The sequence below is a fragment of the Manis javanica genome, chromosome 14, assembly GCF_040802235.1.
Source record: "Manis javanica isolate MJ-LG chromosome 14, MJ_LKY, whole genome shotgun sequence".
Classification (NCBI taxonomy): domain Eukaryota; kingdom Metazoa; phylum Chordata; class Mammalia; order Pholidota; family Manidae; genus Manis; species Manis javanica.
Window position 1 is genome coordinate 11,310,927 of NC_133169.1, and position 285,827 is coordinate 11,596,753.

The 285,827-nt window shown below is 43.8% G+C and overlaps 8 protein-coding genes, 2 long non-coding RNA genes and 1 other non-coding gene across 61 annotated transcripts in view; 4 read left to right on the forward strand and 7 right to left on the reverse strand.

Moving 5' to 3' along the window:
- Window positions 1-9,559: 9,559 nt before the first annotated feature.
- On the reverse strand, window positions 9,560-56,567 carry IL6R (interleukin 6 receptor). Of its 5 annotated transcripts, XM_017655167.3 has the most exons (12): window positions 48,066-49,520; window positions 47,347-47,453; window positions 46,957-47,159; window positions 38,228-38,476; window positions 37,263-37,386; window positions 34,780-34,952; window positions 34,337-34,503; window positions 33,739-33,880; window positions 22,884-22,930; window positions 21,611-21,680; window positions 18,343-18,436; window positions 9,560-13,780 (listed from the first exon to the last, which is right to left on the reverse strand). In XM_017655167.3, exons 3-12 carry the CDS (start codon window positions 47,036-47,038, stop codon window positions 13,534-13,536), a joined length of 1,395 nt encoding a protein of 464 aa, XP_017510656.1. In that variant the 5' UTR covers window positions 47,039-47,159; window positions 47,347-47,453; window positions 48,066-49,520; the 3' UTR covers window positions 9,560-13,533. The 5 variants fall into 5 exon arrangements, 4 of the variants coding, with proteins under 4 accessions (XP_017510656.1, XP_017510646.1, XP_017510637.1 ...); XR_012125076.1 differs by lacking the exons at window positions 46,957-47,159; window positions 47,347-47,453; window positions 48,066-49,520 and adding exons at window positions 17,718-17,923; window positions 44,544-44,706 and having other exon boundaries at window positions 13,641-13,780; XM_017655157.3 differs by lacking the exons at window positions 46,957-47,159; window positions 47,347-47,453; window positions 48,066-49,520 and adding an exon at window positions 56,285-56,567.
- A 328-nt stretch (window positions 56,568-56,895) lies between these two features.
- Window positions 56,896-61,370, forward strand: LOC140846162 (uncharacterized). Its single transcript, XR_012125077.1, has 2 exons — window positions 56,896-56,974; window positions 57,889-61,370. It is a non-coding gene; the product is annotated as an uncharacterized lncRNA (long non-coding RNA).
- A 7,336-nt stretch (window positions 61,371-68,706) lies between these two features.
- Window positions 68,707-81,331, reverse strand: LOC108393970 (uncharacterized). Its single transcript, XR_001852344.3, has 3 exons — window positions 80,973-81,331; window positions 79,081-79,296; window positions 68,707-69,009 (listed from the first exon to the last, which is right to left on the reverse strand). It is a non-coding gene; the product is annotated as an uncharacterized lncRNA (long non-coding RNA).
- Window positions 81,332-83,035: 1,704 nt separating this feature from the next.
- Window positions 83,036-104,275, reverse strand: ATP8B2 (ATPase phospholipid transporting 8B2). 3 transcript variants are annotated; one of them, XM_037016740.2, is made up of 28 exons: window positions 104,093-104,275; window positions 101,681-101,748; window positions 99,421-99,479; window positions 98,959-99,072; window positions 98,733-98,831; window positions 98,412-98,473; window positions 98,250-98,322; window positions 97,887-97,957; window positions 97,551-97,630; window positions 96,619-96,777; window positions 96,285-96,373; window positions 94,757-94,953; window positions 92,137-92,345; window positions 91,268-91,311; window positions 90,800-90,965; window positions 90,475-90,663; window positions 90,215-90,330; window positions 89,959-90,123; window positions 89,762-89,873; window positions 89,530-89,635; window positions 89,239-89,383; window positions 88,866-89,049; window positions 88,492-88,715; window positions 88,150-88,233; window positions 87,565-87,810; window positions 87,275-87,413; window positions 85,378-85,508; window positions 83,036-85,116 (listed from the first exon to the last, which is right to left on the reverse strand). In XM_037016740.2, the coding sequence occupies exons 2-28, from the start codon at window positions 101,709-101,711 to the stop codon at window positions 84,835-84,837; spliced, it is 3,576 nt and encodes a 1,191-aa protein (XP_036872635.2). In that variant the 5' UTR covers window positions 101,712-101,748; window positions 104,093-104,275; the 3' UTR covers window positions 83,036-84,834. The 3 variants fall into 3 exon arrangements, with proteins under 3 accessions (XP_036872635.2, XP_017510685.2, XP_017510707.2); XM_017655196.3 differs by lacking the exons at window positions 101,681-101,748; window positions 104,093-104,275 and adding an exon at window positions 100,784-101,091; XM_017655218.3 differs by lacking the exons at window positions 97,551-97,630; window positions 98,250-98,322; window positions 98,412-98,473; ... (3 more) ...; window positions 101,681-101,748; window positions 104,093-104,275.
- A 1,277-nt stretch (window positions 104,276-105,552) lies between these two features.
- Window positions 105,553-108,964, reverse strand: AQP10 (aquaporin 10). Its single transcript, XM_017655040.3, has 6 exons — window positions 108,785-108,964; window positions 108,282-108,408; window positions 107,574-107,711; window positions 107,343-107,461; window positions 106,885-107,102; window positions 105,553-106,422 (listed from the first exon to the last, which is right to left on the reverse strand). The coding sequence occupies exons 1-6, from the start codon at window positions 108,887-108,889 to the stop codon at window positions 106,224-106,226; spliced, it is 906 nt and encodes a 301-aa protein (XP_017510529.1). The 5' UTR covers window positions 108,890-108,964; the 3' UTR covers window positions 105,553-106,223.
- Window positions 108,965-130,220: 21,256 nt separating this feature from the next.
- HAX1 (HCLS1 associated protein X-1) lies at window positions 130,221-132,932 on the reverse strand. 2 transcript variants are annotated; one of them, XM_017655425.3, is made up of 7 exons: window positions 132,687-132,932; window positions 131,917-132,176; window positions 131,554-131,741; window positions 131,076-131,127; window positions 130,825-130,931; window positions 130,609-130,699; window positions 130,221-130,483 (listed from the first exon to the last, which is right to left on the reverse strand). In XM_017655425.3, exons 1-7 carry the CDS (start codon window positions 132,743-132,745, stop codon window positions 130,398-130,400), a joined length of 843 nt encoding a protein of 280 aa, XP_017510914.1. In that variant the 5' UTR covers window positions 132,746-132,932; the 3' UTR covers window positions 130,221-130,397. The 2 variants fall into 2 exon arrangements, with proteins under 2 accessions (XP_017510914.1, XP_017510920.1); XM_017655431.3 differs by having other exon boundaries at window positions 131,917-132,147; window positions 132,687-132,839.
- A 996-nt stretch (window positions 132,933-133,928) lies between these two features.
- On the reverse strand, window positions 133,929-173,429 carry UBAP2L (ubiquitin associated protein 2 like). Of its 28 annotated transcripts, none has more exons than XM_037016790.2 (29): window positions 172,609-172,722; window positions 168,573-168,702; window positions 167,606-167,683; window positions 166,793-166,903; window positions 163,498-163,669; window positions 163,004-163,099; window positions 162,546-162,591; window positions 161,916-162,028; window positions 160,037-160,096; window positions 158,148-158,200; window positions 156,482-156,567; window positions 154,599-154,770; window positions 151,954-152,152; window positions 151,114-151,391; window positions 150,787-150,959; window positions 149,561-149,750; window positions 148,812-148,866; window positions 148,234-148,408; window positions 147,838-147,910; window positions 146,613-146,808; window positions 146,441-146,529; window positions 145,422-145,475; window positions 144,727-144,808; window positions 143,795-144,012; window positions 143,204-143,309; window positions 137,119-137,186; window positions 136,005-136,202; window positions 135,541-135,591; window positions 133,929-134,044 (listed from the first exon to the last, which is right to left on the reverse strand). In XM_037016790.2, the coding sequence occupies exons 2-29, from the start codon at window positions 168,660-168,662 to the stop codon at window positions 134,006-134,008; spliced, it is 3,321 nt and encodes a 1,106-aa protein (XP_036872685.1). In that variant the 5' UTR covers window positions 168,663-168,702; window positions 172,609-172,722; the 3' UTR covers window positions 133,929-134,005. The 28 variants fall into 28 exon arrangements, with proteins under 28 accessions (XP_036872685.1, XP_036872682.1, XP_036872695.1 ...); XM_037016787.2 differs by having other exon boundaries at window positions 163,465-163,669; XM_017655256.3 differs by lacking the exons at window positions 133,929-134,044; window positions 172,609-172,722 and adding exons at window positions 134,078-134,705; window positions 173,407-173,429 and having other exon boundaries at window positions 163,465-163,669.
- LOC118972130 (small nucleolar RNA SNORA58) lies at window positions 144,906-145,041 on the reverse strand. Its single transcript, XR_005060961.1, has one exon. It is a non-coding gene; the product is annotated as a small nucleolar RNA SNORA58 (small nucleolar RNA).
- On the forward strand, window positions 173,053-184,484 carry LOC108394082 (protein C1orf43 homolog). 4 transcript variants are annotated; one of them, XM_017655397.3, is made up of 10 exons: window positions 173,056-173,310; window positions 173,706-173,807; window positions 177,235-177,352; window positions 177,570-177,623; window positions 178,236-178,402; window positions 178,488-178,546; window positions 180,166-180,259; window positions 181,816-181,856; window positions 183,315-183,441; window positions 184,053-184,484. In XM_017655397.3, exons 1-10 carry the CDS (start codon window positions 173,245-173,247, stop codon window positions 184,152-184,154), a joined length of 930 nt encoding a protein of 309 aa, XP_017510886.2. In that variant the 5' UTR covers window positions 173,056-173,244; the 3' UTR covers window positions 184,155-184,484. The 4 variants fall into 4 exon arrangements, with proteins under 4 accessions (XP_073077459.1, XP_017510886.2, XP_017510897.2 ...); XM_073221358.1 differs by lacking the exon at window positions 173,706-173,807 and having other exon boundaries at window positions 173,053-173,310; XM_017655408.3 differs by lacking the exons at window positions 173,706-173,807; window positions 181,816-181,856; window positions 183,315-183,441; window positions 184,053-184,484 and having other exon boundaries at window positions 173,059-173,310; window positions 180,166-181,100.
- Window positions 184,485-189,735: 5,251 nt separating this feature from the next.
- On the forward strand, window positions 189,736-216,616 carry TPM3 (tropomyosin 3). Of its 10 annotated transcripts, none has more exons than XM_037016716.2 (10): window positions 189,736-189,947; window positions 190,557-190,682; window positions 200,896-201,029; window positions 202,238-202,355; window positions 202,475-202,545; window positions 203,836-203,911; window positions 204,620-204,682; window positions 204,852-204,921; window positions 205,949-206,027; window positions 215,264-216,616. In XM_037016716.2, exons 1-10 carry the CDS (start codon window positions 189,834-189,836, stop codon window positions 215,265-215,267), a joined length of 855 nt encoding a protein of 284 aa, XP_036872611.1. In that variant the 5' UTR covers window positions 189,736-189,833; the 3' UTR covers window positions 215,268-216,616. The 10 variants fall into 10 exon arrangements, with proteins under 10 accessions (XP_036872611.1, XP_036872606.1, XP_036872608.1 ...); XM_037016711.2 differs by lacking the exons at window positions 203,836-203,911; window positions 215,264-216,616 and adding exons at window positions 203,213-203,288; window positions 206,738-206,939; XM_037016713.2 differs by lacking the exon at window positions 215,264-216,616 and adding an exon at window positions 206,738-206,939.
- Window positions 216,617-217,528: 912 nt separating this feature from the next.
- The window catches only part of NUP210L (nucleoporin 210 like), an 82,134-nt gene continuing 13,835 nt past the window's right edge, over window positions 217,529-285,827 (forward strand). Inside the window, exons 1-33 of one of the 5 annotated variants that reach the window (XM_073221211.1) lie at window positions 217,529-217,741; window positions 219,222-219,358; window positions 225,010-225,141; window positions 226,033-226,126; window positions 226,615-226,765; window positions 234,399-234,531; window positions 235,204-235,362; window positions 240,518-240,586; window positions 240,988-241,094; window positions 241,710-241,850; window positions 249,198-249,335; window positions 249,792-249,947; window positions 252,640-252,838; window positions 255,198-255,343; window positions 257,654-257,875; window positions 258,940-259,113; window positions 266,024-266,216; window positions 269,141-269,229; window positions 269,445-269,549; window positions 269,859-269,960; window positions 271,157-271,285; window positions 271,648-271,775; window positions 272,399-272,531; window positions 273,279-273,341; window positions 273,714-273,893; window positions 274,263-274,343; window positions 274,437-274,568; window positions 280,017-280,175; window positions 281,135-281,226; window positions 282,065-282,239; window positions 283,082-283,257; window positions 283,747-283,964; window positions 285,470-285,606. In XM_073221211.1, the coding sequence (XP_073077312.1) occupies window positions 217,542-217,741; window positions 219,222-219,358; window positions 225,010-225,141; window positions 226,033-226,126; window positions 226,615-226,765; window positions 234,399-234,531; window positions 235,204-235,362; window positions 240,518-240,586; window positions 240,988-241,094; window positions 241,710-241,850; window positions 249,198-249,335; window positions 249,792-249,947; window positions 252,640-252,838; window positions 255,198-255,343; window positions 257,654-257,875; window positions 258,940-259,113; window positions 266,024-266,216; window positions 269,141-269,229; window positions 269,445-269,549; window positions 269,859-269,960; window positions 271,157-271,285; window positions 271,648-271,775; window positions 272,399-272,531; window positions 273,279-273,341; window positions 273,714-273,893; window positions 274,263-274,343; window positions 274,437-274,568; window positions 280,017-280,175; window positions 281,135-281,226; window positions 282,065-282,239; window positions 283,082-283,257; window positions 283,747-283,964; window positions 285,470-285,606 (4,650 nt within the window). In that variant the 5' untranslated portion in view covers window positions 217,529-217,541. Of the gene's footprint in view, window positions 217,742-219,221; window positions 219,359-225,009; window positions 225,142-226,032; window positions 226,127-226,614; window positions 226,766-234,398; window positions 234,532-235,203; window positions 235,363-240,517; window positions 240,587-240,987; window positions 241,095-241,709; window positions 241,851-249,197; window positions 249,336-249,791; window positions 249,948-252,639; window positions 252,839-255,197; window positions 255,344-257,653; window positions 257,876-258,939; window positions 259,114-266,023; window positions 266,217-269,140; window positions 269,230-269,426; window positions 269,550-269,858; window positions 269,961-271,135; window positions 271,286-271,647; window positions 271,776-272,398; window positions 272,532-273,278; window positions 273,342-273,713; window positions 273,894-274,262; window positions 274,344-274,436; window positions 274,569-280,016; window positions 280,176-281,134; window positions 281,227-282,064; window positions 282,240-283,081; window positions 283,258-283,746; window positions 283,965-285,469; window positions 285,607-285,827 lie in introns of all 5 variants that reach the window. The other 4 variants (XM_073221207.1, XM_073221209.1, XM_073221208.1 and 1 more) reach the window with 4 other exon arrangements.

The following is a 285,827-nucleotide window of genomic DNA, read 5'->3' on the forward strand; positions in this document are numbered from 1 at the left end:
ACGAGCCACACGACCCACAACTCTGCCCATTGACTGTTCTTCCCCTCACAGTCTTCCATCCATATTGTCTCAGTCTTAGGATGGAAAGCTACAGCCCTCCATTTCGGGGGCATCCCATGGCTGAAGCCATCTGTATACCATGCATCTTCAGATATAGAGGTTCTTCCCTCCCAATAAGGGCTCTCTGCTACCAGTGGCTCTAAAGCAAATTCTTCCTGCCTTTCACTGGCATATGTCACTGACCCCAGTAAGTGTTGGGGTTCTCCACTCACGGGGCAAGTAGAGAGGGCACCACGCTGCTGTAGGTACGCACCCCACTTGGCCAGTATCGGCATCTGTGCCACACCACTCCACAGCTTTTGGGTCCAGTCTCGAATCCACCTCACAGTGGGATACTTGGTTATTACCTTTATCAGGGCTGTTCTGGTGATGGGCTCCATAGCCAGCAAGGCGTGGTACACAGCCAACTGTTTCTCTATGAAGGCGCACCATGCCTCTGCTCCTTTCCAGAGCTGTGACCAGAATCCAGTCGGTTGGCGACCTTGTTCAAGCTGCTGCCAGAGGCCCCAGCCATACCGGCTTGAGTCACATGAACACCCAGCTGACAGGGCCTTGATGGGTCTATTACACTCAAGGCCTGCATGGCCTGGACTGCCCATTTTGCAGCAGTACAAGCAGATGTACACACCTCATCCCAGTCCCACCTGACACCCTTTCATACCAAACGGTATAAGGGCTTCAGAATTTGTGCCAAGGTCAGAATAAACACTCTCTAGTAGCCAAAAAGACCCCAGAACTTGTGCAATAATGCCACAGTTGTAGGGTAGGAAAAGCCTGGACTTTATCTATGACTCCTTCTGGGATAACTGTGGTCTTACCCAACCAGACAACTCCCAAGAATTTGACAGACAAATCAGGTCCCTGAACCTTGGTGCTGTTCACGGCCCACCCTTTCTCCTGCGGATGTTGCAGCCCTCTAGGTGCTGCACCTCCTAGATCTGAAAGAGAATCAAAAGTGAGCATATCATCAATATAATGGTATAGCTACACGCTGGCAGTTTCTCCCATGGGCAAAATCCTGGGCTACGAATCCATGACAGATGGTGAGGCTGTGGAGGCACCCCTGTGGAAGGACAGTGAATGTCCACTGCCGTCATTCCCACACAAAGGTAGACTGTTCCCAACTTTCCTTTGCTATATCTGTGGAGAAAAATGCATTAGAAAGATCCGCAACACAGTGCCATGTCCCTGGTTCATGACTGAGGGTGTCCATGAGGGCTGTGTAAGAGGGGACGGCAGCATGCAAAGGGGGTGTGACTTTTTTCAATTCCCTGTAATCTATGGCCATACACCAGGATCCATCCGGCTTTTTTCACTGGCCACACAGGGGAATTAAAAGGGCTATGGGTGGACTTTACAATACCCACCCTCTCCAATTCCTGGTGGGTTTCTCCAATATCTTTATGCCCTCCAGGCAATTTGTATTGCTTGATGTTAGTCACCTGCTGAGGCACAGGCACAGCTATGGGCAGGTGCTTAGCATGTCCCCTCAGAACTGCCTTTAACACATGTGTCCTCAGTCTGAACTCACCTGCAGTGGTCTGTAACAATAGGTCCTGCAGGATATCAATCCCCAAAATATATTTGGGGATGGGAGAGACATACACAGTGTACTCCTTTGGGGGTAGACACCATATTCCAATGGGATTTAGGCTTGTTTCAGTCTGATAGCCTTACCCCCATATCCATGTATAACAGCGGGGGTCCTGGGAAGCCTCTCAAGTTGATGTAAATCAATGAGCATTTGGTTCCTGTGTCTCCCAGTGCCAGGACATGTACGTTCACTGGGAACCAATGAATTGCTCTTTCAACGTGTGGCCTCTGGTCCCCACCTAGTCCCTCAAGGCAGGTGCCTCAACCCTCCCCTCAGCCAAACTACATCTCCTGATTGGCTTCCTGTGAGTGTTCAGGTGAGGTTGGCTCACCCTCCAACAGGAAATCCTGCCGACGCACAGGACAGACTTGTGGCTTTGTCTCTGACTTCCATTTCTGGGTCCTCAGACACCTGTTCCAGCTTCAATTGTTGCCACAGCTCCAGTAAGACTTTGTTTGGCACCCCATCCAATTTCCCTTTGTCTGCTCTGCCTTTATCAAATCAGCCCATATCTGGGTCCTCATGACCTTCATGGGGCCCTTTAAACCCTTTCTCTCAGTAGCAGACTGCACTCTCTTCCGTACCCACATTGCTTCAGCCTCCCCCAAATCTGCCACAGTACAGGTAACCGCATTTATGGGCTGCCCTAAGTAAGCAACGAGGATAGCCACTAAGTGCCCAAAGAGGGACAGGGGAACTGTCTGCAGCACCACATCCCTCATCCCCATGGTAAACAGCTCCTCGTCTGGGCCATGATTTACTGAGTTACAAATGGCCTTTTACATGCCCAACTCCCATGACACCTGTTGGAGCGCAGCATATGTCTGCCATCTAGTGAGGGGAGATGGTAAGTCACCTGACCGGGCCATGCAGTGTCAAGGACGGCCATAAGCCATTTGAGAAGTGAATGACCCCCTGTGGTCTGGCGTGTATTCTGCAGTTGCTGCCACAGGGCGCGGTGAGTTGTCAGGGAAGCCAGCTTTCCCATCTCTGATCCAGAAAGGAGGATACTCTCCATCCCAAAGGTGCAGGAGCCAGGCTGATACGGACTCCAAGGGTTTCTGCTGAAACCAGAAACCCACATCCAGCAGCTCCGCCTGTGTATAGGGGCAGAACATGGAGCGCTCCACGACCTGGGGAGGCAGCTGCACCTCTCCCGGAGGAACCCATGGTTACTGTGTCTTTCTTTTTTTTTTTTTTACTACAACTGGGCAGGATTTCAACAGGAGGCTTGGTGCCTCCGCACTACCTCCACCCCCTTGTCCTTCTCTGATGCGTCCTCCACCACTTCCAGAGCTGATGGCGGCTCTCTCACCATTCCACAGAGCACCTCCTCCGCGTCTTCCTTTACCTCCTCCACAGCACCTCACAGCTAGCTTTCCTGTGCTGCATTTTCTCATGCTTCTCACAGGCACATGTCCTTCTCATCTATAGCCTTTTTTAACACTGTGAGAAATAATCAACCCACAGCTCCCACCCCCACACAGGCACTCTGTTTCTCCAAGGATTTCCCTATTTTGTAGAAGGCCTCCTCCACTGCCTCAGGTGTCACCTTCATCTCCCCCCTTGTCCTAGGGGGGCCCCGCTCCTCTAGGAGGAAAGCCACCTCAGACCATGTGTCCGTTAAGATCTACCCAACTATCTCCTCACCCACACCCATAAGGGTACCCTGAAGTATTTCACCATCCATAGGGGCAGCCTGATGAAGTACCCCTCCCCTGTGGGCAGTTTATTCCATTTTTTGGTCTGCAGCAAATCCTGCTGACTAAGCCAAATGTAACGCCAGAGGGTTTCAGCACCAGGCAAGTTCACTCTGGATTCAGTAAGACTGAATAACAACAATGGAATGTTGGGGGTGAAAGGTCTTATACCAAGCTGTTTGCAGCAGCAGCAGCAGGTCGAGCACTAGAATCACGTAAGCATCCAGCAAGTCCACAATTCGCAATTCACCTCCGCCTCCACACAGCCCACTGGGCGGAGGTCTTTATATAGCAATTCAGACAATAATGACTCATTGGCAATATGTAAGCATGCGTCTATGCAGTAGGCCAATTGCATTATTGTCCATGCACAGTGAGCAACTTGATTAGGGTCAGGTAAGCATCCTGGCTGTGGGAACTTCCATTTTCCCTACTATTCTCTATGACTTATTTATTTTGTAATTGAAAGTTTGTACCTCTTCATACCTTTCACCTATTTCACCCTTCCTCCTACCCCCTTTCTTTATGGCAATCAACAACCCTCAGGGAAATTGCTTCCTCGGATAACTATGGCCCGCACAAGGAACATTCCAGTTAGATAAAATCATTTAAGAAGTGCACTTAAAACCACAGTCTTCAAAATTCCAGAATAACTTCATTAAATTTTTCATTGCAACTTCATTAAAGGTTTCATTGCAAAAAGCTAATGAGAAAGTAAAGATATAAGCTATTCCTTTTTCATGAGTCTATTTCTGTTTTGTTTGCTTGTTTGTTGTTCATTTGTTTTATTCTTTTAGAGCTCACATACAAGCGAAATCACATGGTACTTGTCTTTCTTTGTCTGACATATGCACTTAACATAATACCCTGTAGGTCCATTCATGTTGTTGGAAGTGACAAGATTTCATTCTTTTTTATGGCAGAGTAATATTCCATTGTGTGTGTGTGTGTGTGTGTGTGTGTGTGTGTGTGTATTACTTCTTCTTTATCCATTTCTTTATTGATGGACACTTAAGTTGCTGCCATACCTTGGCTATTGTAAATAATGCTGCAGTAAACATAGGGGTGCATACGCCTTTTTGAATTTGTATTTTTGTTTTCTTGGGGCTAATATCTAGAAGTAGAATAACTGGGTCATATGGCATTTCTGTTTTTAGTTTTTTGAGGAACCTCCACACTGTTTTCCATAGTGGCTGCACCATTTTACATTCCCTCCATCAGTGCACAAGTGCTTCCTTTTCTCCACATCCTCACCAATAGTTATTATTTCTTGTCTTTTTGATACTAGCTACTTTGACTGGTGTGAGATGATATTTCATTGTGGGTTGGATTTACGTTTCCTTAATGGTTAGTGATGTTGAGCATCTTTTCATGTGTCTGTTGGCCATCTCTTATGTCTTCTTTGGAAAAGTGTCTCTTCAGGCCCTCAGCCCAATTTTTAATTGGATTATTTGGGTTTTGTTTTGTTTTTCATTTTTTGTTTTTGTTTTTGGTGTTGAATTGTATGAGTTCTTTATATATTTTAGATATTAACCCCTTGCTGGATATATCATTTGCAAATATATTTTCCCATACAGTAGGTTGGCTTTTTGTTTTGTTGATGGTTTCCTTTGCTGTGCAGATGCTTTTTAATTTAATGTAGATCCACTTGTTAATTTTTGCTTTTGTTCCCCTTCCTGAGGGGGCATATCCAGAAAAAAATTGCTAATGTTCAAGAGTTTACTGTCTATGTTTTCTTCTAGGAGTTTTATGGTTACAGCTCTTACGTTTAGGTCTTTAATCCATTTTTGGTTTATTTTTGTGTGTGGTGTAAGATAGTGGTCCTGTTTCATCGTTTCGCATGTGGTGGTGCAGTTTTCCCAAAACCATTTATTGAAGAGACTATCTTTTCCCCATTGTATATTCTTGCCTCCTTTGTCATGTATTAATTAAACATATAAATGAGGGTTTATTTCTGGGATCTCTATTGTTCTATTTTTGTGCCAGTCCCATACTGATTTGATTGTGATAGCCGGGAAAAGCCTGGGCTGGGTCTGGCAGGTGAACTGTGGGTCTAGACCTCATCTCCCCTGCTTGGGAGAGGATCCTCCATTGAAACCCAGTAGTCTGAAGTCCTGCGGGACCCTGGAAACTTATAAGCAACATACTACTATATATTGAGGGAATTTGCTCTGAGACACATGGATTATCATTTCCAAAATCCCTAAGTAGCCCCAGAATTACTTTCCCCACATTGTGAATCATATAGTATGAGTCACTGTATCATCTTAATGGAAACGTAAAGTGCTTCCTACAGGACCTTCTTGTAGTGATTCAGATTGCCTTCTGATTTATTTTCATAAGTAAACAATTACTAGTTTGGATTAATTGAGACAAGGTATATTACTTGTGCATATAGAAGCCAATTAGTTTATCAAGCAATCAACCAGTGTATTGTTGATGAGTAAGAATTGTGGTTTACATTAAAGGATAGTTAAGAAAAAATGTGTTCATATTCATTTTGGATTATTTTAGATGGTGTATGTGCAAATGAAACATTCCTCCTAAATCCCTGCACTTTTTTAAATGGAGAATATCAAGGATTTAAAGATTAAAGATTAGTATAATGAACCATTCTGTACCCATCACCCAGCCGCACTTACCGTCTCACAGGCAATTTTGTTTTATTTATGACCCCCACCTACTTCTTGTACTTCCTAGTAAATTATTTTTCATAGGCAGTCCTGGTTGAGCTATTCCTAAATAGAGGGATTATAACTGTTTAATGAAAAGCTTTCTTTAATGGTAAAAACACACATGGTCACGAAAAAATTTTAAATATGCAAAGAAGAGAATGCGAATCTAGTCATCCGTGACTTTGTGACGCTCTTAGCATGTTGCGGAACTGCCCCACATAGTGCACATCCAAGATGCCCCACGTCCTGCCCTCAGCAGCAGCCCTTGGCAGGCCTCGCCCTGGGCAGCTGCATTCCACCTGGAACCATCCTCCTCCTCCTCTGTCTTCACCTCCGCTTCCATATTTATATCCCTTCCTTCCCTACAGAATATCAGTCATGTGCTCCCAGAGACAGCATTTGCTCCTTAATTATGTGGCGCGGCGGACTGCTGGCATCTGGGGAAGGGATTGGTTCCTTTTGTATCCCTGTGGCCAGCACAGTGATTCAGTGAACATTCCCTGAAAGAATCTTACCACCCAGACAAAACCTGCCCTTACAGCGCAGTGACCTTTCGCCCTTTCAGAGGGAGTGGACATAAGGTTTCCACACTGTACGTAAAGCACAACCTGAGGATTCTGAGGAAGTTCGTTAACCTGTATGCCACAGTAGCAGCAGGAGAAAACAAAATCATTCACGGAGCGCCCACAGGTGTGGGCTGAGAAAGGTGGAGCGGAAGTGGTTTGATTTGGCTTCTGATCACTAAGTGTAAGGAACTGGCTGCAGCCACTTCCTTTTGCAACTTATCCTCTTTTGTGGCTGCCTATCAGGTGAGCGTCACTGGGGTCTGGCCGCTTCAGGGCCACCCAGGGGCAGCCTTGTTTGTGGGCTCAGATTCCCACGGGCTCAGCTTCGAGCCCCTGCTCTCATTGATAGACATGACAGACCAAATGAGGGATCCAGGTCCATCTCCCCTCCGACGTGAGCGGGCTAAGATCCACCCAGCGCAGGGTGAGGCACCTGGCCTGGGGAAGGGGCTGCAAAGAGAGGGCCATCCAGGTAGTCACCAGTGGCTGGGGGCCTGGGCCCCATGGTGAGGGCCGAGCATTGGCCTGGAAACAGGCAAACCCAGGTTTGGGGTCTAGTTCAGCCTCTTAACCAGTTCAGGTATCTTGAACCACTCTCTTCACCAATATAAGCCTCAGTTCCATATCTACAAGCCAGTGAAAGACTCACCTTGCAGTATCATTAGGATGAGAAAAAAGTCCTGTTTATAGCGCACATGCTGATGGGCCCACTATTGGTAGCCATTATTATTAGCTAATTTCAATAGGCCATCTCTACCAAGAAAGGGAATGTAGACTCCAGGTTACCAGTAGGGCCCAAGGTGTACCTTTTCACTAGTCCATGGATTTTGCTTCCCAGTTAATACCCGCAGTAGCGTGTTGCTGTAGACTGTGGTCTCCGGCACACAGACCCTCAAAGCTGGCTGCACAGCAGCATCCGTACAGAACTTACTCATGTAGACAGACACCTGCTACTGTGATTCAGAGGGCCTGCGTTTGGAGTCTGGGCTTCTCCCGATCCTCAGACCTACCCGTGGAAATATCCTCTGCAGTGTGCCAAGTCCTGAAGTATGGGGCCCTCCCAGCACCCACCTCGTCATACAAACCATCACGGTTTGTAGTCGCCCTTGGGGTTCATGACCACCTTTGCCAGACCGATCTGGGGGCTTATTTAGCTCTCTGGGGTCCACATCAGACCCGCTGACCTTCAATCCCTGCTGGTCGTGGTGATTTCATAGCTCCACTGTAGGCCAATGTATGTTTATATCCTGCAGGGTAAACGTGCCGGCCACATGAGTCGGGCATGCAGGGTGCTATGTTCCTCCTCTTCCCACTTCTCCCTCCTCTACTGCTGGGCACAGGCTCCAGCGCCCCACTTACAATCATTTAAAGGCCCTTTTTGTACAGCACATACATCTAGAAACCAAAATAGAATACAATGTCCTCCCAATAAACTTCATTCTTTTAAAAATCACAACGAAATATGAAAATGTAGCTTCCCTATGATATTTTCTTAGTGGACACTGGGCAGCTTTATTAAGCCACTTGAAGTTATCTTAGAAGAAGGAACATCCTTTATTGAATTTTACATACACCTGTAGTATGAACGTGTCATGATTTTACTGCAAAACTTTATTTTATTCATGTGTTGGGTTGTTACCTAAAACTCTATGAGATCAGACGTGGCTGAGGTGGTGTTTTATATTGTATTTTAAGTGACATACAGCTGCAGAAGACAGGCATATTCATAAACTAGGGATTGGCCAGTATTTAAAGAATGGTCAAGGTTTGCGGTTGTTGGTCATAATTGTTTAAGGAACAGGCCACAGAGCCAGGCCACCTGACTGCCACTCTGCCAGAGGGGCTGCCCTGAGCCCCCAGCCCGGCTCTTGGGTGGTGCCTCTTTTGAACAGTGTAAAGCCTTCCAATAGCACCTTTCTGCTACTGCAGGTTGGCAGTTTCCTGCCTCTGGCCATTACTTCCTCCAGATAGGGAGAAAGGTTTGGTCTCCTTGTGCCTCAACAAATCAGGAAAATGCTTTCCTAAGTGGCTGTTCCAATAACTAAGTGTTCCTTGCCATCCTCTACAAGAATCACCATCTGCTCTTCCAAATTTTTCTGGAAAGAGCATCATAACCATGTCATCCTGACAGTGATGCTATGGGGAAGAAGGAGCACCTTCTTCTATTTCCCATTCCTTATGCCCACTCCTGCACCCGCTCTGCACAGCCCACACAAGCCAGCCACCATGGGAGACATCTGTTTCCTGTGTCACTTTCTGCAAGACAAGGACCAACCTCAAAAAGAGATTGCAGCCTCCTCAAGAAGGTGGGCCATGTAGGGACTGTCCTGGGGCTTTTCTCTGATTGTCCAGGCGTGCAGCTGCATGCTGGGGCCTCACACTTCAGCTTTCAGTCTGAGTTACACAATTTCCAGGCTACCCTGCAGTTTCTGCCTCCCCAGACGCAAGCTGTTTACACAGCTAACTTTTATCCACAAAGCATCCCCAGGATGGCTTTCCTGTTTGGAAGATGGATGGCTGTGCCCCAAGTTTTGCCTACCTAAGACCCCTTGAGGAAACAGATCAGGCTGACAATCAGGAGTACGGAGCTGCCTTTGTGACACCATTAACACTCCGATAAAGTCTTCTGACGAATAATGGCCCTACCTCTTCCTTCCCCATGTGTCCATCAGCTGGTAATGATGGTAAACATGGCAGAAGCACCCACACCCCTTCCAGAAACCCCAGGACTCATTTTGGGAAATATTTTCATAATTCAAGTCTTTTGAGAAATCGAAACTTATTTCTTGCACTTCATCTGATCTTTCTGCATCGGTATTGACTCCTGCATTGAGGGGAGGCCCATTGCCTAATGGTGCTTTGTAATTTTAAACCCATCTTCCCTCCTTTCCCCTCATTAATCAGGGAAGCCCCCCTCCCACTCCTGGTTTTCCATGACAGGTGCCAAGATGATCACATCTCATGCATATTTTCAGAAATTATTTATTTCACACATTTACAATTTTCACTTTAAATGCAAAATAGCTGATGAAAAGAAAAGACATTGAAAAACATACTGACTCTTTGCCTCATATACAAACGACATCAGCCTTTGGTATTTACTTTCAGGTAATTAGGTAAAAAAATAAAAACTAAACTTAGAAACTATTATTTCTCTCCGGAAAAAAAACAACATGAAGTTGAGGTATTCTATTTAATAGATGTGCGAGCTCCTTCCAAACACGGTTTTATTAACAGCCTTCCTACTTGCTGTTCCAATCCTTTCCTTCTACAGCAGATCTTTTGAGCGTATGTTCATAAAACCGACACTGGTCCTTAATAATCATTAAGGTTGTCATAGAAACTTGCTGGTGCTGGCCCACATGGAGGACATGATGCTGGAAGGACCTTTGGGGAACGCCAGCACGGAACCTGAGCCAGCGGCCGTTCCTTCCGGTATCCACCCTGCCTCCAACTGCCGCAGGGGAAAGCCGGCGTTCGTTCCCACGCTCTGAAGGACCACCAGTTGTTCCTGCTTCTCCAAGTTGGGATAAATCTCTCACCAACTCCACCTGGAGCTGGCTGTCAGACTCCTCCCCGGATGGGTCAACCTCAAGCTCTGATGATGGCAAATGTATTTGCTGGCGATATAGCTCAGCACCAAGGCGCCCAGGTGAGGCGTTCCTGAACGCTCTGCAGGAACCCCACAAACCACGCCCCCTCCCAGCCTGCCCCACTGGGCTCTGTTCACCCCAGGTGCGCCCCCAACCTTGCTCCCGCAGAAGATGCCGCACCTCGTAAAGGTGTTTCCTTCCCTTGGGACAGGAGGGAAGTGGCAGAGGGGACTCCGTGGAGCCCAGAGCCTGGCAAACAACCGCAAGGGCAAAGCTCCATCAGCGTAAAGAGCTCTCAGTTACCAAAGGCTTTGTAGGCACATTCCAGGATACCTCCTTGACATTAACAAAAAAAATTTTTTTCATTAAGGCTACAAGAATTAATGACCACTTTAGACCTTGAACCAGCATATTTTTCAACTTTTCCCACCCAGCAGGATAAGTTGTCATATTTAATACAAATTGCTGCTGCCCCCAACATGGATGAACCTAGAGGGTATTATCCTAGCTGAAATAAGCCAGGCAGAGAAAGACATACCAAATGATTTCACTTATTCGTGGGATATAACAAAGCAAAACAGAATGAACAGCGGTAGATTCACAGATGCTGAAAGTGACTGATGGTTGCCATGGGGGAGGGGTTGGGCTGGGTGGGGGAGGGGAGGGAGGATAAAGGGACACAAAAATTCTCAATCATAATATAAGTTGGTCACAGGGACAGTAGTACAGCGTGGAGAATATAGTCAATGATTCTGCAACATTTCCCTATGCTGACAGTAACCGCACTAGGGGGGTGAGGATTTAATATGGACAACTGTTGAACCACTGTGTTGCCTATTTGAAACCAATATAAGATTGTATATCAACGATACTTCAATTTAAAAAATTGCTATTGTCGTTTGTTTTACATTTCACATCTGGCTGTGTAGCAGATTATTACAAGAGTCCACCATTGTTGAGAATAAAAGCATGCGTGTGCTGGCTGCAGAAACACAGGTAAGAATGGCCTGTGGGTTGAAACACATGTTCACTGACCATCATCAATTCAAGGACAGAGAAAGCTTACAGTATCCTGAGCTAGGCCTATCACCCAGAGAAGACGAATATTTTTCCTTCATTTCCACTAGCTTATAAAAAATAAAATAAAGGGGGAAAAAAATACCCCTCTTCGGTATCCAAAAAAAAAGCAGTTCCGTTACAATAATAATGAAAGCAATAACAATTTGGAGATCAAAGCTGCCTAGCTCTCAGCAATAATGAGCTATCTGGATTTCACATCTTCCATTAGCAGGGCTCTGCCTGGCTTTGGTGATGTCACATGTGCGTAGACCCTTGTACAGTCAAAGAACTGTGGTCACGGAATCACCCTTTCTCATCTGCAGAGTCTCATTTTTGCTATTTTCCTTTAACAGCATTTTTGCTGTCCTCAGAGAAACTTTATAAAGGAAAAAACCCACCTGCCTCACTTATGTCAATTTATGATTAGCTGCCTAAAGCAGGAACAGGGGCTGAAATTTACAAAGCCAGCAATGAAAACCCCTCTGCGCCCAAGATAGTAACTGTTTGAACCTGGCGAATGGTAAATAAAACAGGTCATTTTCATCCTCCTGCCACCTGTCCCTTGATGGTGGTTGTTTTTTGAAAAGGGTAGGTAGGCTACTAGAAAAATTTGGTGGTCTGGTACATTTGTAGTTGTGGTTACATGCCCGATTCTAATCATAACTTCATTCCAGGATGCCCCATGATACCTGAGCGTGCTTATTTGGATAACCACTAACATCACTGAATATTCAAAGCCTGGACTGAAAAGTGAGCTCAAGTGATTTAGTGGCATGTCCTGGTTAGACACCGAGTGGGTGCTTCGATTCTAGTGGAACTGAATCAAATTCAAGGAACTAAATAAAAAGACCAAAGAACCAAGGTAAGGGATTTTCTTTTTTTCAATAAACTTCCCTCTGTTAACCGTGGGCTCCTGGCTTCCTCAGGTGGGGATTTTCAACAGACCTTGCTTGGGAACTGTAGGCGGCTTGCTTCCCAGCAATACGGCCAGGTGGGAGCTGGATACCATTTCCTTCACCGCCGCCTGGGGGAGTAGTTAACCAGCTGCTTTTCCCCTAATTAGAGATGAGGCAGTCTGTTTTTTCACTTTTTAAGACAAAAACAAAATTTAGAATGAATCCAGTCTCTTCTCTACTAGGGGGAAATATTTTTTCTCCTCCTCCTTTTTCACATGGCTCCATTTTGTGCTAAACAAAATGACTGTGCTTTGCCCCAAGTTATTTATATACTGACACTCAGCTAATACTGGGTCTTCCAACCCTTTCAAGAGAAAATAGCAATTTTTTGAAGAGTGAATTAAAAGACACTCTTGCTTGGTTCTTTTTATGTTTTCATGTTAAGTATCTCATCGTCCCTAGTTACTCAGGCTCAGTTGGAAACAAAACAAAGCTGGAGTGAAACAGTTTTGATCAAACCAATGGTAGAAGCCCCCCTTCTTTTGAGGGGGACAGGGGCAGGGGACAGAGAACATTGCTTTTCTACAGGAAATATGAAGAGCCTCTTCTTCCCTCCTGCGGAAGTCCTGGTATCCAAAGCGGGAAACTGAGCAGTAATTTGCTTCTGAATTCAGCAAGTGCCTAGGATTATCATTTGCATTCAGCAAAATGCTAATGAGGAACTAATTACAATTCCACATCAAACCATCAGGCCCTGAGATACTATCCATCCTCCTCAGCAGTTTTTCAGGTGCAGACAGGTGAGAGCCTTCCCCAGCCTCAGTGGTTTAAGGAAGGTTGTCCTCAGGCCTAGAAAAACTGAATTATAAAGGCACTTGGGTTTCAAGAATTTGAGCTAGAAGATGAAACTGTGCAGTGGGCCAGGAGATGGGCAACCAGGGGAGTCTTTGACTGGAAATCAGGCCTCCTGCTTGCGGGTGCAGCTCGCGGGAAGGGGCATGCAAGCAGCCAGCAGTTTGTCCACACCAAGCCTGGTGGGTCCCAGGCCTCCACAACTGCCCAACTCTGCCCACTTGGGTGTCCAGTGGGGCCTTGGCACTGCTCTTTCCATGGAGGCCTGAGTGCACGCTGATCCCCTTAAGCAGAGCATTTAGGTGAGGGCGGCTCAAACACTCAACCACCTCTTCCTTCTGAACAGCGGCAGCAAATCTATTTTCACCCAGCATAGAACCTTCTGTGAGGCCCTTCTGGGATGTGAAACCAGAGGCCCCACACACCTGAGACGAACTGGAACGGCAGTGAAAGCGTCTTTTGCTAAGCCAGTTCATGCTGCGTTGTCCACACAGTTCAGCAGGTCTGACCCCCCAACCTGCCAAGCATACCCAGCCAACTATCTGGGGAAGAAGTAGTCCCTATTGCTGATATCATAAGGGCTCTGAGGGCCCCTGGCATCTGGCCGGCTGTGCCTCGAGATGTTGTCAGACCCAAGGCTGCTGGGGGACACTGGCGGGGAGATGAGGGGAACCAGCACTGGGGTGGGCTTGGGCCTCTCAGAGACCAGCTGTCCCAGAGAATACGGTGGGTGCATGTTCGTCTTGCCTTCTCTCAGAGCCTGCAGCTTCCACGTCTTCTTGAACCTTCACACAGACACACAAAGACAAACCACACAAATGTTTAGTTCCTCCTGTGAGGAATCCTAGTGAAAAACACCAACAGCTGGCGGCCCCGGTGGCCTGGCACTCCTGGGGTTCAGCTCTGAGTGATAACTATTTATTCTGTCTGCTCTTTATTTTGCCACCAGGAATTACACAATACTCTGGAGAGCTGGAGTTTCAAAAACACCTCAACAATAGGTATGTATCACTGTTCCAATTTATAAATGGGGAAACTGAGGCACCTGTTTATAGCACGGAGACCTTAATTCATCCTGTTCCAGAGGCTGCCCACAGGTCCACATCATCAGTCCCAAATCCATTTACTTAAAAAAGAATACTCTTTTGGTGGGGAAAAGAAATGGGCCCCAGAGTCAGATTAAGGCTGGCAGGAGGCAGATAATCTGCAACTGCGATTTAAAGGCAGCAGGGCTCTTCTGCCCCTAGGCAACCCCCCCTGTTCCATCAGCTTCCAATAGTCCTGTCCCCCCAGTCCTTCCTACACCACAGCCCACTCCCACCGACCATGCTAGTGAGTTCTCACACTCAGCGGTGGGCACCACTCGGGCACAAGTGACTCATCTCACAGGAAAGCTGATGTTAAACAGGAAGGAGATAGACATCTCTCTGATCACAGCTTCGTTCACACTGCTCGGCTCTGGGCCCCCCGCCAGGGCTCACGGTAACTGAGCAAGGTCACTTGACAGCCCAGAGAAAGACAGACAGTGATTGTGATCTTCAAAGGTAGTCAGGTCTCAGTCCTGATAAGAGCCCTTCAACTGTGCTGGGCAGCCAGGGCCAGAGCCGCACCTCCTTCCCTCCTGCTTCCCACCTTGTGGCCCACTAATGTACTGCCTGCTAACCCCAAAGCGGGGCCGAGGTGGGCCCCCTCAATTCCACCACCATCAGCTACTCCAGGAAGGGCTGAGAGGGAGGAGGGGAAACCAATGTCAAAAACAAGGTTTGGGGATTTTCCTTGGATTTCTTTTTATATCGACAGGCTATTCCTGTCCTTGTTATGATAAATAATTGATAGTTGGCTGCAAATCTGCCACTGGCTCTTAGCCTATTATAAAGGAAATGAAATAAACAATGTGCAGAATGTTAGGGTTTCACCCTTCAGGCACTACACAGGAAGGGGGCACTGCAGGGGTGCTCACTGAGCTATGCTGGGTCCTTGGGTGGAATTCTCCTGCCTCTTATGAGAACTGAGGACAGAGTCCTTACACTGATTTCCAAATATTCAGACTCTCTGACCTTGAAATGCGGCTGCTGGGAATACACCCTAAGGAAATAGAACAGCTGTGGACAAAGCTATATGCACAAAGATGTTCAACACAGTGGTGTTAATAAAAGCAAACAACATTAATGCCCCATAATAGGAAGCTGGTTAGGTGAACTTGGGTCTATCTGCCTAATTGGGAGTCTGCAGCTAATGAAAGTGAGGTTTACAAAGAATTTGTAATAATGTGAAAAATGCTTAGGTTAAAATTAATGCTAAGTTCAACAGGCAGGATTCAGAATTGTAGACACAGATTACTCACTGCTACTTAACAAACAAGCAACTAGGCAGAGGAAAAAGACTCAGGAAATTCATCTAAATTTTATAGAGCTGATCTGAGTGCTGATTACATGGGTGTGTTCACTCTGCAAAAATTCGTGGAGCTGTACACTTATAACGTGCACTTGTAGACTTTGATCACATTTGCATTTTAAAAATCAACAGTAGCTGTCTTTGCATGATGTCTTCTTTCTATTTGTTAGAATTTAACAAATTACGACTACATAGCAAATGGCCACATATCACAACTTAAGTCTCTACTGATATTATTTAATGTTATTTAACCAATATGGAAAGCAGTCTCTGTCCTCAGTTTCATTTTAAAGCAACTGGATAAACAACTAAGAAAGATGGGCTCTCCTTTTCTTGAAATATGTTGAGGAGTGGATGAGACACTCGCTGCAAAATCACTAAGCTCAGAGGGCCTTTGATATCAGCCACACCTGGTATTATCCCAACCTGGGCTGGGGTCTGAGCAGGCCTGGCGGCTAGGAGGGGGCGTGGGGCAGGTAGAAAGAACCAACATCTGAACTGTCAGACTTTAGTTGCCCCTCGACCTCCACCTTTTATCTATTTTGTATATTTGAGTTTCGTAACATTTTATTTAAAGAAAAGGATCTGCAGCTAAAAGACATTTTAAAAAACATTCATAATAACTGTCACTCTTTAAAAAAAATAAGAAGTAAAAACCCAGACCTAGCAGGAAATACCTCCAGTCCAAGGGCACCCACTTCTGTGCAAGTCCCCCTGTCCTCACCATGGAAGTGAGAGAGTCTGGGATTTTATAACACTGCATTCAATGCAAAATGGTTTAAATCATAGGTACATTCATGGAAAGTCCTCACCTAATAGTGTCATTCTAGATAAATGTGCAGGAAGTAATTCTCTGCTATGATAATCCTATTTTCCCAGGACTGATACAGCATAAAATAGAATTGCCGAGGCACAGGAGTAGGGTAGGGAGACCTGGCCCCTGGAAGTTACAACGTCCACTTAAGAAGATGGCCCATCTTTTTCAATGACATGTTTAAATTTCTTTAAATTATCAGTGGTATTGGTGGAAAAACATTTAGGAAAATACTATGCTTTGCTTGAGACACAAAATAATGTATTCAAAAGAAAAGTAACCGTATCATGGACTGGTAGGATGTACTTCAACCTGCCTCACACATTCTGCCTGTTGTAGCGTGGCCAGCCTGGCGGTCACTGCGGTTCACCATCCTGGCACTTCCAAACTCCCACAGATTCTCTATGTTTATGCCCTTTTCTCAACATGAGGGACTTTGGGAGAGGAGAGGTTTTTTTCATCACTTGATATAACTGGTCTTTTTCCAAACACATTTGGAGGAAACGGAAACTCATGGGCTAAGAAATAAATTACCAATATGTTCTCAGCATGGGGCACCTGCCCTGGCTGTGCATCCAGGGACTGGTTGTGCAGCAACGAGCCAGTGTCCAAGCACCACCAGTAGGTGAGCAAATGAGGTTAAACACGGTGCCCATTGCCCAACCTGACGCTTCTCCATTAGTGGCTAAAACCCAGGGGGTTAATAAGATGACTGCTTGTTAAGGACACCACTGGCCAGCAGTGGACTGGTAAAGCCAACTAACTCTACCTCTTAGCTGGCAGCAGCCTAGCATGGTGGGCAGGGACTCTCAGGACCCGGGTTCTAGTCCTGGCTATGCTACCAACAAGGGTCCTCAGGCAGCCTGCTCACTGCTTCTTTGGGAGATCAAAGTGGAAACAACCCTGAACTCAGTCTAAGTTGTCATCTTGCTCATCTTCCAACCCAGACCGCCTCGGGTGGCCAAGTTCTCGTTCAGGGTCTCTGTGACGCTCCAGTGAGCTGTCGTGTTGAAACCGCTCTGCCAAGCTCTTATGCCTCCTGCCAAATACCCTCAAACCACCTCTCACAATCACCAACTAGAGTCCCTAAAGAGTTACACACAAAGTAAGAGAAAGAAAGGGCAGACCCAAGTTTCTCTTCCACTTTTATTATCATCATAAACCACCATCCGAAGTCAGGGCCCAGCCCAATCTCTTTTAGGACTTCAGCATATGCAAAATGTATAAGTTCTGGCAGTAAAATTAGAAGTTTTCTTTATTGCCCCTCCATGGGGAGCCCTGTTAGCTGATTTTTCTGCAAGGTTGGCAATAATGGCAAAACCAGTGACCCCCCTGGAGCAAGAGAGAGACTACGATGAAATGGGCACTTGCAGCAGCGGCCAGAGGGGCACCAACCCAGCCTGAGGGTCTCCTAATCGTGGCCGGGAAAGAGCCCGAGGACAGAGCATTTAAAGGTATCCCCCCAGGTCTGCTTGTTTTGAGACATGGAATGATCCCAGGCACCTAGGATTTACCTGTGTACATACTTCTTGTGTGGCACTTTGATCATTTTAGTATCTAGGTCTTGGAAGACAGGGAAGGTCCTGTCTTCATACAGCAATTCCAGAGCCTAAGGTTTCTCTTCAGCATCTAACATACATTCTTCTCCTTCTGCTTTTCACTGCCATGTTTTCTTGGTTCTTCTCTTCCCTCTCAGGCCACTGTCTCAGCTCCACCTCATCTACACAAATTTCCAATGTTGGGATTCCACAGGGTAGTCACGACCTTATTCCCACCCTCTCCCACGACTCCGACCCCACCTACATGCTGGCCACAATCTAAACCGTCTGCCGAATACATCCGCGTGGGGCTTTCACAGAAACCTCAAGCCCAGGGGTCCCAAGGTAGACCCCCGTTTTTCACTCATTCTTCCTCCAGTGATTCCAGGCTTAGGGAATAGCCCACCACCTGCCCAGCGGCTGAAGCGAGGCACTTGAAGGTCACACTTGACTCCTCCCTCTCCTGCTTTCTCCTCATCCAATCTGTCCTCGAATCCTGTCACCTCTACCTCTAAAATGTATCTGGAGTCACTCGTGGCCCCCTAACCATTGCCACCAGCCTAGCACAGGCAAAGCCAGGGCCATCCCGGGCCCATCTCACCTCAGGATGATGCCAATGCAGAGCAGCGTGCCGAAGGCCAGGCTTCCGCCAACCACCAGGTAAGTGGGCAGTGCAGCCGAAGAGGAATCTTGCACTAGAGAAAAAGAAGGCGAAGATGAGGAGAAAGAAAAGGAAGAAGAGAAAAACCCCTTGGCTAGGGCCATCAAAGGCCTCAAAGGAGCCTCAGCCCTGGAGGAGGCAGCTCTGCCACTCAACGGGCCACCTTGTCACCAGCTTTCCAGTTGCCTGGCCAAACTCAGCTCTAGACCAGTCACCCCAGCAAAATCCGACAGACCCCAGGATTCTGCCCCTCAGCAAGAAAATCCGCCTCACGTGCAGAGCTTCTGAGCTCCTGCGGCCAGCCAGACTCCCGCTCGCTTTCAAAGAGGCTTTCCTGGGGGTGTTTTCAGCCTGCCCCCACAAGGCACGGAGGGGCGCAGGACACCAGAAGCTCTGGGGACCTCGTCAGTGGCAGCGCCACTGAGGACAATGATGGGAGGCTCAGGTGTTTTATATCGAGTGTTTGGATGCCGTTTTCTCCAGTGGCGTCTCATCTCTTGTCTGTCTCCCCACTTGGTACCCAAGCCCCAGCCACGTGGGCTTCAATGGTTCACCCCATCTATTCTCTCTCCTCCCACGGTGCCTTCTCTCTTCTCTCCCAGGACACTCTTTGCTGTCCAGTCCCTACTCGGTCTTTGGATTGCACGTGAGTGATGCCCTTTCCTTAGAGAAGTGACCCCGCTCTGAGCTGGGTAAGTGCCCTCCCAGTCACCTCACAGCTTCGCCTCTGCACCGAGCTCCCTGAGAAAGCAGGGGCCACACGTGTCCTTGTCACTGTTACTCTCCCAACTGCGCACACAGCGCCTAGCACAAGGCAGGCTCACCAAAATTTCATTGAATGAGTGAAGGAACAAACTAGCTTTACAAGTAGCCATGTCCTTCCATAGAAAGGTCCTTCCCATGGCTGCCCGAGAGAGAGACCTGGCTTGGGCACATTCAGTATATCCAGAGTGCGTCTAAGCATGGCCATCATTCTCTCTCCCCAGGAACAGATACTTGCAGGCTCATGGACTCAAGATTCAGCCTCTTCTCCCCGACAGGAGATCCACTGCTGATGAAGATGCCCCTGGCAGTCACCACTCTGGGTGCCCGCTGGATGTAGGCTTTGCCATGAATCCTGACTAGTAGGGTATTGGCTGCAAGGACAGGTCTCTCCAAGCCTATCCTACGTCTCTTGGCAGAGACAGCTGTTTACTGGAAGCAATATGCTTGGTTTACTCATTTACTAATATTTCAACATCTTTTGTACTTGTTCCTTCGTTCAACAAATATTTATTGAGTGTCTATCATGTGCCAGGCTTTGTTCTAAGCCTTGGGGACACAGAGAAAAAGGATGACATAAAAACTGTTCCTGGATCTTACATTCTAATCAAGGGAGACAAAGAAATAAACATGTAATGTGACGTCAAGAGTGACAAGGGCAGTGGTGAGAAGTAAAGCACAGGGAAGAGAGCAACAGGGGCAGGGTGGCTGTCAGATGGGGTGGCTGGGAAAGGCCTCCCTGAGAAGGGGACATTGAGCAGAAACCTGGATATGCAAAAGAACAGGTCAAGTAGAGGTCACAGGAAGAGGTACAGGCAAAGCAGGCAGCAGGTGCAAAGGCCCTGGGGAAGAGCATATGTGGAAGAGCAAAGAGGGCACAGTGAGCGAGATAGAGAAGAGAAGAGCTAGAAGGCCTGATGCCCCAGGGACTAGCGGCTTTGTTAGGACTTTGGTTTTTACTCTGGGGGGGGCGGGTGGTGGTATGAGCCAGGGACAACTGGGATTTGTCTTTTAAGAGTCACCCTGGCTGCTGGTTGGAAAAGAGTCCATTAGGGATTAAGACTAATAGCCAGTAGACCAGCAGGCAGCTCCCATAGTCCTGCAGGATGGAAGAGAACAGTGACTGGATCAGTGTGTTGGCAGTGGGGATGCACACATCTCAAGGTACAACTGGCAGGACCTGCTACGGGCCTGGACGCAGGGTGAGGGGTAGAAGAGGAAGCACACCTGACCCCCCAGGTCCAGGCAACACAGTAAATGTGGTGTCAGTTTCTGAGATGACAAAGATAGAAAGGAACAGATTTGGGTCAGAGGTGGGGAGACATCAAGCATTCTGTTTTAGGTATGTTAGGTCTGAGATTTCTGGTAGGTATCCAAGTGGACATGTCAACTAGGCAGTTGGAGAGATGAGTCTGAGTCTTAGTGGAAAGGTCAGTGATAGATATTAATTTGGGAGTCATCAGCCCACAGATGGCCTTTAAAGACATGGGGCTGGATGAGATTATCACTGAGAGCAGATGGAGAAGACACACCCACCACAGCCCTTGAACTGCTGCCCCAACTTCCCACCATCCCACCCACATCATTCAAGGCCCATTTCAATGGCTCCTCCTCTGTGGACTTTCTGTGATTCCCCAACTGGACATCTCAGATCTCTAAACTCCATTTTGCCGTACCTAAGCCTCCCTTTTGGCCCCTACCATACTCTGCTCTGTGTTAATAGTTACTACTTTACTCTTTTTCAGAACCTGCCCACTGGACTGGAGAGCAGGGATGGTTCAATTCCTGCCGAGTCCCCAGCTGTGCAGACTTGGCCCTGGGTAGTTAGTAGGTTCTCCCTAGGTGCACTGCACTATGGCAGGGCTTTGCCATTGGCAGGGTGCAGCCCAGGCAGCCAGCATCAGGTGCAGGCACGAATCCACTCAGGTAAGTGCAGTAAGGCCGATGACTTCCTCAGAAAACCCAAGAGCCATCTAATGAAACTGTTCAACTACTGAACCTCCATGATTTCTATTCATATAGTAAAACAAACACAGGACCTATGATCTTTCTCAGTGCAAATGTTGGTAAGTTTTCCTGGAGTTCCCAGTATAGGGAACCAGAAGCATTGAAATCCAGGACTCCTGAGAAACAGATTTCCCTCAACATAATTCCATCTCCGACTCCAGTAGTTTTGTGTGTAGGACATTTCATGCATTTGCATTCTGAGCCATACATGAAATATTTCACTGATTTGTCCCATTCTACTTATGGTCCCCTCACTACGTCATAGCTAACGATATCAAACTGGACTATATGAGGTAGTTAAAGACTATTTCTGCCATTAATCCTTTTCATTTGACAGAATGGCCTTCTGCCAACATTTTCAGATAAGAAAGGATTTTTGCAGATACAAGTCTTTTGTGCCCTTACAAACCATAGGAATACAAAAATATCCAGTACTGACCTGGGAAGCTTGTTGCATTTGCAGAATCTTTAGGGAGAGTATTTTCATCATCTTCAGTAGTAGTAGGTGCCTAAAAGAGACATCCCTCCCCATAAGTACATTTCTTCTGCAGATTCTGCCAACATTTGGGACCCAACCCAGGAGCATCTCCTCCTTAACCCACTCCCTGACCCACCCAAGGCATTCCTTTCTCTCTCATGGACCTCTCCACTTCTGACCTGTCACCCTCAAGGTCAGTACTATTATCTGTATTATTTGTATCTACACCTTGCCTATACCAGGTGGGGATTTCATCCCATCTGCCTCTCCACCAAGAGTTTAGGGGCCCAGCGCTGGCCACAGAGGAGATAGATACTCAACAGCTACACTGTCCTATGGGTCTTGTGCCAGTGTGGAGGTACCACCACAAACTGGGAAAAGCGTAGACTGGAATCCCAGATCCACTATTTACTAGCTATGTAACATTGGGTAGATTTCTTTTTTGGTATCATCAATGTACAAGTACATGGGCAGATTTCTTAATGCACGTGGGTATAAATTTTCCTCCCTTGTATGCACTGGCACCCTGAATCTTGGTTAATGTAAGGATCAGATCAGAGAACAAGTGAAAGGCTTACAGCCTAGCACGCCTTGGCAGGTTCTGCCAGTGTCGGCTGCCCTGCACCCCGCCTGGACTGGCAGTGCTCTGACTCCACACCCTGGAGCTGCTTCAGTCAGTGCCTGGATGATTCTGCATTAACTGTTTTAAAGTGTGGGACCCTGGGCTCCCTCCCCGTGCTGTCCAGCGCCAGCCGTGGCTGAGCCTCCCAGCTTAGCATTTAGGGAATTAAGAGACCACAGGAGGAGGCACAATTGGATGGGAAATTGGATTACTCAAGGATTTGTTGAGCAGCTTCAGAGGTAATCCTCTTTCCAGATAATTATGACACCAGGAGTCCACAGGGGAAGGGCTCAGATGAACTGAATCTGAGTCGCAAGCTAAGCCATTAGTGGTGTCCGGAAGCTTCAAGATGAAATAGCAGCCACTAGACGGAGCCGGTTCTGTGAGCTGGGCCGGCACTGCTCCACACTTTACCTGGCTGCGACAGCCCTGGACAAGAGAACTGCGATGACCCCATTTTACTGAGTCCTGAAAAGGACAGGCAACTTGCCACAGTCACACTTCTAGTAAGTGGCAGAGTTGAGATTTGAGCCACATTCTGTCTGGTGCCAGCCCCAAATCCTAATCACCAGGTGCTGCTGCCCTGACCTTTTCATAAGAACATGAGCTCACCTGGGTGGAGAGGGACACCATGGTCTCAGCTGGAGAAGTTCTGGATTCTGTGGGTAATAAAGAGTTATTATTAATGATTCATGGACCCTGAAGTCCTGTCTGATAGGCTTCAGCTTCAGAAGCAGAATACAGTTCATCCTGACATTACTTAAAAGGACTTTAAGTTGGAAATAACCAAATGTCCAGCCCTGAGGGACTAGCTATATAAATTATGATTAGCCTTATACTGCAATAGTCTTTAAAAATAAATTAGAAAAATGTTGGGGATATGATATATGACAAGAAAAAGTCCACATAGTTTGATCCAGTTTCTAAAGAAACACATTTAAGTCATTATTTCTATATCATATCATATTATATACCATAATATATACTCACATACAGTTAGAAAAAAATGTAATCACCAGACATAAGCCCTATCAACATTTTACTTTGCTTCTATTTACCTTTTTGCAACAAAAAAATATTTAACATAAACAACAAATTCTCATCTCCCTGGGTGGGCTGACTATGCTTTGCCCACGTGGACCGGGCACTCTCCCGCGCTTCGTCCCCCTCCATGGGAAAGTGTCTCTGCAGAAACCCCCAGGGCAGCAGGAGACCAAGTATCAAAGCCATAGCACCGCCCAAGGCCAGGCTCTGTGGCACATGGGGGCCCAAGGGACCAGGAGCTGAACCATGACACGCAGTGGGTGGAATGCTCTGGATTCTAACATGTTTTCTTTTCAGTTCATCATTTTTCCATCAACAAGTTAAAAATACCAGAGATGGTTTACACAAAGATGTTCGAGCCTCCTGGAAGCAGGAGTAGAATGAGGACAAACAAGGGGGCAGAGGAGAGGGTGACCCTGCTTCTGCTCAGGAGACACTTTCCAGCTAGAGTGTGCCATCCCCAGGTGAGAAAACCACACGCTAGCAGCACTGGAGGGGACACAAGGGTATGTTCACCCTCCCCACTGTGCAGAGAAGAAACAGAAGCCCAGAGAGGGAAAGCAACTTGTCCAAGGTCACACATCAAGTTAGCCCAAACCTAGGATAAATGGGAGGGATCCAGTCTCTTATTCCTCTGTGCTCCTCCCAGGCCTGCCTAGCAGAGAAGTTAGACTCGCAAAGCATGCACTGAGGTATGGGGGTACACAACGCTAAGACCAGGAAATTGGGGGTAGTGCTGTCTGTATTTTATTCAGTCCAGTGGTTCCTAAACCAACCATGTTCAGCACCATCTGAGGCCTTCGACGTCCCATCCTCAGAACTTTGGGATGGGGCCCAAACATCAGGGTTTCTAAAAGGCTCCCTAAACCCAGAGAGATGTTCCAGGAAGAAGGGGAGAACCCCAGAGCTTCTGCCCTCAGCTCTGACCCCCAGCGGGGCATGTGGTCCAGAAAAGGATGTTTAACCTTTGGGGGCTCAGATATCCCCGGGGGTAAACTGGGAACTTCATCTTGAATAACCCAAGAATGTTACCAGAATGAATAAAATGTATAAAATTAAGTCTAAGTAACAAAGCTTTTCTAAAACTAGATGACCATGGGGACCCCTGATTTGGACCATTCCGCCCCCCAGGATGGAAAATGGAGCAACTTTCGTATCATTGTTAATAATAATCATTTCCATTTTACAGACAAAGAAACTGGGGCTCACAGGGAAATAAGATCAATAATACTAATAGCACCCTAATAACTATGACTGGCACCGCGGCACCAACCTTTGTTAGGCCTACTGCACACCAGCTCCAAGTGGTCCCTTTGCCTGCAGTGCCATCTCATTCCACCCCTACAGCGCCACACAAGGTAGATACCATTATCTCAGTTTTCAGAGAACCTGAGGCTCAGAAAGGCTATGCGATGTTATCATCACCAGGGAGCACCTTTTTTTTTCTGTTTACACAAAAGTATGTATAAAATCCTCCAGCATTTTATATTTCTTAATGGCACACTTCAACCAGCAAGTTGAAGGGAGGAGGAAGGAACTCCCACTTGCTGGCTCCCTTTGTGCCCCCTGGGTGCCAAGAAGGGACAGTGGCAGTGATAATGGGGGTGGCAGTGAAACAACAACAGCGACAGTGGAAACACTAACACTTACTGAGCACTTACTACATGCCAGGCACCATTCTACCCATTTTACAGATGAGGAAACTGAGGCACAGGGCGCTTCAATATAGCTTGTCCAAAGTTTCATAAGAAGTGATAAAGCTTTCTGGCTCTAAGAAATAACTTCTTTTCCTTTAGTTTAAAAATCATCTCCAGGTTGAACATTTCTCAGATTTAGGGACTGTATCTTACTCATCTTTGTGAATTCAGTACTTGACACATCTTACCTGGCCTCTTGCTAAAAAACTTTGTAGTTAGTAAAATGTCAATGATGGAAAAATCACTTGGAAAAAAAGACTATTAGGAACATTACAGTGGTTGCCATGGTGTGTTTTCCCTGTATTAATATTTCCAAGATTGGGAGAGGTAATTTTATATTCATAACAAAATGAATGAATGGCCATACTCCAATAATTGAGATTAATAGACCACATGAGTTGGGGAGGGCTTTTTATATGAATTTTAAAAATTTGTATGAAAATGTCATTTCTGTCGACTTGAGAATTGGTTTGGTTTTGCTTGCTCAGGATTTGGAATGGAGAAAGCCAATGTAAAGGATCGCAGAGGCCTGCTTCCCAGTCATAATACAAGTTGGTCACAGGGACGGCAGTGCAGCATGGAGAATAGAGTCGGTGATACTGTAAAATCGAGGGGGTGAGGATTTAATAATATGGTTAACTGTTGAACCACTGTGCTGTCCATTTGAAACCAATGTAAGATTGTGTATCAAAGATACACATGCCAGATATGAGGCCTTCATGCCAGATATGTAGCTTTGGTCCCTAACCTCTTTTAGACATTATTTCCTCATTTCAAATCAAAGGGAATGGCTTCTTCCTGGACACATCACCTGCGATCACATGCTGAAGGCACCTACCACTGGACTGGGACACAGTAGTGTTTGTTTAAAAACTGACCTGACTCAAAATTAACAACAGAGAACATAAGTTCTAGGAATGCAATGGTGACTATAGTTAACAATACTGTTTGTATATTTGCAAGTTGCCAAGAGAGTAGATTTTCAAAGTTCTCATCACAAGAAAAAAAACGTGGGCCATGTATGGTGATGGACATTCACTAGGCTCAGTGTGGTGGTCATAGAGCAACATGTACAAGGATCAAATCATTATATCGCACACCTAAACCCAATACAGTGTTTTATGCCAATTACATCTCAATAAAATGGGGGAGGGGAGAGCAGAACATAAAACATGTTTTTCTAACAAAATATTTTAAATTGTGTATTATGACCAGTTAAGGGCAAGGTTCGGGGGTTAGAATACAGGGAGGGAAAATAGGAGTGGGCTGAGAATGAAAAGGGGGGAAAGAAAGAAAAAGGAGGGCACAGGATGGCAGAGAGATGAGGGAACCAAGAGAGAGGGATGAACCGCACAGCCAGGCGCCCACAGGATGGCAGGGACAGGGGGCCCCACAGGCTGAGCAGCGCCAGGCAGCGCCTTGCACTTCTGAGCACACTACTTCACACCCTACACCGCCTGTCAACCACCAACCAGAAAGATAATCACTGCTCCTCCACTCGTTGAAGGAAAAAAACCTCACTGAAGAGCTGGCCGTTTCTTGAAGAGAAATAAACCCCCTCCAGCTGGGTCCCAAGCATGTCCAGGACTGTCTGTAGAAACGTGTGCTGGCCTGAGGCCACAGGAGGGAACCATAGACAAGGCGTTGTGGACAAAACCTGGTATAGGATTGCCAGGGTCCTTCATTCGGAGCTTCTGCCCTTGTTTCATCCTTTCTTTGATGAAATAATGGAGATGGTAAATGGCAACAGCTTTTTACCTAATTACTTAATTTTTTTATCCTCACTTAGCAAAATTAAAAGTTGGTGACCTCATTTGGTCCCCAAATTTCTTTTTGAAATTTTACAGACCTGTGGAATCCCAAAGTTTGGGAACCTCTGAGCTATGCACAGAGGTCTGAGGGGCAAAGAGGCTGTGGGAGGAGGTGATGCGGAGGTGAGCATGAAGAAGAGCGGAGCTCGAGAGGTGACGTGGCAGGGGGTGGAAGGACCGGGTGCCAAGGTGCTGGGCCAGGTCCAGTCCAGCTGCAGTAAATGAAGTAAGTGAGGGAGGGGCAGGCATGAGGGAGAGGTGGGCAGGGACGGCTGGGGAAGGGCCTTAGGACCTTGAACTTCACCCAGAGAGCAACAGAGGGCCGTGGCTGTAAGCTGGGGAGTGACAGTTGCACACTTATGCTTTAGAAAGACGCCTGCAGCAATGGGGTGGAGGACGCATGTCGGCTCACACACCAGAGACAGGCAATCAGTGAGGACAGGATATTGCACGGATTATGTAGAGATGTGACAAGATCTAGAACCACAGGAGGAAGATGTCTAGCCTGGTGTCCTGGAGATGTCCTACCTAGCTCAGGTGGTGGTGCCCTTCACTAGACAAAGAATGTAGGGAGGTCCGTCCGGGAAAGGACAGTGATGTGTTTAATTAGAGTCATGCAGCGCATGAGGCACAGGCAGCAGGTCTGGGCCGAGCAGAGACATGAACCCAGAGTTCAAAAGACAGGCTTGGCCTGTAGGCACAGCTGAGTGACGAATGCTGCTATTTACCATGTGCCAGGCTCTGTGCTAACCATCTTCCATCTCATTTAATCCTCACAACAGCCCTGTGAGGCAGGTGTTTGGTTTGGGGGAGTTTTCTAAGAAAGGCATTATTATCCCCACTTGACAAATAAGCAAACTGAGGCTCAGTCAGGAACTTCCCGAAGCCCACGCCAGCAAGGGGCAGGGCTGACAGCAAACCCAGCTCTCTGAGAGAGCGCTCGGCACAGGGCTCAGAGCGGACACGGTGGAGAACAGTACAAGGGCTGACGGCAGGGGATGCCCCGCGGAGGGGTGGTCGGGACAAGGTCTCTTCAGACTGTATGCCAAGTGCTCTCCACCTGCAGACTCCACACCCCGAGTGCCGACAGGAGGAACCAAATGAATTCCCCAAAATGGGATGGCCAGAGGGTTTGAGCTCTAGGGAGCTAAGCCTGGGGGCCCCACCCGCCCGGGGGGTTCTCGGCCCTGGCCTCAGGGCACCCCGAGGCTTTGTGCAGACAAACGACTAGCACCTCCTCCATCGGTGTCCGTCCCGAGAATGGGTCCACTGCTTTCCATGGGTCACAGGTACAGCTAATTATTCTCTGAGTGTGGGTGAGCAGGGTATGAGTGGGAGGATTTGTGAGGAGCAAGAAATAACCCTCTTATTTCTAATGGCTTCCGGACACCTTGCCCGAGTGTGCTCTGCAGAGGGACTCTCGGCTCCTGGGGATCCCAGACTGGCTTGGTGCCAGTCTTGTCAGGGCTACCAGAGGGCAACCTGGGAGAACTCCCACTCTGGAGAGAGCCCAGACCAGCCACGTTGCCAGTGTGCAACCTTTTCTTCCTGCCCCACCACGAGTGGACAGTCTCAATGGGTCACTGCTGCTGGTGCCGAGGGACCTGGCCTCGCTGGCTGGAGCAGCGGGCACCCCATGACGTGTGGCTCAGGGAATATGAAGCCGCCACACGGAGCAGGGCTGGAGCCCCAGCCTGTGTGGCCAGGCCCCAGCCTCAAGGGGGCAGCACCCACCAAAGTCCCGGCTCCTCAGCCCCCTCTACCTGTCTCTCCCGCAGCCCACTCCGCGCAGGCCTGAGGTCAGCCTCCACCTGACCCGCTCGGACCTCCCGCCCTCACAACTGTGCCCCAGCCTCACCGAACGGCCCACCCCTGCTCACAGTCCACGCCTTTGCACCTGCTGCTCCCCGCCTGTAATCCCCATTCTCTGTCTGGGACACTCCCACACATCCTCCAAGACAGAACTCAAATGTCACCTCTTCCATGAAGCTTTCCCTGACCTTCCTAAGCTGCTGCAAGAACTGTCGGCATGCCCCAGGGCCTTATGGCACGTATTACAGGGGATGCCCTCTCCTCCCCCAGCCCCAGTACATTCTGTCATCGCTGGGAAAGCTTTCTCAAACGACCCTTCCCCTCCAGATTGATTCAATGTGTCCAGGATGAGCAGGGTGGTAATTCTGAGATGTCCGCAACCTCACCCTCTGCACCCCGAGAACCAGCCAACACCACGCTATAATTGCTAATCCCCCTACATTTGCAATAAGCATTATTATTTCTAAAGAATGTTTTTTCACTGGACTCATAAAAACTTCTCCAAAGAGGACAAGACAGGTTATACCATGTCTACTTTACACATGACAGAACTGAGGCTCTGAAAGGTAACAAACTTTACCAAGGTCACACAGCATGACTCCCAGGTCCAGTGTGCTTCCCATAAGCTCCATGTCCCCCAGAGGTCACCATCCCCACACCTAGGCTGACAGGCAGGGGCATCCTGTGGCTGGGCTCCAAGAGCTGGAGGTCCCTGGGGCCAGGAAGCCTGTGGATACAGCATCTAGTGCACAGCCCCGTCCCAACCAGCCGGAGAACCTCACTGCCAGAGAGACACACCCAACCGGGCACTCTAACCTCCCTGTCATTTTCCTAAGTGCTCCCCAACTTCCAACCTGAATCCCTCTTGAATCCGTTCCTCCTGTTCTGCCCTCCGTGGAGAGGGAGCAGCTGGTTTCTCTTGTGGATATGTTCACCACTGTGGTTTTGAAGATATCCGCCCCCCAGCTCCCCACAAACCACACATGTACAGGAGAAGGATGCGAACTCTTGAGCTGCTTATGTGAGAAGAAGTTAAGTGTTCTGCTGAGCTCACACAGTCACTCTAGCAAGTCCCGGAAGCACAGCGGCCCAAGGCTTAAAGTGGGAAGCTGTACCCAGTGCTGGCCAGGTGGCCCCTGTGACACAGCCTTCCACTGTTGGGAGGATATCAATAATTCAAAGAGGGACATCCACCTCACACTGGTCATAATGGCTAGTATCCAAAAGGCTAGAAATAACAACTATTGGTGAGGATGTGGAGAAAAGGGAACCCTCATGCACTGCGGGTGGGGATGTAAAATGGTGCAGCCACTATGGAAAAGTGTGAAGGTTCCTCAAAAATTAAAAATAAGAAATACCATATATCCAGTAATTCCACTTCTCAGTATTTACCTGAAGAAAACAAAATGGCTAATCTGAAAAGATATGTGTACCCTCTTATATGTACAGCATTATTTACAAGAGCCAAGATATGGAAGCAACCTAAGTGTTCATCAATAGATGAATGGATAAAGAAGATATACATAGACACACTATGGAATATTACTCAGCCATAAAAAAGGAGGAAATCCTGCCATTTGTGACAACATGGATGGACCTAGAGGGTATCATGTTAACTGAAATAAGTCAGACAGAAAGACAAACACCATATGATTTTACTTACATGTGGAGCCTAAAAAATGAAATCTCAACAAAAAACAAACAAACAAAAAAAGAGAACAAATTGGCGATTGTCAGAGGGGAAGAGAGTAAAGAGGTACAAACTTCCAATTATAAAAAAAATAAGTCACGGGAATGAAAACTATAGCATAGGAATACAGTCCATAACATTGTAGAAACTTGGTATGGTGACAGATTGTAAATACACTTCCTGTGGCATTCCGTATAAAAGTGTCAAATCACTAAGTTGCACATTTGAATCAAATATTGCATATCAACTACACTTCAACTTTTTTAAATTAGAAAATAAAAAATAATTTAAAAATAAAATAAAATGCACTTATAGGGAATGAAGCAAAGATGGCCATGCCCTTGTGTTTTTGGTAACTAGCCAGGCATCAATACACTAATAAAATCTCCTAAAAATCTGTTTAAAGAAAAGAAGAAGAAAGAGAAAGAAAAAGGGACATCCACAAATGAGACCAGGTTCAAGGCAAGGTGACCAGACAGGTTAGGACCCACAAGCTGTCCCATATAGAAGTCTGGGAAGACTGCAAACAAATGTGATTCCTCTGGGAATCCCAGAAGAATTTAGAAGAGCAGACGAGTGGACTTGATACGGATTTCCCCAGAGAATATAGCAAGACCCAGTGAGGCCAGAGTTCAGTTCACCTGAGAAAGAATAGGTATTTCTTTCTTGAATATCTCCAAAAAAAGATATTCAAATGGCCAGTATGCACATAAAGTGATACTGAACATCACTAATCATTAATGGAAGTGCAAATCAAAACCACAATACCACTCCACACCCATTCGGAGAGCTATCATAGAAAAAAAATCATAACAGAAAATAGTAAGTATCGGCAAAGATGTGAAGAAGTTGAAACCCTGTGCATTGCTGATAAGAATGTAAAATGGTGCAGCCCCTGTGGAAAACAATATGACAGTTCCTCAAAAAATTAAAAATAGAGCTACCATATGATACAGCAATTCTACTTCTGGGGATAGCCTCAAAAGAATTGAAAGCAGAGACCAGATATTTGTACACCCATGTTTTCAGCAGCCTTTTTCACAATAATCAGAAGTTGGAAGCAACCCAAGTAGCCATCCACAGATGAATGGATAAACAAAATGTGGTCTATACCTACAACGGGATACTATTCAGCCTAAAAAAGGAAGGTGATTCTGACATATGTTACAACATGGATGAATCCGGAGGACATTATGCTCAGTGAAATAAGCCAGTCACAAAGAGAAATAGTGTATGATTCCACTGACAGGAGGTCCCTCATGCAGTCAAGCTCACAGAGACAGAAAGTAGAATTGTGGTGGCCAGGGGTTGGGGAGTTGAATGTGTAATGGGTATGGAGTTTCAGTTTTGCAAGATGAAGAGTTCTGGATGCATGATGGCAATAGTTGCACAATATGAATGTGCCCAATGCCACTAAACCGCATACTTAACAATAGTTCAAATGGGGAATCTTAAGTTGTATATATTTTACAATTTAAAAAATTTTTAAAGAAAGAAATAACTTTCTACTAGAACAGGATTTCTTAAAGCTGTTTGTGACCATCTAAGTTAAACGGTTGGAATAAAAAGCAAACAGGTGTTGGCCGACATCCGGAACATTTCCCCTACACTGCACGATGTTGTAAATAATTTTTCTCCCCTTGCAAAGGCTTCCTGGGCCATATTAATGTTCTGCATTCAGATACCGAGCATGTTTTGACTCAAAGTGTATCCAAATCCAAGACAACTGTGGACAGGTCAACACAATGTAGCCTAAAGGATGTTCTGGTTTATTTAAATGGTTTTCCTAAGTAAGACAGAATAGTTGGCCTCCCTTCTTGTCCAGAACTTAACAGGAAATAGCTTTTGAGAAGAGGGTCCAATAGAAAGCTGCCTCCTAAGGAGATGCAACAAGCACCAAGATCTGAGCTGGCACTTGACATTATGTGTATCCAAATTGGAAGAAATCCTAAGCCCCAAGCCCATTCCTCTGGCTCTCCCAGGAGAGGGAAGATGAGGACCTCACACTGCAAAGCCAGGGAGGAGGAAAAGCCATCACACCACAGCACCCATTCTGGGGAAGCCTACACATAAAAATATCCTCCCTGGGGCCAGGGGTGGGAGAAACTGGCAGGGGTAGGGATGGGCCTGGGCAATTGATGCAATTTCTATCTTTTCCTTTTAATTCCTACACATTCAATACATGAGTATTTTATTCTTTTTTTTTTTAATTGCCTGATGTCTAAGAACAACTCATTTGGTTTAATTATGCTGCTAGGCTAAAATTTAACACTGAAGCAAGCCTGGAAGCCATTCGACAATATGAACACTGGAACAACAGAAAAGTCTGTTAACAAGGAGTGGTAAGCTCTCCACCTCTGGAAGCATTCAAGCAGAAGCTGGGTGACCGCTCTCTGGCCTGTAATCAGGAGGACTCCTGCACTGGGTCTGCTAAATCCTATTCTTTCATAGGAAGGAGTCAAGAGATAATGTCTTAAATTGTTTTCCCAGGAAAAAAAAAGTAAGAGAGAAACAGTCATATTAGCTTATTCAGAGTTAAGGAGGACACCAACCTAAGAACTAGACACAGAAAGTGAATCTGCTTCCTCTAGAAAGCAGGGCTGTAAGTGGGATGGAGTGGGGCAAGGGACACCAATTGTTATCATAAGCCCTCCTTTGTATCTTTGCCATGACATGTATTAATTTGATAAAAAAAAAATTTTAGTCAAAAAAATTCCCATTGGTTACAACATTAATCATGCTGTTACTGAACAACACATTTCCAAAAAATGTAGTAATGAGAATGTTCACACTGTTGCAGACACACACACGTGTCTGTGTGTGTGTGTGTGTGTACACACATATACATGTACATACAAAATGAAAAGAATACTAAAATGTCACTGGTGTTCTCTGGGTGGTCAGAATACTGGTGATAATTATTCTTCATATTTTTCTGGAGTTTTTCAGGTTCTATATCACAGACACTAACTTCAATCATTCCCCAAAGGCAAGTTAGTATTACCTTTAACCTCTTGTTAAAAATAAAAACCGTTAGTAATGGGAAGATTAAATGTAGCTACAAATCCTTTTCAGCTCCCCCCATCAAGTTGTGGAGTCACTCCCCACACTCCTGAGTCTGGACTGACCTACTAGAATGTGACAGGCCACAGAGAGAACCCAGGGCCCCAGCCACCAGCCAACGCCAGCTGGGAGCCATGTGAGCGAGGCCACCGCGGGCCACGCAGGCCTTTGGCAGCTGTGTTAGTGATTCCGGCAAGGCCAGCACAGAGCTGGCTGGCTGACTTATTTTCAAAATCTTAAGCAGATAAATGGTTGCTGCTTTACCACTTGCTTGGGGGTGACTTGTTACATAGCAACGGTAACTGGTATAGTTAACAACTCAAACGTCCCTTCCACGCCCACCATAGTACCTATCCAAGGGGTGCCCATGGCCTCCTGGCTCCACTCGCTCCAGTCGCCATGCCCGAACTCCTCCTGGGCCCGAATCTGCACCACGTGCCTCATGCCCCTCCAGGCATCGTTGATGACTCCATAATTCTGGAAGTCCTTGGCCTGATGGTGGGAGGCACAGTGGCACTGGTTAGGCAGCCCCACCAGCCCCTGCCTTCAACTGTACCATCTCTGAGGTCCAGGGAGTGACTCAGCCTGGCAGAGACCTCCGAGACTCAGAGATGGGGTTGCCCTCCAGGCTGACCCAGGCAGAAGCTGTAAGCCATGCCCCCATCCTGACGCACTGTGGAATCCTACAGGCCGCACCTGACGTGCTTGTAGCCTAGATCTCCCCAGGCCACACTCTCTCTCACCACCAGGCCTGCAAAGAGGAGATGGCCTGGTATTATTATTCCCAGTTAATCAATGTGGTAACCACAGCTCAGGGTCGTTCAGGGACTTAACCAATGCTATTCAGGTAGTCAGTTGTAAAGCAGAACCCAGAACCCACTTCTTATTTTTCTCCTACCCCAAGTATCAAGGGGCACTTTTCCATCCAAAAGTAAAAGAAGAATTTACCATCCACACTGTGAATGTCTTTGATCGTTCAGCCCGGTACCGGAGCTCAAACCGCAGCCTGTAGAAATATGAGTTCCAGGAGGGGGGGTATTCCCAGGTGACATTGAGCCAGCGGGGCTTCCGGTCCACAGCAGTGACTGTGATGTTGACAGGTGGGTCAGGCTGCACTGTGGGAAAAGGGAACATGGATCCTCTGTGGAAGCAAGTGTGGAGCAAAGGAGAGACCTGTGAAGTCCCTGCAAAACCCCCTGGACAGGCGGGATCCTACCCCCGGCACCAGGCCACATCCCCAGGCAGGACAGGGCCCCTGTCTGCCACAGTCCAACCTCTGGCAAAGTAAAGATCAAAAGGCATCAGCTCACCAAACCCCTCACCCAACTCCCTCCCTGCTCCTCCAAGAAGTCCCCAGGGCTATTAAACCAAAAGATAAGGAGCTTACTTACAGACTGTGTACCCCTCAAATGTTTGGGCTTTGCTGAGCTTGCTCCCAATACTGTTGGTGACACACAGAGACACTATGTAGAAAGAGTTGTCTCCCTCTGGGACCACCAACTGGCAAGAGAACTTCTGGGTCTCCGGAGAATACTTGCATGGCCTCTGGAATTCTTCCAAGGGACTGTCCGCACAAAACAAGGGTGGGGCTAACTGTCAGCGTCTGCACTTACAGGGGAGCAGGCGTGGAGAAGGGGAGGGGGCTAGAAGCCCAGTCTGGGCAGTCTGACCCGCTCCCCTCTCCACACTTAGGAATTCTTGAGACTGAGTAAATTATCCAACCTCTCTGAGCCTGTTTTCTCAATGGAAAATGGGAGTATTATCAACACCCACTCAGAGGGATTTATTCGGATTAATGCAAAAAGGAGTGTAAAATATCTAGCTTAGCACCCGGCAGGGTGGGTCAAAAGTCCTGGTCTAAAGGGCACACTCAGTCATGGGGGCATTAGATCTGCGGTGCATTCTGGATTCCTGCCAGGTCCTGTGTTCTGGGCATGGTGGGAGATGCAGAATGAATCACAGAAGCTCCTCCCTGTCCTCAAGGCACCAACAAAAAAAGGCTTGTCTTCAGAAGAGTAGGACAGCCAGTAGAAATGCCATTCCGGAAGTGCTAGTGGGCTTCACAAGGAGGTGGGGGGATTTCCGGCAGGCGAGCCCAGAAGATTTCTGGGTGACTGAAGATATTCAAGGTGAGTCAGACAACATCCCACCTGGTCTGGAAGCCTGACACTTCTCCCATTTTTGACGTGTGGGCATGTGAGTCCACGGCAGCCACTCACCCTGCCGCTGGGGCAATGACTCATCACACCTCTGGATGGGGTTTAAACCCGGGGCCCAGGACAAATTCTTTACTTTGGGGAAGCCTGCCCCACCCTTCCCAGCCTGCAGTAGAGCTGCCCTCCCTGCAAGATGCCCAGGCTCCAATCCCACCTAACACTGAGAAGGTGGAGTGGTCAGCTGGCTTATACCCGCTGTGGGGCAGGGGGCAGGGCCCAGGCTTGCTCACCCTGGGCCTCTCCTCAGCCCTAGAACAGGGCCTAGCCCACAGCACATGCTGTACTCACCAAATTTTTGTGGACAAAATGAGGGGAGAACATAGTAGGGCAAGGGTGTGCACACACACCAAGAATAAAGCAGAACACACAGACCTTATTCTAGGGGCTCCAGCAGTCTCACGGGGCCAGGAGGGGCCTGAGGGGGTTCTGGGGTCCCTGAGACCCTCAGAGGCACTCCCCACCCCCTCCCTCGGGTCAGTGCGGATGCTCGGAGCCCAGGAGGGGGTACGAGGTGCCTGAGGCTGCTGGCAGGAGAAGAGAGTGCCTTAAATGCCTCATTCTCTCTCTTCATGTCACACACACAGTGTTCTGGTTGAAGTGCCAACTGCGTACACTTCCGTGGGCTGGTCTGGACAGCTGCTGGCCACTCTGCAGAACATCCAGTCTGGACAGGACTGCCTTCCAGACCCCAAACAATTTATATCCAAACCCAGCTTCAGGTTGAGGAGATTTCTGACCTCCCCGCCTGGGGGTGTGAGCTATCAGTCCCATCACGGAAGCATCACGTGCTGACAGGCAATCTACACATTTCTGTGCAGAGAGCAGAGCATAAATATCCCCAGCAGGCAGCTCTCTGGAGACAGACACGAGTGGAAACCAAACCATCCTGCTGAAGTCGCTGCTCAGATGTGTTGATACTTTGATCGCTGACAGCTCAAACTCAATTATAAACATCGGGACTAAGGGGACCCTGGCTATGGGATGGAGGCAAACAAATGCACGCAGAAGTGTATTTGTTTTCCGCCTTTTCCACCTTGGACACATCCACACCAGAGCTCATCCCAGGTTCCCCCACTTTCTGCGTCTCTGCTGCAGTAGGGTCCCCTGACAAGTGTGACCTCCTGCCCCCAGGCCCCAGCACCCTCTCCCCACCCTGTCGCCACTTCCCTGCCCAATAGGCTCCTAGTCAGGATGCTGATAATGAGCTGGCCGCCTTTCCATCGTGGGGATATTTGCTTGTGTTCAGAGCAATGCCCAAAACCTTTGTATTTGAAATCAGACAGACTGGAGTTTGATTCCCAACAGATCCCACTTACCAGCAAGGACCTTAAACAAGTTAATCTATCTCTGCACTTCAGTTTCTCCATCTGTGAAACCGAGAAGGAAATAACACTCCCTTACCAGGGCTATTGCGACAGCTAACCAGACACAGCTCGGAGCACAGTGCCCAGGGCTGGTGAGCGCAGGATTGGAAGCTTCAGTTCCCTCTCACATTCCCTCCTCCTCATTCCAAAGTAATTACTTGAGAGGATAATATTTTGGAATCACTGGCCGGCCAGTCCCACTTGGCTCCTTGGCAAGCACCATCGCCCTCGTGGGGCTTCATAGGGATGGGGGAGACAGGAACAACCCACAGGGCGGCAGACCAAGATACTCACAACTTCCTCAACAGTAGCACAGCCCTGGTGCTCGGCGACGGGGGGCTCTGAGGGGTCCACTCACAAAGAACATTGACGATGGGGCTCTTCCGGGAGCAGGAGAACTGGGGCTCTTCAAGAGGGGCTGAAAGGAGAGCACAGCAGGCATGAGGAGGAAGCACCCGTCTCCCTCCCAGGGGGAGCGCCGGCTCAGCCCAGCTGCCCACCCCACGCCCAGGGCCCTGGAGCCAAACAGCCACCCCCAGATCTACAGATCTAAGAGGAACAGGAAGTCCTCGGGCTGGGGAGTGGGGCGAGTGAAGAGAGGCGGGGCCGAGGCTAACGTGTCTCGAGGGGAGAGAAGGGCGTGGGGGTCCACAGGCCGGGTTGCGTGACCTTGAGCAAGTCCCAGCCCTCTTCAGTTTCCTACTACAAAACTAAGTGAGGGCAGAATAATAATGATGATGACCCTGCTTTCTCTCACATTATCACTGAAAGAATGACATGAGAGACCAGGGAAGGAAGGGCCTGGCACGGGGGTATCTAGAAGCCGGAGCATTCTAAAAATAAGAACTGAACATTGGAAAGCTAGTATGCAGAGTTTTCAACGCCCTCCGCATGCATACACATCTTTTCAACAACGCTGTGTCAAGGTAATAAAATTAACCTTATTTTACCAACAAGAAAACTGAGGGGTGGAGAAGTTAAGCTGGGAAGGAGGAGGATTCAAACCTAGCCCATCCTGCTCCAGCCTCTATGACACTAACCAGTACCCCTCAAGCCCTAACTGCACAAGGCCAGCTGGACGGTGTTCCCATCAGCCACATGCCTCCACCCACCAGGAACCTCCGTCAGTCTCACTGGCAGACGTCAGTGGGCCTTTCCTTGAAATCCTCGGGCCAAGTAAGTAACAGGAGTTTAACGGGTCAAGCAGGGACTCTGTCTGGAATGCACAATGCCGCCCCAGACCTCTGAAGACAACTCACCATCCACCAGCAGATGCACACTCCCAGCCGGGCGGCCGTCCTGGTAGCACGAATAGTTTCCAGAGTCATGGAGCTGCACCGACCTCAGAAGCAGCCCCCTTCCCTCGCCAACCAGTCTGTCCCCATGTGAGTTTGCGACCTGATTCCTGTACACCCAGTGAATGGTGGCATTGTCTTCCTGATCCCCACCTGGGCAGGTCAGGGTAACGGTGGACTCCAACAGGCTGCTCAGCACGTCGCTCGCCAACTCTGGGGAAGGAGAGGACACTCCATAAGCCCATAGCCCCATGAAAGGACTGTGTGTGTGACTTGGGAAGCCACAAGAGGCTTCAGTGTTAGACATCTCTTAAGCCCATCCACTGGTGCAGACGACTGTCCCCTCCGCCTGGACTGAGGCAATGGCCTGCCAGTGGCCTCCCCACCCCACTGCCCAAGTGGGCCTTCCACAGATGCAATCTGGCCACCCCACTCCTTTGGTCTTAAACCCTTCAAGGGCCTGCCACTGTCCACAGCATGAAACCCAAGCTGCGAGGCCTGGCCCACAGGGCCTCCCACCGCCTGCCCTGCTGACCTTTGCGGCTTCATCTCTCCCTACCTGCCCTCAGGAAGTTTAGAGTCCCTCCCTCTCAGCACCCCCGATTCTTCTTACACTCCCTCTTCCCCCACCCCATCCCCATACCACCTCCTCCTATTTCAGGGCTCAGCCTAAATATCCTTTCCCCAGAGGCCTTCCCCCTATCCCTCCAGCTAGATTAGGCCCCCTTTGGGTGTGACCTTCCCTACCATGTCTCCCACCACATGCTGCCCTATAATTTCCAATTCTGGATCTGCTTTCTCTTCAAAACTCCCACTGCTACAAGAACAGGCAACCTGTTTTGTGCTCCTTTCTTTTCTGTTGCCTGGCACATGGCAGGGGCCCACTGAGCACTAGATGAACGTGCAAATGAATGAATGCATGTAGAAATGAGTGCCAGGTACCCAAGCAGGACGCAAGATACATGAGCACACAGGAAGGCTCAGAATCCCTGAGTCTTCATGGGAGGCGGCCCATTGTACAGAGTAACTGAGGCAAAGAGAATCAGGAGACTTGCCCAAGACCACCAGTGAGTTAGCTACACAGCTGAGATGTAAACCTGGTCTCCCGGTGCTGTTCAAAGTCCCCTACAATACCCTACATCCATCTATTAAACTACTTAGGTTAATGCTACTTTTATTCTAGGGACCAAATTAAAAGGTAAAAAAAAAGATTAAATGTGCTCCCTGCCCCCAGAAAACTCATGCGCATGCTACTCAAAGAAAAGGATATTAAACATTAAAGGAACAAGTAAAGTGTTTTTAGTACAAGTTAAATAGATTCATAGAATCTAGTGTGAAAGTAGTCTAACCAATTAATTAAATGAGTCCAACCAGCCGAGGGAACTGAAGCCAGGGAATTCAGCCAGTTTCATGTTGAGCACACTAGGTCCTTGAAACTAAATGCATAACCATTTATTAGCAAGCAACAGCAATAAATGCGGCCAAAGATTTCAGAAAGGCCCAGCAGCAGCCTGGGCACCTGGCCTCATGTGCTGCCCGTGCTCCTCCTGGGCCTGGGGTACAAGCACCGGTGTGTCTCTGACCTGCAAAGCCCTCTTGCTTGGGAGCTTTTACCTCATTTGGCAGACTTTCCTTCCTCCCACCGCATCCGAGGCTGCCAGACAGGAGGGGCTGAGGATCAGTGGCTCCCAGGAGGATAACACTCCCAAAGCCTGGGGACGCCGGTTGTCCAGACCCACACTGGCCACAGAGCAGGGACCAGGGACACGGGCATCAGACAGACAGAGACAGCTTCTGCCTGCCACAGCCCTACCTGGCTACACAGACTCCCTTCAAGGTCCCTTCTCACTTTACCACTGGGAGAGAGTCCTCCACCCTGGCACCTCCCACCCCAAAGGCTGGTGGGTGAGGGACCCATGCACGGGCGGGGCCGCAGCCAGCCATTAGGGCATTGTTTCTCTTCACTCCTAGATCCTTGGACCCTGGGTGAGAAAACGGTTCAATCTCACTGGGCGGCCAGCCGGGTCTGGGCCTCTGCCTCACTTTCCCCAACCATAGGCCAGGAATTCCTGTCCTACATTCCACAACATTCGGGGAGGCCCCCAGAGCCAGGCACTGGTGAAGACACAATTAGGCAACTGAAAGACCCTGCCCTCAAGGACAGAAGGTGCAGAGTGCATCCACTGTTGCAGAGCTGGGACACAGGGCACAGGGTTCCCTGAAACAGCAGCAAAACCCCGAGCCCCAGAAGACCAAGTCCACTGAGGGTACTTCCTTGCCCAGAGGGCTTAAAAGAGCTATTAGAAGTCCTAATTCCAGCACAAAACTCCTGTATATCACACATAAGCAGTGATATATATAGCATTTCAAGTAGTTTTTCAATGTATTCTGTAATATTGAAGGCATGCAAAGTAATATATGTAATTTATATGAAAGTTATGGAGCATGAAACACTCCCAAGCTCCTCCCAAACTAACTACACCATCTCTGAAGCTCCCTCTGTGCATCTGTCTCCACCACCTCTCCACCTATACAGTGTTATATTCTGGGTTTAACATTACCCTGCTTTTAAAAGTAGGCTCACTACTCGTGGATCTCTCCATTTTTCTTACCTTTGCTTGAGCTTTGAGCTTACATAAATGGCTTGTGTATAAATAGTTGCAGCATGATTTTGTCATTCACTGTGTCTCTGGGTCGCTATAGTTCATTCCTTCTCACTGCTGTAAAATATTCCTTTTTCTTCATAATTGAACACACAGTCCAATGGTGTTTAAGTCCAGTGAGCGCCTGATGGAGGCTGCTGGCCACACCCAGTCTATGTAATGATTTCCACCTGTGCCTGAGTGAGGTTTAGTTCAGAAGACCCACTGACACTTCAGATCACTATGATGCAATTTTCACTTCCCCTCTTTCCACTTAATAAAGCAGTCATAAGGACCAAACCTAACATGGATGTCAAGTTCATGCACAAATTACCCCCACTATAGGAACAAAGGTGGAGACGCTGCTAAAATAGGACTGTCTGCTAGGCGGCAGCCCCCCATGCTGTGCCCACAACACCCCTCCATCAGCTAGTGAACAGAAATCAGAGTTCACAAGGCACCAATACACAACAGACACAGGACAGGTTGAAAGTCCACACAGGGAGTCAAGGAGCCTGAATGGCTCATCCTTTCATTGGCACGTTTCACACGACCCTGTCCTCAACCTCAGAGCCCTCCCTTGCCCACAGGGTTCACCCAGTGGATGCCCAAAAACACATTAGTACTGAACCCCATATATACCAGGTTTTTTCCTGTACAGACTCTCCTACGATAAAGCTTAACTATAAATTAGGCGCAGGAAGGGATTAGTAACAACTAATAATAAAAAGAGAACAATCAAAACAATATACTGCAATGAAAGTTATATGAATGTGGTTTCTCTCCCTCTCAAAATGCCTTATTCTAATATACTCATACTTCTTGTGATGATACGAGGTGGCAAAATGCCTACATGAAGGCATTTTGGCCACAGAAAAGGCCAAATCGATGAACTGAAGTGAATGATGCAGGCATTGTGACAAGGCGCTAGGCTACTGTTGACCTTTTGCAGAAGGATCACCTGTTTCTGGGCCCTGGTGACTCCACAGGCAACTGAAACCACAGAAAGCGAACCCTCAGATGAGGGGGGATAAGTACCGTATATGACAGCTCCCCTCCCCAACGCCACTGTGAGACGGAGCTCCCACTGGCCCTCATCAGAGCTCAGTTGGGGCTTCATAACTATTTATCTAATGCAGGGGGCCTAAGAGGCACGCCCACAGGGACAGGGCCTCCGCACTGAAAACTCCCAGGAGCCCGCCACGGGTGACACGGTGCTCTAAGTGGTGCCCCCTTGGGCCGTGCAATGTAAAGGCCAGAGCAGCCAGCTCATCACAGGCAGGGGGTGCTGAGGAAAGAAGATGCGAGCCTGGAGCCAGAGGGAGCTCCCTTCTCTGCTTCTGCCTTCGCCACTTCCAGGGAATGTGCTTCTCTGGTCACTCCCTGACCCCCAGTTCAGATGGAAGCTCTTGCCATGTTTAGTGACCAGCGTGAACAATAGCAGGGGCTGTTGTGTTCTTGCCCTCTCTCTCTAACAATGGCCAAAGTAGGCAACTCAGAGAAACAGCAAATCAAAAGCCTTTTTTTTTTTCTCTTCCACAAAAGCAGAGCTGCAGGAGCAATGTAATGGCCACTTCCTCTGCCAAAGAACTTGAGTAATGGTTCTCTGATTCTTTAAAGAGTCTTTTTTTTTTTTCATGATGAATGATCATAAACCACTCTGTTGGCAAGGATTGCCTGTCCCTGCCCTTCTTCAAAATATATTCCTTTGTTATACAACCTGTGAACAATGCTATGTTAACTATGCTGTTTAAAGCACTTTATGCAGGATAAGCACAGTCAAATACTGAGGACAGGAGGCAAGAGAATGGAATTGTGCAAGTCGCAGTGGGCAGTGCCACCCCCCCAACCCCCACCCCTACTCCCTACCTCCCGACCCTAACCTGAGTCAGTGCCCCAGACACCGGGCACCGCAGGGGGGCCTCTCGGGCCTCTCTTTGAAGAGGAAGGAATGATGCCCTCCTGGAGCCACTGTCCACTTCTCCAAACAATGGGGCTAGGGTCATTCCTTGCTCTTCCTTCCGTCTTTCTGCTGTTTTGAATTTTCTGTAAGTTATTTGCATTGCTCTTATACTAAGAACATACATTTTAAACAAAGAAGCTACATAGCCTGGGTCTGCCTAGGGAGGAGGGGACAGATGCAGCAGGGAGCAATGGAAACCAGGGAATGGGGTGGACAGCAAGTGGATTTTTCAGCATAAGCGGCTTCTGAGAACACCTTCCCAGACCAGAGAGGTTCACCTCCCACAGCTCTGTGTTCCGTCACTCCCGCTGTACTCCTCACCCCTGCCCACAGCCCTGCTGGCCTGAGCTCCTGGTGGACACATGGTCACCACTCTTCCCTATTGGCCCTGTTTGTCTGTCCCCTGCAGTCTGCAGAGTCCTCCGGAAGTAGGCTCCCTGGTGGGGAAGGGCCAAAGGGAAGAGGCACAGCAGGGAACAGGTGTGGAGCAGGCTCCCAAGAACACTTCCGGCTCCTAGGATGTGTGCTCTCCGATGTGCCCAGCGAGTCTCTCACTCCCACCCTGGTGGGAGGCGGGGTCAGGCGGAACAGGGGGCAGGGAAGGGCTGGCCCTCGCACTCTGACATTTAACAAAGAGCATGCAATTGAGCGTCTGCCCTTGAGCAATCGCTCAGTCATTTGGGGCCAGGGTTGCAAGCCTGTGCCAGTCCCCTCAGTCAAGAATTCAAGAACTTTTTGTGCACCCATCATGTGCAAGGTCAGGAATCCTGATCCAGGAGAGACAACTGATAGTTATTGAACACCTACTGTGTACCAACACGCCTCTCTCTTTTCCACAGTCTAATCTTGTTTAAACCCCACACAATCTCATAGAGAACTTGAAACTCCCTCTAATATAGGTCATCCTGATGTAAATGTCCCCAAAATATTGAGGGAGCCGGAAGGGGGGCAAATCATTCTAAAAGGGAAGAATCCAAGGGGAGAGAACTAATGAGCTGGGCCTTGAGAAATGAATGGAAGTTTGGTAAGTGGAGCCACCGTGCAACTCCACGGGGAAAGCAAGTTCCCAGCCTGGGGCAAATTACCTTTGAAGCCAAAATCAGTCAAAGGGAGAAATAAAGTGGGAGAAACCCATTCATTGTTTACAGGCAGTTGTCCACTTCCCGGCTGTAAAAAGGGACCCCACCAAACCTCTCTGGTCCAGAGAGACCCTTGCTCTCCCCAGCCTTGTAATCATCTATTGATGTGGAGATGTACTAAGGCCAGGCAAGGGATTCTGGAAATATTGTAATTTTTTCCCCCACACTGGGAATGGCACCCTATAAAGAGGGAACAGTATGCAAAGACATAGAGAAGTGAAAGCCCCAGAGGATGGGTATCTCCGCTCAGTGCCTGCCCCACCTCCTGCTCCGGCCTCCACACAAGAGCCAGCACTGCTCCTTCCGTTTATCTTCAGTCACCTTGAGAATGAACCCGCTGTGTCTCTCTCCCTGCCACCCTCTCACCCAGCCCCCGAGTGCATCACAAAGCATCACAGAGGCAGGGGAGGGGAGGGGGCAGCCACAAAGCCTTCCTTTCCTACCCAAGCCAATGTCAGATACAAGGCAGCAGCACCCTTCATCCCAGGTTCCTCACCAAGAAAAGGGATTCTGCAGAGACAATGAAAGTGCCTCACCTGGGCCTGAGCTCAGAAAGACACCGTCCTGAAACAAACCTCCCAAAATGTCCTCCACTGTCAAAGCACTTGATGTCCCGTCTGTCCCAGTTGAGTCATTAACTGGATAGGGTTGGGCTGACACCGAAATGCCATCTTGATTTGTCATTTACTATACAGTACATCTCTTAGAGTGGGAGGCAGCTGGGCAGAGAGAAACAGCCCTGGACTGTCCCAGCTCTCCCCAGCCCCTGGAAGAGCCCCCGCTTGCCCTCTCTGTGAGATGAGGGCTCAGACTACTACCCAAAGGTCTCTGATGCGCCCCCCTTCCTCTGTTTAGCATCTTGTCACCCTGAATCATTAACTCTCAGAAGGCAGGAACCATGTCTGTGTCTGTTTATCTCAGAGGATACCCCAGCTTAAAAACATGTATTTAATGTATGGATTTATTATTCTAATAATTGATGCTTTTTGGGCAGGGACGACAGCCAGATCACCCCAGCAGTGCCCTCACACAGAGCCTTCTCCTCTCCCTGGAGGACTCTAGGGAAGGGAATTCCCACAGCACCCCTTGCCTCCCATTCCTGAAGGGAAGAGAGTTTAGGTCCTAGTAACCCTAGGCAACCAATCCCACACCTCCAGGCACCTAAGGCCCAAGTAATCCTGCTCCCAGGGGCACTGTCCCCTTCCCCCACCCACCACGGCCAGGGATTTTGTGGTACACCTCTGGGAGGTGGGGTTCCTCCCCTTTCCGGACCTAAAGTCGGGTGCCAGACACCCAAACAGCTTTGTTTTTCTACTCTTTCCCTCTTCAAGTAAATTTGCAAATGTCAACAACCACAGAAAAACACACACATGGAGACACATATTTCTCAACTCTCTTGCAGCCTGCTGTTGCTCTTGCCAGCAAAAACAAGTTCAGCTTCCTGGCCCCGCTTATGTAAGTGGTGAACCAGCTGCCCAGCGTGCAACCGAGGACACAGGCTTAGCGCATGCCTGCTAATTCCACCGCCCAGTTTCTGAGCAGACATGGGGGCCAGATGGCCAGGCCAGCTGGCAGCCCAGAACAACCTCCAACCTTTTATGGTGCAGAGGCACAAGATTTCAGAAAGGGTCACGGAGGAAGCCCCCGTTCCCCCTCAGCAATAAAGACCTTGATCTGAAGGAGGTGGCTGTTGAGAAATCTCCAGGCTCCCCGTGTCCAAATGGAAACCAACACGGAATTGGTCCCATGGGCCAGTTGGGAATGAAAATGTTCCTCTGCCCTTAAAGGTTCTCCTCTATTGGCTAAGAACTCAACTGATATGAGACAGATTAAGGGGAGAGAATCAAATTTAATTTCACATGTGCAGGAACACCATAAACATGAGAGGTTCAAAGACGGAAAGGTCAAACGTGGTCTGTACGCCATCCTGATCTGAGGAATGGGGTAGCAGCCTGGAGCTTCGAAGGGGAGGCGGACAATGCACAGGGCAAGGAAGAGCAGGTATTCGGTTATTAGATGTTTGTCCTGCCATACAGATGGACCACTCAGATAAAATTTACCTCTGGTAATAAGCTATTTTGTGCAAAATCCCAAATTAGATCCTTCTAGGTAGTTAAGAGAGGGGCAAAAACATCTTGTGAGCCCTCAAGGTCTCAGTCACCTTTAGGCTCAAAACAGTCCATGACAAGGAGGCACATGCTGAGGAGGGCTGTTCTGAGCGCCCCCAGGGCCTAGGACCGGCCCCCAGTGGTCTCTGGTCCCTCGCCTCCATTGTCCACGTAAGGACTGGCGCCGGCATCCTGCCTTCCCGTGAGGAGGGAAACTCAGAGAAGTTGGGGCTTTGCCCAGGTTCACGGAGAGTCTGCACTGGCTCCAGGTGAGTCTGACCAGAGCCCCTCTCTCTCCTGCAGTCAGGTGCCCTCCACGCTGCACCCCCAGGTCCCCCTTCTCTGGGCTGCCCCCCGCCCCCATACTGCTCCCTCCCTGATTTCCTTTCCTCTTCCGGGCGCTTCTCCCGTCTCTCCAGCTCTCCACCCTCCAGAGGCGAGGGGAAGGAAGGAGGGGCTTGTGGAGGGCCGGAGCAAGCCTCCCGCGCAGGAGCCAAGCAGCTTGGCCCCCTCGTCCTGCCCCACAGCAGCGGCACTCGCATGAGTGTTGGGGAGAAGCGCCCCCTCCTCTGACTCCCAGCCTCACACACGACCGGCTGCTCCTCTGCTCCTCCCCAGGACTCTCAGCACGCCCCCCTGCCATGCAGGGAGAGGCCGGGCCCCAGGCTCTAAGGCGTGGCCCCACCACCTTCTAGAACTCAGCTGCGACCCCACCCTGCCACAGCCCCTCTTCTCAGGGCGCTGGCTCCTGGGGCGGCCCCCACGCCTCCCCTCCCTCTAATGTGTTTGTCCTTCTGTACCTGCTTGTATTTGTCTTGTATTTGGCGGAGTCAGTATTTACCTTGGCGGCGCCTGCCGCTCTGTCCGCACCATGGACTAAACTCTGGTTGGAGAGATGGCCTGGGAGGCTCCTTTGGACCCATAAAAAGGTAGCGTTGAATGCTGACTCAGAGACCCGCGCGTGTGACCAACTCCTCAAGAGAAAAACATTTCATCCTCCCCTGGCAGCATCAGACAGCTGGCCCCGGGCCCAGAAGGTCTGGCCTGGGTCACCCCCGAGAGATTATAAACTAATTAGAGGAAAAGATATCTAAGGAGCACAAACAATCCAACACCCCCACCTCCACCGAACCCCAAGAAACAGATTGAGAAATAAAGAGATTAAAGGCAGGACTGAGCAGGGTGTGAAGAAGGGCACAGATGCCCACAGATGGACATACTCAGGACTCACTTGGGTGCAGGAAGAGGCTGTGGTGGGGTCATAGTCACAGAGCAGGAGCTGAGTTAAGGGTCGCTCTTCTAGGGCTCCAAAGTCCCTTAAGGACAATTCAGGCCAACCTGTCCATTATTATAGAGGAGAACCAGGGCGAGAAATCAGCCAGTGTGTACGGCAGCCAGGCCTAGAGCCCTGGGCCTCGGTTGCATTATGCCACAGCCCACCGCCTTCCAAGGGGCATAGCACAGAGGGTCCTGTCTCCCCCTGGCCTCAGAGTCTCACCAGGAGCCTGGCCCACTTGGGTCTTCCATGTTTGTGGAGGGGTAGGGGAGGGTAGTGGGAAGAAGGGACCTGATGTGCATCTCCCTTCCCATCACAAACCGTATCCACCAGCCATCCCCAGCTCCCACTTCCCCACCTTTAGATAGGAAGAAGCAAAGCAAAAGGCTTCAGAAGTCACCAAGTGGAGGCATGGTAGGGAAGGACTGGAGGGGGACCCAAGGGGAGGTTGCCAGGGCTGGCCACGTTCTGTCTGTCCGATACGTGGTTACATGGGTATGCTCCGTGTGTGAAAATTCATCAAGCTCTTCTATATATGCTGAGCACACTCTTCTGTGTGTTATATTGCCATACACATCTCTATACAAGTCCCAAAGTTCCCCTCCCACATTCCCACAACTGCCTGAGCTCAAGCCTGTGGCCCCCTCCCCACCAGCACACAGGCCCACACTCACACAGCGGCAGCTCATCCCATGTCTCCCAGAAGGAAGCAGCTCAGAATGGAGGAGCAGACACATCAACCCTCAAGGAAACTGGAAATCCAGGATTCCGGCTTTCCTGCCCCAGCCCAGACTCCTCAGAAATAAGCCACATTAGGTCCACTGTGTTCTATGATAGGAAGGCCTGGCATTACAAATGTCAGTGCTCCTAGGCTAATCTCCAAATTTTACTTGATCCTAATAAAAATACCAACAGGACTTTTTTGTTTTTTTTAACTAGGCAAGCCGATTCTAAAGTTCAAATGCTAAAGTAAACAAGCAAGGACAGCCAGGACAATACTGAAAAAGCAAAATGAGAGGGGGATTAGTCCAAACTTTAAAGCATATTACAAAGCTACAGTCGTTAAAATAGTATGGTACTGGCATAAATAAACAAAACAATGGAAAAGACTGAAAAGTTCAGAAATAGTAGTAACCAAAAATAGCTTAGTCTGCACCATCGAACTGTACACTTTAAAATGACTAAGATAACAAATTTTATGCCATGTGCATTTTACACAAGTTTTTAAAAAGAGCTTAGTCTCGAGTGTTGGCTACCTATAGACGTTATTCCAAGCATGCACTGGATTAGTTAACTGACATCGCTCCAACCGTCTGTCTTATAGAAGAGACCGGTTATGTACCTAATTAGGGCAATGAGGTCATAGAATTTGTGCCTTTAACTACTCACTATACCAAGAAGCACTATAAACTCAAGTATACAACAAAATTTAGTAGATTTTAAAGGTAGATTTTGACTTTCAAAATCAGTGGGGAAAAGATGGATTAGTCTTACAATAAACTGTAAAGGGTCAGCAAATTATAACTGGGGGAAAAAGTTAGAGCCATACCTCATACCTCACTCCATGGTAAATTTAAATGGATCAAATATCTACATGTAAAACACTCTTAATAGTACCAGACAAAAAAAAAGAAAAAGAAAAAGCTTTTAAAATAATATTGGTATAGAGATCTTATTAAGTATGATACCAAACCTAACCAAGTCATAAGAGACTGATAAACCCAATGACATTTATTTAAAAATCTGCATGGCAAAAACCATTCCCCCACCACCAAAAAAACACTCAAAAGACAAATAATAAACTGGAAAAAAAATATTCACAACTTATATCATAAAGGACTAAATACCCTAATATGTTAAGGGCTCCTATAAACAATAAGAGAAAGTTCAACCACCCAATTTAAAACATAAGCCATGAATAGGAACAGGCAGTTCATGTAAGTAAATCATGCAAACGTCTCTTAAACATGGGAAAATCTGTCTGACCTCACTCAGATAAGTGCAAATTCCACACAGACACATTTTCTGTGTAGATAGCAGTTTAAGCACAGAGTTTTGGCAAAGGTGTGGGACACAGGTATTCCCCCCATTGCTGCTGGGGAATACGAAACTGTGTGACTTGCATTCTCTCTCAGAATTACAAATGCATGTGCCCTCCCACCCATAGATTCCCCTGCAAGGAATCTGTCTTACAGATGGTCTGGCATTCATGCGACAAGAGGGATATGCAGTTATTTCCCACAGCACTGTCTGTAATGACAAGATAGGACACAACTAAATGTCCATCAGAAGGAGACTGGGTACACGGGATGGTAGTGCAGTGCCAACAGTGCAGTTAATGATTCTGTAGCATCTTGCTACATTGATAGACAGTGACCGCACTGGAGTGGGGTGAGGACTTCATAATATGGGTGAATGTTGAACCACTGTGGTGTGTATTTGAAACCATCATAAGATTCTATATCAATGATACTTTAATAAAAACAAATTAATTGGTGCCTCCATATGATGAAATACCAAAAAAATTACAGAGGACACTCTCTGTCACATAGAAATGAATGAACTCTTTCCAGTCCATTGGGTTCAATGGTCAAAGGTTCAAACCCAGGATTCAGACACACCCAAGTTCCCACCTAAGTTAGTCACTTACCAGCTGTGTGACTTTGGCCTAGTTTCTCAGTCCCTTCAAGCTTCACTTTTCCCACCCATGAAATGAAAATAATAATACCTACTTCAAAATGTAGTTGTGAGACTTACATTAGATAATTAACGTTAAAACCTTAGCACTACTTTCAGGATATACCTGATTTCTCCAAAAACATGGGCAATTGTAATTATTACCCCACTGCATTGATGGGTCTTTCCCTTTTTCTGTGAAAATCCTCATACTAGAGCCTCCCCTCGTCCCATCAAAATGGGCTTGTAGGATCAGTAACATCTATCAGGCACCTGCTTTGGTTTGTTACAGCTTCAGAAAGAATCCACCCAGGTGGGAAGATTTTTGCCCCAAGGTCAGCTGGCCGGCCAAGTGGGCAGCCTGAGACAGGTCAGGATTGTCTGACCCAGAGCTGTTTTTTCTCTCCTACACCAGCTGCCTCTCTTAGAGACAGAGAAAGCTCATTTATAGCAACTCGTGATTGCAAAACATTACCCTGACCGAAAGTGATGTGAATGGCTACGGAGGAGGGATTGCAGTGTGATGGCCAGGACCTTTAGGATTCTTCAGTACTAAGAGGCAGCAGACACTCCCCAGGGCGAAAGCCGGGCTGGCTGTCCCTGCCACGCCAACAGGCATGGTGCTGGGCTAAGGAAGATGCTGTGAAGCCAGGTGGCCGTGACACTCCTGTGCTTGGGGAAAAGGGAGGAGTCGTTGATGACACACATGATAGAGTAGAAAGAACAAGACTCAGAGCGAGACCCAGCACGTGGTCTGTCACTTCCTTGCTGTGCTATCCTAAGCGAGTGACTTAACCTCTCTGAGCCTGTTTCCTCTTGCCTACTCAAGAGCATTGCTCTCAATTCTTGATGTCCGCTAGATCATCTCCATCAGCATGCAACGTACTGATGTTACAGTCATCTTTTAAAAATCCCTTTTCTTGACCCCACTTCTCCAGCATCTACTCCGTTTCTTTATTCCTTTACTGCTAAAATCCTCGGAACAGTGGCTTCTGTCTGCTGTCTCCAGACTCCCCCATCCCATTCCCTCATGAATCCACTCCTGTCAGCCTCTGGCCTCCACCATTTCACCAGAACCCCGCACGTCAATGTCTCCAAAGGCCTGTCTGCTGCTCAGTCCACTGTGACCAAGTCTCTGTGGTCCTCCCGGCTGGCCTCTGGGTGAGGTTTGAAACGCCAACGGCTCCCTCCTCTTCCATACTCTGTCCTCACTGGGTTCTCAGGACACGGACTCTCCTCATTATATTTTTTTCAAATACACACATTATTAGCTACAACTATTTAAGCTCTTGCTCTGCCCTAGGGACTTTTTTATACACTGTATAACACCCTACTTATTAGCTCATTTTATCTTCATAAAAATCCTGTGAGGTAGTAAAATTATTTAGATTTTTCCAGACGAGGACAGTGAGTCTCTGAAAAGTAAAACCACTCACCCAAGATCACACCATTTCTACGTGGGAGGAGCGCTGGGCAGAGGTCTGTCTGGAGCCAAAGCCGTAACTATTCCCCAGGTGAAATAAAATGGCATTTTGTGGTTCCCCACGGTGGTCCAACAGGCAGACAGAGCTGTGCAGGCTGCGGAGGACCGGAGTCAGCCAGGTCGGCTCCTGCTGTGGCGTGAAGATGCCCTGCAGCCACTCCTGCCTCTGTTGTGAGACTCACAGTCCTCGCCCCTCCACCCCTCACCCAAGACCAGAAAAAGATTAGCCCACCATGCGCACAAAAAGATAAACTGGGCTGATTCTAGTGCCCCTAAGTAGAATAATTAGCATCCTAATCTCTACTTCCTCAGAATATTCATTATCTTTTATGATGTATTGATTGGCATAAGCTCTTCCCTGCAGCCACCCCTTGTAAAAAAATACTTAAGATGTTCTCAAACCAAGGGGCTTTGAAGCAGTTTATCACAACATCCAGGCCATGGTCCTCAGAGAGATGCTGAATAAACTCTTAAACGCAGCAACAGCATTGATTTCCCGCAACCCCTGTACAAGGTGAGCTGTGTACAGGTACAAGAAAGAAGGTCCAGATGAGACAGGGACCATGGTCTTAGCCAGAACAGGGTGAGGGCCTCTGGAAAAAGCAAAGCAGGATATTTACAGTCAGAGTAATCTAACTACATGCAAGGAAACCCCCTACCAAAACTCTGTGTGGAACATTAAGCTCTAGAATCATTCTTCAGTGAGAACAGTTAATAGTCCCCAGATAAAGAAGAATAGCACATGTTCTTATTATGCTAATCATTTGTAATCATGTGTAAGACTCACTTTAGCATGCTAAAGGCCCAGGCCTATGTGCCATCTTTCCTCTTTCAGATCTGATGAAGAGAGTTTGCAAACTGGGGAACTAATTTAGCTGCAGACCCAGCTGTAAATAACATAGTAAAAGGCAGGAATGATTCTACCTTAAAGATAAGATTGCATTTTAACACCCAGGAAGTTTAAGAAGATTCTTAACTTACTCTTTAGCAAACAGACAATACCTCAGCCCACCTGGGGAGCTGGGCAGGCGGCCTTTTGATATGCTCCCAGACCAAGACTCTGGTGTCCCAGAGAGAAATCAAGGCAGGGAATTCCTTATGTTAAGTTAATTCTGAATATTCAGGGACCACCTAACAAGTCCACACCCCTAAGCTTTTTTTCATGTTCCCAAATATCCTCAACTGCCTATAAAACCCCTAGACAATGCACCACCACGGGCTCTCTTGTCCCCTCCTGGCTCGAGCTCTGTCTGTCCTCTCATTGTACTCTCAATAAAAGTCTCCCGGGCTCTCCTACCTTGACTGTTTGCTAAGTTCCTTCTTCGACTCCGCAAACAAGAACCCTGGCATCACAGAGGGTAAAGGAAGAAGCAACAGAAACCCTCTAGAAGAAACTGCTCAGCCCTCTAGACTGAGTGCCCAGTAGAACTTTGTGCAGGGATAGAAACATCCTCCATCTGGGCCAGCCAATCCCGCAGCCATAAGTCACATGTGCTCCTGAGCACTCGAAATGGGGCTGGTGCAGCTAAGAACTACAGTTTCAATTTGATTTCACTTTAATTAACTTAATTTTAAATGACCACACTTGGTTAAGTGGCTACATACTAGAGAATACAGCTCTAGACCTTTAAGACTGATTTGAATAAGCCCAGATTTGGTGCCTGGAATGCTCTCATTCACTGGGTTACCTGGGCAGGAGGTCCGGAGGAACCCGGGAAGGTGGGGAGAGGGGCAAGGGGAGTGGGTGCATATTTTAGCAAGCAGCGGGGTGCTGGGTGTAATCCTTACACCCTTGTGGGGAGGATTTGTTTACCCAGTTAATAGGGAGTGAGGGGCGGGGAGGCCGGACACTGGGGGTCAGAGATGAGGTGATACCCACAGAGTCTACGTGCCTGCTGCCAAGGGGTCTCGGTCCTCAGTGGAAGGAGCTTCCTCTCTCCACACGGCCCCAACACGCACAATTTGACTATGGGTAGTTGGTATCAAGAGTGACAGGTTTTCTTGGTCCCTCTCATGGATTTACACTTGGCCATTTTCAAGCTCCTTTCAGGGTGGAGTCTGGGTGGCTGATTCCACACAGGCCCCATAGGGCTTTTCACAGACTCAAGAAATGTTTGCTGCAATGAATGAACAAGGGGCAGAGCCAAATCAGAGAGAAATTTCTGGCAACTAGAAGCCCGACAGGGAAGGGCCTGTTCATTTCCTCAGTCACACCGTTCAGCCAGCCATCCTCAAACTTACGAATCCCAAGGGGTATTTGTTGAAAAGGACAGCTCCAGAGCCTCTCTGCCAGATACCTCTCTTCGGGAAACCTGGGGTGGGAGCCACCAATCAGCATTTTTGTCCAGCCCCCATCCCCTGCCCCCAATACACATGCACCCCAATTCTGATGCAATGAGACCCAGAACTAACCTTTTCAGAAATACTGATTTAGGGTGAGGCTAGGAATGCAGGTAGGCATTGGGGGCAGGAAGAAGTTGCCCTAAAGGGAAGTTCAGAAGTTGAGACAGGACTTTGAGACTTAAAGCTGTAGATGCTTGTTTTGTGCACTGTCTTGCTCTGCAGAAGGCGGAAGGAACCTGAGTCACCCGTGTCCTGGACTTCCACGCCCAGCACCTAAGTCCCAGCTAGTCCAGGCCCCTAGACAGCAAGCACACCTGAGCAGTCCCGCCAGCTCTTGGACACGTGGGCAGCCACTAATCCCAACAGCATGCCTCCAGGCTATCAGAGCCCACAGCCCTGAGGGCCAGTGGATTTCCCCTCCAAACAACTGCAGACTCTGATATCCCTTCAGTCCCCCACTTCTCCAAAGCAGGCCATCTCAGTCATTTGCTCCATGCTTCCTGTATGATGTCTTTCTTTTTAGTCTCAAGTTTGTGGGCTGTGTCTCTGTGGGTGTGGGAAGGGAGCTGGGTATTTTCTACTCCTCTGCACTTTCCTTCTGAACTGGGCTTTCACTTCCTCCCCAAAGTCTCATTTCTGCCTTTGTTCTGCCAGGCCTAGAGACCACTTTGCCCGTCCCCCTGGGGTTCCAAGGAAATAGAGAACTGACTGAAACTGGCTGCCCTTGCAGGACCTTGCAACCACGTAGGAGCAAAAGTAAGCAGCAGCTATAGCAGTAACCTCTTGGGGCTAGCCTCCCTGCGGTGGTGCCCTGCGGTGTGCTGGGACAGGAGGCAGGCAGAGGAGCCTGGGTCCCTCTGAGCGGTGGGAGGCATGCAAGACCTCAAGCCTGTCTGCGTCCTTCTGACTCCACAGTGGGCAAGCCCAGGCCTCCAATTCCCTCCTGCTTTAGTGCTTGGACAGCTCTGAGGCTCAGTCACCCCACAGGTGACTGGCAGCTTGCCCCCAAGGACCCCAGCTCCACCTGCTGGGCTCGCTCTACCTTTGGGAGTTGGGGGACTCACCACACTGGAGCACAGCGCCGTGGAGGGGTGGGCCTCCGCCAACTGGGTCGGACAATCCCCCACCCTCACCTCTCCAGACCTGTCACCTCTTCAGAACAAGTATATTTAGATCCAGTGGAGGATTAGAAAACTTACGTAAAACACACAAGGCCTCAATCAACAGTGGCTGTTACTGGCTGGAGTCACAAATTGTGCTGAGAGAAGGGATCCCTTTACTTTCCTCTTCCAAGTGCAGGAAACACAACCATCCCCAAAGCTAAGGGAGCTGCAGAGCAAAGGAAAAAGCAAAGGGAATACACCAGCCTCAAGCCCTAGAGTGTTACCTCCCAGGAGGGAGAGATCCGGCTGCGGGTGTTTACCCAGGACAGCGCAGTGCAGCCTAGCAGTGGAAGCCAGTGCCACCTGTGTCCCCAAGTATCTGCTCACAGAATCCTGCCACTGCCCTCTTGGTTTTCCACTGTATCCGCAAAGAAGCCCTCACACCCTAAAATAAACGTCTGGAGAAGCAGTTGCCCAGCTCATCAAGAGGAAAGACTAGACACATAGCCGGGCATGCTGCCAGGACCCATAGGAAGGCCTGGCTGCCAGGGGCAGATTACAGTCAACAGGAGCAAAAGTGCCCACTGCCCTCTGCCTCACTCACTCCTCCTTCTCCGCTCTGCAAGGGGAGTCCGGTCTGTTCCAGCCCCAGGACGTCCCAACCCCTGGCCAGCCTCTCCACTTAGGCTGAACTCCCAGGGCCAGCAGTTCGCTGGAGCTGGCGTCCGCGGCAGCGAGTGCTTAGAGCCGAGCCTTGGTGACTCAGGGCGCACGGTGTCGGGCCCAGCCGTCAGGGCCCCGTCATCCACACGTGCACTCAGGCGGCTGAGGGGAGAGCCAGGCGAGGTGACCCCTCCCCGCAAAGCTGAGGGTAAGAGGGACGCTGATACAAGGGCGACTCCACCCCGCTAGGGCATCTCCCCTTTGAGTAGGCAACGCGGGACGCAGCTGTCTAAAGGCTCGCGGGGCACTGGGAAGGACGCGCAAGAACCGGGTTTCTAAGAACACACCAAGTCCTGTGTGCCGACCGCACGGAGCTTCCCGATCACAGGACAGTCACGGGAGCGCGCCAGGCCCAGGGCGCGGGATGCGGCGGCGGGCGCAGGAGCTACCCAACAGCGGTGTCAGCTCGGGCCCCGCACTGGTGCCTGCGGGGACCTAAGCTGGCCACAGAAAAGGGGAGCCGTCTCCCCCTCCTTTCCTCCCTCCGGCCGCCCCAGTCGGCGGCGCCACGGGGCTCTCCCCGCCCGCCAGGCCGCAGCCCTCCGGGTGCGTGCGAAGCCCTTACCCGGGGCGGGACAGCGGTCTGGGGTCAGCGCCGTCCCCGGAGCGACGAGCAGGACGGCCAGCAGGGCGCAGCGGACGGCCAGCATGCTTCCTCGTCGGCTAATGCCCCACGGTCCCCAGGAGGCAGGAGGCGGGTAGGGACAGGGCGGCCGGGGCGGGGCGGCGAGTGGGCGGGCGAGCTCAAGCCCCGAGGGCAGCCCCCATCCCCGCAGGGCCCGCGCTCTACACGCGCAGCGAGTCCCCGAGCCCCCGGCCGCGCTGCACTCGGCTGCCGCTGGCCCGGCTCCGTGTCAGTGCGACTTCCCACTTGCACATGACTCAGACCAGAGGATAGTCCTGGCAACGCAGGAAAACATTTGAGGAACTCGTGCTGGGGTGTCTTGGCCGTCCCAGGGTGCTGTTACGAAAGCCCGGGCGGATGGCGCAACTGCCCCGCGCACCGGCTCACCGGGACCGGGGGCTTCCTGCTGCAGCTCAGCACCTGGGCGGAGAGGGCAGGGGACCCCGAACCCGGCCGGGGCCAAAGCCTGCCAGGGCCCCTCTCCCCGGTTCTGTCGATGAAAGGAGAATTAGCTACCACCGGCTCGGTTTTTATTTTTGGTTTCGTAAACAGGATTACGCTGAAAGGGGCGCCAGGGAGTGCTCCAGCGGGCGACTTGCCTCGCAGCGACAGCGAAGCAGCGTTTGCCAGGTGGGTCGCCGCTTGCGATCACCTGGAGAGTCCTAAAAAGCCCAGATGTCTGGCTCTCACCCCCAAAGATTATGATATAATCGATCTGGAATGAGGCCTGGGCATTGGAAGACCCGCTCTGGTAAAGGTACATTCCCTCTGTGTGCCTGTCTGCCAACACAGAAAGGAACACAGACAGGCTTTGGAGGCAGGCAGATAAAGCCGGGTTCCCTCCACCTCCTGTGTCTGTGACTGCTGTTGGAAATCTCTGTTGAGCTTCAGTTTTCTCACCCATCAGATAATGATAAGAAAGTCCATAGGATGGTTATAAAGATTCCGGGAGTTGACATTCATACAGCTGACCCCCAGGGTAGCGCCACAGGTGCTCAGTAGCTGTCAGAACCCGCATGGCCACCCTCCTGGTTTGACAGATAGAAACTGGTACTTGGATTTCAGGAGCAGCCACAAAGACCTCTCGAAAGGGCCTCACCAAGGCTCCCACGGAGCCTCAAGCTGATGCTGTGGTCTCAGGGCTCAGTGTGAAGGCAAAGAAAAATACTGAAGGTCCAGGCTTGAGAAGATTCTGGATCGGCAACTGCTAATTAGAATGTGCTTTTCCCCTTGGGGCTTCAGGCTGATCCCAGCCAGGATTAAGGCTCCCGGGCCTGCTGAATGGGCATGGCATGGCCTGACAGGGACCTCCAAGAGGATACAACCTGGCACAAAGGGACAGAGCTTCTGAATTACAGTCCTCAGACCCCATGCATCTGGGTCTGTTTGTGGGAACCACCCATTAGCATTGCCAGGCAGAATCCTGACCCACACCCTGTGAGGGAGGCTGGCAGGGTGGACGTACCTCAGTTACACTCACAGGCAGGGAAAGAAATGTTGCAGGGTACATTGTTTAGCCACTTGCCCTCTCTTCTATTTAAAAGGGGTTGCAGCAAAACAAAGGGTGGTTGCCACTGTGGTTGCCCTCTTTCCTTCCATTGTGGCAGATGCAGACCCAAAAAAAATCAAAGAAGGACTACAAGCTGTCATCCTTAAACCAGAAGCCTGCAGAAAACCCTTCATTCAGATAAGAGAGTTTGAAAGAAGGATATCGAAGCCTGAGAACAGGTGTCTCAGACTCCACCTGGCTGACTGCACCAAAGTGGGCATCCCCCTGTGTTCACCTGTGTTCTGGAGTCAGACAGATTGAGTTCCCATCGTAGCTCTGCCACTTGCTGGATGTGTGACTTGGCCAAGTTGCTTAAGTTCTCTGAGCCTCTATTTCCTGATTTGTAAGATGAGGGCAACAATGTGTCAGTTATTGATATTATGGTTCAAATTGAAAAGTTCTGGCCCATCTTTACTTTCTCAGCCTCATTTTCGGCATCTCCATGCCTTGAATATAATCATGTTTCTACAATATTCCTTATGGCTTACCTCCATGCCTTTGTTCTGGCTATTTCCTCTGCAAGAGATTCCCCTCCTTTGTCCTATACCTTACTCACATTTAAGTCTCAGCTGGGATGTCATCTCCAGGAAGGCATCTGAACTCGCCCCTACTTCCCTAGGATCCTATCACCCACAAGGTCAGATTAGGTGGCCCGTCTCCGTGTTTCCTCAAAGCCCCACGCTGACTTTGCTCACTGCCACCCCATAAGGCTTATCTCTGTATTCCTCTGCTGAGCAGGGCCTGGCACATGTCAGGGAGCCTTTGTCTGGGAGATGTGGCCTCCCCTGGGGTATAGTCTGGGCAAGCTCTCTAACCAGCAAGCTCCACCTGAACTCTGTACTAAGTAGAGGCTCAAAATTCTTGGGCCAACATTCCAGGCCTTGTTATGAAAAACACTGATAAGAAGGAGAAGAAAACATACCTATACAGTTCAGCCTGACCTGCCCTCACCCAGACCTGGTTCCTGATGCCTGGTTTCTCCTCCCTGGGAAGGGGAGAAGACTCAGGTGATAGGGATTTGGCTAGAGCTCCCGGGTGAATTGCAGAGTGGAAATGGGAACATTGGGTCACCAGAAAACAGAAATGAAAACCAGACAGGGCTGAAGGTCCCTGGGGCCATGGATTTTAGACACACTGCCATGATTCTGCAGCAGAAGGAACCAGGACTTTAACCAGGGCGTCTCTCTTGGGTAACTGCTGCTCACAAAGTGCTTTCAGGTACCCAATCTTTGAACTTCTTAACCTTAAGGGCTAGGAGGTATTGTCCCCTATTTTCAGATAAATGCACTAAGGCTCAGAGAAGTGAAGTGACTTGTTCAAGACTGCACAGCTGGTAACTGGGTGCTCCAGAACCTAGTCCAGAACGCCCGGTGATAGAGGATGCAGTGGGCGTGGGACCAAGAACACTACAGGACATCTGTCTACCCCATCACAGCAGGCACTGGCGGATGGGTCCACTGGAAGGGGAAAGGAGAGGAGCAGAACTTGGTGTTTGGCACACACGCTTCTTGGGCCTCCCAGACCCCCTCCAGGCAGCCAGGGCAGGTTCCTGCATTACCCTCCGTCTCCCCTAGAGGGCGAAGCCCTCGGCTGGTCCTACTTCTATCAGACTCCGCTCAAGCCAAGTCCACTCTCACCTTTGAACAGAAGAGATTATATAAAGTTTGCCACAGAGGTCTGTTAGAGGCCACACTAATAAATACATAGATTGTTTTTAATCTAAAAAGCACTTATTACTTATCTGCTTCTCTTCTCCCTGGCCTCAGGAGGCGAAGTAGTTTTGCTATAGGCTGATGTATTTGGGCTATTCTCAACTGGGAGAGGTGAAAACAATACCCTTTGTTCTCTATTCACCTTTAGGGTCAATGGTGATTAAGGAGGGCAAAGAGTGGGGTTGGGCTGCCCTGCAGACCCCTCCCCTGGCCTCTGACCTGAATAATCAGTAATTACCAGAAGGTGCACCTTATTCCCTGAAACCTCTCCTACTCTTTCTCATCAGTCTATGAGGAGGTTGACAGTAAATGAGCCGGCAGAAGTAAAATACATAGTCGGGGAGGAGGGAAGGGGGCGTCTGACCAGCAGAACTCAGTGCCCTCAGGCAACGGCACCCCCCAGAAACAAGCCCAGTCAGGGCCTGTACCCTCTGCCTGACTGGGAACACCTCCACTTTCACCGTGGAGGAATGCAGCATCCCCAGTTCTGGCTAAACAACCATCAAATTCACCATCAGCAGCAGAGTTCAACACATTTTCATCGCATCACCAGCTGAGTTTACCCTCAGAGAAGAGATTTTTAGCATCATTCCCAGAAAGGGTTCTAAAATCTCCCTTTCTTATAGTATTTATAGAATGTTATGATTTGTAACTGTTTAAAAGTAGCATGATTAAAATTAAATATAGAATTACCATGTTATCTAGCAATGGCATTTCTGGGTATATACACAAAAGAATTGAAAGGGATTAAAACAGATGTTTGCACACCCCTGTTCATAGCAGCGTTATTCATAACAGCCAATAGGTGTTAGCAACCCAAGTGTCCTAAGGATGAATGGAGGAACCAGATGTGGTTTCTCTATACGATAGGGTATTAGTCTTAAAAAGGAAAGCAATTCTACACATGCTCCAACATGAATGAACCTTGAAGATCTTACACTAAGTGAAATAAGTCAGACACAAAAAGACAAATATTGTATGATTCCACTTATATGAAGACCCCAGAGTGGTCTAATTCAGAGACAGAAAGGATAGTGGGTTCTAGAAGCAGGGGAGGGGGAGGACCAGGAATGGCATTATTGTTTAATGGGTATGGAGTTTCAATTTTGCAAAACAAAAAGGTCTGGAGATGAATGGCGGTCATGGTTGCCCTTAATGCCACTGAACTACACTTAGAATTGGTTAAAATGGTAAATTTATATTATGTATACTTCATCACTTTTTTTCTAAACATGACAATATGGAATTGTATAAAATTTTTGGACATGAGGGACTCCATTTTGAAGCTCCATTTTCCTTTCTAATTAATGAACTCCTGATCTGGAGCAGAACGGGTACTAGTTTTACAAGCAGTTGCTCACAAAACCCAACAGAACCACTGACATTTGGACAATAAAACTGTTGATATGAACTTAGGGTGGAGAAGAGTTAACTAATGCACACCAAGAATAGTTTTGTTTAATAGCACCAAACAATCTTCAGAGGGCACTCAAACACCAATTAGCACCAAATTAAGTTTTTACTCTTCTTTATCTAAATCATGCAACTACCCCTCCTTCTTCTGTCTCATAAAAACTCCTGCTTTCAACACAGAGAAGACAAGCAGTGATTTTACAGCATCTTACTACACTGATGGACAGTGACTGTGAAGGGGTGTGTGGCGGGGACTTGGTGAAGGGGAGAGCCTAGTAAACATAATGTCTTTCATGTAATTGTTGATTAATGATACCAAAATAAAAAAATAAAATAAATTTTTAAAAAACTCCTTGCTTTCCCCACATGAACTGGGCACTTCTTTGGTTACCCCAGAATCAGTGCTCCTGGAATTGCAATTCTGAGACCCCGAAGGAAAGGCCTTTGTTCTCTTTCAGTTTTGTCATCTTTTCATGGTTGATGACAATTATTGATGGGGAGATGCCTCACATGATTCAAGGATGTAATATCGAAATCCTTTAGAGAGTGGACTTTTTCAAATGCAATATACACAGCATTCTACATACACAGACTGGACCCAGACAACCTGTGTTCAAATTCCCCTCTGACACGAACTGTGTGTCCTTAGACAAGTCATTTAATATCATTGTGCTTTAGTGTCTCTATCTGTAAAACAGGGGAAAAAAGTACCCTCACAGGATTCTTATGAGAATTTAGTTAGTTAACACATAGAAAATGTTTATATAACAATACTCAGCACATAGTCTTCAGTGAGTATTTGAATTACTTAGTTAAGTAAATGTAAATAAGTAAATTTATCCAAAACAAGTTCTTTCTAGACAAAAGAGTCCATCTGAATGTGTTTTAATTATAGCTCATTATATCACTTGTGAAATGAACAGGTTGAAATCTAATTTGGTTATTAGATGCTCTCCGAGGCCCCTTCTAGCTGTCTGGGTCTAATAGTGTTCCAGATTAGAGAACAATTTACTAGCCAGTTTAACAGTTCCAGCCAGGTTTTGCTCCTGCTGTCAACAGTAATCTCTGGTCAGATCTAGGGCTTCTGAAGTTTCTCCCTGTCTGCCATTTGACCTTTCCTGGAGGTTATTCTAAACTTGGATTTCACCAGTATGATCGAGCTGTTTGTTCTTGCATTTCCCAGCTTAGGCTGCATTACACTCTGGATTTTCACAACATGAAGAGTGAGTAATAATTACCCTTCACATTGCTGATCATTTGCTCTATTTGCATGCATTAGCTGGCTCTTTAGCAATCATTCCTATACGCAGAGCTTATGGATACATGCTGACATACCTGTGTAAGCAGATTCTTGAACCAGATTGCCTGAATTCAAATCCAGTTCTGCCATTGACTGCTGGGGACCTTGCACAATGTCTAAACTCTCCCTTAAATCTCATTTTCTTTATCTGAAAGATTTGAATAGTGAGAGTGTCTACTACATTGGGTCATTGTGAGGATTCACTAACAAAACTGTCTAAACTACTTAGCACATTTCCGGCACCGAGTAAGTACTCAGTAAATATTAGCCTGACAAACACAATCATCTGCTGCATGCATGGTAACCTCACCCATCCCGTCGTGGAGTAGAAGAAGAAAGTAGGTGTTACTTCTATTTTCTTTCTGTTAACTGAAATTTCCCTCTAAGTGAAAAACCTATTAACCACTTTCCTTGGCTTAAAAGAATAAATAAGTAAATCTAAATAAATTTGTAAAGTTTTTGAGTCAGGCAGACCAGGGTTGAAATCCTTGCAGCAGTTTGACCAACTTTATTTAAACTTTCCCAGCCTTGATTTCCTTCACAGTAAAGCAGGGCCAACAGTAGGCCCAAAATCATAAGGTGGACATGAGGATGACGTGCAATAATGTACATGAATTGCTTGGCACCATGCCAGGCACACAGTATTAACGTAGCACATTCTATTTCTAACAAATATTTATTGGATGCCAGCTGTGTGCCAAGTTTTGAGGTCAACAACATAACAAATTCAAGGATAAATAAGACACAGATCATACTCTTCTCACCTTAGGCTAATACCTCCAAGGATCCCACGATGCCTGCCTTCCCTGGAACCTCAGGCCTTGCGCTATCCCTCTCTTCTTCTGAGTCATCAACCTCTCCCTCGGCAGTGAATCCTTCCCATCAATAGTTCATGTGCTCAAATGTCTCAGTCTTGAGAAACAACGTTCCCTGCCTGTTATGCTTCTTCCCAATGACTTCCTTGCCTCTTTTCTACTTCCAGCCAAACTTCTCCCTCTAGTAATTCAAAGACTGACTGACGTTCACTCACTGTCCTCCATCCGCTTCTCCCCCCATCTAACCCATATTTTGCCCTCACCCCTGCCCTGAAAGTGCCCTTTCTGAAGGCGTCATTCCTTCTACGGCCGTTTATCGAGGGGCTCCTCTGCAACACTATCTTAGGCCCAAGGAACACCAGTGTCGAGACCAAGCCCTGCCCTCATGGAGCTGGCACCCGAATGACACAACACCCACAAGAGAACAAAGAAAAAGGTCATCTCAGATGGTGACAAGAGCTAGGAAGAAGTAACTCCAAGCCACTTAATTCCATGGACACCTGTTTTTCTTTCAAATGTTTCAAATGTTGATTTTTACTCCTCTTTTGGGATGTTTTTAAAGCTTCCTAATCCTGATTTTATTTTCTTATAATGCAGTACTTAATACATAAACGTAATGTTAATTCTATTATTATATCAATATTAATTAACCTATAATAAGTATGCCTATTACTTTTATTTTACATGTAGTATTTTATGTACACATGACAAAAAGAATCATGCAGTGAACATCGTGTACTGTCATCCAGACTGAGAAGTACAAAACACGCTCTGGGGTCACTGAATTTGACCTCTGAGCAGCCGGGACGGGTTGCCATTCCTTCCTTGTTAACACACTCCTCTGGCTTCCTTGGCATCGCGCTTCCCTCGCCTTCCCGGCAGCTCCTTCCCGTCTTTTCTGGGGAAGAGCTTCCTTCCTCCTCAACTCACTGCCTCGCTGTTTCGCCTCCCAACCGTTCTTCCCCTGGTCAGTGGCCTCCATCTCCATGGACTCTCTCAAACGTTTATCTTCAGCCCAAGCATTTCTTGCACAGGACCAACAACTGCCTATGTGACGTGTCCAGTGTCTCTCAAACTCGGTGCGTCCAAACTGAGCCTCGTCGTCTTTCGCTGCTCGACCCCCCTCCTCTGTTCTGTGTCGCAGGGACTTGCCCGCGTCAGACCCGAGGAGGCACCCCAGCAGCTCGCCCTCTCCTCTCCTCTCCTCCCTGTCAGTTCATGGCCACTTCAGCCTCCAGATGGATCCCAAGTCCATCTGCCCCTCGCACGTTCTCTGACACCACACTAGTCCCAGCCTACCATCTCTCTCAGATTTCTGCGATAGTCTCGTAATTGATTCCCGGCATCCACCATGGCCCCTTCCATCTAGTCTCCACACTTCAGCCAGGATGCTTTTTAAAAAATGCAAATTCAATCATGTCATGTTTCTACTTAAAATTCTTAATGTCTTTTCATGGGAACTTTGTCTGTCTAGTCATCACTGTATCCTCAGGGTATAAAGCAAGTTCCTAGCAGAGTAGACACTTAATGAATGAATATTTATTGTGTGAATAAACAAGTGAATATTCATGACCTTGTGCAAGGAGTCTCTGTGTCAACCAAACTGGAAGAGGGAATGAAGCCCATATATGAAAAACCCACAGTTAACATCATACTCGATGACAAATAATGAAAGCTTTCCCCTAAACAAGGGTACTCGCTCTTGCCACTTTTATTCAACATGGCGCTACAAGTCTCAGCCAGCGCAATTAGGCAAGGAAAAGAAATTAAAGGCATCTGGCTTTTTGGGAAAGACTATCACCCTGTGTTCACATTGCTTGTAACTGCTCAGGATTCCAAATAACTTTATTTGGAGCGAGTAGGGGGGCCTCACTTAACTTTTTTTGGCAGTTGACACTTAATGCTTTTGGGGTGTTTATTTGGCAGGAGAGTTAGTAAAGTGAATGATAAATGCTATTTTTGGAAGATTAGCATTGACAGTTTGGAAGTTTGGAAGTTTGGGCACATCTGACCCCTTTTAAAAACTGCTCTTTAGATAAGTAAATCGAAAGGGAACAGGAGTTAGAAATGCAGATTCTCAGGTGTAGCCCCAGAATCACACCTTAAGAACCAGGAGAGTAATAGAATGTAATAGCTAGAGAGCCCAGAAATAAATCATTACATATATAGCTGATTGATATTTTTCCCAGCTTGTTAAAGGTATAATTGATATCACCAAATGATATTGACAAGGGTGCCAAGACCGTTCAACAGGGAAAGGACAATCCTTTCAACAAATGACGTTGGGAAAACTGGATAGCCACATGCAGCGGAAAGAAGCTGAGCTATATACAGACATTAATTAAAATGTATCAAAAACCTAAACATAAGAGCTAAAACCATAAAACTCTTAGAGGACAACTTGCACAGAAATCTTCATGACATTGTATTTGGCAATCATTTCTTACATATGACCCAAAAAGGCATAAGCTGATACAAGAAAAAGTGGATAAATTGGACTTCATCAAAATTAAAGGATTTAGTACATCAAAGGGCATTAACAAGAGAATGAAAAGCCAATCCACAGACTGGAAGAAAATATTTGTAAATCATATATCTGATAAGGGGTTAATACTCAGAATACAGAAAGAATTCCTATAATTCAACAACAAAAAGAAACAACCCAGTTCAAAAATGGAAAAAGGACTTGCACAAACATTTCTCCAAATAAGATATATAAATGGCCAGCAAGCACATGAAAAGATGTTCAACATCATTAGTTGGGGGAACTACAAATCAAAACCACAGAGATACCACTTCACACCCCTTAGGATGGCTATTATTAAAAAACAGAAAGTAACTGTTGATGAGGATTTGAAGAAATTGGAACTTTCCTACATTGCTGGTAGGAATGTAAAATGGTGCAGCCTTTGTGGAAAAGGTTCGCAATTCCTCAAAAATTAAATGTAAAATTACCAAAAGATCCAGCAATTCCACTCCCAGTATATACCCAAAAGAACAGAGAGCAGGGCCTCAACAGGTATCTGTACACCCATGTTGCCAGCAGCATTATTCATACTGGTAAAAGGGAATTCTTCACCGTTGGTTTTAAAGCTTTCAGATATGGATGGAACTACACTGCTGACTCTTCCGGGTCTTGGGTCGCCAGCTCACCCTGAAGAGCTTGTCACTTGTCAGCCTCCATAATCACATAAACCAATTCCTTATAATAGATCTCTATTTTATATTATAATATATAAAGAGATTTCTTATGCTCATATATAGGATATGTACATCCGCCCATATATATACACCTACATAGGATAGAATACACACACACACACACACACAAGTATCTCCTATTGGTTCTGTTTCTCTGGAGAACTTTGACTACTCCAGGCAGGAACGGAAGTGAGAAAGAAACGACCGTCATTAAAGGTTTGAGAGTTTGGAAGTCCCTGTCCCTGATCAGTCTGAGGGCAGCAGGTTCATAGTAGAGTTGACAATGAGCTGGGCCTTAAAGGTACCATTTCTAGAGATAGGAGTGGAAGAGTAAGAGAGGTGAGAGAGAAGATGGAGAAAGTTCCAAGTGGAAGTAACAGTAGGAGCCAAGACATGAAGACAGGAAGATGTTGGCTGCGTTTGAAAAATAATGCATCACAGTATAGCCCTTTATAGTTTATTGCTTGCTTCCTCACACCCTGTTGAGTCATCACATAGGAAGCAGTAAAAAATTGGGACCCTAATTAGTAATAATCTTGTCAAACATTCCACACACCGCCAGACCTAGGTTTTAGCTCCCATCCCCAAAGCCATGCCTCTAGAGTGAAGTACAGTCTATTCAGGACATAACACAGTCTGGCCCCAGATCGCCTTTTTTCCTCTTTCCCACAAACCCTCTCCAGATACACTGCATTTCAGCCAGACAAGGCTTGGAATTTCCAGAGAGCGCCTAGGAACCTAAACATCTACAGGATATATACTTGCACCTATATATATATATATACACACACACATACAGGAACCTGGGTGTAGGTTGCAACTGACTTAGACAACTCAAAAAAGCCAAACCCTAAAATGCCAACAGGGAAAGCTGAGAAGCACCCTGATTCCTTCCACAAAACCCTACAAGGCTAGTGAATTGGCAGGTGCAAGGACCTCTGGAACTGCGGATGTGTGTGCATGTGTGTGCATGTGAATGGCAGGGGAGGTGAAAGTTATCTGAGGAGCAGATGTCCCCCTTCCACTCTGTGTTACTAGGTAACTGTCTCCCCCTCACTTCCACACAGACCTGCAGGTTTATTCCTTGGACTGGGCAAAACAGACGTCTCCGAGCTGCGGGACACCAGTACCCCGCAGAGCACGGGAGCGGTCTCTACAACAGCGGTGTGCTGAGGGCTTCATGTTGAGGCAGTAAAAAGGATGTGCCTTCCTTTCTGCCTCCTTTTAGCAAACAGCACACAGGTGGCCAGACCTTCTCCCTCCTTGGAAAGAGACTGCTAGATTCTTTCCTGGGAAAACTGACTCTCCCCAGAGGAAAGACCTAAAGACCCAGACATTTGGAGATTCTCCCAGCAAACAGCCCCACCAATGAACCCCCTACACCGAGCATCCACTGAGGATTTTGGTTCCATGTCAGCCATCTGCCTTCTGTCCCTCCACAGCCTGGCTCGCCTTACCCTCTGCATGGGGAAGAGGTTGAGGCACAGACAACACAAGCAAGCTCCCTCACTCTCGGACTGGCTTGGCCACTGGGAAACCCGGGAAGACAACAAGAGGGCAGGGGGAAGTGGGTCAGGGCACTCGTTCCTCCGTCCCTCTCAGAAGGCTCACCTCAGACTGCCGTGTCTCTCAGCCAAAGCGACGGCTCTCCTACACTCTGCCTTCGTAAACAGCCATTTTGTAAATAAGTCCTCCTGAAATTGTCCAAATTTGAATGAACCTTTTGTTACTGTTGGGACCTAACTGATAAAGTTCCCCTCTCATAAATGATCAGACAGTCCAGGATTTACCAGACAGTTGAGATATGCCTCAAGCATGGAAGATAAAATTAAACAAAAACAAACAAACAGAATGAAAAGCAATTTGCAGAAACAGAGTCTGTGTAGGAAGACGACTTAAAAACAAGTAGCACTAATAGCCTCAGCGAGACAGTACAAAAGATACTGCATTCATGAAACAGAAACGGGGTGCTATTTAAAAAGAGGAAGAACATTCAGAGACCAAAAAAGAGCTCTCAGAAATTAAAAACATGAAAGCAAAAATCCAATACTGCACAGGAGGCCTGAAAGATAAAGAAATGTTCCACAAGGCAGAGCAAAAACAAACAGAATATAAAAGGAAAAGAAAAGTAGAGACACAGTCCAAGAAATATACTATTTGAATAATAAGAAAGAAAAGAGAAAAGAGAGAAGATATGATGAAAATAAGAAGTTTTCTCGGAAGCAAAGGACATGAGCTCCTGGAGTGAAAGAGCCAGCTGTGTGCCTAGTACCTAAGGGATGAAACCAGACCCACATGAAGGGGAAACTGAGGACAAAGACTGCACAAACCTTCAAAGAGAGAAAAAAAATAATTATCACAAAGGACTGATGTGTCAGTGACTAATTTATTGCTTCTCAGCTTCAACTCCACCTTTTAATATCGTCTCAGTGATAATGGACAGGATTTGTTTAAGCATTTCGCCTTTACAGGGAGCACAATGTTAAGCTTTCTAGGTAGAAGGCACTGGAGGGACATTGCAAGAGAAAGAAGCATTTCCTGTTGGTTCCAGCAGCTGCACAGTAGGTCAGAGATGTGGGTGGAAGGACGTCCTGAAGTGTTGCTTCCTGCTTGCGCAACAACTGCCGACCAGCTCTGGCCCAGCAAACCAGCAGTCTTCTCTGCCATCCATTGGGCTAAAACATCAAGTTCACCAGTGAGGTCTGACCCCTGCCTCAGGAAAAGTCGTTCCAGATTTATTCTTCCTTGGCTCTTTTGCTCAGCCCTCAGATTCCACAGAGTCCATGTACATTTACATTCTTTTGTCATAGGTTAATACTGCTTAGTGGTAAAATTCCCTGTTCAAATCACTGTGTGGTTCTGTCTCCTGATTGAACCCAGACTGACAGATTCAAGAATCAGAATGGTTTGGTCTCAGCAGCAATATTAAAAGAAATCAAAATGGTGATGGGAAGATATTTCCAACCTGGAATTCTATACCCAGCCAAAATATGAATCCAATATGAGGGTAAAACATGGACATTTGAAATAAACCCCTGAGAGTTTGGAGCTTCACACAAAAATGGGATCAGTAACAGCAGTAACAGAACAACCTTGTGGGAACTGTAGGAGCCAAAAAGCAGCAGCAGAGACTCCCAGGCCCACCTGTGCAGGGGGAAATGACAGCTCCGTCAGGAAGAACGGGCCTACACCTACCTGTGCACAGAAATACCCAGGGTTCTGCAGCTAAGACAACCCACTGTGGAACAGCCCATCATTCCCTCCTTGCCTTTAGAATCACACTCTCTCTTCCAGACACACTCAGCTGTGGTTTGTGAATGCCAGGCTCACTGGGACTTTCCAGGGCTTTCCTTTCCCCTCCCCATTCCTCTGCCCTCAGCCCTCAGGTCCAAAATTAAACAATCAAGACACACTTCTGCCTCCAGGCACCACACCCATCCACTTCCTGGAGTTCCACCCCCACCCCAAGGTGATGGAGGGGAAGGGCCTGGGGGGTGGATGAATAAATTGGAAGTTGGCCAATCCTTGGAGCCATAGGGCAGGGCAGTACGGGAAGGACACCGAAGCCGTGGAGCTAGTGGGGGGTAGGCTCTCTTCCACTTAACACTCCTCAAGGGCTCTGGCTTACTCCCAGAATAAGGCTGAAATGTTTGGACAGAGAAAGATAGTCTCCAGAAACTGCTCCTACTTTTATCTCCAGCCTCATCTCTGGCCAGTTTGCTCTACTGTCTGGGCTCCAGCCACAATTAACAATGTTCTTGCATTCAAGAACACTGACTTGACATGAGTATTTGGAGTTCTTGCCCTGGACCACACGCTTAGAATGCCCCACATCCCACACACCCAGACACACACACACACACATTTATTTAATACACGAGCTCCAGTCACTCAGGATCAGGCAATTGTTGCTGGTGCAGAACCACACCCTACCCTAACCATCCACTTAACCACTCACAGGAGTGGTAGCCATTGCAGCGGCTTCTTGACACCCACTGCCCTGCTCTACACTGGAGCAGCTACAGGGGTTGGTGGGACTGACCGCACCCCCAGCCAGAGCAATGAGCCCAGAGTCATCTAAGTCAGTCAAGGGGCCTCCCCCTGTAGCACACACACACACACACACACACACACACACACACACACACACCCAGCACAGCACTTCCCTAGCTAAATTGCACATGGTGCAATTTGAGGACAGACACAACGGATGGCAAAGGAGACATCTCCTCTCTTGCTCTGGATATGCTATTGGCAGATCTGAGGCCTGGGAAAGGATACAGCCATTTTGCTGCTCCAGAGGGGAGCCAACCTTGAAACATTGCCTTGAAACATTGCCCTTGACACATTGCCCCCTAGCACTACCAAAAAGACAACTGGATTTGGCTGAACTAAACCCCCTCACCACTGCTGGGACTTTTCTGAATCCCCAGCCCAGGCTCAGCAAACCCGAACCCTCAGGCCATATTGGATGCTGCCTGTCTTTGTTAGCGCTCACAGGTGAATCTCATGAATGTAAAAGAGGCCAGACACAAAATAGTATAGATGACATGTTTCAATTTATATAAAGTACAAAACCTAGCAAAACTGATCTATGGTGCTGAGGTCAGGATAGAGATCACCTTTGGGGAGGAGGGTGTTAGTGTCTGGAGCAGGGGACAAGGGAGGTTTCAGGTGGTAGTTACATGGACAGTTCACTTATTAGAGTTATTTCTAGACATTTGTTTTCAAAGTTTATTATAAATGGCATTTTTCTTTGATTTAATACTTCCCGATTGAAATATACATCACCATGAAGTGTGATAACCTTAAGTGTACAATTCAATGAATTTTTGCACAGGTGTACAATTCGATGAATTTTCACATCATGAATGTTCCACCCAAATCGAGATACAGAATATTTCTAGCATCCCAGAAGGTTCTTCCCCAACCCCATCCCCAGCAAAAGTAACCAATACTCCGAATGACTATTGATTGGTTCTGCCTTTTCTTGATTTTGGCATAAATGAAATCATACAGAATGTTATCTTTGGTGTTCGGTTTATTTTTGTTCAACATAATGTCTGTGAGATTAATCCATGTGGTCATGTGTCTCCCTAGTTCATTCTCTGTATTGCCATGTAGTGTCGTATTGCATGAAAATACAACGCGTTGACCCATTCTACTGGTAGACATTCGGACTGTTCTGACTTTTGCTTTTGTAAATAAAATTACTGTAAATATTCTTGTACATGTCTTTTGATGGACATACGCACATATTTCTCTAAACTAGGAGTGACTTTTCAGGTCATCGAGCAGGCATTGTAGCTCCAGGGGAAAGCGTGTTCCTAGCCCGGAGTGAATGAACCAGTGAAACTAATGAAGCCAAAATCAGTAGAGGAAAAACTAAAGTGGGAATCCTTTGGATATCACCTTTTTTGAAATGCCCATTCAAATCTCATGCCCATTTTAAAATTGGATTGTTCTTGTTTTCTCATTTATTTGTAGTTCTTTATATATTCTGATATAAATTGTTGTCTATGTATAATATAAATATCTTTTTCCAGTCTAAGGATGCAATTTCACTCTCTTAATGATGTTTTTGATAAACAAAAGTTCTTCCTTTTAATAAAATTTATAGTTTGACAATATTTTAATTTTATGGTTAATGCTTTTCGTGTCCTATTTAAGAAGTCTCTCTACTTCAAGGTCATAAATATAGTCGTTGCTTTCATCTGGAAGCATCATTGTCTTACCTTTTATGTTTGGCCCAGGATTCATTTTGAATTAATTTTTTGTATATGGTGTGAGGTAAGGGTCAATTTTTTCCCCCATACACATCCAATTGCTCCACCACTATATATATTTATGATTAGATATAGAAATATAATCAATTTTTTATTTGACCTCATATCCATAATCTTCCTAATTCATTTATTAGTGGTAATAGTTTATGAACTTTTTTGGGTTTTCTAGGTATATAATCATATTGTCTGCGATGATTGCTTTATTTCTCTCCCATACTTGCAACTTCAATATTTTTTTATATTTTTGGAGAAAAATATTGACTAGAAATTATGATAGCGGATAACCTTGTTTCCTTCTCAATCTCGGGAGGAAAGGCTTCAATATTTGACTATTAAGTAATGATATGAGACGTAGGCTTTTTATTATGCTCTTTATCAGAGCAAGGAGCCTTTTTCTATTCCTAGGTTTCTCAAAGGTTTTATTATGAATAGTGTAGAATTTGATCAAACACTGTTCCCCTATCTATTGAGATAGCCATGTGTTTTTCATTCATTGTGATAGTATGATGAATTACACTGATAAGTTTTCAACTCCTATACCAGTCTTGCTTTCACAGAACAAGTTCTATTTGTTGTGATGTTGTAAGCTTTTTTTATATAGTTGGAATCAATTTGTTAATATTTTGTTCAGGATTTTTATATTTATGTTCATAAAAGGGACTAGCCTGCAATTTTTTCTTATTAATGTTCTTGTCAATTTTTGTTATCAAAATTATGCTGGTCTCACAAAATGAGTTGGAAGAGTTTGAGTAAGAATGATGTTATCTTTCCTTTAGATGTTTGGAAGAATTCAGCAGTGAAACCTCCTGAGCCTGGTGTTTTCTGTGTTGAAGTTTTTTAATTTTAGATACAATTTCTTTAACAGATATAGGACTCTTCAGATTCAGGTTTTCTATTCGTTAATGTTCTGAAAAGTCTTTTTCAAGGAATGTGACTATGTTACTGAAAATGTCACATTTGTGTACAGTGGTTCATTATATATCCTCTTATTTTCTTTGTAATGTCTATTGTGATTATTTCCCTTTTCATTCTTGATTTTGATAATTTATGCCCTTTTCCAAAAGTATTTATCAGTCTTGCCACAGGGGTCATCAATTTTATTAGTCTTTTCACAAAACTATAATTTTTCTTTTCAAAATCCCGTAATTTTTGGAATGTTGTAATTTCAATATCATCAAAGTTCAAACTATCTTATTCCCATCAATTTCTTCTTTTATTCATGAGTTATTTAGAATTGTATTACCTAATTGCTAACCATTTGTAGAGTTTCTACTCATCTTTTTATTGTTGCTCTCTTAAGTCCACTGTAGTCAAGAACCTATTCTGTACTATGTTAATCCTTTAAAATGTGTTGAGATTTATTATATGATGCCATATATGGTAAGTTTTGGTCAACCCATGTACTCTTTAAAAGAAAGTAAATTTTGCAATTAAGGAGGCAGTATTCTAAATGTCACATTCCATTAAGTTTCTTCATTGTGTTTTTTAAATTTTGTGTATCTTTACTTATGTTTTTATCTGTTCTATTAATTACCAAGAGAAATTTGTTTAAATCTCTGCTGTGATTGTGGATTTGTCCTTTTTTCCTTTTAGTTCTGTCCATTTTTGTTTCACATATTTTCAGGCCATGTTCTTAAGTACATATAATTTAGGCAGATCATATATTTCTGGTCTTCTTATTATTATGAAATCTTCCTCTTTATTTCTAGTACTACTTTTTGTCTTAAAATATACTTTGTCTGATAGAAGTATATTGGCTGTCAGCTTTCTTGTGGTTACTGTTCACACTGTACACCTATTCCTTCCTTTTACTTTTAACCTTTTTGTATAATTATAGTTAACACGTGTCTCTTGCAAGCAGCATACAGTTGAGTTTTACTTCTTATGCAATTCAACAGTCTTTGTCTTTTAATTCAGGTATTTTGTTCTTTATACTGAATTGAATTACTGACATATTTGGGTTTAAATCTCACCATATTATCATTCCTTTTATATTTTTCTCACATTTTTTTACTTTTCTGTTCCTGTCACTCTGACTTCTTTGGGGTAATTATTTTATTATTCTGTTTTCCCCTCTACTCACTATTCAATTCTTAATTATACACGCTTTTACTATTCTTATTGGTTACCCTAGAGCAGCAATCCTTAAACATTTTGGTTGCCAGACCCCTTTATAGTCTCAAAAATATTAAGAACCCAATTGGATATCCATATGTAAAAGAATGTAGTTGAACCCTTATCTCACACTGCATACAAAAATTAACTCAAAATGGATCAAAGACTAAATTTAAGACCTAAAACTAAAAGCGCTTAGAAGAAAACATAGGGGTAAATATTCATGACCTTGGATTTGCAAACATAGGGGTAAATCTTCATAACCTTCATGGCACCAAAAGTTCAAGAAACAAAAGAAAAAATAGATAAGTTGGATGTCATCAAATTAAAAATGTTTACATATCAAAAGACACTATCAAGAGAATGAAAAGACAATCCACAGAATGGGAGAAAATATTTGTAAATCATATATCTGATAAGGGTCTAGTTTCCAGAATATATAAAGAACTCTTACAGCTCAAAAAAGACAAAAAAGGGGTGGGGGGACTTAAGTAGTAATTTCTCCAAAAAGGTGTATAAATTCCAACAATGCTCAATGTCATTAGTCACAACAGAATTGCAAATCAAAACCACATGAGATACTACTTAATACCCATACTGAATGACTATTAAAAGAAAAAGAAAGAAAATAATAAGTGTTGACAACATGTGGAGAAACTATGACACTCATACATAGGTAATGGGAATGTAAAATGATGTGCCCACTGTGAAAAATAATTTGACTGTTCTTTGGTAAGTTAAGCATAGAATTAGCAATATGACCCAGCAATTCCACTCCTGGCATATACTCAAAAGAACTGAAAACAGGTGTCTAAAAACTCACACACAGATGTTCATAGCACCCATATTCACAATAGCCAAAAGGTGTAAACAACCCAAATGTTTATCAGCTGATGAATGGATAAACAAAATATTGCATATTCACACAATGGAATATTATTTGGCAAAGAAAAAGGAATCTAGGGACAATACATGCTACAACATAGATGAACCCTGAAAATATCAGCTACGTGAAAAAAGCCAGAGACACAAAAGGCCACATATTATGTTTCCATTTATATGGAATATCCAAAATAAATAAATCCATAGTAACAGAAAGCAGATTTGTGGTTGCCAAGGGCTGAGGGGAAGAAGAAATGGGGAGTTTCTGCTTAATGGCATAAAATGTCCATTTGGGGAAATGAATGGGTTCTGGAATTAAACAGTGGTAATGGTTGAACAACCTTATGGATGTGCTTAATGCCACTGAACTGCACATCTTTTAATAGTTACAATGATAAATTTTGTGTTAATCTATCTCACCATAATTTAAAAAGTTATTGAGGACCCCCAGAGAGCTTTTCTTCATTTGGATTATATCAGATTATATTTACCATATTAGAAATGATAATTGGCATTTTAAAAGTAGATATACATTAATTCATTCTAAAATAATTAGATCATTACAAATCGCATATTTTCTTTTTTTGTTTAAAAAACAAATAAGAGTGGCATTTAAATTTATTACTTTTACTTTAATATCTGGCTTATAAAAGACAGCTTGATTCTTATATCAGCTTTAGTATTCAATCCATTGCTATACAATGTTTTAGTTGAAGTATATGGAGAAACCTTGGCATTACACAGAAATGTAGTTGAAAAATGGAGTATTTTAATAGTCTTTTCAGATAATCGTGGATACCTTTTTTTGATATAAAACTCAAGTGGTAGTCTCTTAAAGGCTAGTTGTAACATAGAATGTGAAACCATACTAACAAAATTTTCATATTCTTTTTGTACATTAAAATATAATGGTCTACTTTGCACTTTAAGTGGGCTTTTTACCATGTAAATTTCATAACGTCACACATTGGTCATGGTGTATGATTCCTTTAATGTGTTACTGAATTCAGTTTGCTAGTATTTTGCTGAGGATTTTCACATCACTATTCACTTTGGGTATTAGCCTATAGTGTTCTTTTCTTGTGGTGTCTTTATCTAGCTTTGCAATCAGGGCAATGCTGGCCTCATAAAATGAATTTAGGAGTGTTCTCTTCTCTTTAATTTTTTGCAGGAGCTTGAGGATTGGTGTTAATTCTTCTTCAAATGTTTGGTAGATTCTACCAGTGAAACCATGTCAGCTTTTCTTTGTTGGGCAGTTTTTAATTACTGATTCAATCTCCTTACTTTTTATTTTTCTTTTCAGATTTTCTAGTTCTTCATGGTTCAATTTTAATAGCTTGACTTTTCTAGGAATTTACCTGTTTCTTCTAAGTTGTCCAATTTATTGGCATATATTTGTTTGGCATGTAGCTGTTTCCTAATGATTGTATTTCTGGGGTATCTATTGTAACGTCTCTTCTTTCACTTATAATTTTATTTATTTCAGTCTTTTATCTTTATTTTTATGTGCTAACCTGACATCATCTGAATTATTTGCTTCTTATCTTGTAATCTAGCAACCAGCCATTCATTTAATTTAAAGTGAAGCATTTTTTCCTCAGTTTTAACTTCAGCAAATTCTGAAATTTTCTTAAAGGGCCAGCACTTTAAAAGAATAATTTATTTCTTCTCTAGGAATTTCTAAGCTCCGTTATTTTGAGATTTACACAAGTGCTTGGTAATTTTTATAAGGTAGTCAAAATAGAAATTTCTCTTAATGTAAGAAACTTAACTTTTCTCAAGTGCCAGAACTCCAGGAATAGCTATTTGTTACAAGGGAAGATAACTCTTGTGTCTGCAAATCCATCTCTATTCTCTTGTAATGTCTTTTTCTGGTTAGTGGGCACGTCTACCACTAAGGAATCTTGATCTGTCCAAGGTGAGGGTATTTTCATCCCTTTTACTCCGCAATGCAGAGCTCCTCTACCTGGGCGATCTGAGTAACAGTACAGACTGTCGGGAAACCTCCTTTTCAGGTTTCGTCTTACTGCTGAGGCCAGTCATTGCTTCAGCTGGTCCTTGGGAAAGTCCCAATCATTCATAATCATGGCCATTCCACCCCCCATCTCATCCCAGCAGGCTTTGCTGCCCTCCTCTCTTCTCTCCAGGTCCTCTTTATATCACTGAGCTATGATTTCAGTAGATGAAAGTAAAAATTTTATTACAGAAGATAGTGATGTTAGGAGGAGAGAGTGAAGAAAACCAGTGCCTGGTGAGCCCACACTCACACAACCAAAGAGCCAAGGGATTATGGAGACAGAATAAGTAATCAGCTGTGACAGGCAGATGCCAGATAGCACAGCAACTTCAGTTGGGACAAGACAAAAAAAAAAAAAAAAGTCAGCCACCCCAGTATAGTACCTGGGTGTCTTACATTCTAGAGAACGCATGCTTCGTTACATGGATAGCTATTTAACAGTCAAGCTCTTCTGTTCTCTAACAGATTTTTTAAATTTATGGATATATATTTTGTCTTTGATTCTCTTCTCTATCCTTGGCCATTGGCCCACTGGAGACCTAGTGCCACGAAACTCCTTAAGCAATTGTGGACATCTTAATAAATTTTGCTACAGCTCCACAGTTCAAGGGTTTATTTCCCAAAAGCCAGCACCACACTTACACCACTCTTAGCAAGAAAGGCTACTATCCTGGGCTGATACAGAGCAACCCCATCACCACCCCAACACGGGACCTCCTCTGGCCTCCCCTCCCACAAAATGATGAGTCAGAAGGCCTTGGAACTTTCCCACCTGGACCCCACATTAACTCCTTCCAGACCAGTGCTACTCAAAGTGCGTTCTTCTAACTAAACCCATTAGCAAACTGCTTGTTTCAGGTCCACAATCAGCTAAATACAGAAATTGAAAGCAAGCATTCACAAATTTTATCACAATATAACCTGTCTGCAACATCCAAGATCCTGATCATTTTCCATTTTTTCCAGTAATGCTAGTATGACACAATGTATAGCTAGTACTAATGCTAATAAAATACATTATATCTTATAAAAGTATAGGCCCATCACAGATTGGAAGCTGAAAAACGCTGGCCATTCATCATAAGCACTGCTTTAGACTCTGGCACTTTCTGCCCAATATCCCTGAATCTCCTTGTAGAGTCTCTGCAGGCCTCTACCCCGGGGGTGTCCTCAGGTGGGCAGACCCTCATCAATGCTCTCACCTGGCCCTGCTGCTTGACCGGCAACCACTGGTTCATGGGGGTGTGGATGGGGTTTGGACTTGTGAGTTGGGGCGTCCACTTGCGTGCCTGCAAGGCCCCTCCCAGTGCAGACTCCAGGTAGTGGAGGGGATGGAGGGAAAGGAGGCAGGCTGAGGGCTGAGGAGCCACAGGCAGCAAGTTCTAAATCTAAGTCTGCCCTTCTAGGTTGTTATGAAGATGTATCTGCCAAGATAAGAGGATGGAATATACTTCAACCATCTGTTAGCCTAACCTCAGTAATTAGACAAGTGGTACATAGGCCTCCATTTGTTACTTGCAGGGGGATCCATAAATGTTCTGGGCAGGCTGCCTTAAGCATCCCTGGATGAACAGCTGAGAAGCACATTAAATCACATGCACTTTGTAAATGCACATGAACATTTTACTGCATAGCTTCCAAGGGGACCCTGAGCTGGTATGATTAAAAACCACTGGTCAAGATATTGCAGAAACTCTTATGGGACAAGCTGGCATCGTCCACTCTACTAGTTCCAAAGACAGGGTCAAAGGCTGACTCTTCTTTTGCTTGGTGTAGGTTTAAACCTAGAGAATGGCCATCATCAGTGGCTGAGGAGGTCTCCCAGATTCTTACTGTATCCTTTGGATCTCCACAGAGCAGACTTGCTGACTTCCTGACTTCCTAGGAGTCATCCCTTCCCCTCCAGGAAAGAACCCGCCTCCAGGCCCAATCTCCCATGTTTTCACCTGCGGTCTGCAATCTGCTGATGCAGAAGTCGTCTCCCCAGGGAGGCAGCTGCCCACCTTCCTCCTGGAGATCAGGCCCAGGAGCCTCAGATCTTCCGCACATGGGGTGTCCTATAGATGCACTGCACCAAGGTGTGGGTGGTCGGGCATAGGGCCGTGGGCTGGGCTCTCAGCTGTGCACTGCAGGGCTGCTGAACAGGACAGAGCAGTAGGCACCTGTGGAGGGCGTGGAGAGTGGGACCTGGTCCATCCTTCCCCCTGCAACAGCCTCCTCACCTCCCGCAGGCCCTCGAGTAACCCTGGGCATCCTCTCCACCTGCTCCTGTACGTGGGTCCACACAAGTCACTGCTGGGCCCTGGGGATGGACAGGTCTTTTCCAGAGTGGCTCAGCCCTCCCAGTCCTATAGTCATGGCTGGGTGGAAGATTTCTGCAAGGCCTGCTGCCCAGACACACCTCAGGCTGTCCTAGCCTAGGGAGACTCCCATGTTCTCTGTCCAGAAACACCCATTTCTTAGGGGAAAACACCCCATAATGGTTTGTTTGTTTGTGTGTTGTACATGCTAGGCCCTAGGGAATGTTTTAGAAAGACCACCCCATTTTAACGTTGCAAGATAAAGGCTATAAACCTTCCAGAGTTGGCTCAGCCGCTGCCTCTGCTGGGCAGCTCCCAGCCACTCACTGAGAACTGGAAATCTTCCAGGAAGGGTTGGGATAGTCAGGCAGGAATTCAATGTCTCTCACTGGGCCAAGACACAGTCCTTCAAAGTAGGACACTGAAGCCCTGCGGGAGAATCTGCACTGAAGCCTAGAACAGACCACCTGCTCTTTCCCTGGCAGTAGTCAGAGCCATCCCCGCCTCACCTGTCCTTGACCTTAGGATATAGCTCTCCAAACCTAAACTCTCCCCCACACAATGCTAAACATATGGGTGTAGCCTTCCCGACTTTGTTCTGAGAACAAAGATAAGGAGGAGAATTCAGTTCCTCCCTTCAGTTCAACTGCTAGTGCACGGAAGCTCCTAAAAGCTGACCCCTCCTGATCCCTCACAGTGCGCAGTCTCGGACCTATCACGCCGCCCTCTCTGGGCCCTGGTGGGATGGTGATGGAGGGATGCTGCCAACTGCCTCTGGCTTGAGCACTCTGGTCTCTCCCCATTTTCTCCTGCAGGACCAAGGAAGTTGCTACTATGAAGCTTTTCGGGCAGAAGAATATTTCTGTGTTTTGACTCCCAACCTAAATTGGCTCCTTAGAGGCAGAAATACGGCTGCCATGCCCCTGCCTGGGTCGCAGTCACTGGGAAATAGCGGGCTCAGGATGTTGCAGTTTAATTCGTTTCACGTTGCACTCCAAGAAGGATGAACTGTGGAGCATGGTGATACAGAGATGTTGTGGGGTTTTCTCTAGGACCTGTGTGTCCAGTGTTGGTGGCTGTGGAAATAGCATGCCACTCACTGAAACAGGGGTATGGGCGGAGGAGCAGGTATTGGGGAAATAATGTTCAAGTTGGGACATGTGGAATGTGAGGGGCAGGAGATCCATCCCAGGGGAGGGGACCAGTGGGTAGATGAATGCAAGGGTCCAGGGGATGGGGGTGAGTGGGGACTCGAGAGGTGAATGATGGTGACTCTCCCAAATCTTATCTAAACTATGGGTTTGGATGGGGCCATTCAAGGACCTTGCACAACCCAGAAGAGCTCGGAGCCACCATGGAGCCCTGGCAGAGAAGAACAGAGCAGGAATGAGCTCCAGGAAAGGGGGGACTGGGAGGGGCAGCCAGAGAAGCAGTGGTAACCAAGAGAAGGGATTTAAAAAAAACAGCGGAGGGCAGAGTTTCAAGGAGAGACGGGCCCACGAAGGCAAATGACTTAAGAAATTTCAAGTAAGACAGACCTGGAAACGTCCACCGGACAGGGCCACGTAAAGATCAAAGGTGATTTCAGAGGAAGCCTTCCAAGGATGCGTAAAGGAGAGGCAGGGAGAGGAGCAGGAAGGGGAGGGCGGCATGAACACGGATCACAAAGCTGCTCACGGGTGCAGGGTGGGCAGAGTGGGAACAAAGTTGGAGCATATTTTTGGTGCAGCCACGATGGAGCGAGGCAATGGCGGCAGGAGGGCGGAGGGCGCGAGGGCGGGGTCCCGCCTCCCAGAGGGGGCTTCAGCCCACATCACGGTCCTGGAAGCGGGCAGCAGAGCATTCCGCTGGGAGAAGGGTGGGAGGGGGTGGGAAGGAGCTGACGAAGAGATGAAATTGGGAATAGTCAGGGGGGTAGGAGAGAGAGCAGCGCGTCACAGCGCCGCCTGCCGAGCTGGAGGCAGAATGCGAGGCTCCGCCGTCCCGCAGCCGAGGGCTTTTTCTCGTTTCGCCTGACAGCTCACCGGGGAGACGGGGAGACCCAGCATGCGCGCCGCCGGGCGGAGTGGCTGAGCTCTGAGCTGGGCTGGGAAGCCACGCGGACGAAGGCAGGAGGTCGTCGCATGTGCTGGGAGGACTGGTGACTGGCAGGGGAACTGAAGGGCCCAAGCGGCTGAGCACTGCACTGCGAGGTTTTGGAGGGGAAGCTGCTCCCCGTCACAGCGGTGCCCGTGGGAGCGTGCAGCCGGAGTGGAGGAGAGGTGAATGCTCTCAGAAACCCGGAGGCTGAGAACAAAGCCCAGGCTCCAGGCCGACTTCTCACCCACAAAGTCCCAGGAGGCACCACAGTGGTGCCTAGGGACGGGGGACAGTGAGACAGGTGCCCAAGTCCTCAGTGAGTACGGGGAAGGGGAAGAGGACATCAAGGGAAAAGGGAACCTGAGTGGCAGGAAGCTCTCCGGAAGCATGTTTATATAAAGGACAGAAACGTGTCTGGAATGAGCACAATGAGGGTAAGAATGATGCTGGCCTCCCTGCTCTGTGTGACGGGTCCCAGACGAGGGGCGTCAGCCCATCTGAGGAGGGGCGGGGAAGAACATGCTTCCCCTGGTTGAATAGTGTGCGGCCTGTCCTCTGGAACCCTCTTCTAGGTCAGCAGTGGGGGGATCTGTGGGGGCAGAAGCCGGGCAGTGCCGAGTGACAACACTGAGGATCAGTTCCAGGGCCAGCTGGGCATGGGACAGCAGGGGCCAGAGCTGGAGCCTAACCAGACCCAAGGCGTCGAGGCCTGTGTCTACACTGCTGGAGCCTCAGGGTTCCAGAATGGCCCTGGGGAAAGGCTGGTTTGTACCTGGCCGGGCTCTTCCGATGGGAGGCCGGCCCAGGTTGTCCCAGGAGTCCATGGTGCTGGCCCTGCCCTGGACTATTTCTCCCTAAGAGGGAAACTGGGGTCTCCGTGTCTTTGCTCCAAGCTTGGCACCTACTTGGGACTCTGTCTTTGAGAAGGAATAACAGGGGGAGAGGAAGGATTGTCACCATCACAGAGAGACTGGTTAGGTCAAAGGGGAAACCAGACTTGGGCAGGAGGGGTAGATGGAGGTCAGCAGTGGCCCCCACCGCCCTGCCCTCCTTGGAGGAAAGCTGCCCTCACCTGCGAACCTTATTCCCGCAGGCATGGCCTATACTTATGCTCCTTGATTTTCACTTCTGTGAAAGGCCAGCAAGATATGAAAAAGGCATGGGGTCAAGGTGGAGGAAAACCTGAAATATTCACCTGGAACTTTCTCTACACATACCCACCCATCTGGCACATTAGTAACAACAGGTTGGCTTGTGTTTGGAAAAGCAAATGCTTCAAGGTCCTAAGCACCCAGCCATCAGCTGAAAGCAAGTCCCTCAGATCTGCCCCTCAGTCCTGCCCTCTTCCCCATCTTCCAGTCGTAACGCAGTCCCAGGAGGTGTGCGATTAGAGGAGGTGCTGTGCCCCCAGTCAGATCGTTTTCTCTGCCTCTGCCCAGATCTACCCACTCAATTCCATTTAAGAAAGTTTCTTTTACCGCCAGTCTTGGTTAAACATCAGAAAAAAAGACACATTACACACTTCTCAGAAACTGGAATTTTATAAAAGGCATTTTTCTCTTATATTCATAAAATGATATAATTTTTCCAAGTATAGAAATGTGCCATAAATTATACAGAATGTTCCTTAATTACAGCTCAATGCAACTTGGTACTTTCCTCCCTCCCTAAAAAATGAGAGAGAACCAAAAAAATAATATATATAGCTGTATATATATATATATATATACTTATTTATATATATATATTTATATTTATATAATATAGACAAACCAAATATGAAAAAAAAATCATTTCCTCTTTGGTATAAAAATCAGACTCTCACCTTGAGAGACACAAGAACAGACATGACGATGGGTTTGTAAACTGTGTGGCCAGAAGGCTGTGTTCCCAGTCAGGCTTTCCCCTCCCCTGTTCCCTGTCCACCCCCACCTCACCACAGTCCCCCTTCAGTTCCCTTCTGGCCCTACACTCATCTTCTTGCCCTGACCCAGCGCCACACCATTCCTGAGCACCCCCTCCGCTACCCAAGACAGGATTCTTCCCAAGACTGACTTGGCAGCAACTCACTTGGGAAATACCCAACTGGGGAACAGCTTCCCGGGTGTGATGGAGAGGGGGTCAGGCATGCATGTTCAGACGGAGCCAGGCACTGAGCGGCAGCCTCCGGGCCTGAGCCTAGTTTTGTCCTCCTCCTCCTCTCACCCTGTACGCTGAGCCTTGAGGGGGTGGGACCTTGTGTTTACCAGGAGGGAGAAGCGGAGGCCAGCTCCCCATTTCAGGCCCACCTCAGGTCCTAGGGTACAGGTGCAGGAAAATGTCAGATGAGGAAGAAGGGAAGTCAGAAGGGACTCTGCTAATGAGTCTGGGTCTAAACTGATAATTAAAGAGAACTTTTTTTTAGGACTAAATTTCATACCCAGCTCTAAGTCACTGCAAATGACAGGGCCACCTTCCCAGGCTCCAGCCCAATACCGGCAGGACTTCCGGGATCCAGGAGTGGATTGGATGCGTGTGTATTGGGAGAGCCGGTAGCACTTCACTCTCAAGGTGAGTAAGGAGACAGGCCCAAACTCTCCCTTAGGCTCCCCCAACATCCTCAGGCTGACAGGCACTTCCCTCCCTGGTCAGCTTGTCCCCATCCCCCACAGCACTGGCACTGGAGGGCTAACTGGGGGCTGTGGCTCCTCCACATCCATCCAGGCTGGGGCCCCCATGTGTTCCTGCCTCCTCGTCCCCAGGAGAGTTAAGACACCAACCACAACATAAAAGTCGGAGAGCACTCCTCCACTTGCCAAATAAAAAAGACAAAACCAAACTGGACACAAACACATCAAGGAGAGACATACATGATGCAAGGGGCGCGAAGGCCCCAGCTGGTCTCTGGCTTCCCGGCATGATACATTCTTGTGTAATTCAGGAACAGGGGCTCTGGGGCCCCTCTGGGAAGTGGGAGTAAAAAAATACAGAGATTATAGTCTCCCTGTGGGCTCCTGGCCAGGGCAGGGGCAGACCCAATCTCTACAGTTTTTTCTTGTTTTTGGTTCCACATCTGATCCCCTACTGGGACCAGTTCCTGATGCCCCCAACCCCTGCTCTGCCCTGGGGCCTGCCCCCTTGACCTTCTCAGCTGGTGGGAGGGGCCCCGGCGAGGGAGGTCCCAGGCCCTCGGTGGGCCCAGCAGGACAGAGTCTACCAGGGGAGATGGGAGAGGCAAGGAACCCTCGAGGACCTGCACTTCAGAGACGCTGTCCTCTGAGCAGCTGGACAGCCCTGCGTGCTCTGATCAATCATCAGCACGGGGCGTCCCAATCCCAGCCTTCACCCCTTGAGGGGCTTGTCGGGCCCCCCACCACCAGGGCTGCTGGTGCTGTCACTCTTTTTCCTGCGCAGGCTCTCAATCCAGCTGGAGCTGGAGCGGGTGGTGAAGCTGGAGAGCGCAAGGGAGCTGAGCCGCATGTTTTTGCCAGACATAATGAGCTCCCCGAAGCCCTCCTGGTGGGAGAAGGCATAGCCCGAGCGACGGGAACCTGTGCGGCCCACCCGCCGCAGACAGCGGTGCTGGGCCTTCTGCTTCTTCCTCACCAGCTGCGTGTAACGGACCTGGTGATGGGAGCACATGGGAAGGAGCCGCCGTCAGTGCGGCGGTGTCACCACCAGGGAGAAGGGACCCCGGGCACCAAGGATGGGGCAGGCATGGGAACCACCCAGCTGCACAGGCGTCTGTTCCAAGGAAGAACAGACGACCACCACCTACACGCTCAACAGTCATACAGCCCAGAAACTGCAGCCACAATGCTTAAGCCAGAGGGCTTTTGGATAGTGTCCCCACTGTCCCCCAAAGCAGAGAACTAGGCTTCTCACCGTGTCAGAGAGATCAGGCTTCAGGTTCAGCTTGAGGAATCTAAAGGCAACCACAGGCATGATGCAGACGACCGTGGTGAGCACAATGGTCAGCCACACTGTGGGCTGGGCCAGGGTGTTCTGGGCATTACCTGGGAATGCAGAGGAGTCAGAGGCCTTGGGAGTCACAAAGAAGACAGAAGGGCAGCCCCCTGAGTTCCCCATTTCTATTTCTGGTAGTTCCACTTTCCCGGTCTCTAAACTTAAATCATCCCTGGCTTCCCCCTACCTGCTCCCCAAATGTGTATCTCCCAAGTTTGACTAGCTCCAAACTCTCCCCAGTAGTTCAGGCCTGTTTCTGTTTCTTTGACTGCCTCACTTGACATCCCTACTGACCATCTAACAGGCATCTTGATTTCACATGGACAAAAGAACTATTGTTTCCTCAACCCCGATCTGCTCCATGTCCTCCCCAGATCAGGAAACGACACCCCACACTCAGGTGCTCCAACTAAAACCCTGAAGTCAACCCTGATTCTTCCCTCTCTCTCTTACTGACCTCTCATCCAATCTGTTGGTCCATTTTCAAAATACTTACAGAATTCCACCACTGTCCACTCTCTTCCAAGCCACCATCATTCTCACCTAGATTACTGCTATAGCATCCTAACTGGTCTCCCCGTCTCCTCTACCTTTGCCCCCTATGTTTTATTATCCACAAAACAGCAAGAGTGATCCTTTTAAAAACATAAAACAGTTTATGACACTTTCCTATTCAAAACCCTCCAGTGGCTTCCTACCACATTTAGATTAAAATGCAAAGTTCGTACTCCGACCTAAAAGGGCTTACGTGGCCTGGCCCCATCATCCCGGACTCCAGCCCTGTCCCCCACCTTTCTTCCACTCCCCCTTCCTCCGCTGCCCTGCCCCCTGCAGCTCAGGCCTCCCTGCAAGCTCCCGCCTAAGGCTTTGTATCCTTCCCGGAGAACAGTTCCTTCCCAGAGAGCCACATGGCTCACTCCTTCCCTTTATCCAGATTTCTCTGTGCCAACGTCCCTTCCTCAAGAGGTCTCCGTGACTACTCGTCCTTCTCTACACTGCTTGATATTTTTTATGGGACTTACAATTTCAGACATTGTATCTGTTAATTGTAAGTTGTTGTCTTTCTTGTTGAATTACAAGTCCAGGAGGGCAAGGACTTTGCTATTTTGTTATTGTCACATCCCCAGCATCCAGAATAGTGGGCAACATACAGCAGGTGCTGACTGAATGCCCACTGATGGATGAACCGATCTAGAGCAAATGCCAACACCTGCATCTCTTTCACCTCATGCCTCCCAACCAACCCCTCTATGCCAGCCAGCACGGCAACCCTGGCGCCAGCCCTGAACTCGATCATGGCAGCAGCTTCCTCACTGGCCGTCACTGCCAAGTTCACCTTTAGTCTAAAGTAATCCTTTGATGCCGTTGCCCCATTCTCTCCTCAAAAATACAAAAAGATCCCTGGCATAACATGCACACTTGACAGCCTGGGATTCTCGAATGTCCTACCTTCCCAGCCGCTCTTCCATGGCTTCTCAGCGGGCATTCTAGCCCCACCCTTTCACACTTCCAGATCTCCAACTTGCAGTCTGATCCCCCTCCTGCCTCCGCCCACAGATGCCTTCCCCATGGGACTGTCCCTGGCCACCCACCCCACGAGCAGTCCCTGTGGTCATGGCCTCCCTTGGAGCCCTGGCCTCCCATGCCTGACAGGGCTGCTCTCACTTTCATGGATATGGAAACTCTGAGGGCAGGGCCTGATATGCCCATAGCACCTTTTGGAAGAAACAGTGTTAAGTAAAAGCTCATGAAGCTCTGGCAGTCCCAGAACAGTTGTGATTCCTCCCAGATTCAAGAGGAAGCCACAGGGACTCACCCACAAACCGGAACTGGTTGGGAAACATGTCAAAAAGCCCATCGCTGTGCATGGCAAAGAGGATGGCAAAGTAAACAGCTAGGCTGCCCCAGATGAAGAAGTGGTTGATGGCCGTCCAGTAGCCTGTATCCAGTCCAATCTGCAAAAAGCAGTTATCACAGGCAGGAGGAACATTCCCCCCCCCCAAACCCATCCCCATGCCAGGAACAGAGCTGCAGTGCCCAGGGGCAGCTCCAGGGACAGGAAGCTCATTCCTTCCAGAGCTGAGGGCAGTCTTCCTTCCCTCATACCTGCACGCTGACCACAATGACCAGTGAGGTGGCCACAGTGACTGCGAAGGACTGGTAGTCTGCTAGCTGCGTGCCATCATCCCGAGTGGCCTCGGCAAACACCCCGTAGGGGATAAAGAACATGAGCACGGAGGTGTAGATGCCCTGGGCGATGCAGATGAAGAACTCCCGCTTGTTGAAGAGGAGGTTCAGCTGGCCTGGCTCATAGAGCTTTGGGTACTCCATGCTCCGCTGCTCTGGGACGTCCTGTGTGGGCAGAGCCAGGGGGCACACCAGGCCTCAGAAGCTGCCGTTCTGACTCAGGGGAGCCAAGAGCAGACCCTCTCTCTGCCTCCTCCATTCCAATTCTTGGACAGCTAGCTCCAACCTCAAGTCAACCACCACCAGTCCATCTGTGCTCAACATGGCCAGGGAAGCTGCAGGTCAGCTACAGCTGAGAGGGAAAACCAGAACACCCCCCGCCGGAAGCACTGCCTTCCCAGGGGCCACAGGTAGCGGCTCCAAGGGGCACCCCCACCCAGTACGAGTGCAACTCCACAGCCATGTACTTCCCCCACCCTGCTTGACCATCAAGCTCTCCCATACCTGATCGAAGACCCCCATCGCCAGGACTGGGAGGGAGGTGTACACAATGTTATAAAGGGTAATGAAATACTGGTCATAGACGGTCTGAAAAGAGAAGAGAACAAAAGAGGAGTAGATAGTCTCTTGTCACTGCGAACCAGGAGGAAGAAGGCAGCAGATGCGGCGTACGCAGAACCCTAAAGAATTTCCTGGAGCTCCCTCTCCACTCCTTGTCAAGCATTTTTTAAAGGCGTGAAGCAGACAATATCTAGGCCCTAGGGACTGAGCGATAAACAAGACAGGTGCAACCTCTGCCCTCAGGAGCTTTCAGATAGGCAAGCCAGTGGGCTGGGAGCTCGCTACCTGGGCTGAGAATCCGCAGAAGAAGCCAAACCAAAAGTGGACCATGGTGAAAGCAAAGTTCTTGTAGAAGAAATAGCAGAGGAACTTGCACATGCGCAGGTAGGACCAGCGTCCATGCACCAGCAGGAGGCGCTGTAGGAACTTGAACTGGGAGAAGGAGTAATCTGAGGCTAGGACAGCCTGGATTCCTTCCTGCCCACTGATGCCCACACCAATGTGAGCGGCTGTAGAGACAAGAGGGTGAAGATGGTCACACACTTCAGAATCCCACCAAGTTAGAGCCTCCCGACCCCTTCATCCCTCCCTGGTCCTGAGACCTCAGGGGACCTCTCCTGACCTTCCCACCCAGCCTACACACCTACAAACACACTCACTTTTGATCATGCTGACATCATTGGCTCCGTCCCCAATGGCAAGTGTCACAGCCTTTTTGTACTTCTTAACCAGTTCCACCACTTGTGCCTTCTGCAAAGGGGTCACCCGGCAGCAGATGACAGCTTTGCAGGCACAGGCTGTCTCCAGAAACTCCAGCTCCATGTCTGCCTCTAATGCATGGGCCTAGAACACAGAGAGCCCTGAGAGCCCCAGTCTCCCCCCAGGAGAGACCTGGAGTCAACCCCTCGTCCACTTAAAGACCACAGCCCCTCTGAAGCCTAGGGAAATGAGAGCAAGATAAGCCATAAATACAGTACGGAGAGAAGTGCTCTCTGGAAAGATACTACGTAAGCTAAGGATGGCGACACTTACCAGGCTGTGCCCATTGATGACCAAGGCGTACTCCCCAGCAACGGCTTCCAGGACAGAGGTGAGCTTGGAAGAAGAAAGTTTCTCTTGGTAGGCGAGCCCATTGCCTACAGCCTGGGACGAGTCCGTCATCTTCTCCCGGGCTTTCCTGTGGGGCGAATGAGGCCATGGTCTCCCAGGACAGGAGTAAGGGCTTCTGACAGGAATAGGTATTCAAGCCCAAACAGGCCCAGGAAGGCCTGCCTGACCCGGTGCACAATGCAGAACACCTGCCTGCCTCAGGCCTCCGAGTACCTGAGCTCCTCCCGCACTTCCAGGACGGTGTGTCCAGTGACAATGAACACCTCCGTCATGTCGTCTGTCAGCATCTTGCAGGAATAGCCAATGTTCACGGCCGTCTCTACCAAGAGAGAATGCAGGAGCTACAGACAGGCCCCCAGCAAGGTCAGCGCACCCTCTTGCCTCACGCGAGGACCCAACACGGCTGCGTCCGGATGCAATTTCCTCTGCCCTGCTCAGCTCTCACCTTGTTTGTCTCCAGTCAGCACCCAAATCTTGATGTTGGCGAGTGTCAGGAGGGCAATGGTCTCCGGGACTCCTTGCTGAAGCTTATCCTCAATGGCCGTTGCCCCCAACAGCTGGAAACACCACAAAGCTCCCTGGCACCGGGGTCCCGGGCACGAGCCCTCCTTGCCCACCCTTGGCCCACTCTGCGGCCCGTACCATCATGTCGCTCTCAACCTCCTCATAGACACTGGCCAGCCGGTCCTCCCGGCTGTCCTGGGCCAGGCTGGCTTGGAGTCGTCTCTCAGCCCACTCCTCATAGTACTCTTCGTCCAGGTCCTTGTAGGCCAGTACCAGGGTCCTCAGCCCCTCCCCTGCATATTCCTAGAGGCAGAGCCGAGAGAGTCACCCCACTCCCCCCTGCCCAGCACCGAGAGGAGCAGAAGCACAGGGCCCTGCCCTCCCTCACACCTACGTTCAGGTGGTCCGTGGTGGTGTGGAGCAGGTCCCGGGTGGAGTGGTGGAGTCTGTCCAGTAGGAGGGTGTCAGCCCCTTTGCAGTAGAGCCGGATCTTCCCCTCCGGATTCCGCACTGCAAGCGGGACAGAGGGAGATGTCCCAGGAAAACTTCAGGCCACGAGCCTCAGCACGTGAGCAACGCTACCCAGCACACCTCGCCTATTCCGGGCCTGCATGTGGCCCCCAAATCACCCCCGCATCCCTGTCCTGGCCTCACCGATGACTGACATCCGCTTGCGGATATTGTTGAAGTCCAGGATGGCCAGCAGCTGATACGTGATGGCTGTGCCCATCTCGTGGACAGTGATAGTTTTGGGGGTACGTGAGCGGAATACAAAACCGAAGTTTCTGGCTGCGGTGACCAAGGCCCCCTCGTCCGGGGACTGGGCTTTGTAGTACAGCTCCCCTGGGTGGGGAAGAACACTCCTGGAAGCGTGTCCCACCCCGGAAGCCCCAGCCCAGCCACACTGTAGAGGCAGAGCCCAAGCTCGAAGGCACGACTCCAGCGGGGGGGGCGGGGCACAAGCCAGCCCTCGGCTCACCTTCACTCTTTTCTTCAGACATGACAGTATGACACAGGGAAAGGAGGCGGAAGAACTCCTGCGTGTGGGGGTCCCCTATCTTGACAGCCTCCAAGAGGGTGGGGTCCCAAAATAAGAACTTCTTGTCAGCCAGAGGATTGAAGGAGAAGTTGACGGGTTCAGGCCTCTGCAGCAGGTAAGGGGGCAATTAGTAAAGGGTGGGTCGCCAGGCTGCATTCCCGGGAAGACACTGTCCCCACCCTGTTATTCCCTGTTCTTTCAAATCGCAGTGGGGGGACCCAAGATACTGTCCACTGAACACCTCAAAATTCTCACTGCTGCTACAATTCTTCCTTGAAGCACCCACGTCTCCAAGTAGGTTTCATTTCCTGACCAGACAACACATCACTCCTACCCACACCACCTGTTACTGGTCAAGCATCCTATGTTTAATTGGCAGGCAGATTAACTATGGAAGCTGGGCCTTACCTCTCCCAATTCAGCTTTGTGTCCCAGGACGTCGAACACGTCACCTACACACCACCAGGACAAAAGTAGCGGAGTCAGAGTTAGAGGACGCTCAGAGGGGAAACACCTCAGCACCATCCCCGCAGACGCCCAGAGCCCACAACCCTCATCATGGGGCAGATGGCACGCAGATCCACACTGCCGCCTGGAGGGGCAGGAAGCAATGGGCACCCTGGAACGCTAGACCACAGGAGCTCCAGACCGCAAGTCACGGCACCCACTACTCCCCAGCCCCGGCCCCACCCCAGCTCTCCTCCCAGGGCAGCTCCGATTCAACCCTCCACCCCAGGGCTCCCAGGCCTTCTCAGGTCCTTTCTCACGTTAGGCCTCCATAACACACAAAACCTCACACACTGGCCATAAGGTCCGAGTTAGTACAGAAAGCAATTATGAAAGGGGCCCACTGTGCATAAAGTCGGGCCCCACACACCCTGCCCCAGCCATCCCAGCAGCTCAGCCACATGGCCACTGCAGCAGGGCCACACCGGGAAGGCCACAGTCACACTCCAGAGACTCACAGGGCCCTGAACAGCAACACGGGAGAGTCTAGCACTCCACCAGAGCAGCCAACGATGCCCAGAGGCCAGAGCTTCACCCCAAACGGCCAAGGAGCTCCCCCATTGCCTGGAGCTGAGGCTGAGGGCTTCGGCAGGGGATAGGAAGCACTGGCGGTGTCTGCCTCCTGACAAGGGACACAGAGCAGACCCCTTCAAGGCCCTGCAGACCCAAGGAGGGACGAAGCAAAACCCAAATGTCCAGACAACTGTGGGGGCCCCAGGACAATCCTCACAGGTGAGGGGTGAGCCCTGGGCCCCGGGGCACTGCCCTACCGTAGCTGCGGCCATTGATGGAGCACTTGTTGAAGACCATGATGTTCTGGGTGAGTGTGCCCGTCTTGTCAGAGAAGATGTACTCCACCTGGCCCAGCTCCTCATTCAGCGTGGTGGTGCGGGCCTCCGCGGGCGTCCGTTTCTCCATGCAGAACATCTTCTTGTCCCAGTTGATGAAGTAGCTGTGGCCCAGGCGGATGACCTCAACACTGCACAGGGGACAGGAAGTAAGGCTCGGGCAGCAGGGGGCAGAGGTGCCCACCCCACTGCCTTGGCTGCAGGCCCTCCACCTGGGGAGAACGGGAAGGAGCAGACACCTTGGGTGCAGGAGCCTGGCGGGAAGGGCAAGGGGAGCCGGCAGGTGGTGCCGGCCTCGTGCAGCCAGCAAGGAGCTCCAACCCTGACCCCGACCCTCTGATGCTCTCCGGACAAAAAGGTGCAAAGGGCCTGGGCAGGGGGACAGCACAGGTAGAGGAGAAAAAGGGACCATGGACAAGGCACTCAACCATTTCTTACCTCAAGACTAATAATACAGAAACCATGCAGAGAAACAAGAGAAAGTGCAAGAGGCAAGGGGGAGAAAAAGAGAGAGAAGTAATGAGGGCGTTGCGCAGGCCTCAGCATCGCAGATGCCGCCTCCAAGAGGGGCCGCCGTGGGGAAAGGAACCGAGGAAGGCTCCGAGGCCCAAACACAGGCACGGCACTCCGCTTCCACACCCCAACTCTGCACTTTCAGAAAGAACAAGAGGCAAACACTGGCTCTGGAAGGCAGTGGGGCCTCAGGAACCTGGGAAATAATGCCAGTGTACAGCGGCATGGTGCTTTCAACATCCCAGTGACCATTCGCATCCTCTCCTTTGCAGAACGTCTTTGGGATATGAACTGTCAGCGTTTCATAAAGGGCCCTGTGCTTAGGTCAGGTACAGCTACGCAGTGGGGCCACAGCTGGAACCCTGCCTCAACCAGAGGCTGCCAGGCAACAAGCGAGCTGGCGGGCAATGTCTTCAGAGCCTCTCCCACCCCGTCCCCCAAACACACTGTAACCTGGTCAGACCAAGAAAGAAATGTCTTAGGCAGCCTCCATGGGCTTCCAGTGAACTTGGACACAGAACACTGAGAGCAAAGCCCAAAGACGTAAAAAAAAATTTAGACTGTAAACAAGATAACATTTAAACAGTACTGAAGAACGAGAACTGTGATGATAATGATGGGCATCCTACCCCATATTTGTATATAATCAATATATTTTTCAATCTAGTACCCAATATCAAGACATTCCTATAAAGAAGGTGGAACAGGTATGATGCTGCTCGTTTTACCTGAGAAACCCGAGGGCCCAAGTGACCGGGTTTGCTTGAGGGTATGTGCCTAGTGAGTGGGCAGGATGAAACCGTGTGCCTTGGGAGTGTCCTGAGTGCTACATAAAAGCCCCAACACCCAGCATTCACACAGACACCCCATCTTGTACTCACTATCCTCAGCACTAGGGCTCGGCCAGGGGGCCGACTTGAGGGCTATCTGGGAAATTCGGGTGAACAAAAAAAGGCACACGGAAGACTTCTAAGCAACTCCACAAAGCATTTCCTTAAAAATATTGCAGGTTTCCTTATGTCAAGTGAAAGGCACTAAGTACAAGACACTCTTTGGCCATTCTTCATCCCCCTCTGATATTCCCCCTCCCCCAGTTCCTCCTCACTGGCCCAGTCCCTGCTAACATTCTCTTGACCTTAAACAAACTGTGCTGCACACCACCGCCAGCCAACACTTCCTGAAGCACTCTTCAGAATTTTTATTTTTTGATCTTTTAATGGTTCATAAATCCAAAGGCCACTGGCGAAGATTTAAGACCGTCCACAATCAGGAACAAGCTTGTTTCCAGCTCTCATAGCTGCCCACCCATGGTCCATGCCCATGCACCTGCCAAACTGTTCTGTGGCCATTCCTAGATCCCTGTATCTCCATGCCTTTGGTTCTAGCCCTGTGCCCTGGGCTCCACCTTCACCCATCCCAGCCACCTCTCCACAGACCTCCTCCCTAATTATCTGTACAGGAAACAATGTTCTCCCAATGCCCATGGCACTCCACGTGGCAGTCTTGGTGGGGTACATGGTATCTTGGTGCCTTACACTTTGGCATTCCTCCTCCCCACTAGTCTGTTGCTTTTGAAGGCAGGCCATGTTACACATCTGTGTTCCCTTGCTTTATACGTAAGACTGTAGGTGGAATGATTCTACAGTACTTATTCCCATTGTTTTATGTGTTTTAGATTTTTCTTCTTCCATTGGACTGAAACCCCTAGAGAGAAGGAGATACATTCCTAATATAGCTTTGTATGTGTCATGACACCTAGTACTCTTCTTTGCACAATGTCAGCATGCAGTTAAGTATGTGCCGAATAAATCAATATGGTTTTTGTTCTAATACAGTCCAAAGTGCCAGGAAACTGTGGTGAGGTTTGCTCTGCCCACAAAGATAAACAGATAACACAAAATGTTTATGGTACAGGAAGAAGAGGCCTTCAAGTTCCTTCTTGAGGATTTCACCTTCACAGAAAAGTAAAGTTTGCCGAGAAGCCACCTGAGGTCCCTGGACAGACCCCTAAAGCAGAAAATGCACGTACCTGACATAGAGCGATATGGGCACAACGGTGTTGAGGATGATGATGTAGGACCAGAAGGAAAGGAAGCCAGAGAAAAAGGCACTGTCTACAGCCTCATCCCACGGCAGGTAGACCTGGAAGCGTGTCCCAACCTCATGCTCCCAGATGGCATTGCCAATGGCCAGGATCACTCCCATGCAGACCAGGAATCCAAAAATCTAGAAAGGAATGAGAAGCAGAGATTAGGCTGCCACTTTGAAAGCCCTCAAAACCAGGTGCATCCCTGAAGGTCATCACTCAGGGCCTTCAAAACCTCAAGCCTTCAAAACCTCAGGCATCTTTAAAACGGCGGCTTGCTCTAGTACGGAGCACCCAGACCTAGGGACAGTTTCTAGTCTGCCACCAACAATCGGGTGGCCTTCTCTCTGAACATTTTTCTCAACTATATGATGAGGAAGCTGCAACCGATGCACAGTCCCCAGTCTGACATCCCAGAAGCCTTGAGTCTTCAAAGATAGTTAAGAGTAAGGGGGAATTACTTTCAACATACCAAAGAAGCTTACTGGAAATCACTCATTCACCTGAGCTAAGCCTCCACAAGCCACCAAAAATGTTTCTGTGATGTTCACTTTCTCATACAGATTGCCAAAAAAATATTTAACCAGGGAAATGAATTTTCTTCACAAATGTAGGTTTCTTGATAGACAAAAAAAAATCTCATAAAATTTGGAGTCTTTGAAGGGTCATAAGAATCTTTTTGTCATTAAAAAAAAAAAAAAAAAACTGGGACCACTGTCTGATTTCATACATCTACCTCCAAAGGCGCCCCTACGCATGACGCTTTTAAACACAACAGGAACCATCCTGCTGCCCAAGGACCACTAGGGGGCGACGTGAGCCTTTGAATGACTGACTGACCTGCTCTCCCTCATGCTGGGTTTCAGCACTGCCAAGGAGGGCAGAAACTCACCAGACGCTCGCTCCAGCCTTTGCAAGCTGGCATGTGGGGGGCAGGCAGCAGGAAGTGGGGGTGCAAAAAGGGGAAGAGAGCCCGACAAGGAGCTCAAATTTCTAGCCAAACAAGAGAAGGATTCAGGAACTGCCAAAAACTAAAACAGAAACTTTTCCTTTGGGATCTTTCACTCTTAGAAGTCAGGGGAAAAGACCCCGTTATCCATCCTCCAAATGGAAATTTTTCTTTTAACTCCCTCTCCATCCCCATGAAGGCCTCCTTGTCCCTGGCAAAGGCAAACAGAAGGCCACATGTTGCACTGCGTCATCACCATAACGAACCCAGAGAAGGGAAGATTTGTTTTAGCTTTCTTTTAGTTTCTTGATTCATGCACGTTCCTAAGGTTTTTAAATAACATCTTCCAAGTCTAAATGGAGACTGAAATAAACACTGTCTTTGTGTGACTGACCTGCCAGTGGCTTTAAAGCCAAAACCTGAAGCCTGACTACCGACCAGGGAAGAGAGATGGAAGCAGAGGGAACTGCCCAGGGAGAGCCCCAAGGGCAGGGGCGGGGAGCCATACGTGGGCAGCCTTACCCAGAGCACCAGTGTATTCATCAGGCGATCAATGCTTGTTCTCTTAAACTTTGTCCTGCCGCTGTTCTGCATCAGCTTAGTGTCAGGACCTAGAAAAGAACGTGAAGGTCTGGAAAAGCCAAACAACAAACCTGTCTTTGGGCTTCTGCCCTAGTCCCCAGACTATAGGACATCAGGGACAAAGCGACACTGGCTGGTTAAGAGACTTGTATTCAGGGCTAAAGGGTTTTTACCTTACGTGTTGCACCAACCCATTCAGCCTCCTCCCACATTCCTGAGGGAAGACTGAGGCACCAACTCCTACCCAGCTTTCCTTGGATTCTAGGAGGCTCACCTGCAAAGATGACCAGCCCGAAGCACCACTCGGTGTTTCGCAGCACACAGCCCCGCAGCAGCATGTTCTGGTTGCTCAGAGGGAACTTGTTCTCCTTCCAGTAGAGGGTTCCGCCAAATTTGTCCAGCTTGTTGTTGGGAGGTTCGCAAATCACTTCACCTGAATGGAAGACAAGAGTGCCACCACTCAAGGTACAGTCAATAGCTTGACTGCGAGACAACAAACCAGACAAAGCAGCTGAGGAAGACAGTGTTAGGACATGGGTCCGTCTGCACACTGCTGGTGGGAGGGGGAACAGCTGGTACAACTTTTGGGGAAGGGATGAAGCAGCATGATCTAACATTAAAGCACAAAGACCCTTGGGCTCCGTAACCCTACATACAGAGAGAGCAGCACAGGTCACAACAATTTTTAATGAAGCATTATTTGAACACCAAAAGACTGGAAACAATGGAATGGTCAGGGAATAGTTGAATAAATTATGATATATCAATTCCGTGAAACCTTATGCAGCTACCGAAAAGAATGAACTAAATTTCCCTCTATAGTGATGTGATAAGATACCTGTGGTGAATGTATTAGGTTAAAGAATTTTGGTGCAGTAGGAGCCCACTGACTTACGTTCACATGCTTGTATAAACAGAGAAAAGTACAGATGATACACACCGACTGGCCAGTAAACCTGGCTACTTAAGGACAGTGGAACTGGAGGGTAGGAGGGATTTTTCTTAGACATTCTATGTAGTTTGTCTTCCTAGAAGTATACATCATTTTTCTGAGGTGAATGAGAACAAGCTGGATTTCTCTCAACACGCACAGCAAGGAGGAGCTATAAGCCATGACAATCTCTTGAACTGACCATCAGTGCAATTTAAACCCCAAAACCCAACCTACCTCCTCTACCCAAAAGCTGCTTCTCCAAAATTACTCACCATCAAACTTGGCAAGTTTACTGATGTCTCCCAGTTCTGAGGTGACTGGAATCGCCTGACGCACTTTCATGTTGGTCTCTCTGGAAGGACAGCGTCCCTGAGCCCTGGTTCCCTTCCCTTCCTCCAGATTCTACCTGGGAGCACCTGACCATGGGGCATCGTCACCCCCATACACTCTCATTACTGGGTGAGTGATATAGTTTTACACACCCAAAGCCTTTTTTACCCCTAAGTTTTCCAAAAAGTACAGATCCCAGATCTAGAAACCTCTTTCAAAAAACAAGCTTTTCACCTCTATGGAGGCCGGAGAGGTGTGACACTGAGCATGTGACTTACCCATCAAGTTCTGCTGTCTCTATGTAACACAGCCCATGGGGCTCACTGCTGGAAAGGAGGAGGAGATCCGCCTAGAGAGAAAACTAATGAGAAGCCCAAAGACCCCATCTTCCACCCCCAGTGGACTCTCTGATGAGCCCTCCATTGGCAAAGCATTCTTGGTTTGCTCAGTCCCAAGCGTGAAAGGGCTAGAAAGGAGTCAGTGTAGGCATATGAATACACCAAAGAAGCTGCCCACCCAAGAAAGTTTCCTTCCACGGAACAACAGTCAAAGAGGCAACAGTCAATCAGGAAAAGACCCATCCCTTTCTGCCAAAGAGAAGGAAGAGCCCTGTAGGCCTAGAGGGGCACCTTGTCTCTTACCGCCACAAACTGATTATTTTCTAGCTTGATAATATCACCAACACATACATTCATCCACTGCTCTTGCTGGAGGCTGAGGCAGAGAGAAGAGGCTGTCAGCAGTCAGGCGCTCCCAGGGGCCCCTTTCCTCCCCAGTGCCTTCAGTCTCCGGCAAGCACTCACATTCCATTGATCAGCACCTGAGACTGACGATTATTCACCTGGTTATCACTCTTGTGGCGGAACTGAAAAGAAGAGATTTAATAAAGGTTAAGGTATCTTCTCCTGCTTCAAGGGATTTAGATGATCCACGAATTACATAGTATGCTGGGTACCCCAATTCACAGATCTACTCTCTCCCTGACTCCCCATCCCTACTCTCAGCCAAAGTATCATGGATCTAGCTGGACAAGGTAAGGGGTGGCAAGGGCACCAAGAATTGTGCTGGGAGGCGGAGGGTGAGTTGGAGGCTGGGGAAGAGGCATAAGAATGCAAACAACTCACATAGTCATCAGTGGCATCTTTAACAGCTGTGATGGTGAGGACCAGAACCAAAGGCACAATGGTGGTGAACCAGGACAGGGAGGAGATCTGTGGGATCAGCTGACAAGAGGAAAGAGAAGATATACCTCTGAGGCCCCACCCTGAGCCCTCTTTTCCCCCAGACCTTTCTCTTCCTTGACTTTATTCGGCTTTATGAGTTGCAAAGTGTCTGCTACAGGTCACTTACCTGCAGAATGAGAAGGAACAGGAAGTAGGTATTGGCAACTTCCTGGAACTGCTCAAAGAGGTTGACAGGCAGGAAGGTGAGAATATTGTACTTAGAGGTCTTGATGCAGTTACTCTGTGGCAGTGGGAGAGAAGATGATGAGGCCCCTCCAGTCCCAACCCTGAAGCAAACTTTCCTCCACCTACACTTCCCAAACCTCTGCCCCCAAAGCCAGCAACCACCAGTGTGGGAGGGGAAAGAGGTGAGAAGGGAGGTGCATGGGGTCAGTGTAACCTGCTTCACTCACAAGTGAAGGCATGAAAAATTCAGCACAGTAGCAGATGGAGACTGGTGGGGAGGCTGCCTTCCCCTCCCCCAAGCATTGTCCACTCAGCCTTCATCCCCACCTAGGATGTTCCCACAACTCTCTCCTCTCCAACTCAGGAGGAGGGAAGGGGGCAGGGGGGTGGCAGAGCCACTCACCGCATACTGGAATTTCTCATTGTATTCTCGGTCATTGGCCCGCGCCCTCCTTTCTTCTTCTGCAACAGAATAATGCTGCAGTCAGAAGGGCACACTAGGGCCTGGCCCAACACCTTGCCAGGCCCACCCACTTCGAGGGGTTTCACGGAGGGCCCTCGGTTCTTCCCACAATACCGTTCTAAGGAGTTAGCACACCTGAGGCATCCCTAAATTCTTCCCTCCAGCCCACCCCTCACGGCCAGCCTGATTCCTTGGCTCTGCAGGCCTGCACTCACAGGAAAAAGCCTTCTTTCCTCCCCAATAAACCGTCAAGGGTGTCCACTGGACGCACTCAGTTCCTCACCTCCACCCCTTTAAGTAAACCTTATGCGTTAATGGCCTTGGGAATCCTCAGAAGACCAGCGGCCAAAGACACAAAGCTTCCTTCCTCTGGGACCTCCTGCAGAACTACTAGCCATGGTACCTCCTCCCCCTAACCTGGGGGGGGGGGGCAGGGTGGGTGGCAAGCCTGAGGGTCACTGTGCCCTGAACTCCTCTGCAGCAGTATCTCAGGCCCACGTGCAGTCCCATCTACAGGAGCCTCTGCTTGTCACATGTCACCAGCAGTGGCTTCTGACTGGCTCACAATGACATCACCTTATTTCAAAGCTCATAGTCAAGCAAGAGAAGGGGGGATATGGATCATGCAGACTGAGATAGAAATGAAGGAGGTAGGAATGAGATGTTCTTGACACAGTTGCTCCCTAACTATAACCCTCCTTGTGCCATCTGCACACATTGCTCCTAAACAACACCTTTGTCACTGAGTGTCAAATGAGCTACACCTCTCCTGAACCTCTGCAGATCTGGGACTGCAGGCACCAAGTTCAGATCCCAGAACGTGAAGGTGTCCTATGAAGGGTTCTCCAGCCCACCTCCTGGAGTCAGAAGGTGGGTCAGATAACCACAGGCTGGAAAAGGGGGTAGTGTGATTAGGCAGTAAACAAAATGCCTTAAACCTGTCTTGGAGTCAAAGGCAACCTTCCAGACGCCTTCCCTCACCCCTCCCAAGACCCCCGCAGAGCACACTGCAGTAACAGAACCTCAAACCACAGCATCTTCTGCCGACCCAGAGAGCTCCTTCCCTGCGCGGTCACTTTACTCCCAGAAACTTCCCCAGAAGGAACCCTTGGATCGAGCCCCTGCGCAGTCACCAAAGACCATGCAAAGGGAGCGGTAGGGACAGGACCTCTCACAGCCAGGATCTCTGGGTTTGGAAAGGAGAGTATCGGGGAAGGTTGAGGGAGGCTGAGGACAAGCAATGTGCGGGTGGGAGGGGGAAATGACGCTCTCGGGAGAGCTGCCAGGCGCTGCCTCCCGTTACCTGTCCCCCAAGAGGGCTTCTTTCGGCTCCAGGAGGGGGGCGCCCCGGCCCGGGCCCACTTCTCGGGCATCTCCTTGGGGACCGTCATGATCCCGGTTTGAGCGGGGGCGGGCGGAGTGTCTGTCGTTCTGTCCTTGGCCTCAGCGGCGCCGATGGGCCGGCCCCCCGGGGAGGCGCAGGAGCTGCGGCCGCTCAGAGGGGAGCCCCGGCCGTCGGGCGCGCGCCCCGCCTGCAGCCCCGGCCATCCTCCCCGCCGCCCGCACCCGGGACCGCCGCGCGCTCGGCCGCGCCGCCGCTGCCCCCGCCCCCAGCGCCCCCCGCGGATGCCAGCGCGCGCTGAGTGGCCCCGAGCGCGGTGCACACGCCCCAGGCCCCGCCCCCGCCCGCTCTCGGACTGCAGGGGCCGCCGCCTGCCAGTGCGCCGCGTAGGCGAAAGCCAGTGCGGAGCCCCGCCCCCCGGCCCGGGCAATGCGGGCGAGGGGACTGCCAGTGTCGTCCCGAGCAACCACTTTCATCCCACCCCCACCCCCCGCAGGAACACCGGGAGGACCTGGGTGGATGGAAACATGAAGGGAAAAAGGACGGGGAGATGAGAAGTGAGGACGGAGGCGGGAAGACAGGAACACCGTTCCCCAGGCCAGAAAAGTCCAGGTGCCCCAGGATCAAGCATCTAAGTGTTTGGGGTTAGGGACAGGTGCTCAGCACCCTTCCGGAGGAGAACCTAGCTCAGGGATCAAGGGGAAGAAGTCTGTTTCCTAGGCTCCCCCGGGATGGGCAGGGGTTGCAATCTACCCTCCTCACACTCATCACCAGTCGTCCCTCTTCCCTTTGCTCCCTGAGCATAACAACACCCACTCTCGATGGTCGCATGGATTTCCACCTCCTCCTGCCTCTTACCTGGGGGGCGCTTTTTTGCACACAGTGCCATCTCACCCAGCAAGGTCCCAGCAATCCCATGGGAGACCCTGCAGGAAGGTGACATATGCGTGAGGTCAGGAAGCTGAGGGTAACCTTTCAGCCTCCTCCTGAAGGTTCTCTTCCCCAGTTCTGACCTTGTCCCTCCCCAGCCTCCCCCACCAACTCCACACCAACACTCTGCTCGTACTTCCCTGATGGGTCCCTGGGAAAGGAGATTTCCCCACTACCTTGTTTAATATGGGGGGAATGAGTTTATAGAAGCCACCATCTGCAGGGAAAGGAAAGAGGCAGAGAGATGAGGCCAGGTACAGAGAGGAGGGGCAGAGCAATCAAAGTACCCATCGCAGGGACAATGGATGCCTCCATGTGCCCTCCTGGTGGCAATGAGTGGTGCCCGTGTTTACTGGAAAGCAGAATTTCCACCAAAGGGTGGGGGAGTTGAGGAACATAAGCCAGGAAACACCTGGGAGGGCATCAGGAAACATGGGGGCAGGCTCCACCCTTCTCAAAATAGTTATAATCCCCCATGCCCCTGTTACTGGGACTTCCATTATCACCTCCTCCAGGGGAGCTCACATTAGAGGCATGGCCTTCACTTCCGGCCCACAGTCCCAAACCACTTCCTCTCAGTCTGGGTCAACCACCCTTCTGGGCCAGCACAGGGGTCTTCCCAACCCTGGTAGGGAACTGCCCCTCTCTCTCTCCCACCCAAGCCTTGTCCAGTGAGTATGGGACTAGGTGCAGCTCAGGGAGCATGAGACAGACAGGCTTCTGCTTCCTTCCATCATCCCATGTCCTTTCTTTCACCTAAAAAAGTAAAAGGTCTGGCCTACAAGACCGGGTCACAGAGCCTCAGCCCTATTCCCCAGCATGGCCCAAAAGAAACTGCAAGCCAGGTCCTGGGTCCTCTTGTCATCTCCTCTTTCTCTGCCTAGGAGGAAAGCCTTCTTCCTCCTTGGTTCCCCTGTCTCCAGCCTACTAAGCCAGCCTGTCAACCCCAAGAGATACTAATTGCCTGTCAACCTCTATAATTACAGACTCTGGCCATAGCCCTGTCACCCACACCAATCATCCCTTCACTAACTCGGGCTCCCTTCCTGAACCCCAGATCAGGCAATACCGAAAGCCAGAAGTCCCTTTCCTCCCCGACCCTCCCCAACCCTGGCAGCCCAGAGTGCCTGGCTGGGGAAGGAAAACCTCGTCCACATTTTAGAGATGCCAAGCCCTCCTCCAGGGCCCCCAGCCAGGGTCTCCACCCAGTCTAGAGTATGAGTCATGGGACTCATGGTGGGGTGTGGAGGAAGAGGTCAAAGGAGAGGATGCAAGGGTGGGCATCACAAGTTCCATTGCAGGCCCCGCCCTCAGCAAGGGAGGCAATCAAGAATATTATCAGCTCAAAAGCTGATTTTTGTGTCCTATGAAAGAGTTAATGATGGGGCCACACACACACTTTTAAGAGTCAGACATCTGGACAGCGACCAGGAGAGTTGTTTTACCTCTAAGACCCTGGGGAGACTGAAAGCTGGCTTGGTGGCCGACCTCATCCCCTCTGGGGGGCCCTAATCGGGAAAGGGAGTGGGAGACCCGGCAACAGGGCCCCCCCTCTCACTCCTCCTTCCCAGTCTCACACGGCCTGGGTTTTCTGAACCATCAGGCCAGGCCACGTCGCCCTGCCCGTCGCCCTGCCCCAGCCCCCTCTGCAGCCACATTTGGGATAAAAATAGCCAGCTCTGGGAAGAAGGCAATGCTCCGTGGAGCAAAACGGCTCCTCCTCCAGGCCTGGCCGCTGCTCCCTTCCAGCCCAGATCCCGGCGGGGCGCCCTCTTCTTTCAGAGGCTGGCAGGGATATTTGTGGGCAGGTCAGGGAAACCGAAGAAGATGGAACCCCAGACCCCCAGCTCGCTTGCCACCAGCACTGCGCCCGTCAGCGAGGGCGGAACCCGGGATTCACTTCCCAGCCTTGAGCGATCACAGCTACCACCTCTCCTTCCAACTTGGTTTCCTCAAGCACACAGACCACCTTAAGAAACAAACCCTACCGGCCCCAAACTCCCCTCTCCAGGCACCCAAACCCCCGGACCCGGGGTACTCCTCTCACTCCCACAACTCTCAGGGCGGCTCTCCCGCCTCCGCTGCTCCATCAGCTTCTCTACAGCCTCCACGCGCCCCTTCAGCACCCCATCCATCCTCCCATCCTGCGACAGCCTCCGCTCTCCCCGTGCTCAGGCACCCCGACACTCTTCCCTCCGATCATCCACTCCGCCGCCTCCGTCACACCTCAGCTCCCGACTCCCGGCCCCGTCTTCCCCGCCCCGCACCCAGACCCGGCCCGTCCAGCCCCGCGTCCGCGTCCGCAGCCGCATCCCCCGCTGCCTCCCGGCCTCGCCTCACCTCAGCGCTCCGCGCTCAGCGCCCGCCCCGGCGGCCCCGTCCTGCCCATGCCGGGGGCTGGGGCTGGGGGCGCTCGGCTCGGCTCCCCGCGGGCTCCCGCCCCCCCAGCTGCAGCCCCGCTGCCCCCCAGGGCTCCGGCCCGCTACTTTGTGTCAGTTTCGGCCACGGCGGGGCGGAAGTGACGGAGGTGGCGGGAGAGGGCGGGGGGCGGGAGGGGGTTTTGGGGAGGATGAGGGAGCGGGAGGCGGGAGCCGCCATCTTTGTGCCGGGCGGGGGGAGGGTCTTAGCCCTTCAGCGGCTCAACGCTGAGAGGTCGTGACCCCCGCCCACCCTCTCCCAAACATATCCCGCTTCCAAAAAAAATCAATCGGGAGGATAGATGGATTTTTTGGAAGAAAGCTAACAGGAGAACGCTGACTTCTCTCCTGAAAGAGCGTGTCCTTCGGGGAGGGACGTGAGAGCTGGGGAGGTGGCGAGCGAGTTTTCCCTAACCCCACACTCCCCCCTTCCGAGCTGGTGCCTTCGCCTTCTCTCCCTGCCCCGGCTCTCTCAATGTGCGTGCCCTCTCCTTGAGTGTCGTGCCTGAGTTTCCCCCTTGCTCCCGCTGTCTTTAGGCAGTGTTCCGCGGCCGGTCCTCTCGCCCACGCCACCACGCCCCCGCGGGGGAGGCAGCTCCCCACCCCTAGCTGGAGGTGGCTGAATCTGGGGAGGCGCCCCAGTGAGGGTAAAGGGCGGCGCTGAGGTTGCGAAAGCTAGCAGTCAGGCAATGGGGACCAAGCTTTGGAGGAGGTCCCCAGAGGTATGCCTCCCACTGAATGGTCAGCGCCCAGCACCCTGCAGATTCCCGCAGCCTTCCCAACCGGCTTCCAGGGTGCGCACCCTCTGGCGGCTACTTTGAGGAAATACTTTCCTGGAAGCCCTCAGAGTCCTTGTTTGTGGGAGGAAGGTATGAAGAGCATTGGGTCCCCTGACCTTATTTCCTCCAGTTCTCCCTGTCCGGGCATCCTCCCCAGTTTAGGAGGAAGTGATGCCTACATGAGTAAACAGAGAAGCTGCCCAGGGCCTGGTGTATTAGTAAAGAGAATGTCTTAACAGATATTTCTCCAGAGAAGAAATACAGGTGTCCATCAGGCCCAAGAAAAGATGCTACACATCGCTAATCATCAGGGAAATGCACATCAAAACCACAATGAGATGTCACCTCACACCAGTCAGAATGGCCACTACCCAAAAGACAAAAAAATAACAAGTGTTGGTGAGGCTGTGGGGAAATGGGAACCCTCCTATACTGTCGTTGGGAATGTAAATTGGTAAAACCGCTGTGGAAAGCAGTATGGAGGTTCCTCAAAAAACTAAAAATAGAAATACCATTTGACCCAGTAATCCCACTTCTAGGAATTTACCTGAAGAAAACAAAAATCCCTGATTCAAAAAGATAATGCACCCCTGTATTTATCGCTACATTATTTACAATAGCCAAGATATGGAAGCAACCTAAGTGTCCATCAATAGATGAATGGATAAAGAAATGCGGTACATATCCACAATGGAATATTATTCAGCCATAAAAAGAAAAGAAATCCTGCCATTTGCAACAACATAGATGGATGTAGAGGATATACTGCTTAGTGAAATAAGCCAGGCAGAGAAAGACATATACCAGAAGATTTCACTTATTTGTGGAATATAAAAACAAAGCAAAGTGAACAAAACAGCAGCAGACCCATAGACACTGAGAAGTGACTGGTGGTTACCATGGGGGAGGGGTTGGGGTGGGTTGGGGGAAGGGTGAGGGAGATAAAAGGGCACAAAAATTCTCAGTCGTAATACAATTTGGTCACAGAGATAGTAGAACAGCATGGAGAATATAGTCAATGATTCTGTAACGTCTTTCTATGTTGACGGACAGTAACAGCACTAGTGGGAGTGAGTATTTAATAATATGGGTAACTGTTGAACCATTGTGTTGCATATTTGCAACCAATATAAAATGGTACATCAACATACTTCGATAATAATAAAAAAAAGAATTATTCAGAAAGAAAAACAGAGAGAGAATGTCTTGTTACCAGGCCTGGATCTCTGGCCCTCCTCAGTGTCCCTGAGGGAGGTGAGGGCTGCCATATCGGAATCAAAGCTTATACTCTGGCTTTTGAGCTGAGGCAGGAGTTTCCAAGTCTGAGACCTCGTGTTGGACAAACTCTAGATCCCGAGCAGGCTCTGAGTCCTCGGGGTGGTGTAGAGCCACCAGCAGCTGGTAAGTGGCTGTTCCAAGGGTGGCCCCCACCAGCGGAGCCACCACAGGCACCCACCACCAGCCATTGCCAGCGCTGCGAGAGGACAGAAGGGAGACATCCGGGTGACTCCTCTGGCCTTCTCCCAGAAGCACTAGGGGTAGCAAAAAGAGAACTCCCTAAAGTGGTTTCTGGGGTGACGGACACCAGGAAGAGGGTGTCAAAGCACAGCACCTAGAGAGGAGAAGACCCCAGGAGAGTCAGGCCCAGCCTATAGCCTCAGGGAATTATGTGAAAGACCCATTTTGCTAATGAAGCCACTAATGCCAAAGAGGTAATATGACATGCCCAAGAACAAGCCTCTAAATCTTAACTGTTTCCTTGAAAAGGATGGAGTGGGGGAAGAGGGACAAGAGAGAAAGGGAGAACTGGGGCTTAGAGGAGGGACTTTGTCTTAAGAGGTCAAGGTTTAAGAGGAGAAGGATTGAGGGACCCAGGGACAGACAGAGAAATTAGCAGAGGGAGAGCGGTGGGGGGACACCAGGGGAAGTCATCTACCTGAAGACCTCAGGGCCCCAGCCAGCCACGTAAGTGAAAAGCCTTGGGCCCAGGTCACGAGCAGGATTGAGTGGGAACCCACAGTTGGCACCCATGGATAGCCCAATGACCAGGATCAGCAGCCCCACTGCCACAGGTTCCAGACCCGCAGGCACTCCCTTGTTCCGTGTGTCCAGGATGGCCAAGATCCCCACAATCAGGATCCCAGTGCCCAGAACCTTGGAGTTGACAGAGGCAGAGGGGCTCCATCAGCTGTCAGATGCTCCATCTCTCCCCTTTTACCCCAACAGCCCAGATCACCGTCCCATGTCAGCTGACTGTCCAACACAGGCAGCTGGGGTTGGGGATGGTGCAAAGAGAAACCTAGCTGAACATCCCACCCAGAGCCTGAATGATAGGTTGGGGTCCCATTGGACAGAGCAACAGTTGAGGCTCCCAGGTCTCCCCCTCACACCTACCTGATCCAGGAAGCCATTGTTCAGGGACAGATAGGGGGCAGGGTAGGTGGCAAAGATGGAGGCCGTCTCCTTGGGGCCAGTCACTGTCAGGTTCCCACTTGTATAATTCTGTAGGGCATCTATGGGAGGAGGGGGACACACAGGATTTCCATCCAATGGTTTGCTCATCCAAACCATTCCAAGGCACCCCTGCCCACACACAGGTGCCCCCAACCATGTTCCCTCTGTTACCGTAGTAGAGAACATAAGTGGCTCCAGAGGCACAGAAAGCAGACAGCAACTGCACCAGGGAGTAAATGGGGAGCTTGGCCCAGGGAAGGCGTCCCAGGAGACACATGGCTAGGGAGAAGGCTGGGTTCAGATGGGCCCCTGCAAGGATCAAGAAAAGAAAACTAACATGCATTAAGTGTCGTTTCCAGGAACTCACCAGGCTGCACTGCTCTTCCTCCCCATGACTCTTAAGGTAGCTATTACAATTCTCATCATATAGATGAGGAAACTGAGGCTCAAGGAGGTTAAACAACTTGTCAAGGTTTAAACAGCGAAGCCAAGGTTTAAACTTGAGTCTGTCTGCTCTTAATCCTACAGCACTTGTGCCTCAAGGCTCCAGCAAGGCACACCAATACAGGGTATGTCTGGGGAACAAGCAGGTGAGGTCCTGAGCATAGATGAACCCCAGAAGGCTTTCGTTGGGGGACACAAGAAGATAGGACTTACCTTTCATTCCTTGCCATCTATCCGTCTAGGTGAGAGGAGGAGAGATACAGAAAGGGGAGGGGCTAGATGGGGCCACAGTCATATCTCAGTCCAAGGAACTGGTCAAGCTCAAGGACATAATGACCATGAGTCATCAAAGGATCTGCCCTTTCCCTGCCATCATATACCCACACTCACATGCACGTCCTACCCCCTCTGACGGCCAGACCTTGCCCTCGTCACCTGAAACATTACCACCCACGTAGATGGCAATCACTACCGCCAGAGAGCCAGCCAGAAACATGGTGAAGAAGTTGCCTTTGGTTTCTCCACTGGTGACAGCCTGGGCCACAGCCCCCTGAGTGAGAAGCTGGTGGGGAGAGGGAAGGTGAAGAACAGGGAGCCCGGAACAGGGATCCTGGTGGGTCAACAGGGGAGAGAGCCTGGGAAGGCAAGGGGAGAGACCGACAGAGATGAACAGACATGAAGATCAGCAAGGAAGGGAGAAAAGCAGAGAAAGAGAGGAAGAGTAAAGAAAGGGAAGGAAGGTAAGATGGGAAGGGACAGGGATGAAAATGAGGGGTAGGAGAAGAACGGAGGAGATGGGGTGGGCAGAGATATGATGGACAGCTGAAAGAAGTGGGGCACCCGGAAGAGGAGAGAAGGACCAGGAGGTTAACGATACCAGGAGGAGCCAGAAATTCCATCCTCCTCCCCTCTTTCTTTTCCCCAATTACCCTGCCTACCATGAGCACAAATACACCCAGAAACTCGGCCAGGCACTGTCGGGCCAGGAGGCTGCGGATCCGGAGCTGGCCTTTGACTTTGGCCAGGGGCTGAGCGCAGGCCATGGTGAGCCTCCCTTTACTCCGTCTGCATAGGCACAATGCTGCTACACAGCTACTGCCTGCCAGGTGAAAAGATAAGGAAAAGACTTTAAAACCACTTAGCTGCTGAACAGCACAAATATCAGTACACGTGTGTGGGCTGGGGAGGAGAGAGATAACGGGAGAATGTCAGTGGGCAGGCTGTGTGCGTGACTGGAGTCTGGAGTTTGCCCAGGCTCTGGCTCCTGGGTTTCATCCCCCGACCTCCCGGGAGCGGCCTCCTCCTGTGCGGACACCCTGGGGGTGGCACTCTGCTTCCCGTGCATTCTCTTGGTCCTCAAGACAACTGTGTGAAGTCATACTATTGCTCCCGCTCTACAGATGAGAACACTGAGGGAGCATTAGAATTCCCCAAGGCCACAGCACCAGATTATGGTTAAGTCTGATTTCAAATACAGGTCTTCTGACTCTCCATCTGCTATTCCATAATGCCTCTCACGTACAGTGCAAAGCCTTTCCCCAAACCATTTGGATGCTTGGAAAACTCAAGTCTCTCCAGAGACACTGGACTGAAGACCATAGACGGTAAGAATAAACAGCACACTGAACGCCTGTCCTGTGCTCCTGCCACCTCACCGTGATTAGAGAATGCTCTGTTTCTGCGCCTCTTGCCTCGCCTTCAGACGAGGGCTTCACACCCACACTGAGCCCCACCTCTTCTTATTCTTGCTACTCTTATTCTGAATAACACATCACCATTTTTATACCTCCTTGTATCTCAAGCCTCCAATAAGATTCATTCAACTATGGATTGAGTGATAGACCCTGGGGAAACAGTGGTAAACAAAACATAGTCCCTCTCCTCCCAGAGCTATGTTCTAGTAGGTGGAAAGAGAAAATGTACAACATTTTAAAATAAAATAGTTTATGAGGTCCTTGAAAGCTAGGCCATGTAACTCCATGGGCTCTAGATACCTTCTTCAAGGCCAAGGCCCCGACTCCTCGGTTGCTGGGACTATCAGACACTGATAGCACACAGCTGCTCTCCTCACCAGCCGTGGCTTTCCTGGCAGGAAACTCTCGCCCAAGGTTACGTGCCCTGCTAAATAGGGCCTATATCAATGACAGTTGATACAGGGGTACAGAGACCTGGCCTCTTTGCCTCAAAATTGAGACAACTCTGAAGGCCATTTCAGCTCCAAAGTTCCCCATAGGAACAGCTGAAGCCTCTGTTACATCCTCACTGCGTGTCACTTTCCCCCTCCACCTACTCCTGCCTTCCCCACTTCCTTACCTCTATCTCCTGGGAGCACTACCACCCCCCACTAAACCTTGTTCATGTCCCTGATAAACTTAGTTCATGTACCTCCCCACCTTAGTCTTTTTTTCCAGGGAACCCAAATAGATGGTGTCAGGAGTGGTTCTAGCAAGCAAACTAAAATGGGGTTTTGGTGACAGATTCTTCATCTCCTGGCGGACAAACAGAACCCCATGATGGTAGTAGCTAGAGGATGCATAGTCTCTAGCTTGCTAAATTGATGTCATTACTTAAATGATCAGTAGTGGTCATTTGGAAGAGGTCACTGGTTGAAAGGCCGTACACTGGTGCAATTAACCCTGGCACTTCAGAGATGTGAGGGGAATGGTAACTGGAATTCCCAGGTGGTTCCTGTCCACATTATTCCTAAGAATATCACTGTTTGAGCAAATCCTGGGACCTTTGCTGGGTTTATTAACCAGCCCCAGTTGGTCATGTGTGTCACTATCTGTCTTGCCAATGGGTTTCAGTCCCGGGCAAGTTCGCTATGGATTCAGTGTGACCAAAGAAAATGACAGCAAAACGTTCTTGGGGTGAAAGGGTTATACCCAACTTTATTTCCAGGTGGCAGGTCAGTCACTAAAATCCTATTCACTCAGAGCGTGTCTGCATGCAGCAAGCTGGTCTCTGCCTCTGGGCTCCTCTGTCTGCATAGCTGTCCTCTGGGCCTCTCTGCCTGCATAGTTGTCCCACACAGCCGTCCTCCGGGCCTCTCTGCACAGTCGTTCCACACAACCATCGTCTGGGCCTCTGTCCTCGGTGCTGCCACCACTCCAGCCTCTGCTCTGCTCTCCTGCTACCTTGCAGCCCTGCCACCATGTCGCACCCAGAGCCCTGGGCAGAGCTCTTTATATAGAGTCAACAGCCATGTATTGCCCACAAGTGTGCAGTGAGCTAGTCAACCAGGGGAAGGTGAGAATCCTGGACACAGGAACTCTCATTTTATCCACACTATCACATTCAAATCAGTCCTGGCTTGCTCTTCTGTTTCTGATACTACCATAATGTCACCAATGTAGTGTATTATTACGCTTGAGACCTGCATCAAATTCAAATCCCTCCTGACCAAGTTGTGACAATAAGAGAGTGAGTTCAGATAATCCTGTGGCACCACAGTAAAAGTAAACTGGGATCCTTCCCACATGAAGGCAAACTGTGGTTGGCTCTTTTCAGAGATTCGAGATGGAGAAGAAAGCATTCACAAGGCCAATCACTGAGTACCTGCCTCCTTCAGCCTGCTGTATTTTTTGTGTTTTTCAGACCATGTCTGGAACTGCTGAGGCTGTGGGAGGTACAAATTTATTGAAGCCTCGATAGTCTGTTAGTGTCCACGAGCCATCCACCGTTTGCACAGGCCACACAGGACTACTGTACAGTGAGTGAATGGGCACCAGCACCTAGCTTCTAGCATGTCACACATTACAGTGGTGATCTCTTGTGGCCCACCAGGTATTCTACATTGCTTCAAGTTAACCACCTGTGGGGGCTCAGGCAGTTCTCAATTCTCATTTAACATGTCCAATTAAAACTAGCCTAAGGGCAGGCTTACATGCCTTCTGTTCAAGAGTATTAGGTCGAGGAAGCAATCCCTAAAGTCAGTCATAAAATCATCTCAATAATACATTCAGGTAAAGGAGATACAACTACCTCATACAAATCTGCTCATGTCCCCCAGTTTTTATCCAGACTTTCACCTTAATCCTGTCAACCACTGCCTCTCTGATCTAACCTTAGCCTTAGCTAAGACTTCACCAATAGGCTTTGGAATCACAGGGCAGTGGGTTCCTGTATCAAGGAGTCCCAGAAAAGTTATTCACCTCCACCTGGTCATTTTACCCATATGCAAATGGCCTCAGGTGCCCAAGCTGGGGGTGTGGCCAGAGGACCCTGGCCCTTTTACCAATCTTTAACTTGATTAACCTGCCCGACCACCACCCCAGGGGATTTCTGGTCAGTTTTCTCATTGTAATCTTGGCCTGCGGGCTATTTAAGTCCCTCCAAACTGGGGTAAATAGAGTGGACTTTTCGGGCCTCTGTAATATCAGGGGAATACTAGGGGGTCCCAGGGGTCCCCCCAATTTCTGGTAGTGCTGCACTGACACCTTTGTTTCAACCACATCAATGTCTGCTTTTTTCATACCATTATTCAATAACCATCTGAAGAGTTCCACTCTGATGGGTAAAGTCCCTTCCTTGACTCCCTCCTTTGTGCCTTCCCATTAGTTTAGTTACCTTAACGATCTTGGTATCAGTTAGACCCATGAGGAAGCTGAGATAGCAATTCTGATAAAGGCATCTTGAACAGTTCTACTTTGTAGCAGTAAAGTTACATGGGGTGCCCATGCAACGGGGCCCCCTTAATCACAACATTCACCATAACCTGTATAAGAGTAATATTCAGCAGATGAATATCTCAGTCATCATAAAGCCAATCCCACATGGCTTGCATATGAAGAACATAGGCTGATTCATCTGGGGTGTTACATTTGGCATTTATTGGGGGAACTGGGCAATCCCCTTCTCAGGATCAGTAGACCTCACAGGGGCTCTTACCCAGTTCCCTCAAGAATAACCTCCTGTGTGTCTGGATCATGTACAGCCATCTGTGATTTTTCAGTAGTGAGCTGGGGGTCCTACATTAGCCCAAACATCCTCTTCCACTCTGAAGCATTCAAAACCACAGACACAGCCCCCAAACTGGTGACTCTCACAATCCACTTTAGTTAAGGTTCTTTAGGAAGCCAGTGATACCATCCACAAAAGGAGCCAGTTCCTTCACACCATATCCCCTGGTTTCAGACATTTCCTGGTTTTCACCTCCCCCTACATTAACTGTTTTCTTGGTGCCCAGAGGTCTTAGAGGTACTTCCTATCGCTTTGGAATAATTTTTCCCTTTCTAGGCAGCCTTGAGGCTAGTGGCTGAAGCTCAGATTGACTCAGATCCAAGCTGGTTCAGCATCAAGTCCTGACCTAGGGCTTTCTTTTATTTTCATTTTGACTATTACAGATAACAATAACCAGAGTATGGTATATTTAGCCTGCTTATTATTTTGTATTTCCTTACTTATCCAATGAGCCAACTCCGGAGTTGGGTCCACTGCCTTTTCTAAATTCCACTGGTAACTTTTACATTTAATAACTGTGTGTAAAACTGTACCATTTCCAGAATATCTCTCCTGGCTTTAGTACATCTGCATATCAATAGGCACTCAAGGGTGGAGAGAAGTATGGCTTTAGTGCATTTATATCATTCCTCAGGGGTGGAGAGAAGTTCATCTCCATATCAATGGGTAATTACCCAGACAAGGAGGGTTTATCTGTATCTGAGAGGTGAGGGGAGGGCAGGTTTTTGCTTCTTCCAGAGCAGAGGAGAAAGACGGCCCGGGACTGCAGTTTGTGAGCAATAAACGGGTTTTAAACTTTATTTCTCCCTTTGATTGATTTCGGTTTTCAGAGGTATTTTGCCCCGGGATTTCCTTTCCCCAGATGTACATCTGGTGCAGTCAGCAGGGTTCCTCTGAACCCAAAATCTGTTATAATAGGTGAGACCTTTGGGAGGGCCACCCCAAGAAATGATGGGGAGAAGTGGCGCTCGTGCTGAGGGACATGTGTCTACACTCGTGTGGTCGTGGGGGCATCATTGATGCTGCTGGCCGTGCCGACCCTGGCCAGTGGCCCAAGCCTAAGGCTACTGCTTCTGTGATTGCTGCTGCTTCTGCTGCCGGCTGGAGCCTGGCCACAACTATGGAAAGGAGCAGAGGTTCAGTACATCTTAATAGAGAAGCAACTGGCTGCTGTGTACCACGCCTTGCTGGCTACAGAGCCCATCGCCAGAACAGCTCCAACCAAGGTAATAACCACCTATCCCATGGCGGGGTGGGTGAGAGACTGGACCCAAAGGCCATGGAGTGGCATGGCACTGACGCCTACCGCATATCATGTGACTGGCCATTTGCCTTTGGCATCCCCAGGGAGTGATGAAGCAGACACATTGGCCCAGGTGTGCTGGCTAGAAGGAAACCCTGCCTCTGATGTGGCCCAATGGCTACATGAGCATTTGTTGCAAGTGGGGTAAAAGACAATGTGGGCTGTAGCCCATCGGTGGGGCTTGCCATTGACCTTTGAAGAAGTCAGCGGAGACAGAAGGAGTTGGCCCTGCACATTCTGCAGATCAGCAAACCACCAAAAGGGGCCTAGAGCATCTCATTGCAACCTATGGCCGGTTGCCCATAATTGAGAGTGATCAAGGCATCCACTTCATTGAACATAAGTTGTAAGAATGCGTGCAGCACTTAGGAATAAAATGGACGTCGCCCTGGACATTTTAACACATGGACTGGCTATGGCTGGCTCTTCTGGCACCTTGGGGAAAAGGCCTGGAAGCTGGCCTCCCGTATATTCCTGGAATAACAGCAAAGTGGCCCCCCAAAATCATGGTTATTTGCTTCTACAGTCCTTGTGTCCTGGATGCGCCCCCTGGCTGCAGCTACCGCATGATGGCTGGAATGGATGAGTTTTGGGCTTAATCTGCATAGTATTTTGAACCTACCTGAAAACTCTGGCTTGAGAATTATCATGATTGTGTTGCTATTGTCAAGAAAAAAATGCTTAAAGAGAGGCTTGACTTTGTTTAATGTTTGGTAAAAGTTTTGTGAGCAATCTAGCATGGTTGTTAGGAATGAGTAAACAAGTGTAGGAACATATTTTGTGCTTAGTGAGAGATTGTGTTTAGTGAGAGAATCTCTCCAATAGTGAGAGATCTGCATAGGCTGAATCCTCTGGCTTGAGGATTATCAAGATTTTGTTGCTGTTGCTACTGTATGTTATTAGATTGGTCTGAAGAGGGGAAATGAGTAAATTATAAAACGAGATTGCCGGAGGGGTGGCCTGTGGGTAAAACTGTAACACTTCCAGAATATCATGGCTTTACTACATCTACGTATCAATAGGCATTTAGAGGTGGAAAGAAGTATGGCTTTAGTGCATTTGCATCATTCCTCAGGAGTGGAGAGAAGTTCCTCTCCATATCAATGGGTAAATTACCTGCGCAACTGAGGGCTTATCTGTACCTGAGAGGTGAGGGGAGGGCAGGTTTTTGCTTGCAGAGCAGAGGAGAAAGACAGCCCAGGACTGCAGTTTGTGAGCAATAAATGGGCTTTAAACTTTATTTCTCCCTTTGACTGATTTTGATTTTTAGAGGTATTTTGCCCCAGGGTTTCTTCTCCCCGGACTTACAGTAACTGATTGCAGAGCAGCTGCTCTTTCATACCATGGGTGATTAGGTAGCCATCCAAGCATCGAAGGTTCCTCATCTCATGCGCTTTCCTTCTTTCTCTTCAAAAACCACACATTTCTGTGAGCCTGGGCTATTCAAAAAAAAAATCCTGTTCCTGACACCAACTGCATTCCACACCAACTCCTTTTGGGTTCCTGCACTCAATTCCAATGCATGTGTGTTTGGGAGGGTGTCTTCCCATGCACAACACCAAGCAATTCTTGAACACCAGCAGGGTGTCTGAGAATTGTACTCAATTCTGACACTCTACTCTGCCCAGAGACAGCACCAGATTCCCCAGGTACAGGACCGCCCCTCCACCCCCTACTCCAGATAACAGTCACAAGCCCCAGACTTACCTGTGCTTTGTCCTACCGGCTATAGATTGGAGGTTCCAATGACCTCCCCCTTAGATTCGATTAATTTGCTAGAGCAGCTCACAGAACTCAGGAAAACACTCATGTCATACTTACCCATATAATAAAAAATACCCTAAAGGATACAAGTTAACAGCCAGATAAAGAGTCACATAGGGCAAGGTCCCAAATAAAGGAGCTTCCATCCTTGTGGAGCTTGGGGCCTGGCTCAGTGGCACATGGAGGCCTTCTGGCTCTCCAAGTGTGGAAGCTCTCTCCACAGAGAAGCAGGATACAAAAGGGAGAGATGCTCTTCTCGTGAATTTTTGTGAAGGCTTCATTTTATAGTCATGATTGACTAAATAACTGGCCATTGGCTGATTCAACCTCCAGCCCCTACCCTTGGGTGGGGTCCAAAAGTCTCTCATTAACATGACAAGATACCCATTTCACCTTTAAGGCTCTGAAGTGTTTTCAGAAACTGTGGATAAAGACCAAATATACCTGACAAACATATTTGGTCATCTGAATGAAAAAATACGTATTTCTTATAACTCATTATATCACACCATGGGACATCCCAGTGTTCATTTCCCCAGTACCCTAACATAAAATTGAAACGGACATCCTTTGAAGTTGTAGAACACTCAACATTGGTTTGACCCATGGATTAAGTGCTGAAGGCCAACTGAAGGACTGAAAACTGCTCCACAGCAAGACAAAAATAAAATAAAATCATATCCCATGGAAAACTAAAGAGATTAGTGCCAGCCTCAAAGACTTAAAGAACACAGGAGAGGTGGCCCCTGTCACACCACCAGTTTGGCTTCTACAAAAACTGGATAGATCATGGCAGATAGGAGTGGTTTACCACAAAATTAACCAAACAGCAACTTCAATTGTTTCTGTGTTCCATATGGTAACTTTGTAGAGCAGTTATATATATATAATTAATATATAGCCTCTGGCTGGTGGAATATAGCCATTAATCTGGTGTATATGTTATTTTCCATCCCAATCAGATCACAAAGGAGGATCAGAAGCAATTTGCATCCACATGGGAAGGACAACAATACACTTATGGTCTTGTCCCAGGACTGTGTGAACTGTCTGGCCCTCTATCATAATATAATCTGAAGAGACCTTGACCATCTGGACATTTTAAAGAACATTATATTGGTCCACTGTGTATATAACACATGCTAATCAGATCAGAAGAGCAAGAAGTGGCAAGTATCTTGGAGGCTCTGGAAAGATACATGTATTCAGATGGGAAGAAACCCTATAAAGATTTAGGAAATTGTCTCACTGATGACGTATTCAGAGGTCCAGGGTTCTGGGGCATGCTGGGATGTCCTATCAAAGGAAAGGACTGATTATTTTATCTCACACCTTTCACCACTAAGAAAGAAGGACAATACCAATCTGATTAGGATTCTGGAGCAATATATTTCGTATCTGAGAATACTACTCAGACTGATTTGCCAGGTGATGATGAAGTCTGTCAAGTTTGAGCGGGGTCAAAAGCAGAAAAGTACTCTGCAATCTTTTTTTTTAAATCTAAAAATAGATTTTATTTTTTAGAGTAGTTTAGGGTTTATAGTAAAACTGACCTGAAAGCACAGAGTTCCCATATCCCTCTGCCCACCCCAGCCTCCCTCACTGTCAGAATTCCATACCAGTGGTACATTTGTTACAGTGGGTGAATCCACACTGACACATCGTTATCACCCAAAGTCCACAGCTGGCCTTAAGGTTTACTTTTGGCATTGAGTTTTGACAAATGCATAATGACATGTATCTGCCAGTGTTATGGTATCATACACAATAATTTTATTATCCTAAAACTCCTCTGTGCTCCACCTATTCACTCTTCCTCCCCAAACCCTGGCAACCACTGACATTTATTTATTTATTTATTTATTTATTTATTTATTTATTTATTTATTTATTTATATTAAGGTATCTTTGATATACAATCTTATGCTTAGGTTTCACATGAGCAACATTGTGGTTGCTACATTCATCCATATTAATTATCAAATCCCCCCCCACCCCATTGCAGTCACTGTCCATCAGCGTAGTAAGATGCTATAGAGTCACTACTTGTCTTCTCTGTGCTATACTGCCTTCCCTGTGCCCACCCCTATATTATGTGTGCTAATCATAATACCCCTAATCCCCTTCTCCCTCCCTTCCCAACCACCCTCCCCAACCCTTTCCCTTTGGTAACTGTTGCTCCATTCTTGGGTTCTGTGAGTCTGCTGCTGTTTTGTTCCTTCAGTTTTGCTTTGTTGTTATGCTCCACAGATGAGTGATATCATTTGATACTTGTCTTTCTCCACCTGGCTTATTTCACTGAGCCTAATACCCTCTAGTTCCATCGTGTTATTGCAAATAGTAGGATTTGTTTTCTTCTTATGGCTGAATAATATTCCATTGTGAATTTGTACCACATCTTTATTCCTTCATCTACTGATGGACACTTAGGCTACCTCTGCAATCTTATGATCCAGCAGACCCTGTGAGACTAGAGTATCTGTGGTAGAGAAAGATGCTATGTGTGGTTTGGCAAGTTCCAATAGGAGAATCATAATGTAGACCTTCTACGGCTCTGGAGCAAAGCCATGCTACCTGCAGCAGAGAAATACATACCATTTCTAGAACAGAAATCAAGTATCTTCATTCACAGTGAACTACATAGTGAATGCTACTGCGGTCCAGTAGAGACAGAGCATCTGACTATGGTTTATAAAGTGACCAAGCAGCCAGAACTGCCCATCATAAGCTGGGCTCTGTCACGTCCTCCACATCAAAAGGAAGGGCGGACTCAGCAAGAACACACCATTAACTTAAAGTGGCGTCTTTAGGATCAGGCATAAGCAGGGTCAAAGGGGACAAGCAAGCTAAGCTGAAAATCAAGTGGCCCAGACCTCTCCTATCATTCACATGTTGCACTGGCATCTCTTCCTCAGCTCACACCTGTGACCCTATTGGGGATTATCCTGTTCAAGCTGCTTTAACAAAAGACCATAAATGAGTTGGCTTATGAACAACAAAAATTACTCTCATAGCTCTGTGGGCTGGGAAGTTCAAGATCAATGTGCCAGCAGATTCAATATCTGGTGAGGGCCCACTTCCTGGTTCATTAACAGCCGTCCTCTTTGTGTCCTCACATGGCAGAGGGGCAAGGAAGGTCTCTGGAATCTTTTTCATAAGGGAACTAGCCTGATTCATGAGACCTCTGCCTTCATGACCTAATCACCTCCCAAACCACCTCCAAATACCATCACACTGCAGATTAGGTTTCAACATATGACTTAGGGCGACATAAAAATTCAGTCTATGGCAGAGATCTCGTGATGGGGAATCAGAGAAGGAAAAAGCCTAAGCTTAGTTCACAGATGAGTTGGCATGCTATGTGGGTAAAAGTTGAAAACTAACTGCTACTGCATAGCAACCCCAGTCGGGAGTGGCCATAAAAAATAGTGGTGAGGGGACATTTTCCTAGTGAACAGAAATTGGGACAGTACATCTGGTCATCTACTTTGGGTGAAAAAGAAGTTGAGAATATATGCAGGCACATGGACAGCGGCAGTCAGGGACTTGAAAAGACAGAGTGGAAGGTCAGGGACAAAAAGGTCCGAGGATGAGATATGGATGGACCTAAAGGAGTGGTCTTGAAGGGTAAAGATCTTTGCATCACGTGTTAACACCCACCCGAAAGCATCCACAGAAGAGGCACTGAACAACCAGGTAGGCCGACTGACTCAGCCACTGTCCGTCATTAGCCACTCCAGTTCTGAACAATGGATCCACTGAATGAAATAGCTGGTGGTAGGGATAGAGGCTATGCACAGGTCCAACAGCATGAGCTCCTTCTCATCAAGGCTCATCCAGCTACTGCCAATGTGTAACCTGCCATCAGCAAATACCAACACTAAGCCCCTGATATGGTGCTATCCCCTGAAAAGCAGCAGCCACCCAGGGGCAAGCTGGGACCACTATATTCTATCACTTGACTGTCTGAGATTGATACATATTCTGAGTATGGGTTTGCCTTTCCTGCCTATAGGGTTTCATCTAGTACCACTCTCCAAGGACTTACAGAGTACTTAATCCATCGATACAGAATCCGTATTACATTAGTTTAGACTAAGGGATCCTCCTTACAGTAAAGGGGGTGTGACAGTGGCGCAAGACCAAAGGATTCACTGGTCTTACACTGCCAAACTCAGAGGCCACTAGTCTGATAGTGCAAGGGCCTCTTAAAGACACAAATGAAGTGCCAGCCTCAAGATGAAATCCTGGGAGCACACAGCACCTTCCCCCAGAACATTATATACTCTTAATCAATGACCATTGTATGATTCTGTGTCCCCAACAGGTAGATTACACATATCTGAGAATTACGTGGATCTAGAACAGAAATCAAGTATCTTCACTCACAGTGAACTACATGGGGAATTTGACTTTGAGGTCTAGAGGTCCTGGAACCTCTAGTTGTATTGCTTCCTCCAAGGGTCACAGTAAGAATCCCTTTTGGAACTCTGGGGTCTTTGCAGCAAGAGACAAGCAGGCAAGAAAAGGAGTCATCATACTAGCAGAAGTAATTGACTCTGATGGAGGAGGGAGGCCTGCAGTGACACATGGGAGGCAGGGAGAATATTTTGGCATTCAGTTCATCAACTCTTGCTGCTCCCATGCTCGGTTTTAACAGTAAATATAAAAGCATAGAAGACATTTATATATATATATATCCCTATAAATAATGTATGTATATAGCACAACATGGTAACCAAGGGCATATCAGGGGTTAAAGTCTGGATTATCCCACTTTCCAGCTGCCTAGACCAGCAAAGGTGAGGAAAATCTGGAATCAGTGGTGCAGGAGGGGGATAAGAATACATTAGAGCGTTAATATATTTAGACTTTTCACTAATCCATCTCTTAAAGTTCCTCCAAGAAATAAAACCAATCAGAATCGCTATAGCTTTTCCCCAACTGGGTAAACTATCATAAATATGGATCAGAGCAGTGCAAGTGGTAAATTTAGTAGACACTACAGTGCTTCACCCAGATCCTCTCTCTAGGGTCAGGAGCCTATTCCCCAGCTGCTAGGAAGATCAGCCGCTGATTGCAAAGAGCTGTTTCCCTGACTAGAAATCACCTTGGCCACATGAAACTGTCTTGCTCTCTCTCAACAGGTTTCCTGCAATGATTGCTTAGTTCAAGAATACAAAGTCCTAGCCCTTTTGCCTTAATTTGGGACAAATCAGAAAAACTATCTCCATTCAAAACTCCCTGCAGAATCCTAGGATCAGTTGAGGACTGCTGAACCCACATGATGTCAGCTCCACCCTCTGCTCAATCCTTTCTTCACTTCTCTGCAGGTAGATCTCCTAAGAGCACTCCCAAATAAATGCTTTGTGTGAAACTCTCCATATCACAGTCTGTTTCCACAGGAACTCAATCTAATACACTTAGTTTTTCCAACCATATACTTTCTCCCATTAGCCGCCCTCCGTGAGCCTTTTGTGCTGAAGAATATAAACTCGTTATATCCTTCCTTTGTCTCACTTTAAAGATTCATTTTATTTTTGTAGTTTCTAAGGTAATATGTGCTCATTATCCTTCAATATTCATGTTTCTAGGTGGAAGAACTTCTGTTAGACCAGAGGTTGTCAACTAGGCATGGTACTACCCCCTCAAGAGAATTTTGAAAATTGGAGGCAGGATTTTTGTTGTTTCACAATCATGGGGAGCAGGGTGGGGGTTGGAGCTTCATATTTAGTGGTCAGAAGCTAGGTATGCTGAATATCCTACAAGATACACAACAAAGACTCATTCCATGTCCTACATGACTTTAGAATGTCTGACCAGATGTACATATTGGTGAAAAACTCGCTTATAATGGTATGACTACAGAATCAACTCTATAAACAAACTTTTCTTTTTCTTTTCATCAGTTTTAATGTGGACAAAATTTTCTAGGCATTTAATCATATAAATTGAGGAAAGACAGTATTTTATGTAGAACTTTAGCATGAGCCATTTACCAAAAAAAAAAAAAACATAGCTAACTGCATTGTTACGGTATTTGGGAGGCTATGTGATGGATCTGTATTGATTAGAATATCTCATTATGGATTCTAGTTGTGCCTGATCATTTACACATTGAAAAAAATACTACTTTATTATACTTTCCTTTTATTTTGCCTTAACAGAAAATTTAAGAGTATTTATACATATATATGAAAGTATTATGTATATAGATTGTATTATTAACATATTTCATTTCAGGATACTAAGTAGAGTGTTATAATTTTTTTGTGTAAAAAAGTCAATATTGGTGGGTGTGGGGAAGTTGGGGTTCCTATGGCCAGGATTCTCACTGAACTTAAACCAACTGATGATGTAACTGGCCTGTTGCTGGGCTGCCTCTTCCACACCTTTAGGCAATAAGCTATTATTGCCCTATATAGAGAGCTTGGCCCAGTGCTCTGGGTGGAGGCAGAGATACTAGTGCTCGAACCGCCAGAGAACAAGCCAGGTAATAAACCCTTTCACCCCGAAGAACGTTTTGCTGTCAATTTCTTTGGTCACACTGAATCCATAGTGAACTTGCCTGGGGCTGAAACCCACTGGCAAGACAGTGGGAATTCTGGGAAAACAGTAGCAGCAATGAAAGCCTAGTTTTTTAATTTTCTTGAATTTCCACATAAAAAGGATAGCAAAAGCAAAGATTCACTAAAAGCACAATAAAACTAGTTGACAAAATATACTTTCAAACCCTGTAGGGCAAGTGGTGTCTTGTCAGTGGGTTTCAACCCCAGGCAAGTTCACTATGGATTCAGTGAGGCCAAGAAATAACAATGGAACATTCTTGGGCTGAAAGGGTTTATTAGCCTGTTTGTTCTCCCAGGATAGGTCAAGCACTAGAATCACATCTGCATCCAACAGTCTGCAGGTCTGTAATCCTTGATCTCTGCCTCCGTGCAGAGCGCTGGGCAGAGCTCTTTACATAGTGACTCAGTCAATACTAGCTTATTGCCTATGGTGTGGAAGTGATAGTCTAGCAGTAGGCCAGTTACATCATGAAGTAGTTCAGGTGAGGATCCTGGCCATAGGAACTTCAATTTTTCCCCACAGTGGGTAGGAACATCAATAATCACCAGACCAGTATGATTATGTCTGTGCAAAAAGCAGCAGAGAGAAGCAGAGAAAAGCAACAGGGTATCTGATAGGCCCAAGGACAGGAGAGCCCCAAAATGCCCCTCAGCTATTCCCTGGAAAACTGGCATTGATTTTACTCTTCCAAAAGTGGATGATTTCAAGAGGCCTACAGAGGATGGTCTGAAGGGTCTATAGCAGTCAGGTTCCTATTAGTTTTTAAATCTGACCCATCTGCTCTCCCTTCCAGAACAGTGCTCCATATTGAGGAGAAACTGCTTGTCAATTCTACTTGTCAACAAAAAAAGTCACTAGTATTTTGATAGGAATTGCATTAAATGTATAGATAAATTCAGGCAGATTTGGTATCTTAGTAATATTGTGTTCCAATCCATGAACATGGTATCTCTTTTATTTAGGTTTTTATTATATCAGCAATTTTGTAGTTTTCAATATTCAGCTCTTGCACTTCATCAAAATTATTCCTAGGTATTTTGTTATTCTCTATTATGCTAGTATGAATGGAGTTATTTCTTGATTTTAGATTGCCAATCTACAGAAATACAATTTTCATTTATTTATCTTTTTGGTATATTGATCTTGTATCTTGAAACTTGCTATACTCATTTCTATTAGAGTTTTTTCTACACACATGGTGTGGGTAAAGTGAAGGTTCCTATGACCAGGATCCTCACCTGAACCTAAACTACTTGATGATGTAACTGGCCTGCTGCTGGCTACTGCTTCCACAGCCATAGTCAATAAGCTATTATTGACTAAGTTACTATATAAAGAGCTCTTCCCAGTACTCTGCACAGAGGCAGAGATGAAGGAGGATTACAGACCTATAGACTGTTGGATACGGATGTAATTCTAGTGCTTGACCTATCACTGGAAGAACAAACTGGGTAATAAACCCTTTCACCATAAGAATGTTCCATTGTCATTCCTCAGTCTCACTGAATCCATAGGGAACTTGCCCAAGACTAGAACCCATTGACAAGACAATTGGCAACGTCTGCAGGATTCATTGTTGACCAAGGAAAAGAAAAGGCTGACCTTATCGAAGGGGTGCTTCAGCAGGCTGCCCCTATAAATGGGAGACAATCGATGGGTTTCAGCCCCAAACAAGTTCACTATGGATTCAATGTACCCAAAGAAATGACAGTAGAACATTCTTGGGGTGAAAGGGTTATATCCAACTTTATTTCCATGGTGGCATGTCAATCACTAGAATCCTGTCCACTCAGAGCAAGTCTGCATGCAGCAAGCCAGTCTCTGCCCCTGAGCCTCTCTATGCCCACAGCTATCTCAGTCTCTGTCCTCAGTGCTGCCACCACTCCAGTCTCATCTCTGTTCTCCTGCAGCCTTGCAGCCATGCCACTGTCACCCAGAGCACTGGGCAGAGCTCTTTATATAGAGTCAATAACAATGTATTGCCCACACATGTGTAGTGAGCTAATCAACCAGGGCCAGGTGAGAATCCTAGCCATAGGAACCTTCACTTTATCCAAAGGTGGCTTGCCTCCTAGAGGGCTGGGCTGCACTCCAGGACTGGAGGCAGGTGAAGGTGACATCTGAGGCAGTAGGGGTGGCCCTTGGTATACAGTAAGTAGGTCCTTTGAGAAAATGAGTGCCTGTGAAGCAGTGGGAACTATGGGTTGGCTATTTCTCGCTGTATTAAAAAAGTCTACAGATGAGAAGAACATGCTCCTGGCAGAGACACAAGAAATGGCAGCACAAGAATGTGAGCTGCAAACTGCTGTGGATTCACTGAAGAATGAAATGTCATTGATATGAGAGGAGGCAGCACAAGAACGCCGGATGTGAGGTGCCGTTGAGGTAAAAATTTTGTTGTTGATTGAAATGGCATCACTATGAGGTACTGTGGAAGAGGTAAAGGCCATGAAGGAAAAGGATGGACCCCTTCAAAAAGCACAAGAGGCAGTGCAAGAACATGAGCTGCAAGGTCCAGTGGAAGAGGTAAAAGATTCCTTACAGAATGAGACAGGAGTGCTGCCAGGTGCTCTGAAGAAAGCAAAGGCCATGGAGAAGGACATACTCCTGAGGGAAGCACAGGAAGAGGTGGCATGAGAACATCAGCTGCGAGGCATTGAGGTGAAGGTAAGAGAGCTAGTGAAGACTGAGCTAACACTGCTGTGGGGCACAGTAGAAAAGGTAAAGGAGGTAGCAGAGAAGGCAGTCGGCAGAGTGAAGAGAAAGGTGCCATCAGCCCTGGAAATAGAGGAGCTCTATTGAAAGCACACCCAGTGGTTGTAAAGAAAATAAAGACACAGCAACCAAGGTTCCTCCAGGAGAAGTGCAGCCCCCTCTCCAGGTCGTGGAGCACTCTATGCTCTGCCCCTATACTGAGCTGGTGGATTTGGGCTCCCAGTTTCAGCAGAAGCCCTCAGAGTCAATATCAGCTCATCTCCTGCATCTGTGGGATTTAGGGGTGGATGGAATTGTTCTGTCTGGATCAGAGATGAGAAAGTGGCTTCCCTGACAGTTCATACTGCCTTGAGGCAGTGATTACAAAACGCACATCAGACCCCAGGAAATCACTCTCTCCTCAATTGGCTTATGGCTGCACTTTGTGCTGTGTGGCCCAATCAGGGTGATTTACCATCCTCCCCTGCTAGATGGCAGACATATGCTGAACTCCAACAGGTGTTACAGAAGATAGGCATGAGAAATGCCATCTATAGTCCAGGGAATTATGGCCCAGATGAGGAGCCTTTTACTGCAGGGATGAGAAATGTTGTGCTTCAAACAGCTCTCACATCTCTCTTTGGACCTCTAGTGGCCATTCTTGCCCCTCACTTAGGGCAGCCCATAAGTGACATTACCCGTACAGTAGCAGACTTAGGAGAGGCTGAAACAATAAAAGCACGAAAAGAAATAAGGTCTGCTACTCAGAGGAAGAACTTAAAGGGTCCCATGAAGGTTATGAGGACCCGAGTGTGGTTGAGTTAATACAGGCAGGAGCAGACAGAAGGAAATTAGATGGGAAATCAAACAGAATCTTACTGGAGCTGTGGCAACAACTGAAACCAGAGCAGCAGTTCCAGCCATTAAGAACAAAGAGGCAGAGGTCAGAGACAGAGCCACAAGTCCAGCCTGTGTGTTTGCAAGACTTCTCGCTGAAGTCACTTGAATCCACACAAGATGACTGGGGAACATGGTTTGATTGAGGGAAAGGTCAAGGTACCTGCTCTGAGGGACTTGTGGGGGGGACCAGAGGCCACATGTTGAAAATATCTGTCCATTGGTCCCCAGTGAATATATAACATTTGTTGGCTCTGGTGGACACAGAAGCTAAATGTTCATTGATTTATGGCAACCCTGAGCAGTTTCCTGGGACCCCAAGCCAAAATTCTTTTGGGAATAGGGCATCTACCCCCAAAGGAATATACTGTGTATATCTTTCCCATCCCCAAATATATTTTGGGGCTAGATATCCTGCAGGGCCTAGCAGACCAACAGATGACCTAAAGAGGCCTGGAGAGTCTCTTTTCAGCCTATGGATGACCACAGGTAATTGAGAGTGATCAAGGCACCTACTCTACTAGACATGCAATACAAGAATGGGTGCAACAGTTGGGAATCAAATGGAAGTTTCATGTGCCACACAATCTTACTGCGGCAGGTATGACAGGTACAATTGTTTGTTAAAATCTGGACTGAAGTCAGAAACCAATAGTCTGCTGGGATGATCAGTCAACTTATGGACAGTGCTACAGTGTTTGAACAAGAAACCTGAAAAGGGAGCCCTGAGCCCCATAGACATGCTATTGCATATTGCTGCCTCCCCTATACAACTGCAAGTACAAACCAAGGAAGAATTGTTGAAGGCAAGTTTTGGCTGCCAGAATATCTTGCTGCCAGCACCAACTGCACTAAACTCTGGAGACTGTTGAGTGGATATGGCCTTGGACATTTTGACACATGGACCAATGATGACTGGCTCTCCTGGCACCGTGGGGACAAGGCCTGGAAGCTGGCCTACTGTGTATTCCTTGAGTAACAGCAGAGTGGCCCTCAAAGATCAGAGTAGTATATCCTGAACAGCCAGAAGGTAGGAGCATCTTACCATGGAGTTTCATCATTATGGCCAGTGCATGCTCCTCCAGTAGCACTATATATAGACCCCTCAGTAACCCCCACGGAGAGAGGGATAAAGATATGTTATACTAGACCTGGATAGGACTTCCTTCCTGCTACAGTTCTATCACAGGACCACTCTCTTGCATGCATCCTACCTGATGGATAAGATTTGCCTATGTTGGTGTCATTAAAACATGTGTCTTATCACCCTTAAGGTCTTTGTGAATTGGGCACACACCCTAGCAAAAAATCTGTTACTCACTGGGGTGCATTGAGCTCCCTATCTGTACCACTACTAAGTGTGGGTCATGAACTCATCTGAGAACTGGTTTTGAATACAGCTGAAATAACTTCCTCAGGCTTGAGGATTATTATTTTTACCTGTATCAAAATTGTTTTATCTTAATTTTTGTTACTATCTCTGTTGTTATTATCCTCTGTTGCTGTTGTGGAATCTGGTTACAATGTTCCAGGTTTCTCCCACAGGGACCATTGCGGAAGATTGGGAGCATGTAGATGGTGAGGTGAGAATCCTGGAGGGGTGGAATGTGGATAAAGTGAAGGTTCCTCTGGCCAAGATCCTCACCTGAACCTTAACTACTTCATGATGTAACTGTCCTGCTGCTAGGCTACTGCTTCCACACCCATACACAATAAGCTATTATTGAGTCACTATATAGAGCCCTATGCAGTGCTCTGGGCATAGGCAAAGACAACGGATTATAGACCTGCAGACTGTTGGATGTAGATGTAATTCTAGTGTTCAACCTGTTACAGGGAGAACAAGCCGGGTAATAAACCCTTTCACCCCAAGAACATCCCACTGTCATTCTTCAGTCTCACTGAATCCATAGTGAACTTGCCTGGGGCTGGAACCCATTGGCAAGACACATGGTGATGGCTTCTGTAAATAGTCTTACTTCTTCCTTTCCATTTCCTGTGTCTTTCATCCCATTTTCTGAACTTTGTGTACTGGCTAGAACTTCTAGTATAATGTAGAATAAAAGTGGAAAGAGTAGATATCCTGACTGTATTTCAGACTTCTGCAATATGATGTTTGTTGTAGATACCCCTTTGTAGACCCCTTCATGTCTAAAGAGATTATACTCCTACACTTAATTCAGTATATTGGAAAAAATTATCCTTTGTAATTTTAAAAGTAATGCTCCATTGCCTTTTAATTTCAATGTTACTGTTAAAAGTTTGAGAACATTCTGATTCCCAAGCTTCTGAGTTTTTTTCTTTTTCTCTCTCTAGAATCATTTAGATTCTGTCTCTAGTGCTCTGAAATTTCCTATGCTGTGCCTTGGAGGGGGTTTATTTCCTTCTTTGGTGTCTAGCATGCAGTGGGTCTTTCAGATCAGAAAGTAATATCCTTCATTTCTGAGACAGTTATTTCATCAATGGTTCATATCATTGTAATTTTCTTGTCTGTTTTCTTATTCTCTATCTCCATTATTTGGTCTACTTTTTTGGAGTTCCCCAACTTTCTCATCCAAACCATTTTAGTTTCCCATTTTTGCCACCAAGTTTTTAACTCCCAAAAGTTCATTCTTATTTTCTCTCTTCTGTAGTACCCTCTTCTGGTTTATGGATATATGGTCTCATATTTCTAAGAACATTAAATATTTTGTCCTTGATGAATTTTCATCTTCCTGCATAGTCTCCATTTCTTCCAGGATGCCTTTGTTTGTACATCTCCATCCTTCATGTTGGAGGCTGATCACAGGTCTCTGGCTCCATTTGTGTTTATGGTGGTACTCTAAAGAGCTGATTTGAAAAATCAATTGCATTCTTATAATACTAGAAGAGGCAGAGAATTTTTTAAAGGTGAGGGGATTTGTTCTACTAAATACAACTATAGTTGACCCTTGTACAATGTGGAGTTTAGGGTCACTAATCCTCTGTGCAAATATACCCATATAACTTTTGACTCCCCCAAAACTTAACTACTAATAGCCTATTGTAGGCTGGAAGCTTTAGTGATGACATTAAGTCAATCAACACATATTTTGTATATTTATGACATAATATATTCACACCATAAAGCTAGAGAAAAGAAAATGTTTTTTTAAATTGTCATCAAACTCCAATATATTTTCCAATACTTATTGCAAAATATCCATGTGTAAGTGCACCTGTGAGTTCAAAGACTATCTGTATAGTATTTTAAAACATGGTATGGGCATAAAGATAGACAAATAGATAGAAGAGAGTAGAAGGACCCAGCACAGGGATATATATGTATTTGCATGTATGTATGTGTGTATAATGTACGTATTTGTACATATATGTATGTATTTTTTTCCAGATGGAAAAAAATGAAGTTGGTTCTGATTCATACCACATAGGAAGATAAATTTCAGGAGGATTTAAAAACCTAAATGTAAAAGACAAAACTATAAAACTATAAAACTATGGAGGATAATAAAGGAGAGTATCTTTTTAATTCAGGGTTGGGGGAGATATCTAAAAGAGATAACACTAACCACAAAAGAAAAGATAAATTTGGCTACAATAAATCAACATCAGTTCACCAAAAGATGTAATAAAGAGAATGAAAAACAAAATCCCATTACTGTATCTTTTCTCCTTTGTTCTTGTGATATGCTTCTTCTTTAGGAAAATCCTTTTTTTGTCATTTTAGTGGAATTTCCAGAGAACAGAGGTAAGTAAATGTATAAGCTCTGCCACTCTAAACCACAGTACTAAAAACTTTTTTAATGAGAAAAGGATCCAGCAGTATTTGTGCTAGTTATATTTTCTCTTACATAAAAAAATAAAAACATAGCCAGTAAAGGAAGAAATATTTTCCCATGCATTTCCTCAAAGTAGCTCATGAACTATCCAAGCAGTAGTCCCACACCTAAGGAAGCAGTTATCACTTACATTTCCACACACTTCCTCTTTGTAGAATTTAATGCATTCCCATCTAAAAATTTTCCTGGAATTAACTCTAGTTATCTTACCTCCTCCATAAGGAAAATTCACTTCCTATTGGTACCTACAGGTTTGGGAAGTGGAACAAAAAATAAGTAAGGAGAAGGTTGTGATTCAAGACAATTTGAGAAGCCCTGGATAGTGTTACAAAGTGGAACAGTCTTGACAAAACCAAGATAGAGGAATTAGCATAAATAAAGATTTTATTGGTCAGTTTGGGTGAATGACATACTGACATACCCCCAATACACTGTTCCAACACACCTGAGCCCCTGAGGTGGCAGGAGAAGCTAAGCCCACTGATGGTGAGCAAAGAACCTGGGAGGTGGAGAGAACATGAAGGCCTATGAGGGTTAACAAGGCTACCGGGACCAGAACCAACGTCCTAGGAATAAATCCAGGATGGTAGAGGCATCATCCAGGGCTGGAGGTGTCGGTGATTCTGGATCTAAGGAAGAAAGTGATAGACAAACCAAATCAAAGACCTAAGAGGCAAAGAAGAGACATAATATTAAGTTTCCCTTTCCCAAGGCATTAAGAGCTGGACCCTTTTGATTTGTACTCTTCACTTACCGTCTCTAGGATTGCCATCTACTTCTTGATGGGTTACAGTGGTCTCTGTCCGACCCTCACTGTCCACCACAGTCCGGCGCTCCTCTACTGTCTACAAGAAGCAGCCACCACCATGACCCTAACATTACTCAAGGTGAATCCACTGGTTTCTGTACATAGATCCCTCTTTCAAGGGTATCCTTTGGCCAGTTTCCTTTACCCCATCTCCCACCTTACCCCATCTGGTTTAGTGATCTTGGTCACAGAGACACTCTTGAAATAGGATTTGGGCTGGGGCTCCAGAACTGGGTCAAGGCCCTCCTGGGAAACCTGGGAATCAAGATCTAGAAGGGCAGAAAGAGAAAACAGGAAAAAAAGAGTACAAGGGAAAAAAGGGTATGAGTGTTGCAAAAAGAAACTTCAGGAGGGGAGAAAAGAGAACTTTAGGAGAATGAGAAGGCTGGGATACGTCCTCCCTCCAGACTCACCATTGTCCTCTCTGGCTCTAGAACGGGGGATCAAAGGCCACATGTCATCAAACTGCAGAAGAACCCAAAGTAGGTGAAATGATACCTTTCAATCTGAAACTTGAAGGGTTACAGAACCCAAACTATTCCAAGTTCCAGAGCTACATTTCCCCAGTAGATAATCCCATTCAGGATTGCTTTACTTATTCCTTTCCTCCTTCCTAGCTGTTTTATGTATCCTACCAAAAGATCTTCCTGAATTCACTTTTCTGTCCTCCCCCAAAATCTTGCCTTATACAAGAATCATACAGACCAATTTTTTTTAAAGGAAAAGCGGAACTCCCATTTCCCCCCAAAGAAAATCCTATGAGAAACTTAATACAGAAAACAGGTAACAGAATCCTAAATGGAGGGCCTAGGATTCCAACAAGGGTCCCAGTCTTTGCAGTCTTTCAGTCATCTCCTACAAGTTCTCACTTCCAGGCCCAGATGAACTCACCCTACGAAAAGGTCTCTGGGAGCCTTGGTCTGGTGCTGGTTTTGGGGATTCAGTTCTTGCATCACTATCCAAGATTCCCCCCGAGATCCTGGGCTGCTGACTATCTGGATACTTAAGCATTGAGTCTCGAAGTGTCTGTCCCTCCTGCCATCTCTCACCAGGTGTCTCTGACTCAGGACCTGGAAGTTCTGCAGAAAGGTGGCAGGTGGATGCTGGGGGGTAAGAAAGGACTTGGGCTCTTTTAAACCTTGAAATAATCAGTTTTCTCACACTTCTCACCCCCAAATAACTCTCTACAGGATCCTTATTTCACCCACCAACCCAGTAAAAACCATAAGCTCTTCCTCAGGGGCAGCCACACACCAGGAGGGTGGGAAGGCAAGGTCCAGGCCCCCATCTCGCTGAAGATGTTATTGAAATCTCGTACTAGATCATCAAAGCCGAAATTATCATGGAAAAGCATCCCTCCTCTTGGGCGGAAGTTGAAGCCAAATTCCTCAGGGGGCTGGGGACCCTCAAACTTCGAGCTTCCACGGCCCCACGTGGCTCCTTCTTCTTCCTCCTCCTCCTCCTCATCTTCATCTCGAGTCATCCCTCCAAAAAAGGGATCTCGGTGTCTGGGGCTGGAGGCAGATTAGCCACCAAATGGTTAAGCACTACTTAAACCATAAAATCAACTCATGGGTGGCAAAGTAGGAGAAAGGTAGGGGTCTGGAAAGCTGAGGTGAGGGTTGGAGGACTGGCCATCGGGTTTTGTTTTGCTTTGTTTTCGTTTTTATCAAAGTCAGTCCTCGCCATGCGGCTCCCCCCAGACACTTCTCGGCTTTTCAATGTCCCCAGCCCCTCCTCTCTCTCCCAAGGTCCTGCTCCCTTGCTCATCGTCCTCTTCCCCAGAGACCCACTGTCTCCCCGCCCGGGGCCCCTGTTGCATCACCCCAGACTGGAAAGATTTAAGCTGCTGTTTCCCCTCCTAAAGTTCGCCTTGGTTACGGTCGCGGGGTGAGCACTCAATGTTGAGACTTCCGTCCTCTTCGCAGGAGTTAAAGGAGTAGGGAAGAGGATATTTTTTCCAAAAATAGGGTCAAGCTCCCCTCAGAAGACCCTCCCCCAGTCCCACCCGGACCCACTCTCACCTCCGAGGTCCAGAAAAGCCGAAAAAACCTCGAAAGAGGTCAAAAAGGCTCATTCCCATACTGGGACGCGAACCTTCCAACCGCACCCGAGGCCTTTTCACACTTGGAAGCAGCCAGCGATCTACGGTGGGAAACTGAGCGAAGCAGTCACATCACGCTGCCGGAAAGCAGCGATGAGGACACTGTCGTAAAACACCGTAAGCGGGTCGTGGGTGAAGGGTGAGGGTGGGGCGGACGTTCTCAAATTCGAAAGGCCTTCTCTTTACCCTATTTCCTGTGAGCGTACTGAATTTTCCTTTTCCAGCCATCACCTGTCTTCTAAGCCGATTCTCCTCCTGCGGACCAACGCGGTCCAATAAGGTGTTTCCGGAGTTTTGACGCTGGATAATAGCGCATAAAGCCGCCAGAGGGCAGTCCATCCGCACAAGCGAGCCGACTCAGGACACCCGTGTACTACGTACCAGTGTTCCATCTGAAGCCACCTCGCCCCTCTCCCAGTCGTTTTCCTTGGGTGACCTACGTCTAATACTAGAGGGATGGACTAAGTGTTTTACCAAGCTCCTTTTTGTACTGAACTCCCCAGAGCTGAGTAAAGACTTACGAATGTCTCAGGGATGCATGGACTCAACTCTCCAGCTAGGGAGTCGGTCATAACCATAAAGGATTCTCTTAATTCGTAAGCAGGCCCTGCAATCAGCAGGATAAAGGTTTTGTAAAGACGGCAAGGGAACTCTTGTAGTGTCTTGGGAGGGAAGAAAGAATCCTGGGCTCCAAAGTATTCCCAATTGCCTACCATTTACTTTCAAAGCCTGCCCCTCTCGGTACCTCCACCCCCATCCCAAACCCCGCTTGCTATAGATGCATTTGTTGGGTATACCTGCAGAAAATGAGAGCACTCAGGAAGCAAAACCTATTGTGGTCTAAGAGGAGAAATGGGCCCCAAGCTTCAGTTTTGTTGGCCAACAGCACACTTCCCTCACTTCCTTCCAGGTCATCTAAACTATACTTTGATTCTACAAAGCCATTTCTTTTAGCTCCTTCTTAATCCTCTCCCTTTCCACCCGATATCCACTATCTCACTCCCTACACACCTGCAATCTGTTGTAGATGGAGTAGTTTCTGGAGGAAATGAAGATTTGTGGTGGTTCTTTCCAGGCACCAGGGCTGTGAAATTCTTAGGGTAGAAGGGAAGGGAATCAATCCTCTCAAGGGCAAGACACTACCACATTAAGGTCAGAGGAGTTCTTAAAGGGCAAAGATTTCATTTTATTCCACTGCCTTCAGGCCTGCTAGAGGAGGCCCAGTTGGTACGGTAATACTTATTCACCAAGCTGGTCATCGACGAGACTGAGGATATCCTAGACGGAGCAAGAATGGGCAGAGGCTGAAGGTAGAGGTTTTCTTTTTTATATATACAAGACACATTAATCCATTAAATTTGAGGACACAGTACAAAAAAAAAAAAAACACTTCAACTAATTCATCTGACAATGCTGTTCATATTCATGACGCCATATTTTGTTGTTGTATTGTTTCCTAATAATAAACGAGGAGACTTAGGGCTGTTGGGCTGATATATATTTGGGGGTCCCCCCTCCCCACCTCACCCATACACCACCAGGGTGAACAGGAGAAGGAAAGGTAGGGCCCACAGCAAAATTTCATAATCTTGAATGCAAGGGGGGAGGAGGAGAGGAAAGTAAGAAAAAAAAGGAGAAAATACAAATCCTATAATACATACAACAGAGTGGGAATGGTATGGGAATGGGACAGACATGAAGCTGAGGCATGGGGTGGGCCGCTGGGGGGCGGGGGCGGGGGGCAGCGGAATCCCCCCACATTCCTTTCTCTGATGCTGTTTCCATAGTTGCCAGGCTGAGAAGCCCTCTCAGAAGATGGGACCGGGAGAAGAGGGTCAGGGCCTCAGTTGGCCCCCCAGCTGTAACTGTTGTAGGCAGACTTGTTGGTCTGGGGCTTCTGCGGGATGGAGCTGGTCTGGCTACGTTGCCCGCTGCCCGTCTGCAGGGGAATGGGACGATGGTGGGGAGGAAAAATGTGTCTAGTTAGTGGGACAAATTTGTGACATCTTCAGGTGGAGATTTAAAAATTGTCTTGCTCTCCCATTCCCCCTGCTTACAAAACTCAGAAGCTTATTTCTGAACCACAGAAAATATGGTTTATATAGCTGCTAAAGCACCTCTGACAAGTGAGAAGGCACTTCCAACCTTTAAATAGGGGAAACATGAAGAGGGCAAGACACCTTTAGAGACAAGTAAATCAGTTCTATTGCTTTCAATTCCACCTTCTTACCCCACCCTCACCCTCCCCTGCTCTGAGAAAAGGCTTCTCTCTAAAGAGAATTATGGCCTCTTGGAGAGGAGTGATCACAAGATGATTTCATTTTCATTAATCCCCATGAGTGCCTCAACTTGGAGAACTGTCTTTTGAGAGCAAGGAAGCCCTTATTCCAGCTCCCCTCAGCCACCTATGATAGAGGAGGGGTCACTTGTAGCACCCCATGGCTCCCCACCCCTAACACACGTATCTGTGAGCCCACTTTAAGCAAAGTAGGAGAGACAGTCTGAGGCCCCAGACTCCAGATGCTGCCCCAAGAATCCTTTCCATTCCGGTAACCAAGTGTTTCCAGAGTCGGGGAGGGGTAGAAAGAACAAGAGGGCATTGAGGAGGGGAGGACAAGAGAGGAATGGGAGGCCAGAGAGCTCAGCAAGGTGTCTGTGTTTGTGTATCCCGATTTGTGACCGTGCAATCTTTTCTTAAGTTCCCTGAGGCTGCGGAGGTGAAATGGGGACTGAGAGGGGGTGGGTTCAAGCACATTATCATTCAGTTTCATTACCTGCTCCTCCTGCTGGCGCTGGCAACAGAGAACCATCTGCAAATATGGTAGCTGAGGCAGAATCAGGATATGTGGAAAATAAAGGGACAAACTTTGACAATAGAACTCCACCATTAGACGGGAAAGCTATGATGTCAGGGAAGGGGCAAGGCTGGGAGAGGTCAGAGGGGAGGCATGACCCAGGTCTATGGGATGGGGACAACTGTTACGGGAGGAGGTAGAAGAGAAAGGCACCAAAGGAACTGGGCAGAAAAGATTTCCATCTGGCCCCTTGTCTGACATCTCCTTTGCAGGCCTCTTGTGTTATGTGCGCCTGTGTCTGTATGTGCTGTGTGCCCATGGCTGGCGCTGGGGACGTCTGGGTGAAGGTGGTGGTGAGGAAGGGTAAGAAAAGGAAAGGGGAGGCAGTTTTAAGGGACAGGAAGGAAGAGGAAGGGAAAGGAGAGAGGGGAAAGGGCTATTACCTGGCCATCCTGCTGCAGATGATGGTGAAGGATCTGGGAGTGTGGCTGCTGATGGGGGGTCAGAATGTGCATAAAGGGGGCAGGTGGGTAGGCAGCAGCTGTGGCTGGATTGATGGGCCCCCCACTTCCTAGGGCTGAAGGCAAGTTGAAGGAGGCAGCAGGAGTACCGGAATGAAAACCTTGTTTCTCAAAGGACTGCTATCCAGGAAGATAGGAGGAGAGAGAGTGAAAGGATCAGCAGACTAATCCTTGGAATTTCTGAGCCTGCTCCTCCACCCTCAGAAAGCAGTACGGTGTCACTGAAGGCGCACTGTGCCTAAAGTCAGACATTTAGATCTCAGTCTCAGCTCTGCCCAGTGTGTGATCCTGAGAAAATCACCCTCTCTCAGCCTCAGTTTTCTCCAATGTGGAACAGGATACTACTGATCTCTCAGTTGTAAGGACCAATTGAGAGCACGGATGTGCAAGCACTTTGTAAAATCTAATATCATATATGAACATGGTAAAACCTGTTGACTACTCTTAGCACCCACCCACCACCCCTGGAGTTGGAAAGAAATTGTAACTCCTTGGATATTAAAAAACAAAACGCACTGAGGTATCTTGAGTGTTAAAGGTCTTGGCCATGAAGCACTCCACCTTAATTCCTAATACTTTCTATCAAACTTTTAATTACTTATGGTGGTGGGAGAAAACAGCAGCACAAAACATATCTGTGGATAATTTAAATGTCCCACTCAAGTTACTGGGTTGCCTCCTTTCCCACTCTTCCAGGTATATCTACAAAGAATGGAATTAACTGGTTTCCCTCATTCCACTCATTCTCTTAGAACATTATGAAAAGGCTAAGAAAAAGGCCAGATCAATTTTGCACAGCAGATCACGTGACAAGAGCACAACAATTTGCCACACCTCACCATCCTGTAACACTTCTCTTGCTTTTTCCCAGAGGGCTAAATTTAAACTTTTTCAAGAAACTGAAGTCTAGAGACTATTCACCTTCTAGCCTACCTCTCTGAGGATTGTTCTTTTTCACTTTACTTCTATCATTGCAACTCCACCTCCTCAATGTCCATCTTTCTTTTCCCATTTCTATCCAGAGCCAGGCACCTACCTGGGTTTTGGAGTACACAGAACCCGAGATATCTGGCACGCCCGTGTTACTGGAGGTGACTGACACACCTGGGGGAGGAGGAAACAGACAGGAGGATTAGCTCAGCTAGCTGCCTGGCCCCCGTCCTTAGGAAGAGGTGATGTGTACAGCTTTCCTACCTATAGCCCTGCAAGGGAATTTTGGTCTATCTGTCCAGCTTCAGGACAGTCATGAGGGATAAGAGCTCATGACACAAAGGCTCCCTAAGGGTTTCTCTGGCCCTTTTCCAGGTACATACTCAGTATGTTGTGTGAGTGAGTGAAGTGAGCTGTTTTTGGGGGTGGAGCAAGGGGATATGGCAAACCTCACTAGCATGTAGTTTTTAAAACACTCCTGTGCCAAAGCCAAGAGTTAAACTTCTAAGTGTCCATTTCAAATCAATCCACCCAAACCCAGTCCTGCTCCTGAAAACAGGTAATTTGTGCTTTCTGTTCATGAAGAAATGCCTTTGGACTCAAAATCCACGCCTCCACAGCATAAGGCAAATATAGAGAAGTCCGATTCAATGCCCAAGAACACTTTTGTTCTCAGAGTCTTAGCGCCCTTTGTTCAGCTTTTCCAGGGTCTTGGAGCTTCAAAGCTGTACATTTATGATTTAAAGAGCTGACACAGAGATGAATGTCCATTTACACAATTTAAGCCTACGCATGAGGAAGAGGGAGATAAGAAAGGTAGATGGAGTAGGCTATCTCCTACAGCCTAGGTGAAATCCAAAATCCAAATGTCCTTCTCGTTTACACTTCAGCTTCTCCATGAGATTAAAAGTTCTAATCCATATTCCAACAACTTGTGTGCTTCCTATTAAAAAACTCCTTACCAAATCCCATACACAAAAGTAAACTTGAAATGGATTAAAGACTTGAATGTAAGTCATGAAACCATAAAACTCTTAGAAGACAACACAGGCAAACATTTCCTGAATATAAGCATGAGCAACTTTTTCCTGAACCCATCTCCTTGAGAAAGGGAAACAGAAGCAAAAATGAACTCAGGAGACTACATCAAACTGAAAAGTTTTTGTACGGCAAAGGACATCATCAACAAAACAAAAAGGCGTCCTACAGTATGGGAGAATATATTTGTCAATGACATACCCGACAAGGGGTTAACATCCAAAATATATAAAGACGTACACACCTCAGCACCCAAAAAGCAAATAACCCGATAAAGAAATGGGCAGAGGATATGAAGAGACGGTTCTCCAAAGAAGAAATTCAGATAGCCAACAGACACATGAAAAGATACTCCACATCATTAATCATCACGGAAATGCAAATTAAAACCACAATGAGATATCACCTCATACCAGCAAGGATGGTCAGCACCAAAAGATAGACAACAAAATGTTGGCGAGGATGCAGAGAAAGGGAAACCCTCCTACACTGCTGGTGGGAATGTAAGCTAGTTCAACCATTGTGGAAAGCAATATGGAGGTTCCTCAAAAAACTAAAAATAGAAATACCATTTGACCCGGGAACTCCACTCCTAGGAATTTACCCAAAGAATTCAACTTCTCAGATTCAAAAAGACATATGCACCCCTATGTTCATCACAGCACTTTTTACAATGGCCAAGATATGGAAGCAACCCAAGTGTCCATCTGTAGATGAATGGATAAAGATGTGGTACATATACACAATGGAATACTATTCAGCCATAAGAAACAAATCCTACCATTTGCAACAACATGGATGAAGCTGGAGGACATTATGCTCAGTGAAATAAGCCAGGTGGAGAAAGACAAATGCCAAATGATTTCCCTCATTTGTGGAGTGTAACAATGAAGCAAAAACTGAAGGAACAAAGTGGCAGCAGACTCAAGAGACTCCAAGAAGAAACTAGTGGTAACCAAAGGGGAGGGGTGTGGGTGGGCGGATGGGAGGGAGGGGGAAGGGGACTGAGGGGTATAATGTTTAGTACACATGGTGTGGGGGATCACGGGAAGAACAGTGTAGCACAGAGAAGGGACAGAGTGGATATTTGGCAACTTGCTGCCCTGATGGACAGTGACTGCATTGGGGTATGGGTGGGGACTTGATAATGTGGGTGAATGTAGTAACCACATTGTTTTTTCATGTGAAGCCTTCATAAGAGTGTGTATCAATCATACCTTAATAAAAAATTAAAAAAAAAAAAACAACTCCTTACCAATACCACAACTTTAAAAGAAACCAGAGCAGTACAATTCCTTATTTTAATGTGTACTCCTTAAACTGAAATATGTACACTGTACCTCTTCGGACATGGAGCAATGGGTCAAGGAGACAGGAAAACGCCAGTAAAATAATCCAACATCTTATAGAGAAATTTTATGCAAAGATTTGAGGACTAGTAATTTAAAATATGCTTGTAAAAGATGCATTAGTTCTCATCCAGTGAGATAAAATGAAACTTAAGAAAAACTTTGCATTTCAGTCTCTGTCCTTAGATCCTTCTCCTCTGCTGTCAGGAGCACTTTGATGGAAGAGGTTTTTTGAAGCCTTCGAAAGTTAAGCCCAACTTGGACAGCTACTTTAGAATCTTGCCAACAGAAGTAGCATCTTAACCTGGAAAGCACTCCCACATCACAAGTCCAGATATGTGCCAGGGAGGAGCAAACACCAACCAGGGAGGAGCAAATACCAGCCAGGGAGGAACAAATACCAGCTAGGGGAAAGAGCACAACTACAGAAACCAAACATGAGAAAGTACTTCCCCATCTCAAAAGTACCAACTTCCTACACTTTAACAGCATTGAAGAGAAGGGGACAATACTAATGGGGTTATTTTTTTCCTTTCCTTTTCAAGCCCCAGCTGCCATCGGGCATATCACTCGTAATAGGCATAACTTAAAGAACAGGAGTTCATTTACAGAAAAAGCTAAGCTAATAAAGTTCCTGTGGAAGGGCGAACAGGAGTTCATTTACAGAAAAAGCTAAGCTAATAAAGTTCCTGTGGAAGGGCAGAGTAAGGTGGGATAGGATGTAAGTGACCATTTCTGAGGGAAACCAGAATGATTTACTTTTCCTGCACAGGCTCAAACAGCTTGCTGGCACCCCTTGGTTATCTCACAGGGGGTGGGAGAAACGGCTACCTGCATTCTCAAGCTGGGTGATTGTGGCTGAGGGTGGAGCGATTTCAGTTCCAAAGTGTCCCTACCTGGCCTCATTTTTTCCAGAGGCTGGACTAGCTACAAACCAGCTTCTAGTCTAGAGGCCTTAACCTGGATATTGGTTGAAGGGACTAGAACTGCAGGAAAGACAGTACTTTGTATGACAGCATTAACAGCCTCAGTCCAAAAATTAGAGACCCTAGAAAATAACAGGTATTGGTTTCCCTCTCTACCATTCAGCAGTCTGTAAGAAAGCTCCTCAGACTACAGAGTTCCCTTGCTTTCCTTCCAACAGTCAACACGCCTTGTCTCTCCCCGGCTCCCAAGCAGTACTGATCACACTAACACGATGTGGGTGATAGGGAGGAGAAATAAGAACCAATCTCTCCCAGAATGGCAGCCCCTGGGAAACCCAGTCCCACTGGACAAAATTACTCCTGATGTCTGGGAACAAACACAAATAAAGTGGAGTACCTGGGTTTCCAACTAACCAATTAACGGTGTTCTCAATGTCCAACTCTGTAACCAAGGGTTGATGGTGTAGCAGCTGGACTGAGTGAGGATGAAAATTTCCAGTCAAGGAGATGTCTGCGAAACCCTCCCCCCCCCACAAACAGCCACACCCACCATCACACAAGTGCAAAACGACTGGCATCTCCACAATTAATAACAGCCTCCAAGGGACTAAGAACAATGTTTCAGGCTAGCATAGTTTCCACAGCCCAAGTCATCAACTAACTAGCTGGTCACTATAGACTTCATCAGATCTCAGTCAGTCACTTGGCCTTGGGGGAACCAGATAGGGGAACTAAGCCTTGGAAGATACTTCCCTACCAAAAGTTATGAACACAAGCTACCGCTTCTGCCTTTCACCATGACATGACACTCTATAAACTTTTTTTCCTCTCCCCTCTGCTGATGTCAGAGGCAAGGGAAGGTATAAATGGAAAAGGGCAGAGCAGTTATACTAAGCATGGAGAATCAGGGATTTTCTACAAATAGCTTTTTTTACCAACCAATCAACAGGCTGGAAACAGGCTGTTCCCCCTCCCCCACCTTAATACCATCACCATACTGAAAAGGTAACAGTTCTTTGGCTATGCTGGGGTTTGACTGAAAAGGCCACCCTCCACCCTTCATCCACAGCACAACATGGGCTCCTAGTGTCCAGAAAGACATGCACGGAAAGAACGCCAGAGTTAGCTAAAGAAATACCACAGTTTATTGAAGACTACAAATATTTTTGTTACAAGTTGAAACTACATGCCTTCCAGAAATCAAAAGCAACAGCAGGTGTGTGCATTGATGCTTCGGAGGTGCTGCACCGCTTGAACTCGAAATGGGTAAGACAGGGTCAGACACATGGGGGAGAGGGAAATGGGGGAAGGGCAAGTTCAAAAGCCCAGAAGGTATCCACCAACTCATTTCCCCAAGCCACGCAGGCCATGGCCTCAGCTCAGCAGGCTCTCCTCAGTGGTCTGGTTTCTGAAACAAGACTTCAGTGCAAATTTATATACACACACAAAACACAGCCCCCAGCCTTGGGTCAAATTAGCTCTCTGCCGTCCAGAAATGCTTGTAAGGGGGTGGATATTTTCTTCCTAAAAGGAATCAAATACATAAAAATATATGAATTTAGAGGTTGAGGAATGGGATGAAAAGAACCCTCTGTGGGGTTGGGAACTGGGGATTCTCAAAGGGCTGCTATAGCAGGTGCCTGAAATCTTAAGGGAGGTAAGAAACTAGAATTTCCAGAATCAGGTAAGCCATTCTCTTACATTGTCAATCACCTACCCCTCAAACTTCTTGAACCTGGTCCGACTAAGACTTAAATATTCTCGGGATGAGGCCATTCTAAGTGAAAACACTTATAATCCTGCCCACCAAGGATCAGGGTGTACCTTGCTCAGTGAGAGTGGTAGCCACAAGGAGTCTAGGTATTAAATCTCAGCAGGGTACCCCAGGATTTCTTTAATTTAAATCCTGACCCACTCTAAGTCGTACAAGGCAGTTCAAAGCTCCACCTGGCTGTCAGCTCCCAGATAATACTGCCCTGTGTACTCAGCTCAGTGCTTCTCAAGTACTGAAAACTTTGGGAAGTTTCCCAACTGAAGCCCACACAAGGTTGAAGAACACACATGCAGCCCCATCCAAATCACCATGAAACCATAAGTGAGCTGAGAACTTTGAAGGACAACCCTCAACCCCAACCCCTAGCAATTCCAAAAACCTCCTCCCCATATTCATCTACAAGTCACTGAAAAAAGTAGATGAGATTGTTGTATTCAGACTCCTCCTTACTTCCTTGTCTTCCAAAAGTGGGGAGTAGGTGTCAGGTATGGGAGCAAGGGATAGGCTATGGACCTAAATTTCCCTCCCTGCCATCAGATGTGTAAATGGACTGTGCAGAGAGACCAGCCATACACACTAAGGAACCTCAAGGTCCAACTCTCCCTGCACTTAGGCCCTACTCCTTTCTCTCCACATCCCAGGTCTTCTAGCTGGGGATAAAGAGGGGGCATGTGAGGAAAGTATTACAAAAGAGAGTTAAGCCACACATACTACCGCATGCTAGCTAAGAACCTCCTGTTCAGTAAATTATTCCACTGTCCTATCACTATCATACATATTAACACTTGCCCCCACTGCCACCTCAGTAAAATCTTGGAGCCCTTTGCCCTGCTTCCCACCCAAAGTTGAGGCCAGCCACCACATTCTAATAGCCAACACATGCTCCAGGGCATTCTCGTCATGAGTAGTGGACACGTTTCTAGTATCCAGCTCTTCTGTTGGTGTTGCTCAGATACCCAGTCAGGCAGAAATGAACAATTATACACGGGAACAGCAGCACACCCTCATCAACCCTGTTTTCTCAAGCACCACGTCTTCCTCCCTGAAACTCATTCAATAATACCCTGCAGAAACCACTGACAGCCAGGGTCAAGGTGAGCTTACCAGTGTTGTATCCATGAGACCCATATCCACTTGGCTGTTGGAACGGAGTGGCCGATGCATTCACACTGACATTCACACCATGCTGCTTGGAAGAGGTAGGAGCCACCTGCAGAGTAGAAAAGCCACAACTGTGGTGACATGGCAGCAGAGTACCACTCACCCCACCCATCCTACTCCAGGGGTTGGCCATTCAGGCAGCTACCTACCCTGCTGTAGGCTGACCACAGGTTGCTGGTGAAATGGGCTTCCTACTGAGCTTACTCACACCCTCTGGTCATTTCTTGACTTACCAGTGAAGTCAAGAAACGGTAGTTTGGTGAAAGGGAAGGGGCAGTGGTAGCAGGGAATGAATGACAGTCTGAGGGAAGCAAAGTTGTATGGGATACACTCCACCTTTAAATACTAACATGCAATCCTTACCCCAATACCACCAATTCCAGCCTCACTACCCCCAGGCCAGAAACAGGCCAGAGGTGGACAAATTGTTCCACCTCATTCATTATTAAAAAGTCATCCAGCCTTGAAAGCAGCTAAATTATATCCAGGAGTAAAATCCTTAACCAGAAGGTAAGAGGAAGCCCAGATACTTACAGGGAACACAGCAGGCCCATACTGGAAGGTGCTGGGGAGGCCCGGAACCCCTGTGTAGTATGGCAGGCTGGTGTAACTGTAGCCAGGAGGCAGCGCCGGGTTCAGGAATGTCTGCTGGGTGGTGTGGTGAGTCTGCGTCTGGTTCTGCTGGGGTTGGGCCAAGGTGGTGGCAGGAGCCGGGGAGGAGGCATCCCCACGGCCAAACTTTGTGAGGTCACCTGTGGCAGGAGAGGCTAAATGTACCTGCCTCTGTCAGTCCCCACACCAATATGGAATTACCCTCTTTTGGTCTCACATGATTCCAGGAGATCCGGTTAAATCTTTGAATTAAATCTCTTTACATCTCCACTTAGCACAGCTCAGCACACACTTAGCATAGTGCTAATCCAGGACTAAAGCCGAGTGACTGTGCAATGTGGTGAAAGCAAGAGTGAAGCTCCTGCATGAATTCTCTGCCTGTATGCCTCCTTTCACCGCTCCCCACCACTTCCCTTCTGGCTTCCACTCCACACTGGGCTTAAAAAACAAGCGACAGGTCAGACAAAGAAAACCAAAACAGGTTTTCTGTTTTGAAATGTGCCTGCCTTTCATCATAGGATAGCAATGTGCCTGCCACTGTGCATAGGATAGAGGAGCAGAGATTGACCAGTTCAACCACTGTACTTCCTGGAAGAATCTAAAGAATGGCTGAGAAAACCAAATTAAGATATCTGGAATCATAGGAAAACAACAGAAAGTGGGATGAGAAGGAAAAAGTTGCCACATGCCCATCTTTAGCAGGATTCCAAATCCACCAATCCCAATTTATCGTATCCATTCTATACTTCTGCCGAAGGCCTTAATTCAAGTGAGAATTGAGTCCCTTCCTGCTACTAATTTTCTGTACCAATCCCAACACAATTTCCCTTAATTCAGCCCCATCCCAGTCCTACCAGAATAAGGGTTGCTGGCCAGGCTACCATCCCTCCCAGTCAGCGGAGTGGTGGGTGTGGGAAATGGGATGCTGTAGTAATCCTGTAAGAGAGAAACAGAAGAGCAAAGAAATAAAAAAGCAGGGATTCAGTGCCACTTACTCTTCAGCAAGGGTACCTTCCCACACTGAGAAGCAGCAGAATGTTGGAGTACTGCAATTTATCCAGCCACTGACTAAGCTGGCTAGAGCTGGCGTGGACTCCCAATTACTCTCGCATACACTGTCCCCCCTACCTGGCTATGAGTACAATCAGGCAGGGTCTACGGGTATGCCCACTGGAAAACACATCAAGTCCATCAGGACTATATCTGCAAACCTCTAGTCTAATACTATTAAGAAAGTATAATTTTCTTTCAGGAATTCAAGTGTTTGAAACATACAGAAAGAATCCTGAGAACTCCAGGGTACTCTATGCTATAGATCAGGTTAAAATTTGTTTACTTTAAAGATACCACAACTTTTTTTTTTAAATTACCTTGTTAGAACCACTCCCCAAACCTCTATATTCTTATACATCCTAAATCAAAGCTGTGTATGGAGGTATCAGCTGGGGAAGAGCTAAGCCTGTGACTTATCAATTGAGAATCTGACATAATCCCCCAACACTAATTTTTAGATCGTTTCCTTTTCCTAAACTCTACCCCACATACTCACCAATGGAAATCTTGTCTGAAGCATCTGCAAGTCATCATAACCATATACTTGTGGCTGAAAGACACAAACATTTAACAATATTAATAGGAACTGCTCATGATGGTAGCACACCACGGAGCTCAGAGAAAAGACAAATCAACAGAACATTCACTCTCATTCTTAGGAAAACAGGACATAAAGTATTTCCTTTAGCTTTTTTAAGAGGAAAGTAGCCAAATATAAAGAGATGAAGTGATTCATGAAAAGGTCTTACAGTGTTCCTTTGGCCGTACACTATGATTCAACTAGGCTAGCCTCTGGGCAGCAGTCGGGCAGAAACAGTCGGGCAGTAACAGCCTGTTTTCCTTTCTATTCTACCAGCCTTGTCTCACATAGCCTTCAAATTCATTTTCCTCAGATTCATTTTACTTGTTTTCTCTAATGTCTGGATATTAAGGCGATATGTTATTGTAAAAAAAATAAGTATAAACCACTACTGGAGGTTTCATTTAGACTCTGAGGAGCCAAAAACAAGTACCTTAAAAAATTTTTTTTAATAAATACCCTTTATCTTAATAGGAACCACATTCATGAAGCAGACAGAAGATACATTAGGGCAAAAGGCTACCTATTCTCAAAGAGTCCCAGACTGTGTCAGAGAACTCTGCTCCAACCAAGTCAGAATTAGCAAAGACCCCGGGTGACAGAGAATCAATCCAACTAGGGGAAATAATTCTGTGAAGAACTGAAAGAGAGTCCAGGTAGTCACTCTGGCCTTTGGCTTCTGATGTCCAGAATGTTTCACACAGAGAATACTTAATACTGGGTCTGGTCTTAGGTTAGTCCTTTCTCCCCTAAAAAATGTTTTTTTCCAAAATTACGAAGAGTAAAAACCTGCTTGCTTACATGTGACAACAACTCAAGACGTATTCTGCATTTTAATTATAGTCTTCCACCTAAAGCCTTCAAATTCAGCCACAGCGCTGAAGAGCAGCCACACTATCTTCACCTTTTGGAGAAGACCCTTCACCCTCACTTACCGGGTAGGCATGTAACAGCCCTGGAGCCATAATATATGGATTAGGCAACAATGGCGGGACCCCAGGAGGGAGGTTGGGAGGAGCTTTTCCTAAAAGAGAAATTATTAGTTTTTTCCATCCTGTTACACAATTACTTCTCCTCCATCCTAAAGGAATGCCAGCCACCTTCTACCTGAAGTCGTAGCAACAGAGCTTCGAGTCGAGGCTGTGACAGTGGAGTTGCTGCCTAGGCTGAGGCCCAAGCTACTGCCACTATTGAGACTGGAGGAGACACTGACCACTGGGGGAGGTGCAGAGACTGTGCTGGACGTGGTGGAGAAAGTGCTGGAGGAAGAATGAAGATTCGCCTCACTTTCCACGCTTGTGTGCTTCAAAGGGGGGAAGCAGTAGAGAAAGTAGGAAATGGATATTAGCATAACAGGTCAGGAAAGATGAACAATCCCTTTGCTGATTCCATCATCATGGAGCTTCCTTTAGACTGAGGCAGGACACTGGGCTGCTCTCTACCAAAGTGGTTTGAAGAAATTTACTAAATGTTCTCCAGCTATACAGTCACCAAGACTCACCTAGTAAGGACGGTAATAACAGACTGACTACGAATCATCACCCTATTCAGAGAGGCACCAGAGTAGAGACAATGCTCGTTGGCCAGTAAGGAGATAGAGACAGTTTAGATCTGAAGAATATATCATAATCTTCTCTCCCACACTCTTCACTAGGTCAGCACAAGAGACCAGTTCTTGGGCTAAAAGTCTAGTACAAGTTCTAACGAATTTAAATCTGATATAGTATATTTGAAGAAAAAGAGACTCCTAAAAAAGCCTTAGCCCACATTATCTTCCCCCAGGCTTATGGCAAACCAGATACCTTTGACCACAATAGGTCTTTTTTTACATTGGTTGTCTTCCTTTCCACCTCCATTTCAAAAATGTTATAAATCACAACACTGAAATTAATTCATCGACCAAAAGCTCTCATCTGACCTCTCTTGCACAGGATACCCAGACTCACACCTATTATTTTCAAACCTCACGTTCGGCATGCCCCAGACCAAGGAATGAGAATGGCCATACCAGTTAGAAAGGGAGGTTCTTATAGAATTTATCATAGCATACAAGGCCCCACCCAGCTTCCATGTCAAAAAAGGTCACATAACGATTCAAGAAAGTCATTTCCGTGGCTCTGTGAACTGGCCCACAGCTCTGTAGTTATTTCTGGATTATTCTGCCTTGCTTGTCTTCAAATATCCTTTTACTCCTTTCCTGCAACCTCAGATCAATTACCATGCTGCTACCTCACAAAGAGATTTTCAAGAATCCCTTCTTGGGAGAATCTTATGGTTGGATAGTTATAAGTGTAAGAAAATCACACTTTCCCTTGTACAGCATCACACTTACCAAAAGAGTGGATGTTGAAGTGCGCCCAGAAGATGTTGACGACGAAAGGGTATTCTGCTGAGTAGATAACGTGCTGTATGGAAAAAGAAGTTGCCATCAGCCATAGTGCTACGATTACCCAACCTGCAGCTTCAGTCAAGAACACAGGAAGGGAAATAAGGTGAAAAGTGGGACCAAGGAGATCTGAGACCGTATGACCATATGGTAAGCACAATAGCCAGCCAGGGGTAGCAAGCAGTTAAAGTGAGAATGGATGTTGAAAAGAAAACATGAGCCTCCTCTGTCTTTACAGTCATCCATTTAGCTAATGTAGTGTCTGCTAAGTAGAGGGGATAAGGCAGAACCACAGAGTTAATGCTGCTCACCAACCCAACCTCCACTGCCACCCAAAATCACCTGCTGTGTTGTGTGGTGGTAGTATTTGGAATCTCCTCACTGTGGCTCAAGCCACCCAAGGAAGATGAGTGCTGATTGGATGTCGTCAATAAAGAAGCTGCAGATACCGTTTCACTGAGAGGGGGGATGCTAGAAGTGGAAGGTGAGTCAGATTTCACTGCAGAGCCTGTAGCACCTGAAATAAAGGAATTCACCTCATCAGAAGAAAGGGCGTGCCTCTAAGAAGGGAAGAGGTGACTAGTCCTAAGCTGTCCCAAGGACAAGAGTGTGAGTTATTTAGTAATGTATCATTTGTGATTAGAAACAACTGTTTTTTTTTATTTCAAGCATTTCATAGCACTGATCTCATTTGTCCAATGAAGGGAAAGAACCAAGGGGATTATCACTATTTAAAGATAGAGAACCTGAAGTTTAGGGTAATGTGACATTAAACAGTAAGGTAGAAACAAGCTAAGATTATAACTTCAAAGGTTTTGATCACAGAGGCAGGGCTCTTTACACTGTAATCTAAGAAACGCAAAAACACCAGAAAAGATGGGACACTACAACTGAGAAGAAAAAGCCTGGAGAAGACTCACCTTCAACAGATTGCGTGGTCTGTAACTGCGTGGCCTGCACAGAACTGAAGCCATTCTGGTATAAAAAACAGAGGAGTAAGAAACAGACTGAAGTCACTAGGTCAAGTTAGCCCTGACTCGGCTTCATTTCAATCAACAAACCTTTTGGAGAAATTCTCCAAGTTAACCATAGGATTAACATTAAGTAGACTATCCAAACAAAATAACAAAAACAAGATGTATCAACCCTATGTGACCCAAAGCAACAGAAGGCAACCCCTAAACTGCTGGAGATCCCAGACCCAAAACAGATACAGGAAAGGCCCAAGTCCTGTGATCCCTGGGGGAAGATGTGGGAGTTAAGTTCAGCCAAAACCACCTATTCTGCTGGCTGTACCTGACAGTCACTCCACATCACCTCTGGCATAGGCTGTCCCCCTCACCAAGCCAAGACACAGCAAGGTGAGGTTTACTGATATGCACCCAGAAGTCTAACTATCAGATCTTCCAAGAAGAGAAAACAGGAACTTGGGACTGATTTTACTAGAGAATGAGCTTTTAGTGCAAAGAGAATGGTTTTCTGGCTCTCAATCTCCAGGCTTGCTGAAATGAACTTTATTTCACCGATCACAGCTATTATTTTTCTTAAGCTTCTTAATCAGCACTTCTGAGGTGTCTTAGGCACCATTTGTCAAGAAGCAGACATTAGTATTTTAGGGACTTGCCCACTGTTCTCCTAACCAATGCCCAGGGGCTCATGAAGCCACTACCTTTGCCTGAGTCAGGTCCTTTTGGGGTGATGAAGAGATGGAGCTGGGGTACCGCCGAGTCTGTGTGGATCTCTGTTCATATAGAGGGCCCTGAGCATTATTTTGGGAGGTATAGGTTGTCGACTGAATTGGGCCACTCTGATAACCGGACTCTTGACTCTGGTTAGATGAAATTGTGGATGAAGATTCACTGTGGGGAATGGAGAAGGAGAATCTCAGAGAAACAAAACAGAGCAGACCTACTGCAACTAAGGAAACAGTGGAAATCTACTACTACACTAAGTGGATTACAATCAAAAAGAAAATTTCCAGCAACAAATTAAAAAATTGCCACAATTTTCTCCTGAGAACGGAATTTCCACATCCTAAAGAGTCAGGCACCTAAATTAAGAAAGGAGTTTAAAAACAATTTCAACTCTAAAATTATTTCCCCTACATTCTGCTGTTGTTAAGAGGCTAAAGATCATCAGGAAGGACACACACTATGCTTGGTCCCCTTCAAATGTCATAACATGAACCCTAACATGGGAAAAGTCATCTTTTTGCTCATGTTCACTTTAAGGAATTCTGGGCTCCTGGCTCTCTCAAAAACCCTATTAGATATAAGGTTACTGGTAAAACTCTCCTGAGAAAAACTTTTAAACTATTCACATGCATTAATGACAACTATGGCTCAATAGATCTCTGCTAGGGCCTGACAGCTTATATTTTTAAATTCTAAGGACTGAGAAATACAGCCTGGTCTCCAAAACTCCTCTGGGATTTTTCCATTGCTTCAGATGGCCCTCCCTGGTAGCTATCAGAGGAGTAAGGAAAGGTTCTACTGGGAACGTTCCTTTTACCCTTGTCATATATCAATGCTACCTCTTTCATAGGAGTTTGAAGTCACATCTTTTATAGGTGTAAACCCCACACCACAGGGCCTAAAGTGTTAAAAGCACTTTCAGCAGTGGCAGGTGCCCAGGTGCTCTCTGTTGGAGGTGGAGGACACATCTACTAGAAGGTGCTTGACAGTACCCAAGGGATATATTCCTTAACGTTCAGGGTTACAGATAATCCTAATAACAATATTTTAAGTGCTCAAAAAAAAAAAAATGCTACAATTGGCTACTTTTCCCTCATGCAGCCAGAGGCTTGACCTATCCAGAGTTCTAGGAATCAGCAAGAAATTTTCAAATTAGGTAAAAGCCTTAAAAAGGAAATCTTATGACTGATGTTTCCTCTACCTGGCCGTGCTGGTATAGAGGCTACTTGGAGCTTGGCTTGAAGAGGCGCTCGTGGTGGGGGTGGACTCATAATCAGAAAGGACAGGCTCTGACCCAAACTGCAATGCCCCAAACTGCAGGTTTAGCCCTGAGATATCTGCTGAGCCAGGCATCTCCACAGCCAGAGCAGGAATCTGTAGAGAAGAGAAAGTAGTGGTTTACTGTAACCTTACTATAAGACTAATAAAAATTTTTCCTTCAAATTTCCAAATTACACCCTTTTAATCTCAATTGCCAAATCCCACACTCCCTTGCTCTAAGACAGTATCTACTTATAAATGTAAGTACCTTAGAAGTCAAGGAGGCTTTTTTCTTTTGTTGTTTCAGTTTTTGCTGAGCCGGCTGAGGGCTGGAGGATTGGTTGTCTGAAGACCCAGGAGACATTTGTGGAGCCGAGGTGGATTTGCTTGGCAGAGGAGATGAGGGGGGTGGAGGTGCAGCTGTGGAGGTAGCCACTGCAGGGGGCTTCTCCTGAAGGAACACCTCCATCATGGTTGAAGACGGAGTGAAAGCCTGACGCTTTGTAAAGGGGCTGTGCACTGCTGAATCATTGGGGTTCTTCAAATCTGCATGAGGAAACCCAGGTGAACTTCAAGAAAATGCTATTATGCTGCTCTAGAGCCACGAACGAGGAGGCCCTCCACAATCAGGACCTTGTATGAACACATCTTTTAGGATTTAATCTCATTTCTATTGATGACAGTCATTGGATCATATTTGTTCTTAAATAGAGCCCAATCAAATTGACACTATTACCTTGCCTATGTAAGACAGGAATCTAGGAACTGTTCATATGTGGAGTATAAGGTCCTAAAACAGCCAAGTCCACGAACCTTTCCAACGGCAACATGTTGTTTTCACACACTAAATCCAAAAACCCTCCGGTTAACAGAAGACTGCAACTATATATATAGCTAAATTAGATGAAAAGAGATACAGAGCGTCAATATTCTATTTCGTGCCAGCTTTCTGATGTCACCCCATCTGACTAAAGGAAACCAGTATGGTAAACTAGCCAGCTGGCTGCTCGTCTCCTCACGTCAGGACACATTCTTCACCCCCAACTCCTATCAGCCTCTTGACAGTAATGCTCCAATGCTTAAGTAAGTCACTTTCCATCTTTCTCACCATATTGCACCAGCGATGGGGACTGTGTGCTGGAGCCCATGTCCCAAGAGGAGGTGGTGGCGGTTCCAGATTGCGAATGCTGAGCTGCCAACTGAGCCAGGGCCTGAGCAGTCTTGAATTGCTCCAAGAACTGGGAGCCTGTGGTGCTGCCACCTTTAGCTTCGCCGACATCACCAAATCCTTTCCCTAACATGCTCACCTGTAGATCAACACAGAGATTAGGGAAATCTAGAACCAGCAAACTTGTTCAGCTACTCAAAAAAGACACTTATTCAAGGTATAAGCCAGTATATCAAATAAGTAAAGCCTGTCACCAGACTGAACACAGAGCACAGTCCATTAGAGCATCAAGCTCTGGAGTCAGACTGTCCAGGTTCAAATCCTGGCTATGTAATCATGGGAATGACTTGTAGTTTCTCTGTACCTCATTTTCCTCATCTGAAAATAGGAATAAAAGTAGGTCCTCATTAAAGCCATAAAAGAATTCAACAAATAATGGACGAAACTATTTAATGTGTGCATTGCACACAGTAAGCACTCAAAACCATGAGAGCCACTAAAATTTATACCATCACTTCCCCCTCCCTTCTTTTCAGGATGATTAGAGTTTTTCCCCCTTTTAAAGTTTACCAACTAATACTTGGTTATTTAATCACATGAAGGTAATACAAAATTTCACTTTAGCTATGAGGTCCTTGCTCCTTCCACTAAACAGCTCAAAAGGAACAAAAACAACTAACCAGAGTTTCATCTCAATGTTGCTAATAACTAGCATAGAGGCGAAGACGAGAAGTCGAGGGGCCAATCAATGAGTCAGTATGATTTGACTGTTTTTTCTGTATCAATTCTACAGGGTAATAGATAACACAGTAAAATTTACTCTTAATGCTTTTGGGACCTTCTACCCATTCCCTACCAAGTATAAGTACGAGCCTAGTCCACAAAATGAATCATATGGCCTTGACTAGTCTAAAAACCTCCAAGGAGATTTAATCTGGTCTTCCTTAGGTGCTTATTTAACCATATCATCATCACCACCATCACCATCAAGCAGCGCTTTCCTATACCAAACCAGTCTGCCCAGCTCAAGGTAAAGACATTTTTCCCATTTCAGTCTATATCCTAGGTTATACAAACAGTTACAAAAATGCCAAAAATCTGGTTCAAAGTATGGAGCTGTGGCAGAGAGACAGATGATCTCACATACCAATGATTACCAAATATTCTGTAAGGGCAAACAAAGCATTATATTAAAAGTATAGAAAATTATCTAATATAAACATATACCACACACGATAATAGGAGAACTACATTGTTTACATCTATTACATTTTAAGGAAAATTAAGCCTCTAACGGTTATTCTCATTGGAAAAGAAACACTAAATAGCATACTGATACAGGCAATAAGAATAGAACAGTATTTACATTTAGTTTACCATATCACGTAACACACATTAACGAGAATGTTATAGAAGTATGATGAAAGCTTATTTCTAATATCAGAATTTCGATCTGGTTGTAAATTGTCACAATTCCAGACTTTAAAAAGACAACTAAGAGACACAGAGCACTTAATGACATTCTCCAGTCATACATCTTAGGGGATGGCAGTTCTTTCCTGATCTTCATTGTTTCCTTACAGACTTTGTCCCATTTTGTTTGTTTCTTCTTCTTTTTTTTAATCCTAACACTCCTCTCCCCTTACCCCCCCTTTCTCACCTGTCACCTTTCATGTGTGGCAGGACATCAACCACCAAATTATTATTAAGGACATTTAAGACAACAGTTAAAAACTGACAGAGTTCTATATTACGGGGTTAGCTCTTTTCTTAGTTAAAATATTTACTATAACCCTACTACTGGAAAAATAGAATGATACACATACCCATGGTCCCTTACTGTATGCCTCCACCAAAACACAACAAAAAGACAGGAAAGGAAAAGCAAAGGAGAAAAAAATCCCCAGCTCTTCCTAGGATTTATTAACTACGAAAACTGGTCCCTGTATCATTTTTTAGTTTAAACGATTCCTTTGCTATCCTTAATGACCTTGAATTTTTAAAATGTTCTGAACAACAAGTCATGCATCGTAAGTGCTCTAGTAATACCACTATTGCCCCCATACACACAGCCCATATCCATTATCTTATTTATCTTCCTACAGCCCTTGTAAGATAGGCAGAGCAAGCACTCTAATTCCCACTTACAGAGGAAGGGAGGAGAAGCTAGTAAGTGGGCAGACTAGGAAGATCCCCCAGTTTTGGGAAGCCTTGTTCAGAAATGTCTAGTTTAAACAAATACATAGGGCAATTCTACTCTATCAAGAAATAGGGAACTGCCACAACCTCCCATCAAACTTTAATTTGTTGATGTCACCAATTTTCTCTTTTTAAGAGTAATAGCAAACAATGTTCATTCAGTACAATAGGTATTCAAGAAATAATATTAACTCACTTTTATAAGAAGTTTCAGTCTGCCCAAAGCTAAGTCTTCTCCTAGAGCTACCCTTACCACCCAACCCAACATTTCTATACCCAAGGTTGCTTAGGAGGGCAAAAGGGGATGCTTTACCCTGCCCAAAACTGGCACTGGAAGGAATTACTGTATGAATATATTGAGGTTAGCAGGAGAGTTTCCTACTTACCATACTATGATGAGAAAATGTGTTCCCTGAAGCAGGCTGTGATATGGCACTCTGCTTCGAGTTACTGAACACCAGAGGCTGAGCAAGAGAAGGAGCCTGAGACGGATCCAGAGTAGACGAGTCATTCTCCATTGAAGATGGTGTCTTTCCCAGCAGAACAGCAAGGTCAATTCTAGTGGAGTGATGAGATATCTTGATGAATAATGACTGGACATTCTAGTATTCCCCAGCACCAACTCAGATTATGGTTAGATCAAAGTGAAGTCACTCCTTCGAAATCCAAAACTCTGAAAATGCTCAATTCACCAATATAACTGATGTATAAGAAACACTACTGTATCTAGCTGTGTCTCAATGATGCTGTCAACCACAATGTTACTTAAATATTTTAATCATTTAGTTTAATGAAATAGCTAATGTTAGGTTTTAATACAGCAACACAATAACTAGACCAAAATTTGCCAAGTTTTGCCCATGACTTTAATACTGAATACCTGGCATTACCAATATCTAATATGTGAAACCATATACTGAATCACTGACATCTTTAAGTATCTTTGCAGCAAGGAGGGCTTGGGGAATTTTCTCCCTAATTTCTATAAAATTTCAAATTACCTGTAGTATAATAAAAAAATGTATGTATTTGGGCTTTGCCTCCAATTCTTGGCAAAGAGCTCCTAAAACCTTCAAAATTTCCAGTTATCTTTTGTTACTGAAGAGTTCCATTCAACCACAACTTAGTGAGGTTACTAGCATAATTTATGCTAATGAGGACCCCCCACATAGCCTGCAAAGGCAGGCGGAGAGGAGCCTAGTGCCCAGAAACACCAAGACTGATCGGAGGGCTGGAGCTTTCAGCCTCATCACACTCCACCGAACTTCTAGGGAGGGAGGCAAGGCTAGAGGCTAAATTCAGTTGTCAATGACTTAATCACTCAGGCTGATGGAATAAAACTGATAAAAACTCTTGAACAATAGGATTCAGTGAGCTGCCAGGTTGATGAACACACCAGATGTGCTGGGAGGGCAGCATACCCAGACAGGGAATGAATGCTCTGTGCCCCACCCCTGCCCTATGCATCTCTTCATCTGGCTGTTCCTGTGTACAGTTAACAAGAAACCAGTAACAGCAAGTAAAACTCTGTGTCTGAGTCATTCTAGCAAATTACTGAACCTGAGGAAGGGGCTGCAAAGAACCTCCAAATTTGTTGGTCAGACAGAAGTGTGTGTAGGAAGCCTGCACACCTGTTTGCAGCTAACCTTTGAAGCAAGGGCACTCTTGTGGGACTAAGCCTTCAACATGGGTCTGTGCTAACTCTGGATACTTAGCATTAGCATTGAACTGAATTGTTTAACACCTAGTTCAGGTCAGGGAACTGAAGAATTGGTGAGGAAAAATGACAGAATATTGATGTCACAAAAAGACATACCTCTGGAAATGATTATCTCTAACACCCTATTCCTGTAACACTTCTTTTTAGTACCTTCTGAGTCAACAGCTATCATAACCAGGTATAGAAATAATCTAAAAGGCTTTCAGGGGATAAAAATATTCTCTGACAAGTGTTATCTTCCTCTACTGACCCCAAAACCTAAGGTTCGAGTTCTAAAAAGTTCATTGCCAAATCCTAGGGGAAAAAATGATCACTATACTCAGTGGCCAAGACCATAATCATATAGCAAGAGAAGCTGAGAAGCTACTGAACAGTTATCAATGCCTGTAAATCTATCAATCAACCGAAGAGGAATCTAAGGTGATTTGATTATCATTATTACCAATACCACAGGAGCTTTTAAAGGCCTGATGCCTCTCTTCCTTACAGCTATCTCAGCAGATCCCTTTGGGAAAAAAGAAAAGACACCAAATTTTACTACACACTTGCCTCTGACCAGCAGTGATTGTCACGTTCTCCGCAGGCAGAGGCACTGAAGACACATTAGACGCTGTGAAGATCTTGGTCTCAGAAAGCTGGAAAACAAAGGAATTAGTCACTCCTGGTGTTAGGTAAGTTATAGTCAGAAACCTGGCACAGGTAAGGGAAATTCATTATGAAGAAAAAAGGGAAACCCTCAGAAGAAAGAACTATGTACCCTGAGAATTCTAAATGGATTGACATTAATGCCTCTCCTATATATGCCCAATGCAAATGAGAGGGTATACTCAAAAAGCCCAAAAAAAGATAGTGGAGTCATATAATACAATACACACACTGATAGAGGAAGGTGAATAGACATGCTAGACAGAAAAAGGGAGAACACCCCTTTTGTTTTCCCATTATGGTTCCCAATAACAACCCTTGTTGCACAAACGATATTTTATCTTCCACCACTCCTCAAAGAAAGGAAGATCACATCAGATAAAGACACAAATAAAAGAAGTTAATTCTTGGCTTTTGAGCAGTAAGGGCCCAAGTGCTGGTGAGGTAAGGTCTTTTCAGGGACAATTTTAATTATATGTAATTTTTGCCTTAATACTGACTTCATTACACCTAATCTCTACATTGTAAGACACTAAAATTAGGTAAGCAATAGTAGGGAATAACGTTTCTACTATTCAAAAGTTGATTTGGTTTTGTTTTTTACTTTTTCATTAAAATCTCTCCTCTAAATAAAACAAGGAATACACCCCACAAATAAATTATTTCCTGAAAGTTGCTTAAGCAGAAACCCAAGTCTTAAAAAGTATTCACAAGTAAGTCTAGCTCAACTATAGTAGAAAAAGATCACCCTTTGATGCTGATGCATCTGTTAAAAACTCTGGCATGGCAACCAAAATGGTTTCATATATCATTTCCTCTCACCAACGATAAAAGCTGTCTTGCCTAAATACATATGAGTATAGGAAAGTAGATTTAAAAATGTTAAAATGGGAGTTTATCCATGATCACTGAAAACACTAATTCACAGCAAAAGCTTGACTTCAGGAATCCTCAAGGTCCTAAGCCAATAAATTTAGAGCTTGGTTATGCACTACCTTGTGCCACCCATGTATGAGTTTCCAAGTTGGGTCTAGCTGCAATTCTGTAACTTCTATATATCCATCTCAATTACAATTACAAAGTTGGGCTTCAAGTACATAAAAGGGCTCCAGAGCCAACGAGATTGAAAACTTGAAGACTTTGTACCCATCTCCAAGCCAATCACAGGACCACACACCAATGCCTGTATGTGAACCAAATAATGGAGCTGCTCCGAGTAGAGTCCTGTACCACCAGCAGCTGTTACTCAACGCACGACCTGCCTAATTCCATTTCTGGTGCCCTACCCAACCACCATCTTGTCCTGAGATAAATCCGACAATCAGATATTGGACTTACACAAGTGCACTTGCCCTTTCCATAGTCTGGTTCCACAGAGTCCTGTTCATGCCCAGTCTCCTTCATATAACATATGTGAAATGTTCTGGCTCAGAACACTATTTTGGATGTAAAAGTTTTGGGTCAGAATCTTAAGGGTAAATTTTGAGGGGCAGAAACATACCCACTTTCTATCCCTAAACACCACTTAGGGATAGAAGGCACTAATGAAGAATGACTTGGGAATACCTACATCTTCATTCCAATCTTCAGTTCCCCACTCCTCTGTTGCGGTCCTCCACGCACCTGGAAATAAAGGAGAAACAGTGAGGTGACTAAGTGTCAGTACAAAGCATGTGCACAGAACACTTGTGTTAATGTTTTGGCAGCCAAAAATACAACCAGAATTTAGTAATCAGAGGGATTCTTGGGCTTCAGAGGGAGGAAAAGATTGTTTAGAAAGGGATACCTCAGAACATCAAGGCTTTAACGAGATCAAGTTTTCAGTTTTTGTTACACAGCTGTAACAGCATAGAAAGCGAGAGCTAGAGAGAGAATACAACAGAACCAATGCTCCATAATCACTTAAGGCCCTTCAGCCCTCTGACGTAATGGTCAATTCAGTGAAATGGCAGCCAATTTAAACCAGAACATGCAAACTATACCTACTTATCTGGTGTAAGACAATACTGCAGGCAGTCTGAAGACAATTGGCATGACAGAGGAACACAAACTGTTGCCACATAATGAAAGGGCAATGAAGAAGGAAAGGCTTGAAATCCAAACTGAGGGCGTGAAAAATAATTTGCTATTAGAACTGAATTAAAAGAGCATAGTTAGCAGAAGTCAAGTTTATAGACCTTATTGATTTAACTACAAGGAATTCCCATGGAGCTATTCTTTTTGTAAGACTGGGCAAGAAAAAAAATCAAATGTGTGATAGTTATGTCTAATCTTGATCACATGGAATGTGAAGTCTGACCTGCAAGGTCATGGAGCAATGAGGCTGTACACTCATGTTGGTAATAACAGTTTCTACAGCAGAGGTCCATAAGCAATGAAACCACTTGCTATACCCCCCTTGTTTTGCTTCCTTTATACATACATTCTGAGAAAGGGAAATTGCCTTTTCTTAGGGAATATGGGTGAATGTTTCTTCCCGTCACTCAAAGGACCACAATAAGGAATAAGGATTCTTCCCGTCACTCAAAGGACCACAATAAGGAATAAGAACCTATCTGTAGAAGGGAGAAAAACACTTATTTTCTTCTCCATTACAACAGCAAATATTGAATAACTCTTACAGCCTTCTCTCTAAATGGAGACAACTCCTCTTAAGAATCAAATAATGAAAGTCTGGCATTCAGATATTTCATTGTCACTGAAAAGAAATACTCTAACACTGCTAAAACCCATCTTAAATTCTTCTAAACATTTAATAGTGAAAAATCCTATTTCCTAGAGAAAAATATGCTCATTGTAATGCTTCCCCTAGGATAATATGAAAACTGCACAAGGGAAATTCCAAGCTACTTAATAACAACATTCTCCAAATCAAATCAAAGTCCAATCTCAGCTTAGACAAGTAACAAACCACACTCTTCTCTCTCTCTCTGGTGATACCACAATTACTCCCCATCAACATCCATCCCACCCTGGTTCAAAGGAACGCAAGATCTGGGTTAACTAATACATCCACACAATCCTAGAGTTGGAAGTGACCTGAGAAGTTAGCTACCACTGAGAGGCTCTCTCAATGCAAGAATTTTTTTCCTGCACTCTGGCAACTGTATCTGGGATGGAAAGGCAGAATGTAGTTACCCACTTGATTATTTTCTTATATAGGATGTATAATTTGTGGCTGAGAAAGAGGATTATACTGAGGAAGCATTAAGGAACAGCAAACACACTGAACAACAAACAGATTAGGGTTTCCACTCAACAGAAAGCACAGCCAATGTAAATGCTAAATATTCATTAAATGAACATTTTTAAGAAGGAAAAAATGGACACAGAATATGGAAGAAAAAGGCAGGAAGAGGAAAAAGCAGGAGGATAGAAAAATAACATATCCACAGATATCTCAGTTCATAAAAATCTACAGAAATATCCGGGGCAGTTAGGCGCCTGGATGTATCATACCAGGAGCAGTCTCAAATTTTCGGGGATAATTTGACCCCTCAACCCCAATGAAATCAAGTCCTGAAACAAAAAGAAAAGAAAAGAAAAAACAACCAGTGAAATCTTACTTGTGAGTGAGTACTTGGCCCCAGTAACTCCCACTGTACCTGTGGATATTTTAAGGGTAGGTTTGGCCTTCTTTTTAATAAAAAAGGGAATTTGAAGTCTTCTATCATGAAAACATAAAAAGAGATCATGCATGAAAGTAAGTTCATATGGTGAAATTAACAATGATGGGAATGCATGAAACTATATGCAGTACTTCCACACTAAAAAGACGACAGCAGCATCACGTAATTTTTCATTCAGCCACAAATCAGATTTCTGATGCCAGCTTCCCAAACTTGTATTCTCTACTCAGTAGAAATAAACACACATCTCATCCTTCCCTGTTTCTCTTAACTAGATCCTTGCTGAAAACAGCTAAGACTTACACTCTAGGACTGGGACTCTATGCCTGATTTCCTATCCAAACTGAAAACTGAAAAATTCCTTAACCTCTACCTACAGTCTTTTCTAATAATAATAAAAAAGCCAAATGCCCAAGAACTAGAGCTCAAAAACAGTAACTATGGTTGCTCAGACTACTCCATGGCCTCCAGAAAGCCATCAAGAGATAAATGCAGAACAGTTCTAATGCTTCCAAAGTACAGTAAGTTAAAACAGGAAAGAACATTTCATAGCCAAATGGTCAAGGGAATTTTTAAAAAAATGGAATCTTGCTAATAACTAAACTTTAGCCTCTTCCAATGGGAAGTTTGTATTCAAAATGGGTTTATCAGCTTAGTGAACAAAAAGTAACATTCAGGACCTGACTGTAGGCGGGGTAGATGAGAAGCTATTTGGGCCAAAGACCCTTCTAAAACCAAAGGGATTAAAGATCACTGCTCTTTGAAAAGGGGCAAGGCAAATTCAAATGGATAGGAATCAAGGAGCCTAAGCAATTTGTTCTCTGCCATTACTCATCCCCACTTTATTAAGAGGAAAAAAATCTCAGGCTCTCCATGTGCTGGCTCAGCCATAACAAGGTAACTGCCCACGTAAGAAGAAAGTACTCTAGAGCCCAGAGGCTGCTCTTACTTGTAGTAAAAGTTTATCTTTTATTCCCAAACACATCTTGGTATATTCCAGATGCCTATCATAGCCTTAAATATTATGTACACACCATATCTAGACACAGGCACCAAAGCTTTTTGCCAGCTAATAAGAAATGCTATCTTATTCAAACCATGTAATACTCTACCACACCCAAGAGACTGTCCAACAAAGAGCGCTACAAAATATTGAGATTCTTTTCTTGCTCAGACATTGAGATTTCCCAAAAATGAAGGAAAAAGATTCCTTTCCTGATACCAGAATTAAACTGAGAGTGGGCTCTAATTGTGAGCCCTATTTATCTTCAAGTAGTAGTTTGATTAATTCTGTGTATCTTCAGAAGGCAAAGCTAGCAACCCTCACAGAAACACTAGGAAATACAGTTAGGAGATAATGGCAGTCACATGATGTAAATGGAAAGAGCACAGGCTTTTGGAGTCTAAGAATTCCAAGTTCAAATACTAGCAAATTTCATAATTGCTCTTTCTGTCTTAAGTTTTGTTATCTGGAAAGTGATGATATATAATGTCTATTTCACAAAATGTGATGAAGATCAGGTGAAATAGCATGTATAATGTGCCCATAGGCACATATTAGTAAAGAGAATACACAGTAATTCAAATGCCATCACTTTCCCCCATCTCTGTACCCAGAAACTATTTCTCACTTTTTTATGTGACTTTATAACCTCAAAAAAATTATTCCCTTAGGTTCCCAGAAAAGAAACAAATAAATGGTCGCTTACTCGTCCCGTCATCTGGTTCAAAGTGGCCAGTGTTGTTCCACGTGTTGCCACTATTATTGCCATAGTTATCATCAGTATTGGCTGGCTCTGCATAATCAGCTGGGTTAAAGGTTCTGGGAGGTGGGGAAGAGAAAAGGCTTAAAACACTCTCTAACCTCTGAACAGCACCAGCAAAAACTACTCGGAGAGAAAGGCAATCAGAATCTTGACTTTCTCTTTCCTACTACTGACCAATCATGGCCCCCATTCTATAACCCCATATGGTGTCTACTATTTCTCACTTATCAGCCTACCTAAAATTTCATGGTATAATCTCAATTTATATCTACTATCCACGTTGGGTTAGGACACCAATAATCATATTAAAATCCACAGAAGATTTTTGGAAGATAGCAGGAATATACACTCAAATGCAGCTATGAAATAAAGATAACTATCAGGTGATAAACACCCTGAAAAAAAAGCTCAAAGCCTACCTTGTTTTCTGATTAGTCTATAGAAATCTTTCTGAATATATTTTTGTTAAGAATACGTATTATCTTGAGGATAACAGGGTATTAGTCATTCTAAGATGTTATAGTGATGTTTAAGGGGGGAAAAAATTACAGACATTGGATCAATGAAACTTACCCCATTCCTTGAGCAGAAAACCTTCCTCCCCGCCTACCAGAGCCACCTAAAGTAGAGAAAGAGAGGGCAAGAGAAATATTTACAAGCTGATGTAAAACTATCTTCCCAACTAAGAAAACTCTAGAATAGTAAGTGGTTGACATCATCCAATGTTCTTTCTTTCACTCAGTAGCGTATCAGACAATATAACACAGTAGGATGATCATTACTACTGCCAGGTTGTTCCCTTGCTAATCTAACTCCTGGGTCCTCAAGCAAATATATTATCAACAAAAAAAAAACGAAAGGAAATGACATTCAACTTCTTTCCCACTGCCCACTCGTCAATCTCTAGAATTTGCATGACATCTCAACAATAAGGTAACCAGACTCCATGTGACTTTGTTTTTAAATTTTCCCCTACAGAACTAGTAAAAGTACCCTGCCCCCAATACCCATGCCCCTAACAAACTGGTCACCTCTGCCTCGGCCACGACCTCTTCTGCCTCTTTCCGTGCCTCTTCCAGAAGGCCCTCCACTCTTGGTGCCATCTAATCCATTTTCCTGCCCCCGAACTGAAATTAAAAACACAGATGGCCAGTGAAGAGTCAATATAACATGTAAATATATAAATGACATGTGTATTATATATACAGTGGTAGAAAGACATATTAGAAAAAATGAGCTAGAAGGATGGGACATGATGATTACTAGGGGAACGGTGATGAACCACAACAGATAGCTTTAAGTCAAACAACTTTACAAATGACTACCAAATGACTTCATGCCAAATTGGTAGCTGTTGCTAGAAAAGGCTGCACGTAAGAGATGCTAAGGTCTCAGAACAGGTGATGTCAAGAAAAATCAAAAGGATGATACAATGATTACTAGGTCCAGCCTAGTAGGGCCCTGACCTCCCTCAAGTCTAGACATTACTGACCCACAGCTGGTTTTGTTAAAGCCCCATGCATACACTCTCGTCCACGGCTGGCACCTCTGCCCCGTCTTGGTGGCCCTGCACCACGTCGTCGACTATAGTCTCTGTCCCGGTCTCGATTTTCTTTGCCTTCCTCGTTGGATTCCGTCTGGCCACCATCCTTCTGTCCTGAGACTCCCTTCTTCTTCCCGACCATCTCCCAGGAATGCTAAAAAAGGGCAGAGCATTCATGTCTAATCAGTATGGACTGCCATCAGGAAACCAGAGACAAAAGCTGGACAACTGTTAACCATTCTCTTTTCAGCACCCATATCTAAGATACTTCTTCTAGTTTACTTCTATTTAAATGGGGAGTACAGACAGAACCTCAAAATATATATACTTATCACTGCAAAATTCAAGACCCTTTTGTAGGAAAGTTGTTTATTGCTAATGGATGGCAAGGGTCACTTACAAAAGGATCACCAAGATCTCTATCTAGTTCAGTCCTTTGGAGTATTAGTCAAAGGATCTAGTTATTGGTCCCTACTTTTCAAGTGTGTTTCCTAGGCTGCAAAAACTAATTCCCTTTGGATTCAGGGACTCCCAACTTTTTGTATTCCTATTCATGTCAAATAAAGCCAAAAAAATCCCTCAAAGTTTCTAAAAGTTAACTCTAAATTTAAAATGAGTGAACAGCATTCAACTCTTGCACACACTCTTCAAGCAAGCAACCCAGAATGTACTAGGAAAACCATACCTATTCCCCACTCTATCCCCCATGAACCAATTTCCTTTATTTGAAAGACCAAGTAACAGTCAGCAAGGCACAGCAGTCAACATGGCCCATGCTGACTATAAGAACCCTTCCATCCTAGGTTTTATCCACTGTGTTCTCCCTATATTTCTTAAACTGATATAATCCAATTCAACCTTCTTCAAAACATAATAATCTGATCCACTCCAGACTGCAGGAGGGAAAATCTATGATAAGAAAAATAAGCTAAACAGCATTGCAAACACACTCAATTCATCAGGAAAATGAGCTTTATAAATTCGAAGTTTCAAATGTCTTTTTACATGTATTTTTGTAAAAAATATGTACAAATAAAAGTTCCAAGTCAAACACCAAGACTACCAGATCTTTACTATTCCAGTTACCATCTAATTCAAACAATAGCCCAGTGCTCAGCAACACTTAATAATTTTCAAGAATATGGACCAGGTACAATATGAAATGAGTATTAGTTTTCTCAGGGTTGATAATAATATTGTGGTCATATAAAAAGAATATCCCTCCTAAGAGAAGCATGCTGAAGAATATAGGGAATGAAATGCTGTGATTTCTGTAACATAATTCCAAATAATTTCAAGTGTCCATCAGTGGATGAATGGATAAACAAAACATGGCATATACATATAATGGAATATTATTCAGCCTTAAAAAGGAGTGAAATTCAGATAAATGCCGTAACATGGATAAATCCTGAAAACACTATGCTAAATGAAGAAAGACACAAAAGGACACATATTGTATGATTCCACTTATAGGCACCTAGGATAGGCACATTTCATCAAAAGAGAAAATAGAAGACATTACCAGGAGCTGAGAGAGGTGAAAATGGGAAGTTACTGTTTAATAGATAACGCAGTTTCGGCTTGGAAAATGAAAAAGTTCTGGAAATGGACAATGGTAATGGTTGCATAATATTGTCAAGGTACTTAATGCCACTGAATCATAAACTTAAAAATGGTTAAAATGGTAAATTCTGTTAAGTTTACCACAATTTTAAAATCTTAAGAAAAAGCAAGTATAGTAAAATTATATCTATATATCCTAAGGAATTTACAATAAAAAGTTTACTAAAGTAGTAACTTAAAAAAAGGTTAAGTATCCCCCCAGGACTTGGCAGACCCTGTTGCCTACTCTTCCAACCCAAGCCCATTCCACATTACAGCTGGTGGGTCATTTATACTCACAGTAGCTTTGATTCATACATTATAGTAACTCTGTAAGTAAATCTGCATCAGAATCCCTGGAAACTACACTCCAAACAGTTTGCTTTTAGAGTTTTTGCTAGTCTGTCTCAAAACTTGGCAAGTTTCAGAAACCTGTCACCTTCTCCCTCCTCTATGGTACACATCAGCTGCTGGCACCAGATGGGTTCTATAAGGAAAAAGAATTACTATGATCTTCCCAAACGCACTGCCAGTTTTCTGATATGATCTCATCCACCCAAATACATCCAACATCCCTGGCAGCTGACTTCACTTCCCACTGGTTTCACCAGTAGCTGGTGTATCTGTAGCATAAGACTACATTATAGTTTATTTTCCTTCTTGACACTGAAAGGTCAGACTCGTAGCACTAGGCAGAAAATGCTAGAAGGTGAAACAAGTGACTTGTGCTAAAAACATTCAGACTTTTCAAAGGCATGAGTAGTGCTGTCCCTCCCCACCTAACCAAAAAAATCCTAGTAATTATTTTAGAGTGAACTCAGAATGAACCAAAAGCCTTGTTATCTGATTACAAAATCTCATCTGGGACCATACTCTTGAAGGAAAAAATCCACAAATTTAAATTCAATGATCAAAAAAGTTTTCCACCATTATTTCCCACTGTCTCAAGGAAACTGACAAACCTTCAACATTTAGCTAAAATGACATGATAGCATCAGTTAAGTTGGTCTAAGGATGAACTGTGGTTATCTACCCCAACCAAAGATCCCCAGTGTAAAACCAAGTAAATGACTTCAAAATGAGGCAATGCTCATTAAAATGACTCTCATTAAGGAGAAGAAGAAGTGAAAGCAACTCTAAATTCTAGGGCAAGAGATCCTTCCTCCAAGATATCCCCTATCACCTCCAGGAATGGTCAATAGGCTGTAAATCTTATTTGTCTGCTACTCAACAGAAGTTAAGTTCACATGATGGAAACGTATGAAATATACAGCTGGTATCAATAGGAACACTCTGAAATCAGAACCCACTAGTTTATGACTTTGTTCAATAGCAATAAAACAAGTGAACAAAAATCTCCCATGATTAGTAACTAAAGCTATAAAACAGCACCTCTAATTCAGACTAACCCAGTCTTGAAAACAGTCACTAGCCTAGAATGAGTAATTTATTCCAGGCCAATTAGAAGAGACTGATTTTACCTGTATTCTCTTATTTATGGTATATAAACTTTAAGTCTATTTGCAACCTGCAGCAAACAATCATTAAGATAGTTCCCTACTCTGTCAGAGAATACTCTGCTTTAAGTTGAGTTACCCAATTGCTATTTTTGGAATATTACTAGCCTGTCAGCCTGGGACCCACTCTTTTGAACACTTTATTAGCACTCTACCGTATCTGGGTTTCCTTCCAGCAGTACATTGATGGCTCTGTTGACATCTCCATTACAGTCATGCAAAGCAATGACACATTCATCCTGGTTCTTGCCTGTGATATCAATCAACTGAAAGAGAAAAATCAGCAACCATCATGAATAAGCTTGCACTCCCCACAAAACGAAACCAAGTGAAGAAAAGGGAGAAGATACCAGGTCAGGTGGGAAGATCTAATCTTTAAAAAGCAAGATATGTATAATTTTAGAGAAATAAGAGGGACTTACATAGCCAGTATCCACCCACCTCCTGCCCCAATCTCCTTCTTGTTACAAACGACCAAGTAATAAAACACTAACACTATTTAAGATGCTTAAATCAGCAAAATGACAATTTTCTATTCCAAAAAGCAAATATATACACCTATGATTAGGGATGGGGTCAAAAGTATTTATAAAGCAATGAAACAATAAAAATCGAATAGAGAATCAAATCCAGAAGCACACAGGCTTTAGGATACAATTAATTTCTATATTTCACAGATGCCACACCGCTCAAAGCTGCTATAAAATGGCTTCAACAAAGTCATTCAATAAACAAGAGGTTGAAATTAAGATAAAACAATTTGAACAGGGTATCTATCCAAAGGAGTGTGGTAAATCAGCCAATAAAATAAAAGCTCTTACTTATTGGCTTGCCCTATGGTATTTTGGGTCATAGTTCTTTTAATGCCTACAGTAGAAAAATATCCTGCTAGGCACCTATACTATTTACCTGTGTTCTAATCCTGATGTGTTTTCTCGTAGCTTATAGCAAATTAGTGATATACTCACTTGTTTCACCTTTTCCTCAAAGTCAGCATCATTATGGTCCGAAATCATCTGTGCAAGTCGAATTTGTTCTGCAGTGGCCTAGGAATTGAGACAAGTTCAAGAATGTATAATTAACAGACAATGGTTTAGAGAAATAAGCGGTCTGTGTAGTCAATATCCACCCCACCTTTCTGCCCCAATTTCCTTCTTGTTACAAATGATGAAGTAATAAAATACTAACACTTTAAGATGCTCAAATCAGCAAAATGATAAAAAACAAAAAGTGAAGCTGCCACTATCTCACTCTATGATCCCTAGAAGAGCAGGGGGCTTTTTCACCAATGTTCACGGTTATGAGTCTTTTACCTTAGGATCACAGTACTACTTTCAAACATTTGTGCCTTAATTCACATTAATGTATTTGCAAAGTCATCTGTAAGCCCTACTTCTGTTTCTGCAATGACCAACACTACCTTTTTATTCCTAGGACTAAGAACACCTTAAGATTTAGTCTGAGGATACTGTCACGGTAATCTTATAAGTATCCAGTGTATGTTAGCAAGATATCATGAATTTTACTGTCCCAATTTAAATACTGAAATTCTGCCGGAAATTCACTTGGAAAAAAACGAAAAGAAAAACAAGTGAGAGGAAAGTTCTAGTTTTACACATTCTTCTGACCATAACCAAACATAAGTTAATTCATTCACATTAGGGTACCAACCAACATCGAATTGGTTATAGAAAACAGATCACATTTAAATCAAACTTCAAAACAGAGAAGAAAAAAAAAAGCCATAAAAATTAGCAACCAGATTAATTTACTCCTTAATACACTTACCAGGTCCTAAGTAAAAGGGGTAAGGACTAGCGAATAAGAATAAACCCAAATCCATAACCCAAAGCACAGGTTGCTGCTGCACCGGGTGGAAACCAGTAACAACCGGCAAGGCTATTTTTATGGATCAATATTCCTTGGGTTCTTTACCTGTGGCCGCTGCTTGTGCTGTGTCTGGTTTTGGTTTTGAGGTTGTTCCCAGTTTCCCCGGGCTCGGTTAGTGCCCACCGACGTCATCATTTACAGTATATACAAATAACAGTATTTACAAGGTAGAATACTGAAAAATTGAAGAAAAAAACGTTTAGATATTAAGTGTAGGCAAAATACATTTTTAACCTCTCTTTTACCAGAACCTTCCATTTTTTTCTTTAAAGGAACAAACCAAGAAGATTGGCCTGTTTCTGAGACCTATTTAATTCGGCAAGTTCCTTCAGAAACTATAGCTGTTAATCCATTTTTTATAAAAAGAAATGTATTAAATGATTTTTTTTTTAAAGAAGTTATGGGCAGTTTTGTTACCAGACCCAAATAAGCAGGCTTTGTTAAGTTTAGCTATCTTGATACTAAGTAAAGTAACGTTAAAAATCAAAAAGTCTTCATATAGGCGAAACTATCTAAAGTTCTTTTGACAGATGGAAAGATAATCAGCAAAGCCTGGAAACAAAAGCCTTTCAGGAAGACTAATCTATACTCCAAAAAAAATCTACTTAAAATTACGTACACAATCTGCCTAAGGAAAACACCTTACCTGCCTTACAACCATTTTACATAAGTTGCATGTGATCTCCATCACTGGGGAAAGACAAGCTCAAGCCTAGCCTCTCTCCCCTTCAAGTTTCTATCTCTAGGCAATTTGCATAGCCTTCAACAAGGCATGTACTAGCCCCATTGACTTTGCCCAGAATCTCAATTCCCTGGATGGTAATTCCAACACACTGCTTTTACGTCTGCTTGTTGTTCGTCTAGTTCATAGTTCCAAGAAACCAGAATTACAATTACCCTCCACCACTCACCTTAATACACAGAGAATCCCAAATGTGTTCCAAAACAAAAACATATAGCACAAAGTTTTATTTGGAAGGGCTTCTGGGAAATCATTTTAAACTTGAGAAACTGCCCGCAAGATGAGTTTCTTGAGTCTTTAAAGAGACACAGAACACATGGGCCTTCCCAAAACCAGGAAGTTTTTGTTATACTTCTAACAAGCAAGGATTCTACTGAATTTGAGTGTCATTCATACTTTATTTTATAATGCAATCTCAGCTACTGCATTTAGTAAACAAAGAAAACATTCATATGATGGAGTGCTCAAAATAAGGTCACTTTGCATTTTATTTTCTTCCAAAGAGGACAAGTTTATACTTTTCTGCTCTGTATTTTTCATTATTAATTCTGTACTACCCAGAAGATATGCAAGATAATTCTGTACTACCCAGAAGATACTGCTGGATGAGGGAGAGGGAAGGTGGGCTTCTGAAGATACATACAAAGGATTAGCTATTAAAGTAGTGAATTTCACCTGTTTCTTGGGTTACAAGAAAGCTGACTTCTCTGTGAATAAATTTTTCACCAGTCTGGGTCAACAGGTTGTATAGGTCTTCATTTTTGGATGACGTAACTAAGTATTAAGAGTTTCAGGGGGTAATTTTTAACCATTACTTCTCTCCCCTACATACATATGTACCTAAAGATCTGTAAATTTTTCTAGCTAATACAGGATTATTTGCTACACAGTAGTTAATTTTCCAAGGCTGGAATTATAGTAAAGTTTCAACAATTTACAAAAAAAAAAAAAAGCAAGTGTTGTTTAACCAAGTACCCAGATTCAAATCAAAGAGAAGTAAATTAAAACTAGAGGAAAATATTTATCCAATTGATTCTAAGATGAAATTTTTAACATTGGAGTACACACTCCTGTACCTTAACAAACACTGGCTGCTTTCTACTACATGTGTGATTTCAATTTGTGAGCACCAGTTATACTGCAGATATGAATCGCATGACTAGCTCTATGGACCACTGCATATACATACCAGTCAATGTGAATATTAAGAACTCATCTTGAAAGTCACATTACTCAGGGAAGAAAATAATCCTCTTGGATCACTCCTGCTATTAACTTCCATTTCTCTATTACCAGTGCTTTGAAATGTGTGACTAAGAAAATTTTACCACCTAGGTAGTAATAACACTGAGCAACAGGTCAAAAATAAGTGAGCTAGGATGGATCACCAGAGGGCACAGAATTAGCAGCCTTTTAGTAGCAAGCAGAGACACCCAGAGTTATCACAGTGGAGTCAGGAATCTTAAGTACTTTCTTACAAAATAAAAATATTTAAGGGAAACGGATGAGAAGTATTAGATACCAAGGAAATAATGGGGGAACAAACACAAATTTCAACACAGGAGTGCCCTTGACCATTTTTTGAAAACCAGCTACTTAAAAAAATAGCCAGAGAAATTTTACAGAAAAAAATAAATAGTAAGTATTTATTGAGTATCTACTATGTGTCCAGTACTTTAGGAAATACAAAAGCAATTAGTACTTGGTTACTGCCCTCAGGGAGCTTACAATCTAATTTGAGAAACAATTCAGAAACTCTCAAGCCCTGCTGGGGTGCGTAAGGTTTGCTACCTCTAACAGAGCGACTAAATCCCCCAGATGCTTTGTGCAAATGACCCCTGCAATCCCCTTCCCCATCAACTCGAATCTAATTTTAAAAAGACTATTTCACAGTTTGGACACATTTAGCAAGGAAGGGCTTTAAAAATCAAAAACAAAACAGTACATTTAAAGGTCTTTCATCATTTAGTTACATGCCCGCAGTACTTCCCGTTCACACGGGGAATAATCACTGGGTTCGTCTAATCTTTACGGACAATGGTGTAGGATCTCAAAGCACTTTTATCAACCCATACACAGCTGAAATGTTTTCGTTGTCTAGTAATGCTGTTGTCACTGACCAGCGCCACCTCCCAGTAAGTCACATCAAATATCCTCTAAGCAGGATTTGGGCGGTGGAAAGTGGACGGGAGGAGACAAAAAAAGTGGGGGGTGGGAGAGCACTTCTCCGTCTAATAATCAGGGTCAAAGGCAAAGACGATAATAATAACAGTAACAAAAAAGCCCCGTTATTGTGGTGTTTTTCTTTCCACAACATCCTACACCAGAGGTGGCTACATTTCAAGAACGGTGGAAAAGCACCCGTCTTCTGTTTGTGACATCAGTTTGCAAAGCAATTTAGGGATTGTCCACAAGGCGTAGGGTCTGAAGAAATTTGGAATTCCTGTCCCATTATTAGAAGAATGAAAAATTACCCCCGGTGCTCCAGTGCCGTCCCTTAACCGTAATACACAGTATAAGGGCCTTCATGCCCAGCTTGCCAAATAACATAATTGTTTGGGGTACCCAAAACTATAGTATGGGCAACAGGAAGCTAAAGACAGCAGCAAAAATTATACTCCAAGAGCTGAGGCGGCGAGAAGGAAGGAAGGGTCTAGAGGAGCTGACAAAGAGGCAGAGGCTGGAACAGCGAGGGGACGCAAGCCCACGCGTGGAGAATGGGAGGCTCACCCCGCTCAACGCCACATCGGGAGCTCACCGGGCCAGGCGCCTCCTTACCTCCCACCCGGAACAAATTAATCCTCCGCACTCCAAACTGAGGGCCACATGGGGGAGTTTGGGGCAGCTCCACCCCATCGCCCTACCTCCCCCCCGCCACCCCCAAACCAGGCCGGATCCGGATCAGAGGAGGCCCGCAGAGGGTTGGAAAGGGAAGGGCGCCCCCACCCCGGTCTTCTCCACAGGCACCGACCAGGGTAGAGAGAAGGCCCTACCTCAGGCGGGGCCCAGGCCTCGTTCGCTCACACTCGCTCTCCCCACCTTAGGCTGTAGCCGCATGGCCCCCCCCCCTCCGGCTGCCCCAAGCCCCGCCCCGGCCACGCTCCCAAATCGAGGCCCTGGCTCTAGCGCGGCCCACTAGGCCGCGAACCCTACCATAAACAAAACCTCCGGCGGCCGACTCGAGGCGGGGACGCCAGGGCTCGCACCACTAGGAGGGGGGTGTACAGCGGGAGAACACAGGCTGTGGGGGTGCCCACCGAAGAAGGGGGACACGGCGCGGGCAGGGAATAAAGGAGGGTAAAAGGGGGATCGCGGATTTAAAGGGGCCGCGGACAATACCCGGCCCCGCCGCGCTGCCGCTGCCGCCACCGCCGCCGCCAACGCCGCTGCGCTCCCAACTTTACCTCAGTCTCCTCCACACTGACACCCCGGGCCGCGCCGCCCCTGTCACGTGATATAAGGTTCCCTCCACCCTACCCCCCCACCTTTTCCCTCTCGCGCTCGCTCTCGCGCCTTTCTCCTCCCACTTGTCTTCCTGCGTCCCCCGGCACGTGACCCCAAAAGGGTTGCGCACGCAAGCGTGCGCGTGCCGCCCCACCACGAGACACCTCACTCCGGCTCCGCGCGTCCGCCCCGCCTCCTCCACGGCGGCCCTGCCTCCACCACGTGACGCACGGTTGGCCTCCGTTTCCTCTTACTGGCGTAATTCCGCGTCTCCGCACTTGCTGCTCGGCGGTGCCATTGCCGGCCTGAGTCACGTGCTGGGGGGAAGCGTGAAGGCGTCGTTCTTCTTTCCTAGTCCCCTCCCCCCTCCCAATCGGCCATGTTTTCAGGCCGGCTCAACCTTGGGGTTCTCCCGTGAGGAAATGGCCGGGAGCTTCAGGGAACCCAGGCGCCGTTGCCTCGGCGGAGCCCAGGTTGACAAGGCAGGACAGCGGGGTTAACCGGAGCAGTTCTGCGCGGGGTGGGGCGGCCATGGCGTCCGGCAGTAACTGGCTGTCTGGGGTGAATGTCGTGCTGGTGATGGCCTACGGCAGCCTGGTGAGGAGTTCCCACACCCCTTTTCTGCTGTCGCGTCTTCCCCTGTAGAGACCTTTCCTCATGATTGATCCCTGTCCTCATTCTCCACCCACTCACCTGCTGTTTTTCTGGGCTTCGACTCCTATCCCAGGAGTGCTGTGAGCCTAAGTCACCGACTGGACTGCCCCGCCCCTGACCGAGAATCCTCCCTCTAAACTAAACTCAGGATACAAACAACCCCGTTTCCCTGTTACAGGCGTACCTATGTCCACCCCATTTCTTAACGGCCTTGTTTTGCCCCAGGTTACACCCACACGCATCCGTGAGATCCCGAATCTGGGGATTTGAAATGAAGTCATGCCTTTTTTTTTTGTCTTTTTATTAAAGCCTCTACTTCTCTTGTATCTTTTGGACAGGTGTTTGTACTGCTATTTATTTTTGTGAAGAGGCAAATAATGCGGTTTGCAATGAAATCCCGAAGGGGACCTCATGTCCCTGTGGGGCACAATGCCCCCAAGGTAGGTCCAAAAGGCACAAGTCAGGCGTGGTTCAGATCTGAGGGCTCAGAATGGGATTTCGTTTGCCTTTAGAAATGACTTTTCATTCCCATGTTTTCTTGTCCACTACCCTTAGGCTTACCTTAGTAGGCTGGGCAGTAAACAGCTGGGTTCCTGGCTTAGCTGTCACTGCTGTGGCACAACATGTAGCTTCCCCAGGAACTTAAGATTTTGCATCTGCAAAGTTACAATTCCCCACTCATTGTGGGACGATCTTTCCCAGTTCAACTTAAACTACCCCCTGTTTTCTGTTTGTTTCGTTTCATTTTGTTTCAGGATAGGTCCATGGTGGTTAGAATTAGCCCCAAATCAGTAGGATTGTCTTTGCAGAACTTTAATTTGTATTTGTAAGGGCCCCATAAATCATCTAGTTCCACCAAAAACAATTTGCCAGAGGATGTAATTGAAAGTGAATAATCAAGTGGTCTCAGTCTGTATTCTCTCCTTAGGTAGTTGTATACCTTTCCTTGACTTTAAATAGCTATTGATGAAATTTTGCCTCCATCCCAAGTCTCTTTCTTTAATTCCATATTTACATCCAGCTGTCTACCTAACATTTCCACTTAAATGTCTAATAGGTATCTCAAACCTAAAATGTCTAAATTAGAACTCTTCAATACCCCACCACCACCACCCCGCTGCTTCTGTCATCCACTTATGGGTAGAAGGCACCTGCTGCTCTTACCAGCCTCCTTTTGTATGGCTCTCCCCAGTCACTGGGATCCAGCTACAGTGATTGAATCTCCCACCATTACATGTGCTCTTATCGTGGCCTAGAATGATGTTCCGCTGGTCTTCACTTAGCTATCTAATTTGTTCTTTAGATCTTGGTTTACGTATTTCCTCCAAAGAGAGATGCTTTTTACCTACTTTAAAGTAGGTCCTCTTTGTTTCCTGATGGTGCCCTGATTTTTTTCTAGATAGCATTTTACTACAAAGTTTTTAATGTATAATTACTTTGTTTAATGTTTCTTCTGCTAGTGTATAACCTTCAAGAATGCAGGCACCATGCCAGTTTTGTTCACTATAAAGCCAAGGCCAACACATAGTAGGTATTAAGTATGTTGCTGAGTGAAAAGCAGGTTGGTGGTAGAGCTAGAGCTAGTACACAATTCACTCAACTCCCAGACCAATATTCTTTCATTAACCAGTGCTATTAGCCTTCCCCTCCTTATTCCTTAATGCTGTATTTCATGGAAAGCCACAAGGAAGATGTCATGGCCTAAAACCTTAACAGTGCCCCTTCTGTGTTCCCTCAGTTCTCCAAATGCCAGCTGTCTCCCATAAGAGAGAGAAGGTTTGGCTTCCAGTACTTTATAAGCCAATCAAAACTTTCTTCAGGAGCCCCCTGGACTAGAAAGGATCAAGATTCCTTTTTCTTTAAAAAAACTCTCATCTAAATTCTTATGGAAGTATAAGTTAGTAAAACCTCTTGGAAAATAATTGGGCATTATCTGGTAAAATTGCACATGTACCTAGTTCACGGCCCAGCAACTCCACTCTTAGAGAAATTAATTTTTTTCTCATGTGTATGATAACACATAAGAATATTCATGGCTTCATAATATTTTTAAAAGAAACTGTTCAAATATCCACTTAAGAATGGACATATAATGATATACTGATATCCTGGAATACCATAAAGAATGAAAATAAAGACAAATATATGAATACAAATGAATCTACAGAATATTTTTGAATGAAAAAAGTGACAAACATGAATGAATCTCAAAAACTTGTTGAATGAAAAAAAGCCAGAAAGTCATTCACAAAAGAATATGTGCCATGTGATTCCACTCCATTTATATGAAATCTAGAACAGGCAGAACTATGTTGATAGAAAGAAAACATCAGTGTTGCTTGGAGCAGGGAGGAGAAGGCTGACTGCAAAGAGGTATGGAGAACACTTTAGGGTGCTGGAAATGTTCTGTGTCTTGATTGGAATGGTGATTGAGTGGGTATATTCACTTGTCATGCTCAATCTACACACTTAAAATGGATGCATTTTGCTGCATGTAAATTCAACCTTGGTAGTGTTTATTTAAAATTTTAAAGGATGGGTTACTGAGGAATTCAGAAAGTACTTTCCTGTTTGTATTAAGTTCAAAACCAGACAAGGCTAAACATCTTGTTTAAGCTGACATGATGAAATGGAAGGAAAACAAGACTAGACCTTAAGATTGTGGAGTTATATTCAATCAAGGATAGGCACAGAAGGCTTCAGAGTCATTAGTAATGTTCCAGTTCATAAACTGGATAGTGGATACAAGTGTTCATGTTAGTGATTTTTATAATTCTTTAAAATGTATGTACATGTTCATGTATTCTGATGTAGTTCCACTTCTTTTATTTTCCCTTGCCTGATGAGATGTGTCCAGGAAAAAAGTGCTCATGTGTGTGTTCAAGTGATTTTTGCCTGTTTTAAGAGTTTTATGGTTTCATGTCTTGTAATTAGGTCTTTAATACATTTTGAGTTTACTTTTGTGTATGGAGTTAGACAGCAGACCAGTTTCATTCTCTTGCAAATAGCTGTCCAGTTTTCCGAATTCCATTTATTGTATGTATGTGGCTCCTTTATCATATATTGACCATATGTGTATGGGTTTATTTCTGGGCTCTCTATTCTGTTCTGTTGATCTGTGGGTCTGTTCTTGTGTCAGTACCATACTGTTTTGATTACTGTAGCTTTGTAGTATGGCTTATATGTATTCTGTGTAGGCTATATTTCACATGGAAGTTTCTAAGTCATAGGAAAAAAATCTACTTGCTGGGGCTCTGGGAACTGTTTGAAATAAGAGGTGAATATGAAACTATTAACAGTGTTACTTGTGGAAAATAGGGGGGTGATATATACCTTTAGTACTTTTTGAATTTTATACCATGGATGTGGATTACCTACTTAAGTTAAATATGCTCTAGAAGAAAACCTCCAGAAGTCCTGTGGTCCACCAGACAGAATAGTCCTCAAACTATTATAAACCATGTACAGACCTCCTGATAGATTTTTAGAGTAGATTATGACTTCCAATTGTCTGTTTTTTCCCCCATCTCAGAAAGTTCTTTGTATTGCCTCACTAGGGTTCTTCTAAGTACAGTTGAAAGTCAGAAATAATATTGATGCTGTAATGCTTGAAGGAATTCTAACAGGTTAAAAGATCTCGTTGACAAATGTACAGTTCAGAGAGATTCTTAGAGAACCCAATCCCATTCTTTCTTAAATTCTTGAGTCTTATCTGACAATTTCATTAACCAAGTGAGCATTTTCTGTTGTCTTAGTTGTTCACTTAGTGCTTCTATTGTCTTAGTTCACTTGCTCTGCCCCATTTCCAGATTGATGGGAAGCAGAATACAGGGTAAGTGATTTGTATATTCCTTTCTCTGTGAATAGGACTTAAAAGAGGAGATTGACATCCGACTGTCCAGGGTTCAGGATATCAAGTATGAACCTCAGCTCCTTGCAGATGATGATGCAAGACTTCTACAGCTGGACACCCAGGAAAATCTGAGTATGTGGCATGCTCTTGGAGGATATAGCAAATGAGGAGTCCCACAATTTCAGAATCCCTTTCTTCTCAGGGTTGTCAACATAGCTGCTGGCAAAACCAGCTGCTGTGGTTCCTCCCGTTACTAGGTATATGTTAGATGTGGGCAGGCAATTTATTAGCTTGCTGGAGTTTGGAGACACTTGAGGGTTATGCTTGAGACTAGTCTCTTTCTCAACAGATTGCTACAACTATCTGTACAGGATGAAAGCTCTGGATGCCATCCGTGCCTCTGGTAAGGTCTACTCAATGGGCTGTTCAGGATCCTGAAAGCTCATCTGGGGAAGAGGGAGGAACCCCTTTTATATGCATTAGAATTTGCCTCTCCTGTACATCCATAGCTAGTAGGAATGCTCTAGAGTTTTAAAAGTACTTGGTTACTATTTTGCACAAGGAAATGATGTAGGCAAATTATTCTTTTCCAAAGAGCCTGGATTTGTTTTGTTCTACTCTTTAGACATTTAGTTTCATGAACTGGATGGTGGTAATATGCTTGTTTTTCCACAGAAGACAGGAGACATCTGCTCTATCACTAAGCCCAAGATAGATGGTTCTTGAATTTTTTCCATGCTCTGTCTCTACCGAAACATGGTATATATGTTAAAGCCAGGATGGGTAAGTGGGAGGGTAAATAGAACCATGACACTGTTGTATATCATTGGTCTGACTTACAGTTGTGTTGCCACCGCCAAGTGACACCTAAGACACAGCTCTATACCTCTGGTCTTTGTAATTCTATTAGAATTTCCTCCCAGCTCATTCCCTGAACCCATTTCTAAGTTTGGGAGATTAACTGGAAAGACTAACAAGTGAGAGAAGGGATATCATCATGCTATTATCTCCTCAGAGATCCCATTTCATGCTGAAGGCCGGCATCCTCATTCCTTAATGGGCAAGAATTTCCGCTCCTACCTGCTAGATCTTCGAAACACTAGTACTCCTTTCAAGGGTGTGCGCAAGGCCCTCATTGATACCCTGCTGGATGGCTATGAGACAGCTCGCTATGGAACAGGGGTAAGCTGGGTGGCCACTTTTGTCCTTCAGGGAATTGAGGGAATGCCCAGTTAGAGAGATCCTCACTTTTCTTTCCTTTCCTCAGGTCTTTGGCCAAAGTGAGTACCTGCACTATCAGGAGGCCCTGAGAGAGCTAGCCACAGTGTGAGTTTGGAGGGGAACATACTAAAGGGGGGCGGTTAGAGACTGTACTGGTGCTGAACTGTTAACCATGGTGGGATGACCTTCATAAAGCAATATAGGCCAAATCATGGTAATGCAGGAGTTGTGAGGTCCTCGACTGTTAGATTTGCCTCTCGCTCACATTGGAAAGCAGATGCTGCTCTACAAAGCCAGTAGAAAAGCTGCTACTTTTGTGCACCTCTTTTTCTTTTCCTGTTTTTTATTTTTTTGGTCCAACTCAGTAAAATGTCAGATACACCAAAAAAGGGAATGAAAATGTTTTTCAGCACACAAAGATTCCTTCTCTTCCAGGGTCCCAGTGTCCTCCTTTTGCATCTTGGTCTGATAAAAGTAACAAATGCCACCCATTTTTATTACCAGCTAAAGCATTAGTAGCCTTGTCTGAAACAAAGGGCATCACTCTAGAATCAGCTGTTGAGTGTTTGTGTTACGGGAGAGGAGTCATGACTGTATCTGGGATGTTTTAAATGTGTACTAACTTAGCTTTGTCACATTGTTTATGCAAATGTTAAAATGAAAGAGTGAACAGGGCCTATTCAGAAGAAAAAGTTATCAGCCATGAAAAGAATACATCTGTTTTCTGCTGTGTTGAATATGGCTCTTTCTCAAAAGATAAGGGGTATGTCTATCTTCTCTATGCCTAAAAATAAACTACCTTATTCCTAAAGACAAAACTGCTTATAACAGTCATGAAAATGAGCATGTGGAGAGGATGGCAAAAGAACATTTAATCTGTTAGTTAGGCCTGTTCAAATTCAGTTTCTTTGAAAGAAATACTGTATGATTCCACTTATATGAAGTACATAGAGTAATTCTATTCATGAGACAGAATGGTGGTTGCCAGGGATGGAGTGGAGGAGGAACAGGGAGTTTAATAGGTAGAGAGTTTGCTTGACAAGATGAAAAAAATTATGGAGATTGGTTGCACAACAATGTGAACACACAACTGTAAACATTTAAAAATGGATATGATGGTAAATTGTGTATTTAACTACAACTTTTTTTTTAATTCAATCTCTCTGATGTCTACTTTCTAGAAAGGTTCAGTGGGAATAGTGAAAAGAATATAGGCTCTGAAATCTGAAAAACTTAGATTTGAATCTCAGCTCTGTCACCTGCTAGCTTTGTGACCTCAGACAAGTTACTTAGTGGATCCTGTTTCCTCCCCTGCAAAACGGATCATACCACCATATAGGAATATTTGGAATGTTAGCAAATTAGATGTTAGTAAAGCATTAAGTAAGTTCAATGTCATAACGTAAGTACTCAGTAGTTCTTCATTTTTGGTTTTTAGTTTTCAAGGGACTCTCTGAACTGGGAGTTAGCATGCAAAGATTAGATGAGTCAACAGAACTAAAAGTATTTTTTAAGTATAGTGAGATGGAGAAAAAGTTGAGCCAGAGGCAGAGACTCAGTGGGAAAATTGGTTTTTCTGCTATTTCTAAGCTACCACATGGAACTTTTAATAACTAGTTTATAAGATAGGTGAGACCCCATTTGTGGCTACCGCTGCATTTATGGGCTGTATGAGCCTTCAGTTGCAGTTCGATAGTCTTCATTCTGTGACCTCTATTCCGCAGGGTCAGAGCACGAAGTGGGAGCTCTCAGCGACAACATCAATCAGCAGCCAAAGACCTAACCCAGTCTCCTGACGTCTCCCCAACAACCATCCAGGTGACTTACCTCCCCTCTAGTCAGAAGAGTAAACGTGCCAAGCACTTCCTCGAATTGAAGAGCTTTAAGGACAACTATAACACACTGGAGAGTACGCTGTGATGGAGCTGAAGGACTGGCTGTGATGGAGCCATACAGACTGCAGCTGCCTGCCAGGCAGCCCTCAGGTCACCTGCTCAGCAGACCCAGACTGCATCAGCTGACGCTCCTGTTGTGTCCAGAGCTCTCAGAGCTCATGCTGACAAAATCATTCTCCAACCCTTTCTTATGGCCAGTTTCAGAATATCAGTTAAGACTTCATTTTCCCTTGGGAGTACTTTTTTTGTGGAGTGGAATTCAGATGTTTTTCTTAATGTTTCTTTCTGTCAAAGTTTCCTTAAAAATCCTCACTTGGTTTTGATCATAGCTCACTGGCCCTTTTGGTGACCACAAGTAATCGTAAGGGTAAGAGTTGGTGTCTTCCATATCTGCCCCTTTGGACACTGTTGAGTGGGAACCATTTGGATTGGAGGTATCTTAGAGTTGATTGATGGGTAAGGCAGACAGACTGGTGGGGAGGTCAGGTGAGGCTGCAAGTGGTACATGGAACAGCTTACCCTGGTACTCCACGTAAGCCAGGATGTGTTGAAATATTGATACAGCTTCCTGACATGCAAGGATCTGCCCTTCCACTTTCATTCCATACTGTCATGAATAAATTGAAAAAGGAATGTTTTGACACCTGATAACCCATTCCCCCTCATTTACTAGGGCTACCTTGGGACATTGTGAAGGAATGGTCAGACCAGTGCACTGGTCTGGCTTTATAAATTATTTAATAAAATGAACAATTTGAAAAAAAGTATGTGATTCATTCCTTTACAGTTGCCTTTTAATAAAACAGGCATACAGTATGTTCTCTGGGCCCAAGACCAAACGGATGCTCCTTCGGACACCAACAGAAGAAATTCTAAAGTTGAGACTGTGGTTCTTGCTCGTAGGATTGCCTGTGCCACTAATTGAATGCTGGAGAACCAGGATTCCCTTCAGGTCTCCAGGGCAACAGGCCAGGTGACCAATCAACTTCTAGGCCTAGGGTCATTGTTGGAGGCATGAATGTTGCTATGACCACCAAAACCTTGGTGACTAAACAAAGGAGAGACTGCTCATTTTTCTAAGACCATATTGAGCAAGTCTGCACACATGTCTATGGAAAAGATGATAGAAGCTGAAGAGGTATGCAGATTTGGAAGGAGGGGCTGGGTTGGAAGAGCTTCCCTTGATGTTTTCAGATCAATTTACCAGAAGGAGGACAGTTTCCCAGGAGGCCCTTGTATTAGAAAGATAGTAATAGGAGTGGAAGACTTGGGTACAGTGGGTGTTCAAAAATTTGTTCCATATCTACTCCTGAATGTTCTCTGATCCATTCTGAAAGGAAGGGGACTTTCTACCTCCCATAGGAAAGTGACTACCCTGTCTCTCAAAGGAGGGAGATCTATGTGTCTCCCACTAGAACAGGGTGCTGGGGGTGAGGTTCTGGAGATCAAGGCAGATCAACAAACTCCCTTTTCTTGCAGAGTTTTCAAAGGGCCCTGGGACTTACGAAGATGGTTGACAGGTAATCTGCTATCCCTTCCCGTACCCTTCAGTTTGCCCTTACCCTGCTGTCCTCCCTGCCACCCCTCAGATCTGCTCCGTCCCTAGGGGCTCATCAAGAACAGGTGTGGAGGAGCAAGACGCAGTTCTTGTTCTCGCCTTCCAGTGCCCATTAGGTTAGCTGTAAAGACAATGGTTCTATTGCCCCTTGCTTCCCTTTCTCTCGGAAGGAAAATTGAAGGAAGTTTTTGTTTCTTTTTTTTATTTTTTTAAGGAGAATTCACATATTTATTGTTAGGCATTGTGCTGCTGATGTGAAAGATATCCAGTAAATACTTGTTGAGTGAAAGAGAAGAGAAAATAAGGCTGTGTATCTCTTTCACCTGGGGAGTTTTGTGAAAAACATACTCAGGTCTTAACTAGAAGATGCTGACTAAAATTGCCTGAGGTTGGGTAGGAAAAGCCTGTTTTCTGAGGTTTCACAGTATACACAAAGTTGTAAGGATGTGAAATAAGAATGCTTATCATTTTACTGGGAGTTGAGATTGATGCAGCCTTTTTAACAAAGGCAGTTTGGTGAAGTCTATCAAAATTTAAAATTCACATATCCTTTGAACTGGTAACTCTACTTAAAGGAATTTACCTTAAATGTGTATATTCCTGCAAAAACTCTAGGATGTACATACACAAGGGTGTTCATGACAGCATTGTTCATTAAAAAAACAAAAAATCTACACAACTGAGCTGGTTAAATTGTGACAAAAATCTAGGCAGCCTTTAAACAGAATGAAGCAAATCTGTGCTGATATGATAAGTCCAAGTTAAGTTTACTACTGCTTGTGTAAATGTATGATTTCATATTAAAAGTTACAGTTTGGTATATGAGAAAATTTTCATGGAAGATACACAAGAAACTGATAATTGTTGAGAAGGACTGGAGCAAAAGAATGAAGCTTTCACTTTTCATTTTATATATTTCTGTATGGATTTAATTCCCCAATCATCTATAAAAAACAATTGATTTTTCTTAAAAACATCAACAGCTTATCTGAGCAGAGGATGTGTGTGTGTGTATGACACACACACATAAATATATTGCTTTGTGTACTAAAAATTCTTCATGAATGATTCCAAAATGTGTGAGCCAAGGTTGAGAATCCCTGGTTAAGATGGAAGGAATTCCTCTTTGGATTGGATTTGATACCCATTAAGTGCCCTTTGGCAACTCACCTGAACACTTACTCTCCATATCTGTATAATGCAGAAATTGATCATCTGACACATGGTAATGACGGATGATTAAATGACATAGTGTACTTAATATATACCAGGTTCTAAGTCAGTTCTAGTGGCTTTTTCAGTGAGTTTTCAGTCTTTTGACACTGGCACAGAGGCCCTGATGAAGAAGCCTCACTGATGGGGTTTTCGTCTCCACTCTTAACTCTAACCCTTTCAACTCCTATGTCTATACCTGGGGCAGGTGGCGAAATTCCGACACTCGTCTGTGTCAGATGACACTGAGCCAGAGGAGAAACCCGTATGCCATCCTGAGGATGCAGGACACCATGATGCAGGAATTGGCTCTGGCCAACAAGCAACTACTGAACGTGAGTTCCAGCAAGGGTGACCTGACGTCTCACTCACCGCTGTCCTGGGCCCTGGTCCACTGGGATTCCCAAACTCTTAGTCTCTGCCATTACTCATCTACCTTATTTGCCTCTGAGGTTTTCACCATTATATCAGAGCAGTAACTCTTTAACTCCAAATGCCAAATTTTTCATTAAGTGATTGTTTGCATCCAGCTGCAGATGACACATTATCTAAAGTCACAAAATGCAGTCTAGTTCTTGCTCTCTTCTCGTTTGTGTGAGGCTCAAAAACTGCTTTAGTGCCCAGCACCTGCCACTCTGGACCTCCTTCCCTGGACTCCCTACTTGCTGTCATGTCACCATCTCTGTATCCCAGGTGCCTAGCACAGTTCCTGGTTCATGGTATGTTCTCAGCAAATACTTGCTGAACATGAGGCTTCACCCACGGAGAAAAAACTGGGTAGGCTTCCCCTCGATGGTTCCGCCTGTCTCTTGTTGCCTACCTCTATGTTACAGCCAAGTCCAGATCCCAGAGAGCATGAATGGTAGGACAGCAACCAGGGAGAGAGACTGAGAAAGGCAGGCAAAGAGAGGGCAAACATCACACTCTATTCTGCCCTCCCTGCCAGGTCCGTCAAGCTGCACTGCACCAGCTGTTTGAAAAGGAGTATCGGCAGTACCAGCAGGAGCTAAATCGGATGGGCAAAGCTTTTTATGTGAAGAGACTCTGATGGCATCCGAAACATGTCCTTCCACTCTGACCTGCTAACTGAGCCTGGAGCCCCTTCCACCTTGAACTTCCTTCCCAAAACACACCTGGATCTAATTGTTTGCCCAGGATATAAGGCTCCCACTCATCTCTTTTCATGTCAACCCCTTGGTGCAATTTGGGAAACAATCTATGAAGCGATGGCAAAGACAAGAGTGACACCCTGTGGTCAGAATTAGAGGTGCAGTGTTGGTGTAAGTGGGGGGCGGGGAGGTGCGGACATGCTATGTAAGGGTAAGAGAACCATCGTTTGGTTTAACAAATAAAGCTAGATCTCAAAGGTTCAAACTTAGACCACTTGACTCATTCTTTCAGCCCTAAACCTTGATTGGTTTCAAGAGTGGTTATTTGCAGCTGCCATAATCTTGATACCGCTTCCTGGCTTTTGCTCACCATCTCTCAGCTCTCACTTCCACTGATCTTTTCCATATATTTGGCAGACAGCTCTGAGTGTGGATATTAATCCACAGGCCCTGTGGTGCTTGAGTGTCAGGAGGCCTAGATTTTAGGTTTCAAGTCAGCCAGTTATTGTGAGGCCTTGCACAAATCTCTCTCTTCTGAGGCCTTGCACAAATCTCTCTCTTCTGGGCCTGAATTCCCACCTCTGCAAAATGACAGGGTTCCATACTCAAATGCTTTCACGTGTGAGGCAGGTAACACAGCAGGTGTAAGGCAATAAGGAGTGGTGGGATGTATGGGGGCCTGGAAAGAACACATTAAGTCTAAAGGGATCCAAACTGAAAAAATACTGAAGAGTACCCATTGGTCATAGGTATGTATAGGCCACAGAGAACCTTGCTTATAAAGATCCACATTACATCCCAAGCCAGAGAAACTCATTTTCTGGCCAGTAACAGCTGCAGGAACGCACACTCACTCTCTGGTGCAGTCACCACACGCATACTGTTCCCTGTCCTCCCCCTGGCCGTCCGCATTCTCTGGTCGCTCATCTTTTCCTGCTCTTGGCTCCATGTGCCTAGTCGCCTCTGCAAAACTTAACACCTTCCTTTCCCCGCTCCCCTACGTCTGTCTCCTTCCTTCAATGCACATCTTTCATCTCAGCTGTCCAGCTTCTCCTTTCTTCTTGCACACACACCCTCTGATCAGGAGCGTGGGGAGGCGAGGCAGCAGGCTATAAAGAGAAGGGCACAGGCTTTGCTGTCAGCTGTGGATTCAAACTCTGGCTCCACCTCTTAACTGGTGTGTCATCATGTGTAAGTTCTCTGAGCCTCAGTTTCCTCTCCTGGAAATGGGGCGATAATACCCACTTCATGGGATCATTACGGGGATTTAAGGAAGGTATGTAGAGAGGAAGCCCAGTGCTTGACACACTGAACCTTGTTCCCTCTCAGAAATTTTCTCTGTGACCCAAGCCCTTCACAGGTCCCTTGCTGAATGCTTTTAGATTTAGATGTCACTCTCCATCGCAATGCCTATCTTTCTGTCCTTATATAACCGTTCACTCTCCAGCCCCCAGTAGCCCCATTTCCCAAGCTCTCTTGCTCACAGGCTGGTTGGAGGACACAAGGAACAGGTAATGACAAGTATGATGAAAGTTTTTTAGGAGACAAAACCACTCATGTGGCCTGAATTTGACCTGCAAACCTGAGGCTGGGTCTCCCACTCCTCCTGCCTGTTGCCCACCCTCTATTTCCCCGCAGGCCCATCTCCCCTTCACCTCTTCCATCATCCCTCTTGTCTGTCTCCCAGCTGCCCCCTGCTTCTTATGTTCAGGCGTCAGAGCCTGGTGTTAGGAGAACAGGTAGGCTTTACCACCACTGGAGAGCAGTGGATTTGAATTCTGACTCTCTCACTTAATTCCTGTGTGGCCTTGAGCAAGTTACCTTAAATTTCTGAGTCATAGTTCCTTATACGTAAAATGGAGATAATACCTACCTCATTTGGTGGCTGTGGAGATTAAATAAAACACTTAGCAGAGAGGTGGCATATAATGTCCAATAAATGGTAACCCATTGATGTTTTCCTGCCCTATGATAGTTTTTTACCTTTTTATTTTCTCTCCATTACTTAGTTGCCACCCATCTCCCACCACAGCCCTTTTATTCCCCTTTCCTTTGTTCACCACACCCCCTCCGCCTTGGTCCCTGACCTTGGCCTCTCTCCCCAGGGCTTGTCAGTGTCAGGCTGGCTCAGTTACTGGCAGGCTGGTCCCCACAGAGCCCTTCCCCTCTGATCCTCTCTACCCACTCTGTCTACTCTCATCACATCAACTGAGTAGTTCACCCTGTCACACCCAGCCAGCCCCTGCTCCTTCTGTGGCTGGTACTTTACTCATCTCCTCTGACCCAGAAGGGATGTCCTGCTCGAAATGGCTGCACAGAAAGTACTTCCAGGAGAGCCAGAAAGCTTTCATCAGAGGCTGTCTGATGTTTCTGCCTAGTTATGCCAGCCAGTCAAAGTCTCTAAGAAAGCTGTCTCTCCCCTACATCGATATTCCATCTTTGCCTCCGCTCCCTGGTGCTCCAAGCACTAAAGCCCTTTCAATTCCTGTTTGTCCCCTTCCCAGCTCCTCTCCCTCCAGCCTTGGTTCACCAAGGTAGTCAAGATTCCCAGAGTAGGGCACTAGGACTTGAATAAGGATAAGAAGGACAGTCAAGAAAGTAAAACTTTTACAAATCCCCACTGAAAGCCCTAAAGGCACAAGGACACAGACAACATCACAGGTGCCTACCCTGGAGCTATATGCCCATTTATTAGTCTTCCTCTGGGTGGCAAGAGCCACAGAACAAGGAATTGACTGGGGCTTGGAACAAGCTATTGATCTAAAGCAAGGGCACTGTGGAATTGGCAGTGTTGGGTGGTGGGGGGAGGGGGTCTGGATTAATGGGAACAAGGACACATGGAACAGGCCTGCAGGCCGAAGCAGAGCATTGTCCTCTCCTCCCACCCCCCCACACTTCCACCCAAGCCCTCCATCCTCGCAGTGCCATATTAACTCAGACTCCTTTCTGCCACAGTAGAGAAGCATCCACTTGCCACATGACATTCAACAGATCTGATTCTCTTCAGAAGAAAAACTGCCCAGAAAGGAACCAGGCTGGATTCCCGTGAAGGAAGATGCTTGAAGAAGTCAGCCCAGGAGTTCTTGTAAAAAGCCCCAGAGGAGAAGGAGAGTCATAAGGACTCTAGGCTGCTTCCTGGCAAGGGGGTTTTCTCCCTCACCCTTGATCTCCTAAAGTCTTGGTTTCAATCTGCAAGGAAGGGGAGACCATAGATCTCTGGAGCCCAGGGTGGAGCTGGACAATGAGACAGGTCACTCTTCTCTTCTGGACATCCAAGGGTGACTTAAAGAAGGATGCTTGGAGGACATGGGGAGAAGGTGAGATGGGACATGATGGTGGGAAGAAGCATCCAAGCATTCTGGAAGTTTCTCACAGCTACTTATTTGTAGTATGTAAAAGTAAGGCTCCAGGGTGGTGCCCACTGAAAGGCCCTTAGCAGTCTTGTGAGGGTGATCTGGGAAGGTTAGGATTTCTGTTGGAAAGATGGAGCAGGATATTCAAGCTCTGTGCCCCCCTGTCTCCCAAAGCCTCAGGGCAGCTGGCAGGGAGTTGAGGAAAGCAGCTGGTGAGGCTGCTGACACTGCTAAGCCCCTGGGCGCTGGGGCCATGACATTAGTGGGAGAAGGTCCATGTGGGAGCTTTGGGGAAGGATAGGTGCCCGGATGTGGAGCCCTGCCAGGTATTCTCCCCAGTTTAGGCCAGCGTGACCCAACAAAGGTCAGGCACTGGTAGAGGAGGTGCCGAGACACGGATGTCACGAAGGGCAGATGAGTAAGAGCTGGCTGTCTTGGGAGATGAAGAGCAGGTGTCGGTGTCCTTTCCCAAGGAGATGGCCCTCCATCTAGTCATGCTCAGCCCCTGGTGTCTCTGCTCTGTCCTTCCTTTGCAGTGGGAGGAGGGCTCATGACCACCAGAGCTCTCTTGCCTGCTTCTGTGTGATATGTTTGATATTGGGTTGTTTAAATAGGAACCAACTAAATGTCAAACATATTCTTACAGCAGTGGGCAATTTGGCATCATATTCTTTCCTACCTCAACCTCTGGGGCTCTGGGGCACCTGTCCTTACTAAACCTCTTCTCTTCAGGACGCCCCTGGAGGACCAGTGGCTACAACCTAAATGGTTTTCAGTCTTAAGCTGGAGAGCTAATGTGGGAGCAGGAGAATGCTGGAATTTGAGTATCAAATCTTCCTCTATCTTTAACTTATACTAGCAGGGACATATATCCGATTGTCTCCTGTCCTTGTATTTTTCTCCTCCTAAATCAATACCCCCGCTCCCCTCCCCACCTTGTTATCCACCAGTTCCTGTCTCTGGCACTCCCTTGTTCCCTAGTCCCACAGTAGGGGTCTTCATTTATCTGCTTTTCTTCAGGAGTTAGCTGATGGTCTATCTGCCTATCTAGCTCTAGTGACTGGAAGCTCTCAAGAGTGGACCCCAGTTTTGCCCTCTGCCTAGGTGGGTGTCTCAGTTACCCCATTGCTGGGGCTTAATATTAATACTACCCATCTATCTTTGACATAATGACTAATAACAGCCATTTATATTCTTCCCTGATAGCTTTAGTCACCTTGAACAGTGCCCACCTCCACTGTCATATTCTCAGATTGCATGGTGCCAGTGTGCTGGGATCAATTGCCACCTGTCAGTAACAAGGCTCCAAGTGGAAGACCGAACATGGCCTGGCACTAACCCAGGGAGAACAGAGCTGGTAATGATGACTATGATGATGAGGGTGTGTGGAGGGGTGGGGGCAAGAAGGGAGCAGAGGGTGAGAAGACAGTAGAGAGCAAGTTCTGTGTGGGTATGAAAGTTCTATTTAAATATCACTGTAGGGGAGCAGGGGCATGATCTTATCTGGGTTATTCTGTCCTCCTCTCTCCCCCACCCCACTTGAAGTTCTGGGATGGCTTTCCAGATCCCAACCCTACCCTCTTACTCCATCCCTGTGGCTCTTAAGGGGGAGGAATGATGTCTCCCTGCCAGTTAGAGACTCTGAAAATAGCACAGTAATTTGATCTGGGGATTTGGGGGAATTGTCAAGGGTCACAAATGACCTCCCCTGTTCACTGTGTTCAAACTCCTAATACCGGTAATCAAAAGGTAAAACTCAACCAGTGGAGTTTGACCAGCATCCAGCACAGTCTGGGTGAAAGTAAGGGGGAAACTGAAGAGCAACTAGGACCTTCTAGGTGAAAATCACCACTCTAGAACTGCCAAAGTACCCTTCTCTATTTCCATTTCTCCGCTCCCCTCTCCCTGCTCTTTAAAAACACCCATAGAGCTGCCCAGAGTGAGTGGAAAATTTCTGGGTCAGGGAGAGCCTCTCCCCTCCCCCACTTTCCATTGTCTAAAATCAGCTTCAGCTGTTCCCAAATTTTTCTTTGCTGGTGATGTCAGTCCATCAAAGTGTCTCACCCTGTATTCCCCCAGGAGAACAATGATGGGGTGGAGGGAGCTGGAAAGACCATATTAGGAACAAGAGGTGGAGCCATGAGCAGAGATAAAGGCTCAAGTCTGGGGAACTCCTGGTCACTCAGCCAGCAGCCCCTCCTTTCTTGCCCTAGTCTCTAGTTTTTCAGTGTTCATAGGTGAGCTTACCAGCAACCACTGCTAAAGATGGAGGCCATCAAGAAAAAGATGCAGATGCTGAAGTTGGACAAGGAGAATGCTCTGGATCGTGCAGAGCAAGCTGAAGCTGAGCAAAAGCAGGCAGAAGAAAGAAGTAAGCAGGTAGGCACTAGCTTTGGTGTCTCCCACCTGCTGGTGAGGAACACTGTGAGACGGCAGAGAGTTTTCATGGGAAAGGCAGTGACCACTGGTGCCAGCTTGTTCTTTGGGTGGGAGGTCCCCCTCTTCTTCCCCAGCCTCACAGGGCAGAGCACATCTAGGGTATCTGCCTCAGACAGACTGTGTGTGTGACCTTGGGGAAAGTCTGTGGCCCCCTCTGAGCCATGGTGGATTTGAGTGGGAGTGGATCACGTTTTGGAAGAACACCTGGTTTCTAGAGGAAAAGATGAAAGCATGGCATGCAATACCTCTTTTCCCTTAAATAGAATCATAGACATCTACAACCTAAGGTATCTACCATCTCAGGATCTTAGATGAAAATCCAATTTGGATTGGCCGTGTTAAGGTCAGAGATAACAGGGTCACAGGCCAAGGCCATACATAGCATAGCCCCTGGGGCAGTTGGCTTGAAGTGACTGGGAAACAGTATGTCTCTCTGGGGATGATAACATGGAGGCTGGGCTCAGGAGTCTATCAGGGCTCAACAGCCAGAGTATGAGCCTGCACCATTGTGTATGTATGTTTTGTGTGTGACTCTTGGGGTTTCTATAGCTGGAAGATGAGCTGGCAGCCATGCAGAAGAAGCTGAAAGGGACAGAAGATGAGCTGGACAAGTATTCTGAAGCATTGAAGGATGCCCAGGAGAAGCTGGAGCTGGCAGAAAAGAAGGCAGCTGATGTGAGTATTAGATAGATGGGAGGTAGGTTTCATCTACATATGTAGACCTTCACGATAATATGACTAAATTCCAAAAACACATGGACTTGTAAGTGCATAGAACATAGACATAGTTACCCATGTACATTTTTGCATACAACCACATGCTAGCATACCCTTGTAATGGCTAAGGTCTTTGTTAAAGACATGTAGAAGTCCCATTTTTGTCTCACCCCCAACCCAGGAAAGTAATTTTCTTTCCCAAGACCTGGACAAAGGGAGGGGACTCCAAGTCCAGGATGCTATCACTTGTCCCACCTCCTCCCCCATGCCACATTCTTAGCTTTTGTGTCCAAGTCTTGGCACGTAGATATGTATATTAATAGGGAAACTCTCATCTTTCAATTGCCCAGCAAAGCTAGCTCCAATTTCACAATGGGACTGGAGGTCACATTGACCCTGGCCCTGTATGGATTTATTTATCTTGGCCAGTGTGGGCATCTGTCCTTATGCCATGGACATACCATAGGAAGCATTGCTCATAGTGCAGCAGAGAAGATTTTAGAAAGATAGACTGTACTAGAAATAAGAAGGTAACGGTTTTACCACCAGACCTTACTCTGTCATCTTCACAAATTACTCAGCTTCTCTAGGTCAGAATTTTCCAATGAAAATGAAAGAAGTTCCCTTTTGTACTTCATGTTATCCCATAATCACCTACTTCCCTTCATCTTCAACCTTGAAGTTTACCACAAAGATAAATAAGAGACTACATAGGAAAGATTTTTGGAAGAAAAGTAACATAGGAATCTTAACACCAGCAAAAGAATGTGCCAGGACTAATGGAAATACAGTCAATTTTCAGCACTGAGTTAAAAGGAAAATAGGAGCATCTGTTTTTTTAAATCATATTTGGTTTTTCAAAATAGCTAGAGAGACAGAGTGGATTGTTCACAAATGTTTTCAGACCCTCACATTTGACCTCTTTGCTGTTAGGCTTCAGATCTCCTCTTTGCTTTTCCATAACTTTCAGTAGCCTGGGGAATTGGTGAGGGCTATTGAATAGGAAAAAATATGTGTGTGTGTGTGTGTGTGTGTGTGTGTGTATCATGCCCAAGGTCAGGTAGGGACACAAAGCAGATCAACATTACATATATTCATAGTAGTATATACATTCATAGCAGGCCACTGCAAACCATTAGTTCTCTCTTCTTGGAAAAGTGCAAAAAACACAGGTAACCCCCAGGGCTTTGGGCAAGTGCTTGATGGCCTGCTGGAGCTGCCTAACCTAGGTTCCAGGTATAGATGAGTAGATAGCTCTGGTTTCAATGGGCATGGGGATAGAAGTTTTCAAAAATTGGCACAATGTCAGGTTAATAGCAGCTTTGCGAGATGTCGGGTAACAACCCTCTGGGAAAGTCCTTAGGCTGAAACAGCTGATATGTGGACCTGAGGAGGTGTTTCCAGGAGCAAACAAAAAGAACAAACAAATATAACCTATAATCTTGGGAGGGAGAGTGACACAGGAACTGTAGGCAAATATATCAAGATCATTGGGAAGATAAAGGAATTTCCCGGGGATGGCTTCTGTCTGTCTTAAGCTGTTATACAAACAACACACATCATCACCGCCACCACCACCACCATCATCATCCCCCACCTAGACAGAGTCTACTCAGTATCTTATAAGAATCCACCAAAAACCATTTAAATACGTAATGTGTGGGTAAAAAGAAAAACTCTCATCCATATCCTCTCCCCTTGTCAACTTTCCGAATCAATCAGTAAGTACCTCGGAGACACATAGGAGAACAAGAAAGAGAAGAGGAAGATTGTGAGCAGACGGCACAAAAATCTGTTGGGCCAGGTTAAGACGGAAGCAGGAAGAAAGGTTTCTTTTCTCAAAGCTGGGGTCAGCGAACTCCCACCTGTGGGGTAAATCCTTCACAGACTCGTTTTGTACAAAGTTTTATTGGAACATCGCCATGCAGGTTCACTTATTGTCTCCAGGCCTCTCTACAACAGAGTAGCTGCTACACCCGCAAAGGCAGAAATATTTACCGTGTGGCCTTTTACAGAAAAAGTTTGGGAGTGAGTTTATGGGAAAGTGAGATGTTTACAGGAATTGGGAAAAGTGCTGATTAAGGAGGAGGCAACAAGGGTTAAAGTAGAGAGCAAGGGTCAGAGTCATCAGTAACATTATATATGCATCTTTAAGGGGAATATGCTTTTCCAATGTGAAAGAAGGTCATAGCTCAGCTTCTGACCTTGAGATCAATAACAAATAAACAGAGCAAATTACAAGGGGAAGAGGTGGAGGAGGGAGTCAATAACTGCATGTTTACACAGGGAATTCTGGTTATCTGAGAAGACTTTCTGGAAAGCATAGGATTTGCTAGGACTGCTTGAACAGGAAAGGGCAAAGGTGTGACAAGTTCAGTCCAAACTACGTCTTTTTTTTTTTAATCTCTGAGTTTGTCTAAGATCCTTTTTTCCCCCTTTTCTTATTGTGACAATACAAATACATAATATAAAATTCACCATTTTAACCATTTTAAGTGTACAGTTAGTGGCAGTACAAACATTCACATCATTGTGTAACCATGTCTAAGGATCCTTTCAGTCCAAGATGAAATCAGAAGCTGATTAAAACAAGAAGTGTAAAACAAGGGGGAAGGAGAGTGCCATGGTTAGGACAGCATCCACATACTTTTTTTAAGGAGAGGACTTGGGAAGGATGGGACAGGATGGATATATACACCTGTTAATATTTTGTTGTATTGTTGATCACCAGGAAAGCAATAGCATTGGGTCCCTTGCTGCCCATCCATCATACTTTTAAAGGCTATCAGGAGTCAATCCACCTGTTCCCTTGGATCAAGAGAAGATTATGTTCAAATTTACTAGCCTGAGGAACGCAGTGGTGCTCTCAACGTCTAAGATCAGGTCTTTCTCCCCTTCACTACGGCAAAAGGAGGTGCAATAGTGCCCCCTGCTGATCAGCACCCAGATGACACCGTCTCATTTCTGCTTCCAAAGTCCTGATCAGACTTCCAAAGAGAGCTGTAGAGGTTCTTAGGTCATCAGGGTTGAGATTCCTGAGGCTCAGAACTCTACTCTTCCTTGGTAATTCCTGGGGGGGAAAAATCAGTGTACAGGTCACTCCACCAAGTAAATCTACTTGTCTGAGTTGTTTCCTCTGAATAGTCTCACTGCTGAGTATATGTAAAAGGAGATAGGGAAGAGCCTTTGGAGGAAGTGTCCTCAAAACCAGCACTGAGGGCAGCACCTGTCTGACCTACCGATCCTTTCAGGGGGTAGGATTCCAAATTCTAAATCCTGTTTCACATCCAAATTCTCTAGGGGAAAGAAGAGCTGCACCAGAGGAGAGGTTTATTATGATTACTTACTGGAAAGGTGGGAGGAATACAATAAGTAAAAAAAAAGATAATATAAATTTCAAATCTCTTCACAATTGTGTTTCTAAAACTTCTCTATGACAGTGCCCATAGGGGCAGTTTCTAACTCATAAATAGCTCCTTGGGGTGGCTGGAAGCAGAAGTGGCAGTGAAATTGGTGAAAGTTATTAACACAGAGTGGAGGTTCCACAGTAGTTTTTCCATGCACTCATACTGGTAACGCTGATCCATAACAGAGGATTCCTTCCTTATAGAATGGGGGCATGATATTTTTCTCATCTACAGAAGGAATTGTAAGCAATGATGAATTACCAAGTCGTAGGTCATTTAAGGTTTGGAGGGGCTAGTTGGTTTGGCAAATTGCTTGTGAATACTGACTCTCAAAAGTAACGAGGGAAGATTAGTATTTTAAATGAAACACCTAAGTTCAAAACTGATACCAAACAGAATGAGAACTTTGCCAACCTGCCCTTCTCTCCTATCCCTGTAATTCCCTTCGTTGTCTTTCAGGAGATGGACGACAACCTACCTTAGAGGACTTTGGAAGGAGGCTGCAGAGTGGGGCTCTTTTGAAGATGAGGCCCAGAGAGTCTAGGCTTTTCTTAGCACCTGGTTTGGGAAACAGTGTCGGGTGGGTGGAAGTGGAACCTTGTAGGAAGTTTGTCTTGTAAAGAGGATACAGGGTACCCTCGCGGGTAGGTGGTGGAGGGTCAGCAGTGGGGGTGTGAGGGGTCAACTGCGGCAGCGTAAGGGCAGCACAGTATTTGTAGGCCAACCATTGCGGGCTTCAGGTTAGACACTGACGCACCTTCCTGTTACCATGGTAACCCTCCCTCTGCCCAATCCCGCCCCCCTTAACAGGCTGGTAAAGGCCGGAGCGACTCGGAAGCCGCTCCCCACTCAGCGCGAAGCGCGCCTGCCTCCAGTGGATTGCCTTCCCGCCGGCCGGGTGGTGGGAGGGCACGGCGGGAGTGACATCACATCCGGGCGGGTGGGCGAGTTCCGGTATTTCAGGGCCGAGCAGGCGGAAGTAGGGGTGAGAAGTGGCTGCAACGCCGAGAGGAGGAGGCAGGAGCCCGAGCGCGAGCAGGAGCTGGGTGGGCACAATGGCCGGGATCACCACCATCGAGGCGGTGAAGCGCAAGATCCAGGTTTTGCAGCAGCAGGCCGATGATGCAGAGGAGCGGGCCGAGCGCCTCCAGCGGGAAGTGGAGGGAGAAAGGCGGGCCCGGGAACAGGTACCTAGAGGGCGAGGCGCGTGAGGAAGGGGCAGACGCGGGAGCAGCCGGGACTCCAAGTGGGTCTCTTTTTTTGCGACGGAGCACGGTCCTCAGCCGGCAGAGTCAGAGATGAAGTTGGAGTCCGGAGGATGGGTGGGGCTTAGCTTCTGTTGGACGTCGAGCGATCGAGGGGAACTGGGTGCTCGGGCGTGCAGGCTTGACCTTTGAAGGAATTGAGTATCCTGTGGCCTGGGGAGTGGTTTTCCTCCTCTTTTTTTCCCCAGCTCATTCATTCAATCCCTCGGAGCTGGGCGCGGCCGGGGGAGGGGCTCGGCAGCCTCTCCTTCCCCCATTTCCCTGAGAAGCGGGGCCGCGAGGGGGGTGGGACTTTGCTCCCCTTTGAGGTTTCCGGCCCAGGGGGGGTAAGAATAGGTGGGTGCCTCTCTCGTCTGGAGGGGGCATAGCCGAGCTTACCGTACAAGGGTGGGGACTTGGGGGGTGGGAACCGCCGGAAAGCCCCCGGCCTGGCTCGGTAGCAGCTTTTCCGCCCCTCCCTCCTCCTGCTCAGGAAATGAGGCAGCAGTCGGCCGAGAGGAAGCGCGGTGCCCTCCCTGGAGGAGGCTGAGGCCACAGCACCGCCTCATCCTCCGGCCTGGGGCCCATTTCTCTTAGGGGGGAGCCCTTGCCACAGCTAAACACACACTCAATCGACATGAAGCGAGAAAGAAAGAGAATGTACTTCTTCACTCTCTGTTAGTGCAAATGTAGGAGCCAACAAAACTTGCCTGGCTCTACCCATGGTGACCTGGAAGGCAGGAACTTGCCAGAATCAAGTCTTTATTGCTGAAGTGTGATCAGTGCAAGCTGAACCAGTCAAGTACATTTTCAAGAGAGCTGATAATGGTGTATGTGGCGGAGAATCGATCGAATGGGAGTGCCGATTTGTGTCGTTTCTGGTTGATGGAGACAAAGTAATGAGTTCTGAGAGACGTCTAGTGATGTTACTCGATACTTTCCCAGTTATCCACCAGTGTCTTTGTTTTTTTAGTTCAGTAAATATGTATTTGTTCAAGTCAGAACATAACATGTTGATGGAATGAATGGCGAGTCTTGAAACTGCCTTTTTGTTCAGAAGAGATACTAGTTGTAGTAAACCGTAAGATTTTCCAAGGTCCAGGGTGCAGTCTGATGGGTGGAGCTGCTCCCCTTCGTTGAGGTTTGGTTTTGGAGAATCTTGAGGCCGTAGAGGAAAGTAACTGTTGCTGGAATTTGAAGGTTTAATGAAAGAACGCTTGTGGTTTTTTTGGAATTTTTGTTCTTTCCCTGTTTTTTTTTTTTTCGTTCTTTCTTTTTGGCTGCTCCTCTGCAAGTGGCTGAGACTTAATTTAGGGGGAAAGGGAGGGGTTAGCCGCCCCTCACGTTAACATTTAAAGGTTGTCAGAATACTCATTTCTTTTTATAATAGGTGTGGAAATACTGGGAGGTTGTCCTTGGTCATCTTTTCTCTCGGGATTTTCCTCTCTATTATGCCAGTAACTTTTAATTATCAGTGCAAGTGTGATGGACTGGCTGGGTGACTATGACTAGTGATATTTTTTCCTCTCCTTTGTTCTGGAGCCTAGATCCCCTTAAAGGGGAAGACAGAAGATGGCTGAGTGAACTAGCCATGTATGGAGCGGCAGAGTCTTAGTCTCAACGTTTAGGAATAGCTCTAGGGTGGATGATAGATACCCTTTTCCCCCGACCGACCCCCCAGGATTTGGCAGTTTTCCTTGCAGGAAAATTTGTCTCATATTTTCCCCCCACCCTGCTTTGGGACTCCTATGACTCCAGACACAAGAGCCAGTGCCTTTCAGGTGTTAAGCTGCTCCCTCACTCAGAGGCTGCTAAATTTGCTCGCAGAGTTGAGGTCTAGCAAGGAAGTCCCCAAATGGGGAAGTAGGGTGATAGTTAAATACTGATGAAACCAGTATCTTCCACTCCCCAGCTGGAGAGAGACTGATCTTTCTCTGCTGTGGTGAACTTTGAACCCCTCAAGTGAAGGAAGTAGGGGTGTTTCTTGGGCTACCTGTTATCCTCTTAGGGCATTCTGGAATGTGGGTTTTACAGGCTCCTCCTGCCTCTGGAGCTGGGAGCTCAGTGCTCCCTGATGGTATTGCATGCTCTCAGTGCGATTGGCACTTAATTATTTTTCTGGTTGCTTTGTGTGAACATCAGCCCTTTGTTGGGAAGATGGATGAGATCAAAGCTGAGACTAGGAGTTGTTCTGGTGTCCATCCTTTTCTGCTTTTGGCCTGGAGACCTCCCTTTTATAATGTAGCACCTTGACAAATCCACTCTCAATTTTGAATCTCCTTTGCACTACTTACTAAACTTAAACAGAGGGCAACATAATATTTAAATGCAGTCTTTTTCCTTATGTTTTTGTTGTTGGGTATTGGTAAAAATCCACGTAATGTAAATTTTATCGTTTTAACCATTTTTTAAGTGTACAGCTATCTGTTTTTTAGTGCCTCTGCTAACCTCCCCGGGTATTTCCCCCCCTTTTTTTTCAGGTCCAAAAAATTTAGGATTACTATTGAAAGAGTAAGTGAGCTTTGACCAGGTTTGATTCTGGCCTTATTCCCAAATTCCTAGTCTCTGGAGGGGGTTAGAATGTTTGACTATTGTGTGACTCCTGTTTGTGGGGTCTGGGGGACTGAGCAACAGGCTGTTATCACCTTTCTTGGTTTAGATTTGCTCTTCTGCTAATTACATTTCTCTTCCCTTCATGCTAGAGCACACACTCAAAGAGGAGAGGCAAATAGCCCTTTGCTCCGAGTGCCTCCGTTTAGACTCCACCTTTGTTTACCCTGGGGCAGATAGCTCTGCTCCCTTCCTTCCAACTTGCCTCCTCCCCCTGGTGAAATTTAAAGTCCCTGAGGACACAGTAGCTCCCTGGTTAGAAACATTCGTGAGCACAGTGAACTGGAGCAGTCCTTTACTCTCAGGGCTCAAGCCTAACTTTTCCATTACTTGTTTTCTTTGAATTTCAACTGTGGCTTTTGTCCAAAAAGAGACACCCCAGAGTAGCAGAATGCCAGATTTAGGCTCATCCCCTCCGTGGGGATCCTTGGGCCTGATCATCTGCCTTCAAGCGCCAGTGTCCTGTTAGTTTCTTGCTTTGAGGGGCATTGGCTTACTTGGAGAAATGTTTCCGGCCTGGAGGATGGTAGCATTTAAACCAAACTTTTCAGAGCTGAAACTCTGGTTGGCCATCTTCTAAAGTAACCAAAAAGCTTCTGTGTTCCCACCTCCTCCCTTGGGATCTTTGCTTCCTGGCCAGTGGAGAATCCTGTTACCTGAAAGAAGAACTGGAAGGTATCCTTCAAGCCTGGCAAAGATGGGCAGGCTCTGAAAGATCAAAGCCACATCTGGACGTGCTAAACCTAGGATGATTAGAATAGCATAAAGTTTAATGTTTCCCAAGGGTGTGTTTCCCGTTTGGGTTTGCAGAAGTTAGTCCCACACAATGTCTTGGTATAACCTCACTGACCTGTAAGGGACGGGCATTGTGCATGGGTTCCCTCTTGAAGGAAAAGTCAGGTGTCTTCCCTTACTGTTTTAAACGTAGTAACATCTTGATTCTGCAAGCCTTTGTTTAATTGGAAAGAGAACTGATTCTCTGTGGGAGAAGGAAAAAGAGAACAGGGACTGCCCCCCTCCCAGCTCCAAGGGGGGTCTCTGAAGCTTTTGCTGGACCTCCTGTCAAGGGTTCTTTTGATACAGGCTTGCTCAGTGTGCACATGCTCTTGCGAAGCCACCAAGATGTGTTTTCTCCTCCGCCCTTTGCAGCCTTGGGAAGAATTCTATTGTAAATGCTGGTTTGTGGGAGAAACTGCCCGAGCCAGCTTGTTGTCATGGAAACTGTACACCCCCGCCCCCATAGCCTGTTATCTTCTATTCCATTTTGGTAACTACTGGTGAGCTGTTTGGGGACTTAGATTTTATGAGTTTCTTCCAAATCTGGTTCCATTCTTTGCTTTTTAAATTCTAGGCATCTGAAAAAGGGCAGGATTTCATAGTTCTTGCCTGATAGCCTGACCTGTTCTTGTAATCTTGACCTGTCGGCCCTTTTGAACTTGTGAAGTACAATGTGTGTTGTTCTAGGGAACATTTGTTTTCCTGGAAGAGACAGCACCAGAGAAGACTTGCCTTTGTGATATTTTGAATAATATCATTACAGACACAGATGGTTTCTTAGTAATTTTAGTTTGTGTAGACTTCCCAGTTTTCTGTTCCTGTGGGTTCGTGTGATATAGCCCTAGCCCCCTAGTCCTTTGAACCTCCCATGTTTGTATTTGGAAATTTTTATGCCAAATAACCTGATTCTTAACAAGAGTCTTTTGGGCTACATTCCTCCCCATAGGGGCTGCGGCCCAGATCATTTCTATAGCTTCCCCTACTCCTGACTACCAGGAGGAAATCAGGGTAATAGAATTCAAGCACAGTCTGGGCTGTAGAAGGGAGATCGCGTTAACCAAGCACTTGGATAAGCATCTGAACTGGGTACCTTGCAGAGCAGATTGAATTCTTGTACAGTTGTGGCTGTCAGTGTTCTTTCCACCAGTAAAGGTGTGAGGAGGGGAAAACAGACATAGGAGGGAGGCTTTTCTGCCCTTAGAATCCATCCACATGTAGGCTGTCTTCTCTCCCTACACCATTGCCAAGGAGGAGACGTGGGATTACTTGGACTCCATCTAGCCTGTGCTTTATTCATTGTGTGGTAGAAGCCAGGGAGAGGATTGCCGTAAGCTGTGCTGGAGGGTGATGCTAAGGAAATGACTAGAGGAATAGGAGTCACAGTTCAGAAATGTGGTGGAGTGGTGGTAGGCATGGAGGAACGTTATCTTCTGCTCCCAGTGTTTTTTTTGGAATGTCCTCAATGCAGATAATTTTAGCCAGAAGAAGCTCCTTGTCAATTTTTTAAAGGTGGGGCGATGGGCAGCAAGTTACTCCCCTTCCCCCCAATTTTAGAAGAAAATTGCTTAAGAGTGAACCACACCTCTAGGCCAGAGCTCAGGCAAAAGGAACCCTTCATTGGCTTCCTTTTCTGACCCTTGTTTTTTCAGGAATTTGAACTGAATCCAGAAGAGGGTGGTACTAACTGACACTGGTCTGGGCAAGGAACTGAGTTTTAAAACACTCTTCCTGTGGAACGTATGGGAATTCATTGATGGGAAAAGGAGGGGAAAAAAGAAAAATAATAGATACGGGTGTGTGTGTGTGTGCGCGCACACACATAAACATAAATACATAAATATATATATGTATAAAGAGTGTATATATACAATCATGTATATAAACTATCATAGATTATAAATACATATACAAATATGCATATAGCTAAATAGTCATATATGTATATAATTGTGTTACGTATCTAACCTATGGTTATATGGATATGATGTCATACCAGCTAGCTCTTATGTATCTGAGCTTCTACCCTGCTAGTCTGGCTTCCTTCATGGTGGTCAACCCCAGTCTTACTGTCGTAGTCCTGCTTCTTTTCACCATGCCTCTGCTTCCCTTTTCCATTCTTTCATTCAAATGCAGGCTGAGGCTGAGGTGGCCTCCTTGAACCGTAGGATCCAGCTGGTTGAAGAGGAGCTGGACCGCGCTCAGGAGCGCCTGGCCACTGCCCTGCAAAAGCTGGAGGAAGCTGAGAAAGCTGCTGATGAGAGCGAGAGGTGTGTGGAGGGGCCTGGTGAAGTGTGGATTTCAGAAGTTCATAATGGCTCTGATGAAGGTTTCCTTATAGACCTGTTTTTAAAATAGTACCTGTCTTACGGATCTGCTTTCCTCCTGTTCTGTGTATTCTCTCTACTGGCAGTAAAGGTTACCTGGACCTTGTGACCCATGTGTAACCAGTGTTTCTCTATAAATTGATCTACTGATCCTTAAATGAGGTTGCCAAGATGGCTTCCACTTAGTGAATCAACTTACTTGTTTCTTTGTGAGATTAGTTCCCCTAAAGCAGTGGTTCTCAAAGTGAGGTCTTAGCGCAGAAGCACCTAGCAACCTGGTAGAAATTGAGATTCTCAGCTTCTACCCAGATCTGTGAATCAGAAACGCTGGACGTGGAGTTCATCAATCAGTGTTTTATGAAGTGCTCTCAACCCTGGCTGCACTGTCAGAATCATGGGGGCAAGGAGTGGGGACCATTGGGGAGTTAAAAAATACAGAATGCCTGGATCCCACCCTGTTCAACTGGGATCCATTGTGAGAGGGGCTGGCATTGCTGTTGTTAAAATTCCTAGTTTTAATGTGTTCTGGGGTTGAAAGCCACAGTCCTTGAAAGAATCACAGCTCATCTTTGTTGAAAATAGCCAATTGGCTCCTTGCCATGTGAGCTAAACTGGAACAAAGGTGTGTGACAATTTTCATGGGATCAAACTAAGGCTTTTCAGAATTAAAGTGCCCTATTGGGAATATATTAAAGTACAGCTGGGAAAATGAGTAAGACAGCTATGAGTATACAATGACAGAATAGCGTCCAGGTTTTAGCAAGTTGTAGATCATTGTAGTATATGGTTTCTTTGGGGACTGGGGAAGTGGGAATGAGACTTTGTACATTTTATGTATATGTAACATTTCTAGAAGGATTGTGAAGTAAGAGATTACTGAGCAAGCAGAACTAGAAGTGCGGAGACTTTTTGTTTTATGTTCTTAGACTATACTCTTAAATATTTACTTACATAATAAGTGTATTTTTTTTTTTTTAACAAGGTAAAGTTTTAAATAACCAAAGGTAGAGAGGATGCTTTGGGAATTCTTTTTGAATTGCAAGCGGAGAGGAATGGGCTCTAAAAGTTACAATTCTCGGTCCCTCGGAGTGGCGCTGATGACAGATTGCTCAGGGTGTCAATGCTGCATTGGTCTTCATTGTTTCTGGCAGAGGTATGAAGGTTATTGAAAACCGAGCCTTAAAAGATGAAGAAAAGATGGAACTCCAGGAAATCCAACTCAAAGAAGCTAAGCACATTGCAGAAGAGGCAGATAGAAAGTATGAAGAGGTACGGCGCCTTTGGTTTAGCCCTCTCCCTTCAGTGACATTGGGCTCCTGAAAAGAACCACGAGAGGAAAACGGCTCCTCCTTTGCTTCTCTGAGCTGTTCCTGGATCTTCTCCCATAGGTGGCTCGGAAGTTGGTGATCATTGAAGGGGACTTGGAACGCACAGAGGAACGAGCTGAGCTGGCAGAGTCGTGAGTATCTTGCTCCCCAAATCTTGCCATACCATTCTGTCTCTTCCCCTTTGGCTTGGGCTTTACTGTGAACAAACTAGCATTCCTCTCGCCTTGTTAAACAGGGCCTAGAGAGTGGGCGTTCTTTATAAGTGGGGTTCTTTAGGCCCTAAGAAATGGCTTTGGGCTTTTCTTACTCTCTTGTATAGTGACAGATAACAAAAAGGGCTTCCTTATTTCTTGTAGGGAGGATTTGCAGATTAAGGGAAAATACAGGCTAATCCACGGTGAAGCCCTAACCAGAGGGTCCTACTGGGTCCTTTCACCTGGGGTCTGTTTCTCCTTGAGCCATTGAAGTGGCTGTACTGACTTCAGATCTGTCCCTGCTGGGGACAAGATTGGCCAAGCTGCTGGGGAACTTTATAGCAAGGGTGGATGTGACCTGCTCTCCTGTTGGCACCTCCTGGGCCTTGTATAACAAAGTGAGTGCTGATGCATATATATCTGCGCTTCCGTTGCATTCCTCTTTCCCAGACATGACATATCATGACCATGGTGGTGCTTTCTTCCCATTTTTTTGAATTTTGGTTTTTTCCGTTTTGCTGCTTGTTTTCTTGCTGTGTCCCTTTTTGACCTTTCACCCTCCCCACAACCTGGCTTGTGCGATCCCCGTGATTATCACTAACAGCCGTTGCCGAGAGATGGATGAGCAAATCAGACTGATGGACCAGAACCTGAAGTGTCTGAGTGCTGCTGAAGAAAAGGTACTAACCCTTAAACCCACAGAGAGGTTACATGTGTGGTTTGGTTTGGTTTGGTTTGGTTTTTGTTTTGCAGCTGCCTCCCCTCCACTCGTTGATTTGTTGAGTGCTTTCTCATCTCTTCATGGAATGCTCCATTCTTTCCACTTGGCATCTTTCATCTCTTCTTCCCTAGTTGCTTCACTGCCTCTCCACAGGGTCTCTACTTCCATTGGTGATGTGGGGGCTAGTTGAGTTGGTCATCTGTTCACACCTTCAGCCCAGGTAGCAGTTAAGACTTGATTCTGGTAGTGATTTCTCTCAACTGTTTACCTTATTAGTACCCAAACATTCTGAGTCCTGGCCCAGGAGGGTCCAGTTTCTGACATGTTCTATGGTAGAGGGAGGAGGGTTGCTGCTTGCTCAGGTCACCCGGGAACTTCTCTTTTCCCCAGGATGCCTTCCAGCTCTCTCTACGTATAGGTTCAATTCATGTCTGTGTGTCTCTCTCCCTTTTTTTTTTATTCTCTTCTTCCCCTTTCCTCTCCTGCGGTATTTAAAATATTCACAGTAAGTGTTCTGAGCTGGAGGAGGAGCTGAAGAATGTCACCAACAACCTCAAGTCTCTTGAGGCTCAGGCGGAGAAGGTAGGGGCTGGTTTGTGAAAGTGACAGGCTTTGGGGCCTGGGCCCAGCCCTGCCCTTGAAGAAACAGTGGAAAAACCCATTCCCTATATAATCCAGTGAGAAGCATCTTCTGCCTACCCACCTACCCTCTGGGCAAATTGTGGACTTACTGCTAATTCCTGTGTACTCTGATTGCTTTAGTTAAGACAACTTACGGTCTCGGGTGCTTGGGCTCATTTTCTCCTCATGCTCGTAGTGCTTTCCAGAACAGCAGTAATAATGGGTCCTAAAAACTTTTCCAGCAAACAGATGGGGGCAACAAATAGATAGGAGATTTGAGACCGAATAAGCAATCAAGACAGATCGCCTATCTTTACCATCATGTGGAACTGTTTTAGCCATGTGGCCATGGGGGGGTGGTCACTACACCTAATCATTAAGTAGGAGGAAGGAAAAATACTCCCTGGGTTTATCTGAGTAAGATTGATGCTTAGGTCCACTTTAAAAATAAAGGTCCTGGAGAATTCTAATCTGAGGGTACCGTGGCTCTAAGGACATTGATTTGGGGATTTAAGGACCTATTGTCCAGATACGGGCATTGCTTTTTCTCATGGACCATTCAGCACATTAAATCCAAGGTGCTATTCAGTGTAAGAGTAAATGTAGGGGGTGGAGGGATGTTGTCTGTGTAATTTCTGCTCTGAAACTTATATTCTACTTCTCTTACAGTACTCTCAAAAAGAAGACAAATATGAGGAAGAGATAAAGATTCTTACTGATAAACTCAAGGAGGTGAGCTGATGGTAGGGAAGGACCTAAAACATTCAGAGGTATATAAGGCATTACAGTGGCTAGCTGGCTTTTGGTTCTGAAAGGTGTGGAGGAAAAGGTGGAAAAAGTGGAGAATCCTTCTCTTTGTCTTGTTCATCTCTGATTGTGTCTGGTTTCATGTTTTCCCTAGGCAGAGACCCGTGCTGAGTTTGCTGAGAGATCGGTAGCCAAGCTGGAAAAGACAATTGATGATTTGGAAGGTATGGAGCCTGCAAGTGGGATTAAAATAGTGAAATACAGTGGAAGACCTTGCCCATTGGCCGTTAACCTCTTTCCCTATACACCACAGGGAGTTAATAGTGACGTGACACTCATCCTATGCCTTGTCCCATGCCGCAGCTAGGTGAAATGGGTCAAACCCTAGAACTGGATTTTTACATTTACTCTTTCCCTTTAATAAGACTACCTAATAATCTGGAATTTACATTCTTCCCTTGGAGGAGACTGGTAATGACTACATTTTTCTCCAGTTTGGTAGTCTTAAATCTTGGTCCCCAGGTTGAAGTGGTAACCATACTTGGAGAGGCAGCAAGAGCTTGTGTCACCCCATCCTGCTCACCAGTTCAGTTGTGGGGGCACCCCTCCAAGAGGCACAGCTGTGGAGTAGCCGTGCCTCAGACCTCACTAGTTCCAGGGGCTCACAAAGTACTGCCTGTCCCCACAATTTAACAACTGTGTCCACCCTCACAAGGCAAAGTACTTTGCTCTGAGAGCTCTTTGAGGTGCGCTTCATTGAGACGCTGTGGGTAACAGGTAGTTCTTTCTTTGGGAGAGTTTGAGGAAGCAGCCTGTAGAGCAGAGAGCCAAGAGTACTCGTCACTCTTGGTAGGTAGAGAAGTGTCTGAATATTACCGTGTACTTTCTCCCTTTTCTATTTTTATTAAATTAAGCATTATCACTGCTAGGAATTGGGTTAAAAGGGGTGGGAGTGGTATCTTCTTGAGCGCCTTTTATAATAGGAATTTCTAGTCATGACTACACCCAGGTTCTCAGTTCAACCCTTGCTGTAGTCAGTTATAGAGGTGTCAAGAAGTCGAGTGGTTCTGGGGGACAGTGGAACTGAAAATGACCTATCATGGCTGCCAGCCAGTCTTGATGTTTCCTAACTGTGGTAATAGACCCACGGTCATATTTTCCTTAATTGCTAATGGTTCCCTCTCTTCATCTGCTTCTGATACCTTTCACTCTATCCCCTCATTCCTCCCCGTGGTTCCTGTGCCTGTCCAGATGAGCTCTATGCCCAGAAACTGAAGTACAAGGCCATTAGCGAGGAGCTGGACCACGCCCTCAATGACATGACCTCTATGTAACTATCTGACAGCAGAGTGGGCCTGGGTCTTGGCTTGTGGGTAGCTGGGGTACAGGCCATGCATAGTGTGCTTTGGTTTTGTCCTCTGGAAACTAGAGTCTCTGCCCTTATCTTGAAAACATTGGTGCTGGTTACTTGTTGGCAAAAGCTGGGGAGGCATTTGATCTTGGATCAGTGGTAAATGCCAATCTGCATATAATTGTACTTTTTATTCGTAGTCCCTTCATAAATAAACCATCATGATTTTTCTGTTTCAAATTTAGCTTTCCCAGAAGGGACGCTGCTGAAGGTAGAGTCAAGTCATTGTACAACTAGTGACTTGGGCCCTAACTCTGCATAACAAAAGGCCTGGGTGTGTTTGATATGTGCCCTGTGCTAAAATTCAGGGGAAACACTCATGATTGGAAATACAAATTCAGGAATCAAGCTGAGCCCCAGAGCAAGCCAAGTAGTAAAAAGCACCAGAAAAAGTTGTTGGAAACTTTTCATCTGTTTGCTGTGGATCCCTGATCCCTGATCCTTGGCGCTAATCTGCTTCTTTGTATCTTTCCCACTAACACAGAAAAGAAGCCAAGTGACCCACACTGTAGTGTGTGGCTCTTACCATTCCTACCGCCACCTGTTCCTTTTTCTCCTCTTCCTTTCTCCCCGTTGTTTAGGTTGATGCTAGTCCTTCTCACCTAGAGTCTCCTTACTTTTTCATACAGATAACTACCACCGTTTCTGCTCTATTCTGGATCTGCCCCCTTTCCTCTGGGAGCCCAACGCCCCACTCTCGCTCTGGATTCCATTTGGGTCGGCCTGGCTGGTCTCCAAGGCATTAGGATGTGTGTGGGGGGTGCACAAAGCAACCATGTATTCTCCACGCCTCCCACCCCAAATTAAAATGTTAAGCTGCTGGAAGCATCATGCCACTCTGCCTTCGAGTCATTGACAAAGCTGCTGCTGTCCCTAAGAAGGAGCCTTGGTGTGATGTGGGGAGCAGCTATTGTAGGCTTTCCCTCTTCTGACTTACAAAATCAAAGCCACTTTTGTGTGTGTCTATTTTTTCTTGACATTTCAATGCAAGTATGGTAGATGACTAGAGACTCCTTAAGAGGAGCCTCTAGTCTTACACTCAAGTTGAATGAGATCATCTAAGTCCTTTACTTTCAAGTTCGTAAGTCATTCCACTTGCAGTTTTTCTATCCTCTCTTAAGTTTCCCCTCTTTTGATGGAGTGAGGTTGAGGGACCATTGACATGACTCCCAATACATATTCTCTGCCTTTTACCAGTGGTTCAGATGGTAATGCTCAGAACACCAGTGGACTCACATATTGCCATTATAATTGACTTAGTATGTCATCCCAAGTCATAGAAAGATACATAATGGATAGAATTTTCAAGTTTTATGTTTTTTTTCTTTAAACCTTTCTTAGGTATTTGAGGCTTACTACCATTTGCCTGCTTGTATGTGCTAGTAGGATACAAGACAAGTAATAAAATGGTTTTTGCTAGAAAAACTAATACCCACAAGGTGGGAATGATTTATTACATACATAAGTATCATAACTTTGTGCTAGTAAAACTGTTCCTGGTTTATATTATAGAACTACATATCAACATTCTAGAAACTCCTATTCCAATTTATACAGTAGAGATGGTTCAATCCAGATAGTGTAGCTGTCAGTGGGGTTGTCTTGTTTAAGTACCTTGGTGTTACTCACTTAGTCCTTCACTTTCTCAGCAGAGTATGTGTTTAGAACTTGCTTATCTTTTACACAGTTATAGCCAGGCAGAGAAGTTTTCTCTAATCTAAAACTAGGTTTCATCAAGATCAGTTTTCTTTTTGTCCTGCCACCCAGCCTTTGAGATGAGGCTACCAGTTTATTTATTCAGCTGACACGTACTGGTATAGTCTAGGCAAAAGTAATTCAGGTGGGAACAGAAATCCTCAAAGATGGAGGCACTATTCCTAGTCTCAGGTTGCTCAGAATCTAGGAGGAGAGACAACATACATGTAAAGCCAAAGATGGTGTGTGATAAGTGCCACAAATAATAACGTGGGAGTTCAGAGAGGGGAAGAGGATTGATTCTTTTGGGAGTCAGGGATGATTAAAAAGGAATCACAGGAGGAGGCGTGTAATGGGTACTTAATAGACATGTTAAAATTTGGGTTCCAAAAAATTGGATTTTTGACAAGCAAAAATTGGTTGAGGGATAGTGGGTATTGAGCATTTGAGTCAGAGAAAAGCAGAAGGGTTAAAGGCACCAACAGAGATGGGAAGGACACAGTAGCTGTAAAGGTAGATACAGATAGAGTAGGGGACGGGTGTGCCAAAATCAGGCTGCGAGTTTTCATTTTCATTTTGTAGATAGGGGATGGGGATGCTGCTGGAGATTTTGAGCAGGGATATGTTCTAGTCTGAGTACCGCTAAGCTAAGAATTTATTGTAAGGGGGGCAGATTATCACCATCCATAAGACGAGGATTCCCAGATTTCAGTCATCTGCACACCATGTGGTGGCTTTGCCATATTCACATGCTGCCTGCGTTGTATCTTTCAGATTTACTCTTATATTCAAATTTATTATATTCTTACTCTATATAATTCTAATTTGAAATCGAAGGTTTCATGTGTGCTGGTGTTTTCTAATGCACATTAAAATGCTATAGCTAAGAAGGTTTTTTAAAGCTCATAAATATATACTGCCTGAAATCTCACAAGCCACTGACAGTGCCTGTGCCACACTTTGGGAAACAACAGATTCAGGTGCTGTAGTATTCCCAGAGATAATAGTCTTGAGCTAGAGTAGTGGAGAGGTGGCACCGAAGATGTGTATTTTGAAGGGTTTGACCACTAAATGTGAGGAGGAAAAGTCAAGCGTGACTGGTTTTGAGCCTAGGAAAATGGTGGTTTTAAAGGTATAGGGAGGTCACATGGTCCTGCTTTGGGGAGGCAGGAGAAAGTACAGAAGAATCTAAGTCTGAAAAAATGCCAGGTACCCAGGTGAAAACAAACTGGAGTTTTAAGGGGAGAGGTTCAGAGATCTGGGAATCTATAAGAGTAATAGGCAGTTTAGGCCATGGAAGTAAAAGGGCCAGAAGAATGATTTGGGGGTGGGGGGGGAATAAAAGTGTAGCATAGAGCAATGCAGTTAACTAGAGCAATATATAATGCAGTAGCCACTAGCCACCCATGGCTGATGAATACTCAGAATGTGGCTATGTGACTGAGGAGCTAAAATTCTAATTTACCTACTTTCAGTTCATCTGAATTTGTTTAGCTACATGTAGCTAGTGGCTGCTGCATTGGATCATGTAATTCTAGATGTTTTGGGGCAGGAGTTGACTTTCGTACAGAAACAGTCTTGGTAAGGAAAAGAGTAATACTGGAGAGAGATGAGAAAAGTGGTGTTAACATTTCTGGTAGTTCCTGTCTTGTGAGTATGACTGGTGTAAGCAAGGGTAGAGACCAGCAAGCCAGGGTGGCAGAGTGAAATTTGAAATACAGTGTCATGCTAAATTCACTTTCACTTAGTGCTCTGTACCCTTGCAGAAGCCATCCTATATTACCTGAGCCTGGATTAGCCATGAGAATGAGGTCCAGCCTCATTGATAATCTCAGAGCAAAGTGACCTCTTCACTCTTTGCCCTCTTCTTAATTTCTAGGAAAGAACTACAGGCTGGTGTGTGAGAGCTCGTTCTTCCCTTCCTCTTTACCATTGTTGGGATGAGGAACAAAACATGCCTAGTCCCCAAGGCACCTGATGGTCCGTGGAACTGGCCTCTTATGTTGAGTAGCCTTACCTCATTAGTCCCATCAAGTCTCTTCTTTTCACTTGCTATTGTTTGACTACTTTCCAGCCTTAACTTTAGGGGGAAGTTTTAAAAAAGGAAAATCTAGCGATGCTGCCCAAGAACAACAACAAAATCAAAATCTGTTTATTTTATGTCATTCCTTAGACTTTGGGGCCTTAAAGTGATAGAGTTCCCTTTACTCTATGCACTTCCTCCTTCCTTTTCCTGTTGGAGGATGAAATTGACCAATCAGACCAGTCAGGGAGCCAAGGACCTTTTTTTTTTTTTTTTTGAGAGGGCATCTCATTTATTGATCAAATGGTTGTTAACAACAATAAAATTCTGTATAGGGGAGTCAATGCTCAATGCACAATCATTAATCCATCTCAAGCCTATTTCTCGTCAGTCTCCAATCTTCTGAAGCATAACGAACAAGTTCTTAACTTGGTGAACAGTACAAGGGCAGTCATCACAGAAACTTTTGGTTTTGATCACGCATTATGAACTATAAACAGGTCAAATATGAATATTTGTTTGATTTTTATACTTGATTTATATGTGGATCCCACATTTTTCCCTTTATTACTATTATTATTTTTATTTTTAATAAAATGCTAAAGTGGTAGATAGATGCAAGAAAGAGGTAGAAGACATAGTTTAGTGTTGTAAGAGAGCAAATGTAGATGATCAGGTGTGTGCCTGTAGACTATGTGTTAATCCAAGCTAAACAAGGGCATTAAAACATCCACGGATGCAGAAGATTTCTCTCAAAACGGGGTGTGAGGTTCTAAGCCTCACCACTGTTGATCCCCAATTTTTCACCTGATGGCCCCCCTGCGACTGTGCCTGTCTTAGGTTGTTCCTCCCTTGAGGAATCTTACCTGTCTCTGGCTAACCAGTCATCTTCCGGGGCCATACAGGGAGATGTAAAGTTGGTAAGTGAGAGAGAAGCCATATTGTTTGAAAAGGTTAGCTTTTTACTTCTTTGCAGATTTATGCCCTGTGGCTTCTATGCCCAGCATTTGTCTTGAGGTATCTTTACCACTTGGAGGGATTATGATACTCGGTAAATTTGATATGAGGCACGAATTCTATTTAAGGGTTGTAATTAGGAAGGAAGAAGAAAAGCTATAGAGGTAGCAGACAGAAGAAAACATGGGAGGATTGATTATTTCTTTGACATATCTTCTTGTAGAGTAACTTAAGCATGTATAGGTTTTAAACTACTAACTAAATTGCGCACACATATTAACATAATAGGAATACAGTTACATAAACAAAGCAGATCTATAATTACCAGCCATCTCCAGTGAAGCCAAGAAAACCAGTTAGGCACCCTAGGCAGTGGTGAAAATTTGTCTATGATATGATGGATATTGTCCAACTGTACTTGAACAGTCTGAGAGAAATCCGAAAAATTAAAACAACCCATTCCTGGGCACTGTTCACATCCCATATGTTCTTTTAACAGTAGATAGTCTGTAGTTGTAAGATTTTGGAGTGCTACAACTTGCACTTCTCCTAATTCTTGGTTGAGTTCCAACAGTATAGATCCAGTCAAATTTGTTGTTTTACCCAAGGATTTTTAAGAGCAGGTGGTCCTGAATATTTAATCACTAGAGATAAGAGTTAGAAACCTTCTAAGTTCAAGGTGAGAAAACGATGACACATATTTTTCTGCCTTAATGTGATTCTTAGGGAACTATGTATTCTGGGATTTAATCAGGCAATAAAATGCTCCCACTTGTCTGTCTCTCCTTGTTTCTTCCCTAAGTAAAACAAAACCCTCATTGACCAGGCTGTTCTGAGGGATAAGATACTGACAACACCCTTCTTTCCCAAGATAGGAGTCACAGTAATTTGGATAGATATGTTACAGAAGAGTCAGGTTGCTCATGGACTCTATATGTAATATAACACCACAGAAAATTTAAGAAATGAGAGTTAAACACAAATTTGAAGCCCTGCTATTTGCCAGGGATGCCCCAGTGAATAAGACAAGCCAGTTCCAGGGCTCATGGAACACTACTGGTATAGTGTTTCTCATTGGTGAACTTTTACCATTTAAGCCAGAATAACTCTGGGACATACAGAGCAATCCTACTTTCTGCTGTCTCCTGCCCGATAAATACAGGCATACCTCGTTTGATTGTGCTGCACTTTATTGCACTTTGCAGATACTATAGATTGAAGGTTTGTGGCAACCCTGTGCCAACTAAGTCTGTTGGCACCATTTTTCCAAGAGCATTTGCCCACTTGTCTGTGTGTCACATTTTGGTAATCCTTGCAATATTTCAAACCTTTTCATTATTATATTTGTTATGGTAATTACTTATATGTAATCACCTGAAAAGCTTATATGCTTGGATGATGGTTAGCATTTTTAGCAATAAAGTATTTTTAATTTAGGTATGTAGGGTTTTTTTTAGATTTCAGTATACTACAGTATAATGTAAACATAATTATGCACTGGGAAATCAGAAAGTTCCGTTTGAGTCATTTTATAGCAATATTTCTTTATTGTAATGGTCTGGAACTGAACCTGCAGTATTTCCAAGGTGTGCCTGTATCTGTAGGCCTTCTGGTTATTGTGACCATTAAAACCTGCCTCCACACATTTCCAAATTTCCCTCTTCAAGTAGAGGAAGGGCACTATCACTCATGAGAACCACTGGTTTAATGGGAAGTGCAGTTTTAAAAGTTTGCTCTAATTATGCCCCTTCATACAACTATTATTTTTGGTTATTCCCTCCCAGGATCTTGATGTGTTTTCTGTTTTGATAGTGTACATAAAGTGGCAAGTATTACTGGAATCATACTGGCTCCCAGCCTGCAGGTGGAACTAGGGAGAATGTCAGTCCAGAAGGCAAGGTGCCTGAGCAAAACCAGTAGTCAGCCCATAGATGCTATTGATTTGAGGCAGAAAAGTATTTTTCATATAGGTCCTGAGACCACTTTGAAACAGGCTATAAAACATAGGAAGTTGTTGGTGAACTTGAGAAGCTTCTCCTTGCAGTAGACTAGGAGGAAGGTCCCCAAATACCCATTACTCTATGCTGGTCAGATGGATTTGGATTCATGTACCCACTCTTTAAGGTGTCTCCAAGTAGGAAATCCAGATAAAGCCAGGGCATTTGAGCACTTAACTTGTGTCAGGGATCCTTTTGGTTTTAAGAAATAGCTTAATAGTAGTTTAAATAACTAAGAGATTAATTTTTCCCACATAATAAAACATCTGTATTTGAGCAACTGTGGCCTGATAGAGCTGGGGTTTCTGTGAATCCCCTGGCTCTTTCCCTTAGGGTTGAAATCACAACTCTAGTCATCACTTATATGTGCAAGGAATGAAAAAAAGCTGAAGTTTTCCCAGTAAGCCCCCAGCAAACTACCCCTACCTTTCATTGGCCATAACTGGGTCACATGATGGCCTTAGCTGCAAGGGAAGCTGAAGAACAGCGTAGGATAGTCTTGATTGGCCTCTACCAGTATTTTCACCTTCCCTGGGAATAGACACTGTTGACCTTGATGAGTTTGGGGTTCTTTTAGAAAAGGAGAAGTTGGGTTTTGACTGGTTAAACCGCTGTGATGGGTTTATCAGCCAACACCTACAAAAGGAAGCATTAGAAAGTGTAGGATTGGGTGGATGTAGGTATGTTCATAATGCTGTAATGAATGATTTTGCAGAAAAATTGTTCAGCAGTTCACTTAGGTTCCTTTCAAACCCTAACTGTTGTAATTTTCATAAGCCAACTGTTTTCTTCCCTTTGCCTTGTTTCACTTGTCTCAGTTTTTCAACCTAGGGAATAAATACTGTGCAGGAGATCTTTCTCCCCCACGAAATGTCCTTCCAACTTGTCAGTCTGAATTTTAAAAGTTTATTCCTCTGTTGGTCTTTCCACCAACAGACTGACTCTTACTGCCCTCTGTCTGAATCCTCCTTGCATCCATCCTGCCTTACAGATGCATGTTACATATACCAGCTAGTTGAAAGTCTCAAATTTTACTTCTGGTACTCTACTAACCTTCCCTTTTTCTTTCTCCTCCTCTTTTTCTTCTGTTTTTTCTCTCCTCTTCATTGCTGCTGCAGAGCATCTCTACAGCCAACTTGAGCGAAACCGCCTGCTTTCTAATGAGCTGAAGCTAACGCTGCATGATCTGTGTGACTGATGGGCAGGGCTCGCTGATGATGCCCATTAAGCTGAACTTTCTGTTCACACCACTGATCTGGACCCCAGCCAAAAGCTGATTGTCTTTTTAAAAAGTTCTCTTTTGCCCTGAGCAAATCCCTCTTTAATTCGGGCAGGTAGAATATTGTTGACTTCCTAACAGCACTACCAAGTGGGAACAGTTCATGCTGTGTTTCTGCCCCTTTTCAAGAGAATATGGGTGCTAAGGGGAGGTGCCTGAGAGATGAAGTGAGAAAGCCTGGGAGTTTTCTGTTTTCCACCCTTGTTTGCTGCTCTTCCACTTGTGCACTGACTATAGGACATGTTCCCTTGTATGGATGTTTTCTAATAATAAAAAGACTGACTTGACAAGATACTCTAACTGCTTCATCTGCAGGCCCAGGGATGGGCCTTCTGACTGAATGGAGAAAAGGGAAGGGGAAGAAGAGGGTGTGGGATAATAGGCCTGTTGTTGCCGGCACCATCTCCAAGTTGGGAGATTTGAGTTACCTCCCCACCTCCCTAGAGCAGTCAGAGTGGTTTGCTAGTTGGGCAGATTAGATTCTCCTTGGTGTTCAGCCACTGGTTTTCTTCCTAACATTTTCCTCTTGCTTCATTTTCCTGGTTTTATGTTTAATTGTAAGTAACTGTCAGGCTAGTTCTGAACAACTGCTCTGCAAAAATCTCAAGGGTTTGCTTGCACATTTTCATTTGGTAGTATTTTTGGCATTGTTTTCTTTAGAGATTCTTTGGCTAGCGATGGGAGTTCTTTTCTTTAGCACCAATTGTTTTTTTCCTTACTACTTTTTAAGGAAAGCCGATAGGGCATGAGGATCCTCATGTATGCTTTTCAAATTGAGATTCTGATGTTTCTCCTGGTAGAAATGTGCCCATCCTTGTTTCCAGGGTCAGAGCCTAGTGAGTAATTTCAAGTAGGTAACATCCTATGGGCACAGCCTAAAAGAGTGGATGGCTGATGTTTAAGGCCACCTCCTTCAGTGGTGGAAGGCTGAAAGCCTTGATTGGGTGTGGAAGGGAGAGGAAATGACTGATAAGGTCCCCACACTCCATCTCCGAGCAGGACAGCAACCCCTGCAACTTCAGTAAGCACAGTAAGCAAGCTAGAGGCCCTGCAAAACCAAGTGATGCAATAGCTCATTTCTGTGGCTAAGAAGGCAGCTGCTTTTTTAGTCTGAGCTTCCCTGCAACAAGAGCAATTCTCAGAGTGAGTAGATCTTGAAGTTCACATCCAGTTTGTTGTAACATTTTTCCTTTACCCCTACTAGATAAACTGAAATGCACCAAAGAGGAGCACCTCTGTACACAAAGGATGCTGGACCAGACTCTGCTTGACCTGAATGAGATGTAGAACACCCCAGTCCTGCCCTGCCCTGCCCTGCCGTTGCTCCTCCCTCTGACCCCGACTCCGCCTTGAGGCCAGCCCGCCCGAAGCTGACCTTTAAACTGAGGGCTGATCTTTAACTGGAAGGCTGCTTTCTCCCTTTGCCACCTCTCCTACTCTGACCTGTGTCTTTTTCGCCAAACCGTCTCTGCCTCTCCCCAGAGAGTCCAGTTGGGCTAGAGGCAGAGCACCTTTGGGAACAACATTGAAGGGAATGTGAGCACAATGCAAAATGTCTTTAAAAGCATGTCATGATGTACACGTTTTATAATTACCTTTGTTTTTGTTGATACAGTGACCATTTGTAAAACATTCCAAATAATTTCACAGTTCTGAAACAGCAGTCTCATCCTTTCTTATCTTTGGAAGGTAACTTTTCATTTCAATACATACTGTCCTCTCCATAGAAGAGGGAAAGGGGTATGGGCCTGCCTTGCTGAGAGCCAAACAGAGCCCAGAGGAAGACTCCATTTGAGGGAATCTCATTGCTCTCTATAAAGTATCAGCCAAATGAGAAAGGTGATTCTAGGGAGAATTAGCCAAAAAAAAAAAAAATAAGTGCTGTTCAAGTTTTTAGCTTTAAGTTATCTCAAGGCAACTTTTTTTTTTCCTAAAAATGTGACCAAATAAATTAAGACAGTGAAACCTCTGAGACCAAATCCTTGTCCTGTTTCTCTTCTTGCTTTCCAACTACTCACAGAATGGATCACATACCCCTTACGTTGAGGTGACCACCTTTTTGCCCTCTTGCCTCTTTGAAAAGAAAATTATGTTTTTGCCACTGATTTAGCCATATGAAACTCATCTCATCTCCCTTTTCTAGGTTTGAAGCTGCTGTCTCTAAAAGTGCCATCTCGTGCTTCATATCAGTGCTGGAAAAATCTTGAATAGCTTATGTACAAAAGTGTTTTTAAATTTTATGTTATTTTGAAACTTTGCATTTCTTTGGGGTTGGGGCACACTGGCCACCCTACCTGGCAGAGCTCTCTATAGTCCATGGGCTGGCAGTGTGCCAATCTTTTAAAGTTTCTTTCCCTGCCCAAACGCCCCTCGGGTGAGGTTTCTGTGAGGTCTGTTAGTTGTGCATCCTGCAGCTTATTGGCTTAAAATGTACTCTCCTTTGGTGTGGTCTCTTCAGGGGCCGATTGGGAGAAAGAGAAACCAATAAATATCTCAACTGTTTTGATACTGAAAATTGACAAGTGTCTTTTTGAAATAAAGAACCCAGTCCCTCCAACCCTCAGACCTCCTTGACTTTTATTTACTAATCCAAATGGGCTTTCTCCACAGGAACTATGAAATTTGGGCTAAAAATCAGATCTTTGTGGGTGGCAGCAACAGGATTGAATGTAGAGTTCATGCTTTGGAAGCAGACCAAAACTGGGTTAAAACCCTGCTCTGAGACTACTCTTAGTTATGTGTCCTGATACAAGTCATTTAGTTTCATCATCTGTAAAATAAGGATCATATGTATTAGGGTAAATGGGAACATTAACAATAATATTTATGTGCCAGGCCTTTTATAGGTATTTAAGTAAAGTGTCCTGAGACAGACTGAGCTGATATTTGTTGGATATTTGGCAAAAACAAGTTAATTTAACAAGAAGTGCTGAGTCTCAAGACTGTTTGCTTAAAGACAGGTTATGTGGGTGGGTGGCTTTCAAAGCTGCCTTTGAGACGCCAGTCCAGTGCCTGGCATTTCCTGTACTCTGGCCTTGAGACTGGACATGAACCTGTCTTACTAGTAAAAATGACGCAGCTCCCTTGACAAAGTCCAGCTATTTATACTAGCGACTGGGAAATTTTTCCGTTCGTAAGTATGGACCAATGCTGACTAGAAATATTTGCCCCCCCACCCACCACCAAGACTTTTTTTGGCTAAGAGCCAAACACAAGGTAGCAGAAATTAAACTGGACGTAATTAGTACTCGAGACTTTTTTGTTCTTGACTAGTAAAAAGACCTGCCACCAATATTCAAGAAAGTTGTTTTGGGTGGGTAGCCAGGTTTATGCATAAAGTGCTTCTGAAAGGCTTCACGAGCGAACAAAAGTTCCCACAATTCAAAGCCAGGAGAAGGTCCCGCCTCCTGGTGGCGTCACACCTGCGGATTGGCTGGTGTTGGTGGCTGTCGTTGAGCGGAAACCTGAGGCCCACAGTCGCCATGACTGGCTCTGGTGCAGCAGGGCCTCGAGGCTTCAGGCTGTTTTTGTGCCTGCCTCTACGCCACCTCCTGTTGCTGCTTCTGTTTCTGCTTGGCACCTTGGCCAACAAACTTAATGTGCCACGGGTGTTGCTGCCTTTTGGCCGGGAGCCAGGGCGTGTGCCCTTCCTGCTGGAGGCGGAGCGGGGCTGCTACACTTGGTGAGGGGTGGGGGGTGGGGGATCACGAGGACGTGCACCCTCGCACCGCAGAAGGGATGAGAGGGGTTCACTCAATGTAAATCACCGCAGGAATGCTGTGTGGTCACTTGGCCTGTAGCGAAGCGGGTGCCTTGCCCGTTGGGGTAGAGCTGCCAGACCTTCCTAATGGGGCCTGATGTGTGGCTATCTTAAGGTTATGTGTGGGTACTTACATGACAAGGCCTCAAGACACGAGAGTGGCTTTTTCACTGTGTGTGGGGGTAGAGGTAGTCACTGCGTGAGCAGCCATCGGAGCACAAGGAAGCCCTGTGTTAGAGGCCTCAGGTATTGGTGGCTACCCAACTGTGAAGACTTCCAGTATAAACACTAGGGTGAGGGAGTTCCCAGGGTCTGAGGAAATCTATTTAAGAGCAAAGAGGCTTGAGTTGTGAGGGTCCCCGCTAAATAAGGTGGGATATTCAGTGTGAAGGGGTCTAAAAGTACAACTAATTACTGTGTACTTAATGAAGTACTTTGTATGTATTAACTCATTCAATTTTTACAGTCTTGTAAGTACTATTAGCCCTCATTTTACAGATGAGGGAACTGAGGCCAAGAGACCATGAAGTGTAAAATTCCTGTAATCTGAGAAAATTCACTTTGGGTAAAAATGAGATTTGTCTATAATACATGTTTTCCCCCCTTTCATGATGGTATCTTCTTGAAGTGTGAGGACAAGGGGATGAATTCCTGACTGAGAATGAAAAGACATTTTCTGGTGTGAGAGGCCCCAAAGATGGGTGGTGTGGTTAACTAAGGTGTGTGGGAACCTAACAAGTGGGCCGGCTCCAAGGTATCAGTGTTCATCCTAAATGGAGTAGATTCCCTTTGCCATCTCCTGAGAAAAGCACTGAGGTTTGCTCAGAAGGTAAGAAGTTCACCTCCCATTTTACGAGGAAGTGTAATCAGGCTGGTAAGATGACCCAATGTGGTGTATTTCCTGACTGAGAATGATGCAAGGAATCTTTCTAGCTCTGGAAGCCATTCCTTCTATCCATCCAAAAATATTGATGATTATTTTGGTGTGTATGTGTATTTTGAGTTGGACTCACACCTCATAATGTAGGCAACTTTGCCGTCTTAGGTTAACGACCCAGTTTCTATGGTTGGAGGAAACTCATTCCTCAGAGTATGAGAAAGCCACCCTTTCATTATTGAAAATACATCAGTCCTATTTTTACATGAGGGAAGAATGTAACAATCATTTTAAATATTGAGGGAGGAATGTAATACTTCTGTAACTTTGTACAAGGCATCATTGGGAGAAGGTTCTGTTCAGTCACTTCCATGTAAATCTTGGGTCCCTAAGCGATGTTTCTACTTGAAGTAGTCCTTTAATACAGCCGGTAGTATGTAACATGGAAATAACAAATCTATGTTCCACCAAAAATTAATTTTAACTCGCATTCTTATTTCATACTCAAGTATTTTATTCTGGCAGGCATTCCACCCATCACGATGCAGTAACTGTTGAGCCTTTATATGAAAACGGCACCTTGTGTTCCCATAAAGCAGTGCTCATTGCTGAATCTACCCAACCGATACGCCTCAGCAGTGTTATTCTGGCTCGAGAGATAGGTAGGTAGAAAGGAAAAACACTCTATAACAGTTCATCTGGAGTAGGATAATCTGATGTCATTTATAGATGGCTTCAAATGATAAGAGATAGAAAAAAGAATTCCTGTAATATAAACCCTAACTGTGGCATCCTAGCCTGCAACTTTACTTTTTTTGTTATATCCAGTCCCTGGCATGTACTTGATACAGAGTGGAAACTTCGGTTGTTTGAAGAAAGGAAGCATTTACTGGAACTAGCTTAGGTGTTAAGGTCTTGAGCAAAGCAAAAGGTAGTATAAAAACTAGTACTTCTCAAAGTGTGGTCTGTGAACCTGTATTTTCAGCATCATTAGCATCCCCTGGGAGCTTGTTAGAAATGTAAATTTGCAGGCCTCATCTCAAATCAGCTGAATAGGAATCTCTGGGTTTGGCCCATGGATCTGTGTTTTAACAAGCTCTCTGGGTGATTCTCATGCATGCTAAAGTTTGGAAAGTATGGGCACTAGTTTATTTTAGACTAGAGCAGATCCAAGAAATGTTATTTGTATCCAACATCAAAGTAGGGCTCTTTGTATCCCTGAATTTCTGGCCCTTCATTGCCATATCAATAGGCCAGAAATATCTGCATGGCTTTTAAATATTTTGAAAAATGATATACTATTTTACTAAAGAGAAATTCAAGATGTTTGATAATACTGTATTTCATATAATTGAAGACACCATCTATTGTAAAGCTATTTTTTTATATACCACTAAGAAAGAAAAACTAAACTATTCTTTGCTCAGAATTTTTACTTTTACCTACTGAAGAACTCTTTGATCTAATTGGATGGTTATTTTTATTATGTATCACTCATGCCTAAAAAAGAGGAAAATATAAATAAAATGCATAAAGATATTCCTAAAACTATCTTAACATTCTGCCTCATCTGAATCACTTTTTGACTGAGAATTGTCGATGTCTGTGTTTATCCCCACAAAATCTTCCTCTGTGCCATCCAGACCCTTAGTGATGCAGTGTTTCTTAAAAGAATCAATTAAAAACAAAAACACTTAAAAACTCTGAGTATTGGGCTCAGAGTTATATAGAGCTTTGCAGTTATATAGAGCTGAACTGTTTTGTCTCCTGCTCTGGACAGGTGCCTAGCACATCTGTGTCACCACATTTCTCCCCATCTCCTTAACCATTTGGTTCCTAGGATATAAAACAGTGCTCCACTGTTGTCCAGCAGATTGTCTTCCAACTAGTCATTCTCATTCTACAAGTTTGGATGCTGGTGCTTTTAATGTTCTCACATCTGCAGTCAATGACAACCATGTCATGACTGCTGCCTGGTTGACAGCAATTGTGTGATGTCATCAGTTACAAGGTAAAATCTCAATTTCAGAGATGTTCAAAAATTTTTTTAAATGAGTGTCTTGAAATCAATGAAGTATGGTGTCAGAGTCTCAAAGATGAGAATCTGAGGACTATGTCACACAGGGTAGCTACAGTGGATAGAGAAGGATACCAAAGTCAAATAAGAAGCATTGCCTTAGTCATGTGCTATTTTTAGAGTAATTACTCTTAACTACATGAATTCATTCAGATATCAAAAGATTCATTCACACAATTGCTAGGGAAAATGTCACATCTGGCTCTCAGTTTAATTTCATCTAACTCATAAATTTCAAAGTTAAGTATCTTCTAAATTAACTCCCCTAGTTTTGCTATTAATACAATAGTGTACATAGGTAAGACTCCCAATGATAAATGCCAGTCTCAGTGTCCTGCCAGGTGCATTCTCATCTTAGTGGTCATGGATGCTCTGAGGTTGGGGAGAGGGACATTTTTTGGGAAGTACATGCCTAAGAGAAATGATTTGTTTGACAAATATTTATTGAATTGCCTAACTATAAGGCATCAATAAAGGTAAAAAGATTTAAGCACTCCATGGCTGGTTAGAGTGCTTAGAATTTTGTTTATAGTATTTTTGGTGGTGGTGTAGTGCAAAGTATTAGTGGCTCGGGCAGATGATGGGTAGAGGTGAGAGACTTGAGGTGGGCATGTTCTATTTGGTAAAACTGCTAGATTTCTTTTGATTTTTGTTTTGTTTCTGCTAGATGTTACCTCCACTTGGTAAAACCTTCAAAGACTATAAAAGAGGTTATTGAGTGAATCATAAATCTAATCTCATTTCTGCAAGAGGCAACCACTTTTCTGTTATCCTTCCAGAGATAGTCTATGAATATATGAATATGCCTTTTGTAAGTGGGAAATCTGGACTTTCAATTTTAGGTACAGGACAGGTAGAGGAGTTTGCAGATGAAAGCACAATTTTCGGTGAAAAGCTCACATGGAGAATGAAGAAAGGGTTTGGACAATTGCATGATTTTGGTGGCGAGAGTGCAATGGGGTAATGAGTACTTTTTGCACTGTGCTCAGCATGTGGTTGATGATCAGAAAATATTTAGTGATTGATGAGTTGCTTCAGTGGCTTATGATCATATAATAAAGAGGAGTTGATTTGGAAGTTAGGATAAATATGGGAGTCAGGGTGGGTGACAAATATTTGTCATTTCTGCTCCTTTTTTGTGTCTGGCTTTACATCCCTTTGGTTCTCTCAGTCCTACCTTCATTGTCTTACTGTTTTCTCCTTTCTTCTTCATCTCCCTGTATTGACTTGCCTCCTCTCTATCTCATTCACTTTTCTTTATTACCTCACTCCTGTATGGACCTGAAATATACCTGAAGTAATATGGACATGTAAATAAGAATTTCATTATATTATTTAACAAAGTTATTTGTTGCTTTTTATCTTTAAGTGTTTGATATTTCTCCTTAGTACTCTAAATTTACTTATAAATCATCCAAGATAATTTTTCTTTTCTTTATGTTCAATAGCCCTGTATGAAAAGCTTTCTGCTATTGAAGTCAGTCATTTGGGTAGTCATTGTGTATGTAAAGCTTTCATATTTTTCATGTAAGGTCACAGCTGCTTCTGTTTTGCCATTGCCTCACACATTTCTCCATAAAATAAGGGGATTTAATTTCGCACTTAATCCATGCTAGATTCAGTGCCTAATTACCTAGTGTGTATTACCTAACTCATCCTCCCTTCCTTTGCCGTCCCTGGAACACTTCCTGAATGGTATATTCTACCAGCAGATCCCATGAGATTTCAGCTCTCTTGGTTCTTGTCCTGAGGCCACATATCAAGCTCTGGTCTTCATTTAAATATTAATCAAGTAGAAGATTAATTTAGTTTTTAAACATTTAACTTTTAAATAGATTTAGATTTATAGAAGAGATATGAAGATAATACAGAGTTTCCACATGCCCTTTGCATAGTTTCCTCTCATGTTGCATTAATATCTTTTTTCTGCTCTAGGATTTAATCCAAAAGACCACATTACTACTAAGTTGTCCTTCACTAAGCATGTTTCCTTAGTCTCCTCTGATCTGTGCCAGTTTCTCAGTGTTTGTCTTTCATGACCTTGACACTTTCAAAGAGTCCCGGTCAACTCTTTTGTAGAGTGTTTTTCAATTTGGGTCTGTCTGTTGGTTTCCCATGGTTAGACTGGGTTATAGATTTTCAGGCAGAAATCCATAGAAATCAAAAGCCCTTTTCATTGCATTATGTCAAGGGGTACATGATATCCACATGATTTATCCCTAGTGATGTTAACCTTGATCACATGGTTAAGGTAGTGGCTGTGAGGTTTCTCCACTGTAAAGTTACCATCTTTCTCTTTCCCTAGGCTATTCATTAAAAATTATCACAAAGTTCAGCCCCTATTCAAAGGAAGAGAAATTAAGCTTCACTTACTGGAAGGAGTAGTGTTAAAGAATTTGTGACCATTGGTTGAAATCACCACAATAACTAATAAATATTTGGGGGAGATACTTTGATACTGTTTTTCTTGAAAGTCTCACTCACTAATTTTAGCGTTTTTCCATGTACCTTGCCTGTAGCGATTATTACTATGGAGCTGTAACAGTGGTTTTCCATTGCCCTCATTCCTTCTACACTTAGTGTTTTTCTGTGAGAAACATAAGTGTTTGATATTTTTTTTGATATTCTCCTTTTTTGTGTCTGGAAAAAAATCTTACAAATTGCTTCTTAGTTATTGGTTTATTCATTCATGATTTGTACAAGTGTGGACTCATGAATATTTGTTTTGTTTTTGGTTAATAATCCAATACTATTGTAATTTATTTTGTTAACTCCAGTTCTAGCTTTGGCCCTTGGGAGTTCTTTCATGTTGACTCCTGTGTCCTTTGGGCTTGCCCCCATCTTAATTAATTAGTTAATTAATTAATTTTAGTACTTTTTTTTGCACTACAAGATGAGCCAGGCTGAGCTTGTATTTTTCCCCACCAGCCATTTCCTTAAGGAGTCTTGATTCTCTTCGTGGGAAAACTGTATTTAGAAACCAAGATTTGGGTGCTTGTGTGCTCACTGCTACTGGAGTATCACTGCCTCAAGGCTCTCTCAGCAGGTAGTGCTAGGAAGTATATGTGTATGTACTAACTCAAGTAGATACACATATTCATATTTATTTCTTTGTCTATCTACATATATATTAAAAAAGCACATGAGCTCATACTGATATATTTAGTTGTAATCCTGTACCATAGGGTAACTTCTTTTTCTGGCAGAGAGAAATGTGACACTCATTATCTATAATATATTTACTTATCTGTTTAACCATAGTGTAAATATACAGTAGTTTCAGGATGATTGATTCAGTTTTTGTTTCTTGTGAAAGGAAGTATAGCTTTTCCTTAAATATCATATTTTGATGTTTCTTAGCCTTTTTTTGAGAGGCATTTTCCTGTATTACATCAGATTAACATTCTCTTTTGATTTAAAAATTCCATAAAAGCAGATCCACAGCTAAGGGTAGAGTTTACCCCAGATGCCCATTGGAAACTTTGGGTATTGTAGTGGTAGTTACTTTGCTTTTTGTTTCTTGTAGATGAAGCTAAGACTAAAAATATATAGTTACAATAGCAAAATGGGGCGACTATGTAGGTAGTACTCTGACACACAGTAATGTGATAGGTGGGAGTATTTTTAACAGATAGTACCAAACAAATTTTATTTCATCCTCATTTTATTCTGTACTGTTTCAGTTTGTGTTTCTGAATTTCATTATGGCTATATTAACTGGAACTCTGGTTGTATCTAACACATGGTTCCCACGTTTTTTAATCTCATGGTCCAGAAAAAAATGGACTAAATAAGGAGCACAAGAGAGGAATTTATTAGCAAGACTAACGAATGGTTTCCACTCTTTTTTCCTAAGTAAATACATTTTAGAAAATCTACTGCAATTAATTTCATAAAAGAAAATACATTTTAACATTTCAAAAGTAAGATAGAATATAAGAACAAAATATATTCCTTTAAAGTGAACACAATTTTATCACTCACTGTTTAAAAATTCTTACTTTTCTCATTTTTCCATGAATAAATGAAAACATAGATCAGAATTGGTGAACCACTGGTCTAGTATCTCCTATTATAAACAGAAGCTCTTAAATTTTGTCATTATGCAGTTTTTTCCACAGCAACTCTAACAGCCATTCTTTTTCATAATATTTAGAATAAGCTTCAGAGTGTTTGAAACATTCAATAGATTCATAACTTGTTGAATTAAATTCTCAGTTTTTGGGTTCATTGTAGTGACTGACCATGAACTGCGCTGTGATGTTAAGGTTGATGTGATAGACAGCATTGAAATTGTATCTCGAACCCGGGAGCTCTGTGTAGATGACTCACCCCTGGAACTGATGGTGAGGGCATTGGATGCTGAAGGTAAAGAACTTCAGAGGATTCCACAGAATTACCTAAAATAAAGTAATACTCCTTTGTGTTTAGCACATGGAAACAGCAAGTTGAGAGATAAAAGTAGATTGGAAATAATATTTCTCATATGAAGCTCATGTATGTGAGGAATTAATAATTCTGAATATGCTTAATGTATTGGCTATATACTTTCACAATTTTTTCTCTATATTTCATTGCTGGTTATCTCAGAAGCTTTCTTAAATATCCAAATTCTGCCACTGAGTTTCTGTTGATGGTCCCCATCAGCAATTAAAAACTTTTTTGGAATTTTTGCTAGTTCTGTTTTGATCAGTCCACTTTCTATAGACCAGGAGAATTAAATGTAAACCTATGAAAAGTTTTATAATTTTAACTTCATCTTTTTGGGGACTGATTTTATATTGTCTTTAATATAATGTACTAATATTATAATATATTTAAAACATTTAAATTTATTGCCTCTTTCTTTGTAAACTAGTAAAGAGCAATTTTTAAAATCTGAAAGGTGACTATACTAGGAATGTTCTGGAATCTAGTTTTTATAAAACTTTTTATTAACAGTACCAGGATTTAGGCATGCCTGAAGTAGGCCATCAGGTAGCCTTTAGGTAGAAAGGAACAGAAAGAGTGGCATAATTTTTGTCAACCAGAAGTTAGATTGAGTCCTTTTTACTTTTAGAAAGCCTGTGCATCAAGAACAGTGTTTGTGTAAGGATCTTCCTGCATATGTGTTTTAATTCATTAGTGAGAGTGCTTCTATTTGTTAATGAAAAGAAGACTAAAAGTAATTTTCTAGTGAGGTTTCCCTTTCTTGTTAAAGATACCTGAATATATTGTAATATATGATTCTGTCTTGTCTGCTTTTGGCTTGCTCTACAGGAAATACTTTTAGTAGTTTGGCAGGGATGATGTTTGAGTGGAGTGTTGCCCAGGATAACGAATCAGCAAGAGAAGAACTGTCTAGCAAAATTAGGTAACCTCGAAATCAAACACGGACCATCTGACTTTGAAGGAGACATCTGCCTTTGGGTGGCACACTGAACAGCAGCTATTTGTGTGGGCTTTGATAATCCTGCTGTCTGGATTCTTTTTTTGGAATAAATTTACCAGGGGGAAATATCTCTGATGGAATGACATACAGTATGGATGTAGGTACTATGATAGTCTAATTTGAGCCACTGCAGAGACATTCATGAGCTCAGTACAATGAGTGGATAATAGAATGAAATTTTGCCTTTCCTACCAAGAAATAGCTTTCAGACAATCCGTGTTTTAGTCCCACAACAGTTTTAGCCAGAGGCACATTAAATACTTTTCCTCTGCCTAGTCCTGTGGAAAACAAATTTTAAAACGTTTTAATGTATATAGGCATTGAAAATATGTTTAATGTCTCTCAGGACCTTTTGGAAGAAGACTAATTGTTTGATTCTACTAGAAACAAACCTTATTTTCTCTTTTTAGGATTCTGAAGTATTCTGAAGCAGAATATTCTCCCCCACTCTATATAGCTGAGATGGAAAAAGAAGGGAAACAAGGAGATAGGATTTTGGTGTCTGGGATTAGAACTGGTGCTGCTGTTGTAAAAGTTCGAATTTATGAACCATTCTATAAGGTAAAAAATCTGTGCTATAATCTTTCATTTAATAGTCTTGTCTATACAAAATAGTTTCTTACATTTAGTCTATAGTAGAAGTCCTTGAAGATGATATAGTTTGGGTCAACAGCTTTCAATTTAATTGAAAAAGTCATTTGAAGTGGGTAAACATTAAAAAACTTAATCATGTTATTACCTAGTTACAAGTACAATTACAACTGGCATTTCCTTCTAAAACATGTAACTGGGTTTTGTTCACCAATCTTCTGATGTACACCCAAGAATTTTATTTGACTATGAGTTTAGATGTTAGAAATAGACCTGCTCTTTCTTATATCAATTACAGCTTCTAGTTCCTTTTTCTCTTCATTTCATTTTATGGTCAAGTGAAAAATTAGATGTGTGAAGCAATTTAAGAGCAAAATTTTATATTTTTCAAGGATTTTTTCCCAATCTTTTACATTTCTCACCTACACCTAATAGCACCACATTGTAGCAGTTTTCCTTTAGCTTCTTTTTTTCTTTGGTTTTACCTTTTTATTTTGTTTTATTTTTTAATTTTTTATTCAGGCATTGTTGATACACAGTCTTATATTGTTTTCAAGTTTACAATACAGTGGTTCAACAGTTATTACCCATACTATTAAATCCACAGTCCCATTAGTGCAGGTAATATCTGTCAACATAGATGTTACAGGATTATTGGCTATATTCTCCATGCTGTACTAATATCCCCATGACCAACATATATTATGATTGAGAATTTTTGTGCCTTTTATCCCCCTTACCCTTCCCAGCCACCCACTCCTCCAGGGTAACCACCAGTCACTTCTCAGTGTCTATGAGTCTCCTACTATTTTGCCTTTAACTTCTTTTCCAAATATTTACATTTTTTTATAGAAACAACAGGTCTCTTTTCACATTCATGGTTAATTTTTAAAATGTAATTATAATCAAACACATTTGATATATTTAAATATCGTATAAATATAATAAACATAATTAAAAGTGCGATTGGCATAGATAGGTTTGGGGAAAACATATGTCTTTTGGTAAGCATTTTAATTCAAGTGGCAGGACACAACTGTGGACATCTTAGAGAGCAGCCTCCTAACCTTGTGCTGGGTTAAGCTATCACGAAAATCAACCAACATGTTCAGCAGAGGTTAGAAAGTAACTTAATTTGGAAAGTCAGTTCACTAGAGGTTGGTTAAAAGAATTTCTGTGGCATACAGTTAAGTCTTACCTTTTCTCATTTCAGTATACTGGCCTTTTCACTTACCTATTCTTCTTTAGAAGACTGTCATTTTCTTTTTTTTTATTTAAAAAAAATTTTGGTATTATTAATATATAATTACATGAGCAACATTGTGGTTACTAGATTCCCCCCATTATCAAGTCCCCCCCACATACCTCATTACAGTCACTGTCCATCAGCGTAGTAAGATGCTTTAGAGTCATTACTTGAGAAGACTGTCATTTTCTTTTTTTTTATATTAAATGAAACTTTATTTGAAAAATACTCTTAAAATTATAATGCTATGCTTACTTGGATAAGGGAATTGTAGTATCAGTTAAATAACAGTAGCTAAACCTAAAAGAAATCAAAATTAGTTTAATGACAGAAACAGCTGCAGAGCTGTGCCATGGCTGCGGGTGGTCAGGACCCAGCTGCTGTGAGCTGAGTCACACCTGCAGGCCACCCCTGCTCCCTGAGCCCTCACAGTGACACCCTCCTCTTTCCTGGGGGGTGGGGGTGGCCTGAGGATTCAGGGGATCCAGTGACAGCTTGTGGCCTCCGCGGGCTGCAAGTGGAGCAACAGGAGCAGAAGGGCCACTTGGGAAAGGCTGCAGGTGGGCCTGGGCGTTCGCCAGCATTTGTCTGATGCGGTCGCCTTCTCTTCTTAGGTTCATGAGGTCTCTCTCAGTCTGCACAGCTGCCTCCCAGCTTTTCTGAGCCCTTTTCTCATGCAAGAGGAACTCCCTTTGGTAGAAGGACCTGGTTCTCTCCAATTCTTTACCCATGTCTTCGGCTGTCTTGTTGCTCAGCTGGAGAATCATGCATGTCAGCCTTCAGTGCCACTTCTGACCTGGGGACAGGGTGTTTGCAGTTTCCCAGTTCCCGCTTTTGCTTGACTTCCAGGCTCCTGCCATCCAGATGATGTCTCGGGGGCGCAAGGGTGGGCACGGCGTGGAGCAGGGTCTCAGCCACTGACAGCAGTTGGCTGACTCCCTCTTTCAGGTCCTGCTCCACACATGCGTTCGACCCCAACAGTCCTTCCTTGTCCTCCTCCTTTTCCTTCAGCTTCTGCTTGCATCTTATGATGTCTCCTGGGCAAGGACTTCTGCCCTTTCTGGAAAAGCAGTGTTTCCTTTCCAATCATCCAACATTTTCTTCCCAAGTTGTTCTCCATCCTTCTGTGATGCCCTGAGGGTCAGTTTCTCATCAGTGGCCTTGGGAAGTGTAGGAGGTTGGCTCCCCCATCCCTTTGCCAGAAGGCCCAGAGTGATCTGAAGGGACAGGCTCAGGTGTGTGGTCACTGCTGCCAAGCTCAGGCTTTGTAGGGTGGGAGGACTGGCCTCCCCTGCATGTGGCCTGCCGGTGTCATCGGTTGGAGTCGTTCATTCTGCAGTGTCACCACGGTTTCCAGGTACTTCATGGTGGCAGAACAGCTTCTGCCCTGAGCCTTGGTGCATTGTGAATTCCATGCTCTCCTTACCATGAAAAGCATCTGCACACAACATGCCAGGGTCCTCCAGGGGACTCCAAGGAGTCTTCTTAGGCATCCCCAGCTCTCAGCGATCGCCAGGAGAGCCCCCCACAGGTGCTCCAGGATCAGCTGGCACATGAGTCTGGTGGCAGGCAGCAGGCCCTCATGGCTGCGGGGGCTCCACAGCTCTGCCTCGGAGTGCCAGTGTCTGTGGTCAGAGGGGACGGCTCAGAGCCCTGCAGAGTTCCTTCGCTAAGGGCAACAGGGGCCCTAATAATAGGGCAGGTGAGCTAGGTGGGGGAGGGGAGGCCAGCCAGGTTCTAGAGCACTGCTCTCCCTACCTGCTCTGAGGGAGGAAGTGATGTCACCTGTACAGGCACACGGGGCAGGAGGGAAAGGCTGATCCCAGCCAGGAGCTCTGACACTCTAGGCCCACCTGGCCCTGCAGCCAACCTGGGTGACAGCACAGGACTAGGCCTGGCCCCTCTCTGTGTCTGAGGGCCAGTCAGGGCAGAGCTGCTGGGACCCATCCCAGCTGAGGCCCTATCTCCTGATTTAACATTTTCCTCTGCTTCAGGGATGCCCACTGCTGCCCACCAGGGCCCGGACATCTCCCTCTTCTGAGGCTTCCTCTCTCCTTGTGTTTTTGTCTCTGGGTGTCGTGTGAACATGTTTCTAGACCCTGCTTTACAGGATCCTAGAAACATGATTGAGGTATGATTTCTAAAAGGTAAATAAATTTTTAGAAACAAGGCAAGTTAGGGGCTGATAACAGATGTCAGTTACAGAATTTCAAGTAACTTAGTGGCCTCCAGTTCACTAGCCTTTTTTAATAGTAAACACAAAATTAAGTAAATCAATTGACTACAGTATATTTTCATTCTTCTGGAAACGAGATAACCTTCAACACTTTAAAGTGCCTAAGAAACCTTATATATCAGGAAAGAAGAACAATCTAAGAAGAAAATAAATTGCCACACTTTCATTACTTGAGGTGTTTTGTCACTCCTGTGGAATTGCTTAGATTTTCTCTTTTAAAAATATAAGTACCTTTTCTTATTATGAAACTAGACAGGTTTACATAAAAATGTTGAACTCTCAGCCTTTCCCAGTTCTTACGTGATAGAATATAACAAGGGTTGCTCATTGTAAAGCATGTAGGTCTATGTGGAGAGATACCAGGTCTCTTTTGGTTTTAATTTATGAAAGGAGACCCAGGCCCAAGCAGTGTTCCCTTAATGTCCATGAGAATTTTACCAGATCTGTGAAATCCAGTGAGGGAGCGAACAAGTACAGAAGACATGAGCTCGCAATCCGGCGGAGTTGGCACAGTACTTTCATAAGTGACACACATTTGTCCAAGAGAAGTGTATGGCAGGTTTTTGCCTCTGGAGCCCTTAGTATTGAAGGTATTTAAAATTTTAGGGTAAAAGTTACCTCTTGGGGCAGAATTTTAATGCTAAGGAACATGGTTGGTTTTAGAAGTGGATCCTCTGTAATGTTCATTTGCAGTTTTATAAATTACTCACTGCCATTTAATTTTTCTACCACATCTCATTTTTCTTTTCTAAAAAATGATGTTAATGCAGCAGCAGACTCACAGAGGCCAAGAAGGGACTAGAGGTTACCAAAGGGAATGGGCTGGGGAAGGTGGGAAGTGAGGGAGGAAGAAGGGGATCAAGGGGCACCATAATTAGCACACACAATGTAGGTAAGTCACAGGGAAGGCAGCAGCACAGAGAAGACAAGTAATGACTCTCTAGCATCCCACCGTGCTGCCAGACAGCAACCTCAGTGGGGTGCTGGGGGGGACCTGACAATATGAGCTAATGTTGAAACCACAGTGTTGCTTACCTGAAACCCTCATAAGACTGTAAGTCAATGACACCCCAATTAAAAAAAAAGAAGCAGCAGCATTTAGATTGACCAACACAGAAAGCTTTTGGCAAAGTGACCCATTCATGAGGCATGAGAGGGAAAATGGCTCAGATCAGATGGGCTTCCTGAACACTGAGATATCTTCTCTGAATTTCCAATCATGAATGACTTCATGATTGTTTACTGCGTAGATCTGTTAGGCAGGAAAATAAATATGACCTGGGTGGAAAGAGAATAAGGCCAGGAAAGCCCACAAAAAAAGACCCAGAGTTAATGAGTTCATCAATTAAAGCTCAAAAAGCCAGGAGTAACTTGGCCTGGAATGTTGGAATATTCTCCAGATGAAGGAAGGTACTTCAGCATAGCTCATGTCTTTACTGTATTAATCATGCAGGCCCAGCTTATTTTTAAACTTTACCTGTATGCTGTTTTTTTCTCCTTCAGCCCTAATCAAGTAATTTGCAACCTGGGCAACTAAATTAGCATGCAGGCCCAGCTGTAAGCAACATAGTAAAAGGCAAGAAGGATTCCATCTTAAAGACAAGATTGCATTTTAATACCCAGGAAGTTAAGAAGTAAGACAACAGACAATAACTCAGCCCACCTTGGGGGGCTGGGCAGGCAGTCTTAATTGATAAGCTCCCAAACCAGGAAGCTGCTATCCTGGAAGGAGACCAGAGCAGTAAATTTCATGTATTGTTAATTTTAAACATTCAGAGACCACTTAACAAGTCCACACCCCTAGCTCCTTGACACATTCCTGAAAAAATCCTTAAAAGGGGGAAACTCCAACCTTTCAGGTTGCTCCTCTCTTTCTGAGGTCACCTGTACTTTTTCTCTAAGTAACTTTAAATAAAACCTTTACTCTGCTTCACTACTGTGTCTCTGCCCTTCAAGTCTTTGTTGTGGCGGGGACAAGAACCAAGGAAAATACACAATGCCTAATGCCCGCCCCCAGCAGACCTTATTATAAAATAAAAAAGAAGTAATACTGATTATGGGCATATTGCTCTATATAGTAGGCACCTTCACTGAGTTGTGCTTAAATCAACTCAGTGATTCCTAAGGGCAACATTATGTTGCATAATTTTAAAATTTAATCAGAAATTGTTTGGGTTTGGTTAAGTGCCAAAATATGTTATGATCCAAAATTTGGGAGCACTAACTCACAAATATATTAAAAATTAAAATAGATTGTATTTGGCAGGTTTAATTCAATTTAGATCATATGGTTTTTTTTCTGTTTTTTTATTAAGGTATTATTGATATACACTCTCATGAAGGTATTACATGGAAAAACAATGTGGTTATTACATCCACCCATACTATCAAGTCCCCACCCACACCCCAATGTAGTCACCATCCATCAGTGCAAGATGCCACAGATTCACCATTTGCCCTCTCCATGCTGCACTGTCCTCCCCCAGACCCCCCACACCATGTGCACCAAACATACCCCTCAATCCCCCTCTTCCCACCCCCCTCACCCCCTCCACACCCCTTCCCACTGGCAACCACCAGTCCCCTCCTGGAGTCTGGAGTCTGCGAGTCTGCTGCTATTTTGTTCCTTCAGTTTTTTTTAAATTTTTTTATTAAGGTATTATTGATATACACACTTATGAAGGTTTCACATGAAAAAACAATGTGGTTACTACGTTTATCCATATTATCCAGTCCTCAAACATACCCCAATGCAGGCACTGTCCATCAGTGTAGTAAGATGCCACAGATTCACTATTTGCCTTCTCTGTGCTACAGTTTTCCCTGTGATCCCCCACACCATGTGTACTAAACATAATACCCCTCAATCCCCTTCTCCCTGCCTCCCCACCCACCCTCCCACACCCCTCCCCTTTGTTCCTTCAGTTTTGCTTCGTTGTTATACTCCACAAATGAGGGAAGTCATTTAGCACTTGTCTTTCTCCGCCTGGCTTATTTCACTGAGCATAATATCCTCCAGCTCCATCCATGTTGTTGCAAATGGTAGGATTTCTTTCTTTCTTATGGTTGAATAGTATTCCATTGTGTATATGTACCACCTCTTCTTTAACCATTCATCTACTGATGAACACTTAGGTTGCTTCCATATCTTGGCTATTGTAAATAGTGCTGTGATAAACATAGGGGTGCATATGTCTTTTTGAATCTGAGACGTATTCTTTGGGTAAATTCCACGGAGTGGGATTCCCAGGTCAAATGGTATTTCTATTTTTAGTTTTTTGAGGAACCTCTATATTGCTTTCCATTATGGTTACACTAGCTTACATTCTTACCAGCAGTGTAGGAGGGTTCCCCTTTCTCCACATCCTCACCAGCATTTGTTGTTCTTAGTCTTTTCAATGCTGGCCATCTTCACTGGTGTGAGGTGATACCTCATTGTGGTTTTAATTTGCATTTCCCTGATGGTTAGTGATGTGGAGTATCTTTTCATGTGCCTGTTGGCCATCTGAATTTCTTCTTTGGAGGATTGTCTCTTCATATCCTCTGCCCATTTTTTAATCAGGTTTCATTCTCTTGCATGTAGCTGTCCAGTTTTGCCAACACCAGCTGTTGAAGAGGCTGTCATTTCCCCATTGTATGTCCATGGCTCCTTTATCGTATATTAATTGACCATATATGGTTGGGTTTATATCCAGTCTCTCTAATCTGTTCCATTGGTCTATGGGTTTGTTCTTGTGCCAGTACCAAATTGTCTTGAATACTGTGACTTTGTAGTAGAGCTTAAAGTTGGGGAGCATAATCCCTCCAGCTTCATTCTTCCTTCTCAGGATTGCTTTGGCTATTTGGGGTCTTTTGTGGTTCCATACGAATTTTAGAGAAGAATCTCATTTTCTATTCTAAGTTTGAGTGACTTAAAAAGTTAGTAAGTGACTTAGAAGGTTAATATAGTATTAAGATTCATGATCACTTTATAAGCCTAATTGAAATAATGATTTATAATTAGGAAAACATTTTTTGATCATAAACTATTTAAAAGGAAACATAAAGTAAACTCTTAACTAGGAAGATGGTCTTGAGGATTTTGCCTACAGAAACTTTGTTTTTTTTCATTTCTCTTTTAGAAAGTGGCGGCGGCATTGATACGGCTGCTTGTTTTGGAGAATATATTTCTTATACCGTCCTATGACATTTATCTCTTAGTAGGTGCATATATTAAATACCGAGTTGCAAAAATGGTTCAGGGAAGAATGACAGGTAAGGTAGTTTACCTTTTTGTATGATAAACATTTCCCAAGTCCTTTCTGCTAACAAGAGAAGCATGTATGCAAAATACTTTGTGTTTTTAGATTTTGTGACAAAGCATTCCTGTACTTGAGCTAATAAATGGACAGACATAGTCCCCATATCTTGAACAGGTTAATGCTATATAATTCAGCTATTTAGCTTCCAGGCCCATAGGCATCTGAATTCTCTATTAAACAACCAAAAATTTATTAGCTTTTATAGGCTAAGTGAAGAAACTTGCCCAGAAAGGACTTAAATTATCTTTACAAAAGCTATTTCTTGAGAAACTCAGTTCATTAAAACTGAAAACTTAATATTGACCCCAAAGTTCTGTTGAGTTTATCAAGTGTACATTGACTCCATCAGCACTAATCCTTTCCGTACTTACCTAGTGGAAATCCCTCCTGCTACTCTCAGCTCACTGGTTTTCAGGAATACAAGCAATACCAGTAATAAACTCATATAGTGTTCCTCCCCAAATGGCTACATGTAAAAATTCACCGTAGTGGGAAGGAAAGTAGAAATAGGTCGTATTCTTACATTAATGCCTGCTTCCTGATTTTCCTCTTATAATCCAACAATACACCATTATCTGTTGGAATGGCTGCTCATGTTACATTAAGTATCTTTCATGTCTTACAGAGATGGAATTTCCTCTAAAACATTATACACTGGAATTGCAAGACCACAGAATTGCAAATAATAAGTCTTTTACTGGTAAAGTGGCTTTACTGGATGAGGAAACAGCCATGGTGACTGCCATCCAGCTGGGCCAAACTAATCTTGTCTTTGTTCATAAAAGTATCCTTTTGTTCAAGTTTTAACTGCCAATCTTTATGTTTCCCTTAGCATGCTAGACATATACCTTGGTAAAACAACTTGTTAAGAGTGATTATAATACTACTACACTTATTTTCTGTATGTTTTGTTTTTAACAAAGAACTATAAATTATTCCTGTCTTAATTTCTAACAGTAGGTAGAGAAAAGAGTAGCTGGAACTTGTGATCTGTGATTTCAGTGCTTATTCGCAACTTCAATCAAATTGTAATTAGGAGACTGGTGAAAACAGTTTGTCAGAACTTGCATGAATTTTATTTAATTTGTTCTTTCCTATTTTCACATTAATAATTAAGAAAAGATGGTATTTCCTACAGTAGATGCTTAATTAATATTTGTTATATTGAGTTGAGAGTAATATTTAAAGATTCACAACCTGCTCTGTAAGGACTGAACAAAGAAATATATAGAACTCAATTGTAGCCAATGAAAACAAAATGGAATGAAGATTTAAGTTCTCAGAAAATTGAAACATTTGGATTCCATTTTTCAGTATTTGGTTTTGAAATATTCCCTATTTTTGAATATTTGAATCTGAAAGAAATTAACTCATGCAGCAAATATCTATTATATCCCTATTATATGTTCAACCTTTTTCTAAGCACTGGGCTACAGACTGCTATTTCACCCAGGGTGGTTAGGGAAGTCCTCTTCAATAAGGTGAGATTGGAGCAATGAGCTGGGCACGTCTGTGGGTGATAGAGCTCCAGGAAGAGGAAGTAACAATTGCAAAGGTTCTGAAACAGGAGCGTGTTTGACATGTTTAAAGAAGAGCAAGGAAGACAGGCTGCAGCACAGAGAAGCAGGGGGAAGATGGAGGACAGGTAATAGAGTAGGAGAGTAAGGGAGGGTGTAATTTACTGTAAACCTAGTAATCTTATTCTGAGTAAGAGCCCATTAGGCTTGAAAGGTGCTGTATTTCTTTTTTTAACTGAAGTATCATCTATGAACAATCTTGTGTTGGTTATCCCCCTCACCCGCCCTACCCACCCACCCTAACTCCTCCCCTTTGGTAACCACTAGTCACTTTTCAGTGTCTGTGAGTCTACTGCTGTTTGGTTCCTTCTGTTTTCTTTTTTTTTTTTTGCTTTGTTTTTATATTCCACAAATAAGTGAGGTCATACAGTATTTGTCTTTCTCTGCCTGGCTTATTTCACTGAGCGTAATATCCTCTAGCTCCATCCATGTTGTTGCAAATGGTAAGATTTCTTTTATTTTTATGGCTGAATAATTCCATTGTGTATATGTGCCACATCTTTATCCATTCACCTACTGATGGGCACATAGGTTGCTTCCATATCTTGGCTGTTGCAAATAGTGCAGCGATAAACATAGGGATGCAAGTATCTTTTTGACTCAGGGATTTTGTTTTCTTTGGGTGAATTCCTAGAAGTGGAATTTCTGGATCAAATGGTATTTCTAATTTTAGTTTTTTGAGAACCTCCATACTGCTTTCCATAGCTGTTGCACCAATTTACATGCTCACCAACAGTGTAGGGTTGCCATTTCTCCTCATCCTTGCCAACATTTGTGGTTTCTTGTCTTTTGGATATTGGCCATTCTAACTGGCGTAAAGTGACATCTCACTGTGGTTTTAATTTGATTTCCCTGGTGGTTAGTGATGTGGAACATCTTTTCATGTGCCAGTGGCCATTTTTATTTCTCCTTTGGAGAAGTGTCTGTTCAGGTCCTCTGCCCATTTTTTAAACAGGTTATTTGTTTTTTGGGTGTTGAGGCCTATGAGTTCTTTATATATTTTGGATGTTAACCCTTTGTCAGATGAGTCATTTACAAATATATTCTCCCACACTGTAGGATGCTTTTTTGTTCTGCTGATGGTGTCCTTTGCTGTACAAAAGCTTTTTATAGATGTAGTCCCACTTGTTCATTTTTTATTTTGTTCCCTTTGCTCAAGGAGATGTGTCCAGGAAAAAATTGCTCAGGCTTATATTCAAGAGATTTTTACCTATGTTTTCCTCTAAGAGTTTTATGGTTTCATGACTTACATTCAGGTCTTTGATCCATTTTGAGTTTACTTTTGTGCATGGAGTCTGACAATAATCCAGTGTCATTCTCTTACACATAGCTGTCCAGTGTGCCAACACCAGTTGCTGAAGAGGCTGTGTTTTCCACACTGTATATTCATGGCTCCTTTATCATATATTAATTGACCATATGTGCATGAGTTTGTAACTGGCCTCTTTCTTCTGTTCCATTGTTCTATGGGTCTGTTCTTGTGCCACTATGAAATTGTTTTAATTGCTATAACTTTGTAGTAGAGCTTGAAGTAACAGAGCATAATCCTCCCAGCTTTGTTCTTCTTTCTCAGAATTGCTTTGGCTATTCAGCATCTTTTGTGGTTCCATATGAATTTTAGAACTGTTTGTTCTAATTCATTGAAAAATGCTGTTGGTATTTTGATAGGGATTGCACTGATTCTGTAAATTGCTTTGGGCAGGATGGCCATTTTGACAATATTAATTCTTCCTATCCATGAACATGGGATAGATTCCCATTTATTGGTGTCTTCTTTCATTTCTCTCATGAGTCTTTTGCAGTTTTCAGAATAAATGTCTTCTACCTCCTTGGTTAGGTTTATTCCTTGGTATTCTTTTTGATGCAATTAAGGTATGGTATTTCTTGTACAATAGTGTTCATTAGCTGTTTATATTATTTGTCTAAAACATATTAAGGAGGGTTTTTGGTCCAAAGTTGTGTAGTCATTTAAAGTTGCCTAGGACATTTGTCAAAAAATACAATAATGCCTACAAAATAAACTAAGTTGTTTAGTATTTATTAAGCCCCAGCTGTGTGTCAGGCACTTCCCTGAATTCCTCAGGCTGACTTACATTATCTTCTTTTTTTATCTCAGTTCATTTATTACTTATTTATAAGTAGTAAATATTAAAATGCACATTATCTTTTTATATGTCTTTCTGGAGGGCATAGATGGTAACTATTTATAATTTGTTCCAGCACCTGGCTTAGGGTGGCTGGTAGACTATTCATAGAGATTGGTAATATAAGAGAAGAAGCAGGGAAAAAGAAAACTAGTTTAGTTTTCTACATACTGATTTGAAGTATCTGTGGGATAGATGCCCAAGCAGACATTTATGTTATGCATCTGAAGGAGAAATTTTCAGGATGAAGATAGATATTTGAGAGATACCAGTTTACAGACAGGTGGTAACTGAAGCTGAATCACCTAGGGAGAGTATATATAGAAAGAATATAGAAAGAGGAGAAGAGGATCAAAAATAGAACAATGTAATGCCAACTTTTAAGGTTCATATGGAAGAAGAGGAACCTTCTAAGAGGCCCAGAAAGAATGTTTGCTAGGTAGTAGAAAAACCAAGAGAGGCTTCATGCTAACCAAGTGAGGAATTTACGAAGAGAATGTTCCTCAGGTGAAACAGGCAGAGAGAGAAAGACTGAAAGCCTGTAGGAAGTAGGAAGTCTTGGGTAACTTTGTCAGTAAAAACAGCTTGGTTCTGAAAAGAAGGAAAAATGCAAGGTCGAAGTTTAAAATAAATGGGAGAACATTTTTAAGATAAGAGAAACTTGAACATGTCTCTGCGTTAAACAGTGAGACATGGCAGAGATATGGGGAAAAAGCAGGCCAGCTGAGGGAGCAAGGTTTCTGAGGGGCAAGAGAAAATGAGGGTCAGCACAGGTGGAAGGATTAGGTGGAAGGAAGCTATCTTATTCTGATAATGGAGGAATGAATTGGTTTAGAGACCTATTGAGATCTCTTTCCTCATCTGTAAAATGAAGGGGATGTTGTATTTCTAAACTTCCTTCTAGTTCTTATATTTTATTAATATTATCTTAGAGTGCTTATCAGAACCAAACCTAGATTGTCAGTTGCCTATACAGTCTTTAAAAGATTTGCTTTAATGAATAGACAAAAGTAATTTTTAATTGGCATATCAATTATATGTAAACCAATAGGTCATTTGGAGTATTGAAGCAGTTTTAAGTTTGATCCCCCAAGTAGATTAAATATTGTTTTGCTTGCATTTTCACTATAGATAATGTAGTGACAAAGTGGAGCCTAGTGCATGACTGAATTGGTATAACTTCTAAATTAGTGTACTCTGAATTAATGAGTGTTATCTGTTCATTCATCTCAGTTACATATTTCTTCTCAGCTTTTGAATGTAGTATATTTTTGAGAGGAAATATTGGGAAAGTATATTCCCAATTAGATTCTTTATAGACCTCTAACAGAATCATTTATACTAGTATTTATACTAGAATTTAACTGAAGGGTATAGTGGGTAGTTTGATTTATGGATGACCTAGAAGTATCTTCAATGGCAAAGAGAAAACAGTTGGGTATTAAAGATTTGCTGTAGGTGATAGAAAATCAACAGTGATTATTATTATTTTTTTAATTGAAGTACAATTGATATACAATATTCTACTAGTTTCAAGTGTACAACATTGTGATTTGACAATTACATACATTACTAAATGCTCACCATGGTAGGTGTAGTTACCATCTCTCAACATACAAAGATATTGAAGTTATTGACTATATTCCCTATACTATACTTTCATTCCCATCACTAATTTATTAATTGGAATTTTGTGCCCGCTTATCCCCTTCGCCTATTTCACCTGTGCCCCACACCCACCTCCCCTATGGTAGCCACCAGTCTGTTGTCTGTTCAACTGTGATTTTTAAAACTGCAGAGTGCAAGGCAAGTTGCTGGCTGGATGGCAAGTTGTTCCCCTCCTTCCCACTCTGTCAGCACTGTTCATCCCTTCAGCCAGAGCAATGCCACTCTGCCCAGGTTTCCCTGAGGGGCTCCTATGTAAGGATTTACTTGGAGAAAGGGTTTTGCAGCTAAATGAATATTAGGAGCATGGGGCATGATCTTTTCTCCCTCATTCCATTTTCCTCAAATTTGATGTTCGAGAATACCTGAGTCCTGTGGTGATTGGGTCCCTCAGACTTTTCTCAGAAGTGTTACACATTTAAGTTGTTGTTTTCCAAAGGAAAATATAAGGTGAAATTTTTGTTTGTGGGTTTATTATTTTTTTCCTTTGGTAGCTCACATTTCTCTGTTCATCCAACTTTAGCTCGTATGATTTCCTTAAACAAAAATTAAGATGTCCATATGCGATCTCTGTCTGGACTCCCAGATTGCACCATATATGTCGTAGAGCCTGGATTTCTAGGTATTTTTAGATAATGATTTTTAAGAAGCTAAACATCTTAACCTATTTCAGCATTAAAAACCATCCTTTACCTCCATAACCATATGAAAAATGAGTCTGACATAAAGAAGTTAAAATCTTGCCAGATCATAAGGAGTGGGCGAAACTGTGGTTTGTCTTTGTATACAGATAGAAGTGAGAATGTTTCCTTATATCTGAGATGGGCTAAATTACGCCAGGATCTTTGGAAACCCAAATTATTATATACATTGATAGAGGGAACTAACGGATCTACTTTAGAAAGTATTTCCATCCATTAGTGAGTTTTGTTCTTTGAATAGCTTTTTTAAGTTTGTATTTTTTAATTCATTGTAGGAGAATGTTGGCCTCTTCTAATATTTTGTTTCTTGATTTGTGTTTAGGTTTCACAGTCCAACCTGGAGATCGATGGAGTCTAGAGGTGGGACAGGTGTATGTCATTACAGTAGAAGTGTTTGATAAAAGCAGCACAAAAGTCTATATTTCAGATGTGAGTTTCTGTTTTGTATTTTTCTAATCCCTTATATGTGTCAATCTGTAAGTGGACCATTTTTCTGGCTAGAAGCCTTTATTTTTCTTTTTCTCCCATATTTACCTTTGGAAATGCACGTTACTACTTTATTATTATTGTTATTAAATAGTTCTGTCTAATTCAGTCAGAATTATAGAAAAGAGTTGGAGAGAGCACCCATGATAACACTTTGGAGGGGAACCTCATTCTACAATGTCATTTCACAGGTGTTTGCCACAGTTTTGTAGTGATGAGAGCAATAGTGTGAACATCAGATGTAAAGTGTTGTACTCACTCGCCAGTGTCCTTTTTTTTTTATTCCTGACAATTGTCAACTTATAGAATGGCAGAACTTACACTAACATTTACACCAAGTTTGACTTCCCATTTCTGATTACTTGCCATTAATGATCTTTCAAAAACTAGTACCATTTAAAATTGTATCTTTCCAGCTTAGAATTTTCATGGGGAGAGCAAAGATTTTGTTTTTGTTTCTTTATCCCCAGAATGCATAGCTGCACTTAAAAAAAAATGCTTTGTAATTAAGATGGCTTTAGGGAAAAAAATCTCTCTTTGGGTTGGGCTAATTTTCAGAACCTCAGGATTATGTGCCAGTTCCCAACGGAGTACTTTGAAGAGCAGCTAACTACTATGAATGGATCTTACCATGTAGTAAAAGCCGTGAAAGATGGTGTTGTGGTGATAAATGCATCCCTGAATTCCATCATTTACCAGGTAGGAATTAAAAGAAAAGTCTTTGCATCCTAAGAACACTGACGATGTTTGGCCAACTTGTTGATTTGCAGGCAGATACATGGCATCCCACCTTTATCTTTCATAAGAATAAAGAGAAACTAATAAACAGTACACTCAATAATTTATACTTCTGTAAATTTTCTGTTCTGATCTTTATTATTGTACATATCTGTATTTGTGGTAATGTATAAATATGACCTTTAAAAAATTATTTCATATGCACATGTCCATCTATCATCAGGTCCACATAGCATACTTTCTAGTCTAAAAATCTGAAATGTTAATATGCTAATTTATTTACTTAACTATGCAGCTAACATTTTTGCATTATTTCCAGTTTTTCACTAATGTATATGGTATAACTGAGTGTCTTTGTATAATTTTTTCCCTTTTGGTTAATTTCCACATAGTATAATATCAGAAATGGTGTTATAGGTAAAAGGATAAGGAATGAATCTGTTTCTAATGCTTCTAAAATGTGTAAGTATCTGATTTTTAACAGCCTGCCAAACCCACTTTTTCTCCAGTTATCCTTTCACACAGTAGTTTAAGACAAAATTTGAAGAACTCATTAGCATGTATAGTGCGTGGGGGGCACGGGGAGGGATGTGCAACACAGAGAAGACAAGTAGTGATTTTACAGCATCTTACTATGCAGATGGACAGTGACTGTGAAGGAGTATGTGGGGGGGACTTGTTGAAGAGGGGAGCCTAGTAAACATAATGTTCTTCATGTAATTGTAGATTAATTATACCCACCCAAAAAAAATTTGAAGAACTCATTTCTTACTATCCCCACTGCTTTCACCTAGACTTTCACAGTAGCTTCTTAACTGGTTATCCTACCTCCATTATTGGCCCTAGCTAGAATTATAGTCCAAAAACTACAACAATTATTATGTGTTTACTATTTAAATTCCTTTGATGGCTTTCCATTAATTTTAAGGTAAAGTTTCAACTTCTTAACATGGTTTTATATGACCTTCTATGACAGACATTACAAACTAGTGGCCTGCAGAATATCTTGGTTTGTAGTCTTGTTTTTTATTTTGGCATGTAAGTTTCTTTTTAATTTGCAAATTTCAAATAAAATCCAGGATATCTGATTCTCTAGATGATATGAAAATCTGACAGTAATCAGTTGGGACAGGTAGTGGCTATGTGATTTGACTACCCTTTTCATCTGCTGTGTTCCCTGCCATCACCTGTTATTTTATATTCAACTTAGTAAACCTGTTTCTGTTACCTACCTAGTACCTGTAGGCATCTGAGTTTGTGACTGTGCCTAAATGATTGAACCCTGACAACTTCTTCAGCCTCAGGTCACATTACTTTCTCTCTCTTATGCCTCAGCCATACTGGAAATGTCTTGGGTATTTTTTTTCTTTTTTGCCTCTAAGGTGATTGTCATTTGTTTATTTTCATTTTTATAAACAAATATAGTTCCTTTTGTCTACATCACTTTTTCCCTACTCAGCATATAGGTCCAGCTTAAACATCAGTTCATCAGACATATTTTACCATTCCATATGTTCTCAGAGCTCCCTGAACTTCCCAGATCATAATATTCATTATGATTTTACTGTTATTATTTGCTTTTTTCATCATATTATAAACTTTGAGGGCAATGATTATGCCTGCTTTATTCACGACTGTTGCCCTAACATCTAACAGATTGACCAACATACAGTGGTCTGAATAAGTATTTGTTAAACAACTGAATTGTGTTTGGATTAGTTATGATCAGGTATAGATCTATATTCATTATTAAAATCTATCCAGTTTTTTAAACAATATTTAATGCACAGTGTTTTTTTTATCCATTGTTATGGCGTTTCTGGCAACATGACATTATGGAATCACTGTTCAATCCTACAGATCCTGCTTTTTAAAAAGTATCGTATTTTAAAATCTGAGTTTACCCTTGCTCCTTTAAAAATTGTTTTTATTTTTGCTATTTTTGCCTTAGCCCTACTATTTATCAAGTTCAAAATTGGTCTGGAGTTTTTAAGTGACATCTACTATACTCTTCACTCAGTGGGATAGAGACATGTCTGAGTTTCCTAGTTTCTTTGGTACCTAAGTAATGAGAGTTAGATAATAAATATTTTCTGTGTTTGGGGAGAATATGTGGGGTATACATGATCTAAAATTTGGAAGAAATCTTTATGGAATATATTGGAACACTTAACCATTTTGCAGGAAGAGTTACCATTAATAACTTTTAAAATCTATTTTGAAATTATTGTAGAATTACAGGAAGTTGCAAAAATAGTACATGGAACCAAAAAGATGTACCAATGGCCAATAAACACACAAAAAGATGTTCAACATAGTCATTAGGAAAATTGAAATTAAAACCACAGTGAGATACCACTTCACAACCACTGGCTAAAATTAAAAAGACAGACAATGACAAGTGTTGGTGAGCATGTAGAGAAATTGGAACACTCACACAGTATAGGTTGGAATGTAAAATGGTGCAGCATTTTGGAAGATGCCTGGCAATTCATCAAAAGGCTACGTGTAGAATTATATCACCCAACAATTACACTCCTATGTATTTATGCAAGAGACTTGAAAACATTTTGACCCAAAAACTTGTACATGAATGTTCATAGCAGCATTATTTAAAATAGAAGGCAGAAACAACCCAAATATCCATCATCTTATGAATGAATAAATGGCATATCCATACAAGATAATATTCGACAATTACAAAAAACAACGTACTGATATATATTACAACATGGATAACTTTTTAAACCATTATGATAAGTGAAAGAGCAAGACGCAAAGGCTGCATGTTGTATGATTCCATTTATGTAAAATATCAAGAATAGTCAAATCTATATAGACAGGAAGTAGATTGGTGGTCACCTGGAGCTGGGGGAAGGAGTAGGGAACTTGGACAGTAACAATTAAGAGGTGTGGAATTTATTTTTGGTGTAATGAAAATGTTTAAAATTGATTGTGGTGATAGATGTATAACAGTGACTATAGTAAAAGTCATTTAATTGTATACTTTAAATTGGTGAATTGTATAGTATGTGAATTGTTTGCCAATAAAACTGTTAAAAATTTACGTATATTTAGTACATAACAGGGTCCCTGGAACTCTTTACCAAGTTCTCTCAGTAGTGACATCTTTTATAACTGTAGTACAATATGAAAACTAGAAAATTAATATTTTTACAATACAATTAGATTTCAGACCTTAGTCACTTTTTTTTTTTTTTTTTTTTTGAGAGGGCATCTCTCATATTTATTGATCAAATGGTTGTTAACAACAATAAAATTCAGTATAGGGGGGTCAATGCTCAATGTACAATCATTAATCCATCTCTAGCCTAACTCTCGTCAGTCTCCAATCTTCTGAAGCATAACGAACAAGTTCTTACATTGTGAACGAATTCTTACATAGTGAATAAATTCTTACATGGTGAACAGTACAAGGGCATTCATCACAGAAACTTTCGGTTTTGATCACGCATTATGAACTATAAACAATCGGGTCAAATATGAATATTCATTTGATTTTTATACTTGATTTATATGTTGACCCCACATTTCTCCCTTTATTATTATTTTTTTTTATTTATTTATTTATTTATTTATTTTTTTTGAGAGGGCATCTCTCATATTTATTGATCAAATGGTTGTTAACAACAGTAAAATTCAGTATAGGGGGGTCAACGCTCAATGTACAATCATTAATCCATCTCAAGCCTAATTCTCGTCAGTCTCCAATCTTCTGAAGCATAGCGAACAAGTCCTTACATGGTGAACGAATTCTTACATAGTGAATAAATTCTTACATGGTGAACAGTACAAGGGCAGTCATCACAGAAACTTTCGGTTTTGATCATGCAATATGACCTATAAACAATCAAGACCTTAGTCACTTTTTACGTGTACTTAAATGAGTGTGTTTTGTGTATATAGTAGTAATTCTATACAATTTCTGCACGTTTCTCTCCCTACTTCTGGGACTCCTATTTTTATGTATTTATTTACTTGATGGTGTCCCATTAGTCCCTAAGGCTTGATAATTTTTCTTCCTTCTTTTTTCCTTCTACTACTCCTTCTGGATAATTTCAATTGATCTATCTTCAAGTTTGCTGATTCTTCTGCCCTCTCAACTCTGCTGTTGAGGTCTTCTGGCAAATTTTGCATGGCAGTTATTGTACTTTGTAGCTTCAGAATTTCCTCTTGATTCTTTTTTATATTTCTATTTCTCCTATGATATTTTCTATTTGATGAAAGATCATTCTTCTGGAGTGATGTCCATTGTTTCCTTTAGGTCTTTGGTAAAAAGTATTTGTCTGGTAAGTTCAATGTCTATGGTTCCTCACAGTTTCTGTTAAATTTTTCCTTCCTTCCTTGCTTCCTTTTTTTTGTGAATGGGCTATATTTTATTGTTTCTTTGCATGCCTTCTAATTTTTCTGTTGAAAATTTGACATTTTAATGCTATAATGTGGTGACTCTGGACATCAGTTTCTTCCCCTTTTTGTGGTTATTTTTTGCTATAGGTTGTAGTTGCTTATATGTTTAGTGAGTTTTCTAAACTATTTTTTAAAGGCAGGCTTATGTCATGTGTAGTCTGTAAAAATCTGTTCCTTTAGCTTGTAATCAGTTAATGTTTAACAAAAATGTTCTTTAATGCCATGTTAAAGTCACCTTTTTCTTGAATCAGCTTTCACTTGGTTGCTATAAACCTTTGTGTATTTCCAATGTCCTGTCAAAGTTAATTCTGACAGTTTTACTTTCTTTTTTTTCCTATGGAGGGACAGGTTCTTGGAGCTCCCTACTGTACCTATTTTTGCAGACACCTTACATCTTCCACTTATTCAGGACTTTAGCATTTTCTTTTAGCAATGTCTTGTAGTTTTCACTGTATAGATCTTGAACATGTTTTGTTAGATTTGTTCCTATTTTATATCTTCAAGCTATTATAAGGGAAGTTTTAAATTTTTTACTTTTAGTTGTTCTTTGATAGTATAGAGTAATTTAATTGATTTTTTTGGTATGTTACTTTGAATCTTGAAACCACTGAATTCACTTATTAATTCTAGTAATTTTTCTGTAGGTTCCTTAGGATTTCCTACATATACGATTATGTTATATGTGAATAAAGACAGTTTGCTCCTTTCATTCCGATCAATATGCCTTTTAGTTCTTTTTCTTGCTTCATTGCACTGGCTAGGACCTCTACTACAATGTTGAATAGAAGTAGTAAGTGTGGACATGTTTGCCTTGTTCCTGATCTTAAAGGTTTTGAAAAGCATTTACCCTGTCACCATTGGGTATGATACTAGCTCTAGATTTCGTGTAAGTGTTCATCCTTAGGTTGAAGAAGTTCCTTTCTATTTCTAGTTTGTTCAAACTTTTTATCATGAACTGGTGCTGAATTTTTTCAGTGCTCTTCTACCTCTATTGAGATGACCATATGGTTTTCTTTTTTTTAGTCTTTAAGTATGTTGAATTATATTGATTTTCTGATATTAAACCCACCTTGCATTTTTGGGGATAAACCTCACTTGATCATGATTTGTTGTTGTCTTATATGTTGCTGGATTTAATTTGCTATAATTGTGTTAATGACATTTATATATACATTCTTGAAGACCTGTAGCTTTTTCCCCCTTCTTTTTCATTTTCTTATAATGTTTTTTTTCAGGCTTTGATGTTCAGATACTATTTGCCTTCATAAAATGAATTATTATTATTCCCTTCTCATTTTGTGTTTAATTTGCTTTTCTTCTTAAAGTTTCTTCTAGTGGGAGAATCTTATAGTAGGTCATTGGTTTTACATCTTCTTTTCTATTGTAAGTACTTCCCATATTCGACTGGTAGAAAGAACTTCATAAGGATGTGAACACCAGCAGTGAGGATTATTGGGGCCAATTCTCCAAATTGGCTCTGGGTTCTCTGATATTAGATTTAAAGGTATTTATGATCCTGTTTCCAGTGATTAAGTAAGCACCAGTAATACGTGGCTTGTAATAGTCAAACAGTTATTTAAATGATTATCTGTAGATACTACAGTCAAGTGCATATAAAAGGCAAGGCTTATTCCTTAATCTTAAAGAGTTCTAGCCAGGCCTAGCATACGCTTCCTACTCCCAGTAGATTTGATCTTGTTTCCCTCATTGATCACCTAAATACCATCAGAATGATGCCTTCTCTGTCTCTGTCTCTCTCACACACATACACTTTCTCTCTTTTTTTGGCTTAAGACAACACAAATTTATTGTCTTCCAAGGTCAAAATGATTAGTTCTGAAGGTCAAAAGTCCAAAATCAGTCTCAGTGAGTTAAAATAGACTGATGTTCTTTGTGGGTAAAATTGCAATATTTCCAGAATCCCTAGCCTGGCTTTAGTACATCTCCCTATCAATAGGTGTTTCCAAGGGGTGGAGAGAAGTAGTCCATCCCCATATCAATAGGTGATTTACAAGGCCCAGTGAAGGACTGGAGAGGTACGGTGGAGTTCTGCTCTGCTGCTGCAGCCGGGTCAAGAGAGATGCGGGATGGCTGCTTCTGAGCAATAAACAGGTTTCTTAAACTTTATTTCTCCCTTTGACTGACTTTGGTTTCAAAGGGATTTTGTCCTGGGATCTTCCCTCCCAGAGGTACATTCTTTTAAACTAAAAGACTTGTTTTTAGTTTATGACCCAGCTTCCGTAAAAGAGTGTGGAGAAAATCAGCGCCGGTATTGCAGATATGAGACTTAGTAAGTATTTCAGGGCTTCCTTAAAAAATGGATGAATGGATGGATGGATGGATAAATAGGTAGATAGATTTTTGTGTTCAAAGAGAAAATGCCAGTATACTTGAATGGGAAGATTCCATTTTACCTGCCTAGATTCCTCCTGCCTTACCCCCACCAACCCCTGCGACTGTTCTCAAGCATGAAGGGAATGTCTTTACCCCAGCAGCTTTAAATGTTCTCTTTTTCTTCTGAATAGCTTTTGATATCCCTTTGCCTTTACAGTTTACATACTAAACTGATAAACGCCCAAGGTTTTTCTTTCTGAAACTATGATTTCCCTCCCCATGTTGATAAAACTTTTGTTCAGGAAATTTTAACTACTTTCCCGGATTGTGATACTTTTTTTATGACTAGCAAAATCTCTTTCATTATTATTGAACTGTAGTTGCTGTACTTCTTTAATGTATGGGAACATTTGTTTCTTTATTTCTTTTACAGATAGAAACTAGTTGAATAATTCATTAGCACTGTTTTGCTGTTGCTTTGAATATGAATGTGGATCATAACAACAACCCTTATAAAATCTGTTTTGCTTTTTTCTGCTTTTATAGAATAAAACTATACAGCCTATAAAATTTCCAGTCACACATCAGCAAGAAGTAAAGATTTATTTTCCCATCAAACTTACACCCAAGTTTCTGGCATTTCCTTATCATCCTATGGGAGTGCTGTATCATTATAAAGTACAGGTATGGTGTCCTGTGAGAATTCACAAAGAAATAAGCCAGTTTCTCTGATAGCTTAATTTTTTGAAATTTGGTTAATGTTAAATTTTATTTCTCCCTAACCCTAATAAGTATAACTCCCTTTTTGGTGACAGCCAAATCATGCTCTCAAATGCTGTCATCCTAACAAGACTTTCTGTATCTCTTCCATATATCCTTTCCTTGTGAGTTTTATAAAATTTTGTCAAGCTTCCTTGTGCCCTTTTTTGACATTTTGCGACACTGCCATTACCTAACCTCCCTTTAGTACTTCCCTTGCCCAGTTAGCTATTTTACTATGGAATCATAGTTTAAGTGTCCAAAAATAATTTATTATATAGTTTTATTATTTCCTAAACTTTATTTCACCAGATTTTGCATCTTGCCTAAATTCCATTTTTCCTCCTATAGTAATTAATGTAAGGTTGTGTTTTTCCACAGGTAGAGGGTGGCAGTGGCAACTTCACTTGGACCTCTTCTAATGAAACAGTGGCCATGGTAACCACTAAAGGAGTGGTGGCTGCAGGTCAGGTTAGAGGGAACAGTAGTATTTTGGCCCGAGACATACGGAATCCTTTTCGATATGCAGAAATTAAGGTAAACAACTGGAAGTACAGTAACACATTTAAAAATTTTTTCTTGTCCACACTGGCTATTTAAAAATGGTGCTCAAATTCAGTCTGGAAGAACGTATTCCTTAAATATTCCTGGATCTGGGTTCAATCCTACTTCACTTAAAAGCCAGTTACTTAATGTCCATGTTTGTTTCCTTATCTCTAAAATGGGAAAAATGACATCTTCCTCAAGGGTTATTGTCAGAATTAAACGAGATAATGTTTACCACAATGCTTGGAATATATTCAATACTTACCTGTTTGATGTTACCCATTTTGGTATCACATTTTGTTATTTTTATCATATATATGTCCTTAATAGTAACTTTATTACTGTTCTCATATTTTTGCATGTCAGTCTCATTTCTAAAAGATTAAGAACTCTTTTTTACTCTATTATATAACTGTTTTCCTATTATTCTCCCATTTTTAATATATGTTAATATGTTATTCCCTGCAAGCTTAGCATTTTATTATCATTCAGTGAACATTTATTGAGTACCGTTATTAGCCTGGTATTTAACACCATATGAAGTATCATAGGACCTTCAAATAAACATATCCCTACTTTTAAGAATCTAAAGTCTAACCAGAAGGATCTATTGACCTGAAAAGTTAAATAAACACTTTAAGGAAATGATACGTGAGGTATTTTAAAGCAGTACATGATTGAGAGTTACTTGAATTGCACAGTAAGAGTACTATTAATTTGTAAAAGAAAAATCCTTGTGGATGTGACAAGTCAGAGACTGTCATGAGGAGATGGGAACTTGAACAAGACTTTGAAGGATGGCGCCAAACTAAGGCCTAAGGGTCAAGTTCAAACCATTATCTATTTGGTAAATAAAGTTTTATCAGAGTACAGCCACTCTTATTCACTGTATTGTCTGTAGCTTCTTTCCAGCCACAACTTCAGAGTTGGGTAGTTGCCACAGAGATTGTGTGGCCTCCAAAGCCTTAAATATTGGCTGGCCCTTTACAGAAAATGTTTGCTAACTCCCTCCGGCTCCCTGTTCGGAGCCAGCACAGGTTTTTCAAAAGGTCAGTAATATTAAAGCCCGTGTTTAGAAAGATAGACAGTAACAACTGTAATATTTTTTTTAAAAAAAGAAATGAAAGATAGTCGCTGGTGCTAGGTACTAGGAGAATAGAATGGACTGAAAGGAGAAAGTAAGGCAAAGCATCCAAAGTCTGAACTTGTGAAATGGCACTGAGAACAGGGAGAAGGGGACCAAATGAGGGTTTTTTTAGAGGTAGACATAGTCAAATCTGATGCCCAGTGGGGTGTGGTAAAGGTGAAAAGATTTAAAGACACAGAGATTTCTAGCTTTGGCAGCTGGGTGGATGGAAAATACAAGAAAAGGAGAAAGAAAAAGAGGAAGATGATTAGTTCCGGTTTGAATTTCACCAATTCACTTATGCAACATCCCCGTGAATTTGGTTATTGAAAGTAGGGATCTAAAGTACAGCTGAAAGGTTAGGGCTAGAAACAGAAATCTGGAGTTATCAGTGTATGGATTGTCACTGAAGCTTTGGAACTGGATAAGATTTCCCAGGAAGAGCTTGTGTTGTATGAGTCACTTTAAGCAACATAGGCAGAGAAAGAAGGCTTAGGAAAAGAAACATAGAAAGTGACAAATAAGACTGTCATAGTCCACCTGGGCCGCTATAGCAAAATAACCATAGACTGGCTGGCTTAGAAACAACAGATATTTATTTCTCATAGTTTTGGAAGCTGGTAAGTCCAAAATCAAGGCACCAGCAGATTTGTAAGGGCTATACCCTCATGACCTAATCACCTCCTAATACCATCACCTTGGGGATTAGGATGTGAACATATGAATTGGGAGGGGGGAACCACAAAAATTCAGGTTATAGCAAAGACAAAATAAAAGATAGTTTAAAAAAGATATCAAGCAAATTCACAGACTCCAAGAAGGGACTAGCGGTTACCAAAGGGGAGGGGTGTGGAAGGGCAGGTGGAGAGGGAGGGAGAAGGGGATTGAGGGGTATTATGTTTAGTACACATGGTGTGAAGGGTCACGGGGAAAACAGTGTAGCACAGAGAAGGCACATAGTGGATCTGTGGCATCTTACTACATTGATGGACAGTGACTGCAATGGGGCATGGGGTGGGGACTTGATAATATGGATAAATGTAGTAACCACATTGTTTTTTCATGTGAAACCTTCATAAGAGTGTATATCAATAATACCTTAATAAAAAATTACTGAAAAAAATAAAGATACCAAGAAAAGGAACTGTACCGTCTCAGAGGTCAGCAAACTTTTCTGTAAAGGGCCAGATAGTAAATATGTTAGTGTTTGTAAGCCACATATAGCCACTGTCTCTTACTTTTTTTTGTCATTTATTTTACAACCCTTGAAAAATGTAAAAACCATTCTTAGCTTATGAAAGCTAAGAAAATTGTGCACTGGCCATAATTTTCCAGATCCTGGCTGTACGCTGTTTGATGCTTTAGAAAGATCACTTGATTAAGGAATAAAACGAGTGACATATTCAGCACCTACCACCCCACACACGTGTTCTATAGTATGTATTTGTATACTAAACATATACATTTTTGTGTATTTAAATATTTAAGTAATGCTGTCTTTTCTCATAAGACTTGCCTAACATAACTTTCTTGAAAGATGAATTTTTTTCCCTTTAGATCTATGTCCTGCAACTGAACAAAATGGAACTGTTACCATTTCATGCTGATGTGGAGATTGGCCAGGTTATAGAAATCCCCATTGCAATGTATCACATAAGCAAGGAGACCAAAGAGGCCATCATGTTTACAGACTGCTCTCATTTATCCTTGGCTCTGAACATGGACAAGCAAGGAGTCTTCACTCTTCACAAAGAAGGTAAGAGGAGGCTTTCTATTTTCTCCTTTTTTGGCCTTTGAATGAAAGGACCAATTATTATCCCAGAAGCTACAAATTATAGTCTCAATTCACATATTACCTTTCTTTACAATACCTTTCTTTATTCTGCTGACTGCCTTGTAGTAGGTGTTTTAATGTAATGTAGAAACAAAGGCACAGAAATCGAATCACGTGCAGCGTCCATTATAGCCACTCCTTCAGCTCCTGTTAAGATCCTCTGTTTCTAGCCTCAAGCTCTCTTCCTCCTCCTTTATATATATGATATATATATATACATACACACACATATATACATCATACCTCTAAGTGGAATGTAGTGCTATTTAATGTATGTATATATTAAGTTTATTTCAAAAAAAGACCTTTTTTCTAATAGAAAAGAATATGAATAAATTATTCATAAAGATCAACATTGTGTCCTGTTATTGAACTTCATATTTGACCCTGATCACCCTGTTTTTTCATCTTTAATAATGACAGCAGTAGCATTTAACATTTACTTAACATTCATTACTTGCTAGGCTCTATTCTGAATACTTTTGATTTATTAACTCAGCTAATTCTCACAATGTTAGGGTCCAGGCTTCCGAGGCTTCCCCAGAGAACAAACTATACAGGCATAGAGATGTAAATTCAAGCAAAGTCTTTATTCAGCTAGCTAGCTGAGGTCCAAGTCAGCCCGATGCAGCGGGTCTCAACAAGGACCTCGAGCACTCAGAGCCAAGGGTTTATATAGCAATTTCAAAGCACTTAACTCATAGCAATTTTCTATAACTATACATTATTCTTGCAAGACATATATCCTGGGGTTAAGCAAGGGCAGGGTAAGACTACTCCTCAATGGTTAGGGAGGTTCTGCACGATAAGCTTGGTATGTAAGATTTACTGACCAAGGTTAGCTGACCAAGGGTCACAGCTGCCCACCACCCGGTGCTCATGATTAACTTGTTTTTCAAGGCCTTACCCAGGCCCAGGGTTTGTTTTTTTTGTTTTTGTTTTTTTTTCCTCTGAGTCACACTCTCAGAAAATGGTTTCTAGGTTTCTAAGATGGCTATGCTTATGCTAATTTACTAATCTTACTAATGCTTAGATTCTACATTTCCCCACTTTCCTTTGACCATTCCAATCATGGAATGTTTGTTTCTTCCTGCTGTGTGAGTGAATGATACTGCGGTCTCAGTATTAGCACCTGAACAGCACTCATTCTTTCCCTAACAAAGGCTATTAGCCGGTTTAAGATACAGGGACCTAAAGTGAGAAGCAGTATAAAAATAAGCAAGGGCCCTGCCAGGGTGGATATCAGGGTTGTAAACCATGGGGATTTAGTAAACTAGGATTCAAATAGCCCTTGGCTGGCCTCTCGCTCTCTCTTCCTTTGATCTGGTCTCTCTCTAAGTTTAGACATTGAATCTCTTACTATTCCGGAATGGTCTGCTGTTAAGGTTTAGCTAAGTTTTATTAGTTCTTTTTCTGACTCTTAATGCTCTCTGCACTCCTTTACAACAATACATCAGTAAGGCCATTAGCTTGGATTTCTCCCTTGCCCTTGCTAATTACACCATATAATATCTCTTTCTTCTCTGTTCTCAGGATATCTCTCCTAATTTTTAGGCCTTCATTATCTCTCACCTAGAATATAACAATATCCTCTTAACTGTTCTTGCCTTTGATAATCATGGCTGCCAGATGGATCTTCACGAAGCTCAACTTCTATATTACTTTCCTTCTCAAAAATTTTGAGAAGCTTTTCATTGCCAGTGGAATAGAGTCGAAACCCTTCTAGTTTAGTATTCAAGGCCCTCCACAATACAACCCATTCTTTTCATAATTTCATACTTTGGCTTCATTTATTAGTCTAGTTAAAACAACTGCTTTAGTTAAAATTTCCCATATATCTCCTTCATATACTTAGTTGTATTATGTTTATGTTTCTATCTTCATTCATTCATTTTTCTTCTACATATCTAAACCTTCCTTGAGCTCTAGTTAGAAGTAATCTTTCTGTTTTCTAGACTTCTATGATGCTAATCATTTTCTACTAATATTCTAATTTATGTAAATATTTACTCTTCCCTTCTAAACTATATATGCCTTGAGGTCAGGATCTTTGCTCATGTTTGTATCCTTGCTGTATATAGAATTGTGTCTTATGTGATATATATCTGTTACTAGAAAGAACAGGTTTTTATGTCAACTTGATATAATAATTGGGGCCTAGTAGTTGAGATTAAGATGGTGTTTAATATGTTAAAATTTTGTATTTAGGAGACTGGTTTCTTTGAGAACTGCCTGCCTGTTCACCTACTGAAGTCATGTTTTTTTATTTGAATATTTACAGGTATGCAAAGACCTGGACCAGCGCATTGTTCCAGTATACACATAGCAGCCAAATCTCTGGGTCATGCTGTGGTAACAGTGAGTGTGACTGAGTATGAAGAGTATTTGGAGAGCAGTGCCACATTTGCTGCCTATGAACCCCTAAAGGTGAGATGCTTCATGGTAAGGAACTGGCATTTCTGTTCACAGAGCCCACTGTGTCCACTCAGGGATTCCTGCTTATCTGTGATCTCTATTTAGATCAGTGATATTCATATTGTCTTTACTTACCACTCTTCCATTCTTAGATCTAGCTCTCTCATCAAACCTGAGTATCCGGTGTTTACTCCCTCATGTTTCTGCCACAGGAATATCTTTGTTAAATCAGCAAGTTTTAGGTATTTCTCTTTCTTTCTTCTTTTTTACTGAGGTATATGTGAAGTACATGAAGCACACTAATCCTAAGGTGTACTATCGAATTTTTACATATGCATATACCTCTGTCAACACTAACCTGAATAAAATATAGAATATTAGTATACCCTTGTTTGAAAAACTGTTAAAGGAAAATTTTCTATTCCTAGAGAGGGAAGTCAATCATATTTTACCCTTTTATATTTATGGATTTTCAGCACAACAGTCATTATTTTGGGTCCTAAGTATTGGCCCGTTATAACTGAAACATGACAGATGGCAGTTCAAAATAAAAGTAGATAGAGCTGGTATGATTTTTACATATTTGATTCCTTCAGGAGCTAAAATTGGTATCTACGAGTCTTTGCTGATAGGTACTTACCAATTTTGACTCGGTGCCTCTTGGGATCAGGAGGCAGCCATAGGAAAAAGTTAACAGTAATGGAAGCAGTAAGGTAAGTTGTTAATTTGTAAAAGGTAACTTGCTCACTAAAATTTGCATTTTAATTTGGCCTCATTACACATTGTACAGGCATAAGTATTATACATATGTTTCAAGCATATTTCATTCGTTCCCTTAGTGGCTGTATCATCCTACTTACCTAGTTAAGTGAAATGCTTGGCTATGGCTTATTGTCATTTCATTAGGTATTTTCTTCCTTGTATTATTATCTTTAGCCTTATTTCATATTTATTGAGGGTCTACAAATCAGATCTCCCCTGAATGAAAACCATCCTTACAGGAAAGAAAGTAAGATTTCCTTTTTCTACCTAGTGCTGTGGCCATACATCTTTCCTTTTGCCTGCTGGAAAAAAAAAAAAAAGACTTACTTCCTAGTTTGTCCTTTCACGTATCAGTCTAATTCAGGGCTGACCAGCTTTGGACTAGGCATCTAAGAAAAAGGAACATTTTCTGTTTTGCTTTCTCAGGGAGGCCATCTGTGAAGCCCCCGGCTAGTTTCACTTCTTCTATTGCAAGTTTGTTTGGCTCTCTGTGCTGTGCCTCTTTGTGACCCTCCTTACATTCTTTACCTACTTCAAATCTGTCTTTCCAAGACTGAGCTCTACTATGGGGTGGTACCTTATTTGGCTTTCTGTTACTATATCCCCACTAAGCCCTCAGTACGTACTTGTTGAATTGAATTATATGCACTCTATTTAAGAGAATAGACGTGCATTGAACGTGGGAATGTTTAATTTTAACAGTATTCAATATTAAATATGATTGACTAGTTCAGGAAAGAAATACTAAAGCATGACTTCTTACATTTTTAGAATGATTGCTTCAACTCTGTACTTCATTTTGTGACTTTGTCACTGTAGTAGACACCGTGTGCCATACAGAAATCATCTACACTTTGAGAATACTTCATTCCCATAAAAGCAGTTTCCTCATCTATAAGTTGGTTACAACTCCTCTGTATACTGGAGTGAATAATTCCCATCTTGACTCTTAGGTGGGGGTTCTTTAATAAATAGGATGAAGTGTATAGATGTAATATTTTTATATTTTTAGGGCAGAAGTTCTTTGATACTTTAATAAAATATTCATTTAAAATGCTTATGCAGTTATTTAATACCTTTTATGTGTACAATGCTGAACTAAATCCCACTGAGGAAGAGAATCTTTTTTTAATTTGGGTACAGTATGTGACACACTCTTCTTTTAAGAAGTTCACATAACTAAAGAGTATAACAAGAATTATTAGACTTAATATATATCAAGCATTTGGCTCATTTAAATAGTCTTAAAGATAGACAAGCATACAAAGAAATGTAGAGATGAATACTATAAGAGTTTAGAGTAGAAATGGTTATGGTCTGGAATGATTAAACCTAAATTAATGGGTAAGGTGACACATGAGATAGGCTAGAATGATGGGTAGGATCTAAATTAATACAGACAGTGAAAAGCATTCCAAGTGAGAGGCATGATGTACATGTCTCTTAATTTGGGGATTAAATCTAATATCATTTCAGCAGAGTCTGATTACCAGTTTTTCATTTTAGAGAACTGTTGAATTCCCTAAGCAATTAGGCATTAATTTCTTTAAATGCCATCAGGCACTAAACCCTGTGGAGGTGGCACTGGTGACATGGCAGTCTGTAAAAGAAATGGTATTTGAAGGGGGCCCTCGTCCATGGATCTTGGAGCCCTCCCGATTCTTTTTGGAGTTAAGCGTGGAGAACACAGAGAAAATTGGAATAACACAAGCCTGGCTGCCAGCTAAGAGAAAACAGAACCAGTACATCTACCGGGTCCTGTGCCTGGATTTAGGGGAACAAGTAAGAAAATGATCTTTTCCTACTGTTTCTTCTAGCAATAGTACTCAAAATGTTTTGTACTTCTAGCCATTCCTTTTCAGATTCTAATGGATTTAGCTTATGCACTGCATAGGAAGATTCTAATTATTAATTAAAGGATTTTTTTAGCCTTACCTTCCTTTATATGTACCCGAAGGTTTTGGTCTGCTCATCTGAGCACTCTAACAATTCACTAATTAGATGGTTCAAGATCTTTTTGTAGTAATGAGTTTATTTCAATCACTTTATCACTGTAATTCATTTCCTTGTCTAGACTAGAGGATATATTTCTCACTTGCAGAGAATTCAAGGAAGGAAAATATAAAGTATCATCTATAGCTTGCAATTTTGAAGAACCAGTTAGATCTATGCTGATAAGAATAAAAATATGATGCCTTTTATCAGTTAAATTAATTTTCATTATTTCTAGAGGTTGTGATGGATCCACCCACAGCCATACCCTGATTCTATCAAAACCAAAGGTTTACAGTTTGACTAGGGTTGAGAATGCAGTGTATGACTATGAAATACAGCCTGACTAACCAGGCCATAAGAATCAAGATTTTAACTTAGTAAGAACTTTACTACAATCAGTTGAGCTTCTTTTTAATATCTCTAGGGGACTTTATTGTGTATATGGCTTAGCTATTAGTAATTTCAGGCCTAATTACTCCCTTTTGAAACTTTCTGAGTTCTTTTTGTTTCCACATTCTGTTACTCATTAGTATTTCCACCAGAGAGTTGAAACACAGATTAACTTTTCCACTTTTTACCAACTGGTAGCAAAAGTTTTGGTGGAATTCAAGACTGAACGAATTGATCAGACTTAGATTTTTTAATGTTCCCTTTGTTTCCAAATTTCTATGATAACCTTTGTTTCCCTTAGCGTAAGTAATTAAGAACTATAATGTCTTTAAGGGATTTGCCTGATTACAGTGTCCAAAGAGTCTCTATAATAGAATTTGAATAATTCTAATGCAGTTAGATTGGCAGAGTTGACATCAAGTGTCTACCCACAATTATTTCTTTCTCGGTGTTTCCTTAAGGTTCTGACATTGCGAATTGGAAATCACCCAGGTGTCCTGAACCCTAGTCCAGCTGTAGAGATTGTGCAGGTACACTTCATATGTGCCCACCCTGCCAGCCTATCAGTAACCCCAGTATACAAGGTGCCATCTGGTGCCCAGCCATGTCCTCTGACACAGCACAACAAACAACTGGTAAGTATTGTGTTTCCCACTAACTTAGCACTTCTGTCTTCCATGCTTTAGAGATAAGTGGTCTGAAATACAGCCTTTGTTTTAATAAAGTTAAAGAAACTTTTATATTTGTTATTCATTCTCTGATATGTGTCTGAGAAGAGGTGATTAAACTAGGTTAGAATTGGCTGTGCTTAGTGACAGTGAGTTATTTACTTTGCTTACTGTAGTTAGGTACATAGTCAGCTTGTAATTATGGCAATAGACAATTGAGATCTCTCTAAATAACATCCAAATCATTTTGCTAATATCCTTCCATACCAAATTTTTTATTGAAAGTAAGTACAGTAATAGAATTCACCTCTGCTCCAAACCACCATGAGCAATAATGACAAGGAACAACGTAGCTAGTAGGTAGACAACAGGGAATGAAAAATAAATGTTTTCTAACCTAGAAACTAGAATTTCAGACTGTATTATAAATTAGGGTGACTATAATTCTAAGCATGGGAGAATAGAAGTCATATTTTAGCCTGTGCAGAACAGAATAATGAATTACTACCATTTTACAGACAACAAAACAGCTTCCTTAGAAGTATGACCTTCCAAAGTCATAAAGTAAGAAAGTAGTACATTCCAAAGTGCATTACTGATTTTTATGCTATACTGCATTTTTAAAATTGAAGTATAGTTGATATATGATAGTATATTGGTTTCAAGTATAGAACACAGTGATTCAACAATTACACACATTATTAAATCCTCATCCCAACTAGTGCGGTTCCTATCTGTCAACATAGCAAGATGTTACAGAACTTTGACAATATTCTTCATGCTGCACTTCCATCCCTGTGACCACTTATATTAAGATCGAGGTTTTCATGCCTCTTTGTCCCCCTCATCCTCCCATTCCCTACTCCATGGTAACCACCAGTCACTTCTCAGTGTCTCTTGAGTCTACTGCTATTTTGTTCATTTTGTTTTGTTTTGTTTTTAGATTCCACATATAAGTGAAATCATATGGTATTTTTCCTTCTCTACCTGGCTTATTTTACTTAGCATAATGCCCTCTATACATATCCATGTTGTCACAGATGGCAGGATTTCTTTCTTTTTTATGGCTGAATAATAATACTCCATTGTGTTTATGTAGTATATCTTCTTTATTCATTCATCTATTCATGGACACTTTGGTTGCTACATTGAATTTTTGTTATAAGAGAACAAAAATATGAGGTGTTACAGGTTAGGAACTCATTTTTTTTTTTGGTATCATTAATCTACAATTACATGAGGAACATTATGTTTACTAGACTCCTCCCTTCACCAAGTCCCCCCAGCAAACCCCATTACAGTCACTGTCCATCAACATAGTAAGATGCTATAGAATCACTACTTGTCTTCTCTGTGTTGGACAGCCCTCCCCAAGCCCCCCCCACATTATAAATGCTAATCATAATGCCCCCTTTCTTTTTTCCCTCCCCTTATCCCTCCCTTCTCACCCATCCTCCACAGTCCCTTTCCCTTTGGTAACTGTTAGTCCATTCTTGGGTTCTGTGAGTCTGCTGCTGTTTTGCTCCTTCAGTTTTTTTCTTTGTTCTTATACTCCACATATGAGTGAAATCATTTGGTACTTATCTTTCCCCACCTGTCTTATTTCACTGAGCATAATATCCTCTAGCTCCATCCATGCTGTTGCAAATGGTAGGATTTGTTTTCTTCTTATGGCTGAATGATATTCCATTGTGTATATGTACCACATCTTCTTTATCCATTCATCTACTGATGGACACTTAGGTTGCTTCCATTTCTTGGCTATTGTAAATAGTGCTGTGATAAACATAAGGGTGCATTTGTCTTTTTCAAATTGGGCTGCTGCATTTTTAGGGTAAATTCCTAGAAGTGGAATTCCTGGGTCAAATGGTATGTCTATTTTGAGCTTTTTGAGAAACCTCTATACTGCTTTCCACAATGATTGAACTAGTTTACATTCCCACCAGCAGTGTAGGAGGGTTCCCCTTTCTCCACAACCTCACCAACATTTGTTGTTGTTTGTCTTTTGGATGGTGTCTGTCCTTACTGGTGTGAGGTGATATCTCATTGTGGTGTTAATTTGCATTTCTCTGATGAATAGCGATGTGGAGCATCTTTTGTTTCTGTTGGCCATCTGAATTTCTTCTTTAGAGAACTGTCTGTTCAGCTCCTCTGCCCATTTTTTAATTGGATTATTTGCTTTTTGTTTGTTGAGGTGTGTGAGCTCTTTATATATTTAGAATGTCAACCCTTTATTGGATCTGTCATTTATGAATATATTCTCCCATACTTTAGGATGCCTTTTTGTTCTCTTGGTGGTGTCCTTTGCTGTACAGAAGCTTTTCAGCTTGATATAGTCCCACTTGTTCATTTTTGCTTTTGTTTCCCTTGCCCAGGGAGATATGTTCATGAAGAAGTCACTCATGTTTATGTCCAAGAGATTTTTGCCTATGTTTTTTTCTAAGAGTTTTATGGTTTCATGACTTACATTCAGGTCTTCAGTCCATTTCGAATTTACTTTTGTGTATGGGGTTAGACAGTGATCCAGTTTCATTCTCCTACACATAGCTGTTCAGTTTTGCCAGCACCATGTGTTGAAGAGACTGTCATTTCCCCATTGTATGTCCATGGCTCCTTTATCATATATTAATTGACCATATATGTTTAGGTTAATGTCTGGAGTCTCTATTCTGTTCCACTGGTCTGTGGCTCTGTTCTTTTGCCAGTACCAAATTGTCTTGATTACTGTGGCTTTGTACTGTGGCTTTGTATATGTGGTTCCATATGAGGTTTAAAACTATTTGAGGAACTCATTCTTCTTAAGGTGAGTTACATTTTTTTTTTTGCTTGAACACTTTATTTTTTAAGTTAAGAAACTGAGGCTTAAAGTATTTAATGGATTTTAACAGAGTAAAAGAACAAATTTGTTTTAGAGCCAAAACTACAAAGAAGGTTTCCTACTAAACTGCTAAACTCATTTTTCTCTACATTCCTCCAGTATTTTTTTTTTTGAGAGGGCATCTCTCATATTTATTGATCAAATGGTTGTTAACAACAATAAAATTCTGTATAGGGGACTCAATGCACAGTCATTAATCAACCCCAAGCCTATATCTCAACAGTCTCCAATCTTCTGAAGCATAACAAACAAGTTCTTACAGAGTCACATTTTTTTTAAAAAGCTTTTGGTCTGTTTATCTGAGAATTCTAACAGTTCACTAACTAAATGGTTCAAGATCTCTGTGTAATAATGAGTTTATTTTAATCACTTTTTAATTCATTTCCTTGAATTAAAAATTCTTTTTTAATATCTTGATTACTATAATTCTGTAGTAAGTTTTGAAATTGGTAGGTGTGTGTCTTCCAACTCTTCTTTTATAAGATTGTTTTGATTATTTGAAGTCCTTTCCATATGAATTTCCATATGATTTTGGAGCAGAATAAAAGTTATTGCTGTAATGACATTGCCATTCAGTGTCATTTTTTTTTCATGGAAATAATTTAAATTTATAGAAAATTTGTAAGTAAAGTATAACTTTTTTCCTGGAATCACTTAAATTACAGACATGATTCTCCATACTTTAGCATTTTATTTCTTTTTTTGTAACTGAGTGTAATTTACGTACCATAAAATTACCCTTTTAAAAATGTACAAGTCAAAGTTGTGCAACTACCACCTCTAACTCCAGAACATTTTCATTTCCCCCCAAAAAGCACCACATCCAGTAGCATTCACTCCCCATTCCCCTACCCCAACTTGGAAACCACAAGTGCACTTTCTATGGATTTGCCTATTCTGGACATTTCATATAAATGGAATCATACAATATGTGGCCTTTGCACCTAGCTTTTTTCATTTAGCATATTTTCAAGATTCATCTATGTTGTAGCATGAGTCAACACTGCATTATTTTTCAGTGGCTGAATAATATTCCATTGTATAGGTATGCTATATTTTGTTTATTCATTTATCAGTTGATGGATATATGGGTGTTTCCCACTTATTGGCTATTTTGAATAATGCTGCCATGAACATTGATGTACAAATTTGTATGAACTTATGTTTTTCAATTCTCTTGAGGTTATATCTAGGAGTAGAACTGCTTGGCATATAGTAACTCTATGTTTCGCCTTTTGAAGACCTGCCAGCTTTTTTCCAAAGCAGCTACACCATTTTATATTTCCATTAGCAATGTATGAATTCCAGTTTCTCCATATCCTTGCTAACACTTGTTATTGTTTGTCATTTTGATTATAGCCTTCCTAGTAGGTGAGAACTGGAATCTCATGATGGTTTTGATTTCCATTTCCCAATGGCTAATGATGTTGTGTACCTTTTCATATGTTTATTGTCTATTTGAATATTTTCTTTGGAGAAATGTCTGTTCAGGTCTCCTGTCAAATTTTTGAATTATTGGTCTTTTTATTATTATGTTGTACAAGTTCCTCATATATATGAAATACAAGTCTCTTTTTGGATATATGATTTGCAAAAATTTTCTCCTATCTTACAGGTTGTCTTTCACTTTCTTAATGGCATCTTTTGAAACACAGAAGTTTTTATTTAATAATGTCTAATTTATAAAATTTTTGTTGGTGGTTGGACTTTTGATGTCATATCTTAGAAACCATTGCCTAATCCAAGAGCACTAATATTTATACCTTTGACTTCTAAAAGTTTTACATTTCTAGTGTTTACATTTAGGCCTCTAATCCATTTTGAGTTAATTTTTGTTTACAGTGTGAGGTTGGAGTTCAACTTCATTCTTTGACATGTGGATATCTAGCTGATTCAGCACCATTTGTTAAAAAGATTATTCCTTCTCCTTTGAATTGTCTTTGCACTTTTATTGAAAATCTGTTTACCATAAATGTGAAGATTTATTTCTGGACTCTCACATTTATTCCATTAATCTAAACATCTGTCCTCATGTTAGTACCACACTATTTTGATTTAGCTTTGTAGTAAGTTTTGAAATTGGAAAGTGTGTGTCTTCCAACTCTTCTTTTTCAAGACTGTTTTGGCTATTTGGAGTCCTTTCATTTCCATATGAATTTTTGGATCATCTTATCAATTTCTGCAAAGAAACTAGCAGGGATTTTGATAGGGATTGCATTGAATCTGCAGGTCAGTTTGGCCATCATAACACATTTTCCATCTTAACAATATTGTATATTCTGATTCATGAACATGGGTCTACTAGCAACAAATTCTGCTTTTGTTAGATCCAGGAATATCTTAATGTCTCCTTCATTTTTGAAGGATTATTGTGATTAGTATAGAATTCTTGGTTGTTAGTCGTTTTCTTTCATCATTGGCTTCCATCGTTCCTGATAAGAAATTAGCTATCAGTCCCATGGAGGATCCCTTGTAACGATGAGTCCCTTCTCTCTGCTTTATGATTATGTCTTAATCTCTGACTTTGGACAGTTTGCTTAAGATGTCTCTAGATGCAAATTTCTTTGAATTTTACCTACTGGAGTTCTTTGAGTTTCTTGGCTGTTTAATGTTTTTCATCAAATTTGGGAATGTTTCAGCCATTATTTTTTCAAATATTCTTTATTCCTCTTTTTTCTCTCTCTTCTCTCCTTCTAGGACTCCCATTTTGCATATATTGACACACTTGATGGAGTCCTAGGGTGTCTGACTATTTTTCTTTATTCTTTTTTCTTTCTGTTATTAGTCTAAATAACCTCAATTGATCTTCCTTCAAGTTTTCTTATTCTTTCCTCTTCCTGTTCAAATCTGCTGTTGTCCTCTAGTGATTTTTTCATTTCAATTATTGTACCTGTCAACTTCAGAATTTTTTGGCTTCTTTTTGTAACTTCTCTTTATTGATACTCTCTGTATGACAGAACATCATGTTTATACTTTCCTTTATTTATTTATTTTTTTAAAACTTTCCTTTAGTTATTTAAACATACATAGAATTCTTTAGTTCTTTGAACAAAATAGTTGATTAAAAGTCTTTATCTGCTAAGTCCAATGTCTAGACATCCTCAGGGACTGTTTTTGTTTACTTTTTTTTTCTGTATATGGGCTATATCTTATTTCTTTGCATTCAAATAATTTTTTGTTGAAAACTTGACATTTTAAATAACATAGCATAGCAACCTAAAATCAGATTCTTCCACTCACTAGATTTTGTGATTGTTACTGTTTTTTTTTTGTGTGTGTGTGATGGTGGGAGCTCTTTGTTTAGTGACTTTCCTAAACTAGTTCTGTAATATCTGTATTCTTTGTCCTCTGTGGTCACTAAAGTCTCTGCTTAGTTAGCTTTGTGGTCAGCTAATGATTGGACATAAATTCCCTTAAATTCCGGGTATTTGGGAGGAATTATGTTGAATTTATGAACAAACTCAGAACAACTGAAACTTTTATAATGTTGAGTCATCCTGGTCATCTTGTCCAAGAACATATGTATATATCAAGATCAAATCTAGATAAAAAATAGAAAACAGGTATAAAGGTATTTTGGGGAATATTTGGGGAAATTGAAATATTAACTGTATATTAGATGACATTGAATTAATGTTAATACTCTTGTGATGTAATATTGTTTTTGTTAGGAGAATGTTCTCATTCTTAGGAAATGCATGCTGAAATATTTACATGTGTCATGAAAAGTGTCATGATGCCTATATCTTTTGGCAAACACACACACACACACACACACACACAGGATGGGAAAGTAGAGGGAGAGATGGAGAAAGCAGATGGTGAATCCAGATGAAGTATGTATAGGTATTCATTATACTACTCTTTCAACATATTTGTAAGTTTGAAAATTGTCAAAGAAAAAAGATTGGGAGAAAACACAATACCTTGATTCAGGGATATCTTACCACCTGTTAAGCTATTGGTTCTTTTCTTTTCTTTCTTTTTATTTTAATTTAGATTCCTGTATCAAGCCTGAGGGACACAGTCCTGGAACTGGCCGTATTTGATCAACACAGGAGAAAGTTTGATAATTTCAGTTCACTAATTCTAGAATGGAAATCCTCAAATGAAACACTAGCTCACTTTGAAGATTATAAATCAGTGGAGATGGTAGCAAAGGATGATGGCAGTGGGCAGACCTGGCTACATGGTATCGTGAAAATACACAAATCCTTTCATATACCTGCTAAATAGCTCGGCACTAAGTATTTCCTTATGGGGTGATGGTTTATATCAGATTTTTTCATATCTCACCTTTCATTTATGAACTTTGTAGTTTTAGAAAATGTGAAATTTCCTTGTTTGCAAAGCTAGGGTAAAGGATCCAACATTACTCATAAGGATATAAAATTAAATTAATTTTAAATTATTCTTTCCTTTTTTTAAATTGAAACAGTTGATGTATAGTCTTATATTGATTTCAAGTATACAACAGAATGGTTCAACAGTTTCCCATATTATTAAATCTTCCTCCCACCACTAGTGCAATTACTATCTGCCAACCTAGGAAGATGTTACAGAATCATTGGCTATATTCTTTATCCTGTACTACCATCCCCATGACCAATTTATATTATGATTTAGAATTTTTGTGCCCTTTATCTCCATCATCCCCTCCACCCACCCACCCCAACCCTTCCCACCATGGTAACCACCAGTCATTCCCCAATGTCTATGAGTCTTCTGCTATTTTGTTCATTTTGTTTTGTTTTGCATTTATATTCCATAAATAAGTGAAATCATGTGGTATTTGTCTTTCTCTACCTGGCTTATTTCACCTACCATAATACCCTCTGGGTCCATCCATGTTGTCACAAATGGCAGAGAAGGCTGCCCTAAGAAATCATTTATGCTGAGTCCTGAAGAGATGGCAGAAAGAGAAAATAGAATGAGCTGAATAATTAGAGTGAGACTAACTTAGAGAGGGGGCAAGAGGCACTAGCTGAGGTTCTGAAAGGGCAACAAGCCCTCTTGAGCAATCCCCATTGAGCCTCTGTTTGTATCTCATTTGCTGATGTCCCATTCGCAAAATCAAGCCGCCTGGCCAAAACCAGAGTCAAGGTCAGTGAGGACTACTCAAGAGCATGGATACCAGCAGGCATGATTCATTGCAGGCCATTCATATAATAATTTACCACAAATCAATCCCAAAGGTGAAGAAGAAACTTGTATAAAGTGTAGCTTTTAAGTTTCTGGCATGAGCATTTGGATAGATAGTTTAACCATTCAATAGAATAAGGAACATTACAGAAAGAGAAATAAGATTTAACCTTTTCCTTACCCACAGGGAGCTTATACTCAGACAAGTTTATGAGTTTAGCTAGAGAACATGGCAACATAATACTGGTATGTATATAATAGTATAATACCAGTAGTTTTATACAGTTAGTATAAAACATGGTAGAGAAGTAAGAGATACTCCCCTCTAACAACCAATCACCAAACACCATTAGTGTTATCTTCTAATTTTTTTTTAGTTTCATCCCTTCCTCTCTAACACCATCACTAATGTCCTCATCACCCCTATTCTGCATTACCACAGAAGCCTCCTAACTGATCTCATTGTGTCTCTGCTATTCTCTAACTCATCCTCCACACTACTGTTCGAAATGATCTTTCTAAAATACAAATCTGGATCTCTTTCTTAAAATTCTCTTTCTTAAAATTCTGTTTAAGGAGCTCTTATGATAATGCCAGGCACCACACTAAGTAATTTATATACATTTTCTCATATAATCCTCATTAACAACAAGAGACTGACATTATTATCCCAAATATGTAAGTTTACTGATTCATCAAACATTTAGTGAGTTCTTACTTTATTCAAGGTACAGTTTTAGGCTCTGAGATTACAACATAAATAGATGAAGCAGCAAGCTCTCTGACATCAAGGACTATACTCTTAACCACTGACTATACTGTCACCATACTGTCTTCAGGAACCCCCCATGTTTTTCAGGATAAAACTCATGTTGCAGCTTAACATACCAACACCTGCCTGCTTCTTTGGCTTCACCTCCTATTGCCACCCACATATACCCTACATTTTTCTCACACTTAACAACTTTAGATACTTTTACCATGGCAAGGCTTATCATACCGCTTTCCTTTACATATGTTGTTATGTTCTCTTTTCTTGCATCTTCACTGGGCTGAAATCTTTCCCTAGTAATCTGGGAGTTTTCTGTCCCTGCATATTCCCAATATAAGGAAAGTATCCCTTATGTGTAGTCTTATATACTCTGTATACATGTGCTCTGTACCTCCTTCTGTAATAACTTACCACAGCATGTATTGCAGTGGTTGGTTTACCTCTTAGTTACCATACTAAGCTGTGGGCTTCTTTGAAGGCAAATTATTGTGTTTTCTCCTTCATCTCTGTATCCTAATTACCTGACCCTCAATATCTTTGTGGAACAAATGAATGAATGGGTGTAACATCATGAGAAAATGTTCCACAGATTTAGGCATTATCGTAATGGGTTGAGGATAAAGTAAGAATTGACCTAAGAAAGTGGCAGATTCATGTTAGTTAAATTTTGAAATGAAAGAAAGAAAAAAGAATGAATGGATATGGAAGGCTCCAAATTCTAGTTATAATGAGTCTGAATTGCTCCAATTAGGAATGGTTAGCCATTTCAAATTTTTGGTAAGGGACTAACATGACATTTACATGTACAAAACAGTTGAGAAGAGTGAAGAGTCCCAAATGATTATTATTTTTCACTCCCATTTTTAAATGAAACAAAAATTTCCCCATATAATTGTGAGTTTGTTTTTGGACTCATAAACCATCAGAGCTGGAAGAAAGTTTGGGTTTTGCCTGGCTCTATTCCTCATTTAATAAAGATACTGAGAAATAAAGTGGTTGCCCATGGTCACATAGGAATATAGTGGCAGTCAGCACAAAAACCCAGTTTTCTGTTCTTGTGTATTTCCCAAATCAGTGGGGTTTTTTTTCCCTGCAATAAAGCATCATTTGGAAAAAAGGAAGGCAGAATTTGGTTTTCTGGAGACATTTTTGTATTTTATATGTTATTGTTTCTCATAGGGTATTTTTCTGTATATCTCTAGGTCATCAGATCCTAAAAGTACATCAGTTAAAAGGGACTGTACTCATTGGAGTCAATTTTGTGGACTATTCAGAGAAGAGAAGTCCAAAGGTAAGTGGAGATTGTTATATAAGAAACATAAATTAAATAACTGAAATTTAAGGCTCTTTTTTAAATGTCATTTATAACTGATATTAATCTGAGAACTATGCACCTCTATGATTCTGTTATCTTTGGCACTTGAAAGAGTGCTAGGATCTTCTCTCACTCAGCTGAGGAACTGAAAGTCTATATAATCACCTTTGCAGTTCTTACTACATTTTCAGGAACTTTTCGACCTGCCCAGATCTGCACGGGTGGAGCTGCTCCTGGTGGATGATGTAACTGTATTGCCTAAGAATGCCACCATCTATAATCACCCTGATGTGAAGGTAGAAGCTGTATGGGTCTAGTTCAATAGAATCATATTGCAGGGGAAAGTATTAGCTTATTAAAATGAATAGTATAACAATGTAAAAGCTCACTTATGTGTTGAATATCACTGATACACACATATAATGCATATATAATAATAACTACAATATCATAATGGGTTATACTTTAATAATCATGTTTTGTCTTTGGTCCACTGGCCTTAATTGATAATCTCATATTCTTTCTTCAGTAGATAGAAATTTATTTTCTTTGAATTATTTATAAACTGAAGTGAATGGAATATTGTTTGTCTGATTTTTCCATAGGAAATATTTAGCCTTGTGGAAGGGTCTGGTTATTTTTTAGTCAACAGCAGTGAGCAGGACATTGTCACAATCACTTACATGGAAGCAGAAAGCTCTGTCCAGGTGAGTTCTAGAGATATTCCTAGATTGATGAGCTCAGATCTAAGTTCCTTCTTAGAAGAATGATAGGAAAAATTCCACTGCATGTCTTAAACTTGTTACAAAAGTAACATTTGCCTTTTTTCTTTTTTTAACCTACATAGATTCTTTGTTTTTATTAAGGTATCATTGATATATACTCTTATGAAGGTTTCACAAGAAAAACAATGTGGTTACAACATTCACCGTATTATCAAGTCCCCCTGCATACCCCATTGCAGTCACTGTCCATCAGTATAGTAATATGCCACAGAGTCCCTACTTGTCTTCTCTGTGCTAGGCTGTCTTCCCTGTGACCCCACACACACCACCTACATAGATTCTTCAACCAAATACAAGGGGTGGTTTTTCTTTTCTGCAACTAGTGACCATACTGGGCAATTTTTCTGGCTGAACTGAGACAATGTAGGGACATCTAATTATAAGATTTCCATTATTAAAAGAAGGTTCATTTCTATAAATTTCAAAACACAGAACTATGTGGATGTTTAGATGTACTTTCAACTTTATAACCCAAGTATATGGTGTTTTCATCAACTAGAATATGACAACTCAAAACATTAAGCTATCTCCATAGTCAACAGGCCAAGGGATTTGCCTTTAGTTGACCTGTGGTATTAAAAATGATATGTTACAATAACATATGTATATATTTCCTTTACTTCTAAGAACTCAAAAGAGTTTAATTACTTTAGTCATAATGTTTGTTTTTAAAGGGGGATATTGAGGCATTATGAAAAAACATGCTGTTGGGCCGGGGCTCTAGTATAAGAAGGAAAACAAAGTATGGGTCCTCCCAGGGCTTTCTCCCTCTACTGTCTAGTTTAAAATAAACAGACTGAGTTTTGCTCATGAAATTCTTTCCCCGTACATAATTTAGAAGCTGGATATGTATGTTGGATTCTGCTTGAATTCAATCATCTTAAACTCTGTTCTTTATCAGTTTAATATTTGGTAAGGGCACATATTTCACAATTAACTGAAGCATCACATTAAGGATACATACTGTGCTATGCCTGAGACATGTAAATGTGACCTCTCAGAGTTCCCATCAAAAGGAAGGAAGTTATTTGTTCCTTTTTGTGTGAAAATAATGGCTATGATTATTATGCTTGGAGTGTGTTTGCTTCTTTACCTAGCTACCACCTTCCTCCTTCCAGTTGGTTCCAGTACAGCCTGGATTTCTCACCTTGGAGGTCTATGATCTGTGCTTGGCTTTCTTGGGTCCAGCAATGGCCCACCTCAGAGTGTCAGATATACTAGAGCTGGAACTTGATCTGATTGATAAGGTGGGAGATGTTTACTTTACCTCGTAAATGAAGCAGGCCTCATTCTCACTCTAGCATCACTTAATATAGTCTCTGCTCAACTTCCGGGTGTGTGCAGCAGAACCTTTGATGTTAATGGAAATACCTGTCCCTAAGGAATAACATTCCAACATTAAACATGATGAGGATAAATAGAGTATGAAAGAACAACCTCAAATAGTACACTTAGATTAGGCTTATTTAATCAAAGACTGACCAGGAACATTTAGCCTGAACAAAAAAGAACTATGCACCTCTATGAGTTAGATTGCCCTCTAAAAATCAGATTGTCCTTGGTGAATGAGACACCTCTACTAAAATTACCCTTTTATTTAAACTACTAGGTTGAAATAGGTAAAACTGTACTAGTAACTGTAAGGGTTCTTGACTCTTCCAAACGCCCATTCCGAAATAAATACTTCAGAAACATGGACCTCAAACTGCAGGTGGCTTCTGCCATTGTCACCCTGACGTGAGTACCATTTCAGTACTTCTCCCTGTGCTTAATGTCACGCAATCTCCCTCCTGGTAGCCTGCTCAGCTCTGCCCTCCGTTATATCAGTGTTTTTTCCTTCCTTTTTTGTCCCAGTAATTAACAGTAACTTACCATATTCTCTTCCCATATTTAGCTCCCTACAAAATACCCTTTCCAGGTCCTCAGATGTCTTGTTTGGGGGCTAAAATCATGTGTCTCATTAATATTTCCACTTCATGAAACTTCTCCTTGGATGATATCCTTTGGGGGTGCTTCAAGCTAAAAGACCTTTCAAAGTCTCTTTAGAGGCAGAGCTACTGGTATTCCCCTTGGAAAAAGAGGAAATAACAGCACTTCCAATGCAGTTTAATATTTGCAATTTTGTTAGTCTTATGTTTATATTGCCCTTATTCCTTTGGAGCTCTGTAACACATTTTTGGCCTTCAGGAGCTTCCTGCGATTGCCAGGAATTTTGTCTTGACTCTGGCAATTTATTTTCTGGCAGTTCCTTTTAACTAGAGTTAAGATGAACTGAAAATGTTAAGCATCTTAGGAAGATGCATAACTGGCCACTCTTAAAACGAAGTCTTCTTTCCTTAAAAACACATGGGTCTTTGCAGGCTGATGGAGGAACAAGACGAATACTCTGAAAATCATATCCTTCAAGCTGCCACTGTTGGGCAAACCACACTTGTGGCTACTGCCAGGGACAAGATGGGGAGAAAAGTCACATCAGCGCCTCAGCAAATTGAAGTAAGGAAGTAATCTCATTCAAAATTCATACTTCATTTTACTTTGCATTATTTATCTTTCTCTGTTGAGTTTACACAAGTTGAAAATAATTTGAAAAAAATTAAACTTATCTGACTCTTGCAACAATATGTAATTTGGTTTTGGTTTTGGTTTTGGTTTTTCTTTATAAAAATAATATACTTCTTGTAGAAAATTTGGAAAGCACAAAAAAATATAAAGATGCAGAATGAAAATCATTCTGTAATTCTACTACTTAGAGGCAACCATTATTAATATTTCAGTGTATTTCCTTCATTTTTTTCCCTAGGCTTATTTTAACATGGATGAATCACACTGTTCTTTTCATCTTAGTCTTGTATCAAAATTATTTTTATATGTTATTAAAAGCTAATTGTTGGCCATGTGTTGGTGATTGTTGAAACTGGGTAATAGATACCTGAGAGTTAATTATTGTGTCCCCCTCCCTTTATATGTTTGTAAAAAAGAAAGGTAATTGTAAACATAATTTTAATGGTCATTTTTGTTCCAATGAGTGGATATATATTTTTAAGCATTCTCATGTAATTTATAATTTTTTGCTATTACAAATAAACTTTGTATTTATGACTCAAATTAAATACATGTCTTTATGTGTATAACTTCATTACACATAATTAGGATTTTTTTCCTTAGAATAAGCGGTGTGATCATTTGTTATGAAATTGACTCTAGTTACTCACAGTTGTCCTTTTGTTTTTCTCCTGCAAGGTGTTTCCTCCATTCAGACTTATTCCAAAGAAAATGACACTGATTCCAACGAACATGATGCAGGTGATCTTAAAGACAAAAAATAAGATTTGTGCTTTCTCCTCATCCCACCTCTGTCCCTCCCCAAGACACACACACACACAATCACTTCCTATTGACCTCCTCTTGTCTACTCCCAACCAAGTACACCAGAATCTGATAGAGAAGAAAATTAGTATTTTCTCTGTCCCATATTGAACATGATCTGAACTATCTCTTGGAATCCGATTGATCATTTGTAGCACTTCCATTTCTTCTGCATTTGAGTCATTGTGGGATATGCCTAGTAGGAAGTGGGGAGCAATAAAGAAGTCAAGTTATTTGGACAAAATGTTGAGAAAAGAGATGTGACCTCCCTCCATGTTCTAGGCATTCACTGGTATGTTTAAATTTCAGGTAATGTCTGAAGGTGGCCCCCAGCCCCAATCTATCATTCAATTCTCCATCAGTAACCAGACTGTAGCTGCTGTTAATAGGAGGGGGCAAGTTACAGGGAAGGTGGTTGGCACAGCTGTGGTCCATGGCACCATCCAGACAGTAAATGAAGATACTGGCAAAATCATTGTGTTTTCCCAGGTATTGGTTCTCTGTTCTGCTCTGTTTCTACTCTTCCATCTGGGAACCATACTGGGTGATGGGAGAGGGGGAAGTGGTGGAAGAAGGGTATCAATAGCCCAGGAAAACCCTTTTAGTCCCTCACTTGGCATTCTCTTAACCAGGCATGGAAATATGTAATCTTTAGTGAAAAATCCACAGTATTTGGCATTGTTATAGGACATAGTGTTGTCCTTAAGGAATTAAGGAACCAAAAACAATTGTATCTATGGCACAATTTTTTCATTTAATGCCCCAAACAACAAAAAACAAACTAGTTATCATAAACATCTCTGTCTACCCATAGTCACTCCCGCTTAGCCTAAGCTTACTCTCTACCCTGTTGAGCAGGATGAAGTGCAGATCGAAGTTGTTCAGCTAAGGGCTGTTAGGATCCTTGTAGCTACAACTCGACTCATCACAGGTACTGAGGTCAGTAGAGTATGATGGCTCTATTCTGGGTTCATTATTCTGTTAAGGTCAGCTGGGCAGGAGATATAACACAAAACCACTGTTTCTTTTCAGATGCCAGTTTATGTCATGGGAGTGACCAGTACCCAGACCCCTTTCTCCTTTAGCAGTGCCAACCCTGGGCTCACATTCCACTGGTCCATGAGCAAAAGGGATGTATTGGATCTAGTGCCCAGGCATTCAGAGGTATGAATTTATCTGTTTATTATATTACCTCAGGGATCTTGATATTAAATTTATTTCACTTCATAATGTTTTAGACTGACTCACTTTGTAAACTACACAGTATTGTTACTTACCTAATTTTCCTATTGTTCTGTGAAATTTAAAAACCTGAAAATCATATGAAGAATCCAAATTTTAGTATTTAGATAATGCTATATAATTTTAATATATTTTGCTGGAAAGAGCTCTCAAAAAAAATGTTTTCTTTAATATTGTGTAATTTTTTTGTGAGCAAATAACTGTTACATTAGTAATTATGAATATAAAGTAAATATACAAAGAGTTTAAATATGTGACATAATCTTTTAACATGTTCAAACACAATTATATCAATAATACATTTCTGCTGCATGGGCAGTTGAAATTAAGCATAAGAGAGGTGGATGCTCAACACATTCCTGAGGCTGTGCTTCTGGAAACTGGGGAAGAACTGGATTTCCACTGTGAGCATGTAGCGTGCCATGGTGCCATGAGGCTAGTGTGGGCCACCAATTGGAAGTTGACTGAGTGTCTTATATCAGTGGCAAATTTAAAAAGAATGGTATTTGTCACCACAGAAAATACAAAGGATTATAAGAGATTACTGTGAAAAATTACACACCAACAAACTAGACAACATAAAGGAAATGGATATATTCCTAGAAATAAACATTCTTCCATGACTGAATCAGGATGAAATAAAGAATCTGAATAGACTGATCATTAGTAATGAAATTGAACCAGTAATCAAAAAACCCCCAGCAAACAAAAGTCCAGAACCAGATGGCTTCACAGGTAAACTCTTCCAAACATTTAAAGAAGAGTTAATGGCTACCTTTCTCAAACCATTCCAAAACCTGGACAAAGCACTTCCACATTCATTCTACAAGGCCAACATTACAGTGATATCAAAACCAGACAAAGATACTACAAAAAAAGAAAATGAAAGGCAATGTTCCTAATGAACGTAGATACAAAATCCTCAACAAAATATTAGCAAACTAACTTCAATACATTAAAAGGATCATTCACCAGGGACTTATTCCAAGATGCGAGGGTGGTATCAATATTTACTAATCAATCAATATGATATACCACATTAACAAAAGAAAGGATAAAAATCATATGACCATCTCAACAGATGCAGAAAAAAACATTTGACAAAACTCAACATCCATTCATGATAAAAACTCTCACCAAAGTGGGTATAGAGGGAACACACCACAACATAATAAAGCCACAAATGACAAACTCAAGTCAACAACATATCAACAGTGAAAAGCTGAAATCTTTTCCTGTAAGATCAAGAATAAGACAAGCAAGTAGCACTCCTGCTACTTTTATTCAACATAGTACTGGAAGTCCTAGCCACAGCAATTCAGACAAGAAAAAAAAAGAAGGCATCCAGAATGGTCATTATTTGCAGATGTCATGACACTATATATAGAAAGCCCTAGAGACTCCACCTAAAGACTATTAGAAATAATAAATGAATTCAGTAAAGTCATAGGATACAAATTTAACATACAGAAATTTGTTGCATTTCTATACACTGATAATGAACTAGCAGAAAGAGAAATTGAAAAAACAATCCCATTTACAATTGCATCAGAAAGAATAAAATAACTAGGAATAAATTTTAAAAGGAGGTGAAAGACCTCTACTCTGAAAACTGTAAGACATTGATGAAAGACATTGAAAATGACACAAATAAATGGGAAGATGTATCATGCTTAGGGACTGTAAGAATTAATCTTGTTAAAACATCCATGCTACTCAAAGCAATCTACAGATTTGGTGCAGTCCCTAGCAAAATACCAATAGCATTTTTCACAGAACTAGAACAAAGAATGCCAAAATTTGTATGGAACCACAAAGGACCCCAGAGAGCAAAAGCAATCTTGAAAAAGAACAAAGCTGGAGGTATAATACTCCTAGATTTCAAACTGTACTACAAAGCTATAGTAATCAAAACAGAATGAGACTGGAGCAAAAATAGATCCATAGACCAATGGTGCAGTATAAGGAGCTCAGAAATAAAACCACACTCATATGGTCAATTAATCTACGACAAAAGAGGCAAGAATATGTGGAAAGACAGGCTCTTCAGTAAATGGCATTGGGAAAACTGGACAGCTACATGCAATGAATGAATGTAGAATAAAACCAGATCACTCTCTTATACCATATACATCAAAATGGATTAATACCTAAATATAAAACCCCAATCATAAGAAAACTCCAAAAAAGACAACATAGGCAGTAAACTATTGGAACAGTCTTAGTAATATTTTTCTGGATCTGTCTCCTCAGGCAAGAGCAACAAAAGCAAAAAATAGCAAAAAATAAACAATTGGAAATTGTTTTAAACAGTGAAGAAAATCGCAGTATCCTCACAGACTCTGAGAAGTGACTGATGGTTATGGGAGAGGGGTTGGGGTGGCTAACAGGGGAGGGTGAGGGGGATAAAGGGGCACAAAAATTCTCAATCGTAATACAAGTTGGTCACTGGGGTAGTAGTACAGCATGGAGAATATAGTCATTGATTCTGTAACGTCTTTCTATATTAACATAATAAATGCACTAGTGGGGGTGAGGATTTAATAATGTGGGTAACTGTTGAACCACTGTGTTGTATACTTGAAACCAATATAAGATTGAACATCAATAATACTTCAAGAAAAATAAAACCGTGAAGGAAACCACAAAATGAAAAGGCAACTTACTGGAGGGGAGAATATATTTTGATAAGGGGCTAATATCAAAAATATATAAAGAACTTGTACAACTCAACACAAACATTAAAGCCCCACAAATAATCCAATTTTAAAAATTGGCAGAGTTCCTGAATAGACATTTTCCAGAGAAGACGTACAGATGGCCAGCAGACACATGCAAAGATGTTTAACATCACTAATCATCAGAGAAATGCAAATGAAAACCACATGAGGTAGCACCTCACAACAGTGAGAATGTCTAATATCAACAAGACAAGAAATAACAAGTGTTGGCAAGGATGTGGAGAGAAGGGAACACTGTTGGGAGGAATGTAAATTGGTACAGTCACTATGAAAAGCAGTATGGGGGGTGCTCAAAACGCTAAAAATAGAGATACCATATGACCCAGTAATTCCACTTCTAGGAATTTACCCAAAGAAAAGAAAGTCACTAAATTCAAAAAGATATATGCACTCCTATGTTTATCACAGCATTATTTAAATAGGCAAGGTAAACAACCTAACTGCCCATTGATAGATGAATGGATAAAGAAGATGTACATATATGCAATAGAATATTACTCAGCCATAAAATAGAATGGAATCTTTCCATTTGCATGGATATATCTAGAGGGTATTATGCTAAATGAAGCAAGTCAGAAAAAGATAAATACCATGTGATTTCACTTATATGTGGAATCTTAAAAACAAGTGAACAAACAAAACAGAAATAAACTCAAATACAGAGAGCAAACTGGTGGTTGCCAAAGAGAGGGGTGGAAGGCTGGAAAAAATGGGTGAAGGGGATTAAGGTACAAATTTCCAGTTATACAATAAATAAGTTGTGGGGTTATAAAGTACAACTTAGGGAATATAGTCAATAATGTTGAATAACTTTGTATAGAGATAGATGATAACTACACTTACTGTGGTGAGTATTTCATAATGTATATAAATGTCAAATCATTATGTTGCACACCTGAAACTAAATACAGTATAATATTGTGTGTTGACTATACTTAAAAAAAAAAACCACTCTGGAAATTAAAAAAAAATTGTACTACTCCTCCATGGTTCCTTTTGGTGGTACTGGCCCCTCCAAATCCAATGTCTGCTGCATCTGAAATGGCCAAATCTCTCAGGATAAATGTCAAGGAAATCCACAATTCAACCTGTTTTTATTTTTCTGAAAGTAGTTCTGATATGATATACATAGCATTAAACCTTACTCAGAGACCTGAAAAAGAGCAAAGGTGGATGCTATAAACTACCTAGTTTACAACATCATTTCCTGATCATTAGTTTGATGAAACCCTCCCACGGTGGCCTGGGGACAGGGGCGGTCACCTAGGTATGGGCTTTACCTTATAAAGAAGGAACCTGGCACCAAGGTACCTAGTAGGTCATAGCTCAGTGTCCATCAGAACAAAAAATTAGAGCTAGACCTTGGGAGAGAACAGAAGGATTATAGAAGCCAGAATTAGTTGGGTATTTCTGGAGCCAGCTAAAAAGAAGAGAAGTCTGAAAAAAGTAAAAAAAAATCTATTTGCAATCTTCCTTAATATATCCTATGTCTATAATCTAGGGAAACTGGCAGTTAGGTCTTCTATCTATCTGGGCTGCTGAGAGCCTGGTTATGCTTGGAATTGAGGAGAAATGGAACTGTACTTAGTTTGGTAGAGGCCTACATAGGGATTTGGCTTTTGTTCTGGAATAGCAAATAAGGGTTATGTGAAAGAAGGATAGGCCTAGACATTAGTGTCTGTTCTGCTCCTCCCTTCCTACAGTTTCTCCTGTAGAGCATCGCTCTTTTCTCTAGTGGAAGAAATTATTGAGAGCCATGCATAGATTCCCTTCTCCTGAATCAGATTCCACATAGGCAAACTGGGTGATGAAATGGGCAATAGAAAGATCTCCAGTGCCCTACAAGGTATATTTCCTGCACTGTGGTGTCACCATTTGGAGATTCACTTGGACCAAACAGTTATAAGCCACTCTTTCTTTAGTATAAGACTTTCTTTCAGGCAATAAATTGAGATCTGCCCAAAGAAAATGGGAATGTCTGTGTCTGGGAGGAGGGAAAGGTAATTTTGGAACTTGGGAGTCTGTGTGAGTCAAGAGTGCTAGAAGGAAGGTCTTGAGGGCTCTGGGAAGCAAGAAGACAGGAAATGAGTGCCAAAAGTCAGTCAGGTGCCTACTTCAACGTTTGTCTTGGTGTTGGCCCTACCTTCCTTATTACCAGAAATCTGTGAAGGTCTAGTCCTCCTTCTCTGGTCTAGACTAGATGGTGAGTGACGCACATGGGCAGATTGTCAGCTAGTCTGAGCTTCTCTTTCTTGTCCTCTTCCTTCCTCGCTACCACTCTGAACTCCAGGAGTAAACTGCCTCCCTTCTCTCCCACTTCAAGCTCTACTGTCTGAACACATTTTAGATTCCCCTTCCTTCATTTCCATTCTACCAATTAAATCGACTTCAAGATAACATGAGAATCTTACAGAGGCTTGCCAGAATTAGTTGAACACTCTGCACACAGAGGTTTACTTTAGGGGTGACTGTGTTGCTGGAAATACTAAAAGGAATAACTGAAAATGAGCTCTGATACTCTAATTCCTTGAGATAGCTATTTCCAGCAAACATGTTCCTTATTGTTTCAACAAAGAGAAAAGGGCATGGTGATTATTCATGAATATTTTTTAATCCATCCCCTGTCTAGGTTTCTCTGCAGCTCCCAGTAGAGAATAACTTTGCCATGGTTGTCCACACAAAAGCAGCTGGTCGGACCAGTATCAAAGTCACCATCCGCTGTATGAACAGTTCCTCTGGGCAGTTTGAGGGAAATTTGTCAGAACTGTCTGATGAAGTTCAGATCCTGGTAAGTTGCCAGACCTAAATCTTGGTTTTTTTGTATGTCAAGGAGAAGATAATTATATTCTCTTATCATCCACAAAGAGTTTAGTCTGAATAGATATGGAGAAACTGCTAGAGGGATCCCTCAACCAGGTTTATAGTTCCTAGGTCTTTGTCATTCCTGCCAATTGCTCTTACATAGGTACTGACATTAGAAACTATAGAACATGCACTCCCCTCAGCTCCCACAAATGACCATGGGATATGAACACCATAATAACTAGAGAGGGGTTCATTTCTAAGCTGTTCTGCCTAACATGGATATTATGAAAAGGTCCACTTAGCTAACAAGTAGAATGAAATCTAATTCTAACTTCTGGTAAGGTACACGAGTATGAATAGTTTCTACAGATGTTCTCAGGCTGAAAGCTAAATGGCCCTATTGTCTATTGTTTTCAGAATCCAAAACAAAAATTATCATTTGTATGGAGCAAATAAGTTACTCTACAGATGAATTTGGGCCTAGTCTTTTCCTTTTCTTTTTTCTGCTTTATTTTCACTTTGGTTCTCTGATTCAGTGAGTACAGAAAAGAGCACTTCATTAGGAAATGGAAGACCTGAATAGAGTCCCTTGCTGGTTTAATATTATAGATTCTTTGTTCTTAAGTCTCTTTTCAGGTTGCCAGAACTAAAATTAGAAATTTATAAATTATTTCATACTTAATATCTAAATAATACAGAGATAGTAGTAAACTATGTCACATGCCCAGTCCCTTGTAATCAGATTCAGGGCTAATATTAGGTCAGATAATTCTAAATACCTAGATATTTTTTAAGTGTCTGGCTCATTTTGGAAAGGAGTATTGTGGAACATTAAGCTGAACTGAAGTCAGGCAGACTGTTGATTTGTAGTTGTCCCTATGTGAGTAATGGTCATCATTTATCTTTTTCAAAACTGAGGAAAATATTATTTTCTCATTATAGGTGTTTGAAAAACTCCAACTTTTCTATCAAGAGTGCCACCCTGAGCAAATTCTGATGCCAATGAACTCTCAGCTCAAACTCCATACTAATAGGTAAGGAGAAGGGAGTAGGGCAGCCAGGTTCTAACTTTACCCTCAGTAAAACATTGCATATGAAAAGAACCATTGCCTTCTAGGTGATTTCTCTAACCCACAAATAATTCTTTTTTAGTTGAGGTGAAATTCACATAACCCAAAATTAACCAGTTTAAAGTATACAATTTAGTGACATTTAGTACATCCACAGTATTGTGCAACCAGCACCTCTCTCTGTCTCCACAGCATTTTCATAACCACCAAAGGAGATGCAACTCTTAAAGTAGTCTTTCCCTGTTCCCTCCTCTCAGCCTCTGGCAACCTCTAACCAGCTCTCTGTGAATTTAACTATTCTGCATATTTCATATAAATGGAATCATGTAATATGTGACCTTTTGTGTTGGCTTCTTCCAGTTACCATAATGTTTATGAGGTTCATCCACATTGTAGCATGTATCAGTACTTCATTCATTTTATAATTGAATAATATTCCATTGTCTGGCTATAAAACATTTTATTTATCCTCTCATCTATTGATGGACATTTGGGCTGTTTTGGATTATCGTGAATAGTCTGCTATGAATATTCATGCAAAAGTATGTGTTTAAATGTCTGTTTTAAGTTCTTTTGGCCAAATAATTTTTTAGTGATAAATATGTGGATTTGATTTTTAGAGAAATAAGCATAATCTAAAGGCAGTCTTTTACCTGACAAATGAATAAGAACAAAACATACATGGAAAATGACAAACAATTTCCTTAGAGTACAGTCTCTAACAGTGATCTTGGCCATCTGCTCCTTTCTTTCTGATCAAACAGAGACCCCCAAAAATGCCACCTGCTCCGTTTGTTCCTAGGGAAGGGGCCGCCTTTGTGAGTTCCCGTGTGCTCAAGTGTTTCCCTAATTCATCTGTCATTGAGGAGGATGGTGAAGGGCTCCTGAAAGCTGGTTCCACTGCAGGTACTGCTGTGTTGGCAGTCACTTCTATAGAACCTTTTGGAGTCAACCAAACAACCGTAACTGCGGTTCAGGTGAGTTCAGGGACTTACTGAAAAATAAATAGAAGGAATACCATGGCAGATTTCCTTATATAGAACTAGAAACTTCTCTGGAAGTCAGAAATGAACTATAAGATAAAAGGACAATCTTGACATTGTTATAAGCCATCAAATTAAAGTAGTCTTAGAGTCCTTGTTATAAAAGGGATTAGCCTCAAATCGGTATGTCTTCTGAGGAACTTTGGCAAAAGGGTTGGTGTGGGAAAAGTGTAGGACTATTGCCATCAAAATTAGACTTTGTTAGAATTCTAAAATTAAAAATTTTTAGAATAAAAATTTAGTCTAACACCAAAAAACATTTCTAATACATGTAGTGTATTTTAGCCACTATGTTGGTCCTCATATGTATATTATCTCTTAAACTACCACACAAGCCCTATGAGGTAGACATTGTCATTCCTATTAAACTGTAAGAAATCTGAGACCTAGAATGATTAAAGGAAGCTATGAAATGATGAAACCAGAGTTCAAAGCTGGACTTCTCTTACTGTATCACAGCTTATCTCATACAGTATAAAAACACAGTCTATAGTATTCTTGATAAATGATTTGAGCACCGTGCACACAATAGATGAATTACAGTCCTTTTCTCAGAAAGTGCCAGCTTTCCTTCACATTCCACAGCTTTAATAATTAAAAAGGCATTTCCTATACTGCCATATTTCTTTTTCACTTTATCTCGATTTCATCTCAAGAGCTAACTATTTCCTATAAAAGAGGGACACCATTTTTATCATTGATTATAAATCTCAGAATGTGGTTGCAGGTCTCTCCAATCCATCCTTCCCTGTACCAGTCGGTTTTGTCTCCCACAGGTAGCGCCAGTGACATACCTGCGAATGAGCAGCCAGCCCAGGCTTTACACGGCCCCAGGAAGGACTCTGTCAGCCTTTCCCCTGGGCATGTCTCTCACCTTCGTTGTGCAGTTTTATAATAACATTGGAGAGAAATTCCACACACACAATACCCAGCTCTACCTGGCTCTGAACAGGTATGGAAGTCAAAGGTGGGGTGTTGTCACTGTAGGAGAAACCTTACAGATTAGGCTACTGTTATATAGCAGCTCTAGTAAATTCCTCTCATGTTCTGCACTCGGAATCTGGTCTTTATTCTTTCATTTAAAAAGATGGGAAAAGACCAGAGTCATATTAGTTGTTCAATGAAGAAAAATTTCAGGACGTTTTATATCTGTCAAGTTCTAGTTCACAGAAAGCTCCCATAGGGAGCTAATTCAAGTATTATTATCAAAAAACAATATTAGAAAAAAAATTGTTAATGAAAAAAAAAAACCTTACTGAGTACTATATATACCAAGGTAACAGACCTGATCCCTGGCTCCTAGTTGCTTTCTCTCCATTGTAGAATTCCTTCTAAGCATTCCAGCTGTTGAATATACACTGTTGTGATAGGGTCTACCTCCAGAACTGTTCCTAACTATTACCTCTTTACAGTGATTTCTACCTTTCATGTCTACTTTCAGAGATGACCTACTGCTCATTGGACCAGGGACTAGGAACTATACATACATGGCCCAGGCTGTGAACAGAGGGGTGACAATCGTGGGGCTCTGGGACCAGAGACATCCAGGCATGGCCGATTACATTCCTGTTGCTGTAGAACATGCCATTGAGCCAGACACCAAGCTTACCTTTGTCGGAGATGTCATCTGCTTCAGCACTCACCTGCTCAACCAGAATGGTCTGGATACCTTCCCTTTCTTAACCTCACAGGATTAGAAAACAACTCATCCCTTGGAGGATTTTTTCCAAATTACCTAAAATCTGAGGGCCTCTCTGAGAAAGAAAATACTTTTATGTGTCTTACTATTTTTTAGTTAACTGATAATTAATACCCATTTGTTGAAATAACCAGCCAGTTAGAGGTAATATCCAAAAATATGTATCAAGCACCTGTGGAATGAATAGCTCTCTATATTGTATTATGTAAACAGGGACGTGTACCATGCCTTCTCCCCCCACCCCCAACTTCTCAAGGAGGGTAATTGCTGGGTTAAAGAGCAGTAAAGGATGAAATAAAAGGAAGGAAGGGGACAATAAGGCTTTAGTTGTAAGAACCAATTGTTTATACACTGTTTTGTGAGGCACATTTGAAGAACTAACTCCTAAATATATCATCACTGTAATAAAGTTTGGCCTTGTACTGGGCTAAACTATATTCTTGATTGTCAAAGCATTTTTGTTCTAAATAATACTAATGAATTAGAGAAAATCAGTATTTGGTTAGAATGAATGTTAATTCTTGGGGCTCACAGACAGCATATTACAACATAGTGCATGGTGCCTGGGTGCATGCATACAAATAATCCATCCAGATAGGACTACCAGGCTAGTGTGTGGCTTTAACTTTGCAACCTCTTCTGGACTCTGTGGATATATGTGTTTGGGTCAATTAATATAGTGTTGGACCTGACTTTAACATTAATTATATAATTGGGTTTTATACAAAGGGAGTTCTATTCAGCCTGACTCAGATCCTCCAATCCTCTAACAACTGATTTGCAAGCAACTACTGCTAACATGTAATCCAGGGCCGGAGAACTAACCCTGCTTTAAGGTTGACAGAGTTACAATCCAATGATTGTTAATCTCTTGTCAATGGAGGCAGAGGCGGTTAACTCTCTTTTGCTAGGTTTTGCCACGCTTGTCCCTCTGTCTTCCATTGTGGAATTTTGGGGGCATCCTGAATCTATACCACTTTGGATGAGGTAGCAAAAGGGCCACATGCCAGGCTCAGTAATCTAACCTGACCTTTGGCATTCCTCTGCCATCTGGAAATTTACACAAAAGTAAACAGATCTTCTGCCAGGTGTCACCTTCTTGGGATCTACCTGCTGATATCAGTCAGTAGCTCAAAGCAGATGCATCCTTAGCAGCGTCTAAACAAATTTTAATCAGAGAGTTATCCCTGCATGTAAAAACAGTTGTTGTTTTTTACTGAGGAGAATAGTTACATTCTCTAACAAACTAGTTCCTTTTATGATTCTGAAGGTCAGTAGTTTCTGTTGTACTTTGCTGGCACGATGGTGTACGAAGGGAACCTGACATTCAGAAAACCAAGTTATCCTCAAAGCTGGAAGAGATATCTGTATGCGTGAATGGTCCATTGATTTGGTATCTAAGTTAGAGTGACCATCAATTTATATCAAAGGTTGCAGCCAAGTGCTTTCTCTTGTCTTTTCCTAGGTGAACCGGGGATGTGGATGATTTCCGCTGCCAATATTCTACAAATAGACATTGTCACTGGGGTAGGAGTGGCCAGGAGCCCGGGAATAGCAACAGTCTTTCATGACATACCAGGAGTGGTGAGAACGTATCGAGAGGTAAAACCTAACAGTACCAGGGTTGAAGAGACTAGGGTGACTATTTCCATATATGGGGATATGCCTATAGAAAGCACATCCTAGGAAAAGACATTCACTCAAAAAGTATTGTATATAAAGCCTGCCAGCAAATTTTTTTGGAACATAAAGCTAAACAGTGATTAGGTTTCATAACCAGAATAATGACTAGTCTGATTTATATTTTAAAATTTCTTTGTGGC

Coding starts and splice junctions, on each gene's coding strand:
- IL6R (XM_017655148.3), bottom strand. CDS start 44,691: ATGACAAATCAAGATGGCATTTCGGTGTCAGCCCAACCCTATCCAGTT. Junction 38,477..44,543: donor CTTTCTGAGCTCAGGCCCAG/GTGAGGCACTTT, acceptor CTCCTTCCCCAG/AGTTGGCGAGCGACGTGCTG. Junction 34,953..37,262: donor GTGCTACTGTTGAGGAAGTT/GTGAGTATCTTG, acceptor TTGTGCGGACAG/TCCCTTGGAAGAATTCCAGA.
- ATP8B2 (XM_017655196.3), bottom strand. CDS start 100,871: ATGACGGTCCCCAAGGAGATGCCCGAGAAGTGGGCCCGGGCCGGGGCG. Junction 98,323..98,411: donor CAGGTGCTGATCAATGGAAT/GTGAGTGCTTGC, acceptor TCTCTGCCTCAG/CCTCCAGCAAGAGCAGTGGA. Junction 87,414..87,564: donor TCATTGTGGTCAGCGTGCAG/GTATGAGGGAAG, acceptor TGCTTTTTGCAG/ATTGGACTGGATACAGGCTA.
- AQP10 (XM_017655040.3), bottom strand. CDS start 108,889: ATGGCCTGCGCTCAGCCCCTGGCCAAAGTCAAAGGCCAGCTCCGGATC. Junction 107,462..107,573: donor CACTTATGTTCTCTACTACG/GTAACAGAGGGA, acceptor CTCCTCCCATAG/ATGCCCTACAGAATTATACA. Junction 106,423..106,884: donor TGGGGCCCTGAGGTCTTCAG/GTAGATGACTTC, acceptor GTCCTCTCGCAG/CGCTGGCAATGGCTGGTGGT.
- HAX1 (XM_017655425.3), bottom strand. CDS start 132,745: ATGGGAATGAGCCTTTTTGACCTCTTTCGAGGTTTTTTCGGCTTTTCT. Junction 130,932..131,075: donor TAGAGCCAGAGAGGACAATG/GTGAGTCTGGAG, acceptor CTGCCCTTCTAG/ATCTTGATTCCCAGGTTTCC. Junction 130,700..130,824: donor AGATCACTAAACCAGATGGG/GTAAGGTGGGAG, acceptor TGCTTCTTGTAG/ACAGTAGAGGAGCGCCGGAC.
- UBAP2L (XM_017655256.3), bottom strand. CDS start 168,662: ATGATGACGTCGGTGGGCACTAACCGAGCCCGGGGAAACTGGGAACAA. Junction 152,153..154,598: donor CATTTTCTCATCATAGTATG/GTAAGTAGGAAA, acceptor GTTGATCTACAG/GTGAGCATGTTAGGGAAAGG. Junction 137,187..143,203: donor GTCTCATGGATACAACACTG/GTAAGCTCACCT, acceptor CTCCTCCCCCAG/GTGTGTCAGTCACCTCCAGT.
- LOC108394082 (XM_017655397.3), top strand. CDS start 173,245: ATGGCGTCCGGCAGTAACTGGCTGTCTGGGGTGAATGTCGTGCTGGTG. Junction 177,353..177,569: donor GGACACCCAGGAAAATCTGA/GTATGTGGCATG, acceptor CTTTCTCAACAG/ATTGCTACAACTATCTGTAC. Junction 178,403..178,487: donor CAGCTCGCTATGGAACAGGG/GTAAGCTGGGTG, acceptor TCCTTTCCTCAG/GTCTTTGGCCAAAGTGAGTA.
- TPM3 (XM_037016716.2), top strand. CDS start 189,834: ATGGAGGCCATCAAGAAAAAGATGCAGATGCTGAAGTTGGACAAGGAG. Junction 202,356..202,474: donor CAGATAGAAAGTATGAAGAG/GTACGGCGCCTT, acceptor CTTCTCCCATAG/GTGGCTCGGAAGTTGGTGAT. Junction 203,912..204,619: donor TTGAGGCTCAGGCGGAGAAG/GTAGGGGCTGGT, acceptor CTTCTCTTACAG/TACTCTCAAAAAGAAGACAA.